At 36.2% G+C, this 288,358-nt stretch overlaps 2 protein-coding genes, 1 long non-coding RNA gene and 1 pseudogene across 9 annotated transcripts; 3 read left to right on the plus strand and 1 right to left on the minus strand.

Annotated features, from left to right (window-relative positions):
• The first annotated feature begins 105,742 nt into the window (after positions 1-105,742).
• On the plus strand, positions 105,743-144,308 carry UFL1 (UFM1 specific ligase 1). 2 transcript variants are annotated; one of them, XM_077162429.1, is made up of 19 exons: positions 105,743-105,890; positions 107,109-107,254; positions 108,243-108,271; positions 108,988-109,085; positions 109,654-109,768; positions 114,969-115,099; positions 120,951-121,009; positions 123,078-123,224; positions 124,320-124,495; positions 125,694-125,873; positions 127,917-128,037; positions 130,461-130,583; positions 133,595-133,712; positions 134,853-135,016; positions 135,095-135,225; positions 138,019-138,099; positions 138,416-138,501; positions 139,775-139,955; positions 143,825-144,308. In XM_077162429.1, the coding sequence occupies exons 1-19, from the start codon at positions 105,814-105,816 to the stop codon at positions 144,041-144,043; spliced, it is 2,382 nt and encodes a 793-aa protein (XP_077018544.1). In that variant the 5' UTR covers positions 105,743-105,813; the 3' UTR covers positions 144,044-144,308. The 2 variants fall into 2 exon arrangements, with proteins under 2 accessions (XP_077018544.1, XP_077018545.1); XM_077162430.1 differs by having other exon boundaries at positions 130,464-130,583.
• Positions 144,309-154,084: 9,776 nt separating this feature from the next.
• On the plus strand, positions 154,085-192,536 carry FHL5 (four and a half LIM domains 5). Of its 6 annotated transcripts, none has more exons than XM_077162432.1 (7): positions 154,988-155,248; positions 155,752-155,819; positions 179,528-179,698; positions 181,685-181,859; positions 182,797-182,966; positions 187,431-187,617; positions 192,306-192,536. In XM_077162432.1, exons 3-7 carry the CDS (start codon positions 179,540-179,542, stop codon positions 192,467-192,469), a joined length of 855 nt encoding a protein of 284 aa, XP_077018547.1. In that variant the 5' UTR covers positions 154,988-155,248; positions 155,752-155,819; positions 179,528-179,539; the 3' UTR covers positions 192,470-192,536. The 6 variants fall into 6 exon arrangements, with proteins under 6 accessions (XP_077018551.1, XP_077018547.1, XP_077018548.1 ...); XM_077162433.1 differs by having other exon boundaries at positions 155,795-155,819; XM_077162435.1 differs by having other exon boundaries at positions 154,988-155,125.
• On the minus strand, positions 167,006-241,311 carry LOC143684974 (uncharacterized). The gene is made up of 3 exons (XR_013176296.1): positions 241,212-241,311; positions 223,290-223,340; positions 167,006-167,254 (listed from the first exon to the last, which is right to left on the minus strand). It is a non-coding gene; the product is annotated as an uncharacterized LOC143684974 (long non-coding RNA).
• On the plus strand, positions 228,911-230,421 carry LOC143682394 (thymidylate synthase pseudogene; annotated as a pseudogene).
• Positions 241,312-288,358: the final 47,047 nt, after the last annotated feature.

Here is a 288,358-nt window from a genome sequence, read left to right on the forward strand (position 1 = left end):
AATTAGAAGTTAACTGAATCTTAGAAAATGACTAGGATTTTCATATCCAAAGTAGAAAGGGAGGGTATTTCAGGGAGAAAGAAAGCAATGAATTTTAAAAGTAAAGTCATAATTCATCAAGAAAAATAGCAAGAGAATAATGAGAGAATAACTAGAGATAAAGCAGGAAAAATAAGTAGAGGACAGATTGTGGATGAAGACATAAATTGATACCCTAAGAGATGTGGACTTGATTCTGTGAGCATTGTAGAGCCATCAGAGTTTTTCCCTAGGGAAGTCATCACAGTGAAAGTGTATTTCTAGAAATATTAATCTGGCAATAGTATAGGCATTGGATTTGAAGACAAGTATTATAAGGGCAATTTAGGAAAAAATGTCTATCATTAAGTTAGTACATATGTTTTAGTTTGCAAAAGCTGCTGGAATGTGATATATATATTGGAATATATATATATATATATACACCAGAAATGGAACGGCTTTTAAAAAGAGGAATTTATTAGGTTGTCAGTTTATAGTTCTAAGGCTGTGAAAATGTCCAAATTAGGGCAAGGCTATAAAAATATCCTATCTAAAGCATCCAGGAAAGGTAACTTGACTTAAGAAGGCCAATGACCTTAGGAGTTTCTCTCTCAGCTAGAAAGACACGTGGCGACATCTGCTAGCTTTCTCTCCTCATTTCATAAGGCTTCCCCTGGGGCATTTTCCTTCTGTTCCAAAGGTCTCCGGTTATGTGGGCTCTGTTGGTTCCAGTGGCTCTGGTGGCTCTCTAGCTTATTCCAAAATGGTTCCTTTTTAAAGGGCTCCAGTAAACAGCCCCACCTTGAATGGTTGAGACACATATCCATGGAAACCGTCTAGTCAAAAGTTACCAACCACAACTGGAAACGATCAAAAAGATTCCACCCAGCACTATTGAATGAGGATTAAAGGACATGGCATTTCTGAGGTACATAATAGCTTCAAGCCAGCACAACAACTCTGTGAAGGTGATATGGTGTTATAAAGACCTATATAATATGTGCAAAGTCAGCTGGATTAGGGATCAAAACAAAAAAGCAGCATAGCCAGAGTTTAGGTCATAGCCCTAAAATTCAGTTCAGAGAAGATTTGGGCCAAAGTACTGAAAGAATATTGAATAGAGCTAAGGTCTGGAATATGAAAATGGAAATAAGTTCAAAGTCAAGAGTTAGTTTAATTCCAAAATTATTAACAAAATTCCTAAATTATGAACAAATCTCAGGGACACAGTTAGGGGGTAAGATATCAGTATCATTAAGCAAACTCCAAAAATAAATTGGGGACCCAGATTGTGAGTTTTAGAAGAGAGAGACCGTTGGATGAAGTTTACTGAGTGAGTGGGGCTTAGCATTTGGTTAGATCCCTGGTAGCAGAGACCCTGCTATAGAGTGACTGGAACTCAGAAAAAGGAAACTCAATCACTGTAAAATTTCTCATATAGGTCAAGGTATTCCACCATCAGAAAGAGACTGTAGTATTAGGTAGGAAACACTGAAGAAACTGTGTAAAAATCTAGAAATTTCTGTTGTGGTAAAATTTCTAATACAAAGGAAGAAATATGCCTTGATATACATACAGAGAGAAATAGAGAAAATAGTGTGCAGGGTTGCTTAGAGAGAGAGACAGAGATACAGATAGAAAGAGAGAGCACATTTGATATAATTAATGAAGAGATAACTGCAGATATAAAGAAAATCTAAATATAAATCTTTTTATATTTCATTCTTAAAAGGATACTTCTAAATATTTTTATTGCTTATGGATTAGTATATCACCAAACAGAATATTATTAAGTGATGAAAAAATTCTTATGGATTTTTTTTCATTCATGAGTGTCTTCATTGATTGTATGATTCCATAACTCTGATATTCAGAAAACTGACTTCTATGTCCCTGAGAGGAGGTTTTAGATGCAGCACTGTGCCTTTGTTCTTTGAAAATTGTCAGTGAATACTGAAGGAAATAATTACGCTCTACTTGTCTCACGATATCAGGATACCAAAAATAAGATTTTATCTTGTTTGTAATTCGAAATATTTCAGTGTGAGAGATCTACCAACACATGAGTTCACTGGCGAGAGAAACCACTGATTATTAACTGATCACAGAACTACCAAAAAAGCAAAGTGTTGCAGTGGCAGATTTCAAATATGTGGAATTCTTCCAGATGTCCAATTCAACCACAACGAGAAGAGGACATCCAAAATCACTATCAACACACCACTGTCGTTTTCTGAATTGATGCATTTATTTGCCTCTCCATTCCCTACCCCTACCCAATCTCCAAAACACTTTGTATTTGTACTATTCTACTGTCTTGGAGTGTTTCTGTCAAGCTTTTTAATCCACTTTGCTCTCCCCTTTCATTTTTTTTTCAAAAGTTCTTAAAATTTAAGGAGCTTGTGTTGACAGTGGATGGGGGCATAGCATACATGTTTGTAAGAGTGGGAATGTAAGAAAGAAATTGAGAAAATAGACCAATTTAAATTGTGATTTATTGCTTTCTTGCCTCTCCACCCCAATCTCAAAGCCCACCATCAGCACCACTATTACCGCACAAACAGAAATCAACAGCAAAAATATACTGAATGTGGATTGATAAAATTAAAAGAAAGTGCTAGTAAACTTTTGCCCTAAAGAATCTGTTCTCTCCTAAAAATAGTCATTTGTGTCAAAATCACCTACAGAAACTTATGCAGATTCCCTGGGACCAACCCTCCTAGAGATCCTGATTAAGTTGGTCTGATCTAGAGGCTAGAAACCTAAATCTTTGACAAGCTCCCCAGGTGATCCCATTGCCTGGGCCACACATCAAGGTTATTATTTTTTAAATTATAGGAATATACAACAGAAACCACTCTTCTGGCCTAATTTGACAACAAAGAAGAATTGATGGCAGAATTGACAGTGATGGAGACACAGGAAATTAAGGGCCATGTAATCATCAAGATCACAGTAACAAAAAGGAAAATAAAAGGACAAAGTGAGACCTCTGTCTTTGACTTTAGAACTTCTGATTTCCTAAGATGTGAGAGAAATTATAAATTGGATCATGGGAACTAAAATAACTCACATTCCTTTTAGGTTTCTACCATATACATTTAAATACATTAGGCCTTACTTGTTTCGCTTTTCAACCCATGACTGACTTTTTTCCAGCTCTTTACTATTTTACCATTCTAGTATCACTTTAAAACCCAATTCATTGGTTACTCCATTTCCTCTATGTCTATAATCCTCTACAAGCCTCACCTTCTTCCCTTAGCTGCCTGAACCCCAGAGTCCTTCATTTCAAACCTTTTGTCAATATCCTCAGGTATTTTTCACTATTGTCCTGCACCTTACAAAACTTCTAAACTAAGATTAAACCAATTTAGTACCTATTTCTCTGCTTCTTACTGAACACCATTGAATAAAAACCGCACAATCATTCACACCGATGCCACTACAGTGTATGGTCTTTCTCCTTGCTGGGCTTTCAACCCCACAGTGATCCTTTTATATATTCCTAGTCAACTTGGTCTCTTTTTCTTCTTTCTTTCTGTGAGGAAAAAGAGAATAAAAGTATGCTTATTTACAAGCATATTTTGTTTGCTGTTTGAAGATCCTACTAATTTTCTCAAGAAATTAAATAGAATCCATCACTAATCAAACAATTTTACCTGTATCTATGACTGTGCTTATCCATTCTCCAATCCTTCGTATCCCAGAGAAATAAGAGTTTCTCTACAAAGTTAATGCAATTATCCCAACTCATCTAAGATTTTACCTCATTAATTGTACATTTTTTCTTCCTTAACCTTTCTTTCTCCATCACTCCTTCCCAATATTTTCAAGTCTATCCATTCTTTAAAAACAAAGCAAAACAAAACAAAAATTCATCAAACTTGTACCATCCCCTAAAATAACCTTCCTTATTCCCTTACCTGTCATTGGAATTCATAAAATATTGACTCAGCTTTTTCTACTTTTTTTATTTCTTCCATTTATTCTTTAACTCCATGTGTTAGTTAGATTCAGTTGTCAACTTGGCCAGGTGAGCATACCTAGTCTTGTTGCTGAGGACATAAGCCAATGGTGCGTGAACCTCATCTGTTGCCAATTACATCTGCAGTCAGCTAGGAGGCATGTCTGCTGCAATGAGTGACGTTTGACTTAATTGGCTGGTGCTTAAATGAGAGAGCACAATGTAGCACAGCCAAGCAACTTGGTGTTCCTCATCTCAGCACTAGCAGCTCAGCCCAGGCCTTTGGAGATGCAGAAAGAAGTCACCCCGGGGAAAGTTGTTCGAACCCAGGGGCCTGGAGAGAAGACCAGCAGAGACCATCTTGTGCCTTCCACGTAAGAAAGAACCTCAGTGGAAAGTTAGCTGCCTTTCCTCTGAAGAATCAACAAAATAAATCCCCATTTATTAAAAGCCAATCCGTCTCTGGTGTGTTGCATTCCGGCAGCTAACAAACTAGAACACTCCATAACTCTCCATTTCTGCACCATCTTCCTATTGTCCTATTGAAGCTGATCTTGCAAAATTCAGCAATGACCTCATTTAAAAATCCAGGGCAGTCTTCTCAGTACCTATTTTATTTGACCCTTTTGAGGCATTGACATCATTTGCTCTTGATGTGCTTTCTTCTTGTGGGCTCCATGACAGCAGTCTGCCCTGGTTTTCCTGTCATTCGGCTGCTTCTTTTCTATAGTTGCAATTATAGACATAGACTTTAGAATCCAATATTTCTGCTATATACCCACTATGAGACCTTTCTGACCCTAGTGCTAGTGCTTCCTCATATACAGGGGAGCTGATAATAATCTATACTTCATAATTTCATGAGAATTAATTGACAAATTATGTTGCAAAGTGCTTAATATAGTGCCTGACTAAGGAGATGGACGGTATGATGGTCAGTTAGTGGCAGAGTTCTCGCTTGCCATGCCAGAGACCCGGGTTCGATTCCCAGTGCCTGTCCATGCCAAAAAAAAAAAAAACAGTAAGGTGGCACAGTAAATGATGGATGGTGTGCTAGTATCGATCCATGTGTTTTGTTGCTGTTGTTATATTTCAACTATTCCTTATGTGTCAATATTTTTCCAAATAAGTCCTTTTTTTGTGTTTGTTAAAAAAGGGATTAGGAGCCCCACCTCAACATAACAGATTGTAATCTTCCAGGTAGAGCCCAATAATCTATATTTTAAGAAGATTCTTCTGCACATTGAAGCAGAAGAACCATTGTCCTATCCCCTTTCATTGTCAGGGGCCTTTGAGTTAGACAGAGTTGAGATCAAGTCTGGAGATAAGGCCTTAAGTAAATTATTTCTTGCTTAGCTTCAGTTTTCATGTCTATAAAACAGCTTATTATCATCTACTATCTAGACTTCTCGGAAAGATAAAATTAGATAGACTATATACAGGGTCTAGCACATTTTCCTTTATATAGACTAGTCAACACATTTATAGTTCCCATGTTCATCTTCAGTCAGGGTGAGAAAACCAAATGAATGTGATGTAGAGAACAAATCCTAGCCCATCCAAAATACCTTCCCAAAAATGTATCTGCTTAAGTTTCCTCAAAAAATACAGCTTTAGTTGTCTTAGTACTGGGAGGTCCAGTAAGTATGACAGTAAATTAGAAGCAAACGGACCAGGAATAAACTGTAAGTATGACAGTAACTCAAAACCAGTAGACTAGGGAAAACAGAATGAGGTTAGAGTGTCATATATCATGAAATCAATGTAAAGTGAACCAGGCAGATAGGCCCCACGTAATGATACATTTTGTTCACGTGTTGAAAATCCACATGTGATTTTCATTATGCTATCTAATGTGGGAAATCTAAGGGAAGTTCCAGATTAGACCTCTGCTCCATAAGAATGTAAAATTTAATTTGGGTTAGATGAAAAGATAGGGCACGAGTTTAAAGAATATTTTCTATTGAATTAAAACATTATCAGCACTTACTATATATAAGGTAGTATAATTTGCTGGAAGTGATTCAGAAGAAAATAATGATGATTAAATATCTTACAAACAAGCAGTCCAGAGTGATGTTTGAATAAATAATCCAAGGCATAAACCAGGAAGGAGAGAGAAGTAATTACAGAGGTGTTTGGTGTAGAACTAGCCCCTCTCAATTTTCCACATTAGAATTTCTGGGTTATACTGTGTAGCAATTTTAAAGTTCTCTCCCAGTTTCATTGTTCTGTGGTCTGTGAGTGATTAAGTTGTATGATTAAGTGTAGAAATTTCTCTTTCATCAGTGAAAGAGAAGAAACACTGCCGGAATCATCATGGAATGCTCCATGGAGAACCCGGGAACTGAGATGGAACTGAAATAAGACCTGGGTAGCTGAAAAGAAGACAGAATTGCCCTCAGACAAAGGAAATATCAGCTAATGAATAGGGATGGAAATGATGGAATGAGAAGAACTAGTATGACTTCAGCAAAGAGAAAATATTGCCAAAATTCATATTGGTTAGAGAGGACGTGTATAGATAATGGAAAGACTTAGAAAATTCCAAAGATAAGTAGAATTGGCTCTATGGGAATAGGATAGTTTTAAGATAAGGGTGATAAAATAATGGATAATTAATATTAATCTGTTAGTCCTTGTCTTAATATACCAAGGTTGCTATAATAGGCATAATAATGATAGGAATTTATTGTCTCCATTTTGGAAGCTGTAAGTCCTAAAGCATGGGTTGGCAGGCCATGCTTTTTCCAAAGTCTTTTGCATTCTGGTGGTGGTTTGCTGGCAATCCATAATTTAATCTCTACCTCTGTTACATGGCCACCTGTCTCTTTCTATCTCCTACTGCTTATAAGACTCGAGTCACATTGTATTAAGGCTCACCTTGATTCATTTTGGCCTCATCATAACAAGATCTTTGAAGATTCTATTTAAAAATTAGTTCATATCCACAGAACTAGGGATTAAGACTTGAAGATGCTTTTGTGGAAGGCGTGAATTCATCCATAACAGTTACATTCATCCACCATCTAGCCACTGCCAGTTAAAATAGAGCAAAATGCTAGGCATTGTAGGAAATAAAATTCAATAAGACATAGTATACTGCTGTCAGTGCCATTCCACGAATACAGCATAAGATAATATAGAATTATTATAATCAGAGAAAATATAAGTGCTATGAAATACATCTAAAAAATATATCTATGATACTTGGGAAATCCTGAGAAACCTACAACAAAGTTATATGAGCTAATTAACAAATTCAGCAAGATGGCAGGATATAAAATTAATGTGCAAAAATCAGTAATGTTTCTATATACAAACAATGACCTAACTGAGGAGTCAATTAAGGAAAAAAATCCATTCAAAATAGCAACCAAAAGAATCAAGTACCTAGGAGTGAAATTAACTAGGGATGTAAAGGAGTTGCACACAGAAAACTGTATAACATTGCTAAAAGAAATCAAAGATCTAAATAGGTAGAAAGACATTCCCTGCTCATGGATGAGAAGGTTAAATGTAGTTAAGATGTCAAGTCCACCCAAACTGATCTACAGATTCAATACAGAATGTACCAATCAAAATTCCAATGATCTCCTTTAAAGACATGCAAAAGCTAATTACCAAATTCATCTAGAAGAGAAAGAGACCATGAATAGCTAAAAACATCCTTAAAAAGAAGAATGAAGTGGGAAGATTAACACGCTCTGATTTAAAAACTTATTATAAAGCCACAGTGATCAAAGTATCGTGATACTGGTACAAAGATAGAAGTATTGACCAATGGAATCAAATCAAGAGCACAGAAATAGACCTCCAAATCTATTGTCAAGTGATCTTCCACAAGGCCCCTAAACCCACTGAACTGGGACAAAATAGTCTTTTCAATAAATGGGCAAGGAAAACTGGATCAATAGCCAAAACAATGGAAGAGGACCCTTAACTCACACCTATACAAAAATTAACTCAAAGTGGATCAAACACCTAAATATAAGAACCAGAACCATAAAGCTCCTAGAAGAAGACATAGGGAAACATCCTCAAGACCTAGTAATAGGAGGTAGCTTCCTAAACTTTATACCCAAAGCATAACCAACAAAAGAAAAAATAGATAAATAGGAACTCCTCAAAATCAAATGCTTCTGCACTTCAAAAGACTTTCTCAAAAAGGTGAAGAGGCAGCCAGTTCAATGGGAGAAAGTATTTGGACAACACACATCAGATAAAGATTTGATATCTCGTATATATAAAGAAATCATTCAACTCAACAACAAAAGAACAACCAAATTATAAAATGGGCTAAAGATATGAATAGGCATTTTTCTGAAAACCAAATATGGATGGCTAAAAACACATGAAGAGATGCTCATTCTCATTAGCTATAAGGGAAATGCAGATCAAGACTACAATGAGTTATTACCTCACACCTATAAGAATGGCTGCTATTAAACAAACAGGAAACTACAAAATGTTGGAGAGGATGTGGAGAAATTGGGACACTTATGAACTGCTGATGGGAATGTATAGTGGCACAGCCACTATGGAAGACAGTTTGGCAATTTTTTAGGAAACTAAATATTGAATGGCCCTATGACCTGGCAACAGCACTACTTGGTATACACCCAGAAGAGCTGAAAGCAGTGACACAACAAATTTGCACACCAATTTTCATAGCAGCATTATTCACAATCGCCAAAAAATGGAAACAATCCAAGTGCCCATCAAGAGACCAGTGGGTTAACAAAATATGATAAATACATACGATGGAATATTATGCAGCAGTAAGACAAAACAACATCCTGAAGTACATGACAAGATGGATGAACCTTGAAGACATAATGCTGAGTGACCTAAACCATAAACAAAAGCATAGATCCTGTATTATTCCACTTTTATGACCATGGTAAAGGTAAAATCAGAATATAGGAGACCTATAGATACGTGGAAGCTAAAGATGGGTGAACAGTTAGCTAATGAGGTTGAACTTGATTATAAGGGAATAGATAGAGGTGAAGACAGTTCACTAGTGGGTCTATAAGTAATATTACCATATTGAAGGTGAACACGATTGAAAGGGGTTGTATAGACCCATGTGTACCACTAATTAATACTACAAATATAAATAAGTTCTTCAATGAACTACTGCAAAGGTAAGAATCTTTTACAAAGAGTGTATAAATTTGGGGTATATGGGGAAAACTCCTATCGCATCCTATGGGCTATGTTTAACAGGAAAACATCAACAGTACCACAGCAACACCGGGTAAACAATGGGGGGAGGGACAAAGTTAAGAGGAGGTCTAGATTTTCTATTTGGTGAGGATGTGTTTATTGGTTATCTTTCTCTTGGGAACAATGAAACTATCTAAAATTGAATGTGTTGATGGGTTGTTGACTTTGAACATTATACATGATGCCCAATGAATGGAGGTGGCTGAAGAATGTACAGACTGAGAAGTAGATTGGTGAATCAGGTGTATACATGTGATCAGAGAGTGTGCTGCTACAAAGGAACAAATTTGTGAGGCATGCAACATTGTGAATGAACTTGTGGGACATTCAGTGAGGCAAAATAAGCCAGAAACAAAAGAGCAAATATTGTATGGTCTCATTTAGAAAATACTTACAAGAAAACAGGTGCTTAGATTGTAAGTTCTTAGAGCAGTCATATTTAGTCCAGAGTGGCAATTGTTATTTCTGGATTTTGAGAGGCTGTTTTATATATGTATAACCTGGAATTTAGAGATAAGAATGATGTCGATCAAGTCAGGATTAAATAGTTCAGAATACAGAGGTAAGGAATGCATTGTCTATATTTTAGAACTTCATCTACTCTTTGAGACCAAAGGAAGAAAGGTTTATTTTGTCCAGAACTTAAATTTTCTGTAGCACATAATTTAACTTAATCTGTCTGGAGAGGTCATTTAAAAAATCCAAATGTAGGGAGCCCAGAATAAGAATGAGGGCTTTTAATCCTGTATAGCTAAATGTAATGCCTAGATACATCCATTAGTATATTAAGCAGATAATCAAAAAGTATTGGCAAAGTCCCTTGAGAGATGGGAGAAAAATTATGGAACTATTGAACTTTACCACTGGGGAAAATCCTGATACTCTGTCAAAAATTAGAGACACCCAGTCAATAGGCCAGGCCCTTGATCTTGAGGCTTGCTCTTGTGAAGGTTATGTATGTAGCAGAGAAGCTTAGCCTACCTATAGGTATGCCTAAGAGTTACTTTCAGAGGACTTCTTTTGTTGCCCAGATGTGGCCTCTCTCTCTCTCTCTCTAAGCCCAACTCTGCAAGCCCATTGCCCTTCCCCCTACATGGGACATGACATGCAGGGTTGAAAGTCTCCCTGGTAGCATGGGAGATGACTTCCAGGGATGAGTTCAGCCCTAGCACAGTGGGACCAGCAATTCCATCCTGACCAAAAGGGGGAAAAGAAGTATAATTAATAAGATATCAGTGACAGAGAGAGTTCAAATAGAGTTGAGAGGCTTCTCTGGAGGTTGCTCTTATGCAAGCTTCAGTTAGATATTTCTACCTATCATAATTTGCCAAACCTGAACCAGGACCACCACAGCCAATCTTAAAGAACACCTAGAGTGTTATATAAGATTCTACAAAGATTCCATGCACTACAGTAACTTTCCAGAAACCTACAAACTCCAGATGGGTCCCTGGAACAGATCAGTCCTGAAACCCAGAGAGGCCAGCTTCTCCAGAACATCAACTAGTTCCATCCCCCTATCCCATATTATGAACAGCCTCTTCCAACATGAAAAAGTTAGAAAAGGCATATCCCAAATACCCATAAAGAATGGGAGAAAAATCAAAGGTGATGGTGGAGTTATTCAGAGAATGTAGGGTTTAACAAATGAGTATGATTGCTGAATCATTATATTGATTCTTTTCGTCTCCAGTATCTTAGAGCAGCTAAAAGTAAAAACCTTAAATTGTGGAATCGTAACCCATACAAAACTCTGAAATCTGTTCTATGACTAATTGTTGCAATGTGCTTTGAAATGTATTGTTTTTTTGTATATATAGCTTTCATAATAAAAAAACAATTAATGGAAAAAAAAGAAGATCTATGAGATACACGATAGTACAATGAGAGGAAGTAGGTGGCTTTTGAATGGTGTTCACACATAAATTTGGATGTGACCTTGAAGGATAGGTAACATATAGGTAAAGATAAGAAAGGACTTCTAAAGGTCAAGGATAAGAGCAAAGGCAGTTCAGTTCAAAATTGCATGCCTACTATGTGTCATGTTTCTTACTGGGGTATAAAGACCTATCTAAGCCTCTGGCCCTGAGAGTTTATTACAGGCAAGCAGAGTACATGTTCTCAGGACATTTAGATAGTTCCATTCAGCCAGGGCATTTATGAGGAAGTAATGGAATAAAACCAGGAAGATAAATTGAACCTGTATTAATGAGACCCTTAAATGCCAAGCTAAGGAATTTATTTATTTATTTATTTTGCAAGCTAAGGAATTTATGCTTAATTCTACTGGGCATAGAGTTCATTGAAGTTTTGTTGTAATTTTCAGCAGTGTTTGGGGCAGCCTAAACTGGAAGAAGTATGTAGAATAGATTTTAAAATAGGAGACTTTAAAACCAGTAGGTTATTATTACACTAACAAAGTATGGAATGATAATAACCTGGATAGCTGGGCACAGCAGAGTGACAATAAAAGCTCACATTTATGATGTGTTCATGTTAATATACTCATCATTTGCTAAGGGCTTATGTGAATCACCTCACTTAATCCTCACAATACCCTGTGAGATGGATACTGATTTTAGTCCATATTGACATAGGAGTAATCTGAACACAGAGGGGTTAAGGAACTTGTCCATGTTCCACAAATAAATAAATGATGGAACTAGATTCAGTCTCCAGTGATTGCTTTTGACCACTGGCTATAAAGTAAAAATGAGTTACACATTTTGAACATGCATGACTAGGTAAAAAAAAAAAAATAGCTCAATTAACAAATACAAGGAGGTTTAAATCATTGTTTTCCACTTAAAAACTTTTACCAAATGCATTATATTGTCCCTTTGCTAAATTAGATTTATTGAAAGGTTTAGTGATTCTCAAATTCAATAATGGATTTTTTTTGGGGGGGTAGGTGCATGACCCAGGAATTGAACTTGGGTCTCCTGCATAGAAGGCGGGCCATTCTAACCACTGAACTACCCGTGCACGCTCAATACTAGAATTTTAAGTATTTTAAGTGGAATTTACTAGTATTTTAAGTGGAATGTATTTCAGACAATACATACTCCAATCTCTCAACTTTACAGAGGAAGGAATTGAGAACAAGATTAGGGGAATTGCGCAAAATAAAAAGGTTAGCAAAGGATCAAGCCCAGATTAAAATTCCTATCTCCCCATTCCTGCCTGCTATAGTACAGGGTACTGATTTTATCATACTGAAAAAACTATACTCTTCACCATTTTTTTTCTTATAACAAACTTGGAAGACCACAATAATGAATCATAAAGAGAGAGTAGGTTTTTACTTACAAATTTCAAAAACTATGCAATTGGCTGCATGCCTACTGTTTTAGTTTGTAAACTGTCGGAATGCAATATACCAGAAACAGAACGGCTTTTTCAAAAGAATTTATTAAGTTGCAAGTTTATAGTTCTATGGCCATGAAAATGTCCAAATTATAGCATCAGAGAAAGATACCTTGACTCCAAAGAAAAGGCTGATGAAGTTCAGGGTTTCTCTCACAGCTGGGAGGGCACAGTGATGTTTGCTAGCTTTTTCTCTTGATTTCATAAGACTTCCTGAGGGCATTTTCCTCCAGCATCTCCAAAAGTCTCTGTCTGTGTGGGCTCCATTGGTTCTAAAGCTTTTTCCAAAATGGTTCCTTCTTAAAGGATTCCAGTAAGCAACTCCACCTTGAATGGGGGGAGACACATCTCCGTGGAAACCATCTAAGCAAAAGTTACAACCCGCAATTGGGTGGGTCACATCTCCATGGAAACAATAAAAAAAGAACATACCCAGCAATAACGAATGAGCATTAAAGAACATGATTTTTGGGGGGTACACAATGTTTCAAATTGGCATACCTACTACTCAAACTCACGACAATTAAGTATTAACAATCCCATTTTCATTTTAAGAGTTTTAACAGGTGAGTTTATCTGCCACAATAGATTTTCTGATGGTAATATTGAATAGCAACACTCCCATATTATAACTAACCATTGTTGAGCAAATAAATAAGACTCCACGTACTGCTTGTTACCCCATAGTAATAAATAAATACCAGGTTTTTGGAGGGGTCACCAGTGGATGTCCATGTTTGAAATGCATTTGCTGTCTTGACTATATATCTTTCCAGGAGAACTTTGACTCTTTTTTTATTTTTACCAGCTGTTTCTCTTTGCAGCACCAGAGTGCAGCACTGATGATAAAAGCATAGCCAGAGCAATTTGCCTCCATTTATTTTGTGAGCCATTGCCAGACTCAGAAATAAAGAACAAAGAGAAACGTTCTTTTCATGTGGTTTCTAATTGAATGCCACTCATTGAAATATTTCTTCATAGCATTAAGTATGTGAGAGAATACCCTACATTGATGCCACATAAAAGAGTAGAGCATTAAAAACCTAAGAGCTGCAAGGACCAAAATACCTTGGAGAACTCTGCGGCCTCAGGACTAATGGCTTGTGGCAAAGGGTCATTATACAAGCAAGGACACCTAGTGAGTTCTCTCTGACGAACAAGAAAAGTCCAAATGACAAGTTGGAATACTTTGTCATTTCTCTCCCCATAAACAACCCTAGGTAGGTGAAAACAAAAATATAATGGGTTCAGAAGTTGGAAGAAAATATCAGCCAATGAGGTTGTAAAAAAAAAAAGCTTGGTTCACTTCCATTTCATTGTCCCAGTGGATAATTGATTAATGATGAATGTATACATTCACAGAGTTCATAGTACTAGAGAGAAGAAGAAAGAAAGAGGAAAAACACATACAGTTAAATGGGATGAAATGTACTAAAAGAGTAAAAGAAGGGAAAGTAAATTAAAAAATTTAAAAGTGAAAGAAAGGAAATGAAAGAAATTAAGCTGACAGGAAGGAACATGTGAAATGCAGCTGTGATGCTCATTTACTCTTCTTTTATAATGTAAATTATTTCTAATTTTGAAGTCAAGGTCTGGATATTTTCCTTTGGAAATAATAGCCATATACTCTCTAGTCTCTACCCTTAAAGAAAGAAAATCAAGGTTAATGTAGTTTTTCAGCAAGGAATTGAAAAATAGTCTGAAAAACCTAAAGGCGTTTCAGTGTAAGATGTCTGCAACAGACAACAGCATCAAAAACTCCAAATTTCATACCCTGATGTAGGCACAAAGAGGGCCAGAGACTTGGTTGCCCGGCAACCTCACTCTTCACAAGCAGCTGGAGTAAAATGAATCAGCTGGTGCCAAACGCCCTTTCACCTCCTTCCTTAAAGGAAAATCAGAGTGAAAAAACTACCTTGCAAGGGCCAAAGCTCCCTGTGAGAAACAGTCTTGAGAAACTCTCCTCTAGCTGCACTTTGTTTGGGGAGTTACTTTGTGGTGGGCGGGGTAGTTCTAATATCTCAGTAATAAGTGGCATTTTTTCCCTCCCTTCTGTCTCCCCTGGGTACCATCCTGAAAAGAACAGGCTGCAAGTTGGTGTTCCAACATTTGCATGCAAGAAAAAGGAAATCACTTTAAGCCTTTTGCTCTAAATTGACAGTTAAAGTCTGAGAGCCTGGAAAAATTGCTTGTGATTCTGTTAGTGATATCATTTCATTAGCATCTTCCCTAATGTTTCATTAATTAGATTTACTTTCTTATAATACAAGGACTAATAAAATACATTCATGATGAAAAGAGAATTAGAAATGATGACTATAAAAGTATTTTGTTTTTCTCATAAACATCTGGTGATTAAGTTTATTTTAGGAAATATACTTGGCTGGCTATTTTAGTGGAAATATGAGAAGTTCCTAGAGGTAATTCACTAAATGATAGTAAGATCTTCCCAAAAGAATTCATACATCCCATTCCTAAAATGGAAAGTATTATGATATACATCTTATTCTGTTGAATTTTTAGCCTTTGCTAAAAAAGGTAAGTTTTTTTTAATGGATGCTTAATGAATAATTCCCCCTCAGCACAGCCCTAGAATTCTGTGTTCTGACTTGAATGGCATAGATATAACTAACACCCTTAGTTTGCACTTGAATTTTTATTTAAGATAAAATTTTGAAAATAAAACAAGAAAGGCTTATTTAATGTTTAAACTTTTCAGGTTGTTAAAATTATATAAATTTAAATCAGTTTCATTCACCACCGGAGAGTACAGTTACTTATTATACTCTTTAATAGCAGTTTGTTGACTCTTGTTCCTTTATTCTGCTGTGTTTTACTAAAATGTACTTTTCCTGTTTAAACAATGGAACATATATACATATTCCATTTATCATCCTGCTCCACATCCAAAGTAGAGGAAGAAATGTGTTTTTCATTTTTCACATGACTTCTCCAAGGCGGTCTTGTGTGATTGTCAGTAACCATGTGAATCATCCAGAAGACTTTAGTCAGTGAAGGTAAACAGGGATAAAGCAGCTAAAGAGAAAAAATAAATTGAGAAATAACTTATTAACACTTTCCATACCTATTCTAGAGGTCAAATCAATTACTAAAGATTTAGGTGAAAGAGAAAAGGAAGAGTGTAATTTTGCTCTAAGTTGAGGATACATCTGACTTGAAGTTTATGATTTTCACTCTCAGGAATGGTACAGAGATATTTAGCAACATAATTCCTTATATTAACTTTATCTTTAAAAAAGTTTCCCAAACCAGGTACCCTGATCAAGATGGTAGAATGAGAAGCTTGAGGGCTCAGTCCTACCACAAAAGTGTTGAACGACCAGTAAGAACTTGTAGAAACATCCTTCTCAAAGCTCCAGAAAAGAGAGAACTGCAGTAATAGGGTAAGCAAGATAAAGGCTACTCAAAAGCAATAGAGCCAGAGACCCGGGTTCAATTCCTGGTGCCTGCCCATGAAATTTTTTAAAAAAAAGCAGTAGAATTTCCTGATACCCAGGCTGGTCCTTCCCCCACCCATCATCAAGTGGTAGATGGCCTGTGCTTCCAGTGCAGATCCTTGGTTCTAGTTCCAGAGGAAACACAGTAACCCTCGGGCACATACTAGAAAATACACATCTGGCCTCATCTGTCTGGCAGTAGCCTGAGGGACTCGCTGTCCAAGAACTTGCCCTGCATGTAGAAGGTGGCATGCAGAACTCTCCACAGCATGCTGTGGGAGAGCGGTCAACACAGCCTGCCTGGATCAAGAGATTGCTAGCTGTAGGACATACAGTGAAGTTTCTAGACCTTGAGGAAACTGTTTCCTAGTGAAGAGGAGACATTCATATGTGCATAAATGCTGTTCCTTAATGTTGATTGTGCTAAAAAAGTTAAAGAGATGATAGATGTTAACAAGAATATTCAACATAATTTGGACATATAAGTAGCAAAGCAAATGTTGGTTCTTACTGTTAGCACTCAGCCAAGTTACATGTTGGTAATGTCTTGGCCATTTCAGCTATACTTCAGCTGTCCAACACCAGGTACAGATGTAATTTACTTTGCAGGGAAAATATATAAGCTTAGCTCCCTTTATCAGAAAGCCATATTAACATAATCCCTTAATGTGCAGTATTATTTTCTGATAGAATGTTTAGGGTGTGTGGACTATTATACCATACTATTAGAGAAGAAAAATCATCCATGTTTTTAATAATTCTCTATCTCTAATATTGCTGATAAAAATTGGTTAATTGTATACAAAGGATTAGGATATATCTTTTAACACTTTATACGACACACCATTTATAATAATCTTCACATTTCATTACACAAGAATAGAATAAACCTTTGACTAGTGTAAGTTAGATATACTGCTTCCAGCTGATTAAGAACTTGATGCTGTTGATACCTAGTTTGAAAATGAGATACACAGTGGCTTTTAATTTACTGACAATTCTATTTATGGGCCACAAAATTGTCTCTGTGACCCTTGTCCTTGAGCCCTATATCTGTTAGGCTTCCTGGTTTCAAGGAAGATAAACCAGCTCTGTCTAGTTTAAGCAGTAATGGAACTTACTGAAACAATATAGAATTGTTCAGAATTGTTGGGAAGACTTGAATCAAGCTCCCCAAATAGGCAGGTTCCAAGCAAAGAGGTAGCAAGACTATCAGGTGAAGTGACTGCTGAATCAGTCTGGTCAGAAAGTAGCCATTCACTGTACTTCCTTCACCACTATGAGAAACCATAAGAACTGGGCATTACTGCAGAAACTACTAGATGCCATTGCAGTCACTATTGTTCACTACCATAAGAGTTAAATTCTAAACTGCTCCTTAATTAATGTCCGAGAGTCAAAGTCCCCGGCAGAAGCAATCTGCTAAGCTAAGATCATCTGTTTCTACTTTTAAATGCCAAGGATGGGGGTTAAAGAAACTTGGTCTTCCTTTGGTCTCTGTACTGGGAGGTGGGGCACTGGAGCCCATCATGGTTCTATGAATACAGTTTTCCTCAAAATACAATAGGGAGTTGGAAGCCGGACAGCCAGAAGAATTAGAAAAAGACATACTTCTACTACACCGCCCAAGGACCACAAATGTGACTAGAGTAAAAAGTTTATTATCACTGGAAGTGGAAGAGAAAACACATTCTATTGATAGTAATATCAACTTTCAATATGAAGTATACACAAATTACCATTAGTTAATTTAGGATGATGGATTCCGGGATTAGGCATATGTTCTGTGTTGCCATTTTGATAATTGTGGCCAAGACAGGTCAGGAAAGCAGGAGTTTTACACATAAGTGATGAACACAGTTGCCAGTATGGTATAATTTTATGTGTAAAAGAGATCATGACAAAAATTCGGTGTCATTTCTAATGAATACTCAATGTACCAAAATTTTTGCAATGCAAGTAAAGCACTGTTTAGAGGGGATTTTATAGCGCTTCTATTAGAAAGGAAGAAAGGTTTGAAATAAAAAATTCAACTTTCTATCTTAGAAATCTAGTAAAATACGAGCAAATTTTTAAAAAAGCAAACTGAATCAATAAAATGAAGAATATAAGAACAGAAAACCACAAAACGGAAAACAACAATATTGATAATTAACAAAGTCAAAAGTTGGTTCTTTCATATCTGTCAGCCTAATTTATCATATTAGCAGGACTGAACATGAGAAAAACCATCTGAATAGATGCAGAAGAAGCATTTGACAAAAGTTAACACCCATTCATAGTAGAAAAAAAAATTCAGCAAATTAGTAATAGAAGGGGACTTCCTAAAGCTGATAAAGGGAACTACATAAAATCTAGAGGTTATATATGCATAATGAGGAGATAGTGATGACTTTTGCCCTAAGATCAAAGATAATACACAGATGTCTACTTTCACATCCTTCTGCTCACTGGAGGTCATGGCCAGTGCAGGAAAAAAAATAATAAGGGCGGGTCACGGTGGCTCAGCAGGTAAGAATGCTTGCCTGCCAAGCCCGAGGACCCGGGTTCGATTCCCGGTGCCTGCCCCTGTAAAAAAAAATAATAATAATAAAAGGCATAAAGTTTAGAGAAAAAAAGTAAATATGTCCCTAGCTGGGATGACATTATTGTTTACAGAGAAAATCCTAAAAGATTTATAAAATTTAAAATTAATTAGAAAATTTTGTGACATTACAGGTCACAAAGTCAACATACAGTCTATTGGAAAATGAATTTTCATACTCATTTCAAAATAGCATTAAAATACCAAAGCTACTTAGAAATAACTTTAACAAAATATATGAATCATGTTTGTACTGAAAACTACAAAACAATACTGAGAGAAATTAAAGAAAACCTAAATAAATTGAGAGATATATCATGTTCATTGATTGAAAAACTTGGTATTATCAAGGTCCAATCCTTCCAAACTGATTTATAGATTCAAACCAATCTCAATAATAATATTAGCAGACTTTTAAAGCATAGGAAGGAAAAATTGCTTCCAAGATTGATATGAGGATACCTAAAATAATCTTCAAAAATATGAAAAAAAATTGAAGAAATCATATTACCTGACTTCAAAAACCATGACAATGTTAGTGTAATAAACATAGTATGATATTATCATAAAGACAGACATACAGATGACTGGAAATGAATATAATTCAGAAACAGACCAAACTTTATATAGTTAATGGGTTTTTGACAAGGTCTCTGTGTTAGATTCCTATTGCTGCTATAACAAATTACTAAAAATTTGGAGGCTTAAAACAATATTTATTCTCTCGTAGTTTCTGAGTTCCAAAGTCCAAAATCAATCTTACTGGGCTAAAGTCTAGGTGTTGACAAGGCTGGTTTCTTCTGGATCCTCTGGGGAAGAATCCATTCCTTGTTTGTTTTAGCTTCTAGAGGCCATCTACAGACCATGGCTCATGCCTCTTTCCTCCAAATTCAAAGCCAGCAGTGTAGCATAATCTTCTTCACCAGCTTTGCATCCATCATCATATCATCTGCTCTTAATTTGCTCTCCTCTTCCAAGGACCAGTATGATTACATTGGGCCCAGGTAAATAAGCCAGGATCATCTCCCCATCTCAAGATCCTCAACTTATTTACATATCCAAAGGCCCTTTTGCTATATGACATAAGCTATTCAAAGATTCCAGAGATTAGGATGTGGACATCTGTAGGAGACCATTATTCAACCTACCATAGTCTCCAAAATATACACAGAGAAAATGAATATATTTTGGTGCTAGAAAGATTAGTTATCCATAGGGGAAAAAATGAACTGTTGCTACCTAAACCACATGCAAAATTATTTTGAAATGGATCACAGACCTAACTTACAAAAGTAAAAAATATAGAGCTTTTAGAAGAAAATATAATGGAATATCTTTATGATTTGAGGGCAGGGAAAGATTTCTTGCTCAGCAGCCAGAAAATAATGATGACAAAATAAAATGCTAATAAATTGGACTTTATCAAAATAAAAACTTCTGCTCATGAAGTGAAACCATTAAGAAAATCAATAGGTAAGTGACATAAAACATACATTTGACAAAAGCCTTGCATCTAGAATATATAAAGCATTCCAATAACTCCATAAGATGACAAATTGTCAAATGAATGTGGTAGACAGATCACAAAGGAAAATATACAATAAGCACATGAAAAGGTGCTAACATCATGACTCATCAGAGAAATTCAAGCTAAACTACAGTGAGGCAACATTAGAATGGAAAAAGAATGACCACACCAAGTGTTGGTGAGGGTGTGGAGGAACTGGAACTCTCATACATTCTGGTAGGAATGTAAATTGGCTCATCCACCATGGAAAACAATTTGGTAGTTTCTTATGAAGTGAAACACACACTTAACATATAAACCATCAGTTCTACTCCTAGGTATTTTCAAATATGTCTACATAAAGTCTCGAACACAGATGTTCATTTCAACTTTATGCATAATAGCTTAAAACTGGAAACAACCCAAAAGTCCATAAATAGGAGGAGAGTTAAACCAACAGCTATTTTATATAGTGGAATACTACTGAGCAATACAAAGGAATGTGTTATTAATATATGTGAATCGCACATATAACAAATATGTGAATTTGTTAGGGAATAGTTTATACAGAGGTATACGCATTTTCATTACATGTATTCTTTGATATCTTTTCATTGTATTGTATCCTTATGACTTGTATATTTCAACTTATAAGGTATACGCATTTTCATTACATGTATTCTTTGATATCTTTTCATTGTATTGTATCCTTATGACTTGTATATTTCAACTTATATGATTTTTACCTCAAAAATAAAACTTCAACAAATATTAAATTGCAGGTTAGCATTTGGAGCCTATCAATTCTGAAATTCCTTTTTGCGAGTTCTAGGATTGAACAAATTAATAAATATATTGAAGACGATTTGAGTAAGGTTTTTCATAGTGGGGAAGGGAATTTTAGTTATAGAAGGGGGGAAACTAGATTTTGCCCTCAGATGATGTAGTAGAATTGAAGGTATATGAAGTCTAGTTTTTTATATGGAGAGATAAATTAGATTAGATAAATAAACAAACATACAAATAAATATGCGCACATACATACACATATATGTTTTCTAGATCTATTCACTGAGAGGGCATAGAAACAACGGCACACCTATTTCCCAGATCTTGGCTTGTAAATTCCATTCTACATCAAATGGTTAGGGCTTCCCACTGATTAGAACCCTTAGGAGAATTAGATGATTTTGGCACAAGAACAGACAAAGTGCAAAATAAGCCTGGAACTTCTTGTTGTGACATAAAACAAGATAGCAAGGAAGTAAGGAATAATGAGTACATGGAAAATAAACATATGAGTCAGCTTGAAAAGGTGCCCATGGCCAAGTATGGAACAATTTGACCACCAAAATGAGTACTGATACTAATATATTATAACATATTCAATAAAGTAAGAATCTATGACTCCATACTAACATAAATGCATAGATGAATGAATAAATAAATGGTGAAGAAGGGAAATATACTCCTTAATGTTTAATGCCAACTAATAAAGAATGATGAGGTAAGAAGACTATGAGTGGGTATCAAATCTGCTAGGTAAAAGTTTGATGAACAGGGTGTTTACATAGTCTCAAAGTTCTCTTCACAAATTATCAATTAATTAAGAGGGAAAAAAGTGACTTTAACACAGGACATCATCTTTCCCAAGTGATCACAACTAATATCATTACTATTGATACAAACTGAATCACATGCCCTCGGTATGAGTCACTGAAAAGAGTAACGTATCACTGCAGTGGAATTGCTGACAAAAATGCATAGTCTGAAACTGATGATGGTGAAACATCAGCGAAATTCAAATCGAGGGATATTCTACAAAATAACTGAATTGTATCAAATTTAAGGTAAAAACCACAAAGATTAGCTGAGAATATGTTCCAAAATAAGGCATACCAAAGAGACATGGCAAATAAATGCAATTCGTCTGCTGGCTTTAGATCTTGAACAGAGAAAATAATAACCAAAAGGAAATGTCCTAATTTTGATAATTATGTTATTGATAAGTATGAAAATGATTCTTGTTCTAAGGAAACATTCAATGAATTATTGAGGGGTAAAAATTCATGATTTGTCTGACAGTTTCAAATGCTTAAAAAGTATGCTAATAAAGGTAAATATAAATAGAGGAAACAAACGGGGCAAAATGTAAACAACTGGTGAATCTGGGAACAGATTCCACAGACATTACAAGTTCCTTGTACTATTCCTAAAATTTTCCGTAAGTTTGAAATTATATAAAACTAAAAAATCACAAATAAATAAACACACACCCACATAAATATAGTCAAACAAAAAAAAGTGTGTAAAAAAAAAAAAGCAAAGCAGCAAACAAAAAAAATGAGCTGTACAGAGGGGATTAGGGAATCAAAAAGAGTAGTGCAGCATTGCAGTGTTCCTAGCTTCAGGGTCTGCAGAGCGTACCTACTAAGCATAGGCCTGAAGAAAACTCCTCTTTCCCCTTACTAGGAAAAGTCCCAGAAGGTATTACATGCCTTCATTTCACAGCATGTGATAATCCAGTTCTATTTTGTTTGATTACAAGAATAAGGGAAGAAAAGCAGGAATCAGCCTGATTATATTCTTTTGCCTTAGGAAAAAATTCTTTCACCGTTGGTGAAAAATTTTTGATGCATTTTTTCTGAATGTTAAAGAAAAGTTTAAAAAAAAATACCTCAGTATTTGTAAGCCTAGAGCTATTCAGAAAACTAGAAATACACATGGCAGTTTGAGCACTACCTTTAACCACATGAAATTTAAGCATTTTGCTTAGTGAGATCAAGATTTCCTTTGTGTGAGAAGAAGAAAGGACTGTGTTTTCTGGGAGTGGGATCCCAGGACATTTGCATCCTTTCCATTACCAGAATATTTCTTCTTCTTTTCATTTATAGCTTAAAACCCATAGCCTTTATGTGATAAGCTAGAGCATATTTCCTACCCACTAATGAATTCTGATTAGAATTGAACCATTGAAGATAGTATTTATGACAGTCACACTGGAAATGATATGTATCTTTCAGATAGGCCCTCAGTAAGTTTTTGAAAAAATGCATAATAGTAAATTATTCATTCCTCTCCAGTATGCGATATTTATTGGAAGTGGCACTTTCTGTCATTCAACTAGACATAAAATGCTTGATATATAAACATTATCAGAAGACTGCTTTTCCATTAGCTCAGACTAGTACCTCATGGAATGAAAGACACTCTCATTTATAAGGGTCTATTTTCTTATTTTTAATTGTCACTGGGAAAAATATTTGTATAAGGAATCTTTAAAATTAACTTATCCCTTATTATCTCTTTGATCCTTAGTTTCCTCATATGTAAATTTGGGAAGTATGAATGTTAAATAAAATAATATATACAACGTGCTTAGTACATAAATAAAGACTTATCTCACTTATACCACCTTCCTTCTTTCCTATTTCTTTCAATAAATTTTATCACCTGTTTATTTGCTATATTACTTTCCTCGTCATTGTGAATAGTCTAAATCATATAATTACTATGACATAAATACCTTTATGTGCTATTCCATAGTTTATATAGACCCTCCTCATTTACTATGATAGATGAACTGTTATTTAAGTCATAAGGAAATAGTTTATTTGCCTATCGCCTGTGTAGAATTTTGGTTCATTCTGCAGACCTTTCCATAACCGCCTCGGGGTGGGGGGTAATCTTTGCATGTTTAAAAATATTTTTATCCCACTCTTATCCTTGAATGAAAGAATTCTAGTTTGCAGATCATTTTCTCTGAATTTTCAAGGAGCAGGTGCTATTGTTGAAAGACCTATGTCATTCTGGTTCTCTCTTTTTTGGATAGATCTATATTTTTTTTAATCATTTAGGATTGTCCTTTAACCATGGAGTTCTGAAATGTTGTCACATACTCTTTGCTTTGGATATCTTTTTTTATTTGTTGTGTTGGTATTTCATGGGTTCTTTCTATCTGGAAATATATACTCTTTCAGTTCTGAAAAAATTCTTTAAAAAATACTTTCATTCCCATAAATTTATTTTATTTATGTATACCCACACCGAACTCTGAAATTTGTTCTATAATGAATTGTTGCAGAATGCTCTGAAATTTATTGGGGGTTTTTTGTATATGTGTTATTTTTCAGAATAAAAAATTTTAAAAGGGCTCAAATTTGGAATATTTAAGGGGAATTTTTATATGTGCAATGTAAGATTATCAATCACTATATTTCTGTGACAATTCTCTCAACAATAATCAGACAGCATTTGGGGAATCCTCTGGAAACCCAAGCTGGATGAGGACTACCGAAAGCTCTTTGCCATTATCAGCCAAACCATAAATGTCTGCAGAAGATGCTTTGTTCCACAGAGTGACATACTCTGACAGCCTTTACCTGCAAAACCCACTCTGTCAAACTTGTTACTGGTCATTGAAGCTCCTGGTCTCTTGCTCTTACTCCTTGGATTTTCTCTCACATGATTTTTTGTTTTTTATCTTCTTGACCTTTTTTTCCTTCTGAGCTTTGTAGAAATTTTTGTTTCAGCTATGATGTTTTAGTTACTAATAGTTCTTCCTTTACATATAATCGAAAAAAAAATGTAGATATATCCTTTAAATATGACACCACTAGAAGCTTTTAAAAGAAATTGGATAAAAAGTGGTTCCTCAGGACTGGGGTTGGGGAAGTACGGGTATGAACTATTGCTTTATATTTTAAGCCTGCTGTGCTATCTGATTTTTTAGTCATTTGCATGTATGGTGTGCTTAAAATTTAAATATTTTTAAAAGCATAGGAAAATGAAGAAAAATCATTGGTATCTATACATATATTCATAATACAAATTGATACTGAATGACATTTTTTGCTTTTAATTTTTAAAATGAAAGATACAGACTCAAAAAGATATCTATGATATATGTTCTTGGAACTGTGAAACAATGCGGCTCAGCTCTTTTGGGGTTTTGAATTAGGAGACAGCTGTTCCCACACTGGGCATCTTCTGGGTCCTCCTTAACCACGAGAAATAGTCACAATCCTGAAACACAAAGCTTCAACCCCTGAACTGACTATAGCTCCATTCAAAATAACTTGAAATCTGCCTACAATTGAAATTTGGACCTATAATGACAAACTTGAAGAAACCGTCCATTCCTCACCTTCCCATGAAAGCCAGGTTCTGAGAGAAGACCACTAAATCAAGAGAGGTTTAAAAAATGACAATGAGTTGTTAGTTAGTCAATTTCAGCAATAAGGCGTAAATATTAGGATGAAGCTGTGGGGCAAGGCTGTGCTCCAAGCAGGTCTCTAGGATGCCTGGCCTTCAAAACTGGTGAATTCATGACTGAAAGAGCATGATGTAAAAGGGAATAAATTTTCCTATTGGCCGGAGTGATTTGTGAGCAAATCAGAACTAAGATAAATATTGAGAAAATGCTAACACAGCCCATATGAAACTGAGGATGGTTCAGCTCCACCCCATGGGTAGGTCCAGTGTAGCAGCAACTATGAGATCTTAAAATTAACTTACCTTTTATTCCTCTTCAGGAAGCCTAGATGAGAACAAAGAATGGCAGAGACTATGATCATGGTTACCTGAATATATGTGTCATTTCCACACATATTCCAGCCAAATCTCCGCTGGAAAATCTGAGAGGTATAATAAGTAGGTATGTTGAGAGCCTACCATCCAGTTAGATGAAACTGCTCATTCACTGGACTAAAGTAAAAGCTGCTAAAGAAAGTCTGCCTAGAAAGGGCTCAAAATGCAGATAATTAAAAAGTACTGACAAAATCCCTTGAGGAATGGAGGAAAAATATGCAACTATTAAACTTTACCACCAGGGAAACCCCTGATACAGTCTCAAACATTAGGGACTCCCAAGTCAATAGACCAAGTCTTTAATCTTGAAGCTTGCTCTTGACAATGCTCTTGTGAAGTGTATTTATGAAATGGAGAAGCTAGGCCCACTTATAGTTATGCCTAGAACAGATGAGTATGCTGAATCATCATATTGATATTTCTTTTAGTCTCCAGTGTCTCGGAACAACCAGAAGGAAAAAACTAACAATGTGAAGCTGTAACCTATACTGAACTCTGAAATCTGTTCTGTAATGAATTGCTGCAGTATGTTCTGAAATTTATTGGGGTTTTTTGAATGTATGTTATTTTTCACAATAAAAAAATTTAAAGGGCTCAAATTTGGAATATTCAAGGGGAATTTTTATATGTGCAATCTAAGATTATCAATCACTATATTTCTGTGACAAGTCTCTCAACAATAATCAGATAGAATTTTGGGAATCCTCTGGAAACCCAAGCTGGATGAGGACTGCGAAATCTCTTTGCCATTATTAGCCAAACCACAAATGTCTGCAGAAGATGCTTTGTTCCACAGAGTGGCATGCTCTGACAGCCTTTACCTGCAAAACCCAAGATTGCTGCATGAGAGGCATCTTAGTGTGGACAACTTCAGTCATCCCCAAATACTCTCCCCAAATTATACTATAAACACACATGCACAACACTGACATCATCCTGTAATATCTGTATGAATCAGAGGTAAAAGGCAACTCTGTAATTGAAGATGAAATATAAAACGTGACAGGACATGAAATAAGGAGGCATATAATTTGTGATTCATAAGTTTGAGTTCTGTTTATTGGACAACAGTATAAATATTGCAAGTTTTAAAGTCATAGATCTTGCAGAGAGATCTATCATGAATATAATGGATTGAACTCCTCTAATTCCAATTCCTCTGGTCTGTAGTAATCTATTATAAAGAAAAAAGGACCTTATAATATGCTCCACTGCTGAAAGCCAGGTTTTTGTCTGGTTGTTCTATGAATCAGACCTTTCTGCCCTGTTTTTAAATGAAGCATTTGTTTTCCTTGTCCTGTTACCAGTTGTTTTTGTCCTGTTCCTAGTTTAAACCTTGACCTTTGAGTGAGATTGTGGTTTCTGTTTCTCTCTCTCTGTTCTTCTCCCTTTCCCTTTTTCTTCCTCCCTCCCCAGCCTGGATCTCTGGATATTGATTCCTGTCTGTATGCTTATATAGACAGACCCCTCCCCTCCACCCTCTAACCCTTTTCCCCCTTTCCTTCTGCATGTCTGGGTTGTCTAGCTGTTTCAGAGTTCGATTTTATTAGTCATCTATAGCTGCATAACAAATCATGCAAATCTGGGTGACCTAAAGCAACAGCAATTACCTTACAGGCATGGCCTAGCAGGATTCTCTGGCTCTGGGTCTCCCATGGGCTGCAGTCTTATCAAGGATCAAATGGGAGGGCTTCTTTTTGAAGCGCACTCACGTGGTTGTTGGCAGGATTCAATTCCTCACATGCTGCAGGACAGAGGCTGATTCCTCACAAGCTATTGGCTAGAAGTTTTGCTATGTGAATCTCTCCATAAAGCATCTCACCACATGTCAGTTTGCTGTGTTAGAGTGAGCACGCTATAAAGGAAGAGACTGTGCCAGCAAGAGAGAAAGTGCTAGCAAAATGGAAACTGTCTTTGTAACCAAACTACAGAAGTGATATCCCAACAATTTCACTATACATTAATTCATTAACAGGAGCTGATAGATCCAGTCCCCACACAAGGGGATAGGGATCCCCAAGGGTGTGAAGACCAGGAGTTAGGATCATTGAGGGCCATTTCAGAAAGTGCCTACTATGCAAACTTAGGGTGAGGGGGAGACAAAGTGTTGGAGATTGGAGGAGTGGGCAGAAAACTGGGATCCATGTTAGAGATGCTTACTACCCTGGTTCACTGCCTCCCCCACTCCATCCCTACCTCGCCTTTTTTTGTCTCCTTTGAGCCAGTACCCCACACTCTCATTTTGTTTTTATCATAGGATTCTATACGCACTGAACCCTTGGTTTTAACCATTTTCCTGATAGCCTCATTTTCTGTCCTGCCCGCTAGCAATAACTAACATTTATATATTGGTTTATTTACAAGTTGCAAAGCATTTTCCTGAAATGAAATGAGTTTCAGGAAGAGATGTGGCCAAAATGCAGAGAAGCAGTAGTCAGAAAAGTGGCAGTATACAGAGAATTCAGGAGCCTAGCAAGCAGGAGAGTCCAAGCATTCAATGATGGTCAACTATTAAGAGCCATGTTTTCCACTCAAAGCTAGAAATATTAAATCATCTACTGCAGATCTAGGTTATTATTTGCAAACCAAAGCATTATATCATTTGGTTCTTTTAGTATATTTAGTAAATTCAATATACTTGATGTCAGATGACTACAATAAACAGAGTTGTGAAAGTTGTAAATTTAAATGGAAAAACATCACATTTATTTTTGATATAACCATAGAAACTGAGTTAATATCAGGACTTTTGGCTCATTAAGGTCAGGTTCCGACAGTGGTTACTATGGTTGTATGTGATGGCTTTCACTGACTGCATAACAATTAGAAACATTTTCCTGAAACTAATTTTTCTGGTAACCAGGGACTGAAGGGAATTCAGCCCAGCCTCCCTCTGTACTTTCCTCTGGCAATTCTTTCACAGTCACAGTCATAGCAACACACAAAATCAATCAGCAGAAAAGGCTTATTTATGTCAAATATGGATTTTCCAACAAATAGTTTATGAAAACACCTTTCATGTGGACAATGACTAAAAATGAAAAGTGGACTATCTGATCCCCAGTAATTGCACCATGGTGTCGCTTTAATCACCAGAAGTCTATCATTAACGAAGTCAATACCTCCAAAGCGGGTCAGGATACAAATAGCGGCTTGAATAGGGAGAGAAATGGGAAGAGGAGAGATGGTTATTTTATTCTATCTTCTGCCTTTCTCCTACCACCATAGCACACTGTTTTGCATTAGAGTGCCTTTTCATTGAGCTAAAGGTATTTAAGTGACAGCTGACGAGCAGTGAGTTTGTATTCCATGAGCACTCTCTCACAGATTCGGATTACATACAGATGAAAAATAGCCCATATGGCTTTGAACAAAATGAATGGCTGCAAGCCCTGAAAAACTGTAGTGGAAAGGTTGGCATGCTAAAAGGTTAATTAAAATTTGACTTTGCAGGATGGATACCTTTATTTATAGAACCTTCAGCTGATTTTCAGCAGCCATGCTTTCTTCTAATTAAAATAATATGAACAGCTAATAGCAATCAGCTTAAAGAAATGAATATTTTAGAGAAAGGGATGATTCATAGGCTTTTTAATAACCATTTTACAGTAGGTGTCTCCACTAAAGAGCACATAAAACATTTGCATTCACAGCCATTGTCTTGTTCAAATGCCAGGAAATATTAAGTTGGAAAAAATTATTTAAAGCTGTCTAAAATAAGCCACTGATACTATCATGTAAATTTGAGATTTCCCTAAAGGTATCATTCTCTGACATGGTATAACTCAGAAGCTCTGAGAAAGTGGACTCTTAGAAGCACTATTAAAAATGAGAATTTCCTTTATAATCACATATATAATGTACACAGGCAAATCATGATTTTTAAGAAAAGCAAAAGCTAGCCATGGAAACATAACGTGGACACTCAGAAAGACTATTTATATATACCATATAGAATAAGAATCAATTCTCCATTATAACTTCCATGAGATTAAGCATCTTCTCCCCCAAAATCATTGAGAATAACTAAAGAACGAGATAAAACTGAAATCAAAAAATAGAAGCCATGAATGAATAGCTATATATAAGGGAAGTAAAAGGCTTTTTTTTAAATGTCAGAAATGCACATTGCCTAGATAAGTGTATATGCCCCTGCAATAGAAACAACCAATTTGCAAACCTCTCCCAGTGTCTTCTTCCTCAATAAAAAGACCCTTGAATTTTTTTTTAAACCCTTGAATTTTATCCAGGCATATCACCTCCCAGAATCAAGACTCTATTTTCCCCACCTCCTTGAAGCAAAGAATAACTTAATAACTTTGTTCTGGCCAGTGGAATGTAAGTAGAAGCGGTGCATGCAACTCCTGTGAGTATCCTTCCACTCCTCTTTTCTCCTTTCTGTTGTCTAGAATAAAGATTTAAGTACTCTGGCCAGATCAGCCTCCTGTGAACTTGGCAATGGAGGGCTTGCAAGGTTGAACAATAAAATAAAAGGAACCTGGGTCACTGACATTGTGGGAAACAAATTAGCCCTGAATCACTCTATCTAGACTTGCAAGTAAAAGAGAAATACATCTCTACCATTTAAACCCATTGTAACCCTGTTTGAGATTGTCACTTCTAGCTGAATCAAATCCTAATCAATAAGGACTCTACGATATGAATGTATGCTAGAGAAACAAGTCAGGTAACATCTCCACCATCTAAGGTACAGTTCTAAACTTTAAAAGCTCAAACATACAATCTCCATCTAGAGATATATATACACTAAACCATTAATGCTCAAACTTTCACTTATATCAGAATGTCTTACAGGCTAATGAACTAGATTGCTCAATCCCACCCCCAAAGATCTGACTCAGTAGGTCCAAACATTTGCATTTCTAAAAGGCTTTCAGGGGATACTAATGCTGCTAAACTGCAGAACACACATTGAACCTCACAGTCCCAGAATACACCTTTACTACCTAACACCAGAATTGCCTGTAAGTCCCACAGCAAGATACAACTGCTCCTTGCACAATAATCAGGATATTTCAACATTTAAATGTCAAGCAAGGCAACTTTTAACATTCTGGATTGCCTTAGGATTCACCAAACAAGCTCAACACCTTCATTATGTTAAATTGAATACAGCTTTTAAAAATCATAGTGAAAAAATATAATACAATAAGAATTATTTACTAGGCATTTACCATAATAGATTTATCTCAAGTTCTATGTCAGCAATTAGTTAAGATATGAAATCACCAAATTGTATAAAAGGTGTTTGTGGTGTGTGATTACCTGTTTCAGAGTCACCTAGAGAGCTTATTAAAAATGGAGATTCTGTGGCCCATTCCTACTGAATACCTGAAGTTAGCACCCAGGAATATTTGATTTAACAAGCCCCAAAGAATCCTTATGAACGCGAATGCTTGCTAATAAATGACCTTGTTGCTGAAGTGTCATCAGAGACAACGGCACAGACTCAGGGAGGGCATTTTCCAGTGTAAGTGAGCTTGGAATAGATAGCCAGACAGTCCTTCACAATGCTGCAAGAGAAAAGCTTGAAACCCACCTGTTACCAGGAAAACAGTTGATGGTATGAAATATTGCAAGCAATCACAAGAAAAAAATTGTCTGAATAATGAATCCTCCTATTAAACACTGTCTGAAAGGTTTTTCCCACCCCAACTCAGGTAAGTATATGAAATCCAATCAGGTAGTCAAAAAGGTATTATTTTATAGGATCTTTCTGCATAAGAAGGCATTAGCAGAGATTCATACTGAGGAGAAAGCCATTTCCCTGTATTTTTCAGCATTAAATGCTCAGGCTTCTCAGACCTGAACATCAGCAAATAGATAAGAAATTGGAGCAATAGAAAGGCTAATTCTACCTCAATATTTCTCTATTCCATCCACCTATATTTAATCCCACTCTTACTACTATAGTTTAGATTATCAAGTTTTTCCTAGACTACAGCTGCTTCTTCTCTCTAGTCAAACCCACCTCTAATCAATCCTTCATAGTACCGCCAGAAGGACTTTCTAAAACACAAATCTGATCATGATACCCTATCATTTAAAATCTGTTTTCTTTCCAGAAACCTACAACCTCCAGATGGGTCCACTGTCCAGATAAGTCCTGAAACCTAGCCCAGCCTCTCCAGAACATCAGATAGTTCCATCTCCTTACCCCATATTAGTGACAGACCCTTCCAATATTAAAAATTTAAAATTGCCATAGCCCAAACAACCCCAATGAAAGGGATGCAAAGATCAAAGGTGATGGTGGAATTATTCATAGAAGACAGGATTTAACAAATGAATATAAATGCTGAATCATGAAATTGATATCTCTTTTAGTTCCCAATATTTTGGAGCAGCTAGAAGTAAAAACCTAAAATTGTTGAAATTGTAACCCATGTCAAAGTCTGAAATATGTTCTACAACTACTTGTGGTGTTGCGCTTGGAAATTTATAGCTTTTTTGTATATATGTTATTGTTCACAAAAAAAAAAAAGGAAAAAAAAGTTGATTGTGATGATACAAAAGTATTTAAACCCGCTAGCCTCCTATATTCTGGAGCAGCTAGAAAGAAAAATATCAGAGGATTGTATGGTAGCCCATGAAAAATCTGGGATCTATCTTTTTTTTTGAAGAGTGCTTTGAAAACTATTGCTTTTTTATTTCTTTGCTTTGAATATATGTTATACTATACAATAAAAAATTTCAAAAAAAAAAAGGACGGATCACTCTGGTGTCAGATCAGAGGACAGGATATAAGAGGCTGAGACCATAGACAAGAAAATGAGGAAAGAAAACATTAATATACTCCAATAAGCAATAAGCATGGTTTGAATTGTATAGTGGCAATGGGGATGAGACAATTAGAGCAATTTCAGGATATAACTAGGAAAGATATTATTCCCACAATACCCCTGATGAGCAGTAATCCTTGCTTTATTTAAAAACTCCCAGAATGGAAGTGTCCTTCCACCACATCCTGCGATGACTTGCCTTGCTGGTGAATCATTTTAATGTATTTTATTGTTTGGAAGCAAAATTTACTTGTCTTCAACCTCTATCCATTGTTCTTAAGTCTGTCTTGTAAAAATAGACATGTTGCCATCTCAGTTTTCCAAAACTTTTGCTTGTTTGTTTAATACATGATCAAGTACTTTGGTGGATTAAAAAACAAAAAAACTGTTTCAAGGGACAAGAAGGTCATTATATAACAATCAAGGGGTTAATTCAACAAGAAGACATAAAAATTATAAATATATGTACAGCTAATTGCAGAACCCAAAAAATAAATGAAATAAATATTGACAGAATTGAAGGACAAAATAGGTGGTTCTACATTAATAGAAGGAGATTTCAATATAGCACTTTCAATAGCGGATAGAAAATCTAGACAGATGATCAGTAAGGAAACAGAAGATTTGAATGATACTAAAAACCAACTAGACGCAGTAGACATTCATGGAATATTTCACCCAACAGCAGCAGAACATATTCTTTTCTAATAATGCACATGTATATCCTCCAGGATAGACCATTTGTTAAGTCACAAAACAATTCTCAATAAATTAAAAAATATTAAAATAATACCATGTATCTTCTCTGACCACAATGGAATGAAGCTGGAAATCAATAACAGAGAGAAAATGCAAAAATTCACAAATATGTAGAAATTAAGCACTGTACTTTTAAACAACCAATGGGTTAAAGGAAGAAATCAGAAGCAAAATTAGGAATTATCTTGAGGAGAATGAAAACAAAACACAACATAAAATATATGGGATGCACCAAAGGGAGTACTGAGAGGAAAATTTATATACACTGACACAAGAAAAAAATAGAAAAAGAAGGGCAAAAATATATCTGAATAACATATCAATAAATAACAAGTAAAAATATGAATCAGTAATCAAAAATCTTCCAAGAAAGAAAATCCCAGGACCAAATGGCTTCTCTGGTGAATTAACTGACATTCCAAAAGCAATTAATACCAATCCTGCTCAAACACTTCCAAAAAACTGAACAGGGAATTTTTCAACTTCCTAACTCATTCTATGAGACCAACATCATGCTAGTTGCGTATCCAGATAAAGATAACAAAAGAAAAGAAAATTACAGTATTACAGCAATATTCTGTTATTCAGTCCAATGTCATGCACCTAGTCAGCCTACTATAAATAGCCCCTGGCCAGAAAGAGACGGAGTCCACCTAATTAAATTAGATGACCCAGTGTGTCCACCTCCTGCTATCTCACTGCTTTCCATGTTTCTGGTTTTGCAAAATCTTTAGGAGTACCATGGCTCAGTTCTAGGCTGAACACTGCAATCCTGCTATTCAGTCCTGACTCCTTTCCACACACTTGTATGCCCTTGGTATCAAATGCTGTATTCAATTCGCTCTCTGGGCATCCCTATCTTTCCTGCGTTTTCATGATTTGAGGTTTTCTATGCCTCATGCCAGAATATGGACATCAGTAGGAAAAAGGCCTTTAGTTAAGACTTGACTATGATGGTGTCATTAAGCTTCATTTAACTTTTAGTGAACTCTACATAATTCGTGTCATGCTGCAGACTCAGCATTGTTCTAAAAGTCCCAAGTTAAAAAGATCTCTTCTGGTATTAAGTGAATTGATGAAACCAACAGATTGAAGCGCCCCATGATTTGGATGTCATCTTTTACAAATACCTCATGGATCTCCTGATCCAATTGTCACTTGGTCCACTAGAGTCTCTTACACACTTCTAACAATACAGACAGGGAAATTATCTAAATGGTTAGTTTTAGTATTTTCAAATGATCTATATCATGGTCTTCATGTTACTCCTGGTTTTAAATTACCTTAAATGTTTGATCAGTATTGACCTTGAGCTATTTTTTTTATTATTATCAGTATTAATTAATTTGGGATTATAAAATTCAATTTTGCATTCACTACTGAGATTTATTTAACTGACCCTTATGCAAAAAGAGTATTTTTCTCTTTCCTAATCACACACGAAACAAATCTACATGATGAGTGGAAATATTTCTTTCAACACACGATCACCCTCTTAGAAATTGTCATCTCTTTATATGTTGAAAGTCTCTTTGTTTTACAGTTTAAAGTGAATTCATCACCAAGGATGCCACTAGCTTGGAGCAGAGGGCAATACATGCCTCTTTATCCAAAAACCAGGAGAAGCATTGATTATAACAGTGGTGCAAATTTCCCTACACTGTTTCAGAAACGTCTCTCAGATCTTTCCCACTGAATACATGCTGGTATTCTACATTTGTATTTTGGCCCATATTGTTGAAAAGAAATTGATAATAGCCAGTGATATTCCTCAAGCTAAATGTTTCAAAAGTTAATTCTAGCAGATTTGACATAATTTTGACCAGAAACACGCCCACCATTCACACACAAACATGCACACGCACACATTCTTTCCAGATATGACACAATAAAATATATAGCCATTAAAATATATGTTAATTGATTTATTCTCAAATAAAACATAAGAGTTTTGAATGTTAGTGAAGCAAAATTTTCTATTGGGATAAAAGCAGTCTAAATTTCTTGGTGGTGTCTTTTTCCCCTTTCACCTCAATTTTTAACAGTAGAAATAAGGTAAGACATCTCCTTCGCTCTTTCCTGGTAGTTGAGGAAGGCGTTTTTTAATGACAGTTGTAGCAGTGCAGGGTAACATTCCAGGACTGTCTGTCTGCCTATCTAGTTTGTTACCAGTAAAAGCTATTAGTCTCAATTTTTGTGTTTTCTAACATAAGGTCCACACAAAAAGGATAGTTCATGATTTTGATACTTATTACATCTCTAATTATGTTGAGAGTCTTATGGTTAATTGATAAATTAAATATTTTAGCTATGTTTTAATTTGGGAAAATATGGGTTTATATTTCATTGTTGACTCAAACTTGAAATTATATTGTGTTTAATTCCACTTTTTCTTTGTGACTAGAACCACTACTCCTTACTTTTCTTAATCTCGTAAATGCTTTGGTTTCTTAATTTCCTTTTTATCAGCTATTTTCATATTTATTTTCATATTCCAAAACAAATATATGCACATGAATTCTGTGAAAATTAAAAAAACTTCCAATAATGACTCCTTGGAAATAAATCCCAATTTCTACATTACAATAAGAAATCTCAAATGATTTAGGATGTACAGAAAACAAATACAAGTATTGAGCATTATCTCCTATGAATATGCTAGTTTGGAAATGTACAGTCACTTAGAACAAACCCAAGTAAAAATTTCCTGTTCCCATTTCTAATTGCTATAATGAATCCAATTTCATGTGAGTTTATTTATATGGGGAAAAACTTCACAATCATTGGGGACCATTTGAATACCAAGTATAATTCAATCCAGAACAATAGCTGAATCAATGATCTTTTTGTAACCAAGACTACAGGTTGGATTTATGTGAAAGCTTTTAGGACAACTTCTTGTGGCTTTATGATGTTGAGAGAATGTGAGCCTATCTTTTTCTCTCTCTCACATCTTTTCATTTCCAAAATGAATAAACAAGCCTCCCACTCTTTGTGTCTGAGACCACATCAATGAAACTTCCTCAAGTGAACCTGAAATCTTTGACAAAATCATTGCATTCAAAGAGTAGTGTTGCCATGAAAAGACCCAATGAAATTAATCACTTACTAAGATTCCCCATGATGGCTAATTCACCTGAGTTATTCGAGTAAATCAGAGCCATTTATTTAACAAATATTTATAGGAGGCCTACTTTGTGTCAAGCTATTTGCTAACTCCTAGGGGTCTCTGCCCCCAATGAGTTTTTCATATATTGGGAAATTCAAATAAATTAATTGTCTGACAATCACAGTCACCTTTATCATCCCTATTGAGCTGTGAGAACAGTAGTGCCTTTGAAGTTATATTGAATTATATTCAATTTTCCTTCTACCAGTCATTGGCTGTGTTACTTTTAGAAAGTTATTAAGCCACTTTGAGCCAAAAGTTTTGCTTCAGTAAGATAAGTATAACACAACTATACATTGTAAGAATTATGGAAAACCCATTTAGTCAATAGTGGCTTTAGAACATTTACTATGTGTTAAGTACTATTCTAGGTTCTTGGTATATATTATGAACAAAACAGAGTTCCCTACTCCATGGCATTTACATTTCTAGACTATAGCCCATCAATGCTCAGTAATAATAACTGTAATCATTGCTTTTATCATATAAAGTATTTAGTAAGTATAATATAAAGACAATTACCAAGAAAAGAAGGTTTCCCTCTCAGATTTCATAATCAGTAATAAATGAAACTAATACAGCCTGAAATAAGACACTTCAAAATAACACACACACAAAGCAGGCAATGTATTCACAGCTAAAATGCTTCCATTTCAAATGAATGACAAGAGTGTAAATTTGAATTGAATGCTAAAATTAATATTCAGTTTTAGGGGAATGGCCAAAAGAATTCAGTCCTAGCTTGAGTTGTTAAAAGAAAGCTATCATCCCACATCTGATCAAACTGGGAAAAACAATAAAATCATATTTCAATTTTATCAGATGCTAGATGTGAGTCTAAAAATATGGGCTCCCTCTCACCTCTACAAATGTAACTATCGTCATTGCTGAAAATCTAACTGATGGATAACAGTTAGATAGACTGATGCTATATCCTCAATATGACACCATCCTTCCAGGAGAGACCAAAGAGCCACTTTGGTGACAAATTGGTTATTTCAAACAGTTTCTACTCCAGGGAAGGCAGCAATTCATTCTTAACAAAATTACTGCAGATTCTGGGTATAGGTTTGCTCTCCTTGTATTTGATGTCTTGAGCAGCCCAACTTAGTAATGTTTCATAAAGTGTCTGATTTATTATCATAGGCTTGCTCATAACATCACTACAGGTCAAGGGACCCACTTGACTGGAAAGGTAGTACAATTATAAGCGCACAACCAGAGACATCCTTGGTCCTACCACAAACCTCATCATTCAAAAGCACCATCTTGATTTAATATTGTAATAGACTCTTACTAGTTGAGACTGTGATTCCAGCATGAGTTTTCAGGACTTTCCTTCATGATGCAGTACATACTTTGAACCTATGGCTATTTTACAGTGCTATGTCTATGATGTGTGGAATACAGGTTCCTGGGAACCAAGAGGTAGAAATAGGAATGGCTCATTTAAATGCTACTCCCAGTAACCCACTTGTAGAATGTGTATTTCTTGTTTCCACAACTTTTGGTCCTGCCTGTTTTCCTGGATGTGAAGCAAGAGATGTTTCTATTAGGGGAAATAGTTAAATGACCCATCAAGGGAAAGTTTCTTCACCAAAGAAATCCCAAGTCTGCAAATCCAAAGATTATAAACACCCAGAGTTCTAGGCAAAATTAATGGAAAAAAATATATACCTATTCCAATGAAATGTCTGTATTTGGAGATTGGAAAAACAGAATGAAAAATAAATCTTACAAGCACAAAGAAAGTGAATGTAGTTTTCTGTAAATGCTATTGAAAGAATGATTATTTCATGAAGTTATTACTCACTGTTTCCTTACATAAAAGAAGTTACACCAAAATTTGTTAATTTGCATCTCTCTGATAATAAAGCTTATACTTCCAGATTGGCATTTAAATATAACTGTATTAGTTAGGGCTTTCTAGAGAAACAGAATTGACAGGGAACACTTGCAAATATAAAATTTATAAAAGTGTCTCACGTGACCGCAGGAACACAGAGTCCAAAATCCACAGGGCAGGCTGTGAAGCCGACAGCTCTGTTGGATGGTCTGGATGAACTCCACAGGAGAGGCTCACCAGCCAAAGGAAGAATGGAACCTGTCTCCTCTGAGTCCTCCTTAAAAGGCTGCCCGTGATTAGATTAAGCATCACTCATCGTAGAAGACACTTCCTTTTGGCTGTGGATGCAGCCAACGTGATCATGATCCAATTCCATGAAATGTCCTCATTGCAACAGACAGGCCAGCACTTGCCCAGCCAGGTAAACAGGTACCACAACTTGGCCAAGTTGACACATGTCCCTGACCATGACAATAACCAAAGTTTCTTTAGCTTGATAACCTCTGCTTGGTATCAGTTTAGTGGTTGTTGTCAATTTCATTATGAGAAGCTTAGGGATAATGCCTTCGTTAACCACAGTCTAGAATGATTTCATAGTTCTGAATTTCCTTTTAATGCTTTATACTTTCACTGTGTTCATGGTTGTGCTTCAAAGACCCAGGTTCCCAACATATTATTTTAAAAGGTAAATAAAAACATTTATATAAGGTAAAAGTGGATAAATAAAATAATAAATTGTAATACTTGAGGATATTTTTGTGAAACAGATACTCATTTTTGTTTGAAATGAAAGGAAGAAAGCCATATGTTTATGAATAAATATTTAATAAATTACAATTACAACAAATTTGAATTGATTTGACTTATGGGAGCTGAATTTTTGTTGGTTAGTAGTTAAAGTGGAGGAGAAAAAGCAATGTTTTATAAGGAGGTAAGTTTTGCTAAAAAAAAAAACAAAAAAAGAGAAAAACAGACATACAGCCCTGCACAGACTCAGTAAACTATCACACAGCCCTGCTGCTCTGTCTGGAGACTTGCTAAAGCCTTGGGGGTGGAGACATCAGCATGTGTTCTTTTTTTTTTTTTTTTTTATTAATTAACGGAAAAAAAGAAATTCACCCAACATTTAGAAATCATACCATTCTACATATGCAATCAGTAATTCTTAACATCATCACATAGATGCATGATCATCGTTTCTTAGTACATTTCCATCGGTTTAGAAGAACTAGCAACACAACTGAAAAAGATATAGAATGTTAATATAGAGAAAAAAATAAAAGTAATAATAGTAAAAACAAAACAAAACAAAACAAAAACCTATAGCTCGGATGCAGCTTCATTCAGTGTTTTAACATGATTACTTTACAATTAGGTATTATTGTGCTGTCCATTTTTGAGTTTTTGTATCTAGTCCTGTTGCACAGTCTGTATCCCAACAGCTCCAATTACCCATTATCTTACCCTGTTTCTAACTCCTGCTGGACTCTGCTACCAATGACATATTCCAAGTTTATTCTCGAATGTCGATTCACATCATTGGGACCATACAGTATTTGTCTTTTAGTTTTTGGCTAGACTCACTCAGCATAATGTTCTCTAGGTCCATCCATGTTATTACATGCTTCATAAGTTTATCTTGTCTTAAAGCTCCATAATATTCCATCGTATGTATATACCACAGTTTGTTTAGCCACTCGTCTGTTGATGGACATTTTGGCTGTTTCCATCTCTTTGCAATTGTAAATAACGCTGCTATAAACATTGGTGTGCAAATGTCCGTTTGAGTTTTTGCCCTTAATTCCTTTGAGTAGATTCCCAGCAATGGTATTGCTGGGTCGTATGGCAATTCTACATTCAGCTTTTTGAGGAACCGCCAAACTGCCTTCCACAGTGGTTGCACCATTTGACATTCCCACCAACAGTGGATAAGTGTGCCTCTTTCTCCACATCCTCTCCAGCACTTGTCATTTTCTGTTTTGTTGATAATGGCCATTCTGGTGGGTGTGAGATGATATCTCATTGTGGTTTTGATTTGCATTTCTCTAATGGCCAGGGACATTGAGCATCTCTTCATGTGCCTTTTGGCCATTTGTATTTCCTCTTCTGAGAGGTGTAGCATGTGTTCTTAAACATCACAGTACACCCTATCCCCTCTGTTTCCACAACTGCACTGATAGCAGTAGGATCCTGGAGAACTCGCACACATACACACACACACACATACACAGCCACATTTTCCATTTCCTCTGCCTATTTTCTTTATGGTGGCTTTTCTCTCTCTCTGTCTCACACACACGTAAGCACAAATATACACATAATGTACAGATACATACAGACACAAAAAATAGATGGGCTGACATAACTGGAATTCTTTGTGTGTGTGACACCACAAAGTTTCATAATTACTTTTCCCAAGTGTTCAGATAAACTTGACATGCTAGTAAAACAAACAATCCCTTGACGATTAATGTACGTGTACACAAGAACCTCCCGAGAAGTGCGTGATTCCAATTATAGAAACCTTGTTCTAAATAATTTCTGTCAAAATGTTGGGAAATACTGTAAAAATAAAGGGTAAATGCGAAGATGATTAAAACAACATTGTGCATCTTTAAAAGCTTAATAATTAAGAACTATGATGCCAGAATTGCTTATGCTTGAATTACAGTTCTGCAATACATATCCTCTCATTTTGGACAATGGTCAATAGAAAGAGCTCCAACTATGGTATAAAAAATAAAAAACAACCACTAGTACAATAAAAATAGAATTTAGACTTCTTGTTTCATCTGAGGAGAATAGTAAGCAAAATCTAAATACAATTCAGAGAGGAAATAAAAGAAACTGGCAAGTAAGCCTGAAAAAAATAGAAAAGCATATAACAAGTGACTAAAGCAGGACAAGATCTCTTCCTCATCTTCATCCCACTACTCCCACTTTTCATTCCTTTTTTCCTGGGAAATGTCCAGCCTCTTACTGGTGTCTGCTACAAATCTAAGCAGAGAAGAAATATGAGCATTTGGAATTCTAACTAAAGCTGGAGCAAAAAAACAAAGTGCCCTTAGCACAATAGTGCACAGGGCATATGCAGTGCAATGTGTTTGAGCCTTTTGCAGCTTCACCTCCTACAGAATCTAAAATACAACCCCTCCCAACACCATCACAGCCCTATCTAAAATATAAGCAGGAGGAACTGAATGACAATTCCCTTGAAGTGGAAGAGAAAACTGCAGGCACAGGTAGCTGTGAAGTGTGAAAGAGAAAGTCAAAAGTAAAGAGGAATTTGAATTCTCTAGTGACTAAGAGAGGGAAAGCCTCAAGAGGCAGCTGTGAAGGAAGCCTGATGAGTAGGAAGCATGAAATGAAGAGTAGAGATGCTGCTCCTGACCCCACAATCCCACTGGACTCTGTATGTGTTGAAGTGGCACATACAGTATACCATGTTACTCTGAATACTTTGAGTACTTGGCCAGCTAAGACTGAGCATTTGCATGCCTTCTAGCCAATAGTAAGGGCACAAGGATCTCAAGCTTACACAAAAGTAATATCATTTTGTATTTTTGTGAAGAATATCTTCTTTAATTTACCTATAGGCTTTTGAAGAGACTACCTTCTTTGTGACTGTACATTCAGTATTAGCACATGGTACATTCCCTGTCCACTTACTCAGTGTTCAACAATTCATTATTCAACTCAACTGAGTGGGGAATCATCTAGAGCCAGGGAAACCAGTTCAGAGAGTCCAGCTCTTGGGATGTTAAATAGCCTGCTATCCATCTTGAGACTTTCATTTAAGTCAGATGGACCTGTCCTGAATTCCTGATATTTCTTTTCTGTGATAGTGACAAATCCTTATTCATCAGAAAGCACAACTGAACTTGACACCCTGTCTTGATGTTTTTATCTTTTCTCCACCTTTAATGCACTCTGCAGAATCAAGACAATAAATAGAAAAACCTTCCAAATGTATGATGCCAGCTATGGCCCCAGTAGTAAGCCTCTCCACAGAAAGCAACATCAGTGGCCCCTATGGATCATAGCTTCCAGCTTTTATATCCTGGACACTGCCACAGCTAGTTTTAGAATTGTCAAATCAAATGGGCTTGATGTATGTGATTTAGTTGTAAAAATCCCTTCGTGATGACTAAATGCAATGTAGTATTCTAGATTGGATCCTGGAACAGAAAATAGTGGAAAGACTGGTAAAATCTGCATGAAGTATATAATTTAATTAATAGTGAAGTAACATTAGTTTTGACAAACTTACTATGGTTATATAAAACGCTAACTTTGGGGTAAATTGGGTGAAAGGATACAGAATCCTCTACATTATATTTGCAAATTTTTTCTAAATTGAAAATGATTCCAAATTACAGGTTTGTTTTAAAAATCTCTTACATACCAGGTCTCTAAAATAAGCTATCAGAGACCTGGATAAAATAATTAGAGAAAACAGCTTGAATAAACCATTGCCTCAGAGGAAAGACAGTAGTCAGCAGCAGTGGCAGCTGTGCAGGCAGGCTCTTCAGAGGAAGACTGAGACTTAATCTGTCCTGACATCTCATGGACACATTTTGTTGTTATAATTTTTAATAAAATAAATCAACTTACTTCTAATAATGGAGACTGTGATAGTATTTTTAATGTTCAAATATTCTTAAGTGATAAAATCAATACAATGGTTCAGAAAGATGGAGCTTATTCATCAGACACTGTTAATGAATGAAATTTCTCATTATGATCTCATGCCTACTAACAAGACTCTCAGGCATATCCAACATTACACAAAGACCAAACTTATTTGTATGCAGTAAATGTAAGTTGGTTAGATGTCCTCATTAAATCACTAAGATGCTTAATCTGAGTCCAAAAATAATAACCAAATAATACATTTCACAAGAAGAACACACTGACGATTTTTGAATGAAGATGGCAAAATGAGTTCAGACTTCGAACTCAAGTCTCTGTTCCGGATATATGGAAATGAGTGAAAAATAATATGAAAAAAGAAAACCAATTCACATAGCAGTTAAACATGATGAACCAGAGATCAAGAGAAAAGCAAAATGGTCAGAAGTCTGACATGAAGAAAATCTAGTAGGCAGAATTCTAAAATGACCTCCAAGTTTCTAATCCCTGGTGTACATGCCCTGTATAATCCCCACCCTTGAGTATAAGTGGAACCTGTGACTAGGATGGATGGCACTCCAGTGATTAGATTACATCATCTGGCAAAGGTGAGAGGAATTTTGAAGATTGATTAAGGACTCTAAGCAGTTGACTTTGAGATAATCAAAAGGAATATTTTCCTGATTGGGCCTGACTAATTTAATCAGATGAGAGATTAAGTCTAGAAATCACAGATACTCTCTTCTATTGGTTTTGTGATGATTCATTTAATATGTCAACTTGGCTAGGTCATGGTGCCCAGATGGTGAGTCAAATAACACTGATTTCATCATTACTTTGAGAGTATTTTGTGGACTTAAATCTTAGCTAGTTCATTGCATCTATGGCTAATTATATGTAAAGTGAAAAAAGGAGACTGCCTTCAACAATGAGAGAATTCTCCTTATCCAACCAGTTGAAGGCCCAAAAGGAAGAACTGGAATTTCAACAGGCAGAAGGAAGAATTTCCTATCTCTACTCCAGATAACCAGTTTCTCCTGGGGAATTCAACATCACCTTCATTAAGTTTCTAATTTATGACCTGTCCAATGGAACTAGGAACTTGCCAATCCCCATGATTACATGAGCCAATTCTTACAATATATATAATATAATATAATATAATATAATATAATATAATATAATATAATATAATATAAATATTTCTTTGGAGAGCCAAAACTAATAATATAGTTTACATCTGCAAGGAATACTTAAGAGATAATTAAACAAAAGGTTCTTGTAGTCAGGAGGAATAAAGAATAATGAATTACTGTATATTCTATTATAAATAATACATTGATCTTAAACCATAAGAATAACACATTTTTTGCAATTTGGCCAAATATATAACCATAAAAATTTCCAAACACTTAACATCTACAGATGATAAATAAAATTTAAGGTATAGCATAAACACAGGCTAAAATTAGTGGGCAAAAGTAAAATATCAAACAGAATGTTTGCATAATCTCCAACTGTAAACTTGCAACTTAATAAATCCCTTTTAAAAAGCCATTTCATTTCTTGCATATTGTGTTCTGACAACATTTAATAAACTAATACAGACTGGATCCCATAATAAAGAATGGACATTAGTTAGAAAATCAGTAAAATTTGAATTAAGTCTGCAGTTGAGTTGATAGAATTATAACAACATAAATTTTCTGGATTTGAAAATTGTACTCTAGTTATGTAAGAGGTTAACATTTGGGAAACTGTGCTATTTTTGCTTCATTTTGTAAATTTGAAATTATTTCAACATCAAAGATTAAAAATTTTTAAAAATTTTTAAAGCACGGTTGAACACTTAAGGAAGTAAGGAGAATACCCCAGGACAGTCAAAGTAAAAAATATATACTGATGTTTTTGCCATCAAGAGAAAGAGGGGCTGTGCATTTTCTAGTTTGTGTTACACAGTGATTAAGTTTTTTTATTTAGAATGCATATGTTTAATATTTAAAGTGACATCTAATAGATTTCCACCAAGATGCCAAAAGAAAAAAAGTACAGGCAGTATCTTTTTAATCTAAAAAAGCAAATGAGCTGCAAAAAGCAATGAAGCTCTGGTGCAAGCTACAACACAGACAAACCCTGAAGACATCATGCTGAGGGAAATAAGACAGATATAAAAGGACAAATAGAGTGATTAGGTTTTAAGGGTCTTGTGCAAGCAAGACACAAGACCTTGGGCCCTGTGAAGCAGGCAGCTGGAAATGTACCCACTGCATAAAGCTCGAACCCTTAAAAACTTATACCTCCAGTTAAAGTTTAGACTTAAAAAAAATCCAACCAAGACAATGGGCTAAGAAAAAAATTCTTTCATATTTTTCCTGGGCTCTGGCTAGGATGAGAAGAAACATCCACCTAACCACACAGAATTCTGAGTTTTGAATTTTCATTGCTTATTTTGTCCTGGAACTCTTGCTCCAAGAAACTAACTTTAAAAATGTCCCAACTTGTAACAATTTCTTTCTGTAAGGGCATACCAGGTAGTATAAAATTTTCAGAGATAGTCTTGCTGATAGTGACTGCATATTAAAATTTTGGAAAGCATACTGAGCCCCAATTAGTAAAGAAAAAGCAGCAGGAAAATATTCTCCAAAACTTCAGATAATGCTATGCTTAAAATGCTTAAAAGTTATAAAATCTTATATGCTGAAAGCTATAAAGGAAAACTAAAAACGAAATATATCTCAATAAAGCTGTTAAAAACATGAGATAAGAGCAAAATAGTCTAAAAGATAAGGTACATTTGAGTAAAATAAAGAGAACTTCTGAAAATTTTAGAAGTAAAAAATATGGCCACACAACTTACAAACTCATTTGACAGGGTGAATAGCATGTAAGACAATTGAATAGATAACTAGTGAAGTGTAAAGTATCTTTGAAGGAATGACTCAAAATAAAAAAACCAGAAGAGAAAAAGATAAAAAAAGGTTAAAAGATGTGCATCATAGATTGATGAAATCCAGTACACTTTTAAATGGTACTCAGTAGAAGAAATAATGGGAGAGAAGCAAAATTCAAAAAGATCATAGCAGAAAATCTATAATTATTTAAAGATATACATCCTCAGAATCAGACAGTACAGTGTACCCTAAGAAGAATAAACAAAAATAGATCTGCATCTAGAATTCAGTGGGGTAGAAGTGCAGATGATTTTAAAAGAAAGAAAAGATTAATTAAACTACCACAGATTTTCAAAGTACAATATTAGCCAAAAAGTACAGTATTACACCAACATCTTTGAAAAGCTCTGTAGTGGCTCTTCTCTATAGGTAAGAGATGATGGTGGCAGATGCCATCATAAACTTGAGGTCCATGGTTTCAATAGTACTAAAGGGTTTCCAGCTGTATAGAAACTGGGTGGTAATGTTTCAGCATCAGAGATAAATTGTGTGCAATTATAATAAGCCAATGGAGTAGAACAGTAATCAAAGTATTTCAACCTAGAGATTACTAATAATGGTTAATTGATAATGAAGATCCTTAGCAATAAAATAGATGAGCAACTCTTCCTCTATTGAAAGCAAAATTGCATCCCTGGGTCTTGAAAAGATTAATGCTACCATCAAAGGCATGAAAAATGCAAAGGTAATGATTCCTATTATATCCTTTTTAACTCACCTATTTAGTTTTTGCAAAAGCCAAATATAAACTTACTCAGTTGTGACATCAATTGCAGCTGCTGTTCCAAATGTTGTATCTTCACTGGAGCAAATCATCATGGCCCTTGCCACTGTTTATCCATTCATTGACCCAGAAAACATTTTCTTTTATGTATCAGGTAATAGAGAAAATTGGAAGTAATTCACTTTCACTCTTTTACCTCAGGGCTAGGTCAACTCTCCAGCTCTCAGTCTTAATATATCCTGGAGGAATATTGATTGCCTTGACATTTTATAACCATCATCATGCTGGTTCATTACATTATGACTATACTAACCAGACCTGGTGATCAGGAAATAGCAAAAATAAGTGCTACTTAAAGGTACATGCATGCCACAGGAGGTGGCATGAACACCATGACAGTTCAGGGACCTGTCACACAGATGAAGTTTCTAGAGGAATGTTGGCCTGTGGTCAGTAAGGATATATCCTCCAAAATGAAAGGCAAGTTAGCTTCATCTGGCACTTACAACATGAAGAAACATGTACCATTCTTGGTAAACCTCCTTAGATTTTGCAAGGACACATATTTTGGGGTGCTGCTCCAACCCATTTACTAGATAATATATAAAACTGCTACTTTTAAGTGAATTCCTGAGTAAGAGAAGGCTCAATGTTAGGCACAAGAGGTGATGAATGGCCTTGCCATTTAGGCTTTATGACCAAGCAGATTCAATGATACTTGAAATGCCTTTGGCAAACAGAACACTCAATAGAGGAAGCCTAACAGAAACTTCTACAGACTTGAGCTAAAGGCATGCCATCTTCTAATATTCATCCTCTTTTGAAAATCAGCTCTGACTTAGTATAGGATCTGGCAGAGACATAAGACATCACGTCACTATGGAGCCTAGACTATCTATCATGAACTCGGTTTTACTTGATATGCCAAATTGTGAAGAGGGATATGTGCAGGAGCATTACACTTTTAAATGGAAATGATATCCTCAAGCCTAAGTTCAAGATGGTCTGGAAGGCATGAATAAATCACATGAGCAGACAATCAAATTCTCATGAGACCTACTCCTGCTTTAAGCCTCTCCCTTATCCAGGCATATTGACTAGTCCTTAAGACTAGGTCATAAAGGAGGTTAAAGCCTAGACCTGGTTTAGGGATGAGCCTACAATGTTTGCTGTCACCAGCCAAGAGTAGGCTACAGCCTTTTCACAGCTTTATTATAACTCCACTCAGGGAAATGAAAAGCAGCAGTGAAGGGAAATCCTCCCCTAAGCAGAACTTCAGGGAATACAGCTATGCTCCAGTTTTGTAAAAGGAGAGATAGAAAAGTACAAATCTAAACTGATTATTTGTTTATGGCAAATGAATTGGCTACCTGGTTAGAAATTTGAAGATCAGTAACAATGAGATTTGAAGGAAAGGTATATGGATGGTTATGAGATCCACGAAAGTGCATTGCTCAGATCTCCTGCTATGGGAAGTACAACTGAACAATAGGTTAAGCTACTGCACTTTTGGATCCACATGCCATACTTTCCATGAGGGGCACCTAGCCAACGACTTCGCACGGTGGAGATACTGGTGCAGACCCATTATGAAGACATAGGACTCTTCAATGAAATGGTTTAACTCAAGGACTTCCCATCACTTGGGTGAATCTTTCCTGGAACTGTTTTGCTTTTGGAGACTCTTTATAACCATATCTACTTCCTTCTCCCTCTCTTTCAGAGATGTCAGAACTGCATGGGAGATTTTCCTTGCCTTCTCTAACTCTCTTCCCTTCTTTCTCCACAGGTATTTTTCACAGTAAATTTCTCGCATATATGATAGGCTGAAAAATGTCCCCTAAAGATGTCAAGTCCTAATCCCAGGAAACTGTAAATGGCATCTTATTTGGAAAATGGCATTTAATTTTAGTTCTCTTCACCATATTCCTAAGTGTATGATTACATTTACACTGACTCTGCTGAAAAAGTAGGGCCTGAGTTCCTGCACCACTGACTCCCACCCCACAGCAAAAAGTTTATATTTTTTATCTTCATATCCCAACAGTCTTCTCCCAGAGCCATCCTCACAATCTGAGAAGTCTTTGAGCATCTAGACTCCATACTATCCCTGACCTGGCCGGGAGATCTAGGCAACAAAGGACTAGAAGGCCACAGGAACATTCCAAATGAGGCCATGGCTTACCTGCTGCAAGGTGTTAATTCAGTTAATACAGGGAGGCGATGAGTGGGAAGTGGGGGTTGAGCGAGGGTAGAATGAGGAATGGCTCTGTATCTCTTCTGGCACTTGAGAATCTAAGGACTGAGAAATTTGAAAACAAAGATTTGTCTTAAACAACACGGAAGACAGAGGCTAGCCCAGAGATCTCTAATCCAGACGGTAGCATTCTGAAAGACTACAGCATTTTTACCTTCAGCATCGATCTTAAACTCAATTTAATTCCAGGGATGAAGAGGATATTTGCCAAAAATATTTCTAAACATTCATGCCTAAAATTATTTTAGCATACACAAAGACAGTCTTTATTCCCTGATGAGAGAAATACAAGAAAATATTAATACTAGGGAGAGTTCACCCAAAGAATAAGTAGAAATTGTGTACAGCTTAATAGAATTCTAGGGGTGGACCTTAGAGATCAATTACAGCAATATCCTCATTTTATGATGAGCCCACTGAAACCCAGAGAAACCATCTTCTGAAGAGGATGGTAGACTGTGCAATAATTTACTAAATTCCCTAACACTAGAACCAGACAATATGCTTCAAATTTTTAAATCAGTTATAGGACAAAAATCATGAATGCAAATTTTACATACTGATGAGTTAACTTAACTGAATTTGTAACCTGCAAATGTCATTGAAGAACAAGGGTTTAGATAATTATAAAATGATAGACCCCTCCCCCAGTAGACTCTTAGGGAAATTTCACACTATTTGAGATTGATGGGATATCACAGTCTAAAGACCTCTGGACAGGAGTCAGAAGATGTGGATTCTCCTCCTGGCCTCACTAACCTACTGTGCGGTGCTCAAAAAAGACAATGACCTCTCAGGATCTCCTCCAGTTCCTCACGTATAAGAGACAGGACCATATACATGATCTCTAAAGCCCCAAATTCCACAATACCATAGAAATCACGCTTTCTGCAAATCTCTTGGGGGTCTTTTTACAAATATTTGCCTGTCTACATCTCTGTTCTGATCCATTAAGCTTCTCTTGTAATTAACATATTAAAATAAAAACCTCTTAGATCTTCGTTTTTTTTGGCATGGTCAGGGTCCGGGAAACAAACCCTTAGATCATTTTTAATACTAGCACTTTTATCAAAATTGCTTTAGATCTCATTTAGTAGATCCTTAAATAACGTATATTGTAAATCTCAACTTGATAAATGCTAGCAAGTATGAAAATTCTAATAAAATAATAAAACATGTCCCACAAGAAAGCAACAACAGAAGTACAATAACCACTCACTTCCATGAATTATGAGCTTATAAATTACAGAATTGCATGATAAAACCTATGAAAACTTTCAGGGCCAAAAATTTCAGAAATTGAGAATTAAAAAAAAAATTCTCTCTCTAATTATAACTGATAAAGGTTCTAATCAACCTGACTTCATGCAAGATTTTGTTTACTGGTTCTTCAAATACCTAGTCAATTAAAGCATGATTTTTTTTTAATAAATCACAGCTTCAGCTAAGATTACATAACCATATCAGGACTTAGAAGATGATTTTTAGTTATTCCCTTGAGCCTCAATTGAAAAATACTTTAAAGTTGTTTTAGACACCTGGCATTCCCACATTTCCACCCTCCTTTTTACTAGTCAAGAAGACACAGCAAAGTGGTTGGTACAATGCACACTTTACTACCTCCTATTCCAAGAGCAAGAGTGCACAGAATTTACTCTCTGACCCACAGGTTTAGTTTAGGCTTGAAAGGAAAAGAAGTTTCTAAAAAACTGAGAAAAAAATTATAATTTCATACTATTTCTTCAAAGAGTGAATATGATTCATTAAAATATGCAACCACCTGGAAAAAATAATAATTGAAGAAGCACTGACTTGCTTTTCAAAAAATAGCAAATCATTTCAAGTTTAAAGAAAAACCATGAATGCAATTCTCTCTTTCTTGTTAATTTATCCAGCAATATTAGAGTCTCAGGCACATTCATTTCCATTTCACCTCACCTCTCCCAAACCCTGTACTCCCAGGCATTTATCAAAAAATAATTTAGATTTTTTAGCTTTTCTTTTTCACAGTTTTGGGGCCAGATCCTGCCATCTATTGTTTTCCAAACAAATGTTATAGCAGCTTTATTCATAACAGTCAAAAACTGGAAACAGCCCAGACCTGCCATCAATTTTTGCACTTGATACTGATCTCTAGTGGGAGTTCCTGATGCTACCCAGTAGTACAGATGATCCCTGGATGGTCAGTCTATGCTCCTTCCATAGAGATATTTTATAGTGTCCAGTTCCCAGCTTTTTATTCACTGTTTTCTGTCTTCTATAATATCTTGAAGGATAAAGTTCAAAACTCAAAACTTAAGTACATCATTTTTAGTCATAGTCTTAATTTAATATTCCTTTACACATAATTGTTATGAACTTAGGGTCCTGGATAGTCTGAACACTGTTCCTGGCACTAATTTTCAAGAAATACATAACTTATAATAACCTAAGACTTAATTCATAGTTTATAGCAAATACTGTTAATAAGAGCAAGTAGCTGTTTACATTTATTCTGTTACCAACAGCGATAAATGTGATTCAATTTTTTCACAGTTAGGCATTTTATCAGTTGGGATGACTTCTGACTCAAGTAATAGAATTTGCATATTATTTTATGCAAATAAAAGTAGTCTGAATATTAAGGACATTTTAGTTTCTCACTTATCAAGACTCCTTGAAGTAGGAGTTTCAGAGTTGGTTACTTTAGCAGCTCAGAATGTCAGAGCTCTGAGTTGGCTTCCCTGCTGCTTCTCTGTTGGCTTTCTCTCGTGGTCACAAAATAGCTGCAGCACTCCAAGCCTCAGAGCATCACATCATACTACCCAAGCCTTGAAGAATGAGTGTGGGCTTCACTTCATCGCTTATCCCCTGGAGCTAGGGGCCAGCAGTGGAATTCTAACTTCCCTGTTCACATTTCAGGCACATGCATGAACAAAATAAGTTATGTTTGCAATGAGGTAGGAGGAACAAAATTATGAAAGCCAGTCAGTAGTCTCTGCTGCTGGAACCCCTTGCTCTATCACAATGGGAATCACATTCACCAGTTATTTTAATGTGACTACTTTTGGTGTTCCTGACAAACATGAAGAGATGTGGGGGGAGGGGGGCGAGTGGTGCTAAGGAAACAAGCATACTTTAAATGAGGCACCTTAGGCAGAGATGTCACGAGAACTTGTGACTACCTCAAGAACACATAGCTAATTGTCTCCACTTTATCATTAACCCTACTTTTACAGCATATTTTTGATTTAACTATGAATCCATTCAAATGTATGCCAATGGCATATACTCTGAGGATCACTCATGTTTTATCTCCTAGATATTCTCCCCTTTCTGTACACCTTAATATAAAAATGTAGGCTCCTGAGCTACCATGGAGGCAGGAAGCCAACAGTGAAAGTGACAAAGACAGTCTAGAAATGTGGGTACTAAACAAGGAAGGATGTGTGGTATACCAAAAAAATAAGCAGGACCCAGAGATCAATCAGAGCAATGGGTCCAATGTGAAGCGAGCAACCGGGTCCAGGAAGTTTACTGAGCCAGTGACCAAGATATAGCCAGGAATAAAAGCAAGTGCCCAGGAGCCACAGAAAATGCATAATTTCTATACTAAGGCAAAGCAGAGGGTTAGGAGTCAGCAATCACAAATAAAAGATGAAAAAACAGGACATCAGTGTCACAGAAAGTCTACAGATGAGTTAACAGCAGATTCAAACAAGAAAGCAAAGTAACTGCAAGAAACACATGCACAAGCTTACCAAATCACAAGGATAAAACCACACCCGGTCAAGGTCAGACTAGTTTTACAAATACGAGTTTTACAGGAACAGTCTAAAAAATATAATAATAAGTCATTAGTAACTTCTTGAATTTTATACTCTCAGTGTTGTCAGGCTGCAATCACAGATACCACAAACTGATTTTGGTTTAAACAACAGGAATACATAGGCTCATGTTTTCAGAAGCTGAAATGTTCCCTTCCTCCTAGGGTTGGTAGCAGTCTGGCTGGCTGGCAATCCTTGGGGTTCCTTGGCTTTCCCGTTACATGACAGTGTCTTCTCCTTTCTCTCCTGGTTCCCATACACTTCTGGCCTCTCCCCAAACTTACTCTATGTCTACATTTCTTTTGCCAGCAAAGGACTCCAGTAATCCTATAAAAGCTTACCTTTATTCAGTTGGGCCACATCCTAACTAAAATATCTACAAAATATCCCACCTATATAATGAATATATAGCTATATATAGCTCTCACCTATAGGAATGAAGGCTAAGACCAAGAACATGTGTTTGGTGGTGGGGTGGGGAGAGGGGTGTTGCATAATTCAACCACCCACATACCCCATTTCCAATACTCAAAGGTTTCCAATTAAAAGGGTGATGGTATCAAATTGGGATGGAACCTAGGCATTTACTCAAAAGAAATGAAAATAAATATTTACTCAAAAACTCATAGTGAATGTTCATAGCAGAATTATGCAAACTAGTCAAAAATTGGAAAAAACAGAAATCTCTATCAACTGGTAAATGGATAAACCAAATGTGATATATCTATGCAATGAAATACTATTCAGCCATAAAATGTAACAAATTACTGATACAATCTACAAAAGGGATGAACCTCAGAAACAGTGAAAGAAGCCATCCACAAAAGATTACATATTGTATGGTTCTATTCATATGAATCTTCAGAAAAGGAAAAATTATAGAAATAGAAAGTTGATCAGTGTTTACCTGGGGCTGGAAGCAGGAGTGGGAATTGACTGCAAACAAATAGGCTAGAACTTTTGGGAATGAGGGAAGTACTCTGAAACTGTATTATACTGAAAGTTGCACAACTGTACAATTACTAAAAATGATTGGACTTTGTAATATACTTAGAGTCAGTGAATTGTGTGATATGTAAATCACACCTCAATAAAGTTGCTAAAAATAAAAGGTAATGCAGCATCAGCATTGGTGCTCTTTTGTGGGATATTCACACTTGAAGCCCAACCACCAGGTTGTAAGAAAGCCCAGGAATAATGGAGAAGCCGTGTGTAGATGTTGCTACTGACAGCCTTAGCCAGGTCCTCGCTGACAGCCAGTACCAACTGCCATTTGAGTGGCACTTGAGTTAGCAAGTCTTCAGATGATTCAGCCAGTTAAGACATCAGACATCAAGGAGCAGAAACGAGAGCCTCCTAGGCTCTAACTGCATTACTCACCAGCAGAAACCATGAGATAAGAAATTATTATTGTTGCTTTAAGCCAAAAAGCATTGGAGTAATTTGTTATATGTCAACAGATAACTAATACTGACACTAAGGAAATACCACACAAATGAACGTAAAATGATTATTATGACATGTTACAAAATGAAAAATTATCTGTAAATTTAAATTCTCACAATAAATTCAAAAATGTCAGAGAATCAGGAAGGGTTTACACCTGCAGTAAGTTGGATGAGTGGGCACTAACTACAATCAATGGGTAAATGTAAAAGGACTTTTTCAGACGGTGCAGGAAAGTAACCATGGGCATTGTTATACAGTTTGTCAGATAAATCTTCCAGGTTGGTAGCTTTACTTTCCCATCACCAGCTATATGACATTGGATATATAACTTCTCTAAGTCTCAGTTTCATTGCCTATAAAATGCGACTATAATTGTATTTCCCTCATAGGCTCACAGAGATTTTTTGGAGGATGAAATAAGATGATGCATGTTAAACATTTAGTACAGGGTCTGACTCACAAATGTTGGTGTGCCAGTTTGAAACTATTATGTACCAGAAAAGCCATGCTTTCATCCTGATCCAATCTTGTGGGGCCAGACCTATTATTTAGGGTGGGAAACTTTGAGTGGATTGTTTCCATGGAGATGTAACACACCCATTGTGGGTGTGGCTTTTGATAGATGGAAATGTGACTCCACCCCTTCAAGATGATTCTTACTAGTTTACTAGCATCCTTTAAAAGAAGAAACATTTTGGAGAAACCTAAGATCCTAAAGGCTTGGAGAACAGTTGCTTCCCAGCTGACAGAAACACAGATGTTTGCAGATGCTTGGAATGCGGACACAGAGGGCAGATGACTAGACACAAGTAGAATCCAGCAGACATTGTCATGTGCCTTCCCATGAGATGCTTAGCAAGCCAGAACGCAGAGTTGTGTCCCAGAGGAGCTAAGCGAAGGCCCATAAATGCTTAGAGAGGAAACCACTGGCATCAGAAGCTGGAAGCAACAGAACCGGGAATAAGGACCTGCAGATGTCAGCCATGTGCCTTATCATGTGATGGATATTGGTCTTTCTTGAGTCAAGGCATCTTTTCCTGGATACCTTAATTTGGACATTTTTCAGTCCTTAGAATTATAAACTCGTAATACAATAAATTCCCTTTATTAAAGCCATTCCATTTCTGGTATATTGCATTCCAGCAGCTTTAGCAAACTAATAAAGTTGGTTATTATTGCTATTATCATGAAATATTTGGGATACAACAAAAGCATAATCCAAAGTTGTACCTCCCTATAGAGCTGTCATTTAAATATAGGTTTTCAAGACATGAAAATAAGTTTTTCTGAAGTCCTTCTAGTGAACAAATTCATTTGATAAGCTCATGCATCATATTCTCACATCTAATTTCTGGGTTTCCTAACTCATTGCTCAAAGCCAGTTATAGATAATAGGCATAGAATCAAGTGCTGCAGCTGCTGCAAAACACCTAAAAGACAAAGTTCCCATTTAGCTGTTATATGCAATTTATGGAATTTGAGAATACCTTGATCCTAGGGAGATAGTTTTGTCATTTCAATTTTTTTTTTTTTTTGGCATGGGCAGGCTCTGGGAATCGAACCCAGGTCTCTGATATGGCAGGCAAGAATTCTGCCTCTGAGCCACTGTTGCACTGCCCTTGCCATTTCATTTTTTGCATGACTATTTACCAAATGTTATCTATTTCTACATGCTATTTGCCATTTTGAGAACAAAGAAAGCTGAAAGGCAAAAATGATCTGAAATTGCCAGAGGACCCGGGTTCGATTCCCAGTTCCTGCTCATGTTAAGAAAAAAAAAAGATCTGAAATATCAGGATGGAAGAAGAAAGTTGACCCTTTTTCTTCCATTAAAGTTATTTCATGTTTGCAGTCTGAGATGCATCTCAGGAAGCCAGTAGGGTAAGACATTTCAAGCTCGATTTGTGAGCCTCCTCTCCAAATCATGACCTGCTGCTAACAGCCACAAAGGACACGGTGTACCAGATTCATCTAATGAGGATTTATCTAATTCTGTTGTGCACAACTGAATGACTTGAAAACTGAATAAAAAGTGAGGCTGACTTCTATGAAAAAAGAGGTATACAGTAAGCACTTCACACAACATCAAGAATCTCAACAATGAATTGTCATCTGTGGACATTTATAAAATAAAGAACATCTTCCTAAGATTTATCATAGATTCTTATCTGTACTTTACCAGTTTTTCTGTCCCTAGCACCTTATATGATTCCTAAATCATGGGTGGTACTCAATTAATGTGTGCTGAACTGAATTTAAGCATCAGATCAGAGTTGACTTAAAATTTTCAAAAGAACACTCTGTAGAACCTTGTGCATAAAACCTGACAGTTCTCCCCTAAGCTCAATAACGCCATTCTATACTTGCTAATGTACTCTTCTGTCTCTTCCCAGGCCTTTTCCCTGGCTGGGACTAGACACTAGAAGGTATGGTAGATAAGAGCAAAATCTCCGGCGTGAGACCACCAGGGTCTCAAATCCTTGCTTCTGCTATTTTGCTAGCTTTGTTACTTTGGGCAAAGTAGCTTATTCTCTTTGTGCTTCAGTTACTCCTCTGCAAAATGGGGAATAGGGTGGGCCACAGTGGTTCAGCAGACAGAGTTCTCGCCTGCCATGTTGGAGATCCAGGTTCGATTACCGGTGCCTGCCTATGCCAAAAAAAAAGGAGAATAATAGTGCCTACCTGTTAAGGCTATTTGAGGAATAAATACATAAAGTATTTATTCTCCCTAGGTAAAATAGGTAGATTAAAGCTTACATATGGTAAATGTTAGCTGCAATTATATGCATCCAATTTGGTATAGTCCCTGGCCTGCAGCACCAGGCAGTGTCCAGTTCCTTTCCTCGCTAGACCGCTCCTTGCACTCACACATTCAGAATGGTGGCGGGAAAGGGTTTCCTCTCCACCAGAGTCTAGAGACTATGGTGTACCATAAATTACACCAATGATCCTTGTAAAGCCCAGTTGTGAAAAAAAAAAACAAACAGCCACACTCTCTTATTTTATTTCATGCAGAAACTGAATTCTGCCAATTCAGTTTCTATTAATACCAAATATGCTCTGAAAATTAAATAAGTCCTTGACTTTTCTCAGTGTATTAAGCAGTCTTACGAAGCTCTACCCAAATTAGCTACATTCAAGAAGACCTAGTTTTGTACATTTTTAAAATGTGTGTTAAAATCCTGTAATACTGCCACCTAGAGACAGTTATTTCAAAAAGATAGCCAGAACAGTGGTCATGAAAGACCACTGAAATTGAACCCAAACATTCATTCTAAATGTCATTTAAAAATTCTAAAAGCCAAGACATCATTTGCCTATTTTATACAAAACAAATAGGTTAAAGTGAAAAAAGAAAAAGTTCAAAGTAACCACTTTTGTTTTTACACCTGAAGTAATCCCTTATTCAGAACAGAATGGGAACATGTGGGAGTTGAGAATATCTTGCTTTCTGGTCCATCATCTATGTCCGGGCGGTGAGACCCTGGCTGCTAGCCCTAATAGAGACATATGTGAACCTCAGGCGAAAACGGACATGGCATATACATGGGGAATTTTCTGGAGCCTAGTCTATAGGCTTTACATGTCTCTGTATAAGTCTCTCCTTGTTCACACATCTTTGCGTTAAGCCGTTTATACTGTTCAGGTATTGGAGAATAGGGTATATGCAGACAGCTAAAAATTTCTTTGGCTACAATTAAAATTTTCATGATGATCAGAAGAAAATAGGATAAAATCTTTACTTCCCACAAGAAAGAATTATCTTTTATTTCACAGGAAAGAATGTTTTACTAATACTATTATGCAAAAGGAAAAAAAAAAAACAGCCATAAATTTATCAAAGTTTTCCACATTTTCCATTACCGAATCATCAGTGCCTCCATTCCACCTTTCCAATCTCTTTTACTGAGAGAAATTAGTTTTCTAAACTACCCATCTTGATTTTTATTCAGCAATCTTGTTTTTGAATGTTTTTACCCTTTAGCCCCTCCTTTTAGTCTGGCCCATATTCTCTTTATTCCATTTAGCTACCAGGTGCAAAATGATCCCACATTTACCTGCAAGTGTTCACAGAGATATCAGAGATTTTTTTTTAGGTCATATGATAGAAAATGTGATATTTAGAAAAAAAATACAAAGAATTCTAACTCCCAAGTAATGGTCTACCTATAGTCCAACTGATACTTGGAAACCAGAAAGATGAGGGGAATCAAAAGAGCATACCTTTCATTAGACACGGGCCTAGTAGCAACCTAATTTCCCAATTGTCTTTCATAAATGGCAGGATCACTGCAACCTACCTGGTTAGTGGCTGGACTTTCAAACAGTGCATAATGTGTTTAGAGGTGAGATGTTAACATGGATCTCATTTTCACAACAGGATATGTCTTATTTAATGTGTCTAAATGCAACTGTAATAAAATTATAGCATTCATTCAATTAGGAATGGCATCATAACAAGATAATACTGCATCACATTTATTCTGGGAGACTGGATCAAGGAAAAGAAAAATGCAAGTGATGCAAAATTCCTCCAGTTTTTTCTCCTTATGTTATCATGGGTTTCCTCTGCTACAGTTAAACTTACATACCTTCAAAGAAAATACAAACAGGTCCTAATCCTCTGCAAATACCATACTGATCAAATATTTAAGGATATTTTATAATATCCTTTGTAAGTAATGTTTTGTATGCCTTTTGTTAATATTCTGCTTCAAGTAGGAAAATAAAAATATGTGATAAAAGCATTCCTAATCCATGTGAAATTGCAGAAAAAGGAAGAAATAAAAAGGCCAGGCCAGCAAACATTCCTGAGATTCAGAAACCCAGACACAAACACATAAAATACTCACTCTCTCTCCCTCTTCGTCTTTCTCTCTCTCACACACATACAAACATACACATACACACAAAATGCAGTTGAAAATAATCAGAAATAGGTAACATCATCAATGTGGTGACATAAACAGCTACAGAAAACCTCTCCCCAGAGATTCAATGAAAAAAAAAGGACAGTTCTCACTTGTTCAGAACTATGGAGTAAGGTATATACTGGAGAAGGATCCCACAAGCGCTGAATCAAAGAGAAAAATACCAGGTAGGAAACTTCCATGCCTGACCAGCCAGTCTTCTTCCCTCCCCCTCACTTGGTCCCATGCAGCTCCAGAAGATCCCAGAGGCAGCAGCCAGCATCCTTCCCAGCTCCCACTGGGAACACAGACTATAATATCTCTCACAGCAGAGAGCGCTTGTGGGATCCTTCTCCAGTATATACCTTACTCCATAGTTCTGAACAAGTGAGAACTGTCCTTTTTTGTCATTGAATCTCTGGGGAGAGGTTTTCTCTAGCTGTTCATGTCACCACACTGATGATGTTACCTATTTCTGATTATTTTCAACTGCATTTTGTGTGTATGTGTATGTTTGTATGTGTGTGAAAGAGAGAAAGACGAAGAGGGAGAGAGAGTGAGTATTTTACGTGTTTGTGTCTGGGTTTCTGAATCTCAGAAACCCAGATTTCACCCGTATCCAGAAATACATATCCAAGCCCACAAGGACCCACAGCAGTACCTAAGCCACTGTGAGGGCAGAATGCAAAAGGGCAACAGGGAAGAGCTTCCAAAATGGAGGATCAGGGAGGGAACCACAAAATCTTCTCTGAAAGCATCCAATAGTAGGGCAGAAATTACCCAAATCAACTACTTAGGGGCCCAGGGGATAGGGGAGGACATTTCAAGGCCTAGGTCAGTGTGGGGTGAAGAGTCTAGGAAAACATGGACAGCGTGTTTCCAGCCCTGGGTCCTGGTGCCCAACAGCCACCTTGAGGAAAACAGCAGATGGAGGCCTGATCTTTGCTTGGATGATGGCTGCAGACAACGTAAGCTGGGGGAAACCCCCACCACAAATAAAGTGGGGGATACAACCCCACATTGAGCCTGGTTTTGGCCAGCAAAGTGAGGGCACAGGAACCCTGCAGGTTCAGCCTTGCCCAGTCAGATGCTGCTGGGGCGCCAGGAAATAAACAGCTTCTAAGGACAATTAAGTCACCAAACTGCACCATCTGCTGGGAATGTCAGAAAATGCAGGAGAACTTCAGGGCTTTTCAGAGCCTCTCCAGACACTGACTCAGGCCCATTGGAGCTAGTCTACACCCCCTGCATGCATACCCAGTCCTATTTGGCTGAGAAGCGCATACTACCCAACTGCCAAAGCAGTACCCTGATACAAACCCAGGCAACAACTAACCCCTAGACAAGAGAGAGAAATCCACTTCAGAATAGAAACATCAAGATAATCAGATGGCAAGATATCAGCAAAAAAGCACAAGGCATACTGAAACTCAAGAAGAAATGGCCCAGTCAAAGGAACAGATAAAAAAGTTGGAGGAGACACAGAATCTGAAATGACTAATAAAAGATGTGCAACAAGGCTCCTGAATTAATTAGAGCCTGTATAATAAATGTGTAATTATACACATTTTCTATTCCTGAATAGAAAATGTGTATAAAGATATAAATATTATTAAGAAGACACTAAGAGAGCAGAAAGAGAATTTTAAAGAATGCATAGAACATAACAGATATTATGGAAATAAAAGGTGCTGTAAATGAAATTAAAACATACTGGGGACACACAACAGCAGATCTGAAGAGGCAGAAGAAAGAATCATTGAACTAGAAGACAAAAGAACAAATGGAGAAAAATTGGAAAAGTTGAGCAGAGTCTTAGAGAAGTGACTGATAACACAAATGTGAAAATACACACATCATAGGTGTCCCGAGAGGAAAGGAGAAGAGGAAAGGGCCAGGAAGAATATTCAAAGAAATAATGGCTGAAAAATTCCCAACCCTTTTAAAAGTTATAAATATACAAATCCAAGAAGCCCAAAGTACTACAAACAGAATAAATCCAAATAGATCCACTCTAAGACACACAGTAATCAGACTGTCAAATGCCAAAGAGATGGAACAAATTCTGAAAGCAGCAAGAGGAAAATGAATCACACATATAAGGGAAGTCAAATAAGACTTAAGTGTGGATTCCTCATCAGGCACCATGGAGGTGAGAAGCAGTGGTATGATATATTTAAGATTCAAAAGAGAAAAATTGTCAGGCAAGAACTCTCTCTCTAGCAAAGCTATCCTTCAAAATTGAGTGAGAGTTTAAAATATTCACAGATAAACTGAAGCTGAGAAAGTTCACTAATAAGAGATTGGCCCAACAATAACTACTAAAGGGAATCCTTCCAGATGAAAAGTAAAGAGAGGAGGGAGAAATCTGGAGGAGTGTACAGAAGTGAAAAATATTAGTAAGGGTAACTTGAAGGACAAAAAGAGAGAAATATATCTGACAAATAAAAGCCAAAGGATAAGATGGTTGAATCAAGAACTGTCTTTACAGTAATAACTTTGAATGCTAATGGATTAAGCTCCCCAATCAAAAGAAACAGATAGGCAAAATGGATTTTAAAATATTATCCCTCTCTATGCTGTTTACAAGAGACTCATCTTAGACCCTAAGACGCAAATAGTTTGAAATTGAAAGGATGGAAAAAAGATATTCCATGCAAATACTAACCAAAAGAAAGCTGGGGAAGTTATACCATTATCAGATAAAATAGACTTTAAATGCAAAAATGTTATGAGATAAAGTATAAAACATAATAATATAAGGGAAATTCAACAGAAAGAAATAACAATTATAAATAGCTATGCTTCTGAACAAGCTGCCCCAAGGTACTTGAGGCAAACACTGGAAAAATTGAAGGAAGTGATAGACAACTTTACCATAATAGTGGGAGACTTCAACACACCACTCTCCAATAGATAGAACAACTAAACAAAGGCTCAATAAAGAAACAAAGAACCTAAATAATATGATAAATGAACTAGACTTAAGCAGACATATGTAGAACACTGCATACAAAAATAGCAAGATTCACATTCTTCTCAAGTGCTCATGGAATATTCTCAAGGATAGACCATATGCTGGGGCATATACAGGTCTTAATAAATTTAAAAAGATTGAAGTTATACAAAGTACTTTCTCTGATTATAAAAGGAATGAAGCTGGAAATCAATAACAAACAAAGAACCAGAAAATACACAAATATGTGGAAATTAAATAACATACTCTTAAACAATCAGTGAGTCAAAGAAGAAATTGCATGACAAATCAGTAAATATTTTGAGATGAATGAAAATCAAAACCCAATGTATCAAAACTCATGGGATATAGGAGGCAGGGCAAGATGGCAGCATAGAGAGGTGTGAAATTTAGTTTGTCCTTCAGAGCAACTAGTAAATAGCAAGGAACTATATGGAACAACTGCTGAGGGGACATCATTGACTGGACACACAGTATAAGCCAATCTGGAACAGATAGAATTACTGAGATTCCACATAGAACCATAAGTCTCACAAGCTGCAGAGGCCAGCACTCTTCCCTCATGGGCGCTGCAGTCTGGTTCCTGGAGGGGAAAGGAAACAGACCTTACTAACAACAAGGGGATAGATCAACTAATCACTGATTACACAATTTATTAACAAATTCTGACTATTGAAAATAGTCAATAGTCAGAATTGACTGGAGTCAATAACTGGAGTAAGCAGGAGTTTTCACCCCAGAAGAGAGAGGTTGGGGCTGATGTTAAAAAAAAAAAAAAAATTTAAACCAGAGGCTTTTGAGTTGGACAGCACAAATTTCTAGAAAAGGGCTGGATGAAAGGAAAAGGAGGCATATAGAGCCTGGAGATACATAGGCACAAATATCAACTCAAGCTCTTGGTTGGCAAATCCAGTGAGTGGGGGACCTGTCAGAAAAAGCTTTTTCTTCTTTTTTTTTTTTTTTTTTTTTTTTTTACTTCTTAAGAGCTTCTTAGATAGAACTGTGAGCATTCTCAGCCTCCAGACTGCCCCAAGCAAGGGCAGAATTAAGGCACGTCTGGGAGACAATGTAACGAGTAAGATGGAAGAGGTTAATTCCTAAAGGGTATATTCTCCAAGAATATGTGGGGGCAGCTGAAGTGGAGGCCCTCCTTCAGGGAATTCAGGCCCCAGGGGTGGGAAAACAGAAGCAATCAAAGCCCATCGACTACCACAGTCTCTGTCTCAACACCACCACTGTCAGGGAGAGGCTGCTGAAATTAAAGGCACCCCATCACTTTACACTGGTGGAGAGCTGTGAACTGACAAGCACCACATGCTGAGCAGGATAGGAAAAGTGCAGAGTCTAGAAGCTTCATATGAAAGTCTGACAACCTGCTGCGTCTCAACTTCAGGGAAAACTGATGCTGGCTACTCTCTCCTCCTGAGACTTGGGCCAGTCTGGTCTGGGAAATATGACTGTGGCCAATAATATCTGAGGATGCCCTCCTTTAAAAAAAAAGACTCCATATAGGCAGGCCAAGAAACAAAAAATAAGAATCAAAAAATTTTGATCAGTTAAACAGAACCTATGCTACAGGTCTAGAATAAGTGGAACTTAATGTCAAAGAACAGATGGGGGGGAAAAAGCCATCCATCAAGAAAACTTTAGGTAAAGGAGTGAAAAAAACCTCCAGAATAAACTAATTGAAGATATAAACTGCCTAGACACCATCATAAAATAACAAGTCATACTAGGAAAATCAAAGATATAGCCCAGTCAAAGGAACAAACCAATACTTCAAATTAGGTAGATACAGGATTTGAAACTGAAACAGTTAATTAACTGAAACAGTTAATTCAGGATGTTCAAACAGACATGCAAAATTACATCAAAAATAAAATCAACAAGTTGAGGGAGGATATAAAGAGGACACTGGGCAAACATAAGAACTTGAAGCCTGAAAAAACAAATCATAGAACTTATGGGAATGAAAGGCAAAATAGAACAGATGATAAAAAAAAATGGAGACCTACAACAATAGAATTGAAGAGGCAGAAGAAAGGACTAGTCAACTGGAGGACAGGACATTTGAAATCCAAACCACAAAAGAAAATATAGGGAAGAGAATGGAAAAATATGAGCAGTGTCTCAGGAAATTGAATGATAACAGGAAGCACATGAAGATATGTTCTATAGGTGTTACAGATGGAGAAAGGAAGAAAAAAGAAGCAGAAAGACTAATGGAAGAAATAACACTGAAAAATTCTCATCTCTTATGAAAGTCATAAAATTACAGATCCAAGTACTGCAGCATAACCCAAACAAATAGATCCAAATAGAACAAGTTAAGACACTTACTAGTTACATGTTCAAATGTCAAATAAAAAGAAAGAATCTTGAAAGCAACAAAAAATATGCAATCTATCAAAAACAAGGGAAGCACAATAAGACTATGTGTGGCTTTATCAGCAGAAACCATGGAGGCAAGAAGGCAGAGGTATAATATGTTTAAGATTCTGAAAGAAAAAACTGCTAACCAAGAATTCTATATTTGGCAAAACTGTCCTTCAAAAATGAGAGGGAGATTAAAATATTTTCAGACAGTCACTGAGAATTTGTAACTAAGAGACTGGTTCTATAAGAAATTCTAAAGGGAGATAGGAAGAAAAGGAAGAGAGAGGCCTAGAGTAAAGCATAGAAATGAAGACTATCAGTAAATGTGAAAAGAGAAAAAAAAATAGATATGACATATAAAATCCAAAAGACAAAATGGTAGAAGAAAGTATACTGCCTTTACTGTAATAACATTAAATGTTAATGGATTAAAATCCCCAATTGAAAGCATAGACTGGCATAATGGATTAAAAAACAAGACCCATCTATATGTTGTCTACAGGAGACTCACTTTCGACCCAAGGACAAAAATAGGCTGAAAGTGAAAGCTTGGGAAAATATATTTCATGAAAACAAACCAGAAAAAGGCAGGGGTAGCTATGCTAATATCCAACAAATTAGACTTCAAATATAAGACAATTAAGAGACAAAGAAGGATGCTATGTATTAATGAAAGGAACAATTCAACAAGAAGATTATACAGTTATAAATATTTACACACTGAGCCAGAGTGCTCCAAAATACATGAGGCAAACATTGACAAAACTGAAGAGAGAAGTAGATACCTCTACAATAATAGTTGGAGAATTCTCTACTCTCAACAATGTACAGAACATCTAGACAGAGGATCAATAAGAAAACAGAGAATTGAATAATATGAGATATGAACTAGAATTAGTAGACATTTACAAAACATTACACCTCACTACAGCATGATACACGTTCTTCTCAAGCACTCATGGATCATTCTCAAGGATAGACCATGTGCTGGGTCACAAAGCAAGTCTCAATAAACTTAAAAACATTGAAATTATATAAGACACTTCCTCAGATTGTAATGGAATGAAGTTGGAAATCAATAACAGACTGAGGGTCAGAAAATTAGCAAATATATGGAGGCTAAGCAACACAATCTTAAACAACCACTCGGTCAAGGAAGAAATTACAAGGCAAATGAAAACACAGCATGTCAAAATTTATGGGATGCAACAAAGGTAGTGTTGAGATAAATTTGAGGAATTTATTGCCTCAAAATCCTATAATAAAAAAGAAAAGAGAGCAAAAAACAAGGAATTAACTGTTCACCTGGAAGAACTAAAGAAGGAATAGCAAGCTATCCTCAAGGCAAACAAAGGGAAAGAAATAATGACGATTAAAGCATAAATAAATTAGACTGAGAAAATGGAAACAATAAAAAAAATCAAAACGAAAAGTAAGTTCTTTGAGAAAATCAATAAAGTCGATGGACCCTTAGCTAGGCTGACAAAAAAAAAGAGAGAGACAGGATGCAAATAAATAAAATTAAATTAAAAAAAAGAGGGGACATAACAACTGACCCCTCAGAAATAAAGGAGGTAATAAGAGGATACTGTGAACAACTATATGCTAGTAAACTAGACAATGTAGATGAAGTGGGCAACTTCCTAGAAAGGCATGAACAACTAACATTGACTCAAGAAGAAATAGACAAACTCAACAGATCAATCACAATTACAAACATTGAATCAGTCATCAAGAACCTCCCCAAAAAGAAAAGTCCAGTACCATATGGCTTCACATGTGAATTCCACCAAGCATTCAAAAAAGAATTAGTACCAATCCTACTCAAACTCTTCAAAAAAAATGGAAGAGAAGGGAAAGCTACCTAACTCATTCTATTAAACCAATGTCATCCTAATACCAAAGCCAGACAAAGAGTACAAAAAAAGAAAATTACAGATCAATATGTTTAATGAATATAGATGCAAAAATCCTAAACAAAATGCCTATAAATCAAATCCAGCAGCACATTAACACAATTTTACACCACGAACAAGTGGGATTTATTCCAAGTATGCAAAGTTCATTCAACACAAGAAAATCAATTAATGTAATACATCATATCAATAAGTCAAAGTGGAAAAAATGTATGATCATCTCAAACGATGCAGCAAAGGCATATTTGACAAAATTCAACATTCTTTCTTGATGGAAACTCTTCAAAGTTTAGGGATAGAAAGGAACTTCCTCAACGTGATAAAGGGCATAAATGAGAAATGCACACCTAACATCATCCTCAATGGGGAAAGATTGAAAATTTTCCCTCCAAGATCAAGAACAAGACCAGGATGCCAACTGTCACCATTCATCATTGTACTGGAAATTCTAGCCAGAGCAATTAGACAAACGAGAGAGAGAGAGAGAGAGAGAGAGAGAGAGAGTAAGGGAGTGAGTGAGTGAGGGAGGGAGGGAGGGAGGGAGGGAGAGAGAGAGAGAAAAGATATCCAAATTGGAAAGGAAGAAGTAAAATCTCACTGTTTGCAGATGACATGATACTATATTTCAAAAATCCTGAAAAATCTATAGTAAAGCTACTAGAGCTAATAAATGAATACAACGAAGTGGTGGAATACAAGATCAACACCCCCAAACCAGTAGTGTTTCTATACATTAGTAATGATCAATCTGAGTAGTAAATCAAGGAAATATTCCACTTACTATAGCAACCAAAACAATAAAATATTTAAGAATAAATTTAATTAAGGGTGCAAAAGAACTATCCACAGAAAATTATAGGAAATTACTAAAAGAAATCATGGAAGTCCTAAATAAATGGCAGGGTATATCATGTTCATGGATTGGAACACTGGCTATAGTTAAGATGTCAATTCTACCTAAATTGATTTATAGATTTAATGGAGTACTAATTAAAATCACAACAACTTATTTTGCAGGAAAGAAAAACCAATAAGCAAATTTATTTGGAAGGGCAGGATGCCCCAAATAGGTAAAACTATCTTGAGAAATAAAAATGAAGTGAGAGATCGCACACTGCCTGACTTCAAAGCATATTATGAAGCTACAGTGATAAAAACGATGTGGAACTGGCATAAAGATTGATATACTGAACAATGGAATTGAAATGCATGTTCAGAAATAGACCCTCTCATCTATGGACAATTGATCTTTGATAAGGTAGTCAAGCCAACACAACTGGGACAGAGCAGACTCTTTAATAAATGTGTTTGTACAACTGGATATCCATATGCTAAAGAATGAAAGAGGATCCATATCTCACACGCTAGACAAAATTAACTCAAAATGGATCAAAGACCTAGATATTAGAGCTAAGACCATAACATTTCTAAGAAAAAATGTAGGGAAATATCTTATAAATCTTGTGATAGGAGGTAGTTTCCTAAATCTTACACCTAAAGCAGGATCACTGAAAAAAGAAATAAATAAATGGGAACTCCTTAAAATTAAATGCTTTTGTGCACCAAAGAACTTTGTCAGGAATGTAAAAAGACAACCTACACAATGAGAAACAATATTTGGAAACCACATATGAGATAAGGTTTTATTATCCAGAATATATAGAGAGATTCTACAACTCAATAACAAGATGAACAACCCAATTTAAAAATGGGCAAAAGACATGAACAGACACTTCTCAGAAGAGGAAATACAAATGGCTAAAAGGGACATGAAAAGATGTTCAACTTCACTGGCTATTAGGGAAATGCAAATCAAAACCACAATAAGATATCATCTGACATCCACTAGAATGGCCATTATCAAAAGAACAGAAAATAGCAAGTGCTGGAAAGGATATGGAGAAAGTGGTACACTAATCCACTGTGGGTGGGAATGTAAAATGGTACAACTGCTCCAGAAAGCAGTTTGGCCATTCCTCAGGAAGCTAAGTATAGAATTGCCATATGATCCAGCAATCCCATTACTACATATATATTTAGATATGTAATGGACATTTGCACACTGATGTTTATAGCAGCACTATTTATGATTGGCAAAAGATGGAAACCACCCAAATATCCATCAACGGATGAGTGACTAAACAAGCTATGCTATATACATTTGATGGAATATTATGTAGCTGTAAAACAGAATAAAATCATGAAGTTTGTAACAATGTGGATGAAGTGTGAGGACATTATGCTAAGTGAAATAAACCAGAAACAAAATGACAAACACTGTATGATCTCACTACTATGAGCTCACATTAATGAACGAACTTTGAGAGTTGAAACTAAGAATGTAAGTTATCAGGAGATAGAAACAGGGTAGATATTGGGCACTTGGTGCTGAAGGAATACAGACTGTGCAACAGGATTGATAGTAAAAACTCAGAAATGTATAGCACCATCCTATCTCATGGTAGCACAATAATATAAGTACACAGAATGAAGCTTAATGTAAGTATGGTTGAGTGAGAAGGGCTTGGGGCACATCTGAAGCCAGAAAGAAAGATGGAGGAGATAGTGTAACTTAGGAATGTCTAGGGTGGACAATGATGGTGATTAAATGTAGAAATACAAAAACATCTTTGCATGAGAGAAAAAATGAATGACAACATTGCAAGGCATTGAAAATGGGATGGTATATAGGAAAAAGTACAATCAATGCAAGCTAAGGTCTATAGTCAACAATAACATGGTAATATGCTTCCACTGAATGTAGCACAAGACCTTATGCCAAGACTAAATGTCAACAACTGGAGGGTATGGAGGAGAGATACGGATTCTTTCTGGAAGAAAAGGAAATGTCTTCAGATAGATTCGGGTAGTGAAGGCATGTCTATTTACTTAGGGTGGATTGTATGATGTGCAAATAAAGCTGTTTAAAAATGAACAGAGAGAGGGTGGGCCGCCATGGTTCAGCAGGCAGAGTTCTCACCTGCCATGCTGGAAACCTGGGTTTAATTCCTGGTGCCTGCCCATGTTTAAAAAAAAAAGTTAGTTAAAAAGAAATAAAGAGAAACAAGTGCTAGAGAAAATGTGGAGAAAGAAATGTACCTATTCACTGTAGGTAGAGAAACTGAGAGACGCAGTCCCTCTGGATGGCGGCATGGTGGGTCCATAGGAGACTACGGTGGGGTTGCCACATGTTCCTGCAACCCCACTGCTAGGCATATACCTGGAGGAACTGAAAGTGGGGACATGAATGGATATTTGCACACTGGTGTTTATTGCAGCAGTGTCACAATGGATGGAGGTAGCCTAAGGTACAATGACTGTGGGATGGAATGGGAAACTGGTGTTTGCATACAAGAGGTTACTGAGCGGCTACAAGAAGGAATTGTGAGGCATGCAACTATGTGAATGAACCTTTAGGATGATATGTTGAATGAAATAGCAGAAACAAAAAGACAAATACTATCATGCCTCACTCATATGAACTAATGGTAAAACCAAAACTCAATGAACTGAAGTCAAGAGCATGGGTTATCAGATTGAGCCTATTGTAAAGGGTCCTAAAGTGTAAGCTCATACAGCAGTCACATATATTCAGCAGTTGTAACTGTTATTTCTAAATTCTGAGATAATGAGCTATTATGCATAACTTGGTCATTCCCTGAAATTTAGAGTATTTATGTGACACCTAGGATTCAGATTTAGAGCACTGAAGCTATGAAAATCAGCATTATCCCATACAGCAATAATTGAAACAGTTGAAAGACTGTTTCACTTTGAAAAAGTGATCAAACTTCAACTAGAGAAATGAATGAAGGTGATTTGAATAGGACTAAAGTAAAAAAGAATACAGAATAAAGGATGATATGGCCCTGTTCTGGCTTGCCAGCTGCCAGAATGCAACACACCAGAGACGGACTGGCTTTTAATAAAAGGGGATTTATTTTCTTAGTTCTTCCGAGGAAAGGCAGCTAACTTTGCATTGAGGTTCTCTCTTATGTGGAAGGCACAGGATGGTCTCTACTGGTCTTCTCTCCAGGCCCCTGGGTTCCAACAACTTTCCCCAGGGTGACTTCTTTCTGCATCTCCAAAGGCCTGGGCTGAGCTGTGAGTGCTGAGATGAGGAACACCGAGTTGCTTGGCTGTGCTACGTGGTGCTCTCTCATTTAAGCACCAGCCAATTAAGTCAAATGTCACTCATTGCAGCAGACACGCCTCCTAGCTGACTGCAGATGTAATTAGCAACAGATGAGGTTCACATACCATTGGCTTATGTCCACAGCAACAAAACTAGGTATGCTCACCTGGCCAAGTTGACAACTGAATCTAACTAATACAGGCCCATACTTTAAAACTTCCACCTCTATGCGAGATCGGTGGGAGAGATATTTATTTGGTACAAATCTATATTTTTAGTAGTGCACTATCTAATTTAATTTACATGGTCAGTTTATCTGAACACCATGATTACATGGAATCTTGAATTGGGCATGAGATCTTGTTGGTTTGTGCAAGTTAATGTGAAGCCCCAATATATACCAGACTAATATGAGCAGAGAATGAAGAAGTTTTTGCAAAGTCCCCTTGGGGGACTGGGAAGAAAGGAGGAAATATTCAACTTACCTATTTGGGGAATTCCTAATATTCTCACAAGCAGTGGGGACCACCAAAACAATAGGCTGAGCTCTTGATCTTGGTGTTTGCCCCTATGAAACTTATTCCTGCAAAGGAGAAGCTAAGCCTACTTATAATTATGCCTAAGAGTCACCCGACAGAACCTCTTTTGCTGCTGAGATATGGCCTCTCTCTCTAAGCCAACTCAGCAGGTGAACTCACAGCTTTCCCCCGCACCTCCACCCCCACTACATGGAACATGACCCTCAGAGGTATAAATCTCCCTGGTAATGTGGAACAGAACTCCCAGGATAAGCCAGGACCTGGCATCATGAGCTTGAGAAGCCTTCTTGACCAAAAGAGGGAAGAGAGAAATGAGACAAAATAAAGTTTCAATGGCTGAGAGATTTCAAACAGAGTTGATGCATTATCCTGGAAGTTATTATTTTGCATTATATAGATATCCCTTTTTAGTTTGTTGTGTATTTGAGTGGCTTTAGGGAAATACCTAAAACTGTTGAACTGTGTTCCAGTAGCCTTGATTCTTGAAGATGCTTGTTTATTTATATAGCTTTTACAATGTGACTGTGTGATTGTGAAAATTTTGTGTTTGATGCTCCTTTCATCCAGTGTACAGACAGATGAGTAAAAAAAAATACACAGTGGGGGGATAAAAAATAAAAATTGGGTAGATTGAAATACTAATGGTCAATGAGAGGGAGGGGTAAGAGGTAGGGTATATGAGTTTTTTCTTTTTTCATTTTTTTTCTGGAGTGATGCAAATGTTCTAAAAATGATCATGGTGATGAATACACAACTATTTGATGATATTGTGAGCCATTGATTGTATACTATGTATGGACTGTATGTGTCTGAAGATTTCTCAATAAAAATATTAAAAAAAAAACATAGCTAACATCGTACTTAATGTTGAAAGATAGAAGCTTTTCACTTAGGATTAGTAACAACGCAAAGATGTCAACTTTTTCCATTTCAACATTGCACTGGATATTCAAAACGGAGCAATTGGGCAGGAAAAGGAAATAAAAGGAATCCAGATTAGAAAGGAAGAAGTAAAACTATCTTTATTGCAGATGATATGATCTTGTATATAGAAAGTCATAAAGAATGCACACACACAAAAAAAGCCTATTAGAGTTAATAAATGAGTTTAGCAAAGTTGGAGGATACAAGAACAACATGCAAAAATCAGTTGTATATGAGACTGGATAGAGGTAATGGTAGTTCATTAGTGAATTTATAAGTAATAGTGCCTGTGCTGGTTTGAAATGATCATGTACCCCAGAAAAGCCATGTTTTAATCCTGATCCAATTTTGTGGGTGCCGTTGGTTTCTTTCTTTTTTTTTTTTCTTTGAATGGTCAGGTATTGGGAGTTGAAGCCAAGTCTCCAGCATAGCAGGCAAGAATTCTACTGCTGAGTGACCATCACACACCCTGTCAGTTTCTTTTAATCCTTATTCTGTATTGCAGCGAAGAAACTTTTGATTAGATTATCTCCATGGAGATGTGGCATGTCCAATTGATTAGATGGACACATGACTCCACCATTTCAGGTAGGTCTTGATTAGTTTACTAGTCTTAAAAGAGGAAACATTTTGGAGAGAGTTCAGAGCTAACACAGGTGCAAACAGTTGAAGAACAGTTTCTTCAAAGCTGACAAAGACATGGGTATTTGGAGATGCTTGGAGTGCCAACAGAGAGTGCATTTGCCTGGGCAGAACCCAGCAGACACCAGCCACATGCGTTCTCAGCTGATAGAGATGTTCCAGATGGCATCATCCTTTATTGAGTGAATGTAATCTCTTTTTGGTGCCTTAATATGGACATTTTCATGGTCTTAGAGTTGTAAAGTTGTAACTTATTAAATTCCCCTTTTAAAAGACAAAAAAAAAACGTATGGGATGCAGTAAAGGCAGCACTGAGAGGGAAATTTATGGCCCTAAATGTCTCCTTAAAAAGGAGAAAAGAGCTAAAGTCAATGACCTAACTGAGCAAATGAAGAAACTGGGTAAAGAATAGCAAACTATTCTCAAAGCAAGCAGAAGGAAAGAAATAACAAAGATTAAATTAGAAATTAATGAAATGGAGAATAAAAAACAATAGAGAAAAAATAGTTAAAACAAAAGTTGGTTCTTTGAGAGGATCAATAAAATTGATCAACCCATAGTGAGCCTGACAAAGACAGAAAAATCTGCAATAAATAAAATCAGAAACAAAAGGGGGCATTACCACAAACTCTGAAGAAATAAAAAAGAGCATAAGGGGTTACTATGAACAACTTATGCCAACAATCTAGACAATTTAGATGAAATGGGCAACCTCCTACAAAAACAAGAACAACCTACACTGACTTGAGAAGAAATAGAAGACTTCAACAAATCAATCACAAGTAAAGAGATCAAATCAGTCATCAAAAACCTATCAACAAAGAAAAGTCCAGAACTTGATGGATTCATGATGAATTTACCAAGCACTCTAAGAAGAATTAATACCATTCTTGCTCAAAATCTTCCAGAAAATTGAAGAAGAGGGAACACTACCTACCTAACTCATTCTATGAAGCCAATATCATCCTAATACCAAAGCTGAATAAAGATTCCACAAGAAAAGAAAACTTCAAACCAATCTCCCTGATGAATATAGATGCAAAAATTCTCAATAAAATACTTCTAATCTAACAGCATATTAAAAGAATTATACACCATGACCAACTGGTTTTTATTCCAGGTATGTAAGTCTGGTTCAACACAAGAAAATCAACAATGTAATACATCATATTAATAAGTCAAAGTGGAAAAACCATGTGATCATCTCAATTGACACAGAAAAGGCATTTGACAAAAGTCAACATCTTTTCATGATAAAAGAAAAACACTTCAAAAGGTAGGAATTGAAAGAAACTTCCTCAACGTGATAAAGGGAATACATGAAAAACCCACAGCTAGCATCATACTCAATGGTAAGAGACTGAAAGCTTTCCCTCTAAGATTGGGAAGACTAGGATGCCCACTGTCACCACTGTTATTCAACATTGTGCTAGAAGTTCTAGCTACAGCAATTAAGCAAGAAAAAGACATAAAATTCCTCCTAATTAGAAAGGAAGATGTAAAACTGTCACTATTGCAGATGACATGATCCTATATTTAGAAAATCCAGAAAGAACAACAGCAAATAAGTGAGTTCAGCAAAGTGGTGGGATACAAGATCAACATGCAAAAATCAATAGTGATTCTATACATTAATAATGAACTACTCAAGGAGATAATCAAGGAAAAAAATCCATTCACAATACCACTTAAAAGAATCAAATATCTAGGATTAAACTTAATCAAGGACATAAAAGACTTGTACATACAAAACTTCGAAGTATTTCTAAAAGAAATCAAAGAAGACCTGAATAAATAGAAAGACATTCATGAATTGGAAGGCTAAATGCTGTTAAGATGTTAATTCTACCCAAATTGATCTGCAGGTTAAATGCAAAACCAATCAAAATTCCAGAAGACTACTCTGCAGAAATGGATAAGCTAATTATCAATTTTATTTAGGAGTGTAAGGGGTCTCAAATAGAAAAACATCTTGAAAAAAGAGGAATAAAGTGAGAGGTATCATGCTTCCTGACTTTAAAGCATATTATAAAGCAACAGTGGTCAAAACAGCAAGGTACTGGAATCAATGATCCAATTCCATTGGATCAATGGAATCAAACTGAGAACTCAGAAAGAGACCCTTAGATCTATGGTTAATTGATTCTTTCTTTTTTTTTTTTTGACATGGGTAGGCACCAGGAATCAAACCTGGGTCTCCAGCATGGCATGTGAGAACTTTGCCTGTTGAGCCACAGTGGCCCACCCTCAATTGATTTTTGATAAGGCTCCCAAGCCCACTCAACTGAAACAGAAAAGTCTCTTCAATAAATGATTTTGGGAGAACTGGATATACATAACTAAAAGAATGAAAGAAGACCCCTATTTCACACCCTTTTCAAAAATTAACTCAAAATGGATGAAAGACTTAAATGTAAGAACCAATATCATAAAACTCCTAGAAGAAAATGTAGGGAAACATCTTCAAGATCTAGTGATAGACAACACCACAGAATAAGTGATGAATGAAAAACAGATAAGTGGAAACTCCTCAAAATAGAATACTTCAGAACTTCGAAAGACTTTTTCAAAAGGGTGAAAAGGCAAATGACCAACTGGGAGTAATATTTGAAACCCTGATAAGGGTTTACATAGAGTATATATAAAGAAATCCTACAACTCAGCAATAAAGACAAAAACCCGAATTAAAAAATGGGCAAAGGACATGAACAGACATTTCTCCAAATATAAAATATAGATGGTTAAGGGGCATATGAAAAGATGCTCAGCATCACTAGCTGTGCCAGTTTGAAATGATGTATGTACCCTAGAAAAGTCATGTGTTAATCCTAATCCCATTTTGTAAAGACAGCCATTTCTTCTAATCCCTATTCAATACTGTATGTTTGAAACTGTAATTAGATCATTTCCCTGGAGATGTGATTTAATCAACAGTGGTTGTTAAACTGGGTAAGGGACAACATGTCTCCACCCATTTGGGTAGGTCTTGGTAAATTTCTGGAGTCCTATAAAAGAGGAAACATTTTGGAGAATGAAGGAGATTTGGAGAGAGCAGAGAATGCTGTAGCACCATGAAGCAGAGTCCACCAGCCAGCAATCTTTGGATATGAAGAAGGAAAATGCCTCCCAGGTTGCTTCATGAAACAGGAAGCCAGGAGAGAAAGTAGCAGATGACTCTGTGTTCGCCGGGAGCCTTTTGACTTGAGAGAGAAACCCTGAACTTCATCAGCGTTCTTGAATCAAGGTATCTTTTCCTGGATGCCTGTGATTGGACATTTCTATAGACTAGTTTAATTGGGAAATTTTCTCAGCCTTAGAACTGTACTCTAGCAACTTATTAAATTCCCCTTTTTAAAAGCCATTCGTTTCTGGTATACTGCATTCCAGCAGCTAGCAAACTAGAACACTAGCTCTTAGGGAAATGCAAACCAAAACCACAATGAGATATCATCTCACATCTACTAGAATGGTCACTATAAAGCAGTCAACTACAAGAGTTGGAGAGGATGTGGAGAAACTGTAACAATTATTCACTGCTGCTGGAAATGTAAAATGGTACAGCTGCTGTGGAGGATGGTTTGGTGGTTCCTCCAAAGTATAGGGTTGCCTTACGACCCAACAATCCCACTCATTGGGTTATACTTAGAAGATCTAAAAGCAGGGACATGAGCAGACATTTGCACACCAATATTCATAGTGGCATTATTCACAATTGCCAGAAGATGGAAGCAAACCAAGTGTCTATCAACAAATGAATGGATAAACAAAATATGGTATATACATATGATGGATATTATTCAACAGTAAGAAAGAATGAAGTCCTGAAGCATAAGAGAAAATGGAAGAAATTTGAGGACATTATGTCAAGTGAAATAAGTCAGTATCAGACACAATAGGACAAATACTTTATGATCTCACTGATATAAAGTAAATATAATATGTAAACTCATAGACATAAAGTATAAACTATAGGTTAACAGGATATAGAATATGAAGCAGTTGCTTAATATTTGCAGAATATTTTACTAGGATGAACTTAAACATTTTGAAATGGACAGAAGTGATGGTCACACATTATTTTGAAAATAATGAACAGTGCTGAATGGTAAGTGAGTTGTGGTGGAAAGGGGAAATTTAGAGTATGTATGTCACCAGAAGGACAGTTGGGTGTTAAAACATGGGAATATATAGCACAGTGAATCTTGTAGTAGATAATGTTCATGATTAACTGTACAGAAATAAAAAAGTTCTTTAATGAACTAGAACAGATGTATGACACTATTATAAGGAATTAATAACAGAGGGATATGTGGAAAAATGTACCTACTGCAAACTAGCACTATAGTTAGCAGTAATATTTTAATACTCTTTCATCAATAATAACAAATGTACCATGACAATAATGTGAGTTAATAATATGGGGTGATAAGGAGTATGAGAGGATTAGGATTTACTTTTTAATTTTTATTTCCTTTCCGGAACAATGAAAATGTTCTAAATATGATCCTGGGTACAACTATGTGATGATTCTATGAACCAGTGATTTTATATAATTCAGATGGCTTCTATCTGTGTGAATATGTCTCAATAAAATTGTATTAAACAAAATTTTAAAAAATCATCAGAAATAGAGTCATACCAAAGTAAAACATCTCCAAATCACTGAAAGATGCAGACAAAAATAAAGATGTGGATATTTGCATATACATACTCTATATTTATAATAATATAAGTGAGGAGATTCCATTTCATGGAAATTAAAATTTACTCATGTGACATCTTGGAAAAAGAAGAAAGATGGAGGACAAAATAAAACTGTTTCCATTTCTGAATGACTACCTCTCCCATAATTCTTAAAGATAAGTCCAGAAGAATCTTCCTAGAATTTATCAATGACGGTAATTGCCTGGCCAAGGACTTGCCCAGATTCTAACAAACCCCTTTAGGTCAGGATGCTTTTTGCAAGGGAATTTTACCCCATTGATTTTCATGGTTTCTTCCAAAGCTATGTTCTATATAATATCAGCAAAATAATTCAAAAACTATGCCTTAAAAATTGCTAAATTTTGTTCAACATATAAGATTACATTGAAGCATCCCATGATTGAATAGTCAGTAATTCTGATAATCTACAATTTATCCAAACTGTTCTGGATAGTGTATAGAATATTGGATAATATAAAATAATCTCTCATTCATCAAGATCTTAATAGTTATAAAGAGATAAGGACATGTGATTCAAAACAATATATAAAAGCTAAATGTGAAGAGAAATTAGAATAAATTAAATTAGAATTAAGTGCCATTATATTATCAGATTGCAAAGTCTTATTCCTTACTGTTCTCAGGTCCTCCTTTGGTAGATAAAGCTTCCTTGACATACCAGTTGTTGGGGCCTGAATCACGTTGCTCACAAAAGGTATATTCCAGTTCCAACTCCTGGTCTGGTGGCTATGAACCCATTTGTAACAAAGACCTTTGAACATAATATTAGTTAAGGCATGCCCAAACTGAATAAGGGTGGATCTTAATCCAATATGGTTGAGGTCTTTATAAGTAAAGGGAATTGGGCACAGAGAGTAAAGACACTGGGAGCAAACAGAAGATGGAAACCAATGGAACCCAGAAGCGAAAGAAGACACCTCCGTGCATTGCCATGTGATGGCAAAACCAAGGAAGCCCAATGATTGTCAGCCAGCCAGAAGACATCAATCCTGGAAGGAAGCAAGCCTTCTAGCCCCAGAAATTGTGAACCAATAAATTACTGTTGTTAAGCCAATCCATTGCATGATATTTGTTTTAGCAGACAAGAAACTTCAACCCCAGGCTAGCATAAACAAAGCAGAGTAGAATTCACAGGAAATTTCACTGATTGTAATGCCCACCAGCATCATGGTAGCAGATGATACACATCAGAAGAGAAGCTCAAAAGAGTAAATTTACCCTAAAGCTATTTTCCACATTAAATTACATGTTTTCAAATCTTTCCCAATTCAATCCCTAACCTAATTCCTAGCATTCTATAATAAGTAAAGCTCTTATCAAGAAGTGTAGAACAGAGGTTTTGATATGTCTATTTAAGCATTCCATCTGATGTGCTTATCTGGTGGTATACTATTTTGCCAATAAACATTAAAAGCTTTCCAGATTCATCCAGGTGCTCTAGATATTTGGGTGCCTGAATTAGACAAATACTTCACAGTAAATAATTAATATATAGATGTGCCTTCACTTTATCACAAAGAAGGCTGAAATAAGCCTGAGGCCAAAACAAAATGCAGAATGAAAACCTCCATGGATGCATTATTAATTAATTTTTATTAATAAAAACATTAGGTTTTTATAGAAAGCTTCTACCTCATGAACAAAGGAGAGATAATAAAGTCAAACCAATGACAGATATTAAAATTCTCTGCCCCTTGTCCTGAGGACTTAGTGTAGTTCATTCAAATCTGTTTAAGTATGAGAATATTAGAAGATGTAACTATATGATATTAAAAGATCATAGTTAAGTTTGCACAAATGTTTTTGAACAAGAAAATCACAGACACTCAACAACACGTAATTTTCTCATTTAAATACCTCCCTAATCAATAATATTAACATTTCCTTATCTGCTTTGTAAAAGTAGACCTGAATAAGTGTTCTTATTCTTTAATTTACATGTAACTCTGTCATACTCAGATCCTCCTCTGACTATACTGAGGGCAAAATAAGAGGACTCCCCTCCAATCCAGGCAGCACTTCACAACCAGACACATTTTCATAAAATAAGTCCACTATGATACTTTCCTCTTTATCCACATTTAATGACTTCCTGGTAATAATCTAATAGCTTCACCTATCGTCAATGCCTCCCATGAGCTTTGCCCACCCTGCCTTTTCTGTCTTAGGTTATGGTACATGATCACGCAAATCCTTTGGTCTAATTGATGATGTCTGCCCTTTGTTTTCGAGTTCATTATGTAGCTTCATTATGGCACAGCATTGTTTCCCAATTTTCCATGTGCGGAATGCACTTTCATCCTCTTCTCTACCAGCTCTGTCTACCTACTATTGCAGGTTCAGTTGAAGTCTCACGTTCTGATTAGCTCATCTCAAGTTGTCTATACTTCCTAGGGACTTGTATTGCATTTATTGTCTTTGCTAACCATCAATATTCATATATTCCTTGTATTTTAATTAACTACTTGAATATTTATGTATCTCTCCCTACACATATTTAAATTTAATAAGGATAAAGACACATTTTAGTATTGCTTTTGTCTTTAATAACCCTCCCCCTACTGAACATAGCAGGTGTTCAACAAATTCTTAATGTATTTAAATAAGTGCAAAGAGCTACACATGGGATTCATGCTTCATATAAAACTTTCCTTTTCCAGATAAACTTGCTAAACATTGCTCTAAGTTGCCAAGAGGAATCTTATCCCCTGAGTGTCATTAAAAATAAATACACACTGTGTTGTGTCAGATGGTATAAAGGAAAGTAATAATACAGGAATACAGGCATGTATCATCCCCTGTTCTGTTTCATCATTCTTTAGACATTTCAATTCCTTCCAGCCTGTAAACATCCAAAAGAAAGATATGATCTAGTAATTGGATGGATGCTTTAGTCTCCAGTGGCTGCAGAGAATGAAGCAAACCACTAACAATACTGAATTCTATTTGTAGTTATAAAATTAGTCAGATGTCTATGAAAGGTCAAACATATACAATATAGAAACACCTATAACACCTCATGGTTTTCACAAAAATAGCTTCTACTGACCATTAGCCAGATTCTACCACCAGCATATCTCTCTGTTTCATCTGTTTAACTCCATCTCTAGTTTCATCACCCCTGTCTTTTGATTGGTCTGTTAGATTTCTTAAAGTTAATGAGATTATTGATATGGTTGACTAAGTATGCCAGTTTGCTATGTGTTTTCTGTTTTTCTGATCCAGATTTTTGTTCGTTTCTCTGTTCCTCCTTTCCTTCCCTTCTGGGGGGTGTTGGGGTTGAGCAATATTTTTTTAGTATTTCTTCTTCCTTCCTATACTGACTTGTTAGCTGTACCTTTTTATGTTATTTTTTTAGTGGTTATCCTAGAGATTAATTTACACAGTTCCTACCTAGACTTAATATTGTACCAGTTCATGTAAATTTAAGAATATTGCAAGAATAAAATTCAAGTTAACCACTCCTGTCCTTTGTGCTATTATTTTCATATATTTTATTTGTTTTATAAAACACAGTTATCTCATAAAGAAAACTAGAGAAGACAAATAAGGTAGTCTTATATTTACCAACATATTTACTATTTCTTGTGTTCTTTTTGGTAGATTCAGATTTCATAGGCTGTTTTATTCCCTCTGGCTTGAGAATGCACTTAATATTTCTTGAAGCACAGAACTTATGAAAATGAATTCTCTCAGCTTTCATTTACCTGAAAATGCCTTTATTTCACCCCTATCTTTAAAGTATATTTTCACTGGTGTTCTAGTTTGCTAGCTGCCAGAATGCAATATACCAGAAACAGAATGGCTTTTAAAAGGGGGAATTTAATGAGTTGCTAGTTCACAGTTCTAAGGCTGAGAAAATGTTGCAATTAAAACAAGTCTATAGAAATGTCCAATCTAAGGCATCCATCCAGGGAAAGATACCTTGGTTCAGGAAGACTGATGAAGTTGAAGGTTTCTCTCTCAAGTGAGAAGGCACATCGCGAACACAGTCAGGGCTTCTCTTTCAGCTGGAAGGGCACATGGCAAACATGGCATCATCTGCTAGCTTTCTCTCCTGGCTTCCAGTTTCATGAAGCTCCCTGGGAGGTGTTTTCCTTCTTCATCTACAAAGGTCGCTGGCTGGTGGACTCTCTGCTTCTTGGTGCTGCAGCACTCTCTGCTTTCTCGGAATCTCTTTCATTCCCCAAAATGTTTCCTCTTTTATACGATTCCACAAACTTATGAAGACCCACCCAAATGGGTGGAGACATGTCATCACCTAATCCAGCTTAACAACCACTCTTGATTAAATCACATCTCCAGGAAGATGATCTGATTACAGTTTCAAACATACAGTATTGAATAGGGGTTATTCTGCCTTTATGAAACAGGATTTTGATTAAAACATGGCTTTTCTTGGGTACATACATCCTTTCAAACCAGCACATTTCACCCTTTGGACCCTAAAAAGGACATGTTTTCCCATATACAAAATACATGCATTCCATAACAGTATCAGAGAACCTTAAACCATTTCAGTAACATTACAAATACAATACAAGGTTAAAACCAGTACAAAATCTCACAGTTAATTACAAGCATGGTCTGTCCTAAGGCAAAATTCTCCTCTGTCTCTGGACCTTTGAAAATGCATAACAAGTTATTTGCTGCCCACATACAAAGGAGGAACAGTCATAGGTTACATATACACATTTCCATAGAGATGAAAGAACACAGTGGTCACCAGACCCGTGCAGTTTTGAAAACCTGCAGGGCAAAGTCCATTAGATTTCAAAATCTGAGAGTCATTTATCTTCAGGGCTTCTGAAAGCAGCAGACCAACCCTTTCCAAGGGCCTACACAGAGGCCTGCCTCTCTCTGAATGCAACCTTGGGGGATATTGGAGAGACCACCTTTTTCTCAACTCCACCCTTTCCAAGCATTGGGGCTGTACCCAGACTCTGGGGTGCTGCTGCAGTTTGCAAATACCAAATGTGTTGGAACAGTTTGTTGGATGGCTAAGGGGAAGATTTTGGAGGAATTGTGGAGAGAATGATGGAGAAGTCCTGGAGTGCTTGAAGAGACTGTTGGTGTAAATGGAATCACTGCCAATCTGAACAAAGGGAGACACAAAAGGGACAAATTGGAGTTTGCAAAGTGAGAATCATGGAAGCTTGGGTCTGAAGCCAAGAAACCTCAGCTAGGAGAGTGGATCTGCCCATATACATGGAGAGGGTGAGTTTGCCCTGAGGGCAGAGGATGAGACTCCCATCTCATTGCAGTTAAAGAGTCGTGCAGCCTCAGGCCTTTGAGAAGGTACAGCACGCTCCTTGGGGACTGGGGAGAGCCTGGCTGCCACCACATGGAGGGGTTGAACATGTGCTCCAGAAATGACAGAGAGTCCAGGTATGGCCCCGATGCCTGGAGAGAGTGGAGCCGAGCAAAAGGTGATCTCCTCAATGGTTCCCGAGGTTGATTTGGAAAGAGGCGGGCCACTGCATAGGTCCTTGGAAAGGGTGGGACTGCCACTTTCTAAAGCTGAAGGAAAAATGACTTTCAGACTTTGAAATCCAATGATGTTTACCCTTCAGGTTTTGCTTCCAATTTCTCCCTATGGATCCTGTGACTGTCCCTCCTTTGCATATTGCTACCAGATAACTTGTTTTGAGATTCATAGGTCCACAGCCAGAAGAGAATTTGTGCCACTTTAATATCATTTAAGGTGATGCATACAGTTGCCAACTTGACAAAGGGTGGACATGTGATAGTGAGGTTCAGGTGTCAACTTGGCCAGATGAAGGTGCCTAGTTCTGTTGCTGTGGACATGAGCCAATGGTACATGAATCTCATCTGTTGCTCATTACATCTGCAATCGGGGAGGTGTGCCTGCTGCAAGGAATGATGTTTGATTTAATTAGCTGGTGCTTAAATGAGAGAGGTCAATGTAGCACAGCCCAAACAGCTCAGCATACCTCATCTCAGTACTCACAGCTCAGTCCAGGCCCTTGGAGGCAAAGAAAAAATTCACCCCAGGGAAAGTTGTTGGAACACAGAGGCCTGGAGAGAAGGCCAGCAGAGAACACCCTGTGCCTTCCCACGTAAGAAAGAACCTCATTTGAAAGTTAGCTGCTTTCCTCTGAAGAACTAATGAAATAAATCCCCTTTTATTAAAAGCCAATCCATCTCTGGTGTGCTGCATTCCAGCAGCTAGCAAACTAGAATAACTGGATATAGAATTCTAGGCTGACAGGTTTTTGTTTTATTTCAACACTAAAGATGCCATTTCATTGGCTTTAGTCTTCCAATGTGTCTGAGGAGAAAGCAGCTATTATTTATATCATTGTTCCTGTGACTTGCTTTTCTGTCCACCTCCAAAAGTTTAATTTTATCATTCCAGTATTTGACTAAGATATGTTGAAGTTGTGGTGCTCTTTATATTTATCCTGTCTGAAGTACACTGAGACTCCTGGATTTGTAAGTTGATATTGTTTACTAATTTGGGCCATTGCGTCTTCAAATATTTTTCTTCTCCATTCTGTGTTTCCTCTTCTAATGGAACTCAAATTAGACATATGTAAGATCAATTGATATTATCCTATATGCCACTGAGGCTTTGTTAATTTTTTTTTTAAGTATTGGAAAAACTCTCTCCAGAGTAGATCATTTTTACTGATCTTTCTTTTAGTTTCCAGTCCCTTCTGCTGCATCCTTCCTGCTCTTAAGCCCATCTGGTAAATTTTTATTTCAGATATTGCACTTTTCAGTTTTAAAATTTCTAGTTGTTTTTGTTCATACCTTTTATTTCTTTGCTGATATTTATCATCTGTCCACCCTTTATAACCATTGTTTCCCCTAGGTCCTTTAACATATTTATAAGAGCTGGTTTAAATTTCTTGCCTGATATTTTCACATTTGATTCATTTACTGTTTTTTGTTTTGATAATGGTTCATATTCTTCTGCTTCTTTGCCTGTCTAGAAAATTTTATAGTGTACTACAAATTTTGTTTCATGGTAGAATATGCTTCCTCCAAAAAGTGTTGATTTTGTTCTGTCAGGGAGTCAAATTACTAGCAGAATACCTAGGATTTATGGTGAGGCTTGGTTTTATACTTTGTTAGGGTGGGTAATTGGAAATCCCATGGGATTTACTTAGCTCCCCAAAATAGAGAGGCTCAAACTCCAAATTCTGTCTTTCCTGCCTTGGAAAGCAGCTAAAATCCCTACTCATTTGTTCCAGCTTTCCATCTGTAGTTTTCTAATGAGCTTCTTGGAATTTACTCCATTCATATATAGTTCAGAAGTCAGTCAAGAACTTGAAGGTAGGTTATCCTCATACTCTGGGGATCCCTTTTCATGGATTTCTCCTTTCCACAATGTCCTTCTTAATTTCAAGTCACTCTGGCACCCTTGAACTCCATCCTTTGAATCCTCAAGCCAATAAGATTTTGGTCATCTGCTTAAGTCATGTACACAGAGTGACTTGGCTAAGAAGGAGGGGAAAAAGCCATATAAATGTGAATCTTACTCAGTTAATATGAGTACCTCCTTTCAATCATCAAATCCTCCATAGTTTCTGCCTTCTTTCAGCCACTGTCCAGTGTGTGTGTGTGTGTGTGTGTGTGTGTGTGTGTGTGTGTGTGTGTGTGATAACTGTTATCTGTTGGAGGGTTGCCCAATATTACTCTGCAATTGGGAGTATGATTTTATTCTCAGCATTCATTTTCAAGCCATCACTCTGAACTAAAGCAAAAGACATTTAACTCTTCCTTGATTCACAATTTTGCCCTGTTTGAGTATATTATTCTGACAACAACTGGCATTTTTATTTTTTTAATTGAAGACACAATTTTGATCTTGGATTGCAAATTGCACAGATTTTCATTACACCTAGAATCATATCCAGAAGTATCAATAAGACCTTTCACAATTTTCAGAATACTTTTCCATGTCTTCCATTCCATCTTATCTGCTCTCGTATTTGCCCATTACACTTCTGATGCACCTCAAATCCTTGAACTCAGAAAGCAACATACCTGCTCAGGGCCTTCACACATGCTGTTTCCTCTGCTAGACCACATACTCTCTCTCTCTTCTACTCTTTATATGGGTCATCTCACTTAACCTAAACATCTCTTCCACATTAGTAATACCCAGCATACTTCACAAAGATGAAGCCATTACAATCAGGGAGAAGAATCATAGCAAGAGAAAACCATAGTTGCAGGATGTTAAAGAGTAAGTAAAGAAGTCCATGTACTTTTATAGATTTTTTCTAAAAAGACAGTAAAGGGATAGAATCTATATAAATCCACAAAAAAACATTAAATAGAAGAAAAAAGATGACAACAAAAATTTTGAGCATGGAAAGCTATGGGTGAGTAGAAAGCAATTTATCAGACCTGCAAAAAACAGAATTTTTCTGGTAAACATGGTTTTCAGACACAAAGAAAAGCTTAGTAATCAGAGAGTCAAGTATCTTTGATAGTGGAGCTACAGAGGAAGATAGCCACAGATAGACTAGGTAAAAATCTATGTAAGAATGCTTAACCCCCCTCATCCTTACACCCATATCTACTTACAAGCCCAGTGCAGATGCCAATACTGAAGATAAGAGGTCTACTCTTTGGAGAGTCTTAACTACAGAAACTAGAGATAAGGATATATCAGTCTATCTGAGGACAAGGGTACTAGAAAAATGGAAATTCGACAAAACCTACATTATAAGTGTTAAAACCCTAGCCTCCTTTTCCTTCTTGAATGAGAAAACTGGCAACCCAGATTCTACCATCACCACCATATCCCCAAAATAGGAGATCCAAAGATTTCTTTCTTGGGCTAACCAGCCCAGGAGGAAACACCTAACAGGTTTCTTTTCACAGATACTCCACACTGAAACAGCACAGATGGATCACCCTACAGAGAAGCACACCAGGTGATAAGTCCAATTTACACACAGACAGAGCTTTCAGTCAGATTTTGGTGACTTACCCTGAAATGTAAGCCCTTTGGACCACCAACTATTGAGGAAAGGGCCCAAGATGAAGGGCAGAGAACAGCACAAATATACTGCATAAAAGAGCTTGTAGGAAATAGGAATTTAAGGTGAAAAAAAATTATCATTAAATCTTCATAGAACTAACAAAAGCTATTGCCTCTACAACAAGATAGAATAGGAAATTTTAATGGAAGCATCAAACTATGATGACTAGTAGATACTGTTTCAGTCTTCCTGGCTACTGAAGCAAATACTATGTGTGATGGGTTGGTTTAAACAACTGTAATTTAATGACTCACAGTTTTGAAGCTAGAAGTACAAAATCAAGGCACCATCAAAGTGATGCTTTCTCCCAGAAGACTGTTGTGTTCTAGAGCTGGCTACCAGTGATCCTTGGTCCTTGGCTTTTTTTGTCACATGGCAATGTACACGGTGGTATTTCCAGGCTTCTCCCTTCCCTTCTGGCTTCCGTTGACACTCAGCTTTGGTCATTCTTTCTGCGGCTTTTTCTCTTTCTGTGCCTTCTCTATGAGGAGGCCATCAGTAATAGGATTAAGACCTGTCCTGAGTCAGTTAGGCTACATCCTAACTGAAGTAACCATACCAAAATGTTGTATTTACAATGGGTTCACACCCAAAGGAATGGATTAAGTTCAAGAACATGTTTTTCTGATGCACATAGTTCCAAGCCACGAAAGAAAATAAGTTGAGAGACAATACCCAGTGGAACTTATCCACTTTCAAAATGCTATGGTCAGGAACTAGTTAATTAATTCTAAAACCCAGACTGAGGGTATTAATGTGCAGCTGTTGATGCTGGTCAACAATGGGACTGGAGAGGGGATTTGGGAGAAGGGTGTCTTTGGGGATAGTTGCTGATGTGCTATGAGGCACTCACTTTCATCCTTCCCCCGAAAAGGGAGAAAGAGGCTAGTAGCCTATTTTGGTGGTGATGTCAAGAAGAGTTTCTACTGCTTTGAGATTGATTTGCATAGAATACATGTTTGTTTCTGTGAACAGATGTGGCCACATATTAGACAGACAGCTTGAGTTGTCTTAGTTCTTGTACAAAACTGTCACCTAAAAGGAAAAACAGGCCTCAGCAACGGAGAAACTACACATGGACTGCTTAACTCATAAGGGCTGAGGAGGGCATGACTACTGGAATGGAGCCTCGAGTGCATTAAGTCTCAGCCAAGAGAGGACCACTTGAGGCACTTGGTCTCCAAAGAATCCATCAAGCTGCTCGTGATGGGGAATAAAATAACAGTTGAACCCCTTCCAGGCCCATGCAAAGGAAGCCATGTTGAGACAAGACCCACATTACAACAATTACACAGAATATATCCAAGGTGTTGATGGAATAATGTTGATGTGATTAAATGCCACTCTTCCTGTTCATATAGGATGTGAAAGGATGATTAAAGTTGCATGTTGTTTTATGGAAAAAAGAAAGACACTTGTCAAGACTTATATTCCAGCACGTTCTGAGAACTTCCTAACCTTATTACATAGGTAATATTATCGCCAACCCATTACAGATCTGTATATTCACAGATAATTATATATGTAATATTATCACAATCTTACAGACAAATCTGAGGCCCAGAAATGGTAAGTATAACAGAAATCACACAGTTAATAAGTAGCCTTGCCAGCATTTAAGTACCTTAGGCTCCAAAATCTGTGCTCTTAATCAATATATTTTATAGTTGGCATGCTCATTCTAAATGAGTTGGTTATTTCCCTTGTACATACCTGATTACAAAGCATAGTATAAACAATGTACTGACATGTTCAACCGCATTTTAAGACATAAATTAGTGAAGTAGATTTCCATTTTGTTCAGTTGCCTTGATATTCATTACCTTCCCTCTGAAATAGAAACAAAAGGAATCTAAACTACTTAAGGACTATTGCTACCATGGGATTAGCCTGTGTCATTCAGAAACACCAACACCTTTGTGTTGAATTAAGCCAATAAGCAAAATGTTACTTTAATCAAAAGTTTCCTTTTGTTTAGTTCATATAACTATGATTTAGAGCAGCGTATGCAAATGACTATATTTTAAATATTTAGGGCACATTCAAAATAAGCCTGGTTTAAGAGGCCAATAAAGAGATATCAATTTTCACTTTGTTGAATATGGCTGACTTTGTTTTTTAACTAATTCGGTGCTGTATTAGGTTACCAGGGACTGGGTAACAAAGCACCACAAATAGGATGGCTTAAAACAACAGAAATTTATTGTTCTAGAGTTCTGGAGGCTAGAAGTCTGAAATCTGCAGGGAGACTCCTTCCTTCCCTTGTCCTAGTCTCTTGGAGCCTGCTGGCAATCTTTGGACTTCAATCTCTATCTCAGTTGTCTGGCATTCTCCTCTGTGTCTGTCTGCCTATGTCCAAAACTCCCCTTCTTATAAGGACACCAGTCATATTGTATTAAAGATCTATCCTACTCTAGTATGACCTCATTTTAACTTTCCTAATTCCATCTATAAATGCCCTTATTTCAAAATAACTTCACATTCTGAGGTACTGGGGATTAGGAAGTCGGCATAACTTTTGAGGAGACACAAATCAACCTATAACAATTGCAGATATTTTCAACTGTAAATTCCACAGTTTAGGTCATTCATGACAGAAGTGATGTTTGCCTCAGACAAATTAAGTATTTTCCATTGCAATTACCTCCATAAAAGGTAACACTGTTGGCATAATAACTGAGATTTTTCAGGCTTCGGGGACTATATCACACATCTGGTTCATAGGACAGATCTAGATCATCCCAGTTCATTTTCATTCATTCAACAAATATTTCTCACACCCCAACTGTGTGGTTGGCATTGGACGGGCATTGGCAATCCAGAATTGAATAAGATAAATATGGTGTCTGTCCTTATGAAGCTTGCAGTTTAGTGGATTTCTCAGGGTTACCTAAAAATACCTGTTCTGTAATACCACTTGTAAGCTGAAAACATAGATAATCAGGCTAGTAAGAATGTTATAAAAACATACTTAGGTGCTCTCCAGATGAGGGTCTGAGGGACTCTCATAAAATAAAGTGTGTGGACTTTATGATGTGAAGTTTAATCACCAAGATGCTAATTTTCCTTTCTCTCTGGATTCTGCATTTTTGTTTATTCTATAGCATTGTCTTTTTGTAAGAAACAATAAACTTTGTCACATCATAAATTAAAAAGTTACTTCTTTTAGCCATATTTTTAGTGAGTGAGTCTGTTCTGCCCATTTTCAGATACATGACATAGATGCTTCTTTTTGCTAAGATAGAAACAGAAGCAAGGTTTGGGTGAATATTGGGTAGCTTCCTAGAGTTTTCTAGAGGTAAGTCAAGCCAATAAGTCTAAGAGATTTTTGGTGCAAAGTTTCTTGCCCTTAATAATATACGTCAGACCTAAATTTTACCACATTCTAATGGTCACTGTACTTAAAAACAAACATAGTGATAAAATATCAAAATGAAAATACTGGCAACCTTATGAAATCCTTAGTACCAGAAATGAATGCTGTGACTAAGTTAAACAAAGCTCTCTATCACCTAGTGTTCTTCATAAACGCCCTCTGAGGGGTACTAAACAGTTAGTGGCCTCCAAAGGAATCTTGCTTGCCAAAGAGCTATGTGAGGAGCCAAGAGCTCTGGAATCAAATCAGCTCTCTGCTTCCTATATCTCTGCACACTTTGCAGGTCTAACTCCTTCCCCAAACCATTTTTGAAGGTGCTTTTTTTCCTTAGAGTCTGACTTTTACAATTTTTGTCTTACCTTGCTTACTTTTTTCAACTGATTTCACTTTTCATTGTTTCAGATCCCTCTCATTTCTCCTTATTTTCTCTCTTACTGCATGATCTCCTAACCAAGGTATTTTATCATATGGAACCTGCTGAGAGTGAAATCAACAAGGTTCTCTCATCCATACTTAATTCTCTTCACAGCAGGTGCTGTGGTGCAGTAGCAATTGTGAACAGAACGATGGTAGGGCTTTTGCCACAGCTGCCTTGTTGTTACAGAAGATCAACAAATGTTTAGAACGCCTAAGACAACGAATGATTTCAGTGGCATTGAAATAACGACATAGGGAACCACTTAACATTCATGTTCGTGTGCTTTGACTGTCAGCATTTCAAACTCAATATGCACAACACCAAACCAATTCCAGAATATTTAGTTTGAAAGAGTTTTAAGATTGATTTTGTGTTCTATACTTTGCTATATAAGTTTAAGAGAGTAAAAACAATTTAAATATTTGGGTAATTGATTTAATGAGGTAAAAAGTAAAGAAATTTACTGTAAGAGTCCTGTATTTGTCCATGCAAGTGAATTTTTCTGGATAACTAAAGTTTACTCTTTTTAGCATGAAAAAATGAGTATTTCTAATTATTTTAACATTGACGAAAGCTTCCAAAATTTTTATACACAATTTCCTTCTTTCTTAAATTCTGAATATTTAACAGGATTTCAATTTTTTCTTAATAATGCAAGAATTCCAATTATTCATTTGTCCTTGCTATAAATGTGCCAGCATTTGTAATTATGGATTTTACAGCTGCTCCATCTTTCCATAGCTGACAGAAAATACCACAACCTCACAGACTGAGATCATTCAAATTCTCAGGTTCATCCTCAGGCTCTCAACACTGGTCAACATCTTTTTCCTGTTCATCTCCCTCTTCTTTTTCATGAAAAATCTTAAGTTTTACTTATGTCTTCAAGCTTCCAATTCAACTACCAGCTCTCACCTCCTTCACATGTCTTATCACATTGAATAAAATTGAGACATGAATTCTTCATATTCTTGTCCTTTTCTAAGCTACTTCTCACTCATGATGACTTGTTTCTTGTGTGCTTGATAATTCTGAATTTTGAATTCTAAATCTGTGGAAATAATGAGAGGTCTAAGTTAAGTGTGAGTTTTCTAGAGAGTAATTTTATTTGCTCTGCCAGACATCCATGATTACATTAAGTCAATTTCTAGGTTTGGGATTATGTAAATCCTAATGACAAATCTACATGAAGTCGAGGTTGGGCTTAGGAATTCTTAAGGAATGCACGGTTTTTACTCTATCAAAGCCAAAGAGGAGCAAGTGAACTCGTCATGTATCCTTGCTGGTGGGATGACTTTTTTCTCCAGCATCTCAAATATTTCTTTAAAAGAACTTTAAACCCCCTTGCAGAGGCATAAGGTTTTAGCAAGCTATGAAAATATGAATCTCCTGGTGATTTTCATGTAGCGGATGATTTAATGTTATCTTACCACTAGATTCCTGCTTTCTCTTTATTTTTGGACCATGAAAGGGTCTCTTATGAATTTTAAAAGGTGATTTGTTATATCCTATCCAGGATTTTGTAATAGGTGATTATTCCTAGAAGCAAAATTCCCATTTCTTTATCAGTAAAGATGGGAGTGCTGTCTGTTGAGATGTTATCAGAATGACTCACGGTGATTACAGCAAAGTTCTACAAAGCCACAAAACAAGACTTTTGCATCACGATTCATTTTGTGGTAGGAAAAATACACATAAAAGTTTCTTCACCTTTTATATTAACAGAACTGGTTTTTAAAAGCCTGCATTGTACAGTTAACCATAAAAATTACATTTAACACAAACTCCATTTCAAAAATATGGGTGAAATTAAGCCTTAAAAATTTAAGTAAATTGCCTAAAGTCACACAGTAATTAAGAGACAAATCTCAAGTGTAAACCCAAAACTTCTTTTTTAAAAAACTCACAATAACCAATAAGATCATACCCTCTTAGAACTTCTAACAGTGTAATTATTGAGTAGAAGCTATAAAATAATTATGTTTAAAGTAAAAATAAAAGACATGTAAGAGGAGTCCAAACATAATAAAATAAAACTCTATAGAAAGGGATTGGCAGAATTTAAACAATAATAAAATAGAACTTCTAGAAATGAAAAAATCTAGCAGTTTCTCCTGATTTCAACTTCCAATAATTATAAACATTTTAAATCAGATCGACCCTCCTCCTTTTGAAAACTATGAAAGCTGCCAACTATTTTTAAAAATCTACTCAATGCCATTTAAGGATTAAAGAGGCATGGCTGAATTAAAAGTAGAAGATCTAGAGAAAGAAAAAAAAAAGCTGACAGATGAGCCCTGCATTGTTGGTCACTTTTCCTTTAATGTGCCCATTCATTTCAAAAGAGGGAACTGAGAGGATCAATTGCTTAGCAGGACTTCAAATGGATTCATGGTATGAAGAAAACAAAACTCAAGTTCACTGACTGCCAAGGACTGGGATCATGGTAAACATCCTGAGCTTTGGTTTGGAACCACAAAGAAAACCACCCTTGAAGCAAGGGACTATCTGATTCTTCCAACTTCTACAGGTTGCTGGCATTCCTTGGTTCATGGCTACATCACTCCAATCTTTGCTTTCATCATCAAATTTGTCTTCTCTCTGACTCTGACTTCTCCTGCATCCCTCTTATAAGTATCTTTGGAATTACTTCAGACCCTCCTGGACACTCCAGGATAATCACCCTGTCTCAGGATCCTTAACTTAATCACATCTGCAAAGTCCCTTTTACCATATGAGGTAACATTCACAGGTTCTGAGGATTAGGACATGAAATCTTTAAGGGGCCATTGTTCAGCCTACCGCAATATGTACACATTTTCTGTTGGATTTTACCTTAGAGTGCAATTGTTGGATTATAAAATATTTATTATGTTAAGCATTAGTAGATAATGTCAAAATGTTGCAACAATTTATACTCCCACCAGCAATTGGTTCACATACTCATTAATACTAGGAATCAACTGTCTTCATAATTTTAGATACTCTGGAGGATGTGCATTGTTATTTCATTATGGTTTTCATTTACATTTCCCTAATAACTAATGAGGTTGAACATTTTACATATGTGCATTATTGGCCACTTGAAAATGCTCTTTTGTGAAGTGCCTACTATGTCTTTTGCTCACTTTTCTATTGGGTTGCAATCTTTTTCTTATTGATTTATAAAAATTCTTTATATATTTACTTGCAACTCCTTTGTTAGAAATATGTATTGCAAATATTTTCTCCTGCTCTTTGGCTCGTCTTTTCAATATTTTAATGGTGTCTACTGATAAAAATTCTTAGCTTTAATGTTCTCCTTTGGTTTTGGGGGGTTAATGCTTAACAAATCTTTGCCTCCTCCAAAGATACAAAGACATTATTTTATGTTTTCTCCTACAAACCTGTATTTTAAAAAGATTACAGGTCTCTGTAATGCTCTTGGATTTATTTTGTAGACCCAATGGCCATGAAATTCCTGCCACTACTTCCAAATTAAAGACATTAAAATGGAGTAAGGGATAAGAGGAAAAGTGATTTACCAGTCAATTTAAAAGTACTCCCAACAGCCCCACTCAATAACAACTCTTCCATCTCTTTGACAATTTTGTTTGCAAGAAATTCTTTAACTCTTTGCTTTATACTGTAATACAATTAGTATTATATTGTGCTTTGCACTGTAATACAATTAGTATTATATTAATATTAATATTAGTATTATTAGTATTAGTATATACAATAATACAATTTATTATGAACTTTAAAAGTGGGTTCACAACCAGTATTTAATAGAGAGGTCAGGAATAGAAGCAGGGGCAGGCCACGGTGGCTCAGCAGGCAAGAATGCTTGCCTGAGATGCCAGAGGACCTGGGTTCGATTCCCGGTGCCTGTCCATGTTAAAAAAAAAAAAAAAAAGGATAGAAGCAGGATAACAAGTTATCTGCTTGAAGAGAAAGGTGGCTTGTACTTGGATAGTGGTGGTGGAGGTTACAAATACAGCTGATGGGATTTGTACTTCATTTGATGGACAAATAAATACTAAAATCGTGTTGCCACCAACAGAATTTGCAAGAACTATTTATAATTCACCTCAAATGAAGGAAACTGAACTAAGGAAAAAGAAATAGGAACAAGATGAAACTCAGAGGAAGTAAAATAAACATTTGAAACATTTACAATGACTAATTTGGGAAGTTGATTAGTGGAATAAAATGTAAAAAAGCATATAAATTGGCATGTAAAATTTACTAAGGTCCTTATGTTGTTCAAGAGGAGAGCAGACAGTGTTATTGGAGCAAAGAGGATGGGGAAACTTATGTAGCCAAGGGTAAAGAAGAAAGAAAGGGCAATTACGTGCAAATGCACGGAGGCCTGCAGGAATCTGGCACTTTTTGAGAAAGGCAACACTGTGGCTTCATGCAGGATACTGAGGAAAATTAGCTTGGAGCTAGGACAGGAATTTGGGGATAGATTGTGCAGGGTTATTCCATGAGATTCTTAGTTGTCTGTATTTCATTTCTTTGACCTCTTGGAATAGTCTTATATATTTTATAAAGCAAAAGCAGCATGATTTGAATTTTTTTAACACAACCATGCTTTTTAATAAAAATACCTGGTAGCAATGTAAAGTGAAATCATCCAAACAGTTAAGATTATCACAGTAGTAATAATCAATGTATAAATGGTAATTTAACATTTCTCTTATGTATATCTTTGAGTACAAAAGTTATTAAGTTATGGTCTCTAAACCCAGGTAAGTTATGATATATGTTAGTTTTTGTAGAGAGAAGTGAAAGGAATTGAAAAATGTCAGACATTACAGGCACAGTATTTTTGGTCTCAAGAAATGCTAGGACATGCCTCTTGTAGTTGGTGTCCCTGCACTACCAAGCCCTTCCCCAACACACACACACCTCTCCCCACCCCCACCCCTAATGTCCCTTTCCACTGCTTGGCTTGGGTGCCGATGAGCAAATGTCATCAGGAATCAAAGCAAAACAGGCCTGAATTTAGAGAATGCTATCATGTTGTACGTTTAGAGCACCCTCTTTCTGTTGTCAAGAAGGCAAACTATCAAACTTCCGAAACCAATCCTACAAATAATTAAGAATAATTTAAGGATTTCTAAACATGTTTTTAAAGTATTTTATTTTATTTGTACAAACAATACTCCCCCTTCCCGCTAAAAATGTTTCTTTAATGTTATTTTTCTCTGCAGAATTATCTAATAGAGATCTATCATAGACAGAAATAAAATGCGTGGAATCTCCATATAGTTATTGTGACTTTAATTTAGAGTCACAGTAGCTGTAAAGCTGAATCTTAACCATGCCTCTCCTATTTGGAATCACAGGCTCAAGTAAAACCACTGACTTAATTCTTTTTTCCTTCTATATCCAAATCTCTTCTATCACATATAATTTGCTTGAAAGATGAGTGTCTCACACTGTAAGGAGCACAGATGTGCCTCTCTTTCTCAGCTATAATGATGAAAAACTCCAGGAAGCAATTATTTTGTGAATGGATTTTATGGAATGCCAAGTCATGCTGCAAAAATAATTCATCCTTCTGTTAACAACAAACATTCACCCAAATGTCGCCCCACCTGCCAAAATAAGTATGATGACAAAAACAAGATTTGAAAAAAACAATGTATTTTCCAAGTTGTGAAGCAGTGTTCAATCATAGCAGCATTATAAACTCTTATGTGGATAATCCATTAGACTTTAACATACTGCAGTATACCACAATCTAGAACACTGTACTGTAACAGTATTTCAAAGAAGCAATCTTGCCATGATATTTGTTTGAATCTCAGAAAAAAGCAATTGGCTATTTCTAACTTTACTTATGAAACCTTTAGCATACTTTGTGGGAGTTGTGTATTTCATTACTGACCCTTTGTTTACTATCTGATTTTTATTATAACTAAATACTCAGAGTAGTAAAGTGAGAAGCTTTACTGCTTGTTGGAGTAAAGAATTAAAAGTTAAAAAAAAAAACTCAATGTGTTCTTTTATAGTTGGGGTCCAGTCTAAATTCTGGGTTCTCTACCAAATAAAAAGTTCTTGAGGTACCATAAATAATTTTCAAAATGAACAGCCTCTGAGTCCAAGATGGCAGACAAGGTCCCGGCACGTGTCTGAAACCCAGGTGCTAAAGACTAATGCCTGACTAGGGGTGCAGCGACTTAAGGAGGGATACCAATCTCTCCTCCGTATATGAAGAACAACAAGAAGGCGGACAATGATTGTTTCCTCCTAGAGTCCAACAAGGAAAGGACTCGGTGGTTTGCAAAATGCTGGTACATCCATGACCTCCTGAGATTTGAGTTTGACATTCCTATCCCATATCCCACCACTGCTCTAGACATTGCAGTCCTTGAGCTGGATGGCAAGACAGCCAACATGTACAGGGTGGAAAAATATGCCTGACCAATCACTTCATGCCTTGGTGGGCCGGGAATGTGCCCACATTTGGGCTAGCTCATTTCATGGCTCTGGGGCTGGGTCCTTAGCTGGAGGTGAAAATCCCAGATCTGATTCAGAAGGGCATGATCCAGCATAAAGAGACACGCAACCAACGAAGGGCCAAGTCACTGAGGCAGAGCAGAGGGACCTTTAATAGGCTAGACTCCTGTTTTGTTGTGCATCACCTATCTTACTCATCTAACTTCTTCCCCCTACCCCTCTCCACCTCTAGTGTTACTAAGTAGTTGCAGCAGGCACTGCTGCTATATACATATACATATATATGTGTGTGTGTGTATACATACATATATATGTACATATATATATATATATATACATGTACACACACACACACACAGAATATCTTAAGTGAGATTGGAACCAGGGAGAAGAAAAGACTGGGGCCTTGGAAAACCAAGAGGCAATTTGTGACACCTCTCCAAATGGACCTATTTGAGATCTTGGAAGGATGGGGATAACTGAAAGTGGGTACATAGCATTGCTTTTTTGGTTTGTAGAGATAACCCATCAATTCAAGCTTCTTCCTCTGATGGAAAAAAATAAATAAATAGCCTCTAATTACATAACTACTACATCAATGCCACCACTAAGACAATCAATGTGTAAACACTTTAGTTTTATACTCCAGGTCTGAGAGGAAGAAATTCTTCTCCTGAAGAATCCAATCTTAGCTCATCTACCTATGATTTTATCTGTCACCTCTAAGATTTTACTTCTTCAATTCTCATCTCTCCTCCTGCCTCCTTCTCCCTTTCTGTTGCATCTTTAATTGAATGAATTATCTCAACTGATATATTTTGTTTTCTGATGCTTCTTGAATGATGAAATGCCAGGATGACAGCCCAAGCAAGAGACGTACTGAATTCAACTTACATCAGGTCAATAGTCATCACAGATTGGATTAACACAGTGATTCTCAAAGTAACAGTCAAGAATCCACTGGGCCTCCAAAACTCTTTCAAGAGGTCCATGGGGTCAAACTATTTTCATAAGAGTATTAAGACACTACATATCTTTTTTTTTTTTAACTTTTTTTATTGTACAGTATAACATATATAAAAAGCAAAGGAAAAAAAGCAATAGTTTTCAAAGCACTCTTCAGAAAGTGGTTACAGGACAGATCCCAGAGTTTGTCATGGGCTACCATACGATCCTCTCATATTTTTCCTTCTAGCTGCTCTGGAACACTAGATGTCTTGTTTATGCAAATTTTTATGAGGGTATAGTGATGTTTTCCAGAGGCTATATGATGTGATATTATAACAAAATGAATGGCGGCACTAATATTTGGCTTAATGTCTAGGTCAAACATTAAAGAGATTTGCAAAAAATATAAAACAATGTCATTCTTCTTACTGTTTTTTTTTTGTGTGTGCTTGTTTCAGAAAACTTACCTAATGTTCACAAAAATATGTTGTTTACGTTAACATGAAATGAGGTTATTATTGTCATTTGAAACAAATGCCTTAATTTTTTTCAGTTTTAATTTTTAACATGGTAAATACTGATAGAAATAACCCATGTAAACCAGAGTTCTTTGGAGAGGAGAGGTCCCCGAATATTTAAAAAGGCAAAAGTTTCCTGAGACCAAAAAGCGAGAACCACTGGGTTAAAAGAAAAGATCCCCTCCTCCGAAAAACAGACACTTCCCTTTTCACACCTCTATTGGGCCTCTAGTCACAGCAAACACCCATCACCTAACATTCAGGCACCACCTTAGAATGCAAGAAACCACGCAACAGAACAAGAGGAATCTGTGTGAACAAACTGCAACCTACATAGATAACCCCCAAAGTATGTTTTCGTTTTTGATTTTCATCCTAGATCTATCCAAAAGCCCACTAGGAGTTCCCTCACCTCCAGTTCTTGAGAATTAGTATTCCATTCCTTCTTATTCTCCAGGCACAGTTCCCCACTCTGAGAGATCCTTTGTTTTCGCTTTTTCTGAGAGATTCTTAACATCCTCCATTGGTGACTCTTATGCTTCCGATGCCACTGTCCAGATTACATGAGGCTATTTCTCAGAAGTGTGGAGCTGCTCTGGCATGGCAAGTATATTTCCCACAGAAAGTGCCAACTCGGATAAATTGTAAGCGCCTGGCTGGAACATTGTTTGAGAAGGATCTGAGGCTGTTCCCAGGCTTAACAAGACAAATGCCGTAATTGATTAGTGGTCTACCCTGGGTGCAAGAAGGAAGTATTAGCTTATATGCTATGCATTTGCTGACCTTATGGAAATAAATGGAATCGCTATGGGCAAACAGAAGCAGAAGATGACAATAAATAAAATAACACAGAAATGTACTCGCTATGATGAACAGCAGGTATAAATAATATCTCCCTCATAAACAAACTGAATCAGTTTAAAATAAATGCAAGATTTTAGGATTTAAAGAAATAAATAAATAAATTAGCACATAAGACTTGTCTTGGAGGTATGTAATAACATAATAGCCAAGGTATTTGTTTATCTGAAAGCACATCTACTTTTCAAATCAAATGGGATAGAAAATAATAACTTGTGATTTGGGTACTTTTAGGAGATTGGCCAAAACTTTCTTTCAGATACAACCTTCTCAGAATGGAATCCAGGAAGGTGAATTTTAGGATGCCAGATGTGGCTCTTGACAAGTTCCAGATGTCACTACTGCTGCTGTACGCTGGCATCTGCTACAAGTGTTTAAATTATTTGTAACATATAATCTTGTTGGTGGAATTCATGATTAATGCATGGAGGAGGAGAAAGAAAAAGGAGGAGGAGGGAGGGGAAAAGAAATGGAAAAAGGAGAAGAAAATAAATGAGAAAGAGGACAAAACTTGTTACCGGCAATTTAAGCCAATCTGATTTTTCCTTGCAGGCAGGAAGAACAAATGTTATATATTTCTTTAGAATGTGTTCCCTTGACTATTAGCTCTATAGTGACACACCACTGCTTCAGCAGTGATACAAGCTAGCAATATATTTCTTCTTAATCACAATTCATTGATGAAATTGAAGAATTTTCAGCTCCTCTGAAAATGGGTTCCAAGCACTGACAAGAACACTAACTTGCTCCTTTACAAAACTGCTTTTGGCCATTTTCCCTGGGAGTTATACTGTGGAGAAATATATACACAGGAAAGCAAGTAACACCTGATCTAATAAATCTGGTTCTAAATTCAGCATTGTAAAGGAAATGAAAAAGCAAAGTAAAATAAAAAGACTAATATAGAATTTGTTCCCTTGGAAACAAAGAAAATATATGTTTTTTGGGAAAAAAATATAACAAATATGTTTACAACACAAATTTCCATAAGAAAGTGCCCCTAAATTGAAGTTCTGACAATATAATCACAAATAATCATAGTGAGGAATAAATGGGGACAGAAATTTTTAAAACACCAGTTATCATCATTTACATGTACTTTGAACTTTATAGTTGGCAAAGTATTTTCATGCATTTGACTCCATAGGTACATATTATATACAACTGGTTAAGTGATGTGAACCAGAAGCAGTGCCAGATATTATTTCACTGATGAAAGTTAAAGGTTCCAATTAGCAGAACCTTTCTCCTCCTTCCTGAACAAAACCCAAAAATATCAAAAAGGATTTTCAGTGTTCTATTTGGAATAAGAAGAAAGAAAATACATATAAGAAAGATGGAAGTATTCTAAAACAAGTTATTCAATGGCTGGTTTGATGGGATTTAGATAAAGTCAATGCTGATTCTTAGGACCCGTTCCTTAGGGGAAAGTCTTGAAAATTTTACTTCATTTCTTTTTTTGGAAGAATAGATTTCAGTTCTGGAATTCCATAAACAAGGTGGCATTCAATGATCTTCCTCTTGAACAAAAGGAGAAATATGGGAATTAAAGCATCAGATGTAAAGGTACTTGCTAGCTCTCTTTTATATAATGAATGAATGCTCTTAGATGTCTCTTCCAGCTCTCTTCTTCCGAATCTAAAATTCTAATTATTCTAGTTTGCTAGCTACCGGAATGCAATACACCAGAAACAAAATGGCTTACAAAAAAGGAGAATTCAATAAGTTGCTAGTTTACAGTTCTAAGGCCAAGGTAATGACCCAATTAAAGCCAGTCTATAAAAATGTCCAAATTAAGGCACCAACAAGAGGTAACCTTCATTCAAGAAAGGCCAATGATGGTGAGGGTTTTTCTCTCAGCTAGAAGGGCACCTGGTGAAGTCTCTCAGCTTTCTCTCCCAGCTTCTTGTTTCATGGAGCTCCCCAGGAGGCATTTTTCTTCTCAATTGCCAGACGTCTCTGGTGGTGTGGCTCTCAGCCTCTTGGCTCTGCTCAGCTCTGCTGTAGCTTTCTGTGGCTTTCTCATGGCTCTAAAAAGGGATTGTCTCCAAAATGTTTCCTCTTTTAAAGGATCCATGGGTGGAGTCACAACTCCTGGGAAGCTATGTGATCAAAAGTTACCACCCACAATTGGGTGGCTCGCATCTCTATGGGAACAATTCAAATGCTCCCAGCCAGCAATGTTGAATGAGGATTAAAGGACATGGCTTCTCTGGGGTCCACGACAGGTTCAAATTGGTACACTAATGGATCAGTGTCACCTCCTTACCACCACAGGAATCTGTGCTTGATTCTTTCTTATCTATCTTTTTATTAACTTAAATAAAAATATAATCACACTTATCACATCTGTAGATGACAGGTGATGGCAGAAATAACAGCAATGTTTAATGCAAGATTTAGCTTTTGAAATGATTTCAACAGGTTAAAACAATCTGTTTCTCTTGGTATCCTGACCACATTGGCTGCATTTGCAATCAGCCAAGGGGTTTGTCTTCTGCAGTGAGTGACAATCTAATCACCAGAAGATTTTTAAGGAGGATTCAGAGGAGATAATCTCTCTTCTTGCTTCAGCCAGCCTCTTCTGAGAGTTTGTTGAGGACCTTCATTGGCGCTGCCAGCTTGTGACCTGCCCTACAGACCTTAACTCCATGCTTACATGAGACACTTTTATAAATTTTATATTTACATATATCTCCTGCTGCTTCTGTTTCTCTAGAGAACCCTAGCTAATAAGACATATTTCAAATATTTGGAGGCAGGAAATGGGAAAGATAAATTCTGAGGGCATCCAAGGGGAACAGTTTGCTTTAGATAAGGAAGGAGTCTATTAGACATTTAGATCTTCCCCCAAACAGAGTAGACTACCTTGCAAAGAAGAGGACATTTAAACACTTTCAATGTTCAAGAAGAAACCAGATAATTTACCAGGGACCTCCACACCATCATAATCTCTTTTATATCACTTCTTTTCTTCCAGTTTAATGCATGATCAGAGATCTCTTTCTTCTCTCACTTTATTCTCACTTGTTCATGAAGTAGCCATTCCTTAAATCCCTGTAATATAAACTTCCATTGCACCATGGCAGGGAAAAAAATCCCCTCTTTGCTGTAAAAATCTCAACCTCTTTGCTGTTAAAAAAAAAAAACAGGGACATTTTTATTTTCATCCTCCTTGCCTTTCTGTAGAAAGAGTTAACACTCCTTCCCCATTCCTTCTTGCTTCCTTATCACCTTCCAACGACAGTAATTTTTTGCCCTTCTCTTTCTTCAACTACTTTCATCTTTTTCTTCACTGGCTTATATTTTCTCCTTTCACTTATGAATTGTAGTAGTTTTCTAAGGCACTGATACTTTCTATATATAGTGTTTTACTTCCATTTTTGATAGAGGGATTAAGACACTTTTTAAATCCCCAATTGCAAAAGAATAATTTCAGCAATGCAATTAACATTGTTTAGGAACAATTTGTAATTTCTCTATATGACAAAAAGTAAATACCAACTTGTGTGACAGTGCCCATTTCGCAGTCATTTTACTTCTTAGTTGAAGTGGGAGAAATACTTCAAGTTTTATTGATCTGTTTTCATAGCTAAGAAGGAGAAAATGGTTCAAAATTTATTAAAAGTATAGTTTGACTCAGAGGAACTTTACAGAATCACATTTTATATCACAAACCATCATCCCGCATTATAGATGTTAGCATATTTTATCGCCTTTCTTATCTAAAGATGGGACTGAGGAAGTGTCACAAATCAGGTGTAGCTGGAAAAAAGTTAGTCCCTCCCACATTATGCATATGTCAAAGTTAGACTTAAATTTGTAAACACAACCATATAACTGTTAGAAAATTTTGTAGAAAATGGACATTCTATTTCTCAAGCTTAGGCAAAAGTGCATTCTTACCAGGACTCTCCAATCTCTTATTATAGGAGCCATTTGGTCTATCTGGGGCTATTTACCATTATTATATTCTTATACTTACATCACTTAAAGCTTCTCTACTCTGTTTTCAATGTTGGTCAACACAGAAATATCACTCCTTCAAATGCTTATTCCCCTTTCAAACGAACCAGAACTGCAGTCCGGGTAGGTGGTCACTAGGTGGAAATAGCTGCTTTAAGTCGCACGATCCCCAAGTCTGAACAAAAAGTGTGTCCTTATAAAGATCTAGACAAGAGCACTCCAGTTGAACTTTCAGCAGATGAAAATGGTTTTCTATACCATCCCATGAAATACCCATGAACCAGATGCCACTTGAAACGTGACTAGTGCAAGTAAAGGCCTAATTTTTTATTTTATTTAATTTTAATTAATTTAAAATTGTAAAGCCTCATATAACTAGAGGCTAGCATACAATCCAGTACAGCACAAACTAGTCTCTAGGAAATACAGCCATGAACTGTTCCTATGGTCTCCTTTTTAGGAGAAATGTAAATGTTGTTACTGCACAAAAATGCAATGCTACACTACAACATTTACACTGACTCATTCATCTAATAAACATTTATGGAATACACCAGGAACTATTAACCAGGTATCAAGCCAAATGCTGAGAGCATTTAAGAGCTCTTTCAGGACCTCAGAGACTATTGAGAGAAACAACAAATATGTAAATAAATTACAGTATAATTTTACTTATACTCCTAGCTTCCCAGCTGCTATGACAAATACCACACAAAGGGTTGGCTTCAATGGGAATTTATTGGCTCGTGGTCTCAGAGGCTGGCAGGTTTATTTTCTCCCAGATCGGTAGCATTCTGGCTGGCCAGTAAACATTGGGTCCCTTAGCATTTCTGTCACATAAAAAGTCCTCTCCTTTTTCTTTCAGGTTCCCTCAGACTTCCAGTTTCCTGCTCCTGCCCATGGCTGTGGGCGACACCACCTATGGCAGTTATTCTTTGTCCCACAAAGAATCGGCATGAGAAGGAAACTCTTTGACACAAAGTCAGAATGCAAGGAAGTCTCTGTTCCAAGTGAGAGCCAGAGCCCCGAGTTTGTTTTCTGCTAGTTATTTATCGGGTAAAGAGGCCATTTGGAGTTAAGCTATCCATTGAACACCAGGGGAGGTTCCGGTTTGCCTTGAGGAGGTATTTTAATTCTAAGAACAAAGCCGGAATTTTCCCATGAGTAGGAGGATATGTTCCAGATAAGCAAATGCCACAAATAAGCAAAGCTGACAAATATACAAATGACACAACAAAAAGCACACAAACATCTTGAGCTGTTTTCAGCTGCAAGTCCACAAACAGGTAGACAAGCCAGTGGTTTTCCATACTTGAGGACATGCAAACACAGAGCAAGCCTACAAATGTTTTAACCATATCTTCCCCCTACATGGCTTTCTCTATGTTCAAATTTCTTCTGCTTCTAAAGAACTTCAGGAACCTGATTAAGACCCTCCCTCATTCAAGTTGGCCACAACTTATATAAAAATAACTTCCCCAAAATGTCCTATTTAAAGAGGTACACACTCACAGGGATGGGATTAAGACTTAGAACATCTTATTTTCTGGGGTTCATAACTCAATCTACCATGTTTAATACCAGAGATGTGAATAAAACATTGTTGAGTGAATGTGAATAACCCTATCTATAGGATTTTAAAAGGTGTTCTTGAAAAGTTTATGTTTAAACTGAGAACAACATAGAAGTATAGATTTTATAAATAAACGGGGGAGGAACAGAAGGAAAAAGTGGACATTCTGGAAAAAACAGGGAGTCCTTTTGAAAAGGCCTGGAGTGTCCCGGAAACTGTGCAGTAGCAGAGGATGCTGCTGGACACTGCACTTGTCTGGGTGAATCTCATATGATAAGTCAGAAGTTTGGATGCCGAGTGTGTATAGTATATGTCCCCTATGATTTTTATGTTTTACTGGAATCACTTAATTTTTAAAATTTCACTTTGTTAGATTTTTAGTTTATTTATGGTGAGATCATGTCTGTCTCATCCATCACAGTATTCCATACTATTCGATAGGGAATCAATAAATATTTGTTATATGAATAAACGTTCCTGCCTGATGCCCTTTGGAACTACACCATCTAATAGTTTTCCAAGTTACCTTTCTGACTTCTAGTGTCCCACCTTTCCGTGGGCCTTCAGGGAGCACGAGAGACTGCTATTTGATGACATTACTTTGGGACAGGCTTCATGACTGTGTTCCCTGAATTTTACATAAAGCTGGGAACTTTAATAGACAAGTACATTTGTGGTGTTGAATTTGAGTTACCCAGATCAAGATACCGAAAGGAAGGGAACAGAAATAACGCCCCTTCACCAATTAAAAGGAATAATAACCTTTCTAGATTCCATTCTGAAAAGATTGTCTCTGAAAGAAAGTTTTGGCTAAGCTCTCAAAAGTGCCAAAATCAAAACCTGCTGGCATCTATCCCGGTTGATGTGAAAGTTAGATGAACTTTCAGATAAACAAATACCCAAGCTATTATGTTACTGTAACATAATTTTCTATACCAAGGGACAGCTCATTATTAGAAACAGCCTGGGATGAAGAGATACTAATCGCAGACATCTCCTTCCTGTCACACCACGCCCCACCAAGAAAAAAAAAAAAAGAAAAACAAATGGAGGTCAGAAGAAAAGGTAAAATAGTTAATTTGATTATTTTTGCTCAGAAGCATTAGGGATAATGCAAAGACCGGAAATAATCCTTTAACAACCTACTCCCCTCTCGCCGGTAGCCGTCGGGACACCTCGCAGTCTAGCGTCCAGACCCGGCTGTCGGGTTTAAACAGCTTGTGACCCGGCCCCAGACGCGGTGGGCGGAGCCGCGGCTCTTTGGGACCGCCCCACCCGGCGGGTCCGCGTGCGTTCGACTGCCGCGTCGGGGCGGTGTTTCTTGTCCCTTCGCGCGGCCCGTTCGCCTGGCCTCCCGCCGCCTCTGGGCTGACGTGTCTGCAGTTTTTCCGCGGCTGGGCGAGTCGGGCCGCGATGGCGGACGCTTGGGAAGAGATTAGGCGGTTGGCGGCTGACTTTCAGCGGGCGCAGTTCGCCGAGGCCACACAGAGGTGCCCGACCCTCCCTCTCCAAAATAGGCTCCGGGTGGATACTCCAGGGCCTGGGGCCTCAGTGCCTTACTCTGGACTCCCCTATCCCATGTCGTCTTTCCCGTCTCTACCCTCATCCCCAGCCTAGCTCGCGATTCTGAATCCAGTTCTCGCCGCCGCGGAGTCCCCAATTCCACCCCTGCCAGGTGCTGGGGTGCTCCGCCCCCCACGATGGCCGAGGTCCGTGACTTCGTGCTGTCTCCGTTGAATGTCCCGCTGATCCGTCTTCACCCCCCGCCACCAAGTCCCTGTGGCATCACTGACCATTATACACTTCCTGAACTAGACGTTTGCGGAGGTACAAGTGAGCTGGAAAAAAGAGACTGGTCCCCAAATATAGTATTTTGCAAATACCTTGTTGATCCCTTAAATTTTTTCCTTTTTTGTCCACCGTTAACATGTGCTAGGCCAGACCCACTGCCCCATCTGTCATTTTTAGGGACTCCAGGCACTGACATTTCTTATAAACCTACTAGCCTTGGGACGATTTGTCCAGAGCACCCTACCTTGTAATACTATATGTGTGTGTGTGTGTGCGTGTGTGTGTGTTAGTATCCTTTCAATCCGTTGAGTATTTTTTGCCTATAATGTTTTATTCTTTCTGTAACTGAAGGCCCTTTCCCCTTAATGTTGCATTTTGTAACACTGCTAGCAAAAGAGGGCACAGTAAGTGCTTGAGTGGTTAACAAAAGCAGTTTGGTTTTACTAGGTCAGATCCCCTGTCTACCTCCGAACAGAGTGTTTGAGAGAAGCGATTATCCACATAGTTTAAAAGAAAATTCTGTTTTTTTTGCTGAAGTTAAACTGGAAATTGAAGTAAAAGCAGGGCAGGTTTTTTCTTATCTAAATCATATGTTCTCAATTTTCTATTCAGATTTGAAGATTGAAAGCAGGCCTAGACGCCAGAACAAACTTGTAACCTCTAAAAGAATGATTTGTACCTCAGTAAATGACTTAAGTGCCCGTAAACCTATTTACTCCCAAGAGTTGTGGATTTTTAAAATTTACTGAACCACTTTTGCTCTAATAATGAAAGATACATAATTTGTTTTTTAGAATTTATGGACTCCTTACCAAGACTCTCTTTTGAAAGCCTGCTTTCATACATTCTGTTAATTTACTTGAGTATCAAGTGTAGCAAGTATAGTTTTAAAACATAACTTTTCTCCTTTCTCTCAGGTTATCAGAACGTAACTGCATTGAGATTGTGAATAAATTGATTGCTCAGAAACAGCTAGAAGTAGTACACACACTTGATGGGAAGGAATATATTACTCCAGCCCAGATTAGTAAAGAAATGAGAGATGAACTTCATGTCAGGGGTGGTAAGTATTGGAAGATATAGTATACCCTCCATTACTATGGTAATTAGCTGAAATATTTTACTGCGGTAGAGCAAAGAGTGTTCATAAAGCTTAAGTGAATTTTAATGCTGTCACTTTACAAAATAGTATTTCTTATTATTTTCAGCTATGTTGTACTATATGTGGATTAATCAACTATTTCTCTTCATGATTCATTAGTTTGTTGCATGACTCTGGAGAGGGTACTTAGTTGCCTGTTACAGCTGATAATTGTGAAGTGGGAAGCAGATTTTAAAGGATTATAAATTCCTGAAAATCAGAGCTGTTTTTTAAAAATCTTACCTTTAAGTATTTGCAAATTAGGAAACTCAATGCAATGTGATGCTGTACTTCTCAAATGAAATGCAAGTTGTGGTATTCCTTTATTGTTTTAAAATTTGAACTACTGAACAAATTTGAATACTGTTTGATTAAAAATATTTGATTAAATAGAAGCAACTATAAAAGTAATCCTTCATTAGATGTTATCATGGTATAAACAATGTTTGTTTTTTATCTTCCTACATAGTGGTAGTAAAATATGATCTACATTTTGGAATACTTAACAGGTTTCCTTTTGCTGATAGGTAGAAACCTACCTACTGGTTTGAGGTATTTGAAAGAAGTCCATCTGAATTTAGTTGTCAATACTTCTTTTGTCATAGTAGATAAATTCTACATTGTAAAGGAAGATGAATATCTTCTATAAGGTCTGGACAACTTTATATATCAGTTAATGCTCTTAATTGGCCTGATGTTATAAATAAAACTGAAAATAAATCACTACCATATACATAAGCCATGAAAACTTTTTATTTAATTAATTGTTATTTGAAGACATTAATTATTGTTATATGTCCTTGTGGAAGAAAGTCTATGACTATCCAAAAATTATTTTTGAAATTTACAGTTTTAGACTGATGTGTACTTATACAAAATTTTAAATAAATAATTTGTCTTTTTTTTAAAGGTCGAGTAAACATTGTTGATCTACAACAGGTAAATTTTAAAATCTATAAATTTGAAATTGATTTATCACATTTTTGATACTATGAATTCTTTTAATGCCTTAAAAATGTTCACAATATTGGTAATATATTTTGTATAAAGTTTATAAAGAAATAATTATATAACTCTCACTGGTGTAATGAGTCAGTTTAGAGTTTTGATATATTGAATCAATGTAATAAAGTTCTTATTTCTCAGCTGACTTGCTTATCCTTTATCAAATATACTCATATAATTTTATGTAATTACTGTATTTATGTATTTTTGTGTAATTTTGGAATATCAAATATGCTCATATCATTTTATGTAATTACCGTATTTTGTAAATTTGTATAATTTTGGAATAAATCATGTTTATGCATTTTAGCTTGTAGAAGTAATGGAGAAATATGAACAAACTTAGGAAAAATATTTTCAATAGATAGTAGTGTACATGTCATTGTCAAGGTATACTGTATACTAGAATAGGCTAATTTTATGTGAAAAGGTATCAGTTATATGATAATTTATCTTAATCCTTAGTGTAAACTTTCCCACAAAGCAGAAGTATAATTGTTCAGAACTAACAGTAAATGTGCACTAAGGCTCTAGTTTTTTATTTCAAATTCATATTATAAATTTTTATAAATTGTCATTCTAAATGGGTAATTTAGAATGTTAGAAACAATATGAACTTACCACTAATATAATTTGTATATATTTTCCAGGTAATTAATGTGGATCTGACTCATATCGAAAATAGAATTGGTGACATTATTAAATCAGAAAAGCGTGTTCAGATAGTGTTGGGACAATTGATAGATGAGTAAGTACAATATTTAGGGGCACTTTGTTGTTTTCCTTTTTTTAAATACTGTTTATATTTAAAATGTAAACCAATTTTGACAGTTAGCCCTGTTGGTTAGAACTCTGGTAGTGCTGATTTTTATTATAAGCATCATCCTACTGAAAATATAAGGATTTAATTGTCTATAGTTCTTGGAAATATTATAAACTTTAATATTTTCTCTATTTTATCTTAAAACAACAAAAATCATCATTTGCACAGTCTTTTCTTTGCTATCTTAACTCTGAAAGGAAATTTCCTATGAAAGGAAAATATATTAATGAAAAAATGGTTGCACAGTTTTCAGTTAAAAAAATCCATGTGATTATTGCTTGAATAACCTTACATTTGGTTATATTGTGTGAAAAAATATTTTTTCATATTAATGAATGGTGCAGATTCCATTCATCTGAAAAAGAAGAAAATTATTTTCTGGGTGTGGGTGTACCTTATTGCAACAGAGAAATGAAACATAGAAGTTATAAATAAAGAAAAGCGATTATTCCTACTAATTTTTTTTTCTTTTCTTTTCTTTTTTTAATATTAGGAGCTATTTGGATCACTTAGCCGAAGAGGTAAATGATAAACTGCAAGAAAGTGGTCAGATAACCATATCAGAACTGTGTAAAACTTATGATCTTCCTGGAAACTTTCTGACACAGGTATTTTTCTCACTAGCATAATACGTGTTTTAGATCCATAAGCAATTTTATTGGAAGAAAAAAGCTGTATCAAGTTATTTATTGCAAGTGTTTCGTTCTACATATATAAGAGGAACTCAGAGATATCCTAAAAATAATTAGGAGACTCTGAGTTCTAGAAGTGTCTTGGTACAATAGTAGGTATACCAGAAGTATATGGGTTTATTTAATGCTTCTCATATCAGTTGTACAGAAGCTTTAGCCAAGAGATTTACAGTCATGATTGCCTGGTAAATTTTGAGAAGTAACTGGTGAAGGATTGTAATTTAGGGCAGTGGTTCTTAACTAGGAGGCAATTTTGCCCCGCAGCGGTCATTTGGCAGTGTCCAGAGACATTTTGTGTGGTCACAAGTAGAGTGGGAGGGAAATGCTACTGGCATATTATGCATAGAGGCCAGGGATTCTATTAACAATCCTGTAATGTACAGGACACCTTCTACAACAAATTATTATCTGGCCTAGAAAGTTAATAGTGTCAAGACTAAGAAACCTTGATGTCGATGTTTTTCTTTTAAATGTCTCTGTTTTCTTCCTCTAAACTATCAGTATAATAATAAGAACCAAGAAACTTTGCTTATTCTCTTAACGTTAGGTGTTTGTGCCAATACTCAAATATCTTTTTTTTTTTTGCATTTCTCACAGCATCTTTATATTCACTGTCTTTTTTTTCTTTTAAAATGTTTTAATTAAAATACATGCAATTAAAATTTTGTATGGCTGATAGTTCAACATAGTTCAGAAATATAAAATATAACCAGATATTCAGGGGAAAGTACCATTCTAATGCCTGTTCCACATCTGCCCAGTCGTCCTCTCCATCTAAGCAGCCATTGTAACCTTCTAGAGACTTTGTAATACAGTTACAAGCAAATATGAATATACATCTTAATTCTCCTCCTTTTAATACAATACATGCTCTATTCTGCATCATGCTTTTCTTTCCCTTAAAAATGTGTTAGAGATCTTTCCTTTTTTTTTTTTTTTCACAATCACACAGCCCCATGGCGAAAGCTATATCATTATACAGTCATCACCAAGAAGCATGGCTACTAGAACACAGCGCTACAGTTTCAGGTACCTCTCTCTAGCAACTCTAATACACCATAAACTAAAAAGGGTATATGTATATAATGCATAAAAATAAATTCTCCAAGTTCACTCATCAATGTTAGTTCATATCAGTGAGACCATACAGTATTTGTCCTTTTTGTCTCTGCCTAATTTCACTCAGCATAATGTCCTCAAGGTACATCCACATTGTTACAAGATTCATGACTTTATGCTGTCTTACAACTGTGTAATATTCCATTGTATGTATATACCACAACTTGTTTAGCCACTCCTCTGTTGATGGACATTTGGGCTGTTTCCATTTCTTGGCAATTGTAAATAATGCTGCTGTAACTATTGGTGTGCTAATGTCCATTTGTGTCCTTGCCCTCAAATACCTAGCAATGTTGTTGCTAAATCATATGGCAGTTCTATACTTAGCTTCCTGAGGAAACGCCAAACTGCCTTCCACAGCGCTTGTACCATTTTACATTCCCACCAACAATGGATAAATGTGCCTCTTTCTCCACCTCCTCTTCAACACTTGCTGTTTTCTGTTTTTGATAATGGCCATTCTGGTAGATGTGAGATGATATCTCGTGGTTTTGAGTTGTACTTCCCTAATAGCCAGGGAAGTTGAGCATCTTTTCATGTGCATTTTAGCCATTTGTATTTCTTCTTCTGAGAAGTGTCTGTTCATGTCCTTTGCCCATTTGGTAATTGGGTTGTTTGTCTTTTTGTTGTTGAGTCATTTATTTCTGCTCTAATCTTCGTTATTTCTTTCCTTTTGCTTGCTTTGGGGTTAGTTTGCTGTTCTTTCTCTAGTTCTTACAAGCATGTAACAGCATGATTACCTTGAGAACATTATGCTGAGTGAAATTAACCAGAAACGAAAGGTCTCTGGAAGGTTACAGTGGCTGGTTAGATGGGGAGGGCAACTGGGCAAATGTGGAACAGGCATTAGAGTAGTACTTTACCCTGAATGTCTGGTTATATTTCTGAACCATGTTGAACTAGCAGCCATACGAAATTTTAATTGCATGTATTTTAATTAATTCCTCAATTTTTACTCTTAATTCTTTTTTGATATAGGCATTTATGGCAATAAATTTCCCTCTTAGCACTGCCTATGCTACATCGCATAAATTTTGATATATTGTGTTTTCATTTTCATTTCCCTCAAGATATTTACTTGTTACTCTTATAATTTCTTCTTTGACCCACTGGTTGTTTAAGAGTGTTTTTGTTGAACCTCCATATATTTGTAAATTTTATGGCCCTCTGCCTGTTATTAATTTCCAACTTCATTCCTTTATGATCCAAAAAAAGTGTTTTGTATGACTTCAATCTTTTTAAATTTACACATAGTCTTATTGGGCTTCCCTTGTATGTGATGGATTGCTTTTTTCTTGCTGCTTTCAAAATTCTCTCTTTCTCTTTGACATCTGACACTCTGATTAGTGTCTTTATCCTGTTTGGGGTACACTGCACCTCTTGGATCTGTAATTTTATGTCTTTCATAAGAGATGAGAAATTTTCAGTGATAATTTCCTCCATTAGTCTTTCTTCTCCTTTTCCCTTCTCTTCTCCTTCTGGACATCCACAACACATATATTTGTGCGCTTCATGTTATCATTCACTTCCCTGAGTCCCTACTCATATTTTTCTATTCTTTTCCATATATTTTCTTTTGCTTGTCAGATTTCAGATGTCCCGACCTCCATTTCACTAATCCTTTCTTCTGCCTCTTCAAATCTGATATTGTAGGTTTCCATTGTTTTTTTTTCCATCTCTTCTGCTGTGCCTTTCATTCCCTTATATTCTGTGATTTATTTTTTCAAACTTTCAGTTTCTTCTTTTTGTTCGTCCCTTGCCTTCTTTATATCCTCCCTCAATTCATTGATTTGATTTTTGATGACAGTTTCCATGTCTGTTTGAACATCCTAAATTAATTGTTTCAACTCCTGTATCTCATTTGAATTGTTGGTTTGTTCCTTTGACTGGGTCATATCTTCAATTTTCCTAGTATGATTTGTTATTTTTTGCTGGCATCTAGGCATTTAATTTCCTTAATTTGTTTATTCTGGAGATTGTTTTCACTCTTTTACCTAGGATTTTCTTGCTGGATGGCTTTGTTCTCTATGTGTTCTTTGACATTCAGTTCAGCTTATTCTAGACCTCTAGCATAGGTTTTGTTTAACAGATCGGAATTTTTCAGTTCTTGTTTTCTTTTTTCTTGCCCTGCCTGTATCGAGCCTTTTTTTTTTTTTCTTAGAAGGGTCTGCTTGGATATTATAGACCCCAGTCAGATTTTCCCAGACCAAACTGGCCTCCTCTTAGGAGGAAAGAGTCACCTGCATCAGTTTTCCCTGAGGGTGAGACCCAGCAGGTTGACAGACTTTCCTATGAAGCCTCTAGACTCTGTGCTTTTCCTATCCTGCCCAGTATGTGGTACTTGTCTGCCTGCAGTTTCCTACCGGTATAAAGTGGTGTGATGCCTTTAATGTCAGCAGACTCTCCCAGCTGGGGTGTGGTTGAGACAAAGGAGAAGTTGTAGGCTGGCTTTAATTTCTTCAGTTTTCCAGTCCCTGGGGTCTAAATTTCTTGAGGGAGGGTTTCCACCTGAGCCAGGCTGCACCCCTCTCCTGGTGAAGGCAGAGCCTCCAGGGAATTAATTTCTTTCATCTGATCAGCCTCTTTGTCTCTCAGACAAGCTTAATTCTGCCCTTGCCTGGAGCAATTGGAGCCTGAGAAGCCTTGCAGTTCTGTCTAATGAGCAGTTAAATAGTAGAAACAAAGCAAAAAAAAAATCCTTTTCAGAGCAGGACCCCTGTTCCTCGGGTTTGTTAATCAAGAGCTTAAGTTGGTACGTTGCTCTTTATATCTCCAGGTTCTGTGTGCCCCCCCTCCCCTTTTTATTTTAGGATCCAGCCCTTTTCAAGTATCAAATCAAATATCTTGATTTATGTGTAGTAACAGTGCTACCTAAAAATAGAAATTGTTTCCCTGCAGTTGGGGTTTTATATGCAAATGGTTGTCTGACCCATTTTAAGAGATTTAGCCCTCTAATTGCATTAAAAATATCATTTAAGGAATAGATCTTGTCTTTTATATAACATTTCAAAAACTTAAGTTCTATTTTACATAAGCAAGTATATTTGTATGTTAATCATAGAAGGTAATATAATATGCTTTTAAAGCACCTTTTAAAAGTATCAAATAAGACCATATGATTTATAAAACTGTTTCTGAATGCATTTGGGAAATAAGTATTTAAAATGTATATTTGAATTCCAGTTTTTCTGAATATTGCAGGCAGTCAGCATTTCATAGATTATATTCTGAAAGCTCATTAAGAGTTTTTTTGAAAGGCATTTTCCTGTATCATTAAGTATCAGTCAACCTGACATGAGTGGATTTAACGTATCTTGAAATGTGAAAGTATGTCCAGACTTATTTCCATATTCTTGACCCCAGTCATAGTGTATCTGTGGAGAAATAGTCTCCTGAATTTCAAACCTGATTGCTAAAAAACCTTCTTACCCTAGAATGGATAACCAGATCATCTACCATTATAGATTTTCTGTACACGTGTAGCTTGTTAATGTTTGCATCAGAGAAGGTAACTTTCCAGGTTTTATGTTTCCCCAGGTTGCAGAATCTTGGGACAGAATTTATTTGTCTCTATCAGTGTTAAAAGCTATAGATTGTATCAAACCAGTGGCTATGTCTTGGCTGTCTATATGTTGAGAGCTGCCTTTATCTAGAAAATTGGTTATGTAGTCATCTTTATTTTATATCAGAAAGAGCCCTTATTACCAAGTAGCGAATCCTTTTAATGTATCATTCATTTGATCCAATTATTTCTTGGTTCTGCCATGAGGTAATAAAGTTTCATAGATCCTGAATCTTCTTGGGCTTACATATCTCTTGAATTTATGCTTGTTGCAATTTCTCAGTTGCATCATTCAGGCAACACTAGTATATAGAATAATTTTAGCATGACTCTACAGATGTATATGTATAATTTTATACTTTATTAGTAAAGAATATATTTATAGATAAATTTTATTTATTTATTCTTTAATAAAATTTTACATCTTTATCCCAGGCACTAACTCAGCGACTAGGTAGAATTATCAATGGACACATCGATCTTGATAACAGAGGAGTAATTTTTACTGAAGCTTTTGTAGCTCGACATAAAGCACGCATCCGTGGCCTGTTCAGTGCTATTACCCGGTAAGCATGTTTTAAAGTATATATATTTTTATATTTCTTTTATTATTAGTTGCAGTTTTTTTCAAAATAAAATCTCATTTGGTTTCCCAGTTATTAAACAAATGTAAGGTAAACTTCTTTGAAATGACAGTGGGTATTCCAGAACCTTCAAATCTAGCCTGACTTTGCTATTCCCATTCCTTTCCCCTCCCTATCTTCCCTACCCTCATGATCCCAGATGCACTTCTTCAAACATAGCTTAAAAACTGCTGTCTAGATCAGTATATGACATCACCCTGGAATCACTGAAAGAACTGAGACATTGTAATTATGTGATCTTGATCATGTAAATCAGTCACGTAACTCCTTTGCGCCTAAGAGTCTTCTGAAAAATGCTTAATTGGAGCTAGAAAATTTTAGTATCCTGTTTTAGTTTGCTAACGCTGCCAAAATGCAATATACCAGAAATGGGCTGTTTGAACAATGGGGGTTTATTAGCTTACAAGCTTACAGTCGAGGCTATGAAAATGTCAAATCAAGGAATCATCAAGATGATCCCTGGACTCTTTGGTAAGATGGTAAAGTACATGGTGGGGTCTGCTGATCTCACCCTTCTCCTCCATTGCCTCCTTGCTTTCAACTACTTCCTTCTGTGTCTTTCTCTCTGAGTGATCCTCTGAATATCATCCTCTTATAAAGGACTCTAGTAAGAAGATTAAGACCTACCCTGAATGAGGTGAATCAAATCTTGAGATCCTACTCGCCAAAGATTCTACTTACAAGGGTCTACACCCACAGGAATGCATTAATTTTTTTTTCATATACTGTATGGCAGGGTCACATTTCATTCATTTTTCCATGTGACTATCACATTATTGCAGCACCAGTTTTTCAGCTTTGTTTTTGTTGGTTTCTTTGTTTGTTTGGGAAGTATATGGACCAGGGTCTCCCACATGGCAGGCTAGAACTCTACCATTGATCTACCCTCGCACTCCAGGAATGCATTAATTTTTTATTTATTTATTTATTTTTGCATGGGCAGGCTCTAGGAATTGAATCTGCATCTCTGTCTTGCATTAATTTTTTTTTTTTTTTGCATGGGCAGACACCAGGAATCAATCCTGTGTCTCCAGCATGCAGGTGAGAGTTCTGCCATTGAGGCACCATTGCACTGCCCTTTTTTTTTTGCTTTGCATTGATTTTAAGAACATAATTTTGGGGGATCCATAAAAGCCTCTAAACCTTCATATACCCTTTCTACCAAACAGTATTCTAAAACTCAAATGAATTACAATGTTACTTTTAAAATCACTTTAACTTTTCTAAAGTAACAGTTTCTGAAATCTTTGGATCTCTGCAACAAACTCAAGTGTAGAATTCAGAAAACCTGCATTCCCAGTTATCTTCCCTTTCTTGTGTCATCAACTTTATTTCAGTGGCTTTGTGTCCCATCAGCATTGAAAAATGTCCAGAATTTTTCCTTCTAAACAGACCTCCCTGAGCTCCATATTCCTCTCCACCTACCGCCCTTTCCTTAACAGTTAACCTTCTGAAGGGTTGATGTCCCAATCACCATCTCAATTTTACCTTCTGGCACTTTTCAGCTCACTCATCTGGCTTCTACCACTGACACAGCAATGGTGATATCAGTTGTCAATTACATTAAATCTACCAGATACTTTTTTTTTTCTGAAAGCACCAGCGATGTTTACTTCTTTTGATTTTTTTAATGGTTTTTATTGTGAAAAATAACATATATACAAAAAACAATAAATTTCAAAGTGCACCACAGCAGTTAGTTACAGAACAGATTTCAGAGTTTGCTATGGATTACAGTTCCACAATTTTAGGATTTTCCTTCTAGCTGCTCCAAGGTACTGGAGACTTAAGGAAATACCAATATAACAATTCAGCAATCATACCCATTTGTTAAATCCTATCTTCTCTGTTATAACTCTGCTTTCTCCTTTGACCTTTCTCCCAATCTTTAGGGTAATTTGGGCTATGCCCATTCTAACTTTTTCATGTTGGAAAGGGCCGTTGGTAGTATGGGATAGGGGGATGGAACTAGTTGATGTTTTGCAAAGGCTAGCCCCTCTGACTTTCAGGATATCTGGCCTCGGAACCCATCTGGAGGTTAATAGGTTTTTGGAAAGTAACCGTAGTGCATGGAACCTTTATAGTATTGTAACAAGTACTTTCTGTTCTTATTTTACTTGACTTTGCAGCAACACTTAACTCCAGTTTCAGCTTCCATCTTAAAATGCTCTTCTCTTCTTTTTTTCTTTTTTTTTTTTTTTCAACACTGTACTTTACTGGTTTCTCAAAAGAGAAACCAGTAAAGTTTGGCTTTAAAGTTTGGCTTTTAAAGCCAAAAGTTTAGCTATAACTTTTAAGTCACCTTTTCTGGCTCTTTCTCCTTTCTTTTTAAAAGTTTTGTTTTAGCCAATCTTTTCTTCTCATTCCTGCACTGTCTTCCTGAAGATGATTTTACCTCTCTTTTAAGTTTCAGATTCATATTACATACATACACAGCATCTCTACTTAAATATTTTACAAATACCTCAAATTCAATATATTTAAAATAAATCATCATGTCTGGATCACACCCTACTCCCACCATTCCCAGCTGAATTTATTCTATTTGTGTTCCTGCTACTACTAAAGGTTATCATCCAGTTGCTTTTGCAAAAAATCATCATCCTAAATACCAGCCTTTCCCTCACCTCCCATGCCTTCCAGAATACTAAGTCTTTTGGATTCTACATTCTATGTATTTATATAATCTTTACTTCTCTGATCATTTCCACCGTTTTTTTACCTGGACTGTTTGAGTAGAGTTCTCTGCCCAGTCTCCCTTGTTGTATTCTTACCACCTTCGAGACATTTTTCATATAGCAGTCACAATTTTTTCCTTTTATCATTCAACAAATCAACAAACATTGATTGAGCATCTAAAATATACCAGGCAATAGAGGTACAAAAGAAAGGAAAAAAAAGATATCCTCTTAATCTGCAGCTACTCTAATAAAATTAATTTTTTTAAAAAAGACTCCTTCCCTGAGAAACATAGTCTTGAAAGAAGAGTTTGCAATCTAATGCAACAGTTTTCTGTTTATTTTGTTTGTTTTAACATTCTCAGATTTACAGAAAAGTTGCAAGTATTGTCATATATGATTATAATACAAACGTTAAAGTCAGGAAGTTAACATTAGTAAATTACTATAGTTCGGTGCTCAGTTCCCTTTCTGTTTTTCAGATTGTTCCAGTAATGTCCTTTATAGAGAAAGGATATGGTTCAGAATTACATATTACATTTAATTGTTGTATTTCCTTCATCTCCTTCAATATGGAGCAGTTACTCAGTCTTTCCTTAACTTTTATGACCTTGACAATTTTGAAGATCACGCAAATTATTTTGTAGATTCTTCAGTTTTGCTTGTCTGTTGTTTTTTCATACTGATAATTCAGCTTATGTATTATTTGACAGGAATATCACAGAATGTCATTGTGTTCTTGTTATTGAATCTTCTCAGGTGGCACACAATTTGGGGTTTTCCAATTACTGATGATGTGTATTGTGAGCACTTAATGAGGTGTCTGCCAGGAGTTTTGTAAAGCCTCTCATTTTTGCTTTGTTATTAATAAGTGTTTTAGGGAAAGACTTTTAAACCATGTAAATTATCCTTTTCTTCATCAAACTTTCATTTTCTTCCTTTATTTAGATCACTATGGACTCATAGGCTCCTATTTTATTCATTGGGTTATAATCCATTATCATTATTTAGGTTTTCAAATTGGCCCTGATTTAGTGGGAGTCTATTTAGGCTATCTTCTGTTTCATTTTGACATTTCCCCATCATTCTTGGAGCTCTTCCTTACTTTCTGGTACAACAAAAGCTTCCAGGCTGCTCATACTTCCTGTCCCAACCCTGAAATCAGCCATTTTCCCAAGGAATCTGTTTCCTTTTAGTAGAGAATGGTTTTTAGAAACCAAGATCTATACAATAGATTGTTCTTTGCCATTTGGTTGTTGCTGCTCCCATGCCCACTCAGCAGATAAGCTAGTGAATACACAAAGGTGTATATATGCATCTAGATATCTACATTTCTGCATCTTTTTTTTTTTTTCACATGGGCAAGCACCAGGAATCAAACCCAGATCTTCGACATGGCAGATGAGAACACTGCCTACTGAGCCACCGTGACCCACCCTGCATCTTTATATGAGTTCATATTGATACCTCTATATGAGTTCATACTGATACCTCTAATTCCAGTCCAATACCATAAATTTTGTTCTAGTTTTCTCCTTTTCCATATTTTAACTCACTCCAACCATGAAGTGAGCTTCATTCTAGTTTTTTCCTTTCATTCTGTTTTCTCCTTTTCTGTATTTGAACTTCACTCAAACCATGAAGAACTTAGTACCCATAATCTTTAATATATTTACTTTATGATATTCCAGTTGCCACCACAGCCCACTTACCCATATGGATGCCCTCCTCACCACATATAGGCACTGATGGCCTGTACCAGATCGTCCTCCTAAGACAAGAAACCCGTTACGGTGGTTGTTTCTGGGGAGAGAAACTGGATGGCTGAGTTGTATAAATGAAGTCAGCGTCATTTTTCACTACATGGCAGTTTACCTTTTGTGTATATGCTATAGTTAAAAAATATCTAAAAGCATATTTTTCCTACTGCAAATGTTTACCTTTTTTTCTTTAAGTATTATGCTGAGTATAATAAGGTGCTGCTAGACTACATGGCTCCCAGATCATACCTTTTAATGCATCATATCTTCATATTGCTAAAATTTGCCTCATAAAAATACAGAACCCTCCCTTCATAACTTACTTTAGAAAAAATACCTACATTTCTGGTCAAAAAAAGGGTTTGTATTCATGGTTATAATACATAGCCAAAAAGAAGAGCAGGAAGTATTTACTGAGCTGAGCTTGCAAGATATGTAGATATACTAAATTATTGTATTATAAATTGAAATAAAAACTCAGCAATGATTCATTGTACAGAAAAATCTAAAAATTTTAACTTAACTGAACATTTATTGTTTCCCAGTATAAGTTAATTACTTTTTTTAAGGGATTTTGTTCAAGTAAAAGGGAAAAAAACACAAAAAATATAAAACGTGAGGGGTTTTTCTTTATTTATTTTGGTGATTAAATTTTTTTTTGTCAGTAATACCTCATTAAAGCTGTTTAAAGAAAGAAGTACATGGGCATTACAGAAAATACTGATGAAACAGAATATTTAAAATGGATCCCTCCTAGGAATCTACCCTAATCTTAAAGTTATCATACCAGATGGCCTGGGAAACAATAAATGTTCAGTTAAGTTAAAATTTTTAGATTTTTCTGTACAATGAATCATTGCTGAGTTTTTATTTCAATTTATAATACAATAATTTAGTATATCTACTTATCTTGCAAGCTCAGCTCAGTAAATACTTCCTGCTCTTCTTTTTGGCTATGTATATATCCAATCTCATTTTTCTTCAAAAATGGAATCATATAATATTTACCTGTATATTCCCAGGCTGGAAAAGAGCCTCCCAGGCAGAAAGAACAGAATGAAGAGAAACAAATGCAATAAAGGGGAGGGCAGATACTCAGATATCACTAAATCTGAGGTTAAAATTTGGCAGATTGGGATGTTAGTTCAATTTCTCTGATGTTTCAGTTGCTTAATTTTGATTAAAGATTTAAAATATGGTGCAATTTTGGCTTTTTTCCTTTTAAATTAATCTGTGTTTTTCATAGACTATCCTAGTTCCTTTTTTAAAATTCATAAAGTGTATAACTATAAGTAAGAAGGCTTTGTTTTGTTTGTTTCTTTCCTTTCCATAAAGGCCTACAGCAGTAAATTCTTTGATTTCAAAATATGGATTTCAGGAGCAGCTTCTTTACTGTGAGTTTGATTTATATGTCACTTAATTAGCTACTGAATAGATTTAATTTAAAACATACTATTTTATTGCTTTTCCTTCTTTTCATCTTAAAATGTAATGTAACTAAGATATTTCCTCGTTTAAAAAAAGATCTTATAAGCCAATTTTTATGTATGTATCTATTTGTTGTACCCACCAAACATTTAATACTGACTGTCCCCAGAGTGGTAGAATAAAAAGAAAAATTCTATATATATATGTATGTTTCTGTGGGTGTGTGGGTATGTATGTATATGTATTTGTGTATAAAATCTGTGGTCTGCACATATATACATATACACGTAGAGAGTAAGATTTAAAGTGTGGGATTAAGAAAATTTTTACTTTTCTTCTAGCAACATTTTCTAAAGGTTTATAGCAATAAAAATATATTTACAGCACTCAAATCACCTAGTAATATTCCCCAAATAATTTTAGAACATTGTCTTTTTCATGAGTGTGTGAAGTTCTTACTGGTTTTGAGTTTGTTTGGTGTTTTGTTTTTAACTTTTTAGAATAATTTTTTAAAATGGTAGTTTAATCTTTCAACTCAGATGTCTATGCAAACATAAGAACTAAAATAAAGAATGGAAAAGAAATTCAAATATGGAATCAAATATTAATTTTCATTCACTTACTGTATTGTTCAAAATATGGATTTAAAATTTTGTCAAAGACAGATTTAAAATTAAAATGTATCATTTTGGAAATAAATCGGGAATTGGTGGGATTTCATTATACTAAATTTTTGCAAATTAACAATAGGTAGGTATTGATCAGAGTTTAGGATGGACTTATGTTGTACAATCACACTAAATTAAGAATCATGTTTTGCACTCTATTCACAAGGAGAAATGTAAACTTTTCTGATAGATTTTAATTTATTTAGCATTGAGTCTGATATGTAAACTAGTATTTATTTCTGTTAAAGACTAATTTTCATAAATTTTTCTTTGTTCCAGACATCTTTTGAATATATTTACTGATGCACTTCTTAATACCTACCTTCTATCTGCTTTGTCTATTTTAGGGGATTTCAGTAGTTAAAATAACATAATTGCTAATTTAGTTTAATTTTCTGGTTTAAGTAAAAAGCATAAAATTGGTGTTAATGACAGTACTGCCCAGTTTTCAAATGGCACCAGTCTTTTGATGATGACTATGATGATCGTGGTGATACTTAACAGTTATTGAGTAAAGTCCTTGTGTGCCAGCTACTATTCAAGGCACTTTACTTGAATTACAACAACCCTATGAGATAGTTATTGTTATGATCCCTAGTTCATGGATGAGAATTAGAGACATAAGGAAGTTAGTGATATGCCCAGTGTTTTACAGCTAGTAAGTGGCAGACTTGAGGTTTGAACTTAGGCGGTGTAGCTCTAGAATCCATCTGCCTAACCATTGCATCATATTTCTCTTATACGTAGGGGTGAACTGTATTGCTTCAGTTTAAACAGTGGAAATATATTAACTTATAAAAATGCTCATGGCCGTATCTCACCTTACTGATTCTAATAGGGTCTTGTTGTCTTGATTCTTCTAAATACTAGAATTGAACACTAGTAATTCGTGTTATCTGTTCATGTTATCTGTCATCTGTTTGTGTTATCTGACTAAAAGTATTTAGTCATCACTTAAAAAAAATCTTGAGATGAGTAATGGCATGCTATTTTCCTACAATCAAACAAAAAATTCAATATGTTAATATTAACTAGTTTTGAGTTACAAGTTTAGCACCTTTACCAGGTTGTCAAAATTTTCCTGAATTTATTTATGACCGTAGTATTTTTTTTTTTTTTTGAGTGCATGGTCTGGGAGTCGAACCTGGGTCTCCCGCATGGAAGGTGGGCATTCTAATCAATGAACTACCTGTGCACCCCTTTAGTGGAAAAGTTTGTCAAAAATGTCTTCATTTATCTAGGCTACTAAACTTTAAATTGCTTTTTAAACATGTAGAAATAGCTAAATTATGAAATTATAAGTATTTTACTTTTTGAGATTTATATCTGCTCTGATTTATTTGTATTTGTATGGATTTGTTTTAAGCTGTACTTGAAGAACTTGTAAATAGTGGACGCTTACGAGGCACCGTGGTTGGTGGGAGACAGGATAAGGCCGTTTTTGTCCCTGACATCTATTCCAGAACACAGAGTACTTGGGTGGATTCCTTTTTAAGGCAGAATGGCTATCTAGGTAACTATTTTTTTTCTTTGAAACTGATACTTATTTCCAATACTAAATAAATTCTTAGAAAATAGTATGCTAATCATGGAAGTCCAACACTTTACTATTGGCAAGCAGATTACAGTGATTCTTTTTGAATGCAAAAGTGGCCTTAGTACACATTTAGGTCTTGAAACTGAATTTACTTCTATAGCTATTGAGTAGTTGTTATTTAGAAAAGCCAAAAGCTGTTATTGTTACCAACTTTTCAGTGATATTAAGTGGTTTTTCTGCCATTTGAATAAAATTGATTGATTGAATTCATTCATTCAGACAGTTAACAAAAATATATGCATAACTCACTTATTTAATCAATTTTATAGCCCAAATCAAACCACATGGCCTATTAGTTGCTTTCTCAGTAATCAACCTATTTAAGTCATGAGTATTTTTAAACAGCTTAAATTTATGTTAGGACAGTGTGCTTTGCATATGTTTTATTGAATTCTGTGATGTGTCTGTCAGTTTCTTCAACCAACATGGACGTGGATTAGAAATTTGTTATAACTGGTTTTCTTGAATCTGATTATTGAGTGGGTCAGAGAGATTTCTAGTAACCTTGATGGGTGGAATTTTGAACAATATTTTAAAATTTTGTTTTATATGCTAAAATGTTTTCTAGTTTAAATTAGACTGGAAAATTACTTTGTCCTTAATTATCTGATAAAGCATTTTGAAAAATAAATTCCATCTCCTTAATTGTAATAAGCTAAATAAACTCCATGTTTTATTTCTCCACTTAGATCATTAAGCCTTTACCCCCATTTTTGCTTTTATTCCTTTGTGGATTTTTTTTGCAACTCAGTTGGAGAGGGAGTGACAAAGCTGGTATTGAGGGGGTCTTGAGTCAGTTTTTCAACAAATATCTGTAGATATAAAAATTTAGAAAGGCAGGAGAACCAGAGAATAGTCTGTGATACAACTTTTGTGCTGTATTCCTAAAGAAAGATTAGAATACACATTCACAATCAAAGAATTGGTTTTGGTAGACTATAACTTTTTTTCTGAGATTCCAGTTAAATGGTGTGAATAATTGACAATTCTCGTTGTCCTCTTCCAATCTAGAATTTGACGCTTTGTCTAGGCTTGGAATCCCAGATGCTGTTAGCTACATAAAGAAAAGATATAAGACTACACAACTCTTGTTTTTGAAAGCAGCTTGTGTTGGTCAAGGACTTGTGGATCAAGTGGAAGCATCAGTAGAGGAAGCTATCAGCTCTGGAACATGGGTTGATATTGCAGTATGTTTTATCTTTTTCATCTTAACTTTCTTTTAAAACAAATACATTTGTTATTTCACTAATAGATGACCTTTTTAAGAATTAGGGTACCTAAAGGTAATCTTGACTTAGAGAAAATAACAAACATTGTAACAACAAAAATAATCTTATTTTATGCTTGAAGCTGTTCTAGTTTTTGAAGAAGATAATTACCTTCTTCATGTGATAGTCAATATTCAGAATGTATAAGACTCAGATAAATATATATTACTCATGTTAATCCTGCCATTCAAGCCCCATAAATTGATGAGACTTTATACAGTATTTTCTAAGCATATATAATGGTGCTGGCATCAGACATTGTATAGCATTTGTTTTGCCCTTATCCATTAATTTCTGTTAATTATTTACACAAGCTGTTTTAACAGTGATAGTATTTTAGTTCAGTGTTAACCTGCCTTTCATTATCCCAAAAAGATATGTAGGTGAAGAGAAAGAAAAGGCCAATCCATTATTTACCATATCTCAGAATCTCTCTATAAAGCAGAAAACTCCCTGTTTTGAATATACCAGATTCCAGATTTAGGTGTTTATTTTTTCATTAAACAAGTTTTTTTAAGTACCTTCTAGTGTCAGACACTGTTCTACGTGCTGTCGATACAATATCCAGAGAAGTTCCCTGTCCTGTGAAGCGATACTTTCTTTTGGAAGAGACAGTCAGTGAATATGGGGAGGTGATTTCAGATAGTAGAAAGGATGAAGAAGAAATTTATTTTGTGAGAAAGTTATCAGGACTTGCTGATAGGTTGTTTGTGAAGTGAGAGAAGTAAACTAAATGTGACTTGTAGATGTTCTGCTTTTGGTCTGGTCAACTGCTTGGAGAGTGGTACTATTAATTGAGGTGGAAAAAAGAAAGAGTATAGATGGGATTTGGGAGTCTGGGAGAGGGCAGCTATGAATCATGAGTGTTTTTGGTCATAGTAAATTCAAGATGCCTACTAGGGATATAAGTTAGGAGGTTAAATAGGAAGTAAAGATATTATTTCATACCACAGTGATGATGCAACTAGAAAATATAATTTGGACCTTATCAGCATATAGATGATTCTGAAAGCCATTAGACTTAATGTGCTCTTCTACGGAGAGCATATAGATAGCAAATGGTTTATCTGTCTCATATTGCTTTTATATTTGTTTGTTATTTTGTTTATAATTTTAGCCTCTGCTTCCCAGTTCTTTATCAGTTGAAGATGTGGCAATATTGCTTCAGCAGGTGATGAGAGCATTCAGCAAACAGCCTTCAGCCGTAGTCTTTAGTGACACTGTTGTAGTCAGTGAAAAATTTATAAATGACTGTACAGAACTCTTCAGTGAACTGATGCATCAAAAAGCTGAAAAGGTATATCCAATTTCCTTTCATGTACAGTCTTAACAGTATTTTCACAATAAAATTATTTGCTATCTTTGGAAAGAGGGATGAGCAGTATATCCAGAAATGAACACTTTCTGTCATACATCATCTTCCTTTAATTTAGCATTCTGTTCTAATTTGTTACACCAAAAACAGAACAGCTTTTATAAGGGGGAATTTATTAACTTGCAGGTTTACAGTTCTAAGGCCATGAAAATTTCCCAATTAAAGCAAGTCTATAGAAATGTCCAAATTAAGGCACCAGCAAGAGGTTACCTTCACTCAAGAAAGGTCAATGAAGTTCAGGGTTTCTCTCAGCTGGAAAGGCACATGGCGACATCTGCTAGCTGTCTCTCCAGGCTTCTTGTTTTATGAAGCTCCCCCAGGGGCAGTTTCCTTCTTCATCTGCAAAGGTCTCTGATTGTATGAGCTTTGCTCTCTTGCTCTGTTGCTCTCTCCAAAATGCTTCCTTTTTTAAAGGATTCTGGTAAACTAATCAAGACCCACATGGAATGGATGGCATCACATCTCCCTTTAATCAAAGCTTAATACCCACAGTTGGGCGAATCACATCTCTGTGGAGATAATCTCATCAAGTTTCCAGCCTACATTACTGAAGAGGGATCAAAAGAAAAAGCTGCCTCCACAAGATGGACCAGAATTAAAACATGGCTTTTTTAGGATACATAATCCTTTCTAACCAGCACACATTCCTTTTTATTTCCTCTTTTGGATTTGCTCCTCCCATTCTTCATTCCCATCAGAACATATAATTGGAGGAGCAGATTTTATAAATTAAAATCACAGAATTGAAATTAAACTTCACAATTAAATACCATAAGGGCATTTACCCAACCTTAAAGCATTTAAATATGCAGAAACAATATCTGTGGATTATGTGTATAAAAATACAGTATATTTGTCAATCATTATGCAGTATGTTTACTAAATCTAGCAGTGCCTTATTCACCTATTTGGAGTACACAGGCTGTATAATTCATCAAGGGAACACATAATTTGTTATTGTCAAAATTGACTAGTTCCTCATAGTAATTGCTGCCAAATTATTTTGAAGTAGAAGTCATGCCAGGGTTGTTTAATGACTATTCAGTTCATGTTTCTAGTTAACAGCACCATCTACCTATAAAGTCCTCGCTCAGTTAGGTAAAACAAGCCCACTTATCTTAGTTACACTGTTAACAAATTATTAAATATGTAAAGAACCTCTATATATCTGTATTCCTTTTAAGCTCTTAAAAAATAGTCTGAAAGTGAGATAATTTTCTATATATGAAAAGAAAAGCATGAAAAGCAGCAGAGAAGAGTTGAAAGAATACAGGTTTGATAACAGTAAACCTGCGTGTAAATCTCACCCTGTTTACTCTGTTAGTGACTTTGGACAAGTGGAGTCCCAGTATCTTCATTTTATAGGGAAGAATGATGATACCTACTCCAAAGAAGGATAAATGTAATAAATGAGGGATATGTTTAAAATTCCTATTACATGTTAGCTACCAGGTCTTAAATGGCTACTTAACTTTTTATTTATGACTTTTTACCAAAGTAAAAGCTTAACATAATCAATTTCTTTCCTTGTGCTCCTCCCTCCAATCATGAAAATAAGTTCAGAAAAATGTGATTCTATTGTTTGAATTATCAGACAGTAAACATTTTCCTTTAGAAAACCAAAAAGGAAATAATTGCATTTTTACCATGAAAATGAACTTGTCACTAGAGATTATAGAAACTTTCCCATGAGAAAAAACCTATTCCTGAACTTGAAAATAGTTCATTGCTGTTAACACAAACTTTTAAAAAGCAGAGATAGATCTCTAAACATGAGTCTAGAGAGGGAAAAAACTTAATGACTTGGTGTGCAACTCATATATGGTCATTTGAGTGGGATGGCAAGTATGAAGGTTAGAATGAACTTTTTAGTAATTTCAAGTGTGTGTGTGTGTGTGTGTGTGTGTGTGTGTATGTATGTATATATGTATATATTTGCCTACAGAAAAGTGTGTTTTATTTCAGGAAATGAAAAATAATCCTGTTCATTTAATCACTGAAGAAGATCTGAAACAAGTCTCCATTTTAGAAAGTGTTAATACAAGTAAAAAGGATAAAAAAGATGAACGAAGAAGGAAAGCAACAGGTAATGATTATTAATGTGAAAGACTGAAAGAGAGGTGTTTTATTTTTTGCAGTGAACTTTGCATTTATTAGTCCCTTTGAAAGGCCTTTTATTTTGTTGGTTCAACTTTAACTGCTAATATCAAGCAAACCTTTTGCTAATTAATTAAATTTTAACATAAAAGTGTAAATGTTGGTTTACTTATTCTGTTTTCTTTTGTATACACTAATTTTATGATCTCGCCCATCTCTTGTTCTCCTGTTACCCTCTAAGATCCAGCCTTGTAGCCAAACTCATCTTAAGGCCTTTGTGCTAATTGTTCACTTTACCTGAAATTCTGTCTTCCAAGCTTCAAGTAACTGATTCATTCTTGTCATTCAGAACTCAGTTTAAATGTAACTTCCTTAGGGTCATCCCTAACAACCCAGAATAATAGCCACAGTCATTCTATATCATCATCTCCTTAGTTTTTTACATAACCTTTTTCACTGTGATGTGTTTTATGGTTTGGGAGTCTTATCCAGATCATTTATTGTTGCATCCCCAGTGCTTACAGCATTGTTTGGCATATTTTAAGTGCTCTATGAATATGAAATGAATGAATTTCTCAAAGATATATATATATCTTTTATATATATAGATAGATAAATATATAAATATATATATTTAATTTAGAGTCACTGGACATTATTCTAGGTAGTACTGATATACCAGTCACCTGCATTTGAAAAGTGACATGCATTTTCTGCGCTTTTAGTAGTAGGGACAATTTTAATTAATGTCATATCAAAATTAAAGAAATTAGATATTCAACTTTTTTGTTAATAAATACAGCTACACTGGACCAATTTTAAAAATTGAATGTTTAGTTTTACGGGAATTCACTCCCCATTTCTTTCAGATAATCTCTTTCCTTTTCCACAGTCTTTCTGCAGAACCTTTCAATGGTATTTTGAATTTCCTCCCTATTCTTCTGGGAAAACTTGAATAGTAACAATTGCTATAATGAATCATAGTAATATTGACAGCATTGCATATTTTAATCGTATTATTTGAAGATGTTGAAAATTAAAAATTGACCTTAATTGATTGTACTTGGGTCAGAATAACAAGTCTCTTTTATTTCTTTCTAAAAGTTAAACGTCTTCTGATATTTTGCTCTCATTGATAGTGCTATTAATATTATAATAATCACAATGCATTGAATAACGTCAGGCATAAAAGTCCTTCCCATAAAAAATTTAATGCCAAATGTAAAAGCACACTGACTTTAGGCTTATGCTTTTGAAAACAGTATTTTTCCATCATAAAAGCAAAGGGGAAGGTAAATTAGTACAACTTTTAAATATGCTATGTGAAATCTACTAGAACTTAGAAAAAGATCTTTAGCTTCTATAACTTACTCTTATTGAAAAAGTGTAAAATTTTATGAGGAAATATTGTCAGTATTTTTCAGTTTAAATTCCATCTTTAGATAAGTATTTTATCTTTTAGAATATAGTTAAAAGTCTTTCTAAAATGTAGTTATCTAATAGTAGACAAATATCTCAATAGCATTTTTCACTTTTGCTTACAGTGTTTGACTTGTTTCATAATTTTTCTAAGCTTTATTTAGCTCTAATTGATGATTGAAGCAAATTTTTCTACTCAAGAAATTTAATATTTGTAGTCAACATTTATTGAGCACCTGTTATGTGACAAGCATGCTTTAACCCCTGGGATACAAACAGTAATGAGACATGCTCCTTGCTCTCAGGAAATTCATAATATGAATGGGTGGAGGATGAGTCAGGGTGTCTACTGTAAACATGATAATAATCTTTCAACCTGAAAGACAAAAACAAATCTAAATAAATATATGAAGTGTTGTAACATGATGATATCGATGAGGCTCTGGTAACAGAGATGGGGAAGATCTTGCAGATGATTGAAGAAGAGGTGAACGAATGAATTTGGGCAATAAAAGATCACACAAAGTTATGGAAAAGAAATGGTATTAGAAGGAGAAACACTAGACTAAGTAAATTTCTTCAACAAATTTCATATTACTTTTTTATTGATCAGATTTACTTATTTTAATAAAGAAACTCCACATTTAAAAAAATTCTAAAAATTTGGGGGTCTAAGGGCAGTTCAGTGGTAAAATTCCTGTCTGCCATGTGAGAGACCTGGGTTAATTCCCGGCCTATGTACTTCCCAAAACAAACAAATAAATAAAATGAAAACAAATAAATATTTAATAAGTGGTGCTGCAGTAACAGGATACTCACATGGACAAAGAATGAAATGTGACCCCACTGTACAGCATTCAAAAAAAAGCTAAAAATTTATTTAATTAGCTTACCTTTTATTTTCCTGCTATAAAGTTAAATGTAACAACATGGTATTATCATTTTCTACAAATAGAAATTTAATTAAATAATACTAACAATATTCTCTACCAGAAGGCAGTGGAAGTGTGAGAGGAGGTGGCGGTGGCAATGCGAGAGAGTACAAAGTTAAAAAAATCAAGAAGAAAGGAAGGAAAGATGATGATAGTGATGATGAATCTCAATCCTCTTATGCTGGTTTGTAGCCTTATTTTATTCATCTGTTTTTTGGCATTTGATTTTGTTTAAATATATATCTTTTAAGATGCATATAATTAGGTATGTATATTTATTCACAAAGTTCTTGTTTTGCATGGTTCCAGTGTACACTTATTTCAGTTACCATGATTCAGTACCCCACCAGTACCCCAACAAATTTCAGCTACCACTGTAAGTAATTGCATAAAGTACAAACTTTGCTGGTTGTTCTTTAATCCACAGATGACTAGTAAATAATTGATCAGATGCATACCATGATCAACACTTGTCAGTGATCAATGGCTACACATTTTATATTCAGTTTATATCTAGACAGCAAAGCATGCAGTTATATTGCCTCCTTGTCTCCCAGTGATAAACCCATGTGACATTTTTAGAAACAGATATTCAGAAGAAGGAATTGGCCAACAAGGATGAAAGTAAGCAAATTAAAAGTGATAATGCTAGAAGTAAAATTCTGTTCAAGCACAAATGGAGTTATAAGAGATATAGTTGATTATGGGAGTCTTAACACTGCTACTACTCAGGATTCTAGATAGGAGCTTAATGAAGGTGAACTTACCAAGATAAATGAAGAAATTGGTTTTGACAAAAAGGATAAAGATGTCCCAGAGGAAGTAAAGCTGACAAAAAATTTCACATTAAAGGAATTCTTGAAGACATTTCATTACATTGAAAGGGCAAAGAATAAAATACTGAAGCTGACCCAAAATTAGAAAGGCATGACAATTTCCCAAGGCATAGAAAAGATCAGTATTGTAAGTTAACATGAGGATACATAAGTTTTTTTTTTCTTTTGGGTGCATGGTCCTGAAATCTAACCCGGGCCTCCTGCGTGTAAGGCAAGCATTCTATCACTTAACCACCTGTGCACCCTGACATAAGTTTTTATAATGAAAGAAAATAGTTTCTTTATAATGTGTTAAAGTGTACTAAAAATATAAAATATTCATTTTGATACTTTTTTCATTTCCCTATACATTTATAACCAAAGGAAGAGAGATTTTAATGTTTTCACAAAAATTTTTAAAGATTTCAGAACAATCATAACTTTTCCCTTTGATTATTAAGAATACTTTGTATGATTTCAGCACTTTGTATGATTTGTGCACGGTCATTTTTATAGTCTCACTCCACCATACAAAATAAATATTACATTATTTTATGAAGAGTAGATTTCTGCAAATTTAAATAGGAAACATTAATTTTATGCACATTTAATTTTTATGGTAGTACTTAACTGGTTGCTTGCCCGTATCTAAGTAAGAATTAATTATGCATCTTTTTTCTTAACCTTGTTAGTGTTTAGATTGTCTGCAAAATGCATCTTTTGTTTTCTTAAATAAAATTGTATTTTTTCTTTTAAAAATATGAAATATATGAAACTCTGATATCTCTTCCCCTCATCTCCATCCAAAGAAAAAGAGATTTTTTTAAAAAGCCATAAATGATGATTATTTGAGATTTCTATTTTACCTCTTCCATGGAGTTCATTATATATGGGCTAGAGCTGTGGGCATGCAATGGCATGGTTTCAGTTGTTAATGTCCTGCTCTTGTAATAGCACAATTGCTTAAGATTCTGCTTGAAAGTATTCTCTTTTAAGATAGGTTAAAATAGCTACTATTCTTGTGCATAAACCAATATTAATTAAAGGAAAGGTATCTTCATAGATAGTACCAGCTCCACCCTTATTTTAAATAGGATCAAGACTATCCTTATTAGGGTTTCAATTTCTCATTGATACCTGAATTTCTCTGTTCCCCATATGCATTAGGGGTGGGATGAATGGGCATCTAGCAGAATAGCTCTCTAATATCTATAATCTTAAATACTTACTAAATTAGGCCTGTGGAACTTTGTGTATAGATTATGGAGTGGGGCTATAAAAATAGTAAACTATTCTACCTAAAAAATGTAATTTCAAGGCTGTTGAAAAAACGCTGTGTTATAACCTCTGAAATGAGAGATGAAATTGGGTTCTCAGCTAAAATTTGAATCAGCTCAATGTGAGGAATTACTAGAAAGAAATATAATAACATATAAAATGTATGCAGAACCAAATAGGAATATGATAAACTATTTGGTGTGAAAGATAAAGAACAGAAGGCAGGTTACAGAAGGGTAATACTTGGCTGTCTAGTCTAAAGCTATGATCTCAACTCCTTAGATTTTCATGCATCATGAAAATTTTTGAGCTGTTCTATTTTTGTTTGTAAGACTTAGCTTTTAGAATTAGAATTGGAACCTAATTTAAATGAAAATAATCGCTTATACCTTTACAATTTCTACTGAAATAGTTAGCTTTGTCTGCAAAACTTATTTTTCCAAGTACATGAGTAGGCATGACATTTCCACAATTAACAATTATTTCCAACATTTTTGCTGCATACAAATTTTCCTTGGTATAGAATTACTTTTGGAGAGCAAAAACACATTATGAGTATAAAATTATGAGGCTTTTTTCCCCATAATATGCCTTTCTCAGAAGGAGACAAAATTTGGCTTAATTCTGGAGTTTTGGTTCATATGATTATAATCACCTGCTTCTGGATATCTTATGTAAATTATTTACAAAATGATTTGATTTTTAATAAATACTTATTTCTATAAAGAAGGAAATTCTGCCAAGTATTCATTGTTTAACAAAGATAAGTTATCTCTTCCTAAAAGATTTTTTTCCTGTCTACTTGATTGTTTTGATTTCCAAATGTTTGTATCACCCTAGGTAGATGAGGGGAAATTTTTCTTTTTATTATCATTCATAGAAAAAAGTTGTTTTTTAAACAAAGAGAAAATTATACAAGAGAAATTCTACGATGTATCTTATTTTAAAATTGCTTCCATTGGTTATTACTCTTTGGCTTGGCCTTTGGAGTAGGCAATAAAATATTTTCCATATTAAATATATTAGTGAATCTTATTTAGTTTTTTGTTTACTCATTTGTTTTCTTGTTGTTCGTTTCTCCCATTATTAATATCTTTTATAGGAAAGAAGAAGCCAGAGATCACTTTTATGTTCCAGGATGAGATTGAAGATTTTTTAAGAAAACGCATACAAGATGCTCCTGAGGAGTTTATTTCTGAACTTGCTGAATACTTAATAAAGTATGTCTTAAAATGGATTTTTTCTATTTTATGATAGAAATTTCAGTGGGTTATTAACTAAAATATTTGCCATAGAAACTATTTAGGTATTTTTCTTCCAAAGCTTAGAACTTAATCCAGCATCCAGAACTCTAGATTTTGTTTACCTACATAGGCAGTTCAGTTCAACATACATGTAAGTGCTTTGGGAAAGGCAGCATGGGAAATACAAGGCAGAACAGTCTAGTCAGGGAGAAAAACCCCAGTACTAATCAATGGTTGCTCTCTTCCATTGCATGGAACTCAACATTTAAAAGGAAAAAGAGACTGTTTTCTACCTTGATTTGACAAAGAGCAAACAGTTTTTACTTTTAAGGAGAAAATAACAAACTGACCTCAAAGAGAATAGGTTTAGACTTCCCTGCCTTTTGTAAATGAGCTAATCTAAATTTACTTTCTACAAAATTGAAGGGAATTGCCCATAACTTGATTTTTGCTAAATAGCCTAATCTTCCCTCAAGTTAGTCCCAGTATGTAAGCTTCTATAAATGTAATCCAGAAGCTCAATGCATATAACTTTTAGTGTTTAGGAAATCTTTGCTTTTGTAGTAAGAGGTTTTTTTTGTTTTATTTTGTTTTTAAATGAATATTCTTTGTATATGAATATATTACAGAGCCATATTTTTCACGATAAAAAAGAAATAATTATTAATCATTTACCATTGCTTTTTTTTTGCATGGGCAGGCGCCAGGAACCATTGCTTTTTAAAATAATCTATTTTGAGTTGTTAAACATAAAAAGATATTTTTTAAAATACATTATTGTTTAGTATTTTTAAAAGCTGAAAAATAATTTGTTATAATTCCTAAAGATGAGGGACAGGTTTATAGGGTACTATTTTCCAAATTAACTATAAAAATCTGTTTTGAATTGTGGTGCTCTTGTTCTTGTTGTCTTTAATGTATTAACTTTGAGTACTTTAAAATTGACAAAAAATAATATATTTTAGTTATAATTCTTGGTATTGAGGGACCAATTCTTTGTGATCTTCTCCAATTTAATCATATTTGTTTAAAAAAAAAACTGTTAGAGATCTTAAATTTCTGTCTGCATAGATCCATTACATTTAAATAAACTAAATACATTTACCTTGTGTGCAGACCTCTTAATAAAAATTACCTCGAGGTGGTACGTTCTGTATTCATGTCTTCAACTTCCGCTTCTGGAACTGGCAGAAAACGCACAATCAAGGACTTGCAAGAAGAAGTTTCAAACCTATACAATAATATTAGATTATTTGAAAAAGGGATGAAGTTTTTTTCAGGTATACATAATACTATTTTTCTCTAATTTTCATTATTTAAAATATATATATTTTTAATGAAGTGCCTTAATTTTACAGATGATACACAGGCTGCTCTTACCAAGCACTTGCTGAAGACAATTTGTACTGATATCACTAACCTCATTTTCAACTTCTTAGCTTCGGATTTAATGATGGCAGTAGACGATCCTACAACCATTACAAGTGATGTAGGTTCATTTTCTTGTCACTTTTGGTGTCTTTTGTTTTGAAATCTGAGCATGTTTTATTTTCTCTCAGTTGAAATGATGTAAAAGGAAAATAAAATACAGAAAAACTTTTAGGAAAAAAATCAAAATGTTTTTTAGTTTCAAGTTTAGTAGAATGTGTATACAGTTGCTAACAAAATCAGTAAAATAACCAGTTTATTTACAGTAATGATGCTCATTATTTGGGAATAACAATTTTATTTTTTCTGAATTACTATGTCACATCCCTTTTTCCTGCTAAATAAAAAGCTCCTTAATGTTCTGGCCAGATCCCATAATTTTGCTTAGTAACACCATCTCCTTTCAATATTTAGACTAATTCTAGTTCATTATTTAAAATTTTTGCATCTCAAACTGAATTTAAAGCAATCTAGAGCTATGGCTTCCAGTTGCTTAGAGGAAGAACAGTGTAGTCTTTCTGTAAGATTTCTCCTTTTCTTCTTGCTTACTGTTCTATGTCCTCTTAATGTTGGGGGTTTAAGGAAAACGAGGGAAGCAAAAGTGTCTTCATGTGACTTGCCTGCATATCATTGGCCTTAACCTAGGCCAAGGTAGATAAGTCTAACGTTTATGACCCTTACTGATGTGGTTGCCACATAGGTGACATAAATTGTTGTTGACCCTTTGTCTTATTGTGGTACCTTTCTTACAATTGGTGAAAGACTTGAAATAGTACTACTAGCTGTAGTCCGTAGATTACAGTGTTTTTTTCCCCATATACCACCCTATTATTAACACCTTGTAATAGTGTACATTTATAATTCATGAAAGAACATTCTTATACTTTCACTATTAACCCTAGTCTGTCATCCACTGCAGGGTTCAGTGTGTTATGCAGTCCCATGTTTTATCTTCTTTCATTCTAGTAATAAACATGACCCAAAATGTCCCCTTTCAGCCATATTTACATGTAGTTCAGTGCTGTTCATTACAAACTCACAATAATGTGCTACCATCACCACCATCCATTTCCAAACTTTTGTAAATTAAGCCTCTGCTCCCATTCTCTACCTCAGTCTATCCCTTGGTAACCTATATTCTAGATTCTAGTTTATTTATTATAATTATTTCATATCAGTGAGATCATACAATATTTTTCCTTTCATGCCTAGCTTATTTCATTCAGAATAATGTTCTCAAGGTTCATCCATGTTGTTGCATGCATCAGGACTTCATTCCTTTTTATAGCTGAATAATACTCCATCATATGTATGTACCAAATTTTGTTTATCCGTTCCTCAGTTGATGGACACTTGGGTGGTTTCCATCTTTTCACAATTCTGAATAATGCCACTATAAACATTGGTGTGTAAGTATCTGTTCGAGTCCCTGCTTTCAATTTTTCTTGGTATACCTAGTAGTGAGATTTCTGGGTCACACAGTAATTCTATATTTAGCTTCCCAAGGAACTGCCAAATTGTCTTCTACAGTGGCTATACCATTTTACAATTCCACCAGCAGTGAATGTGTTCTAATTTTTCCATATCCTCTTCAATGTTGTGATTTTCTGTTTTTTTTTAAAGTAGCCATTCTAATCAGTGTAAAATGATATTTCATTGTGGTTTTGTTTTCATTTCCCTAATAGATAGTGATGTTGATCATGTTTTCATGTGCTTTTTAGCCGTTTGTATATCTTCTTTGGAGATATGTCTCTTCAGGTATTTCACCTATCTTTAAGTTGAATTGTTTGTCTTTTTATTGTTGAGTTGTAGGGTTTCTTTAATATTTTGGATACTAAACCCTTATCAGATATGTGGTATTTTGGTTTACTAAAGCTTCTGGAATGCAGTGTACTAGAAATGGGAACGTTTTTTACAGTAGGGATTTATTAGTTTACAATTTACAGTTCTAAGGCCATGAAAATGTCTCGAGACATCAACAGGATGATACCTTCTCTGAAGAAAAGCCAATGACATCTGGGGTTCCTTTGTCACATGGGAAGGCATGTGGCCAATATCTACTGATCCTTCTCTCCTGGGTTTCATTGCTTTCAAGTTCTGGCTCTTTCAGTGTCTGTGGATCCTTGCTTGCGTCTCCTTTTCTCTACAAGCTCATCGGTATTTCTCTCTCTGAGCCCTCTGGCCTTTTTCTGTTTTTATCCTCATAAAGGATTCCAGTAAAGGGTTAAGACCTACCTTGAACTGGGTGGGTCACATCTCAGTTAAAACAACTTACTCAAAAGGCCCTACCCACAATAGATCTGCCCCCACAGGAACAGATTAAAAGAACATGGCCTTTTCTGAGGTACATAACAGCATCAAACCAGCACGTGTGGTTTCCAGATATTTTCTCCCATTGAGTAGTTTGTCTTTTTTGCTTCTGCGACAAGTTCTTTGATGTCTTCAGTTTTAAGAAGGCCTCATTTATTTTTAATTTTGTGGCTTATGCTTTGGGTTAAAGTCTAAGAAGCCATTACCTAACAGAAGATCCTAAATATGCTTCCTTATATTTTCTTCATGGAGTTTTTATAGTCTTAGCTCTTATATTAAGAGCTTTGATCCATTTGAGCTAATTTTTGTAATAGTGTGAGATAGGGGGCCTATTTCATCTTTTGCAAATGGAGACCTAGTTTTCCCAGCACCATTTGTTGAAGAGGCTATTCTTTCTCAATTGATGGACTTGGCACACTTGTCACAAATCAATTGACCGTAGGTAGGGTCTATTTCTGAACTTTCCATTTGATTCCATTGTGCATCTAATCTTATATCTACTGCATGTGAGAGACACAGTGTTAAAATTAGTTTGTCCCTACAGGTAAGAAAAAAGATTTTAAGTAAATTATCAGAAGAACCCAAAGCAGCTCTCACAAAACTCCATAACTCTCTGAATGAAAAGGTAAGTATTTTGATTTGGGTTAGATAACAGACTACATGTTTGTGTCATAAAGGTCTTTGAAGAGATTTCTATCAGAATAATTGTAAGCCAAATCCAAACTAATAATCAGCACTCAGATAACTGTTTGGGAGGCAAAAGGGGAGACCAAGCTGTGGCACTTTACCCTCCTTAGTCCTAAATCATAACTTCTGATTTAATGACAGAGTGACTATTTTAAAAGATATATTTTGGGGGTAGAAACTAAACAGTATTAAATGGCTACATTTCTTTGGTCACTAGTATATAAAAGTAAGTCATGATATTAATACCTTTTTAGAGCATAGAAGACTTCCTTTCTTCTCTGGATTCTGCCACAGAAGCTTGTGATATTATGGTGAAGAGGGGAGACAAGAAAAGGGAAAGGTAATATTGAATTAACCTGTATTATTAGTAAATTCTTAAATGTATAACATTTCATATCTGAAATTTGAATTTGCCCTTCTGAATATTTCATCGAGAACTTTGTAACCATATAGCTATAGACGTTCATGGATGTTTAAAATCTTTACACACTTAGGTGCACCTCTCTGACCCATCTTTGATAGAGAAGCAAAATTCCTTAATTCCACAGTTAATCAAGTCTAGGAACTTTTTATTAGCATTGGAATCTTCCTTACAAGAAACCTCATCTGAATCAGTGCATCTCTGTTTGAGCCCCAACAACTCAAAACACAGCATATTTTGAGTAACCTTTGGTCAGCTTTTTAAAAAATTTTTAAATTATATAATATAGCATATATACAAAGCAAAAAAAAAAGAAAAAAGCAATAATTTTCAAAGCACTCTTCAACAAGTAATTACAGAGCAGATCCCAGAGTTTGCCATGGGCTATTCCATCATCTCCTATTTTTCCTTCTAGCTGTTCAAGAACACTGGAGGCAAGAAGGAATTTTTTTTCTTTAATCACCACAATTGACATTTTTTTTTCTTTTTTGTGAAAAATAATATATATACAAAACAATAAATTTCAGAGCACATCACAACAATTAGTTGTAGAGCAGATTTCAGAGTTTGGTATGGGTTACAGTTCTATAATTTTAGGTTTTTACTTTTTGGCTGCTCTAAGCTACTGGAGATGAAAAGAAGTATCAATATATGATTCCACATTCATACTGATTTTTAAACCCTGCCTTCTCTGTATACCTCCACTATTATCTTTGATCTTTCTTTCTTTTGTAGTATTTGGGTATATAGCTATTCTAACTTTTTCATGTTGGGAGAGGCTATCGATAATATGGGATAAGATATGGAGCTAGTTGATGTTTTGGAGAGGCTGGCCCCTTTGCATTTCAGGACTTAACTGGTCCAGGGACCCGTCTGGAAGTTGTAGTTTTCTGGAAAGTTATCCTAGTGCATGGAACCTTTGTAGAATCTTATATATCATCCTAGGTGTTCTTTAGGATTGTCTAGAATGGTTTTGGTTGGGGTTGCTCAATAGCTTTTCTCTCATTTTCTAGCTTATTAGTCCATCCATGCAGTTTAGGTTAAGTGTGTACATCCCATCTTTAAAAGGTTCTTTTACATGTCTAGAACTAGATAATCAAATTAGAGGAACTAAAGAATTAATACAGAAGAGAAATTGGTGTGACCATGTTAAATCAGAGTGATACATTTTTGTGGTTTTGTTTTGATTTAGACAGACACTGTTCCAACATCGACAGGCACTGACCGAACAGCTGAAAGTCACAGAAGACCCTGCTCTCATTCTGCACCTGACCTCAGTCCTGTTATTTCAGTTCTTAACTCACAGCGTGCTCCATGCACCTGGAAGATGTGTGCCGCAGATCATCGCTTTTCTCAACAATAAAATTCCAGAGGTATTGTATTTTCAGTACAAGTGGGAATTTTAAACTTTTAAAATTTTGAATATTTTGGTTAGATAGACATGAATTATGAATATTCAGACACAAGAACATATTAAATTAACATCATCAACCTGCTGTGAAAAATGCTACCAGTGAATTAGGATTGGCTTTGCTTTTTTAAATGCTTTTATTGCCAAATCTTCACACACATTCGGTCCAGACATGGTGTACAATTAATGGCTCACAATGACATGACAGCTATGTATTCATCACCATGATCATTTTAGAGCATTTGCATCACTCCAGAGGAAGAAAGAAGTACAAAAACAAAAAAACTCATACATCTATTACCCTTGACCCCTCCTCTCATTGACCACTAGTATTTCAATCTACCTAATTTATTTTACCCCTTATCTCTCCTATTATTTATTTATTTTTTTATACATACTTTTTTATTCATCTGTCCATACCCTGTATAAAAGGAGCAAAGTTTTCACAATCACACAGTCACATTGTAAGAGCTATATCGTTATACAGTCATCTTCAAGAAACAAGACTACTGGAACACAGCTCAACAGTTTCAGGTACTTCCCTCCAGCCACTCCAATATACCATAAATTAGAAGGGGATATCTATGTAATGCATAAGAATAACCTCCAGAATAACCTCTCGGCTCTGTTTGAAATCTCAACCACTGAAACTTTATTTTGTCTCATTTCTCTCTTCCCTCTTTTAGTCAAGAAGGCTCTCTCATGCCCATGATGCTGGGTCCTGGTAAATCCCAGGAGTTCTCTTCCACATTTCCAGGGACCTGTACACCCCTGGGAGTGTCTTACATAGGTGGGGAGAGCAGTGAGTTCACATGCAGATTTGGCTTAGAAAGAGAGGCTGCATCTGAGCAACAAAAGAGGTTCTCTGGGGGGGGGGTGACTCTTAGGCCTAATTATATCTTAGCCTGTTCTTTGTAGGAAGTTTCATAGAGGCACACCCCAAGATCAAGAACTCAGCCTGTTGATTTGTCTCCACTACTTGCGAGAATGTCAGGAATTCTCCAAATGGGGAAGTTGAATATTCTCTCCTTTCTCTCCAGTACCACAAGGGGACTTCACAAATACTTCTTTATTCACTGTCCAAATTACTCTGGGATATATAGGGGCATTACACTAACCCACTAACCTGAACTGGTCAACAACAGCTCATGGCTTATTCGAGATTCTATATACTTATGATGTTCAACTAAACTAACCATACAAGTTAAATTAGGTGATGTGCTACCCAAATATAAATTTTACACCAAATAAACATCTCTCCATTTGGCCTTACACAGAAGTTGAAGTTTTAAAATATGGACGATATCATCCTTTACCCTGTATTCTGATCTACCCCAGTCCTATCCAGATCAGCTTCACTCATATCTGTAGTTGAAATCTGATCCCTTTTTCAACTTTTTAAGCAGTTCCTATATGGGGTAGTGCTGACTTTGATAGCTTCAGAGCTCTAACTCTGAGTCTCGGGTCACATAAAATACCTGAAGTTTCCAGGAATGACCAGGTTATATACAAACAGCTAAGTATCTTAAAATTTAGAAATAACTGAAAAAAATGTGAGTTCTATAAGAGCTTGCAATCTAGGAGCCTTTATAATAGCCCTCAACCTGATAACCCATGCTCTTGACTTCAGTTCACTGAGTTTTTTATTAGTTAGTTCATATGAATAAGGCATGAAAATATTTGTCTTTTTGTTTCTGACATTTCATTCAACATTCAGTCCTTAAGTTTCATTCACCTGGTTGCATGCCTCACCACTTCATCCCTTTTTGCAGCTGCTTAGTGGTCCGTTGTACGTATACACCACAGTCCCCCATTCCATTCCTCAGTCATTATACCCTTAGGCCACCTCCGTCCATTATGAATCACAGACACTGCTGCCATAAAAATCAGTGTGCAAGTATCCAATCATGTCCCCTCACTCAGTTCTTCCAATATATACTGAGCAACAGGGTTGCAGAATCATATGGCAACCCACCCCTTGCCTTCTGTGGAACCACCACACTGACCTCCAAGGAGCTGCACCTCTCATTTTCCCTACCAACAGTGAATAGGTATATCCCTTTCTCTGTTTTTTCTCTAGCACTTGTTTCTCTCTGTTCATTTTTAAAGTTTTATTTGCACATCATACAACCCAACCTAAGTAAATAGACAAGCCTTCGCCACCATAAACTATATGAAGACATTTCCTTTTCTTCCAAAAAGAATCCCCTCCCCCATACCCCTTCCTATTGACACTTGGTTTTGGCATAATGCCTTTGTTATGGTCATTGGAAGCATATTACCATGTTACTGTTGATTACAGACCCTAGTTTGCATTAATTTTATGCTTCCCTGTATACCATCCATTTTCAGCATCTTGCAATGTTGTTGTTCATTTATTCTCCCTCATGCAAAAACATTTTATTTATACATTTAATCACCATCATTGTCCACTCTAGGCATTCCTAAGTAATACCGGCTCAGTCGTTATCCTCAATCTTTCCTTCTGGTTTCATACCTGCCCCTAGCCCTTTGCCTTCAATCATACTCACATTCAGCTTCATTCAGTATGCTTATATTATTGTGCTACCATCAGGTAGTATTGTGCTATCCATTTCTGAATTTTTACAGTCAACCTGTTGCACAGTCTATAGTCCTTCAAAAAATGCCCAATCTCTACCCAGTTTCTATCTGCTTAAAACCTTTGTTCTAACTTTAACTCTCAGAGTTCACGCATTAATATTAGTGCATATCAGTGAGACCATACAGTATTTGCCATTTTGTTTCTGGGTAATTTCATTAAGCATGATATCCTCGAAGTTCATCCGCGTTCTTACATGCTTCGTGACTTTATTCTGTTTTACAGCTGCGTAATATTCCATCGTATGTATATTGCCACTCGTCCGTTGATGGACATTTGGGTTGTTTCCAGCTCTTGGGAGTCATAAATAATGCTGCTCTAAATATCAATATGAAAATGTCCAATTGTGTCCTTGCCTTCAGTTCCTCTGAATATATACCTAGTAATGAGATTGCTGGATCATATGGCAATACTATACTTAGCTCCTTAGGAACTGCCCAGCTGCCTTCCAGAGTGGTTGTACCATTTTACATTCCCACCAACAGTGGCTAAGTGTACCTCTTTCTCCACAATCCTTTCCAGCACTTGAAGTTTTCTGATTTTGATAATAAAGACCATTCTAGTAGGGGTAAGGTGTTATCTAATTGTGGCTTTAATTTGCATTTTTCTAATAGCCAGTGAAGTTTTTCATATGCCTTTTAGTCATTTGTTATTTCCTTTCTGAGAAGTGTTGGTTCATGTCTTTTGCCCATTTTTTAATTGGGTTGTTTGTCTTTTAGTTGTTGAAGAATTGGCTTTTGAAGCCTCAGCCTAGCTCAAGAATCTTTCAGGATCCTATAAGATAAATAGCATTGAATATTCTGAATTTGGAAATTAAGCTTTCAGAAAAGATAAAGAATGTTGACTGTTCCATTTCAGCTTATCCAGTTTTGACCTATCCCTGCAGGGATCATCTCAGAAGTCTTTTCCTAAGCAAATTCTTCTGAGAACCTCATCAGCTGAAAGTAATTTTGTTTCTTTGAACCTCCATATCACTTTGACTCTATTTTTGGTAATAGTACCTAGCTAAATCAACTTGTGTTAAAGTGACCTGTATTGATATTTTATCTCCCTTAAACTATCAACTCCTGAGAGCAGGGACTTTGACTTTCTATTTACATGGCCACTGTTTTGCAAAGATGAGGATTTTCAGTGTGTTTTGGCTGAACAAATTCTACTTTGTTCTACAGAAAATTAAATCATGGTTTAACTTTTCTGTTTTCTTTTCACAGGATCAGCATACTCTGTTGGTAAAGTATCAAGGTTTGGTTGTAAAGCAGTTAGTCAGTAAAAATAAGAAGACTGGGCAAGGAGATGATCCCTTAAGTGATGAATTAGACAGAGAACATGAAGATGTCACTGGTAGTACACGTAAAGAGCTTCAAGAACTTTCTTCATCCATTAAAGACCTTGTTCTGAAATCCAGAAAATCTTCTGTAACAGAGGAGTAATAATCTTAATTTACATTTTTCATATAATCATTTTCCCCCAAATGTAAAGTGTGAGTGGTTGCAAAAAATCACACTCCTATTTCCCACTAATAATTCTTAAAATAATAGTTATATATTAAGTGTAAATTTATGAAGATATAAATTTTTGTAAATTGGGTTTTCTGTGAAAGGTTTTTTTTTAGCATTATAATTCTAAAAATTAAACATTTCACGTTCATTTTGTTACCAACTGCTGAATGAAGAATAAATTTTCTGATATCTTTCATCTCTGGGAAAGGTCTCATTTGTTCTGTAATCAGATTTTAAATGACTTTATGATTTTTATATAAGGAAAAAACTTTAAATGTGGTCATGTTTAAAAAAAGAAGAAAGGAACATCTTTGGTGTCCAAAATGAAAATAAATTGTGTATTTTATTTTTAAATTAAAAGAATACTTTAAACCTAAAATACAGAAGTTTGTAAAATATTTTTATACTAAGCCTTTACCTCTATTTCTGGAAGTTAGTTTCCCATCGCGCCCTCACAGGAGAAAACTGCGTGTGGTTAGGTATCTTCAGGGATACCTGTTTACAGGTGCAGAAGAACACCAGAGGGCACGTGCATTGCTCTGTTCTTTTCTGAAACAAGCTGCTAACAGCAGTGAAAGAAAAAATTAGATTTACTGCTAATAGATACTGGATATGTCACATTTGAACATTGAAGTCAATAAAAATCTAATACCAAGATTTCTGTTTAATTGACCTGGTTTGTATTTCTAAATTTCACTTTTTATATCCACAGTCGCTGTAGCATCTAATACTTTGTAACTACCATTGTGATAAATAAATAGATTATAAGTTGCTATTTTCAGCAGGAGGAGATCTGTAAATGCATTTAAATCATTAGAATCTTTTCTTTTTCTAAAGATAGAACCCCTTCTAAAAAGCAGATACTCTTGTTTTTCTAAAGTTGATTAGTTGAAAGTGACTTAAAGATAGTTACTTGGAATAGTCATTTTCAACCCTATGAATTTTAAGCAATTTATATTTATATCAAAAGAGGAATTTGTTTTGAATATAATAGTAAATTAAATCTCAAATATTAAAAATTCTATTTTAAATAAATCTATGTAGAATGCTTTATGTTTTAAAATGTTTGAAGACAAGAATCAGTATACCTCTCTTCTATTCTGGACAAGGTATCCTGATTGAAAGTAATATAATTGCTGAGTATTATTATTACTATTGGTAGACTATGACATTAAGGAATATTTTTCCATGAGTAATTTTCTACTTGCATATTTTCATTTGGCCAAAGGAAAAAAAATTGCAAATCTTCTGTGACACACACTTCAATTAGTTTTATTTATTTGTTTATTCAGCTTTCAAAATATTAAACACCCAACCTGATTTTTTTATTCAACCTATAAATGATAAGAATCTTATCATTTAGAATGTTTTGGCATATACCAAAGTAACCCATGCTTGTGAGAATTATTACTGGTGTATTACTGTACTGAATAGGAGAAAATAAAATATATAAAATGGAAGAGACAATGAAGCAAATAAAAAGAAAGATTCGGTCTTAATTTGTTTGCAGTAAAGATTTTCATTTATCAAAATGGTTCCTATTTTTCCATGGTAAATAAAGAACAATTTTTAGTATTGTTTTTGTAAATAAAATTATATAACTGACTTTGTATGTAAAGATCTAATTTCATTAATAAAATAATTGTTAAACATTAATCTACTGTGGTCTTAATGAGCAGGATTAAGAATGTTATTTAAAATGAAGTTAAATTAAATTAACATTGCCTGTTATTTCTGTTAAATTTTGTTACTTTGAAGCTCCCAATATTATACATAATACTAAGACTAATGGATATATCCATTATATATTATATTTTGAATTTTTATTCTGAGCATTGGTAAAGGATTTTATTTTATTGTTCTAGCACAAAAATAGATCTCAATACTACATATTCCCTGAAAGTTTGCCATTCATGAACCATTTCACTCTAGTAAATAATCATGACTCAGCTAACTAGGTTTCAGCAAATATGTAGCTAAACTCCCTTATCTGCTTCCTCCTATTGCAGTTATAATATAAATATTTAAATAGCATGCTCAGGTATTCCTGTTCATGTGTTCCTTTCCAGACCATGTGATTTGTTTGTTTTAAACACATGGTTGCAGTTTAGTATAGTAACATCTTCCAAAACATTGAAGAGTCAAAAGAAAACCCACATAGCCATTGAGAAAGATCTAGGGAAGAGTGGCATATATTATAAAAATCACAGTGTATTATTAGAAAAAACTTAATGCTAAATTAGAATCGCTTTACTTGAATGTGGAGCCATTTTGAACTTCTTAGAGAATTTCCTGTAGTCAGACCAAAATGCCCCAAGGATGAAGTCAGAATGCAGCAGTTATTTGGAGCATAGTGCAGCCTGGAAACTGAGAAGGAAAAGTTCATTCCTTCTTCACAAGTGCCACTCAACCAAAGCCAAATGAAATCTTTTCTATCAAGAACTTACGTGAATTGGAGGGAAGGTGGAGATGGATGGAAGGTTTGACTTTTTACTATGGCCATTGAAGCCTTTAGCAATATTCTTGGAAGATGAAATGAAAATAAATATATAAAACTCCTCTAGGATGTACATTTTTTGCACTAAATCTGGGAGCACTTTAATGGCCTACAGATTGACATAATTTACTCTATCTTGAAGACCTTATTAAGCAAAAAGAATGAGTAGCGGGAACCAGAAGAGTAACCATCTAAGAAGTAACTCCTGGCCTTCAGAAACTGTTTTTATTCCATTTATGTCACACACCCAAAATGAATATTTGAATTTGTACTTATTTTTGTAAGTATCCAATGTTGTATTCTATTGTTTGTTTTACCAGCCTTGTCCAAAATTCCACCTCTAATTTCTCTTCAGTGATTAGTAGTAAGACAACCTGGGTATTTGCTTTGAGGACCAAAAAGAAAGGGATGCTAATGGTATGAGAGAAGAAAAGGACGATATGGTAAATTTAAATTCTTGGCTCCACAATTTCCTGAATCCTACATCACAGCTAAGCACTAAGGATAGAAATGTAAATTTTAAAAATGTATATGCTTTGCTTTCAAGGAGGTGACAAGAATCAACAAGTACACTGTTTTGATAGAAGTAAGCAGAGAGTGCTATTTATAAAAAAAAAAATGAGGTGATTCAGAATCAGTCTTCCACTAATGGGAGGGTATTGAATAGACTGGACATAATCCCAGAACTGAGAGTCCTGAAAGAAAAATAAGATTATCCTGGTGAAAACTGGGGGATAAGAAGGCACTGTCAACAGAGGAGAGGAGGTGCTGAAGTAATAAGGTATGAAAAATTTAAATATTGAGATTTGAAGAACCCAAAGTATGACACGAAAAGTGACCCAAGGAAATAGAGCAAGTTGCATTTGGTAAGAACAGAGGGGATCACGAACTTTATGAGGTGGGGTTAGAATAAGGGCAGTTGCTGGCTGTGCGAAGGGTAAATTCCCAGAAGCAGTCAGGACTCAAGGAGAAAGATATCTCTGAGAAGAGCAGCACTAAACAGCAGTTGTGGAGGGGGTGGGGGTAGCGGGCAAACTACCCCACCTCTGTCATCTACCATCAACCAGCCACAAATGAGGGGAAAGGGGAGGGTAGTAAAATAATTAAAAATTAGAAAAAGGAACAAAAATGTATAAAAGCAGATTGTCCACAGTGTCAGGGCCTCTCGCCCCTCCTCTTTACTTGTGAGAGTGCCCGTATGTTCTCGCACATACATTTTTTTTTTCTCACAAATTTTTAGGAAGGTCCATAATGGAGAACGGAGAAAGGGTAAGGAAAAACAAAATGAAAGGAAAGGGAAAAAAAGAAGACAGTGTTAGTGTGCTAGCTTGAAACTATTATGTACCCCCAGAAAAGCAGTCTTTTTTTTTTTAAATAATTGCATTCCAACCTAAGTATATAGACATGCCTTCACCACCATAAACTATATCAAGACATTTCCTTTACTTCTGCAAAGAATCCATACCCCTCCCCCATACCCCACCACCACCACTTATTGACATTTAGATTTGACATAATGCCTTTGTTACATTCAGTGGAAGCATATTACAGTGTTACTGTTGACTATAGACCCTAGCTTGCGTTGATTGTACTTTTTCCTATATATTACCATTTTCAACACCTTACAATGTTGACTTTCATTTGTTCTCTCTCATGCAAAGAAGTTTTTTTATTTGTCATTTAATCACCATCATTGTCCACTCTAGACATTCTTAAGTAATCCTGCCTCTGTCATTATCCCCATCTTTCCTTCTAGTTTCGTATGTGTCCCCAACCCTTCTCTCTCAATCATACTCTCATTCACCTTCATTCAGTGTACTTATGTTATTGTGCTACCATCAAGTAGTATTGTACTATCCATTTTTGAATTTTTACAATTAGTCCTGTTGCGCAATCAGTATTCCTTCAACACCAAATGTCCAATCTCTACCCTATTTCTATCTGTTGATAATCTTTGTTCTTAAAATTAACTCTCAAAGTTCACTCATTAATGTTAGTTCACATTAGTGAGACCATACAGAATTTGCCCTTTGTTTCTGGGTAATTTCACTCAGCATATTGTCCTCAAGGGTCATCCACATTCTTACATGCTTCCTGACTTTATTCTGTTAAACAGCTGCATACTATTCCAATGTATGTATATACCACAGCTTGTTTAGCCACTCGTCCATTGATGGACATTTGGGCTATTTTCTATCTCTTGCCAATCATAAATAATGTTGCTTTAAACATCAGTGTGCAAATGTCTATTTGTGTCCTTATCTTCAGTTCCTCTGAATATACACCAAGTAATGGGACTGCTTCCTGAGGAACTGCCAAACTGCCTTCCAGAGTGTTATGCCATTTTACATTCCCACCCACAGTGGATAAGTATGCCTCTTTCTCTACATCCTCTCCTGGACTTATCGGTTTCTAGTTTTGATAATGGCCGTTCTAGTAGGTATGAGATGATATCTCATTGTGGTTTTGATTTGCATTTCCCTAATAGCCAGTGAAATTGAGCATCTTTTCATGTGCCTTTTAGCCATTTGTATTTCCTCTTCTGAGAAGTGTCTGTGTCTTTTGTCAAATTTTTTTTGCCTATTTTTTAATTGGATTGTTTGTCTTTTTGTTGTTGAGTTATAGAATGTCTTAATATATTCTGGATATTAAAGACTTATGTGGTTTTCAAATACTGACTCTCATTGTGTAGGCTGCTGTTTTACTTTCCTGCCAGAGTTTTTTAATGTACAAAAGTTCAGTTGTGAGGAAATCCCGTTTATCTATTTTTCATTGCTTGTGCTTTGGGTGTAAGGTCTAGGAAACTACCTCTTACCATGAGATTTATAAAATATTTCCCTACATTTTCTTCTAAAACTTCTGTGGTCTTAACTCTAATGTTTAGGTCTTAACTCTAATATTAGGTCGATTTTGAGTTAATTTTTATAAAGGGTTTGAGATATGGATCTTCTTTCATTCTTTTGAATAGGAATACCCAGTTCTCCAAACCCCATTTATTGAAGAGGCTGTTCCATCCAAATTGGGTTGGCTTGACTGCCTTATCAAAGATCAATAGTCTGTAGATGAGAGGGTCTATTTCTAAACTCAATTTTATTCCACTGGTCAGTATATCTATATTTTTGCCAGTACCATGTTGTTTGACCACTGTAGCTTTGTAATATGGTTTAAAGTCAGGTACTTTGAACCTCCCACTGCATTTTTCTTTCTCAAGATATTTTTAGCTATTTGGGGCACCGTGCCCTTCCAAATAAATTTGCTTATTTTTTTTTCAATTTCTGCAAAGTACGTTGTTGTAATTTTAACTGGTACCCATTGAATCTATAAATCAATTTGGGTAGAATTGATACCTTAACTATATTTAGTCTTCCAATCCACAAACACAGATGGCCCTTCCATTTATTTAGGTCTTCCATGAGTTCTTTCAGCAATTTCTTATACTTTTTTGTGTATGGGTCTTTTGTATCCTTAAGTTAAATTTATTCCTAAATATTTTATTCTTTTAGTTATTATGGTAAATGGAATTTTTTTCTTGAGTTCCTCCTCGGATTGCTCATCACTAGTGTATAGAAACACTATGATTTGAGGACACTGATCTTGAACCCTGACACTTTGCTGTACTCATTTATTAGCTCAAGTAGCTTTGCTGTAGATTTTTCTAGGATTTTCGACATACAGTATTATGTCATCTGCAAACAGAGTTTCACTTCTTCCTTTCCCATTTGGATGCCTTTTATTTCTTTTTCTTGTATAATTGCTCTGGCTAGAACTTCCAGCAGAATGTCGAATAACAATGGTGACAGGAGAGAAGCTGGTGGGCTTTTAAAATGCCTGTGCTGCCTATGCAAAAAAACAAAGCCTCTGTCTTAGGGCTGCAGGGAATGGCTTTTCAAAGAGTGCCATTTGCTGGTCAGGCCATGATAGCACAGCCTTAGGTAACCAATAAAAAAGCTTTATGGTGTCTCTCCTGACCTCCCCAGGTCCCTTTGGAACTGCTCTGCACCCGCTTTGTTGTTCTGTGTCCCTATTTTGGCTGAGAAATGCTGTGAATGAAGTGTCAAGGGAGAGCCTTAACACAAAGCCAATCAATAACAAAACAAGAGAAAGAAATTGGCCTTCACAGTAAACTCATCAAGGTAACTAGGTGTGTAGAATCCACAAAAAATCACAAGCCATGCTAAGCCATATTAAGAAACAGGGAGATATTTCCCAGTCAAAGGAACAAATAAAAAATTCAAAGGATATAAAGAATTTGGAAAAACTAATCAAAGATGTTCAACAAGTCTCTTAATTCAGTTCTAGATGAAGGAAAATAGGGCTAAAGAGACAAATGATATTAAGAAGACACTGGCTGAACATAAAGAAGAATTTGAAAGTATGAAAAGAAGCATTTATGGGAAAGAAAGGCACAATAGAAGGGATTAGAAATAATCCAGAAGCATACAATAGCAGATTTGAACAGGCAAAGGAAAGATAAAACAGAAAAAGAAAGGCTGTTGAATTTTGTCCATTGCCTTTTCTGCATCAATCAAGATGATCATAAGTTTTTTCACTTTAACTTACTGATATGGTGTATTACATTAATTGATTTTCTTGTGTTGAACCAGCCTTGCATACCTGGAATATATCCCATTTGGTCATGGTGTATAATTCTTTTAACGTGCTGTTGGATTCGATTTGCAAATATTTTGTTGAGGATTTCTGCATCTATATTCATTAAAGAAATTGCTCTGCAATTTTCTTTTCTTGTTGTATCTTTGTCTGGCTTTAGTATTAGGGTGATGTTAGCTTCATAGAATGAGTTAGGTAGGCTTCCCTCCTCTTAAATTTTTTTGAAGAATTTGAGCATGATTGGTACTAATTCTTTTTTGAATGCTTGGTAGAATTCACATATGAAACCATCTGGTCCTGTACTTTTCTTTTTGGGCAGCTTCTGATGACTGATTCAATTTCTTTATTTGTGATTGGTTTGTTGAGTTTGTCTATTTCTTCTCGTGTCAATGTTGGTTGTTCATACCTTTCTAAGAAGTCGTCCATTTCACCTACATTATCTAGTTTACGGGCATAGAGTTGCTCATAGTATCCGCTCATTACCTGCTTTATTTCTGTGGGGGGCCAGTAGTTATGTCCCATCTCCCATTTCTGGTTTTATTTATTTACATTCTTTCTCTTTCTCTTTTTTCTTTTCTTTTCTTTTGTCAACTTAGCTAAGGGTCTTTCAAGTTTATTGATTTTTTCAAAGAACCAACTTCTGGTTTTGTTGATTTTCCTGATTGTTTTCATATTCTCAATTTCATTTATTTCTTCTCTAACCTTCATTATCTCTTTCCTTTCATTTGTTTTGGTGTTAGTTTGCTGTTCTTTCTCTAGTTCTTCCAAGTAAATAGTTATTCCTCAATATTTGCTTTCTTCTTTTTTAACACAGGCATTTAAGACAATACATTTCCTTCTCAGCACTGCCTTTGTTGCATCCCATTAATTTTTATATGTTGTGTTTTCATTTTCATTTGCCTCAAAATATTTACTGACTTCTCTTTGTATTTCCTTCTTTGACCCACTGGTTGTTTAATAGTGCATTCTTTAGCGACCATATGTTTCTGGCCCTCAGCCTGTTATTGATTTCCAACTTCATTCCATTATGATCTGAGAAAGTGTCTCATATAATTTCAATCTTTTTAAATTTCTTGAGATTTGCTTTGTAACCCAGTATATGGTCCACCTTTAAGAATGATCCATAAGCACTTGAGACAAATGTGTATCCTGCTGTTGTGGGGAGTAATGTCTGTAAATGCCTGTTAAGTCTACTTCATTTACTATTTTATTCAAAATCTCTGCTTGCTAAGTTGTCCTCTGTCTAGATGTTATATCCAAAGATCAGAAATTTCAGGTAAGATTAAAGACAGTGCTCCATTGATGAGAGCAGGCAATCGAAGTCTCCAATTATTATGGTAGATGTGTCTATTTCTCCCTCAGTGTTGTCAGTGTTTGCCTCATGTATTTTGGAGCACTATGGCTCAGTGTATAAATAATTATGATTGCTATGTCTCCTTGTTGAATTATTCCATTTATTAATACATAGTGTCCTTCTTTGTCTCTTTTAATAGTTTTACATTTGAAGTCTAATTTGTTGGATATTAGTATAGCTATCCCCTGCTCCTTTCTGGTTTTTCTTTTTTTTTTTTGCATGAAATATATTTCCCCAGTCTTTCACTTTTCACATTCATTCTTAATAAACTTTATATCTGCTTTGTCTGTGCTGCATCGTGCCCTTGGATTCTTTCTTGCGGCATGGCCATGGCCCGGGAAACCAAATATGGTCACACTTACGTACTAAGCTAAAGAGTTTAATCATTGTCCTGAAAACAAGGGGGGGTCCTTTAAAAGATATAAATTAAGCAGAAAAATAAGGAGATCAAAATTGTCTTTTAGAAAGTTCATGTCTGTTCTGGAGAGCAATTTGACAACTTATCAAAATTCTTTAAAATTTAATTTTATTTGTGAAATTATAGTATGCCTCCCCTTTCTAAGAAGTGAAATATGTACTTAAACTATGCATACATTTTTTTCTTTTTTTCCACTAGCATCTAGTAGAAATGGAACACAATCTTTTTTTCGTTTTGAAATACTTTGTTTAGTCAGGTGCTCAGATACCAAAGAAAAACCCTTTATGTATGCAGTTTAGCTAGACACTCTAAGACAAAAGTTCCAAATAAAAATCTCATTAGTGCTCTCTTGGAAAGTCAAATTTTTTTCTGATGCTTCTTGCTATTCAATGTTAAGAAGTAAAAACCTTTATCAAATTGTTTTCTTTCTGAGCTTGTCTGTACTCCTCTAAAAATTTAACCTTTATCCTTACTCTACTGTATAGACCTCAAGGTTGAATAACTGCTTGAAGGCATGACGCATGTTCAGTAGAGAATATGTGGTTGTTTAATTAGTACCTAATAAATGTAAATGAACTTAAAGTGAAAGCTCTAGATTATTTTCCTTCCTTCTTTCTCACTTAAAGCTAAGTTCTTGTGATTCATGCATTATAAATGCTCAGCGAAAATTTTTGGTGTTGAAGAAAGCAATTATACAAGAGAAAAAGACAAACAGCACTTCTCTATTATATATTTCATTATATTGCAGGCATTATTCATCGCTATTTTGAAAATAATATTTAGATGGGAAATCACTTGGCATATTAAGTGAACGAAGGAGAATACAGAGAAGAGGAGTAGATGCTGACTTGGGTTTGGGTGGGTGATTGTGCCATGCCTGAATAGGAAACATAGATTTCAAGGGGGAAGAAGATGAAGAGGTTTATTCAGGCTTGATGATTTTGAGATTCTAAGTAGACCCAGCAGACAACAGGAGGATCTGTCCGTTGGAGGTGGTTTCAGCTGGGAACACAAACTTGTGAGTCATAGTATATAATTGTGAATTGTTTTGAAAAGGAAACCCATGGAGAATGTGCAGAGAAGCATACTGAACAAAGGTTACAACTCTAGCTGTGGTGAACAAGGGTGGAGAGACTGAGATGCTGAGAGCAAGGAGGAAATCAAGAGGGTGTGACCTAGTGAAACCAAGGGATGAAAATTTCAAAATGAAATAAATATGGCCAAGATCAGAAATTTCAGGTAAGATTAAAGGCAGTGCTCTTTGGATCGCTGATTAAGATCTCTTCTGATCTTAATGAAGTTTTTTGGGGGGTTGGAATGGTTCAAATAGAAAGCAGATTGCAGGAGGTCAAGGAGGGAGAACGAGGTTTGAAAGCTGAAACAGTGAATGAGAGCTACCCTCTCAGGACACATAGGTGTAAACAAAAAGGGTGTAGACCCATAACTAGATGGTGATATAAGTAAGTTTGTATCTCTGACACTTTGCTTCCTCAGCCTGCCTGTCTAGCAGTGGTGTCATGACAATTAAAATCTATTACTAATTGAATGTACTTGTGTCGTTTCACTGAATCAGAATCTGTTGCTGCTAATCACTATGTTTTCCTTTTCATAATGTCTTAATCATCAAAGTCAAGTGAATAATAAAATATAGGGTTGATTGGCTCTGCAATTCCCCAGCTCAGGTTCTTTGATTGTATACCTGAGTTTGACCTTCAAAAATATTAACATATAATTCCTTTAGCATTTAGAACAAGGACAGTTTAGATTTGGTCTGGGAATTAATGGAGTTAAAGCAAAATATTTCTTCCCTCACTTCACCTTCCAAACTGAAGAAATGGCCTCAAATAAAGATTCTGTGAGCAAGAGCAAAGGCCCCTTACTTGTTTTCTGGTTCATTGTGACCCACTAATATTATTGTTCTAGGTTAGTTCAACATCCAAGCAATTCTTCAAACCCAACTCTTAAAAAATCTCTAGCCATTTTCTATGTTTTGAACTGAAGATTTTCAAATGACCAGATGAGTCTGTGCTTATTAAGTCATACTGCCACGGACATGACATAACAATCGTTGCCACCTCAAAGGGAAGTGTGCAGAAGCCCGGAATGCTAAATCCATACTGCAGGTCCAGCAAGCAGGTAACTACCGTGAGTTATTCTACTCAAATCCACACAAGGTTCAAAGCTCCCAGATTCCCCAAGAAGGCAGTGATAGAGGCCATAACCCCGGGCTCATCTCTCAAGATACTGAGAACTCTGAAGGTGAGAACATGGGGCCTCATCTCTTCCCAGATGGCGCAACAGAAAAGCTCTGTGTTTCAGCCACTAACCTAAATAGAAGGATTCTAAGAGCCACCAGAAAATACACAAAACAAAACAAAACCCAGATGGATCAAGAAAACAGAAAATACACTGTCCTTTCAGTGATTATTTTTATAAACATGCCCTAAATGTAGCTTGATCAGTAGAATTTCATGTGTGCGTGTACCAGCACACTGTGTGTTTTAAGCTTTTTGGAGCTTATCCAGATATTTAAAATACTAATCCTGGCAGAATATCCCTGTAAGGATATAATGCAGAGAATTTGCTACTTGCAATTTTAAGTAAAATTGGAAAAGGAATGCTTTTCTAGCCTAGTAGGAGTCAGCTATTTGCACGTCACAGGACTTGGGCCCTCCTATTTTCTCCTATAAAGTTGCCTCTGGGAGGAACCCTCATTTAGCACCAGCAGCTCATTCTGTTCCTTGTTCTTTATGTGTTGGAAGAAAAAAAATTACCGTATATTCGCCTTCTTTCATACTGTTCAAGTCACAGGAAGAAGCTTTAAGAAAAAGTGAGTTATTTTTTCCTAAAGGTTCCTTTGTATTTTGTTTATGTGGTATTTTGACTTCTATATATATATTTTTTAAGTGCAAGTGATTTTGGTAAACTTTCCAATGACTAAGAGAAAACTTTTACTTGACAAGTAAATATAAATCTTGAAGTTTCTATCTTTGAAACTTTTTAAAAGTCATTTAAGCTAAGTATTATTGAATTTTGAAATGCTGAGCTTTTAGATTTCTCATTTTGATGACTTGCATATGGAAACTTATAGTCTCCAGTTAATTCTCTGGAGTTGCATTCTTATTTCCTGAAATGGTCAAATACATGGGGGGTATAGTTTCGTTGTCTTAAAAAAGTGTGTGGGGGCAGAATCTGGGACTTATTTGAATGCATAGCATTATCATGGAGGGTATTTTATGGCTGGATATATATTTCCAGAGCAAATTTTGAAGTCATTTATAGATTTTAAGTAAAACGAGTTAATTATATTCCTGCTATGTTCAATAAAAAATCTGCCTACTTCCCAGGAGCAGGAATAAAAACAAGTCATAATCTTAGGGTTCCTAAGATTGAATTGAAATGTCTGTGGGTCTAGCCCACACAGATATACAATGTGCTGCATCATTCTAAAGTCTTATATCTTGAACCTGTGATACTTTTATTTAAGCAAAAGCATGCATTCCATATGTGTTTATGCTTTCTCCCTCACTGTTTTAGTCATACCCTCTTTGATGTCTGACATCCATTTGAAAACTTAATGCAGCGCCTCTGCTGTCAATATGTGCTTCAGAAATGTGGGAACAAAAAAGAATCATTAATAAAATGTATCATTCTCATATATAAAATGTTAGAATCCTCAAGTCATCTTAGCCATGTCGCATCCACAGATACTGTCGTATATAAATTCCAGCATTTTATTAGCAAAGGATAAGGATTTAAAGTTTAACACTAATATTGCCGACATGCATATCAGACAAGATATTTCATAAGACATTTGTTAAGATACGTGCCTGAAGCTATAATTCAAATTGCTTGATAGGGAAGGTAACTCTGATGTCTGTTTTTCATGCACGTTCCATTCTTCCCCACATTTTATCATTAATTGCCAATTCTGGGAGACTCCCACCCAAACAGGAGTAACAGATTTAGATTTTAACGTAACATCACCTGACAGTATACCTCTTATTTTTGTTACATTTGTTACATTTGCCAACTACATTTTAGTAAAGCTGGATTAATTTAGATTCTTTAAGCAAGCCCAGTAACTTTCTACTATAATACTGAAAATAAATGTTTATCTAGGACATTTTAGAGAAAGTTGGATTGTTTGATTGTTTTTATGCTTCCAATGTAGAGAACATGATCTCTTTAGAAACGAAAAGCAAATACTTTGTTTTCACGTGGGAAGTTTTGAGTCAGATGTCAAACAAGCTTGCATTTTCATATTCTTGTAATTGCCTTTTTCCTCTCTGATTGCCATCCCATTTCCTAGTCATATTTTGATACGACAGAAGGGACTTTGAAGAGGCAGAAGAGGACTCCTTCCTCCTAGAACATCTCAAACCCCTCCATGCTTGAGGGATGATCTCCACATCAAACCACTTTGAGATCATAAATCCCTTTTAGACTCTGATGGGAGCAATGAGCCCTCTTCTCAGAAAAAAACTAATAGTAAAATGATTGTTCAGTGACATTGTTGGGTGTTCATGGACCCCTGAAATCCATCCATGAATATTCTTTGGGGTCCTGATTATAGATCACTGCTCTCCACAAATCCAGACATATCCTGCAGCCAAATGGTTAATAAGCCCTAGTGGGAAGTATACTGATTCCACTATGCAGCTGCAGGCTTCTCACCTGAGGACAGGTGAGCTTAAGGCAAGGCTTTGAGTCAAAGAAGAAATTTAAGGGTTAATTTTAAAAGCAGGAGCTTAGTTAATTTGTGAGCAATTTGTTCTGAGTACTGTGTCATGGACATAAAAGTGGAATATTCAAGTGCAGAACAGTTCCTCTTGTGGAAGGCAAGGCTTAGAAAGGAAGAGTGATGGGAGAAAGAAACATCCAAAGACACCAAAATATGCAACAGATGACTACAGAGGCATCTTCCTGCTTCTTTGGCCATACTCCAGAATCCCCCCTACCTACCCACTGGTAGAGTGGAAAAGAAAAGGAAAGATACACACTCATGCCCCTTATCTCATTCCCACCATCTGAGGGACCACATTCTCTCCTGCATCTTTAGTCTTCCCTTCTTTACTGGGTCCTTTCAAACATTATCAAGTCTCCCCTTTTCTTGAAAAGAATCTCCTTCCTCACTGAGTTTCTCCTATATCCTTAATCCTTGAACGACACTTCCACACTCTTTTAAGAGTCTCTTCTCCATTTCCTTACCCACTATTTACTCCTCGATCCATTGCAGTTTGTCTTCAGACCTATCAATTTTACTCAAACCTCGTTACGAAGCATTAGTGTATTGGCAAATTCAACAGACGCTTCTTATTTTTTTAATCTGCTTGTCTCAAAAGCATTTAACGCTGTTTCCCACTTTTCCCACCATGAAACACTCTTTTCTCTGGGTTTCCATGATCACAAACTTCTGGTTTTCCTCCTATCTATGTAAAATACTTTTCTGGATCTCTTGTGGATTCTTCTTTCTCTCTCCTCTCTCCTATCGCTTCTCACAACATTTTCTGGGCAATTTCATTGCTTCAGTCATCATATATTCTATTTGCTTATTAATCCACAATAATCTTTATTTCTTTCCTGAACTAAAAACCTATCTATCCAATTGCCTGAAGTCAGCACGACTGCCTAGAACAGATTTAGACTCCAGTGTATACATTAGTAGGGAGGGGGCATCAAGAGCCAGCCCATTAAAAATTTGGACATCATGTTTTACCTGGAAATCCTTCCAAAATATCCCAGTAATTTGTATGGTTTCTTTGCCTTGTCTCTATGGCCCTGGCTGAACAGTTCCACTTGACTCTCCCAACATCTCCTCAAACCTCATCACTGTAATCCAGAAGGTAAACTCATCATCCTCCCCTCCTACTTCCTATCCCATCCCTCAAGCATGCTCCTGTACAGTAAATGATACCACCATCCAACTAGCTGCTGAAGCCAGGAACTGGGGATAAACCATCTCCACCCTCTCCATGCACATATGGAGAGAATTTCAAGCTCTGTCAATCCTAACTTCAAAACACCTCTTACATTCATCTAGTTCCCTCTTTTGCCACTGCCACCACCCTATTTGAGACTGCCATCTTCTTTCACTCAGTTACCAGGAGCCCTTTAATTGGTTTCTCTGCCTCTAGAATTGCCCTCTTCCACTACATTCTCCATACTGAAGGCAGATTTACTGATCTAAAACAATTCGGCTAAACAACAAATTTGATTTGGCCAGTCCCTTACTTTAAATCTCTCCCTGACTCTCCATTGGCCTTAGGATAATGTGCAGACTCCCTTTTCAGTGTTAGAGGCAGTAGACTATAGTGAATTACAGCAGAGCTCTTGAAGCTTAAAGGTACACAGGAACCAACTTGGGCTTGTTGTTGTTAAAATGTAGATTCTGGTTCTTGTAGGTCTGCGTTGGGGCTTAAGTTTTTGCATTTCTACTTAGCTTGGTGATGCGGATCCTATCAGTCCTCACACTTTGAGGACTAAAGCATTTGAAATATGCTTTCTCATGCTAGACCGGCTGGAGTTCAAACCCCAGTTCTGTAACTCATTACCTTGGTGAACCTAGAGAAATCACTAAACCTCTATGTGTCATTTTCCCTGTCTATAAAGGGGAATAATAGCAATGCATCTTCCACTTAGGCTTAACGTGAGGATTAAATGAGATGACATGTTTAAAATATTGCAGCAGTGCCTGGCACAGAGTTTAAGGGCCAATATTATTATTACAAATCAAGATGCTGAATAATTTGACTTTTACATTCTTCTACAAACTAATTTCTACTGCTGCAGTTATGCCCACCTCCTGTTCCCCACCTGCACATATCCTCACATTCTCTTGTTCACCATGCTGAGTGTCCTTCAGCAACTGAGAAAACCAGGACAAATACCTCTTTTCTCCTGGGCCTCCAAGGTTCTTTACTATGGTGCACTCTGCATATAGACATAGCTCACCTCCTCCACTGGGCAGAACCTCAGTCACCCTCACCTTTCAGGTCTCAGCACAGTTAACCTGTCCCCTGGGAAGTACTTACTATCTTTCTCCAAAGTCAATGTTTAGTTCCACTTTTTTGTATTCTTATACTATCAACATGCCCTATTGGGCACACATTATAATCTCATTTGTCTGTATCTCCTATAAGACGTTGTGCTCCATTAGTGCAAGTTATTGCAGCAATTATCACTGAATATCTAGCATTACACACACATTCCTTTGCAGGTCTTAGGTAATCAGCAAAGACTGTGTGTATTTTATAGACACATTTACAAAGTCCTGTAGAATGAAAATTGGAGAGGGGGAACAAAAAACCATGAGATCTGGGATGACAAATGGAAAATAATGGATATAATAGGGTGAACTTTTATTTAAATGCCTCTGGATTGGATTATGAGCCAACTGGAAACACAATATATTTATATATATATAGAACAATATATGCAAATATATATATATTTTTAATATATATTTAACAATACTTGTTCTGACCTATGTATCATCATTTATTCTATTAAACTAATGCTGCGATAGTGCAAAACTGAAAGCAACTTGCGTGGAACTGAAATAACTGTTCCCTGAGCTCCAACCTGGGTATCTTTTCTGAACAAGGTGGTAGCTTGTTTATCTGAAAGTACAGACATATGATGAAGATAACATGAATTCAATCCCATAGGGACTCATTAGCTCACATAAGATGCTAAAGTATCTCAACCTCAAGAAGTTTTGTACTCACTAAATAAATAAACAAGACTAGAAAGTCAGTGCAAGAGTGATGATGCGATTTAGAGAAAGGAATCAAATCTTTGAATTTGACCCACATATGAGTCCTCTGTGACCTTGGACAAATTAGTTTGTGCTTGACCTTAATAAAGATGGGATAATAACAACCATCTTGTAGAATTTTGTATTAGAGTAATAGTAACAATAGTCATTTTAATTATTTCTTGATATAAGCTTGTCACTACTGGTTCTTAAGCCCACCAGACTTGATGGTTAGCAAAGCTTTGAGAAATTCTTTCATTCATTTTGCCAAAGCAATGCTCACCCAACAGATTCTGAGCTTCTGAAACATTTGGAGACTCTCAGAGCCTCAGATGTTCTTCAGGGTTAACAGGAATGATGTTGGTTGGAGCTTGGCAATCCGTGACAACTATTAACATCTAACTGAAGCTTGCATAAGACTAGCCTCCACAATAGCCTCTTGACTCTATTTGAACTCTCTTAGCACTGCTACCTTAATTTGTTACATATCTTTCCCTGCTTTGGTCAGGAAGGTGTTGTCGATCCCATAGTGCCAGGGCCAGGCTCATCCTTGGGAGTTATGTCCCATGTTGCCAGGGAGACTTTCATCTGTGGTTGTCACATCCCATGTAGGGAATGGGGTAATGATTTTACTTGCAGAGTTGGGCTTAGAGAGAAAGATTGCGTCTGAGCAGCCCTGACCAAGACAGGAAAGGTCTCTGCTCTCATTTTGTGACACTTAAGCATTCCTTAAGAATTTACACATTGAGCAATGTTTAGGTGAAAATTAAAATGACACTAGCTCGTAACCAAAATTTATCAACTAATACAGTGAATGTTTGGTTTCCAAAGGAATAATAACAGATTTCCCCTACTCCCACCCCTACTGTATATGCAAGATTAGCATAAACACCCTGAGATCAACACCTCACATTTCCAAAGCTGTAAACTTGTAACTGCTGAGTGAAAGCTGTGAGCACTTTGACTACAATTATTTTCCTTTGATGGATGCTGAGATCCAACATTGTCTAGAGCCCTGAAACAGAGAACTGATACAAATTAAAGCTGGCTTGAAATCTAAAGTTGTCACCACCACCCCCACCACCAACACATGACTTCCTTATCAAAAGAATAGCTGGTAATTATCTACTAATGTTATCACCAAAGTACAGGATATAGCTCTGCCTTGTATCTTTTTAACTCACAACGAGTAGGTGGTTGATTATTTTGCTTCAGACCTAAATATTGAAAAAACTAGTTAACGTCAATTCCCACCACCTCCCATATCACACACCACACACATTCACATACTCACACATACATGCACCCCCATTATGCACACACCACTGCTTCATTTATTAGGTGAGGATCCAGAAAATAAAGTCAAATGTAGTTTGTGGCATTTCTGCCCCAACCTCACAATAGTAACGATAATAAACAAAAGAAACAGAAAACTAGTTGCCTTGAATATTGGAGGGGACATATAGCTTCCTTTGAAGATAACTGTTTCCTATTGCCACAGCTAGTGGCAACAGGGGCTGCAGTAATTAAAATCTGGAGTGTGGGATGCAAATAAAGAGAAAGTTTTCGTTTTTTCTCTTCCTATTTTTGGAGAATCAGAGCAATAAGCAAAGCCACCATTGTGCATGAGCTTTCTCCCACCACCTCCTGCCATTTATTTACGAAAACAAAAACAAAAAGGAAATGGCTTCCATTGGAATCCCAGAAGTCTGGTTGAATTTTTTTCACTAATTCTTTGTCAGCTTAAAAACAAAGCCAATTTGCCTCTCTGAATGTTAGTTTCTGTCACTCATTAGAAAAGGGGGAACAAACCAGACAATTTCAAAAATCCCTACTAGATTTGAGAGTTCTGTAAAATAATGGGCTTGGATCCGAATTGAACTTTTATAGGGAAGGAAAGATTTCAAGATGACTGCAGCACTAAGAGGCTTTATCTCTCATTACCTTGGACCATTTCCATTTTGCTTCAAATGAAGCAAAGGATTGATTCCTTTTCCCCAAGTTTCCCTACCAACAATGTTTTCTTCTTCTACTCCTCCTCACCACTTCTTTCTTCTCATCCTCTTCCTCCTCTTCCTTGTTCCAATGATTGAAATTTATTTTGTTTTGTTTTTAAAGTAAATCATTACAGAAAATACTGGTTGTGCTCCTAATTTGTTGATGTGAAAATTAATTCTTCTTTCTTTTCTCTTAAGAAAGCAAAGCCACACAAGGCACACCTGCAAAATGACCAAAATGGTAGTATATGCAAGATTGTCTATAAAGAGATCATTAAATTGGCATCCAATTTTGGCCGATCTTAAAATCTCTTTGATTTGTAGTTTAAAAACTGCTCTTAAATGGGTCACTCACTAGAAACTCATAATCTTATCTGAAAAGAAGGTTGTTAGAATTAATTTGGATTACCAGTGTATGTATTCTCTATAAATTAATTTGGATTACCAGTGTGTGTGTTCCCTATAAAGTTTTGGAAAAAGCTTTTTAGAAAATACGTTCCATTTCTCCTAATTTTTCTGGAAAAGAATATTTACTAGCAGAATCTCTCTTTGGGACTCAGTTTCCATATCTATAAAAAGAGATATTGAAACTGATTTATCCCTCCCCAGTCGTATGTACCATGATCAAGAACAAGTAATTTGAGCAAATAGGTTTAGTATTTTTATTTATGCTAAGATTTCATACATCTTTTGGAAAAGGCAACTCATGTGTTTGGTACAAATTCAAAAGGTGCAAAAGTCTAACAGTGAAAAGTAAATCTTGCTACCCTTCTTGACCCTTCATCACACCGTCACTTATGGTGACTTTAGGTATTTTTAAGTTGGATGTCTTCTGATGGTAAGCAAAGATTAGCTTTAATCAATACCATATGTTACAACATTATTAGGATAAGAAATTATATACATTCTTCAGATTGTGTTGGGTGCATGGGTGGTTCAGTGGTAGAATGCTTGCCTTCCATGCGGGAGACCTGGGTTCGATTCCCAGACCACGCACCTATAAAAAAAATTGTGTTATTTTTCATGCCATTACTTTATTTCCCTAGACGTTCTTCCTCAGCAATTTTTTTTATTTGAATACCTCAAATGTACCTTCAGGCATTGTGATATAAATTATCTCATTTGTTGCATGCATAGTTCTATCTATGGATATAATTTCCAATTTTAAACAAAATTTGCAGGGCAAAATATAAAAGTCATGTTTTGCCATGTATGTTTTTAGATCATTGCATAATGCCTACTAGGATGCTGATAATGAAATTTTTAAATAAAGTATTATTGTATCTGTCCCTCCAAATCATGAAAATAGCATCTGAAAGTTAAGAACCTGGAGGTAGAGTGAAATTGCATGCATGCGTGCCTCATGAACAACCTTTAGTGACGGGCTGCAGAGAAGTGCCCGTTGATAGGGTCTGGGAGAGCTCCCTGCATCGGAGGTCTAGCCCTGCCCTACGCAGTCCCCTGCAGACTCAGTGGGAGTTTAAAGGCTGCAGTGACCATGATTTTTGAAAAAGTGAATTCCTATCCCACAGCAACACCTATTAGCCAAACTGCTTGTAGACTTAGAAAGGGATAGGACATGTGTATGCTTTCACGTGGTCTGCAGTTCAGAGGAAAAGAAAGGTAGTATCTCTGGAGTCTCCTCCCTGAGTATTACAGAAAGGATGCGCACCGTACTTCCACCTGCAGAGCCCCTAGTCACTAGGGAATCATACAAATTCCAAGACTGGAGGATGCTACCACCTATTTTCTTGGCATTGAGTCATTGTCAATTTCAATAAAAGCAGAAATACTCTTAAATTAGCATGTTTTATCCCAAACATTTTTTAAAGATACCCATTGGGCTCTGTGCAGCTCCAGTCAGAGGAAAGAAATGAGTAAAACATGATGGTTACTGTCAATGAGCTTACAATTTGGTTATAAAAAATAAAACAATAAACCCCAAGCATTTGTAATATGAGGTAAAATATGAAATATATTGAAGAAAAACAAAAAAGGCTTTCACATTGAATTTGGCAATGCAACTTCCAGATGTAGCCTCAGTGTCTGTCTGGGTCACTGGCATCTGTCATTAGATGCAAAAAGAAGCTGGTAGAAAGTATAGGATGCATCACTGGAGCCCCTTTCTCACTACTGAAAAGCAGCTATTAGTTTTCAGATACTGATAGCAGTTCAGAGCACGATTGGAGGTTATCATCATAAATACTGACACAATTACTACCTTTGAGGCATGCCTCCAAGTCATATTTCATTAATTTTCTGGAGAATATAGAAGGTAGAAGGGGGGGTGTTTGCTGACTTACATGAGGTCTTCAGTATCCTTATAGACTCCTTCTCTAGGAAACCAGGTTTACTTGGCAAATTCGATATACAAGAAATACTTACCTTGCCCAACCATGCACTAAATACTTTAAGATAAAATATCTCTTTTAATTCAGTTTTTCTGTATAGTTGGCACTGAATCAGTCCCTCAAACAAGCCTTTGAGGAGACACTGACACAACCTAGGGACGGGATTTGCTCTTTAAGAACACTTTTTCTAGGCACAATGAAGCAAGGAATAGAAGGACAGACCTCAACTTAAAACTACTGAAATGACTGTGGATAGCAGGCACCATTCATTACACTATTACCACTGTGGTTCATCTGGTATCAAAATTGCACAGACAAGCCTAATAATTGGTTTAAAGGTAGAAAGTAGGTATCTGGATAATCCAGTTTCATGCTAAAAGCCAGAACTCTCTTGATCTTGAAAATGTTCTTATACGCCCATGAGGAAAAATCAAGGACAGCATTAACCTTAAATATTTTTAAGAGTCCTATATTCTCATCGTAAAAAAAATAATAAAATGCTTGATAAAAAATAGTAATGGTTTTACTTACACATTCCATGAGCTATATTTTACCTTTATTCTCGTTATAGCTGCCATAATTGCATGATTCTGAATGCAATCTCTCCAAGAAAATCATATGGGGCCCCTTTTTCTTTGTTGGTATCCATAGAAAAAACCAGATGGAGAGCTCTAGTCAGCTGTTTTGTTTCATGGGAGAGTGGTAGTTCATCAGCTCTCAAGAGAATTCATATTTGACCTCTCCACACAAGACATTCAGTTTCCAACAAACTGGGCTTGTAAATATATCCCTAGAGGTTAATATCAAACATTCCACCACAATTCTATGATGCTTGTTTTAGGTTATTTTTGATTGATGGCCTGAAGTTATAGCTTAGGTTATTTTTAGAAATGTTTGTTGAGTTTCTAAAATGTAATGGTTGAGAAGGGAAGAAAATAGGCTCATCTTTTAAAATGGAAACTATAGTTATAGCTCGTTTATTATCGAGTCAAGTATACCTACCGCAGACTTATCCATGACTTTTCCATTCATCCATCTCACTTGATCCTTGGGTAAAGTCATAAGCTGCTGATGTTTTTATCATTTCATAGCTAAGGAAAGAAGGCCCAGGAAGAGTAAATGGCTTCCATAAGAGTGGACAAGTTATAGTTAGTGCTAAAGTGACCAGAGCAAAGAATCTGAGGCTTCCGATTTCTAAGATCTAAAGACATTTTGCCTTTAGCTATAAACCAAAAGCAGATAAGGAAGTGCACACAGGCCTGCGCAACTCCATGCTCATTACCAGAAAAAAATAAAAGGAAAAAAAAATCCTGAAAGTAGAACCTATTTACTGGTTATGCTAACTCATTCATATTTTAAAATATGTGAATTTTATATTTTTATGTTATAGAACATGTACCTATCCCAACTGGCCTGTTCTACACAGGCTAGGGAGGTTTTGTTTTTTCCATACATCTTATTTAAGTCCCCTAAATTTTGTCAGTGTAGTTACCTATTACTCCTACAACACTTCAGCTGACATCATATGTCCCAGTGGACAACGACTTTGCAATCCTGGTGAAGACATGATGTATGTGTTAAACACCCAGCTCCAGAAAGATCAATGCAGCTTCCAATGAAGAACTGAAGTGTCTGATCAAACAGAAATAAAAAATTTCTTCTGTGGAAGCTTACTAGTGTCCCTAGTTCAGCAAAAAAACCTTTAATAATATCTATAGCTTAACCATCTATTTCTGCTGTTTCTTTGATATATTCCTCAGTTGATATTCAAAGCAACTGTCATCTTCAGCCCCCTTCTCAGGGAAAGTGAAAGGACTCCCCCAACATGGACAAGCCCTTAGAACTTTGCCCAGTGCTTCCTAACCTTTATTCTCTGCACTTGACACATCTGACACACATATAACGGATATGAATTTGTTCACTATTCAAGCAAGTAGATTCTTTCTCTTACGCACTCCAGACTTTATCCTTTATTCTCCTGGTAGAATCCTCTTTGCACATGTATTTTCATCAGTCCTTGTCTTTGAAACCAAGTTGTTAGATTGTAGGGAAGTTTTATTCATTCATTTGTTCAGTCATGAAGCATTTACTGAGGTGCTGCTATATCAGGGCCAGAGGCACAGAGTTGAATTAAGCAACATCCTTGCTTGTTGAGGAGCTAACAAGGATAGAGTGAGAGAGAGAGTCACACAGTGTGAAACTGTCACAAAATGTGTCAAAAGGCAGGCAAACACACGAATGAACTAATGGAAAGCAACTGCTCTGTCCTGGTGGAAATGTGAAATCTATAGAGAGAAGTTTTTTGTTGTGTTTTGTTTTTGTAATTTGATCGATGCAGCAACTCATGAAGTAGACAAGATAGGTGGGTGACAAGAGGGAGTGTAATATAGGTGGGAGAAATGTTGTGTGCGAAGGCCAGAAAGCTTTAAGGGATGTGATGTATTTGAGATACTAGGGAGCCATTGAAAGTGGCTAACGTATAAGCAAAGTGTGTGGGTAAAGTCTAGTGGTGGGAAAGGGCTGGAAATAGTATGAAAAGCCGACAAACTAGCAAGGGGCCTCTATGCTAAGTTATGGAGTTTAAGCTTTATTGTACAAAGACAATGTCTACTGGAAGAAGTTTTTCATCAAAGAAAGAACATGTTCGGATGAGTCTGAGAAAGTGTTTTCTTGGGCATTGTGAAGACCGTTCTGGAAGTCCCCAGGGATAGTGAGCTTAGCATTAAAGAACAAAAACTGTGTAGTAGAAATGTCCTTGGTTCCACTCAATAGAGTAAGAAAACTTTAGTAATATCTTCAGTTCAACGTAAGCCACCACAGTCCACCAGAAATATGAGGAAGGTCTAAACTAGTATGTAAAAGATGTTTTTAAAGAGAAATCAGTAAGTCGTGGTACCCAATAAACATATATAGGGGTGGGGGTGGGAGAGAGGAGAGTAGGATGATTGAAATATTTGCCTTAGGAGACTAGGTGGACTGTGCAACTAAGCACTGTAAATAGTTTCTTTAACTTTTCATAAGGTTTAGAGCCATATACCTTGCTCAGTGAGGCTTCAAAAATGCTCCTAACTGGCTATCAGCCACCTGCCTATCCTTAGAGCAGACATTCAAATTAAAATCTTGAAAGAGAGAATAGGTGCAGGTAAATCCAGTTAAGTGTCATTTGAATTAAGATTCTTCATTCAGTTTTGGTCTCTATCCAAGTTTGGTATATCAGTCTCACAGGTTTCAAAGATGTCAACATTTCGTACTGACATTTCCCTGGAGCATTTTAATATTCCCCACACCACTGAGACTGAAATTCTGCCAAGTTCTTCCCTAAAGAAAAACAGAAACAAATCTACTTTACAGAATCAATGAAAGACTGGAATAGGCAATTGAAGGAGTTGTGCAGGGCTCCCAGATGAACACAGATGTATTTCTACAGGCTGAGTGAAGCTATTTTGAATAACCAGATGAAAATTTAACCAGAAAGCCCAGCAGACTTTAAAATAAAAACAGTGCACTTCTACATATGTGAAAAAGTAGTGGTTATGGCCCAATTTGCATTTATTTAGCAAAACTTAGAAATAATATATTAGAGATGAAAGAATCTTAAATATCATTTAGTCTATATCTTCTATTTTAAGACACATCATCACTGTAATTATTTTATGTAGTATTTACTATCCCCATGAGGAAGAAAAAGCTGTAATCAAATCAACAGAGTATCACATAATTGGCATTTAGAATAAAAGATATATGGTAATTCCCTCCCTCAAGTCATGGCATGGAGAAATAAAATTCTTCAAAACCCATTAACATACAGCCATAATTGGAAACAGGAAGACCCAGACTGCATCCTAGTCCATTTTAATTCTACCATAAAAAAGGAAAAGCCCTCTCACTTTAGAAACTTGCAATCTATGATAGGAAAGCAATAAGACACAAGCAGGCAGTCCTTGATTTGCACAGTACTCTGTTAACTGAAACCCATGCATATTGGAACCATGAATTTGATTTGCACAGTCCCACTGTGACGAGTGTTTCGTAAGCGAGAGAGAGAGAACTTTATCACTGCCTCTCTCATATCTACATTGACTTTCTCAGCTGCCTCCTGTTCTTCAGCCAACAAACATCCCCAGATCATCCTTTTCTGGACAACTTCTATGACCACATAATCATGCAAAAACTTTCACTGGATACTGCTATATTGGTCTAGATTATTGTTTCTGTTGACACACATAATGAAGGAATGGTTTTATACATACTACTTTCAGTGTTCATTATCAATTTGTTTTTTAAGAAACCTGAAAAACTAAAACATTACCTATAGAGAAAAGAATATTCATGATATATATTGCAAAGTATAAGAAATAGTAGCCTGGCTTGAGAAATAGAATATTCCCTATATATTTGAAACCGTCTGTGCACCTTCACAATCTCCACAAAATAGATAATCCTGAATTTCATCCTGAGTTTTGTGAGTTGTTTATATGGTCTGGATATAAGTCCTCTGTGGAATAATGAATTGCGATACCTTCTCCAACTCTCATTTTCACTCTCTTAATGTGACCTTTTGACAAACAGATTTTCTTCATTTTAATATAGTCTTATTATTAAATTTTTCCTGAATGGCTAGCATTTTCCTGCCTTATTTAAAAATTATTTCCCTAACTAAAATTTATGAAATCATTCTATATTCTAAAAGGATTATTGTTTGGTTCTAACCTTGAGATCTATAATACACCTGGAAAAAAAATTTTGCATGTAATTTAGTTTTCCAGAGCTGCTATCATGGATATCACACATGGATAGGCTTTTACACAACAACAATTAATTGGCTTATAGTTTTGAGGCTAGAAGAGGTCCAAAATCAAGATATTGGAAAAGCTTTCTTTCTCCCTAAAGACTGAAGCCCTGTAGTGCTAGCTGCTGGCAATCCTTGAATTTCCTTAGTTTTAACCTCTGCTTCCGGTCACATAAGAAGTCCTCTCTCTTCTTACTTCTGTAACTTTCGGGGTCTTTTTATAAACCCTCCAGTAACGTGGATTAAGAACCACCCTTATTCAGCTTGGTCACACCTTAACTAAAATTAACATCTTCAAGAGATCCTCTTTACAATAGGTTCAAACCTATGGAAATGAGAATTAAGATTAAGAGCACGGTTTCTTGTGTTTTTTTTTTTTTTAATGGGATACATAACTCAATCTACCACAGATGTAAAAATCAAGTATCATTCTTTTTTAAATGGATATAGAATTGGCCCAGCATTATGACTAAAAAAAATTATTCCTATCCATCACTAATCACTGCTCATATATATAATCACTGCTCATGGTCATGTTATCCATATATTTGTAGATTTGTGTCTGGGTTGTCTATTCTTTTACAAGAGTCTACATATCTAATATCGTGTTTAAATCATCCTGTCCATTTCAGTACCTTTACATTGTCTTGATATCTCATTCTTCATCTCTTTCAAGTGTGATTTGGTTATTCTCGGTCCTTTGCATTTCTTTATAAATTATACAATCAGCATATATAATTCCACACCCTAAAAAAATAACCTGATAGAATTTTGATTGCATTGTATCTACATGGCAGGTAGAGGAGAAATGACACTGCAATAGCAAATCTTCAAGTTCATGAAAATGAAAATGACATATCCTTCCATGTACTTATTTGAGTTTTCTTGATTTTTCTTCAAATGCTTATATTTTTTGCATAGAGATCTCACACATTTTTATTATTTGAGAGCTTGAAAGTAGCATTGTAAAGGACTTTTTTAGAATTTTATTTTCTGTTTGTTGCTGTTATATAGGAATACAATTGACTTTTGTGTATAGATAGACCTTTTATCCAGCATCTTTGATAACTCACTCATCAATTGTAACAATTTATTATAGAATGTTTTGGATTTTATGTACTTGCAATCAGATTATCAGCAGTAATTATAGTTTTATTTGCTCCCTTCTGATTCTTATGCTTTTATCTCTTTTTCTCAACTTAATGCACAGTTTATAGCTTCTGGTATAACACAGAATAGAAGTGGTGATTGTGCATATCTGTTGGTGGTAAAAACATAGATTTTTGTCAATCCAAATGTTTTTATTTCATCCTTATTCTTTAAAGACAGCTTCACTGGGTATACAAATGTGGGTTTTACTTATTTGCTCTTACCTTTATCCCTTTCTTTTGCTTCTAGTGAGAAGTTATCTGCCAATCTAATTGTTGGTGTTTTGAATATTTGTTTTTGCTCCTTATATGTTTTTAAGATCTTATTTATCTCTGGTGGTGTTCTGAAGCTTTACTCTGATATCTATATACATATCATATATATGCATATATAATCTGCTTTCTGAATCTGAGCACTTATACCATTCACTAATTCTGGGAAATTCAATTATATTTCTAATTTTTGCATATTTCTCATTTTCTCTATTATTCTCTTATGAAATTTTGAAAAGACTTAGCTTAAATTCCTTTACTCTGTCTTCCACATCCTTTAACCCTTCTTTTATAATCTCTGTCTCTTTCACTCTCTGTGCTGCCTTGTGGACTATATCTTCAGATCTATCCTCATGTTTGTTAACTTTCCCTTCAACTAATTCTAATCTGCCATTTAATCTGTTTAGTTTTTAATTTCAATGGTATATTTTCATCTGTATAAGTTCTACCACTTCTTTTGCAAGTCCATTATATTGTTTAAATATACAATAAGCTCTATGTCCTTAAATGTTATATTCATTAATTTTACATTTTGAGCCTATTATTTCCCACATTTGGAATTGCTTTGTCATTGTTATTTTTGCTTGACTTTTCCTTGCTAGCTTTTTTCATGCTGTTTTCATTATGATTTTTAAATGTGTGAGCTCATGCTCAATAAAATTTTATCTGTAGGGAGTTTTTCAGACCTAGACTAAAAGAGTATTTTTCCATGGAGGATTTTCTTGTGTTTATGCCAGGGACTTTGGCACTACAATGCAGTTCCACTTAAAGTCTTTGAACCAAAACCTGAGGGTTTTAGACCTTATAGTTAGTATAAGTTCAGGATATGATGCACTGTATATTAAAGGTCTCCTAGCCCAGAAGTTACCCTCGGACATATAGCTACTTCGGAGGATTTTAACCTTTCTAGTTTCCTATATTCCTTTTATTTTCTGGTGACTCAGACCCAGAGATTAGAAACCTGCAGCTACTGCCACCAATATCATTGCCCTATTTTCTTAACAGCTCAGCAATGCACTTTATTCATTTTGTTTTTTTGATTTTCTTTCTTCAGGGTGTTGTTGAGTATATCTACTTTTCTAAACTGTTAGAAGTGATCATCTCTACACTTACTTTTTAATCCCTTGAAATCTGACATTCGCCAAACCGTTGTATCTAAACCACTTCTGAAGGCACCACGTATCTCCTTGTTGACCTTTTCCTCAAATAATATTATTAGCCACCTGTTCTCTCTTTCCCCATTTTTCTAAACACCATGACCTCCTACCACATCGGCTATATCTCCTTCCCATCACATAATATGTATTTTCCCACAAGTTCATCTTAACCTTTTGCCACTTCTCTACTCTACAACTTTCTTTGATGGTTTTGTTCAATCTCATGACTTCAGTTACTACTTGATCTATCTCATCAACTATCAAATATCTCATCTACAGAAAATTTGCCTAAACTTCTTAGGCTAGTGTGATATCTCAATCCATTTTTTTCCACTTGATACTCCATTTATCTAGTTCTTCAAATTCAATGCATTTAATGTTGCCACACAACTTGTGTCTCCATATTCCATCATTCTACCAAGAACTTGTATGTGAAATCCTAGGATCTCTCTCTTTGCCTCTCAAATACATTCCCTTCTTATATCCCATTGCTTCTTGATTCCCATCCACAATCTTGACACATCCCACACAATCCTCTTTACTCTTCATCTAGATCAGGCAATCATAACCCCCAACTTGATCACCCCAAATGCTTCCATCCTTCCCTGATCCCCAACTTTCACCCTCACCAATTTAACTGGAATTAATCTCAGGCTTCTCAGATTTCCAAAAGTGCATTCCAAAAGTTGTTTCTTATTACTTGTTATTTGTTGTCCTTGTGTCTAAAACTTTTAGAATATGTGTGTGTGTGTGTGTGTGTATAATATATATGTGTGTGTGTGTAATTACTCATTAGGGTAAATTATGATTCATGTATTTTATTCCTACTATCTCTTTAATAAATTGAGTTTCTTGATGAAAAGAGCTGATTGATTCTCTTCTGTATTCCCCAAAAGATGTAAAACAATGTTTTTTCTTACATAGTAAGTACAATAATGTATATTGCTTAAGTGAAATTATTGAAAAATAGGCTCCTAAGTGATTTCCATGTCTGTGGCATATCTGCCTTTCAATCACTATTTCTAAATTAATTTTCATAAATCTCAGTTCAAAATATGTCACTTATCCACACTCAATCATCAATGATTGTCTTTTCTATAGAAAAATGAAAGCTCAACTCTAGCTTGGAAGTTAAGCCTTCCTAAACTTGTCTGCAACATTTACCTTCTCAGGCCCTGCAAGCCATTTAGAATTTTTTTTCTATTTTCCATGCATGCCTCACATATTCTAGTACAAGTCCCTTTTCCAATTCTGTTGCTTTATCTGGGGTGCCCTTCCCCCACATCTCTGGGAAAGAACAAGTTATACTGGCTAAGATTCTGGGCTTCAGTTTCTAACAGGTGCAGGGTGGAACTCAAGATCTAGCATTTTTATCAGCCAAATGATCTTGGCCTCTCTCAGCTTTGGTTTCTTCCTCTGTCAAATGGGGATAATAAAACAGAACTCCTCAGTGGGTTGCTGTAAGAGTTCTGTACTCAGGAATCACACAAGAGTGTTAGATATCATTACCATTTTTAATAGTACTTTAAGGGTGGCAGAAACAGATATTTGCCCACTTCAACACCCATTTTCTCCTATGACCCAGAGATTAGAAACCTGCAGCTACTGCCACCAATATCATTGCCTCAACTATTTCTCCCAGCATAAAACTGGTACTGGATCCTGGAAAATCCCAGTCCAACAGCAGCAGAAACACACCTTTCATTTCACTTCCAGCTTCCTATTTTCACACAGGTGCTTCCAGTTAGCAGAGCCAAATTTGCATCAGAAACACTGGCTTGGAAAATGGTAATGTTTTAAGCCATCTGACTTCTGCAACTAGAAGAAGGATAGATCCAAGATAGAGAGAGCAATCTACAGTATCTACCCATAACCTGAATGGATGCCACCTTCTCCAAACGGTTCTTGAATTTTTCCTAGCTAAAAGTTGTAGTCCTTCCTCCTTCCTCCTTCCTCCTTCCTCTAAACTGGTGGTTTTCAACCCTGGCTGGACATTTGAATCACCTAGCAACTGAAAAACACTTAAGTCTCCACCTCCACAAGAAAAGCTCTGATTTAATTGGTTTGGGAGTGGGGGTACACCTTGGAAATTTTTAAAATTATACTGTGCATCCAGTGTTTAAAACTAGTGCTCTCATTATTTATATAATTTCATTTGTGCTTATCACTCTTTACTTTTGCCTATTTATTATAAATATCCTTACTCTTTCTTCCAGATTATAAATTCTCTTAAAATGGAATTAGAATTTTCTTTGTTTTTGCTTAATAGTTTCTCTGAAATATCATTACATCTTTAAACCAATCTTCTAAGACCCTAGTATTCAGTGACAAAAATTCTGGGGTTACATGTCATATCAATTGAGGACTCACTTTGAAGGAAATTTGACACAAATTTTTAATTGATATATCCCAAGTGAATGAGCAGCATTTCTGAGTTCACATTTAGACAATTTGAACGCTATCTAATTGAGGTACATAATTAAAATTAAGTTCTCTTATTGCTCATAATTATAAATCAGCTTTGCTCAAGGATTTTAAATCTTTGAAAGCAAAACTTCCCCAATATCTGTGCAAGTTAACACTCAGGTGAGGGTTCCAGAGATAATAATCACAAAGTCCTGATCTTCTTTCCTACAGCTTTACCTGTTAGAAAATGAATAAAATAAGCCATTTGGCATTCTCTTCTGAATAAGGCATAGAGTTATCATTTCCTAAATATTTAAAAATATTATCAAAGGAAGAAAGGTTTATTTTGTCCAGAACCTGAATTTTCTGAAGCACATAATCTCACTCAACCCGTCTAGATAGCTCATTTAGACAATCAAAACACAGGTAGTCCAGAATAAAACTGAGGGCCTTGAATCCTATATAGCTTAATATAATGCCTGGATATATCCCAGAGTATATTAAGCAGGTAATCAAAAGGTAGTAGGAAGTTCCTTGAGGGATGGGAGAAAAAATATGAACTATTAAACTTTACCACTGGGGAAACCCCTGATACTATGTCAAATATTAGGGACAGTCAAATCAATAGACCAAGTCATTGATCTTGAGGTTTGCTTTTGTGAAGTGTATGCATGTAGCAGAGAAACTTAGCCTACATATAGGCATGCTTAAGAGTCACCTCCGGAGAACCTTTTTTGTTGCTCAGATGTGACCTCACTCTCTCTACGTCCAACTCTGCAAGTGAAATAAATCATTGCCCTCCTCCCTACGTAGGACATGACATCCAGGGGTGAAAATCTCGCTGGCAGTGTGGGAGATGACTCCTAGGGATGAGTCTGGCCCTGGCAACATGGGATCAACAATGCCACCCTGACTAAAAGAGGGAAAAAGAAGTGTAACAAATAAGATGTCACTGACCAAGACAGTCCAAATAGAGTCGAGAGGCCACTCTGGAGGTTGCTCTTAAACAAACTTCAGTTAGACATTGCGGCCTATCATAAGTTACCAGACCTCAAGCAAAGCCATCCAGCCAATCCTATAGAACACCTAGGGCAATATATAAGATTCTATAAAGGTTCCATACACTAGGATAACTTTCCAGAAACCTACAACCGCCAGAGGGGTCCTTGGACCAGATAGGTCCTGAAACCTAGAGGGAACAGCCGTTCCAGAACATCAGCTAATTACATCTCCCTACCCCTTATCATTGACAGCCCTCCCAGAAGGATAAAGGTAGAATGGGCATAGCCCAAATACCTCTAAAGAGTGGAAAAAGATCAAAGATGATGGTGGAGTTACACAGAGAAGGCAGGGTTTAACAAACGAGTATGATTGCTGAATCATTATATTGATATTTCTTTTAGTCTCCAGTATCTTAGAGCCGCTAGAAGTAAAAACTAGAGATTGTGGAGTTGTAACCCATACTGAACTCTGAAATCTGTTCTACAACGAATTGTTGTGCTGTGCTTTGAAATTTATTGCTTTTTTGTAGATATGTCATTTTTCACAAAAGAGAAAAAGTGATGATTAAAAAATTCTAGCCTCCAATGTTCTGGAGCAGCTAGAAAGAAATATTTGAGATGATGGTACGGTGGCCCTTGACATACTCTGGGATCTTTCGTATCACTACTTGTTGAAGAGTGCTTTGAAAACTATTGTTTTTTTTCTTTCTTTGCTTTGTACATATGTTATATTATATGAGAAAAAAAGTTTAAAAGGAATAATTTTTAAAAATATTAACATTAAAGATGAAGAAGAGGAGAAAGTACAGAATGACGTTTAGGAGAAAACAAGATGTCTAAAAAGTAATTTTGGGGGGATGGGAAAATTAATGCTTTTATCTCTTCTGCCTGCTCCCACCTCCCACTTTAGAACCACTTGTGTTAGAAGATAGCTTTAAATAGTTTCAAGGTCTTTATTATGAATATAACCAGCTGAAAATCTATTCTCAACTCAAGACTCACTATTTCCCAACTTCAAATGAGATCCTGTACCATTCTCCTTTCTACTTTTCCCTTTCCTTTCCTGCTAAACCAAGACCTATGCCTCCTTCCTTCCCTTCTTCCAAAGTTTTCCAACAGGTTAACTTCCTTGAAGTCTTTCTAGAAAGCTCTAGTACTCTAGCCCTTCACTCCCCTTTCTTTCAGTTCCTGCCAAGTAACACTGTATGATTCTAGTAGAATGTGTATATTTATATGGTTATAATATCCTTATTTTTAAGAAACAATATTAAGATTTGTTCTTATCTTCTCAGTTAAATGGTAGATTTCATGAAAATGAGGACTGGATTTCTTTTAGTATATTTTTTACAACCCAGAATAAGAGAGTAAAAATTGAGTTTGTTCTCTTATCTCAAATTATATTCATCATTACTAAGATTGTAGCTAAGCTAAGAGAACCCAGACTTCTTGAAGGCAGGGAGCTCAAATATCCCTGAGTATGTATTAGATAAATCCTGACACAGACTAAATGTCTGCACTCACCGTAAAATTAAATAAATATAAAATTGTAAGGTTTTAAGAAGTTGGACTGACTTTGCTCTGACTTTACCCAACTCTCTAAAGTTGCTTTTTAAAAACAATATGAAATAGTGACTTGTATTATAACCATGGCACTTCTCCTTTAATAAAATGAAGAAAAGGCGATCTACTTTGTTCATTATTTTCTGTGAATCAAGCCCATTTTATGGTTAGGATTTAGGATGGGAAAGACCATCTAGTCTTGTATTTATATTTAGACTTTTTACCTGAGGACCAGATGAAGTATCATTATTGTAATATATTGTTGTATTTAACATACTGTTTAAAGTTAGGATTACCACTAATTTTGTTGTTTCTTCCTTTTATAATATACCTTGCAAAATGGAAGTACTCTAGGAGTTTCAAACTCTTCATAGACTATGCTTCATGATGCTGTTAAATGCATCAAAAAAGTAAATATTAAAAATGATAATGCAATTTTTTATTTAAAGGGATAAAAATTAAAGGTATATGCCTTATGATACTACTAAGAGATAAACTCTTGATCACTGTAAATATGCACTTGTATTTTAAAACTTTTCAAAGGAATTAAATCTATTTTCCTCCTGTTTTCAAGCCCTCTGTAAGCCTTTGAGTGTATTTGTATTAACTAGGGATGGATATTTCTGTAAAATTAATCAAATAAGGAATTCAATGTTCCTTGCAAATTATTTTGGCCATGTTCCATTGAGGACTTTCTAATCTGAATTTTCATCTTTCCTGGGAAAAGACACACATGTTCCAAATCCTCAGTCTTTTCTCTACTTATTAGTGAAGGACAATAAAGCAAAACTGCAATACCCAGAGTTAATGATGACATATATTCAGCAAGATGCTCTGCTGGAAACTTCATCACTAAAAATAAGTGAAGGCAAAATGCATGAGAGTAATACAAACTTCCATTTTAAATGCTGTAAAAGCATTATAATAATTAACTGGTCTTCTGATTTTGCTAAAGTTAAAAAACAAACTTCTGGGTGGAAAGCTAGAAAATATTCATAACTCATAACAAATTGTAATAAATCTAATGACGATGAATTCCATTTTCAAAAGAAAATCAGTGGTACTACTTATGACAGCAATGAAAAATTCAGTCAGTGCCTAATTAAAGCCTTTGAAAGCCATATATTGCTCTAACATGGTTTTTGTAAATTTACAGGATAATCTGTTTCCTTCTCCTGGCCTTGGCTTCACGTTTCACATTGGTTTTCCATTTTGCAAGACACTGCAGTTATTACTCATTTTATAAACATGTTCGTTGAGCACTAAAGCCCAAAGAAGCTTATAACTGTTTCCTATGATTGATGGTTTTATATGCAGTTTTGTAACTGGGCAATCCCTTGACAGTGGTCACAAAAACATCACACTTGGACTGAATCCTACCTACTGAGCAGCATTGACAATGCCCAGTTGGCAAGTGGATGTACAAGCTAAAGCTAGTAAAAAGGTTGGGAAAAGCGATAAGATTTTGGAATCATCGTTATGTTTTTGGTAGTTGAACCCAGAGATATGGAAGATGCCTCAATGGAAAGATATGTGGTATAAGAAGACTGTAGAAGTAACAAAGAAGAATACACCTTGGGTACTCAATAAAGAGGTGAAGAATAAAATAATAGATTTAAAATGACAGTGTACTATATGCTTGCTTTTTATTTAACTTAAGAGTAAAAAGAACTGTTCTAATTTCCCTGGAGCTCCTCCTCCAGAACTCTCCAGCTAGACAGTAAATGATGACAGTTTCTGAAAATCCTATCAACAGTTCCCATTTATATCCTTGAGGCAAAGCCACCCTACTTCAACACATATCATACTAATTAATTTCCACATTAGTGCATGACGAATATAAGATGTTTTTCACAATCTGGCTGTTGGCATGATTCTTTTCGTTAACAAAAGACAACGCAATGACAATATGGAAGAGTAGCCTTTCCTAAATTACTCCAAGTGTCACCCTGATTACAAGGATAATTCCTTAATTGGAGGTTTTATCCAGAACATAAAAATTTACTCAGTGCTCATCTCATATTGTATTGAGACTTTATAATTTATCTGATAAACAAAATTTCCTTTTATATACATGAATCATTATCTTATTCACAGGATTGAACCAAAATGACAACCGCTCAATTTGACTGTCAATACTGCACAGCATCACTTCTTGGGAAGAAGTATGTACTAAAAGATAACAATCCATACTGTGTTTCATGTTATGATCGTATCTTTTCTAACTATTGTGAAGAGTGCAAAGAACCTATTGAATCAGATTCCAAGGTAAGTCTTATCCTGAGTCACTGAATTCTTGCTAGAAGCAGCAGATAAATGCTTTGGTGTGTCTCTTTTCCATTAGTGTTGACTCTTAACACTCTTTCTATTGTTCTGTTACTGAATATAAGGATGCTCTAGTGGGGCACTATTCTCTGGGGTCTTCCTTCCTGGAAGTCCATAATTTTCCAGAATATCAATTTCTAGTTTCTTTGTACCCAGGCGTTCAGTTCTCAGCTTATCTCTTTCCTGTTGCATTTCACTATAAACTGTGAGGAGAAAACAGGCTACACTTTCCACATTTAATCTGGAGATCTCTTCTGCTAAATATCCAAGTTCACGGCTTTTAAACTCTGCCTTCCAGCCAAAGCCACTAGTGAACTTTGCCAGTTTATCTGCAATTTTAAAACAAGGTTCACTTTTCTTCCAGTCTACAATAACATGTGCCTCATCTCTGTCTAAAGCCTGGTCAGAGGTATCTTTAGAGTCCACATTTCTACCAATCATCTCTTCAAAGCATTCTAGGCCTTCTCTATCAAGCTTCTCACAACTCCTCCAAAATCTTCCCCTTATCCATTTAAAAAACTATTCCAACATAGCTTGGTATTTGCAAACTGCAGCGGCACCCCACTCTCCAATACCAAAATCTGTTCTAGTTTGCTAGCTGCTGGAATGCAATATACCAGAAACAGAACGGCTTTTAAAAAGGGGAATTTAATAAGTTGCTAGTTTACAGTTCTAAGGTTGAGAAAGTGTCCCAATTACAACAAGTCTATAGAAATGTCCAACCTAAGATATCCAAGGAAAGATACCTTGGTTCAAGAAGGCTGATGAAGTTCAGGGTTTCTCTCTCAAGTGAGAAGGCACATGGTGAACACAGTCAGAGCTTCTCTCTCAGCTGGAAGGGCACATGGCGAACACGGCGTTGTCTGCTAGCTTCCTCTCCTGGCTTTTAGTTTCATGAAGCTCCCCAGGAGGCATTTTCCTTCTTCATTTCCAAAGGTTGCTGGCTCGTGGACTACCTGCTTCATGGTGCTGCGGCATTCTCTGCTCTCTCTGAATCTCCTTCACTCTCCAAAATGTTTCCTTTTTTATAGGACTCCAGAAACTTATCAAGACTCACCCAAATGGGTGGAGACATGTGTCACCTAATCTAGCTTAACAACCACTCTTGATTAAATCACATCTCCAGGGAAATGATCTGATTACAGTTTCAAATACAGTATTGAATAGGGATTATTCTGCCTTAACAAAATGGGATTTTGATTAAAACATGGCTTTTCTAGGGGAAATACATCCTTTCAAACCAGTGCAAAGGACCTTATGAGTTACCAGCCAATCAAGTTCCAGGCACTATGCTAGTACTAATATAACATATGCTTGAATTCTTACAAATGACCTGAGGTAGTTTAGAATGCTAAAACTTAAGGAGTAATTTGCCCAAAGTTAGGCTGCTGAAATATTGAGTATTTCTGGAATGACAAGGATATATAAATGAATACAGAAATTGTTAGAAGCACAAAGATTCGAGGTCTGTTTTGTGACCTCAAAACCAGCCTCTTCTCCACTCAACTCACACATGTAGCCCATTCCTCCTACAATGCTCATTATTGTAGCTTTTTTTTCATTTTCCCCTTTTATCTAATTAGGTGATGTTGAAGTTTGTTTATAAAGTATCAAACAGTAATAGGATACTGCAACCCAAAAATAAGAATCGTTCTGTAAAAAACCTCATTTATAGTTTGCAGAAATAGGGGAAATAGTGAAGAGTCTGTTTCCCAGCTGATTTTAGTGACCAACCAAGAAAGCCCCAGGCTGTAGCTCTTAATTATCTCTGAGAGTTCTCCTTGCTATGGGCTCCAGTATCAGTAACAACTTTCCTTCCAGCTACCAGCACAACCTACTGGCACCAGAGTCCTGAGAGTATTCAGTTTTGTCTTTTAAAATTGCCTTGTCCCAAATACATTTAACTAACTTTTATTTACTGTCTCGAAGGATCTCTGCTATAAAGGCCGGCACTGGCATGAAGGATGCTTCAAGTGTGCCAAATGCAATCATTCTTTGGTGGAAAAGCCTTTTGCTGCCAAGGATGAGCGCCTGCTGTGCACGGAATGCTATTCTAATGAGTGTTCCTCCAAGTGCTTCCACTGCAAGAAGACCATCATGCCTGGTGAGATCACAAGGCGCCTCCAGTCCCTATGGAAGCTGCAGTCGTTTTAATTAAGCCCAAGCACAATAAGAGGGCAGCAGCTAACAGAGTTATCCCTGGTTTTGAGAAAGACACTCCTGCTATCTCTTGATCTCATTTATTATATTTTGAGAATGTAAAATATTAATTTTATCTTGAACAAGTAAGTTACAGGGCTCTGTGTCTGCCTGTAAAAGCCAATTCATAGAAACATTTTGAACCAGAACCTGAACCAACACTGAATAAGGACAGAATTCATATCAACATTATGAACCCTACTCTAAATACCTTATCCTAGGCATAACCAAAGTCAGAAATAAAGAGCTCATCATTGGAGAAAGGGGCTAACCATCATTTTGTAGCTTATCACGAATTGTTTGAGGGTTACTCATCATTATTCCCCCTGAGGGAAGACAAGTTTAAAAAAGCACAAATTCTCTATTTCTTCTTCTTAATCCCTATGGACAGCAGCATAAGAACATGATTCTCTCTCCCATTTTCTAATGGATTCAAAGATTTTCTATGAGACCATAATGGATGACATTAATCTCAGGGGTTTATGTCCCAGTCATTTTTAATATCCCTGAGATAATTATTCTGACCCAATTTGTTTGAAACCACATCCAGTCATTTAAAGTCACTACCTTTTAGTAGTTTCACATCTCCAAATCGTAGTCTACATGAGACTTGAATTGTCAGTGACATAGTGATTCGCCACCATCATGGCTAATGAGCTCTATCAAACTTTCTTTTTTAGATGAATATTTCCAGAATTACAAAAACAGAATTTTTCCATAAGTTCAATTAATTCATCACCTTTACTCTAAAAGTTATTTTGAGTAATTTGACATATTTTTTGCTTAAACAAAATAAAATTATGGTTGACTTGTACTAACAGGTTCTTACTTTTGGAATGCAGGTTCTCGCAAAATGGAATTTAAGGGAAACTACTGGCATGAAACCTGCTTTGTATGTGAGCACTGCCGACAACCAATAGGAACTAAGCCTCTGATTTCCAAAGAGAGTGGCAATTACTGTGTGCCGTGTTTTGAAAAAGAGTTTGCTCATTATTGCAACTTTTGCAAGAAGGTAATTATCTGAGGAAGATGAAGCATGGGGAACCTTCCAGGCTATTGTTTTTTAGCTGAATGAGTATAATTGGAGCAACCTCATACTTGCCTTTACACATTCAGGTTAGCTTTGAATTCCAACCTGTCCAAAACCACCACCTATCACAGTGAGGATGGCCATCTTATTTTGTGTGTATGTCCTTGTTCTTGAACTTCATATAAATGGAATCATACTGCGTCCAGTCTTTCCATATAGCTTCTTTCAATGAACATATTTGAGATTCATCCATGTAATTGTGACTTCCAGTAGTTCATTCTTTTCACGTCCATGGAATATATCATTGCACGAACACACTGCATTTTATTGATCTATGCTCTCGATAAGGAACATCTGAGTAGTTCCCAGGTTTTCTAAAATTCTGTTGGCAACCATATCTACCATATTCAGAACATTAAAGAGGTGGCATTTCTCCAGAGATCTGATGCACAGAGATACTCTCAGCTGACGAAACCTCCATCCCGTGTCCAACAGGCTTTTAATCTAGCTCAAATGATCTGGGTACTTGCTAAATCCTTCACCTCATCCTTCCCTTTCTTCCTCGTCCTTTTCTTCTTCTCCACCTTCTTACTCCTCTCTCACCATCATCATCATCTCCATCAATGTCATTATCATTGCAGCTAATAACTTCCTGAATACATACCATGTGCCATAAAACTCTACCTAGAGCAGGAATTTAATAATCCAAACAGCTCAAGTAACTTGATATTCCAGTTCCATTCATCCACTCTTAAGCAAGAAGTCACGTCTTTTAGGAGAGAGAAAAGTCTCTTTAAATATGAGACTATTGAATCCATTTAGTGTAACTGTTTCAGAGAAAGAGGGGTTTGCCTCACAGAATGACATAAGGAACCAATTTAAGCAGGTTGGTTGACTCCTCACATTATGTAACAGAAGCACAGATGTCTTCTTGGTTTGAGTCTTTTGTATATCTGAAGAGTGGTTTGGCAAACTCAAGAGGGTAACGATAATTAGGGGAACCCAGTAGGTCTAAAGGCAGAATGATGGTAGAGAGAGAGGCATGTCTGTAGAATTATTGAATAAGTGAAGAGCTGGAGGTGGTTTCCTTCACTTCCGGGTCCAGGGTATCATGTGGGGCCTTTTGACTTGGTTCAAAACATATTTTCCAATAGGGAAAAAAAGTCATTTTTGAAGTAAATTCCATCCAATTCTTTTTTTTATACTCTAGGGTTTTATGTGAAAAATAACTTATTTCTGTCACATTGATGAAGGCCTATTTGTATTCCATAAAATATATGTTGAGATTCTCTAAGAAATCCTTTTGACCTGTGAGGCATCATACATTTAAAATGACACTGCAGATTGTAATGAGAAAGCTGAATCATGAAAACATATTGGATTCGTTCAGCAGTTTCTAAATATGTTTGATCTATGGACTACTTTGACAAATCTCTTGAGATCATTTCTAAACTTGAATCTGGAAGCTAGAAGTCCTCTCTCAACAACTGCATAAGCAAACACATGTGCACACACACACAATGTAATTTTCTAGGTGTATTTACAATACTGGTACTGCTTTTAAGGAGACATGAATTAACTCTCTTAAGTTATGATTATTAAATTGCACTATAATGAGTTCTGGAAATTACAGCTGATAGTTACATGACATGAAACCAAACTATACCTGGAGATCTACATTACTTTATCAGAACACTGACTTAGAAAATGATTTTCAAGCAGCAGTAAGATCCTATGACCTTATGCCATATGAGGTTCCAAAGAATTACTAGAGACATGCATTTATAAATAGATACTTGAAATAAAATGGGTAGGTTTGTCTACCTGTCTTTAGGGACAGCTAGGCTGGCATTTTTAAGCTACAGTTCTTAAATGTTTATACTAAAATCGTAATGAGATTTATGGGAATTATCTTAAAGGAATCTATGAGACATGGAGAATGCAGATTCTTTTGATGCCATAAAGACTTAAAGGTGAACTTCTCTATGACATCAGGACTAAGCGCTGTTTCAGAGCAAAGCACTGGCATTTCCCAGGTTATAAGAGACTGTGCCTATAGTTGGGACAGGATTTTAAATCATCGAAAATGTATGAAATGTTTGCATTGGTTAGTAGATGATCGTGCCAGATTATTTCCTATTTATTCTTTTCTTATTTAATTTTTAAAGACGCAGTCCTTTAAGGAAAGCTGGATATAAAAATTTCTGAACAAGATGATTCAAGTTGAGGGGAAACATTTTTTTTCAACACAAACCAAAGACTAAAGATAAAGCAAACAAAATAAGCAAAAACACTTGACAATCAAAACCCTTTGAACTTTTTTCATAGATTTTATTGTAGGAAACTAAAATTTATTTCTACCAAAAGTAGGTAATCTCAAACTACAAGAGCTCTGAATTCAAACTCCTCAGAGTTCAAGTAAGTGACATGCATTCTCTGATTCTTCACCTGTCATTTACTGAGAACAAAACCACTATTTCCTCCACTGTGCCTGAGATGAAATTTGTTCTAAATCCTGGGATCAATCAGTGGAAAAGCCAAACTTAGATATTAGACTTCATCGTAGGCAGCCTACTTCTTCAAAGGGAACGCAATTTTCTGCAAGCTAGATTTAATATTCCAGAGTTTCTTCTCCCTAATTAAAAAGATTTTGGTGTATATATCCTTTTATTTTGCTGTGACTACATTTTTGAACTTTCAAATCTTTTAAACATTGCTTGCTTACCATGTGAGTAGGCAAATCAAAGAAATCTTGACTTCTGCTGTGAAGGCCACAGACATTTGAAGTCAGTAGGGGATACTTGGAATTGCTTTACTTCACACACACCACTATGCCTGCCATTTACTTATTCAGAGCAGTATATGCTTTTTCACTTATAAAAACATAAACCAAATTTTCTATCAAATATCTTTAATTTCTAAGATATTTGTTTTAAGATTAAAATAACTTTAGGATTTTTTTTTTCATAAACTTTTAGATCCTAAACAACATGCCAAAAGTAAGATGGCTTAGGATGAGCTCCACATTTTCTATATCTCATTAGAGTACAAAGTCAAAGGAACCATCTCAGACATCACATTGTTTCAGTCATTTGTAAAGCATTGATTTGAGCCTGTACTAGGTTCCCAACAACTTCCAGGACCTCTATAGTCACAGATTTGAAAAACAATATGACTTAATGAGAGCTGCTTAATATTTATCCACCCGATTCTAAATAAGGATGCATTAGTCATTTAAAAAGTAAAATACATAGATTAAACTGGTTCAGAAAAGATATATATATTATAAAGGAATAATAAGCATTTTCTGAAAAAACTTTAGCAAGCCACGCTTTGAGATTTAATGCATACCAATGCCCCTTGCTTTCAGTCTTAGGGGCAAGAAAAGAAAATAGCACAGTTGCCTAGAGCACCCATTTGTGCTAGATACAATATTGAATTGCTTTCCAAAGATTTTTGCCCTCAGTATTTATTCATTCATTCAACAAAGACTTATTAACTTCTTTGTGAGCTCAAAATAATCTTAGCTCACTACTGCATTAATGATTAAGTCCATGGGCTGTGGAGTCAGACTGTGCAAGTCCAAATACTAGCTCTGTCACTTGATAGCTGTGTGTCTATGGGCAAATAACAGAACCTCTCCAGGCCTCCGCAGGTTCCCACCTGTAAAAGGGAAAGGTAATAGCCCCTACCACTTAGGGGTGATGAGAACATTAAGACATCATTCCTTAGCACTGAGGTCGGGAGGCCTGAAAAAAAAAAAAAACTTAAGGAATGTTAATGGTTATTAACAAACGATGGTCCCTGTCTCTCCCATTCAGTATTGCTATTACTGGATATTCTTGGACTCAGTGTAAACTTTTAGGCAAAAGTGGGTTTTCTTTCTTTTTTCCAGCATCCTTAAAAATCAGACATAGAAATAAGAACTTACGATAGAGAATATCTTAGCTATAATAGCAGATCTTTGAAGACCAATTAAAAAAATCAGAAAAGAAAAAGCAAGGAAATCAAGAATCGGCTTCTCAGTCTCCTGCACCCACTATGGCCCTACATGTTTTCTGTTCCATTTTGCAGGAGAAAAATTAGGAAAATTTCTCACTAATTCTATTTAATCCCTATAGCCTTTTTTTTTTTTTTTCTTTTTAACCTACAGCACATGGTATTTCCAGGTGTTCTCCCAGGCGAGTACTCACCATGCCTGACCCTGCTCAGCTTCCAAGATCAGATAAATTCAGGTATATTCAGGGTAGGAAAGGTCCTATCATCTTTTTGATCCTCAAACTGACTCAAAAGAATCACAGATGCTTCAAAGGAAAAAAAAAATCCTAACACAAAAAAAATAGATTAGGCCAAAGTACCATTTGTGGACCTGGAAAAGAATCACGAAATTGTATGAATTGTAGCGGCTCCCAGGCTTATCCCTTTTTGTGTGTGATTCTTTGGCAGGTGATAACCTCAGGTGGGATAACATTTCGTGACCAGCCATGGCATCGAGAGTGTTTTCTGTGTACTGGCTGTCGGAAAGAGCTCTGTGAACAAGAGTTTATGTCCAGAGACGATTACCCATTCTGCTTGGACTGCTACAACCATCTTCATGCCAAAAGGTGTGCAGCCTGCACCAAACCCATTACCGGTGAGTTCTTTGCTTGTTTTAATTTTGTCCTACCATGAGACATTTATACTATGTAAAATTCTATATAGTTAATTGAAGAAATGCAAATAAAAAGAAGAGACCATTTTTCATTTACATTTCCTTTTGAGATAAACACATACGGGAGCCCATATGTACATATAAATATTACACAGACCCCGCAAGGAAAGGACAGAAGATAATTTGAGTAGCTCGAGTCGTACAGAGTAATTACATACTAAAACTAATTGTACTGATTCTAAGTAATAGTTCTAGGAAGGAAGAAAGCAGGATGAGCTGAGGTCAGAGAACACTTTAACAAGCAGGTCTGATCATCAGCCAGACCTTTTCAGACTTGAGGAGGAGGAAAATGTACTAATAAATCAGAATATTCCAAGCAAGGGCCAAGCAGCCTTAAAATAGAAGAGGTTTTAATTAAATGCAAGTACTGCATAAAAGATCTGAAGCTGTAATAATTAGGGTAGCATAGGTCAAGAATTAATTAAACTTCATTTTAAGATGCTTCTAACAAATTTTTATTCTCTTTGTCCTCTATTCACTTGCAATGCATTTTAATTATGAATAACTGAAAGAAAACAAGACAGCATTCTACTGAAGAAACAAACTACATGTAAAGTGATTTAAAAAAAACATTGATAGTAAATTGATCCATGTTAAATAGGTTTTCAAGGTTAAAAAAAACCATTGCATTTTCTTCAGAGATAATTATAAGATGTTATTCCTATTCTAAAAGAACCGAAGCTAACATGACACATGGGAAACATAGAGGTTATTCTTTTAGCAATTTATAGTCATTTAATAATGTGGCAGAATTATATGTCAAGTCCCCATTCTTAGTATTTTTAGATTACATTCCATTTTTTAGTTCAGTTAGTATAGCATAGAGTTAAAGATTATTTTAGCCCCTTCCTCTTCCTTCATCTTCATATATATCAAAAAAGTAAGTGCATCTACTGATTAAATAAAAGGCTCCCATTGTAAACCCAACTTGGGGAGCTTTCACTGACTTGCAAAAAAAGTTACCTGGGCAAAGAGAATAAGGTCATGTTTGTCTACACAAGGGCACCACGCTTTTCAGAATCTTAAACACACATATGTGGCTGCATCTGGTCAGCAGTGTGTTTTGTTTGGCTTGCACATGTTGGGAAGCAACAATCTAAACTCCATCTCTGCAGCCAAAAGTTAAAAAGCCTGCCATGGGTGATCAGATACCTCCACTTTTCCGGCATGGTCGCCATCATATGGAGCAGAGCAGCTACACCGCAGCACCGAGGTGTGCCCCTCCCCCTCTTCCCTACATCCTGTCCCCACCCCTCCCTCAGTTAAATCACTTCTGCAGCCCTTGCCAGGACTTGAGTTGACATTTCCAGACTGTTGGACTCCAGAGTCTGTGCTCATAATCACTCTTCTCTCCTGCCTTCTACACAGCTGACAATACAGGCAGCAAAGAGAACATGCCACCGTCTCCACCAATTTTAGTTAGAAAATGGGACGTCAAGAAATCCAACAGTACCTGGAGGTTCGAATTCTATTTAGAAGAACTTACAATCACAAGCCTTCTAAATCATTCAATTTATTCTACAACGCATTTTTTTTTAATTGGGCCAGGAAAAAGAGGTGACTTTAATAGGGAAATGAGAAAATGAAACAACTCCAATCATTTTCTTTCTTTCTTTTTTTTTTTTTTTGCATGGGTAGACACCGGGAATCAAGCCTGGGTCTCCACCACGGCAGGTGAGAATTTTACCACTGAGCCACCATCACGCCACTGTCCAAAAGGGGTTTTGAAACTCTCAGGGGTCCAAATGGCTACTACTGATGTGCAGACAACCTATGAGAGCCCTGAACTTGATGAGCTTCTATTTCACTACATCACAGATTCGTGTATCTAAGTGATTTTTCTAATGGATTGTTGCAGATCAGTCACTGAGACCAGCTGTTCTAGGTTCAGACAAAAAAGGCAAAACACATTGTTCTTCACCAAAATACAAGGATGATAGGGAACAAACTGGCCCCAAAGTAATCCAAATGTGGTATTGTGTATATAATATAGAATAATAAGTTTAAAGTGAATTTCTACATGCTACTTATTTTAATTTTCTCTCTACTCTGTGATTGAGAGGCACCAAGACTGGAATACCTGCAAAAAATTTAAGCTCACTTTAATATTTCTTGATCTAATTCTAATTCTAATGTGTGTGTACTGATTTATATGTATAATGTCTCTCTAGTAGTGCTTCTTTAAAATTGAGCTGTGTAATGCACCATAAGGAATTCTGATGCTGTTATATTTATCTTCTGAAAGATGGGTTTTCATTCAATGCAACAGTAAAACCATGTGTCATCTTAAGAAACAATCTAAGCATTAGGTTGTTTTCAAAATACTATTTTATCTAACCTAATCCATCTATAAATCACCATGTAGAATTTCTTTTTAAATCTCATCACAATGAACTTACTTCATTTTAAAAAAAACTCCAATCCTATCTACATTTTTGTTTTCTCGTCCTTTAAGACATGATTAATCTCTCAAACTTCCTGGGATAAACAAACAGCTTGCGGGCTGGGACATAAGACGCCTTGGTCTGTCCTCTGTCCCTGATGACCATATGACTGTGGGTAGCTGATCCGCTCCCAAGGTCTTCATTATCCTTCCTTGTAGAATAAGAGCGGAACAGGATCACGTCTTAGCTTTCTTCCCTTTATTTCAAATAAAAAATGTCAATTATTTAATTTCTTCAGAAAGAGACACTAATGTTCCTGTTAATATTCTTTAAAAAGGATAAGTTCAAACTTAATTGGTTGAAGTTAAGCACGAAGGCTCTAAGCCACAGGGCCTGGGCTTGAATCTCAACTCTGCTTATCAGCTGGTGACCTTGAGCGAGTTGTTGAATGCTGTTGATATTGCTCCATGAGGGTGAAATGAGGGTTAAATGAGGTAATACATGCAAAGGGCTTAGACGCATACGTGGCTCATAGTCAAGTGCTCAGCAAGTGATAGTCCTTACTCTATTGGTGTGTTAGGAATAAACAAAACCAATAAAATAGGTGTCAGAGATCTGTTTCTTCAACAACTTTTTTCAAATGACTCCAATGACATGAGCAAGTAAACATATCAAAAAATAGAGCAATTTAAAAACATCTCACATGTTGGGTCAGGCCTTTCTTAAATCCCTGCTGCCAAATGTTTCTATTGTTTATTTGCTCTAAAAGTCTAGACTTTGTAGAAGTCTTTGTAAAATTTTAAACTTAACTTTTCCATTTGCCACATGAACAAGACTTACTAAAAAAATCCAAGAAAAAAACTTACGAACGTCAAAATGCTAGGCATGCAATAACTAGTTTTACAAACAGGATGATTTATGTATATATAAAGCATTATCGCTGCTGTCAATTTTTTAATGTTTGGCATAACATCAAGAAAATGCATGTGTGTGCTATTGATTCCCTCTTATTATAAGGTAATGATGATAGCTAGTCAAATTATAAGGTTAATCAAGGAAAATAAAGGAATTTGACGCAAATTCTCCTATGAACTACTAAATTGTACATAAAAATTCCAGAAAGATGGAAACAAAAGTTCAGGTCATTTATCTGAAAGAGAATTCTCATTCACCCTTTTTCACTTCACCATCCTAAAAGGAATATTTGGAAATTATATGGGAACCAGCAGATGAACTATGTTAGCCCTACTCTTTGGGAGATAAGCAAATCAAAGTAAGCCCATAGCACTAAAATCATTTGGAGAAGATTTTGCATATAATTAATGACCCAAGCCTAAGGCATCCCAACATCTTCACAATCCCCATATCATTTTCCTTTTCTACACTGCCTTAAATAAATTCCTTAAACTGCACCATGGAATCCTTTTAGGGAGAGAAGGCTCAGAGTCTCAGTGATGACTCCATTTCTACTAACTTTCTTAGAAACCCTCAAGTTGAAGGGGCAGTAGGCTGACAAGGAACTTCTCAGAAACTAATTATTGGATAGCATGGCCACACTGTCCAGAGTGATCAGACTCACCGACCTTTGTCACAACCTTGGAGGAAGTTGTCTCTGGGCAAGATAATGAGGTCATCACGTTAAGATAGCTACAAGATAGTTTGGATACTGTTCTGTACTTCAGGCTTTAAAAAATTTCATCCTGAACCACACAACATCATCACCCTGAGCAAAAACTAATGATGGAAGAAGAGGGAAGAAGGCTAAAAGTTACTACAGACATGAGGCTAGGAAGTGTACATTTAATTTCATTTTGTCTCCATTTTGCTGCTAGGAAAACTGGAGATTACACAGTAAAAGGGGAAAGCTATACTTAAATATCTCTGAATTTAAAACCTATCTCCTTTTTCCACTATACTAAGCTGTACTTCCTTATTTGCATGATGTAATCCTATCTGTTTCAAAATAATGTGGTTGGGTCTAGATTCTACCTACCTCTGTACCTGATGGACAGATTTGACTGGGAATCTGAACAGTCCCATAAAAGGAATGGTGCCTGAAAATCCCAGATGGAGACAAGGGCAGGAGACAGCATTCTTTTTTAAGTTACTTGCCTGTACGTGGTCCTGTTCACTGCTATTTCCCTAGCACACAGAAGAATTTCTTGGAAAAAGTGCAAACTGTTTGTTGAAAGAATAATTTGCTCTTTTTCTCGAATTCTTTTCTAGGTCTCAGAGGTGCGAAGTTTATCTGCTTTCAAGACCGCCAGTGGCACAGCGAATGCTTCAACTGTGGAAAGTGCTCCGTCTCCTTGGTGGGTGAAGGCTTCCTGACCCAGAACAAGGAAATCTTCTGCCGCAAATGTGGCTCAGGGGTGGGCACTGACATCTAGGACATCGTCCCTCCCCACCTGGGCCCCGCATGACCTTTGTTCTCACTAAACCCAGAACTCAGCTGCAGTAGTATTTTTTACTTAAGTTTTAGGAATAATTAATGTAGAGCTCAGAGTGGGAGAGTTTTTGCACGCTTTCAGATTGAATTGTTTTAGAAGGGCTAGTGAAAGCACAGTTCTAGCAGACATGAATAGATACTAAAGCATAAAGAGTTTAGTGATCCTTTGAAGAGATCACACTCTGCTGTTAGAAACATAGGATGATATTTCTTCATTGGAACTGAGCACATGACCTATATCTAGGAGTTCATGGATGTTGTTACTAAAAATATATATATATATTTTTCAAAACTGCAAAGTAAAAGAAAACCTAAGATACAAAATTGAGAGGCTTACATAAGACTGCTTGCCCTCCTGGCCAGCTAGTTTTATATATAACATGAGTGGTAGGGAACCAAAACGATCAGGGAAAATTGATTAGCATTCATCACACTTAAGACTCCTGTCTTTTTTGATGATCCTTTTATTTTTCATGCCTATTGACTTCAGAGTGGAAAAACAAACCTGTAATTTGCCCTCATCCACATGCTTCTGCAGCTGGTTGATTCTCATGTTTAAATAACGGAATTTGAGCATTGTGGTCGCTACAGCGTACCCTCTACATAACTATAAAAGGGATCATTTTTACCTAGAGATAGTCAAAGCATGGGTTTCAGCATATTTTGTATTAAATGTATTTTCAAAGCCCACAGTGATTTTTCTAAATGTTACAAATTCCAGGAAGTAAAAGTCTTTCCTTTCAAGTGAGGCTAACCAGGATAACCACTGTCCCTAAAGGCAAACCTTTAAAGTAAATAGATCATTAAATCATCACTTCTGGAAATGAGTTTTAGGGAAGGGATTGAGTGTTGGAACATGACTCTCATCCAGATATCCAGAGGCATAATAGAATGCATAATTAGCTCTGAGCCTCATGCATTCTGCCTTCTAAAATTTACATCAATGATGAATGGGCAGACATAAAAGTGAGCTTTAAAGAAATCTGCTAATAAGAAGAACTGAAAAAGAATAATTCACCGCTGAGAATTCAGGACCCACAAAGCAGCACAAATAAGCCATGCAGGTTGGAGATAAGCCCTCCCCATGGTTCCTCCCCCCTGCCGATGCTACCCACCTCACCCCTGAGACTCAAGGGGTGCACCAAGAGGTAAACCAGCCAGCCTGCCAATAAGTCAGCATTTCTTAGCCCCAAGGGAAGTAGGAACAGCCTCGCAGGCTTATTTTTATACATGTCTAAATCACCAGGCACCAACTGAGGATGACTTTATCAGGGCTGTGTTGTCCACATTCTGTAGGACAAATATAGAAAGTGACCCCTAATCTCCATGGTCAGTCATCGCCCTCAGCTTTAATGGTTTTTGGGTGGGGTCAGAGGTGTTCACATAAAGACACCACATTTTTATAAGTGTCTACTCTCACATTACTGCATAACGTTAAAAGTTTTGACTGAAATTGAATTATATGCTGTGGCTGATTACAATGATTAAAACTGCCTCACAGGGGATTCAATTAAAATTATGTGAGCACAATTTCTGAGACAGTTTAAAATGCAAAGACATTTGGAGAGGCTAACAATTTAGAGATGCTAATGAAATGTCAGGCTACATAGACAATTTGAAAAATATAATTGTAGTTTCGGATTACCAGTGCCGAGGTATTTGCTCACATTCACATGGTGAAATGTAGGCAAAGCTATCAATATTTTTTCCTGCATTATTTGAAATTGCACATGTGGAACTGAATACCAATTATTCCAAGGTCTAGAAAATAATAGTGCAATTACCTAATTAGAAAAGCAAGGCATCTGAAGTCTGGAGAGATGTACAACATGAAACATTTTCTCAGTTGGTCAAATATAGACAGATATATAAAAGGTGACATTTTCTTAATTAACCAGCTGGTAATATTTGAGGCATTTTGGGGCATGTGCGGGTGAAAAGCACATACTCAGACCTATGTTCAATCTTTTTTTTTTTTTTTTTTTTTTTTTTAAAGGAAAGACAGAGAGAAGGAAGGAAGGATAGAAGGAAGGAAGGAAGGAAGAAAGGGAAACATCTTTAAACATTTTCTTGTTTTATTGTATTTTGTTTTTCCGTTTTTTGTTACATGGGCTGGGGCCGGGAATCGAACCGAGGTCCTCCGGCATAGCAGGCAAGCACTTTGCCCGCTGAGCCACCGCGGCCCGCCCTATGTTCAATCTTTACAATTAAAATTCAAAGAATAATTTCCTAGATAGAGATCTTGATAAGCATAGCTTAGTATGCAGAGTTTCACATGTAAATAGCATAATATTTAGAAAGTAGCTTAATCCTCAAACATATATTAAACACATGCTATGCCCAAAGTTAGTGTACATGCTGTTGTGGTTCTGGGGTGGGGGGAAGGCAGAACAGGGCACAGTAACGTGGGCTGGCCAGATGCAGAGACCCTGCCCTAGAGCTTAAAAAAAGTGCCACTGTGGACATAATAAACATACACAGAACGACTAAGGAAGAAAAGCTTTTCAAAATGAGATACACACAAAGATAAAAGTTAAAAACTATAGACTATAGTTGGTTTCAGCTTGACAGATAGAAAATCTAAGTGACATATCCAAAGATGAAATGGGCTGCCTCAGAAAGCAGTGGGGTTCCCCTGATTGATGGGGTGACATCTGCACAGACAGGGAAGCAGTTAGAAGCAAATCCTGTGTGTTAATAATAACCAGATGGCTTGGAAGAAGTAAAGAGACTGTGACAAAGAGCAAGGAGATACAAGAGTACTAAAATAAAAGGGGTCAATCGAAGGGAGACTATTAACTCTTAGTATAAAAGGCTTACATCTGCTATAACAGGCAGTAGAAAGTTACCAGTTTCACAAATAGAGGAAAAAAGTGTTAAGACATCATTTGAAGAAAATTGTGCTGATTTAGTGTGGAGCAGAAAGGAAGAAAGCAAGATCTCAAAGGTTAGGTCTCATATTGGAGTGAAAAGTTTGATTAGTAGTTACAAATGTTGAAAGAAAGAAGAAACTATATGCATTTTAGGTCAGGAGCTAGATTTGTTGATCCAACTGGGAATACAAATCAACAAATCAAAATAGTTTATGTTGGAGATTAAAGATGACAAGGAAAAAACAGAATAGAATCTCTGCTTCAATGATAACGGAAATGATGCCCAAGGGTTCAGTTTTCACTTAACAAAATCACAAACTACTCATATCTGGGATATCTAGTTCCATTAGTTAAGTAAAATGCTATAGTAATATGATCATGGGTTCAAATCTTATATGGTTACTCTAACTATGAAAAAGAAACACTCCATTAGACATTTAGTTGAGATTGGCCAACCATTGTGAACATTTATAACACCATTCACATATGGCACTGATTAAAAATCACTGCAAAAATTCAAGACTATATTGAAAAATTAATTCTGAAACATATGCCTCCTGAAGGTAACGCAATTTTTGAATTTAGGAAATGAAGTATATTTACTCTCTTTAGTGTATCGATAATAGTTCATATATTTAAATAAGAAAATTAGTATTACCAATTGTGCTTTAATAGCTTTAATTGAGCATATAAAATGTTCTCAAATACATTTGTAGATGGATGTTTATTATTGCAATAATGCCTATTTTTGGCTCATTCTACAAATTTATAGTTTTCATCAATTTCTTATACTCAATAAATTGGTATTTTACAGAGCATTTCTTTCTCACCTTGTTTTTACATTCTCTGTCCAGTGATCAGAATAGTTGTGAAATAATTTTTTGGTATTTCTACTTATCTATGAGAACTGATGACTTTTATCTTCTTGTCCCATCCATTTCATAACACCTAAACTAACTACATATTCAGATATAATTTCAGGGAACTGATACACCATAACTTAATCATATTATATCTAATCCAACCAGTAATGCTACTCATATTAAATGAGGTGAACCATCATCTGTGCTCTTTCTTATAGTGATAAAATTTTTAAATATTCTGACCTAAGAAGAATTATTTTATTTCTATTTATAATTTCTGCACATCTGAAAATATTTTATCAGAAATAATTTACTTCAATTGGATTTTCCTGCTTTGATTTAGATTGTCTTTTGCTAAATGCTTATTTAATTATTTCTATATTGAGGCATTGTTAAAATATTAATGATTCCAAACTCTCATTTAGTCTATTTAAAACAAAATTTGTCTGTAACATAAACCTTCACAAAACCTTAATCTACACTGCAAGCATCCATTAAATTCTCTTCAGTTATATTAGACTTTGGAGTCATTTAATGTTGGAACATATTGCACATAGGAATGTTTGGAAGAACTCTTCTCACCTAAGATTTTCAGTTCATTTCTTCAAATCACCTGATTTGGAAAGAAAATGAAAATACCATGGGTACTAAAGCGATAAACTTAATGTCTTGGAGTAGTGTTTGTTTGATCAAAGGGTAAGAATATCATTAGATATTATAATTTCTAGGATATTACTGAACCTCTTCTCCCAGAAGCTTCAGACCTTTAGATTTTCATTATTTTTCCAGAAACATTGCAAGTGTCAGTATGGGTTTACCACAACCATTTTGAGAACTTTGAGACCTTCTTCTCAGGAAAAGGTAAAGGAGACCTATGAAACTTCGGGAAAAGATATCACAAGGAGAGATTTGGCCTTATAACATCTCAGAAATTACTGTATCTAGATTTTATTATGCATAACAAAAGGAGACCAAGAATAGAGAACACCAAGAGACCTCACTGAACTATCCTACTCGACAAAAATCAGAAATGAATTCAGTCCACTAGCCATGAGGCTTAGTGTAACGTTTGCAAAAATATGTCATCCAGAGAGAATTTTAGAAGTTCTTTTCAGAGTTCTGACCACTCTGCATTTTCCAGGCTGGTCAGATTTATTAAAGCCTGGATACTGTCTTGAATATGGGAGAGGGGATATTTCTAAAACTGGGAATCAAGAAGGAGGGCAAAGAAACAAGAGATTCATGTTCAAAGTTTGAGTGTATAAAATAAACGGTTTGTGTGTATTTGGAATGCTGGATTGGATACCTCTGTGACTGAGAAAGGGAAATAGTTCACTGTGACAGAATTATGACCCATGTCACAGAGGAGCAAAGAGTATTTGGGTCAAATGTTTTCCCACGAATGGTAATAAATCTATGGAGTAGATGTCCATAAAGGGTTCTCCAAGTGAAGAACATTAATGAGCTCAACAGACATCCATTCACTGACTCAAACAGTGACATTAAATGCTATTCCCACCACACATAAAAACAAAAATCAAGTTTGATATTTATGGGAGTCCACACACACAATCCCTGGGGCTTATACTTTATTTAAACAAATGACATTCTATCCCTGAATTGTCTCTGTTGCATCACTGATGAGGCTGTTTATCCAAGAGCTCCAATCAAACAAGAAATGAATAAAGAAGTGCATATAAAGGAGAAATGGGGAAAGAAAAGAGCAGTAAAAAAATTTGGCATTCTGAAAAAAATACATAACTAAAAAGGAAAATTTTGATAACAGTTTGGACATGACAGCTACAATTTGCTATCTAGGTTTTCCACTAAATATAATTACTCTCTTGGATGCCACCAATAGTTATTTGCTTACCAAAGTAAATGATCTCTTTTTCAATTTTCTATGCTTCTATGAGGTGATTACTACTGTTTACCTCCTTTTGTCCTTCAAAATGTTTCCTACAGGGGTTTCCATCCATCATTCTATGCCTCCTAAATCTCTGATTTCCTCCTTGGTACTCCATCCTCTACCCATTTCTTAAAAGCAGATATCCCTAAATATTCTCTCCTCAAGCTCTTGCTCTACATTCTCTCCCTTGGTGAACTCATCTAGCTTAATGATTTAAGATGCCTTCTCTATGTAATTGAGTTCCAAAAATATGTCTTCTGCCCTAAATTCCCTTCTGAGTTCTAGACCAAAGTTTCTCACCACCTCTTAGACATCTGCAACTCAATATCGTGCATACAGGTAACAATAAATTTATCATCCTTCCTACAAATTCAATTCTTCCTATGTTCTCTAACTTAGTTACTACATTATCCTACTAGAGCCCTTGGAATCTTCACCTAGGGAGTGTGAGAAGATGCTTAACTCCATTAGTTATTAACAAAATGCAAATTAAAACCATGAGATATTTCACACCTACCAGAATGGCTATAATAAAGACAGGCAATAGCAAATGGTGGCAAGGATATAAAGAAATAGAAACCTTTTGTGGTTTGAAGCTGTCCATACCCCAGATAAACACATTCTTAAATCTAATCCATTACTGTGGGTATGAATCCACTGTAAGTAGGAATTTTGGAGGAGGCTACTTCAGTTAGTCCAACCCGATAAGGGAGGGTCTTAATCTTATTACTGGAGTACTTTATAAGTGAAGTGAAATTCAGACATAGAGAAAGCCACAGGAAATAAGAAGCTGAACATCAATGGAACTCAGAGGAGAAGGGAGAGACCAGGAGATACCATCATGTGCTTTACCTTGTGATAAACTGAGGACCAAGAATCACTGGCAGGCAGCCCCAGAATATCACGGTCTTCAGGAAGAAAGAAACATCTTGATGGCACCTTGCTTTGAACTTTTTCCCAGTCCCAAACCACGAATGAATAAATCCCCATTGTTTAACGTGACCCATATCATGGTATTTGCTTAAGCAGCCTAGGAAACGAAAACAAAACCTATTGCTGGTGTAAAAGTAAAATGGTGCAGCTACTTTGGAAAGCAGCTTGGCAGTTTGTCAAAAAGTTAACCATAATACCTATTGCACAACCCAGAAATTCCACTCTTAGGTATTTCCCCAAGAGAAATGAAAACATGTGTCCACACAAATATTTGCACACAAATGTTCAGAGCAGCATTATTCACAATAGCCTAAAAATAGAAACAACAGAAGTAGTCATCAATTGATGAATGGATAAACAAAATGTAGTATAAAACTATGCAGCCATAGAAAGAAATGAAGTACTAATACTTACTACAACATGGATGAACTTTGAAAATGTTATGACACACAGGCCACATACTTTATTACTCCATTTATAAAAATTTCCATAAAAGATCAATTTACAGAGACAGAAACTTTAGTGGTTGCCTGGGGCTGAGAGTGGGAGTGAGGATTAAATATAAATGGGGACAAGGGATCTTTATTGGGATAAAAGTGTTCTAAAACTGATTTATGATCATGGTTGCATAACTTGGCAACATTATTAAATTCATTGAATTGTACATTTGAAATGAATGAATTGTACAATGTAAAATATATCTCAACAAAGCTGTTTTTTTATTTATGCCTTGACTCTTACCCTTCCCAAACCCCTTATACCTAAGTCCTATAAGAAAAGCTACTTTACAGTTTTCCTTTGCAAAATGCTTTGATTTCTCCAAAATACCATTCACCTTAATGTCTCTGTGATTCTATACATTGCTTCCTCTGCCTAGAATTCTCCTCTCTCTCATCTGCCCAAAATTAAATCAAACTTTAAATCTCAGATCATAAGTTACCTCCTATGTGAAACATTCACTAGTATTTCTTGGCAAAATTTAATCATTTTCCTCAAATTCTGCGAGCAGGTTAAAGAACATGATTTATACTACAATTAGGAATGAGAGGCAATCCTAACTAAAGGAACATGGAGTATGGAAGCCAGAAAATACAGTTAAAATTTCAGCTCTGCTCACTTACAAGTTGCATGAAATTTGGTAAAATTATTGAACTCTCTGAGCTTCAGTTTCCCCTTTTTATATTGGGGACTGTGCTGGTTTGAAAGGATGTATGCCCTCTAGAAAAGCCATGTTTTAATCTAAATCCCATTTCATAAAGGCAGAATAATCCCTATTCAATACTGTATGTTTGAAACTGTAATCAGATCATCTCCCTGGAGATATGATTTAATCAAGAGTGGTTGCTAAAATGGATTAGGTGATGACATGTCTCCACCTATTTGGGTGGGTCTTGACAAGCTTCTGGAGTCCTGTAAAAGAAGAAACATTTTGTAGAATAGATTCAGAGAGAGTAGAGAATGCCGCAGGACCACAAGGCAGAGAGTCAACCAGCCAGCAACCTTTAGAGATGAAGAAGAAAAATGCCTCCAGGGAGCCTCATGAAACAGGAACCTAGGAGAGCAGGCTAGCAGATGATGCTGTGTTCGCCATGTGCCTTTCCAGATGAGAGAGAAACTGTCTGTGTTTGCCATGTGCCCTTCCACTTGAGAAAGAAACCGTGAACTTCACTGGCCTTCTTGAACCAAGGTATCTTTCCCTGGAGACCTTTGATTGGACATTTCTATAGACTTGCTTTAATTGGGACATATTCTTGGCCTTAGAACTGTAAACTAGCAACCTATTAAATCCCCCTTTTTAAAAGTCATTCCATTTCTGGTATATCGCATTCTGGCAGCTAGCAAACTAGAACAGGGACCTATAGTATGAACTTCAAAAAACTGCTGCAAATATTAATGAAGTATATCCAAAGTACTTTATATCTACCTAGCACATATTCAACTTAATAAACTTATTAAATGTCAACTATCTTCACCTTCCTTCCCACCTACACTCTACTTCTAGATCATGAGTTTATCTTTTATTCGCATAGTGCTTGGTGACATGTCTGGCACTTGGCAGACACCCAATAAATACTTAATGAATTAAATTCCACCTGTGAAAGTATTGTTATTGCTGTGACAATATTCTCCCTGTGTTGCCTGAGAGCGTTAATAGCCATGATCATGATTAAATATTCAAATCCCTCTTGACACTTACACTTGGTCATGTGTGGAGTTGCCCATGTGAGAAGCAGCTAGATTGCAAATCAATCCAAGCAATTTCAGGCACCTGCTTTGAATGTTTTAATTTGATGCTACTGTTTCCTTTGTCCGTAAATCTTAATTTGCAAGACAGAACTCTCTCAACCAGTATTCAAATGGGCACCTTGAGACACTTAATCTTCAGCTGCTCTGGAGAAAAATTGTCAGTGTTTGAAGAGCCCCCAAAGTGGATTTTGCATATACTACACAAACTTTATGTTAAACCAGACCATACCAAATATGCCTGCCAAATTTGGACACAATCTTTCCAGTAAGTTCTATATCATGTACTTGCAGACAGCTAGAAATGTAATTGCACTTACTTTCCTTACACTGCAAAATTTTATCATCTCTTTCAAAAGTGAAGGGAATTTTACTTTAACCTATTTCTGAATGTGTGCAGCTGTGGGTATCTTAAATTCTTTTATCACACTGGAACAGCATTCACAGACTGCTTCAATCCTCCCGAGTACAGTTTTCTTGTTCCTTCTTATTAAGCATTCCCGTTTTCCTGACACATTCACCTCTCCTCTGTTGGTATTCTCTTTCTCCTAATGTGCAGTAATTCCCTCTGGACACAAATTCAGACTTTTCACATAATTATTTGGGATGTAGTTCCAGAAAATATAATCAAGGCTTTTTTTTTTTGTCTAGATTGCCTGGTCCTTAGCCAGCACCCATTCTCCCACTGCCTAATGCCTTATATTAAACTTTATGTTTTATGTAGTATCAAAGATTGGGATAATAATAGCTTACAGTTAGCAAAAGTCCAAAAAGAGATCCTGAAATTGGAGAAAATAAAAGTCTGGGTATTGAAACTTTAGAAGAATATGTATTTTTAGATTTTTATTAAATCTGCCTTCATCCCTAGTAAGAGATATTTCTTTAGCTACCAAAAAGAGGCTTTTGCCAGTTTATGAAGAGACTAATACCAAAACCCATAATAGTTTGATTCAAAGGGCCTGTAATGAGGCTCATTTCCTTATGTTGAAATTGTTGAAAATTCTCAGCTAATTATCTCCTTGTTAACCTTTCTGAGAGTAAGTGGCCGACCCCTCAAATATGTCTGAATGTTGAGTGCAGGTAAAAGGAGGCAACTCAGCCCCAGTCTGTTTTTTTTTTTTTTTTTTACATTTCTTTAGTAACTACGTCTAGGACTGAGGGCTTACCACATCCCTGATTATGTGGAAATGTTTTTATTTCTCACAACAATCTGATGAGATGGAACTTTTAATTCCCATTTTACTACTGAGGAAATTGAGGTATTAAGAGACTAAAAAATTGGCTCAAGTTACTCCAATACAAGGGATCTGATTCCCAAGCCCACACTGCCAGTCATGCTAATGCTACACCACATGCCTCTATCTGCTGAAAGCCTAGTGTCGTTGTCATTTCTCTTTTCCCACATGCCCACTTCCGTCAGTCCCAAGTCCTGCTCCACCTGTTGGGTGACTTGTTTTTTCTTTGGATGACTTTTAAATCAGTTTTTTCTTTTTCATTTCCACAATTCAAGGATTCATTACCTCTCACCTGGACTCTTTTTAAATTACCTTTTACAGAAATATGTCTCTTTGCCTCCTTAATGAGGCCATCTTACATACTTCTCTCACTAGACACATACTTCTTATGCACAACCCCATCATGCCTCTGTCTTGCTAAGCAGCCTTATTGGCTCTCTGTTGGGCCACCTTTAAAATCTGGTCCTACAATATCCTTCTAGTCCGTGTGCTCAATATTCCATTCCCACCGGAATGTACATACATCCATGAGGATGGAATCTTTAATCTGTTCAGCCATATATCTGCACCACCTGGGACAGAGCCTGGCACGGAATAGGTGCTCAAATAAATGTTGGGCAAAATAATGAAGAAACCTTGTGTTTTAGCCACATCGTATTACTCCTAGAGCTTTTTCACACTGATTCCCTGCTACCCTTTTAGCCTTTTTCTCCCTCTGTTATTTATTTATTTTTTTATCCTTATTTCTTTTTTATTCATTTGTTCATACCCTGGATAAAAGGAGCATCAGACACAAGGTTTTCACAATCACAAAGTCACATTTTAAAAGTTATATAGTAATAGTCTTCAAGAATCAAGGCTACTGGAGCACAGTTCAACAGTTTCAGGTACTTCCCACTAACAACTCCAATACACCATAAGAATAACCTCTGGGATGACCAACCAACCCTGTTTAAAATCTCTCAGCCACTGAGATTTTATTTTGTCTCATTTCTCTCTTTCCTCTTTTGGTCAAGAAAGCTTTCTCAATCCTGTGATGCCAGGTCCCAGTTCATCCCCAGGAGTAAGGTCCCATGTTGTCAGGAGGATTTATACCCCTGGGACACATATCTCACATAGTGGGGAGGGCAGTGTGTTGACGTGCCAAGTTGGCTTAGAGAGAAAAGCAGCATCTGAGTAACAAAAGAGGCTCTCCAGGGGTTACTCCTAGACATAATTATCAGTAGGCTTAGCCTCTCCTTTGCAGGAACATTTTCATAGTGGCAAGGCCTGAGATTGAGGGCTCACCCTATTTAATTGGTTGTCCTTATTGCTGGTGAAATTATCAGGAATTCCCCAAAAAGGGAAGTTTAATATTTCCTCTTTTCTCCCCAGTTCTGCAAGGGAATTTTGCAAATACTGCTTTATTCTCTGCCCATATTACTGTGGGATATATCAGGGCATCATACTAACCAGTTCAAACCAACAAGATCTCATGCCATATTCAAGGTTCCATGTAATTATGGGGTTCAAGAAAACTGACTATACAAGTTAAATTACATAATGAGACTCATACTTCTTGATTTTAAAATGTATTGCAAAGCTACAGTAATCAAATAGTGTGGTACTGGGGCAGGAAAGCTATACAAACCAATTGAATCGAATTGAGAATACAGAAATAAACCTAAACAACTCTGACCAATTGAATTTTGACAGCGTCAGCCCATTCAATGGGAAAAGAAGTATCTTCACAAATGGTACTGGGTAAACTAGATACCTACATGGAAAAGAATGAAGGTAGGCCCCTGCCTAACATAATACACAAAAACTAACTGAAAATGGATCAAATAACCAAAATATAAGAGCTAAAACTATAAAACTCCTAAAAAAAAAACAACAAGGAAATAGCTGTAGGATATTCCATCAGGCAACAGATTATTAAATTTTATAACAAAATCATAAGCAACAAAAGAAAAAAATAGATAAATAGAACTTTATTAAAATTAAAATTTAATGCATCAAAGAACATTACCAAGAAAGTGAAAAGACAACCAACAGAATATATTTGGAAACCATATATCTGATGAGGGTTTAATATGCAGAATATGTAAACAACTCCTACAATTCAACAACAAAAAGACAAGTCACCAAATTAAAAAATGGACAACGACTTACGTAGATTTTTCTTATAGAAGATACAGAAATAGCCAATAAACCCATGAAAAGATGCTCAATATCATTAGCCATTAGGTAAATGTAAATCAGAATGATAATGAGATTCTAACTCATACCCAATAAAATAGCTACTATCTAAAAAATAGTCATAAGTGCTGGCAAGGATGCAGAGAAATAGAAACTCGTGGATATTTTTGGTAGGATGATGAAATGGTGCAGCATGGTGGAAAACAGTTCGGTGGTTCCTGAAAAAGTTAAACCCTATAACCTAGCAATGCCACTTCTAGCTAGATACCCAAAAGATCTGAAAGAAGGGACTCATACAGATATTTCTACACCAATGTTCATAACAGCATTATTCACAATAACCCAAATGTGGAAGCAACTAAATGTCCATCAACAGATCAGCAGATGAATGGATTTAAAATGTGGTATTTATATGCAATGAAATATTATTCAGTTGTAGAAATGGAATGAAGTTCTGATACATGCCACTACATAGATGAACCTCAAAGACATCATGCTGAGTGAAATAAATCAGATACAAGGGGAAGATTTTGACTGATCTCACTTATAGGAAATACTTAGAATACGGAAAGTCATAAAGACAGAAATTAGAGTTCAAGTTACCAGGGACAAGGGGGACACAAGGAAGAATGGAGAGGTAATGCATAATGGGTACAGCATTTCTGTTTGGGGTGATGGTAATGGATGGTGGTGAGGGTAGCACAACATTGTAAATGTGATTACTCCACTGAATTGTATTCTTGAGAGTGGTTGAGGTGGGAAAGTGCATGATAGCTGTATCTCCATAATTAAAAAGAAACTAAAAGAAAAAGAAAATAGACACATCTGTAAAATGATTGAAATAATATATTTGAGGCACAGTCTGCAGACAGCTAACTGTTTAGCTAACCCAAAATCATTCCATGCCAGCAGCAGGATTCATACTAACAATACCTTTATGACGATGCTGATTTTGTAAAAAATAAAGGCATGGTTTAGTCTTCAAATTATCCACTAGATGGCAGAAACTTGTTACTGTCCAAAACAATGTTACTGTATTATTTCAGGCTCCTTTCTAAGATCCAGAAGTTATGCAAATTTCTTTCACCTCTACCCCACAGCAACACTGGTCTTTTCACATATGGCATTTTAAATCAAACCACTATTTTGAAGCTGGGAAAGAAAAATCAGAGGTTTTCACAGCAATAACTATTAGTTCTGAGCTTGCTAATGATATGTTTGTGATGTTCTGCTTTAACATAGAAGGAGCAGATGCATAAGCATGTTGGGAGAAGAGAGAGATCTGTCCAAATGCCAGACACACAGTGAAGCTGAAAAACCTTCAGTAGGACAGTTTACTGTAATCAACAAATTTCAATCCACAGATCTCATTCTTTTTAAAAAAAATGTTTTTATTGATACATCTTCATAGACATACAGTCCATACACAGTGTACAACCAATGGCTCACAACATCATCACACAGCTGTGCACCCATTACCATGATTATCCCCTGGAACATTTACATCACTCCAGAAAAAAAAACTCTCTTTCAGTTTCATTGACTTCCAGCTTCTGGCTCCTTCCTCCAGTGGTTTTTCTTTACAAGGCCTCAAGTAATGAAATTAAGACCCATCCTGATTCATTTGGCTGCACCTTAACTAAAATAACATCTTCAAAATACTCTATTTACTAGTGGTCAATAGGGAGGGATGGATATAGAGGGGGGGGTTGAGGGGTATGGTATGTACGAGTTTTTTCTTTTTTATTTCTTTTTCTGGAGTGATAAAAATATTCAAAAACATGATCATGGTGATGAATACACAACTATGCGATGATATTGTGAGCCATTGATTGTACAACAGAAGATTACAAGGCATGAAAACAAACAGTAAACAATGGACCATGTAAAGACACAAGATAAAGTACTAGATGCCATCACTGAGGAAGGCCAGACTTTGATGTTATAACACAAAAACATCAAAATTTTTTTCTTAAATATGCTGAAAGAGCTAAAGGAAAAGACAGGCAAAAGGACTAAAAGAAATCAGGAAAATAATAAAGGAAAAAAGCAAGAATTAAAGTAAGGAGAGCAAACATCACCATCAACATCATCAAGCATACCAATTATATATTATGTGAGTCAGAGACATGAAGGCAAGAAGTCGATGGATGACGTATTTAAAGTTCTGCAAAAAAATTGGTGGCTAAGAATTCTATTCCCAAGGATGAAGCAAATTATGGCAAAACTGTAATTAAAAATGACAGAGAGATTACGACATTGCCAGATAAACAGATGCCGAGGGAGTTTATCACCACTGAACAAGTGCTATAAGAAATGCTAAAGGGAGTTCTCCAAGTCAAAAGGAAAAGGAAACAGCAATAGATTGAAGGCTAATAAAGAAATAAAGAGCTCTGGTAAAGGTAACTACATGTGTAAACATAAATGCCAGTATTTTGGATTTTGGGTTTGTAACTGCACTTTTTACTACTAACAGGACTTAAAATGCAAGTACATCAAAAGTAAAGATGAATGTATTATTCAGAATATTCAAGATATAAGGATGCAGTTTGTGATAAGTACAACATAAAGTTGGGGGTTATGTGGGATATAGGAACAGATATCATATGTTATTGAAGTTAATTTGGTATCAAGTCAAACAAAATTGTTATAGATTCAGGATGTTAAATTTAAGCTACATGGCAACTTCAAAGAAATTATGTTTAAAAGACATGCAGAAGGAAACAATAAGGGACTAAAAATGGTTCACAACATAAGATCAAATAAATACAAAATATAGGCAGTAATAGAGGAATAAAAGGACAAAAAAGTTATAAGAGGAACAAAACTAAAAATAAAAAGTGGTTGGAAATTACTGCATTATCAGTAGTTACTTTAAATTAAATGGATTAAACTCTCCAGCCAAAAGGCAGAATGGACAAAATTGGCAAAATGAATTTAAAAAAACATAACCCAACTATTTTCTCTTTATAAAAGATTTACCTAAAATTCAAACACACAAGTTGACTGTAAGTGAAAAGATGAAAAAAATATTCCACGCAAATAGTAACCTATAGAGAGCCTGGGTGGCTATACCAATGTAAGGTAAAATAGATTTCAAATAAAAAAAACTTTTAGAAGGGACAAGCAGAGCACTATATACTAATAAAGTGGTCAACTCAACAATTATAAATACATAAGCACCTAAAAGCAGAGCCTCAATATATGAAGCAAAAATGAAGATATGAAGGGAGAAATAGGTGGTTCTACCTTAAGAATAGGAGACTTCAATACACCACTTTCAATAATGGATAGAACATCTGGGCAGAAAATCATGAGGTAATGGAAGACAAGAAAGACATTATAAAACACTAAGCTTAGAGATTCACAAACTCCGTAGTGCACATAGACAGATCTTATGTTAGGTCTCAAAATTAGTCTCAATAAATTTAAAAATATTGAAATCACACAGTGTATCTTCTTTGACCACAGTGGAATGAAGTTAGAAATCAATAACAGAGAGAGAACTAGAAAATTCACAAGTACTTGGAAATTATATTATACTGTCTTAAACAACCAATGGGTAAAAGAATAAATTACAAGGGAAGTTAGCAAACATCTTGAGAAGAATGAAAATAAAAAACAACATACTAAAATTATTGGGATGCAGCGATACTAGTGCTAAGAGGGAAATCAACAGTTCCAGTGTTTACCTTAGGAAAAAAGATCTCAAACAAGTGGTCTAATAATACCTTGAGGAGCTAGAAAAAAGAATAACAAAAATAGTAAAGGGAGGAAATAACAATTATAGTGGAAATAAATGAAATTGAAAATAAAAAGGAAACAACACAGAAAATCAACTAAACCAAAAGCTTGTTCTTTGAAAGAGCAATAAAGTTGACAAACTTTTAGCAAGATTGACAAAGGGAAAGAGAGAATGCAAATAAATAAAATCAATAATGAAATGGGCTACATTATTACTGACCCACAGAAATAAATATGGGTTATAAAAGTATACTATGAAAAAAAAAGTATATTATGAAAAGTTGTATCCAACAAATTAGATAACCTAGAAATGGGACAATTTCCTAGAAACATGCAAACTATTTATATTGACTCAAGAAGAAATAGATGATTAAAGCAGACTATAAAAAAGTAAAAAGGTTGAATCAGTAATCAGAAACTTCTCAACAAAGAAAATCCCAGGGCTAGGTGACTTCACTGGTGAATTTTACCAAACATTCCAAGAAGAATTAACACCAATCCTGCTTAAACTCTTCCAAAAAATTGTAGAGGAGGACCATTCTATAAGGCTAGCATCACCCTAATACCAATGTCAGATATAGAAATCACAAGAAAATAAAACTACAATCCAATATGCTTTATGAATATATACGTAAAAATCCTCCACAAAATAGTAGCTAACCAAATCCAACAGCACATTAAAATATTATATACCATCATCAAATGGGATTTATACCAATAACACAAACGTGGTTCAATGCAAGAAAATCAATTAATATAATAATAGCCCACATTAATGGGATGAAGGAGAGAAGCCACATGATCATCTCATTTGATGCAGAAATAGCAGCTTATAAAATCCACCACTGTTTCTTGATAAAAACACTCAGAAAGCTAGGTGTAAATGAAAACTTCCTCAACATGATAAAGAGCATATTTGAAAATGCACACATCTAATAACCTACCCAATTGTGAGAGAATGAAGACTTTCCCCACAAGATGAGGAACAAGACAAAGATGCCCACTGCTATCACTTTTGTTCAACATTGTACTTGAAGTGCTAGCAAGAGCAATCAGTCAAGAAAAAAGAAGTAAAAAACATCCAAATTGGAAGGGAGAAGTTAAAACTTTCCCTATTTACAGATAACAAAGATGCTCTCTATAAAAATCCCCCCAAAATATACAACAAATATACTAGCATTAATAAATAAATTCAGCAAAGTGGAAGGGTACAAAATCAACAGGCAAAAGTCAATGCTGTTTCCATATTCCGGCAATGAGTGATATGAAAAATAAATTAAAAATAAAACACCTCCATTTACAAAATCAAGTAAAAGAGTAAAATATATGGAGATAAACTTAAACAAGAGTATAAAGGATTTATACTTAGAAAGCTACAAATTATTGCTGGGAAAATCAAAGAAGACGTAAGTAAATGGGAAGTAAAAGAACTGGAAAGCTTAATATTGTTAAGACGTTAATATGACACCAAATAATTTACAGTTTCAATATAATCCCCACAAAATCCTAAAAGCCTTTTTTGCAGAACTGCAAAAGATTCATACAGAAGGGCAAAGGACCCCAAAGAGCCATAAACATCTTGTAAAAAGAATAAAGTTGGAGGACTGACATATCCCAATTTCAAAAATTCATTGCAATGCTGCAGTAATAAAAATGGTGTGATACTGACACAAGGAAAGATCAATTGACCAATGGAATAAAACTGAGAAATAAAAATAAACCCTTATATCTATGGCCAATTGATTTTTGAAAAAAGTACTAAATCCACTCAATGCAGAAAGAATAGCCTCTTTAAGAAATGGTGTTAGAAAAACTAGATATCCACATACAAAAGGATTAAAGTTGACCCATACCTCACACCATATACAAATATTAACTGAAAAGGGCTCAGTGGCCAAAATATAACACCTAACATTATTAAACTGTCAGTAGAAAACATAGGGAAATATTTTCAAGACCTTCTATTAGGCAATGGATTCTTAGACTTTATACCAAAAGCAAGAACAACAAAAACTAGATAAATTGGACATCAAAAATAAAATCTTTTGTTCATCAAGGGACCTCAACAAGTAAATGAAAATACAAACCACAGAATGAAAATACAAACCACAGAAAGGAGAAAATATTTGGAAACCATACATTTTATAAGGATTTAATATGCAGATTATAGAAAGAATACCTACAACACAGCAACAAAAATGCAACTAACCCAATGAACAAATAGGCTAAGGACTTGAATAGACTTTTCTTCACAGAAGACATACAATAAGGCCATGAAAAGATGATCAACATCATCAGTCATTAGGGAAATACAAATCAGAATGATAATGAGACAACACCTCACACCCACTAGAGTGGCTACTAATAAAAAGTTGAAAGTAATAAGTGACAGCAAGGATGCAGAGAAATAGGAAATCTTGTACATTGCTGATGAAAATATAAAATGATATGCCTGCTGTGGAAAAGTTTGGCAGTTTCTCCAAAAGTTAAACATAGAACTACCATATAAACCAGCCACCCCATTTCTAAGTATATGCCCAAAGGAATAGAAATAAGGGACTCCAACAAATACTTGTAAACCAATGTTCCATAGCAGTATTATTCACAATATTCTGAAAGTGAAAGCAACTCAAATGTCCATCAACACATCAACAGATGAATGGATAAACAGATGTGGTATGTACCCACAATGAACTACTATTCAGCTGTAAAAAGGAACAAAGTTGTCATACATGCTTCTATGAGCCTTGAAGACAACGTGTTGCGTGAAATAAGTCACAAAGGGACATTTATTGTATAGTTGCACTTATATGAAATAACTAGAATATGAAATCCATTGAAACAGAAAATAGAGTACATGCTACCAGGAAAGTTCATGTATTATGGGTCCCTGTTCATGGTGATGGAAAAATTTTGGTATAGCATAGTGGCATAAAAGAATGGACCACACTGTGAATGTAACCAATGTCATTGTATTTTATTCTTGGGAGTGGCTGAGATGGGAAATTGTGTGTTTTATATATATGACAACAATTTTAATATGAGACAGATTGTAGAGGGAATGACAATTAAAACCTATGCATGATCCTGGGCTAGAGCTAAGAATGGAGGAAAAATGCTCTAAATGCTATTATTGAAAAAATTGAAATGAAGACTGTATATTTTATATCAATGTTAAATGTATTTAACCTGATAAATGTGCTTTATGTGGTTGCAGAATTGAATATCCTTGTTCTTAGAAAATATTCATACAATTATTAAATAAATATACATGTAAAAGAGCATGATGTATGCAGCCAATTCCCAAATGTTTAGAAAACAGATGACAGATTAGATAGATAAATCATCAAATCATCAATTGATAGATTGATGATAGATCAATAAAGCAATTGGTAGAATGATACAACAAATGTGAAAGAATGTTAAAAGCGGGTAAATGTGAGTATCTGGGTAGGAAGCATATTGGAGTTTTCTGTTATTTTGTATCATTTTTTAAACTTTCCTGTAAGCATGAAATTATTTCAAATAAGTTACTTTAAAAGTAAGTACAGTTGGGAGTGTGCTCTTCTCTAAGTGACATTGTACATTATTCAACACTCCTTGGCACTTTACAAGGGAGTAGTGTTTGAAATGCACTTTTTGGAATTTTCATGGAAATTCTAATTGCATAAACCTTATAAACAGCTATTGACATGGTTTTGACTCCAGGCCTCACAGGTACTAATAAAAATGTAATTCTTTCCACACCATCTTCTCCTTATAGAACCTTCTTTTTAGGCATCTAAGCATACAGGGCTCTTGAGTCAGCTGCACTTCCTTAAGAATACAGGTGGATTTGAAAGAGATTCTTCAACATTCGGCTTTTCAAGTTGGAGTCCTGGAGCTTCTCCTTGAAAAGTCATTAATATTTTTTTCAACATTACTTGCTACATGAGAAGCTTGGAAGCAGAGATAAATAATAAGTATAATGTTCAGTGCTATCAAATTTTGGATTATCTGTTTTTGAGGAGAGTAATTATGTTCCCAAGAACTAAAAGATACAAATGCCTCTAAGGGTGACCATTCATTATATGACATAATAATTTACTTTTCATGATGGAAAATTTCAAACATATGCAAAAGTAGAGCAAGTGGCATAATGGACACCCATACACTCATTACCCAATTTCAACAATTAACAACCCCCAGCCAATCTTCTTTTATCAATACCTCTATTTATTCCAGCTGCATTACACATGGATTATTTTGAAGCAAATCCCAGACATCTTGCTATTTATCCATAAAAATTTCATCATGAATCTTTAAAATATAAGGGCTCTTTTTAAGGCCACATTACCATTATATGGCAGAGTAATAAGCACATTTATTACCCATTTTATCTAGAATCCATTCATTGAATGCCCTGGTCTTGGGGAGTGTGGGTTAGCATTGAAGAATTAAATTTTATTTCCAGAAAATAACTTATAAGGAAATTTATTCGAGAAGAATATAAAGGCCCTCAATACTAAGCAATATTTTACTCCATTTTCCCCTACATTTTGTCTAAACTTTTGACTGTACTTTGTTTTCGTCAAATAGATTTATCCTCAGTCATCATCTAGTTTTAGAAAACATAGTTTCTTCTCAGTTAAATGTCATCAGAATCTGTCATATGAGATACTGGAATGTGGTGAATTAACAAACCACAGACATCTACTTTTTTCCCCCAAAGACTGAGGTTAGGTGGCAATTTTTAACTGTGGAGAACTTTACATTGCAACAAGTCAAAGCTATGGAAGAATACCGACTTTGGAGGAAGGGACACTCAGTGAGGAGATAATATTAAGAACAGATTTCGGGGCTCATACTTTGTCTGTTGGCCTGACCGAACAGGAAAACTGTCTCCCCAAGTAGAGTTTCCTTATGTGCAGCTCCCTTGGTCTATGAAGCCCTGAGCTATACAGGTGTGGACTACAGCAAGGAGTTCTTCCCTCATGGTATGTGCACACTCACTGAAATCAGCCAGAGAGGTCTTTTCTAAACCATTGCTAGGACTCACAACCATGCAGCAACTACCTGGGAGGGCCAGGCATAAACTCTGTTCTCACCAATAGCAGGCGACAGGAAGGAAAGGAGCAACTTAAAATCGAAGATCTTTCCAGTACTGAGGTCCCCAAAGGGCCATAAAGGGTTCATTTTCAGGTTAGAATATGACTTTGCACCTGGTCATAGTTGTAGTCCCTGGAATAGACTTTCAGCAGCAAAATCCTTATATGAAGATAAAATGTCAGTGCAGCAAGCTACATGACAGTGATGTTCCTATCAGCCCAAGATTAACTGAAAATTACGCACTGATATAATTCAGAAAAGTGAAAATTTCTGTCTTAAGCCATTATACAATAAACATCTGATGTTTTGGTTCAAAGAAGTTATTTCAAGTCTATCAATCTGTCACTGAACAGACTCATGTTCAACCCTATATTTATCTCTTATCTTTCTATAATTTAAAAGTCTGCTTTTCTAATCTTTGTTCTGGCATTGTCGTTTCTAAGTATGCTATCCAAACAAGCTTAGCCTTTCGAATTTCCATGAGTAATAACTTCCACATATACTTCACATTGTCAACCTCTTCCCTTCTGTCAATAGCTACTCCTCTTCTTGTTTCTCTGTCTGGATTTTAGCCTACCACATCTAGCAGAACCAGGATTAGAGGGTGCTTTGATTTGCTAAAGTTGCTGGAATGCACTATACCAGAAATGGGTTGGCTTTTACAATGGGGATTTATTAACTTACAATTTAGAATTCTAAGGCTGTGAGAATGTCCAAATTAAGGCATCAAGTGGAAGATACTTTCTCTGAAAAAAGGCTGCTGGCATCTGGGGTTCCTCGGTCAGACAGCAAGGCACGTGGCCAGTGACTGCTGCTCCTTCACACCCAGGTTTTGTTATTTTCAGCTCCTGGTTCTATTAACTTCCTCTCTGAGCTTCTATAGGTCCTTTCTTAGCATCTCTGAGGCTTTTCCCCCTCCACTCTATCCAAATTTCATTGGGTGTTTTTCTCTGTAAGCTCTCCAGGCTTTTTTCTGCCCTTTTTCCTCTTGTAAAGGGCTCCATTAAAGGATTAAGACCCACCTTGAACTGGGTGGGTCACATCTCCATGGAAACAACGGTCAAGAGGTCCCACCCACAACAGGTCCGCACTCACAGCAATGGATTAAAAGAACACAGCCTTTTCTTGGGTACATGCCAGCTTCAAACCAGCACAGAGGCATTTCCTCTTTTGTTTAATTACAATAATTTTACTACCAAATTTCCCTAGTAAGAAGCATAACCATGTCGTTTTCTCCAGTAGATCAAACCCTTTGAAATTGTATCTTCCATTTCAATTTTTTGACAAAATGGATATCATTCTTTCTATGAAGTATCTGTTATTTTCATAACGACCCAAGCTTTTATGATATCTCAGGCATTTCAATTGCAGTCCACTGTAGTAAAGTCAACATATTGCCCAATTCTCACCTCTCTACCCATTTGCCACCATGGAGATGTGCTACATGTTGTTCATCACAGAATCCACCTCTCTTCTTCTAAAACTCTTGTGATAACTCCTTAATCTGATGAATAGAGTGATGAAGAACACAGACTTCGGTATCAGATAAACCTGGATTTGAATCTTGTGTTTTAGCCTTTACTGGCCATGTGACTTTGGGAAAAATGTTCACCTCTCTCAGCTTTATTTTCCTCATCTTTAAAATGGGCATGGTAATAATACAACTTTTGTTATGGCATTGACACAGGACTTAAATCAACTAGTGTACATAAAATACTTATAGTTGCCTGGTATGTGCATAATATATGTGGGCTCTTTGTGATAGAGAATGATTTCACAAAGATATAGAAGCTCAGTGCTAAATTGTAGGGCATGCAATTTCTTTTTCTTCTTTGCCCTTCCCTACCCCACCTAACTAGACACACACACACAAACACCCGGTAACAGAACAGGAATTGAGTCAATAAAGCAGACAGAATAAATGTTCATTGATCCAACAGTTAAGAAGTTTAGTAATCCAGCAGCCAGAGCGGATGGAGGAGACAGTTTTAGAATTATGTGTTACTATCAAACTTGGAAAATAATAATTGATTAAATTTGATGAACAAGAGGTCACAAGTAGGCTTATCTATTAAATTTTTTACTATTTACTATATTCCCACTTTCAATTTTTGTTTAATCCCTTGTTGTCTTTCTGAAATTTCATCCAAGGAGCTGGACCTCTTGGAAAAATTTTGCACTCACATTTACAAATAAGTTAGCAAGCATAAAACAAAACATTAAATAACAAATTGCACAGGGAACTGCACAGGTCTGTGTCAAAACAATATTTATCCTTGGACCATAGTAGATTGCAACCTAAAACAAAAATATACATAAAGCACACTGGAAGATACAAACTAGTGCTGTTGTACCTTGGAATTTTAAATTAAACTTTTAAGTTTGAGATCATTGTAAATTGACATAAATTATAAGAAATAATACAAATAGATCTTTTACCCAATTCTCCCCAATGGTAAAATCTTGTAAAACTATACTACAATATCACAACCAAGATTTTGACATCAATACAATCGAGATAAGAACAATTCCATCATCACAGTGGTCCCTCACTGTCCTATTATAGCCACACCTACTTCCTTCCTGCCCCCATTCCTGGTAACCTTTAATCTGTTCTGCATTCGATAATCTTGTTATCTTGAGCATTATGTAAATAAAACAATGCAGTATTAATCATTTGAGACTGGATTTTTTGCAGAACATAATTCCCTGGAGATTTGTTGAGTTGTTGCAGATCAATACCTCATTCTTTTTATTGTTGGGTAGTAGTTCACAGTATGGATATACCATAGTTTGGTGAACTTGCACTTGTTGAAGGACATTTGGCTTCTTTCCATACTGGGGATATTATGAGTAAAGCTGCTATATTCATATATTAATCAGGATTCTCTAGAGAAACAGAACCAACAGAAGATAACTATAGGAATGAGATGTATAAAGGTGTCTCCCATAACTGTGGGAATGGAAGAGTCCAAAATCCATAGGGCAAGCTGTGAAGATGGCAGCTCTGAAAAAGGGTCTGGATGAACTCCACAGGAGAGGCTCACTGGTCAAGAAAGAGTGAAAAAATCTCTCTCCCTCCTTAAGTGCTTCAACTGATTGGATTAACAATCAGCGAATCCAGTAATTCAGTCAGTTGAAGACTCTTAAAGAAGAAGAAAGATTCTTTCATTGCTTCTTCAGCTAGCGAGCCTCTCCTATGGAGTTCATTTAGACCCTCCATTGGTCAGCTTCATTGGGCAGCTTCACAGCCTGCCCTATGGATTTTTGACTCTTCCATCTCCATGGTTGCGTGAGACACTTTTATAAATCTCACATTCACTGATCTCTTCTGTTGGTTCTGTTTCTCTAGAAAACCTTAATACAATTGGAAACATGGCTTTCTTATGTTCCATACTGCATTTAGCATTTTCCAAGTATTTAATAGACATTACGTCAATCATCATTTGCTTCTAATTTGAAATTAGTCCTCAATTGGTCATAAAAATGGGAAAATAATGGACTCCATTGATAATATAAACAGCCCTCTTCTTGGCCTGGTATTCTAATACTACTGATTTAACTGTTGTGAGAAAATACTTATATTCTTCTAAAGAAAAAAGGATGGCTGCAATAGTAAACAGGCTAAGGCCCTCTCATTAAAATGACTGCAAGCAATGCACTGTTGAATTTACGTAGGACCTGCATTTTTATACTGAAGCTGCAGAGCTGATGTGTAATCACTGAGCCAGAGTCAGCTTTGCAGGACAGAACAGGAGAGCCATTATAAACCCACACACTACAGTGCCACCTTTCAATGACTGCAAGTCAACTGATTTTTTAGATTTTATTTATCAGTGTAGGATGAATAGAAGCCAAGCATCTGGAGATAGTTGGAGGTCATCTGAACTCATTTTCTATATAGTGCTCTAGATAGAACAGAGGTATTTAACCTTTGTATCTGCCATGCTGGAAAATAAATGTGAACCTACTACAAAGTTCTGTGTTTCCAGCAACAATATTTCATACAATTTGAATGAGGCCACTGCTAAATAAATACCATTCCTCTAAAATTAAAAGCAAACAAACAAAAAGCATCTTTTTCCACTAGAGGTATCTAAATATTGTTAAGATTACGTGGCATTTGAGCTTATATTTATGGCGCAGTTCCACACAAGTGTGACTTTTGGCATCCACAATAAAAGCTGGTATACTCAAGTAAACCTTCCTCTAAAGGAAAGTCAAGGCTATCTTCTAAAAATATTACAGAACTAAATAAGGACAAAGTGTGTCTTGGAGAAAATACTTCCCCACGCAACAGGATGCTTTATTTGGGCGAAGGACAAAACTAACCCAAGCCCTAAATAACCAGATGAATATGTCCTATTTCAGTGTCTCTCACCCAGTACACTTCATTCTCCACCCCAAATAACCCCACCTCTTTCCCTAAGTCCAATAAGAGAACCAATAAAAGAAAAAGGCATTCCATATATGTTTCTGATATATGTTTTCTGATACATGTGCTGATCTAAATTTGAAGTCAATCAAAATTCAAATTTTCCTGTAGGTAATTTTTCTCTAGGAAGTTTCACAGTTATTAACATTCTTACCCTTCAGACCAAACAATTGTACATATCATTTCCTGGGATCAATTTCAATGAAACTTTCCCATACCACCTTGTTCAATGAAATTATGAGAAGTAATGGTACTCTAGAAGTTCACTCATGAGGGTGAAGTTTATATCCACAGCTGACTTTGGAACATATACTACAATGTACCATTTTCAAAGACAAATGGATGAGAAGCTAGCTGAAACAAAAGAGATCCATGAAGAACCCAAGTGAATAATCATGACTGGCTTAAACTAAAAACATGAAATGAATCAACAGCTACAGAATTAGGAGTACCTATATTATAAATAAATGTTAGTCCATTCCCAATTCCTCAGGATTTTAATATTTTTCTTTGGGAACAGAGGGTGCCTGAACAGAGAAAATGGAGAAATTCACAGAAGATATGACGATGTGAATGTATCACAGTCTAAAATCTAAGAAAGATATTTGCCCTACCAATGATAGTGAACTTTATGCTAAAAGTAACTGTGATGATTAAATTCATGCATCAACTTGATTAAGTTATGGTGTCCAGTTGCTTGGCCAAGCAAGTACTGGTCTGATTGCTACTGTGGGGATACTGTGTGGATATAAAATCATCAGTCAGTTGATTACATCTACAGCTGATTACATCTGCAATCAAAAAAGAGATTGCCTTCAGCAATGAGAGAATATTGTCCAATCAGCTGAACACCTTCAAGGGAGAACTGATTATTTTAGCAGTCAGAAAGAAGAATTTCTATCTCATTTCAGCCAGCCAGCTTCTCTTGGGAAATTCATTGAAACCCTCATCCGGAGTTCATAATTTGCAGCCTACCTTGCAGAATTCATACTTGCCAATCTCCACAGATTCATCTTACAACAAATTTCATAATATTTACATTATATAATGTGAATATATATATGTGTGTATATATGTATATAGTTATATAATCTGTCTGTTCTGTTTCCCTGGAAAACCCTGACTAATACACTAATTTTAAAATAAAGAAAGATTAATAGATTGCCTAAGAGGCTGTACATTATTTACAACAAAACCATTATGTATCAAAATAATTTAGATTAATCACAATTGAGTTTATATATATTCAATAGAGTATAATTCCATGCTATGACAATTTTTTTTGAAGCAGCCAAAAGTTATCAAAGCCATGTTATGCGACTAAAGTCAGTGACAAAACCAGCTATTAACATTTTTTAAAAATTCAAAAAGAAAGGCAACAATTTAGGCATCAAAATAATGATAATAACAAATTGCAACCTATTGAATAAAATAATAATCCATGATTCCAAACTGATATAAATAAATAAATGAATACATAAATAAATAGTGGAGAGAAGGGAAAGCTCTTCCTTGTAGAAATGCCAATTCATAGACAAAGGAAAGAGAAAAATCACAATTTTAAAACATCATAGTAGTTATTAATTCAGGCAAGAACCACCAATGAATGCCCCACAAATCGAATGTATTATTACAAAGAGAAAAAGAGTAACTTGAAAGAGTAGAAATTCAGAGTCATAAAAATTATTAGCAATGGGGCAAGCAGAATCTTCTGCCTCTTGCTATGAAGCACTAAGAAAGGTACAACATCACTTCTTGAGTATTCCCTGCTAAAATTACATAATATAATTTTTAATCATGAGAACATATCAAGCTATCCAAATTGAGAGAGAATATATCAAATTACTAGCCTGTGTTTTTAAAAAATGTCAAGATCATGAATGACAGAGAGACTGAGTAAATGTTCCAGATTAAAGAGACATAATAACTAAATGCAGTGCATAATCCTGGATTGGATCCCAGACTGGAGGAAAAATAACTATAAAGAACATTATTTTTTTAATGATACAACTGTCAAAATTTGAATATGAACCATGGGTTAGAACATAGCAATGTCTCAATATTAAATGTTCCAGGTTCTTATAATCACATTGTGATTATGTAAGATAATATTTTTATTCCTAAAAAATATACACTGAAAAAGTCTTTAGGACTAAAGGGGCATGATATCTGATATCTTTCAAATGTTTCAGAAAAATATGAACATATATTTAGAAAGAATGCGAGAAAATGACAGAGCAAATGGGACAAAAGTTAAACAATTAGTGTATCTGGGTAAAAGTATTTAAACAAGAGTTTTCTGCACCATTCTTCACACTTTGAGGTAAGTTTGAAATAACATAAAAATAACAAGAGGATGCATGGGTGTTCAGTGGTAAAATGCTCGCCTTCCATGCAGGAGACCTGGGTTCGATTTCCAAACCATGTACGTAAAAAAATAAAAAAATAAAATAACAAGAAAAAGTGAAGGAGGATTTAGTTACAAAACTTTCTTTAGAGACCACGGGCAAATTACAAAAATATTCTAAAGGATTTGTCAAAACAAACTAAATCACCAATAATAATCAATACAATGGATTTATGGGAAGATGAACTACTCAAGTACGGAGAGCTCAAGCTGAAGTATAAGCATCAAAATAGTTAGCAAGTTACATTAACTTATAAAGATAATTTGGAGATTTCCAAAGAGGAAGTTATAGTAATTGGCTGATATTTGGGTTCATTCTTACAAAGGAAGGTCTTACAAAATGGGGAATGATCACAGATTGGTTATTATAGGATAACTGTTTATTTCTGATAGGCTATTTCTATTGGACTGAAGCAGCTTGTTTCCAATTGTAGCTTAAACTGCAACCTTTGCAGGGTATGCTCGATTTTTTCAGAATACCCCCACTTTTATTTTTAACTCTTTGGAAAGTCCCTGTTACTTTTTGGAAAAGAAGTCCCTCCAAGCAATGCCAAAGTAAGCGGCCAATTTTTTTTACTTAATAGAATTGAAATCATGAAAACAGAGCAGAAATCTTACAAGTCTATGCTTACACTAGACAGTCCTTACATGAAGACACATAAGAATGCACACTTCTAGGCTGTAAGCAAACCTAGGTCCAGGCTGGCTCCACTCTCACCTCCAATCCTCATCTTGCACCACAGCACTCTATTTACAATGAGTCCATACTTAGCTCCCTGGTTTGACCCATCCAGGTCCTTGTTTGTACAGCAGTTAGAAATAAGTGTGCTTATTTGGGAAATGATCTTTCATACTCTTTGATAGTACAAAATTATTTTTACTCGGGTTCAAGTAGGGTCCCTTTCAAATAGAGAGATAGCTATAGACATTTAAGAAAAAAATGACCCCAAAACTTTTGAGGAATACATCAATTTCATGATATGAGGGATACTACAAAAGTAACAATGGATTTTAGTCATAGCCCTTATATGAATGTATTGATTGAAATACAAATTGGAATTAGTAATACTTTCCTGAGTTTTTCAGATAAGGAGAAAATTTCATAGACATAAAAATTCTCTTTTGGGTGGGCCACAGTGACTCAGTGGCAGAATTCTCGCCCGCCATACCAGAGATCTGGGTTCAATTTCCAGGTGCCTTCTCATGCAAAAAAAAAAAAAGAAAAAAAAAGAAAAAACCACTTCTCTTTTGACAAATGAGTAGAATTATGATATCTTATTCATATCTTAGTGTTTTGTCCCAAAATATTATGCAATTTTCAAACCTCTTTAAGACTGTTCTCCCAACCAGTAGCTTTAAATGTCACAAATCAAATCTCAAAAGAGAAAAAAGTCATTTAATCGAGTCTCAATTCCTTCTTGGAAAATGAGGTAATACTAATGTGGCATCAAATTGTAAAAATTAAAACTTTAAAATGTTTAAAAAATAGACGAAACAGTGCCTAGCACGTAATCAGAACTTATGCAAGGAACACAAATCATCACAGAATTTTTACCTGGAAGGACGTGCTCAGAAATCACAACGGTGATTTTTCTGTTGAGATTTTCTTCAGTTCTTACAAAGTGTATATTAAATAACCTTCCTCTGAGTTTCCAGTTTAGTGGAAAGTGACAGATAATAGATGTGCAACCATGAGAGAGATAAAGTAGGGTAAATTATTAGGGCTAGACTTAAGTTGACCAGGAAAAACTTATTTGAAGAATGATGTTGGAGTTAAGGTCTGAACGGATGAGAAGAAAGCAGCCATTTGGCAATTATGAAGAGGCGTGGGGTGAGCTGTGCATGCAATGCACACAGAAACAAGACTGGCAGATTGGAATGTGCTGAACAAGGAAGGGGGGCAGAAGACAAGATTGGAGATGAAGGCAGAGTCTGGGTCATGGAAGGCTCTATAGCCCATGATTTTGTGGATCCAGGAAGGATCCTAGGGAAATTACAGTGAAGCTGAGTCCTGGCAATATGGTGTCAGCCATGTGCCCATCTGGAGGAGCATTCCATGCCCGGGAACCAAAGGAGGTCATTGGTTATAAATTTACCACCAAACCCAGTGCCTGGCACTTTTAAGTGCTCAATAATTACTTTTGCTGAATAAAAAAATAAGTGAAGCAGAAGGAAGAAAAATGAACAGAGCCTGTAGCACCTACAGGACACCATAACGTATACCAATATACACATTGTGGGAATCCCAGAGAAGAAAGAGAGGAGCAGAGCTAATATTGAAAGATATAATGGCTGAAAACTTCCCAAATTTAATGAAAGCCATGAATATACACATCCAAAACGCTCAGTGAATTCCAAACAGGATAAACACAAATAGACCTACACCATGCCATGTTATAATCAAATTGTAAAATGACAAAGATAAAGAGAGAATTCTGAAAACCATAAGAGAGAAGCAATCTGTCATATACAAGGGACCCTTAATAAGATTACGTGCCAGGGTGGTGCAGTGGTGGCTCAGTGGCAGAATTCTCACCTGCCACGCCAGAGACCCAGGTTCGATTTCCGGTGCCTGCCCACGCTTAAAAAAAAAAAAGGCAGTGGCAAGACATTTACTTAAGGTGCTGAAAGTAAAAAACTGCCAACCAAGAATTCTATCTACGGCAAAAGTGTCTTTCAAAAATGAAAGACAAACAAACACTGAAGGACTTTGTCACCACTAAATAGCCCCTAAAAGATAGGCTAAAGAGAGTTTTCTGCAGGTTGAAAGAAAGGACACTAGACAATGGACTAAAGGCATATGAAAAAATAAAGACCCCTGGTAATTACTTACGGATAAATATACGTACCAGTACTGCTGTATTTTGGTTTATAACTCCACTTTTTACTTCTCACAAAGTCTAAAAGGTAAATACACAAAATGTAATAATGAATCAGTGGTTTGGGACTCATAATGTATAAACATGTAATTTGTAATAAGAACTACATAAAGGTGGGGGGACAGAAGGGGTATAGGAACACAATGGTATATACCACTAAAGTTAAGTTGGTATCAAAGCAAATGAGATTGTTATAGATTTTAGATCTTAAATATGAAAATATCAGAGAATATGCAAACTCATAGAAGTACGAAGTAGAGTACAGGTTACCAAATTGGGGGTGGGGGAGAGGTAATGGAGAGTTAATGCAAAATGACTGTAGCTTTTCTGCTTGGTGTGAAGGGAAATTTCTAGTAATGGATGGTGGTGAGGGTACTACAACAGTGGAGATGTGATCAATTCCACAGAATATTATGCTCGGGATGGGTTAAGATGGGAAGATTTGTGTCGTGTACATGTTTCCACAATAAAAAGAAAAAGAAAGGAAGGAAGGAAGGAGGGAGGGAGGGAGAGAGAGAGAGAGAAAGAAAAAGAGAAGAAAAACTAAAGAGATATTGAGAATGAAATGCAATACGTGATAATGGATAGGATCTAAGAATGAAGGAGAAAAGGCTCAAAAAGACATTATTAGGACATAAGACAAAATTGGAAAATAGACTGCAAGCTTTACATCAATGTTAAATTTCTCGAACTTGATAACTGCACTTCATGTGATTGTGTATGTTGAATATCCTTGTTTGTAAGGAATGTACATGGAACTGTCATGTGTTCAAGGAGTATTATATATACAACCTGCTCTTACATGTTCAGAAACTAGATAGATAAATAAATAGATAGATAGATGGCTAGATATAAATGATAGGATGATTTGGCAAAGGTGAAAAAATGTTAAAATTGGTGGATCTGGGTGTCTAGGAGTGGGATTGGGGTACGTTGGGGTTCTCTGTATTTTTTTTCAACTATCCTATAAGTTTTAAATTATTTAAAAATAAGTTAAAAATAAAAGAACAAATGAAAGGAAAAAATAACCTTCCTTTAAATATTAAGCAGCATCGAAAATCTATTTTAAATAATTAAGAATAACTGTTCTAGTTTGCTAGCTGCTGGAATGCAATATACCAGAAACGGAATGGCTTTTAACAAGGGGGATTTAATAAGTTGCTCATTTACAGTTCCAAGGCCGAGAAAATGTCTCAATTAAAACACATCCATAGAAATGTCCCATCAAAGGCATCCAGGGAAAGATACCTTGGTTCAAGAAGGCCAATGACATCCAACGTTTCTCTCTCAACTGGAAGGGCACATGGCGAACATGGCAGCGTCTGCTGGCTTTCACAGGGCTCTACCAAAAAGGGGCTCTCTCCAAAATGTTTCCTCTTTTAAAGGATTCCAGCAAACAACTCCACCTTCCGTGGGTGGAGACACACCTCCATGGAAATCATCTCATCAAAAGTTACCACCCACAATTGGGCAGGTCACATCTTCATGGAAACAATCAAAATGCTTCCACCCAGGAATACTGAATGAGGATTGAAGGGCATGGCTTTTCTGGGGTCCACCACAGATTCAGACTGGCGCAATAGCCATCCATTTCTCATCCTTGCTTTTACCGGCTGCCCATTTCCTGGGATCTCTCAGTCACTGCTGTCATTTCTCCCACTTGCACTGCTTCTATTTATAGTGCCAAACAAACAGGGCTGCAGAAGCCACGGACCACAGCACCAAGGTCAGCTTCTGGGGCTACGTGCATTTACTTCTGACTATAAGAAAAATTCAACACATTCTGATATAAAATACCACATTTTATTCTATAATTTATGATTGTTTTTGTTACGAGTTTAAAAAATATCTCTGAAATTATGACTTTTGTATCAATGTCCAGGAATCTCTAAAACACACACAAACACAATCAACTGCCTTTCTAGACAGATGAGCTCACTCAGTTACCTTTTTGGAGAAGTTAAAACAGAAACAGCTTGGCTGGCTGGCACTGAGGCACAACACTTCCCTACTCTTCTAGAGGTGGCAGGTCATAGGGAAAGCTATCAAAAAGAGCTATTTCTGTTTGGGCATAAAGATAATCCCTAGACGTGCTATCATTGTAGATTGATTTCTCCTTCAGTGTTCTGCTCAAATGTTATGTCTTTAAAGAAAGCATACAGAAAAGAATATATAACAGAACAAAAAGCACTCTCCCGTGGGAGCTTTAAAACAAATCATTTGTAAGTAAGTGCCAAGATCATTTATCCTTTTGGATTCACAAATCCTACTTATCTGAAAAGACAAAAATAACAAAGTCAGAGGAGAACAGTTCCTCAGGGACCCTCATCCCTCATGTGTATTCTCTCACCTATATTTTTTCCTTCTTCCTGAGTCTCTTCTTTTTCATGTGTAAATATTGTCAGATCTCTCCTTGTTCTCTCTTTCTAGACAAGATTCTAAAAAGAGTAGTCCACGTCCAGGGACTCAGTGTGCTTTCTTCGTGTTTGGCAGCACATCTGCTTCCTGCCCTGAGGCTCCTGCAGTCCTCGGACCACTAAAGTTGCTGTTGGCCCCTTAGTCGCTAAAGCCAACGGGTGTGTCTATATCCTCGCCTTGTTTGAACACTTTGAAACTCTCTTTAAAATAGATTCTTCCCTATGTTCCCTGCTTGTTTTACTCTCAGATCTCTGACTTATCCTCCTTAATTTCCTTTGGGTACCCCCCATCCTTTAAATACTGGTGTTCCTGCTTTCTTTTTGCTCCTCTGGCCCTCTTCTCTCCTTTCTCTACACACTTCTCTTAAAGTTAGAACTAATTCATTCCAATATTTTTTATTTCCACCTGGATATCAATAACTCCTTTCAGTAGCCCAACTTCTCTCCTGTTAATGTTCTTTACTGCACAGATTCACTTGGATATCTAGTACTTCAAATGTCACATTTTAGAATAGAGTTTAATAACTTCCCACGCCCCTAGACTTTCTTCTCCTGCATTTCTTCTCTATGATTGGTATCGGTCTATAGTAATAATAGTAGGTAAAATGTATTCAACAATAACTCTGTACCAGGCAATTTGCTAGGTTTTCAGATGTGTTTCTTGCATGTAGTATTCACCATGACTTAGAAAAAGGTAGTATTATGATCTCCATTTTACCAATGTTAAGGGAACCACAGAGCCATTATGAAACCTTACTATGCCCTAATATGGAGTAACGGACTCAGGCCTATGGGACGTCAGAGACAGGGTCTTAACCACTTATTGGTATTGTCTCTCCCATCTCCCACTCTCTTCTGGTGAGCTCTATCAGATCTAGCCATCTCATAACTCTCGTCTCGTCCTCTACAATGACTTTACCTTAGACTTTGTCTGTCACTTGATTACTATTAAAGATTCTTTATTGATTGCTTAGTATAACTACAGATTCTCACCCCTTCAGATCTATTCTTATAACTGTGTGAGTTATTGCCTAAATACCAATCTGAAAGCATTAAATTACAAATTTCTTACCAGAGAATGCAAGGTTCAAGATTGGATTCCAGTCTAATTGCCAAGGCTTATCTTTGTGTTGACAGTTTTTTTCTATCATAGTAATAGATGCATCTGAGTAAAAAGTCTATTGAATTGAATCATATGGTATTGCTGCTATTCAACTAATTGTGGTCTACAAAAGGAGTAATTTCATATTCAACCTTTTAGTACTGAAATTTATAATGGAAAATAATAGTTGCTTGCTTTGTCTCTTCAGGAAGCCCTTAGTCCTTCTTCCCAGAGACAACTTGTGTTTATTGTTTCTGATTTAGATATTGTTCCTACTTCTTCTGGTTACTTTTCCTATATGTCTATTTTGCCTCTCTTTTTCATTTACTCTTCTTTCTAGAGATGTTTGGTTGTTAGTACATGTTAAAGATGAAGCTTTAAAGGCTGATTGCTAGCTCTCTGTGTAAGACGAGTCAATGACATATTTTACTTCGGGGTGGCTGGCTGGGAGCCACATTTTCACTAGTGGACTACTAACCATCAGCATAGGAAGGACATTCCTCTGGTGCCTTTCTGGTCTCCAGAGAAGAATTCTCCAGCCTCCTGCCTAGAATTATAATGATGTAGGCTGGATAGGTTCAAGGTCCTAGAGCTCAACCTTCCTTGAATGAAGCCTATCAGTTAATACCCCTGCATTGCCCTAAATCTCAGGTGTTTCCTGCTCAATTTCTATGGCGAAATAAATTACACTTGCCTGAGAGCGATGCACCTAACTTTTTTTTTTTTTAGTTTTTGAAATAAAGTTTTATTTTAAAACCATTTTAGAGATCAGTTTAGAAAAATCATGAAAACAGAATGAAGTTCTAATATACCCTACATCTGGTTTTCCTTATTATTAACATCTTTTATTACTATGATTATTACAATGAATGAAACAATACTGATACATTGTTATCATTTAAAGTCCATAGTCTATTTAGATTTCCTTATTTTTTACCCAACGCCTCTTTTCTGTTCTGGGATCCCACCCAGGGACCATGCATCAAATTAGATTCAGTGTACACAGGGCCCAAAACAGCAGGTAAGGTTTGAGTTCCACATATAGATATCTATCAAATCCTTTGTTTGCACCCTTTTCAGTTTTGTACTTTACTTCCTATACTCTAAGGTCTACAACAACCCTGAGTCCTGATCCTTTTTGCATTTGAGGAGAGAAATAAGCCCCTTTCTCTCCTGTAGAGCTCTCTGCTCTGCTAAGTTTGTAAACTTTATTCTAACCAGTGCTGATACTCAGCAGGCATCCACCAGTTTAGCCATGTCAGGTTTTCAAATAACAGAAATACTCTTGTGCCTGTAAGTTGTCAGCCATCATCTCAAACCTCTTGAGTGCCCTGTTGCCCCCTCATCCTCTCCCTGGGAAGTTTCATCCCTTGTACCACCCTACTCTTCACTCCCACGCATATGCATCTGTGAACACGCACACACACACACACACACACTTCTTCACAAGGAACAGATGGCACTTTGAAAATGGGATCATTGAAGAGTTTAATGAAGAGATCATTTACAAAGGTGTAGACAGAGTTAAGGGAAACCAACATGTCTAAGTACAGGACCTCAAGGCCATCAAGACTGCTTTGCCTAAGGAGGCAAAGAAAGGGAATAGTCATCACACCAATTAGAGATACAGCTATAGGAGCCTATGGAATAAATAACCTCACCCCTCCTGGTGCTTCCCATTAGCTGAACAAAACAATAAGTTAAAAAAACAAGGGAAGGAGTGCCCTCAGCCCTAAGGGTTGGGTGGAGAGCAGGCCTAGAGAGAGAGAAACAAAGGGGCCACAAAGACTATACAGTACCAAACTGATCCGGCAGAGAGCTGCCAAAACCTGCTCGAGCTCTATAGCTGGCAGCTCTTTTTTGATTACTTGGACCCTGTGCCATACTTATTTTTTAATATTTTAAATGTCATTCTTGCTCCTATTAACTAACTAAATTCACAAAATGTAACAATCTTTCATCCACTAAATGTCCTCTTTCTCATTTTCTTTTCCTCTGTGGATTTATCCTTATGGGGGCTGATGGATACGTTTTATTCTGTTTTAATGGATCTCAGGAGGAAGAAACCATAAATGCTATTGGGAGTGGGCCATCTTCAAAGGGAAGCCCAGCCTCGACTTTCACTGCTGTTTGCTTTGAACCAACGTCCTGAACCATCTGTAGACCTTCATGCTGTGCTGATTGATGCCTCCACACCTTTGTTCCGTCTATCTGGAATTGCCTCAAATCAGCTGGGTAACTCCAACTTATTCTTCAAGCCTCAGCTCAAAAAAAATCCCATCCTCTAGGAAGCCCTGCCTGGCTTTCCCTGTGAAAGTGTCTTTCTGTTGCTTTTATGGAGCCATGTACTTGTTTCTGTCGCTTTTATGGAGCCATGTGCTTGCCACCATCACAGAAGTTTTTCCATTTTGCTGCAATTTTGCTTATTTTCATCTCTTCAGGGAGACTATGGGGCTGCTGAAGAGCAGGAATACTGTATCTCTGTTCAGTTCTCAATTTATCAGATAAATCAGCTTGTTAATAAGTATATTTAGTCTCTTCACCATCCTGCAATAAAATGCATATTTAATGTAACCTACATAAACACATATGTAAACTATTAATAGGTCAGTCACCTGGCCATGCCACACCCTGCCCAATTCTAGCTCTGAGTTGCCACTCTATGGGTAAGAACAGAGCATGGACTTGGGGCAACCACTTGTTGGGACCCAGAACTGGAGCTGCATCTCCAGGGCTAGCTACAAGACCACTATGGCTTCAGGAAAGAAGGCGCCTGTACCCTGTTCAGCGTGCAGACACCGTACAGTCTAAGAGTGGAGTGTTTTTTGCTAATAACAAATCACATACTATAGAAGGCTATTTTCAAGGAACTCCTGTGCTTTATCAAGGGATACCCCAGCCCTCATCCAAAGTACTGTCTTCCAAGGGAGCAACTACCTGGGATTCCAAATGTTCCCAAGACTTTTTTGAACCATCTGGAATTCCTGATCAGGTGAAAGGTTTACAATGAGATTATGGATTTCGGTGGAGGCATTTTGGGACAGAATGTAGAAAGATCAATTCAAGCATTTCGGGACAAGGAATAGACAAAATGCTATAGGTTATTGACACAATAAAAAACAACTCCCGTGAAAGAAGAATCATCACGTGTGCTTGGAATCTGAAAGTTCTTCCCTTGATGGCACTGTCTCTGTATCATGCCCCTTGCCAGTTCTACATGGTAAGTGGTGAACTGACTGGGAGTTGGGAAATATCAGTACCCGGTGCCTTCAAGATCATGTCCATGATCTTCTGCATCACAGGCCTGAAGCCAAGGGTCTTTGTACATATTTTTGGAGATGCTCATGTCCATGTAAATCACACTGAGCCACTGAATATTAAATAGACCTTTCCCCAAGCTCAAATCTTCAAAAAGTTAAGATAATTAATGACTTCAGAGCTCAAGATTTTCAGACTGAAGGCTACATTTCTCATCTGACTATTAAAATGGAAATGGCTGACTAAGTTATCTTTGAAGGAGGCTTGTTTCAAGGATATTGTCAGTCTTTGGGGATTGCTCTAGACACCTACATGAAAAGGTTTTTGAGGGGAGAGCGAGGTGGCTGCTCTAAATGCAAAAGGAGCTAGGCCAAAACACCATCAGTATCCTATCAGTTACTATGTGTTGTTTCAAACCGTTTCCTTTGGGGATAATTCCTTTAGTATAAAAGTTTTCAATAAAAAAAAAAAGGCCTTGAACTCAGCTAACTCATTAAGAATGTATGAAAATTCTAAGTCTATGAGTATAATCAGAAGGTTAAATGTGTATATACAATAATAAAAGCATGTGCATGCACTTCAAACCTATATCTGTGTGAAGGTCAGTGAATTTCAAGTATTTATAAACACTATCACTGTCAGGATATAAACATTATCATTCATAATACATAAGGTGGTTATGAGTATTTGAAATTACTTTTTAATATATTGCTATATTTATAATAAAGAAGTATTCTGTATTCAAAAGAAATCCAAAAAATGCACCCCTTATAGTATAAAGGAGAAATAAAAGGAAGTAATTTACAATAAATGAGTTTATATATCAATATATAAATGCTCAGGCAGAACAGAAGCTGAGTAAGTCAAGTGCTTGCTACTACATGAAAATTTGCATTTCTTCCTTTTCAGTTCTACATAAAATAATGGTGCATCTTAAAATCAATGGTATCTTATACTGAATGAAATATATTACATAAATTACTAGAAAAATACTGCAAAATCTTATGGAACCTAGAACAATTCTTCATTGTGAAGGACAGCTCTACAAATTGCAAGATGTGTAGAATACTTGACTCTTGACTACTAAATATCATGATGTGACAACAAAAAAAATCCTATAAATTTCAAAAGCACCACTAGAGATGCTTTTCTTTTTGGAAAAACTGTCCTAAAGTTCAATCCAATAACTAACACATAATAGGTTTATTTGTTTGTTTTTTCTCACATGGGTAGGCTCCAGGAATCGAACCTGGGTCTCTGGCTCAGTAGGTGAGAATTCTTGCCACTGAGTGACCATCGCACCGCCCAATAGGTTTGTAAAAAATGCTTTTCAAAGAACAACTGATTGAGTAACTAAACTTTAGAAATTCCCAATAAGTTTAATATTATTATTCAACCATTGATTCTTGTTTGGAAATAGTTCTTTTGATTATTCCCACTATGGGCTTTAGTTTCTATTACATGAAATTTTTGCCTTGATTTAATAGTGCATTGGTTTAGTAACAGATCACAAAATGGTTCATTCATTCATTCATTCATTCACACATTCATAGCATTTACCATGGGCCAAACATAATATTACCTGCTATGAAAACAATGTAAAACCATATATACATGCAGAATGGTCTCAGCCTACAATGTTATAGACAGAAAGTTAAACAATAATAATGTGATAATTATTTCTGAAGGCAGGGACAGGGTAAAAATAAAACACATTTGGATTTTAGATACACTAATTCATTTTGTCAGTTATAAACTCTCTCTCATCTAATACAGAGATATTACTGGGACAGCTCTATCTCTGCAGGCTACCAAAGCATTGCATTTCTGTGAAATTCTTTTTAGCTCAATCAAGAAAATGATAAGTAGAATAAATAAGGGTATGATATGTTTTAATTTACCTCTGTAGGAATAAGAGCTACTTTAAATGAGAAATATCGAAAATGAGAAGCTATTACCCCATTGTGCCAGTTTGAATCTGTGGTGTACCCCAGAAAAGCCATGTCCTTTAATCTTCATTCAATATTGTGGGTGATAACGTTTGATTAGATGGTCTTCATGGAGATGTGTCTCCACCCATTGAAGGTGGGGCTGCTTACTGGAGCCCTTTAAGAGGGAACCATTTTGGAAAAAGCTTTAGAACCACGAGAGCCCACCTTTAGAACCACGAGAGCCCACCTAACCAGAGATTTTTGGAGATGAAGAAGGAAAACACTTCCGGGGAAGCTCCATGAAACAAGAAGCTGGGAGAGAAAGCTAGCAGACTTCACCATGTGCCCTTCCGGCTGAGAGAAAAGCCCTGAACTTCATAAAGGCCTTCCTTAAGTGAAGGTAACTTCTTGTTGATGCCTTAATTTGTACATTTTCATGGCCTTAGAACTATAAGCTTGCAACTTAATAAATTCCCCTCTTTAAAAGCCTTTCCATTTCTAGTATTGCGTATTCTGGCAGCTTCCAAACTAACACCACCTATGTTTTTATCCCTTTATTTTCTCAAGAGTTTAACAGTTGCAGACTCAAAATGGAACCAGTAGATGGGCAGTTCAGTGGTTGGAATGCCCATCTTCCATGCCAGGGACCCAGGTTCAATTCCTCAACCATGCACCCCCCCCAAAAAAATGAAACCAGTAGAATTCCTCCATAGAGTAACTCTAAGGGCTATCCAGCAAAACAGCTAGCTCCCGAATACACCTCTATCAAACACATAAAGATAATTTACATATGGTATCCATTCTGTCAAGCTTAACATAAAGTGGAAGAATGGTCCAAACTCCTCATTTCTTACATTTAATGAGCAATTTGGTAATATAATTGACATTTTCATTATTGAACAATTTGAATATACATTTTTAGAAGTATGTTATTAATGTTATTGAATTTCAAAAAAAAAACTAACTATATGATTTTCACTTTGAAAACCAGATTTTCTCCTTTTCCTCTTTTTTACACGTTCACACACATCTACCCCAGATGCCAGAATTTTAAAAAGAAAAAAAAAAGAAAGATGATTAGACATCTGAAATAGCAATTAAACTAACAAATGAAATAGGTTTGCCTCAAGTTCTCTTGCTGAGTTCCTATTGTGGCTATTAAATTTTCATCGTTAAATTAAAATATTTCCACTTTTCACAAAAATGGTAGAAAATAAAGTAATCAAAATTGAAGTTCTGGATCAAAAGGCATGATTGTCCATCCCTCAGTGATCCTATCCAGATCTATTTCTTTTCGAATGAAGAGGAAAATTCATTCTTTTGAAGACATTAAATGATCTTTGAGAACTATACCTCTAACAGAGTTAGAAATGTTCTTCCACTCTGAAATAAATATGGGAATTTAATATAGTGAATTAAACAGCTTATGCCCCAATCACCATAGGATTTTGTACATTTTGATCTCCCCAAATGTTTAATTCGTGTCTGACCACTGTCATGTTCTCATGTTGATACTTCAGCATTAATATCAGAACTCCTTTCCTCCCATATCATCTTCCTTTTTCTCATTACCTGCCCCCCACACACACACCCATGAGCACCAATATTTCTGAGTCATAAAGATGAGAAGTTCCCTGCTTGCCAGGGTGTTAACAAGATCATTATGAAATAAGTCTAGTGGGCAGCACTTAAAAATAAAATACAGCATCATGAATATGGATGTGGGCAATAGTTAAGTTTGAAAATCTAGAAATTCGTAAGTGTAACAGTTATGACTTACACCTAAAAAAAAGGGAGTTGAGTATTTTTTTTCTCATACATTTAAAAATGACAATTGAAAGTCTCAACCCACAATAACTTGATCCATAACCATAACACTAGTATATCCGCATATACTCAGAATTAAAAGCTGATGACAAAGATCATTTTAATAATAATGTTATTCTCCTTCTCACTTCAGTGGTAAAACCAGTAAATGGAAATGCAGTTTTGACTCTTTTTGTTCCTACAGATAGCTCTTCTAATCCTAAAGTGAAGATATCCTACCAGCTATTTTCTTAGGTGTGGAGTCCGAAAGGTTCTGGACCTCAGAATGTTCATTTCACAAATAAGGAAGCCAAGAACCAAAGGATTTGATATACTTCCCCAATAAAAAATAGCATTTTTGGCTAAATACTAATAAAATCTTACTTGACCTAACCAACCTCTCATTAGATCCTTAATCCACCCCCATGTGAGCATATCATTTCAAAACCAAGGATTTTGGCTTGAATCCAGTGGACTACTCTTGGTATAATGTAACTCAGACACTTCAAACATAACAAGATGGACCATCAAACCAAAAAAATTTTCCCATCTCTGAAACTCCATAAATTAGTGATATATATTAGTCACTATTTTAAGTGTATGTTTTTACAACATAAGGAAAATGACTTCAAAACTGAATAGTTAATTCCTGAATTTCTTTTTTTTTAACTTCTTTCTACACAAATGTTAAAGCTCTTCATAACAATGAAGTAATCTATGGTTTCTTTCAGTTAGAACTGGATTTACTCATTTCAGTTTCAAGTTGGTTATCTGTGCAAGTTACCAGGTTGACCTCAAGCTCTTAATTTATTGCATCTCAGAACCAAATTCACCTATCTTTTCTCTACTCTGTGATGCAGGATGTGGACCTGAAAACTACATTTCATTTTTACCAGCTGACTTCATGTGAAAGGAAGAAATAAAAGTCTTAGGAAGTTAGGAAGGTGGAGTTAATCTATCACATATAACCTACACATATCCCAACCTCATCCTGCAAGAAGGCCCAGATGGCACTCTCTTCACTAAAGCATTGAAAACTATATCAGCGAGGAGAACACAACCATCTTTGAAAATATCTGTGTTTGCTCTCATTTCTAGGCCAGGCATAACATTTGGGATACTGCCATGAGGTAGATGCCCTCATTATACTGCAGATGATGAGATTCCAAAGTAGCAGAGACCAAATGGCAGCATTTAACTGTCAAGGACAAGTTAACAACAAGGGACCTAGTTCTGGGCAGAATATTTTGGATCTTGGTGATCATGCTTGTTTGAAAAGATTATGTACCCTAGACAAGCCATGTTTTAATCCTGATCCATCTTGTGGAGGCAGCCATTCCTTGTAATCCCTATTCAGTACTGTAGTTTGAAAACTTGATTGAGTTATCTCCATGGAGATTTGAATTGAATTGTGGGTATTAACTTTGATTAGAGGGTGATGTGACTCCACCCCTTCCAGGTGGGTCTTGATTAGTTTTCTGGACTTATTCAAAAGAGGAAACATTTTGGAGAGAGCCACAAGAATCATGAGAGCCCACACAACCAGAGACCTTTGGAGATGAAGGAATATACCCCCTGGGGAGCTCCATGAAACAAGAAGCTGGGAGAGACAGCAAACAGATGTCACCATATTCACCATGTACTTTTCCAACTGTGAGAGAAACCCTGAACTTATTCTATCTTTCTTGACTGAAGGTAACCTCTTTTTGGTGCCTGAATTTGGACACTTTTATAGAATCGCTTTAATTCAGACATTTTCATGGCCTTAGAACTGTAAACTTACAACTTAATAAATTCCCAGTTAAAAGCCATTCTGTTTCTGTTATATCACATTTCAATAGCTAGCAAACTGGAACAGTGATGTCTAATCAATCATAATGTACTAGGAATGAAATATATGGGCAAGTTACAGAATACTACTTGATTTATAAACAGAAAAATAAAGTCCTCCAGGTTTTGTGGCCAAAAATCTTACTTAACTTGCCACAATGGAGAATTATTTCCCCTCATCCAGTTTCCAGATCTAAGCCAGTTCACAGAGCCCCATGTTTGAAGGGAAGGCTGGATCTCTTTGAAAAAAGATCTGAAGCACTGCTACAATATATACTGTTTATTTCCTCCAAACTTTCCCCAAAGGGACCATTCTAGTTTGCTAGCTGCCAGAATGCAACACACCAGAGACAGATTGGCTTTTAATAAAAGGGGATTTATTTTGTTAGTTCTTCAGAGGAAAGGCAGCTAACTTTCAACTGAGGTTTTTTCTTACGTGGGAAGGCACAGGGTGATCTCTGCTGGCCTTCTCTCCAGGCCTCTGGGTTCCAACAACTTTCCACAGGGTGATTCCTTTCTGCATCTCCAAAGGCCTGGGCTGAGCTGCAAGTGCTGAGATGAGGTATGCTGAACTACTTGGGCTGTGCTACGTTGCGCTCTCTCATTTAAGCACCAGCCAATTAAGTCAAACATCATTCATTGCAGCAGGCACCACTCCTAGCTGACTGCAGATGTAATCAGCAACAGATGAGGTTCATGTACCATTGGCTCATATCCACAGCAACAGAACTAGGTGCCTTCACCTGGCCAAGCTGACTGCTGAATCTAACCACCACAGGGACCTAAGGCCATTTTGTAAAGACTTGTGCAAAGATTTTCAGGGATTACTAAACACTGGCTCCAGAATGAAACTAATTCCTAAGGCCCCAAATGTTACTCTGTCAGTCCAAGTGGTGGTTTATGATGGTAAAGAGATGGTTAGAAAATAAAGCTGTGTTTGACATACAATAGTTCCAGTTGGTCTGCAGACCCACCCTGTGATTTTATCACCAATTCTTTAATGTATAATTGGAATGGATATATTGGGCAATTGGCAGAATCCCCACATTGGCTCTTTGATAGAGTAAGCACTTATATTAAAGAAAGGCTAAGTGGAAGCCTCTGGAACTTCCCCCTCTACCAGGAGAATAAATAAAAGCAATATCATATCCATGGGAAAATTACAGAAACTAATAGCATGAACAAAACCTTGAAGGATGTAAGGATGAGGACACTTAATATTCCTAATTAACTTTCCTGTTTGTCCTGTGTAGAATCAGACGCATCTTGGAGTTCTCATGTAGATTATCATGACCTTATTCAGGTGGTGACTCTACTTGTAGCTATTGTCCCAGTTGTGTTTTTTCACTGGAGCAAATTAACACATCTCCTCACACTTGTCTACACCATTTTTGACTTGGCGAACGTCTTTCTGCACACAAATTTGCAAGGAACACCAGAAGTTGTTTGCTTTTATCTCACAGTCTTGTCTCAGGACTATGTCATCTCACTTGTTCTCTGTCATAATAAAGTTTTCTGATTTCTTGACCATCTTGACATTCCATAAAACTTCACACTTATCTGCTGTATTGATGATATTATGTTGATTGTATCTGACGATCAGGAAGTATAAAGCATTTTAGATGCCTTATTAGGTCATATATGAATGAAAGGTTAGGAAATAAACCCCACAAAATGTCAGAAGCATTCCACATAAGTGAAGTTTATTGAGATCCAATGGTCTGGAGCATGTCAAGATCTCTTCTCCAAGATGAGATAACGACTACCATGGGAAAAAAAAATAATTATTTGCCACATTCCAGTGTGTTATTTCAAACCATCTACCAAGCCACCTGTATGGTTCTCAGAACCAAATACATTTATTATAAAGGGGGAAACAGAACAAAAGATATCCTTGTAGCCCACAGTGTAAGCTGCTCTTCTCCTGGCTTCTGAGGACCCAGCATATCCAATAACACTCAAAGTGCCTGAAGTGAAAAATGGTACCAGAGCCTCTGGCAAGCCCCATAGGGGAATTACACAGCGGGTCTCTAAGGTTTTGAAGCAAACCCATACTTTCTTCGGCAAATAACTATACTACTTTAGAAAAACAACTCTGGCTTGTCATTGAGCCTCAGAAGAGAATAAATAGTTAACTGTGGAAAATCAGAAGAACATGTGATCTGAGCTTCCCATCATGAACTGAAAATCTCTGAGCTCACCATCATGAACCATGAAGTTCAAACACAATGCAGCAATCTTTCAACAAGTGGAAATTCTATGTAAAGGACTGGGACTAGGCAGGTATGGTGGAAGCTCAAGTCTCCTTTGTCACTGACACTTTGCTTCATTGTCTCTTCTATGGCTTCGTATGACCTCAAGGGAGCTCCATATGACCAGCTGATAGAGTGTTTCGGTTAGGTAAAGCTGCCGGAATGCAATATACTAGAAATGGACTGGCTTTTACAAAGGGGATTTATTAAGTAACAAGTTACAATTCCAAGGCCATGAAAATGTTCAAATTAAGACACCAACAAGAGGATACCTGCTCAGGAGAAAGGCTGCTGGCATCTGAGTTTCCTCTGTCACATGGAAAGCATTTGGTGATGTTTGCTGGTCCTCCTCTCCAAAATGTCTCTGTGGGCATTTTCTTTCTCTTAGCTTCTCTCAGCTCAGCTGTCTCCAAATGTCTCTCTCTTAAGGGATTCCAGCAAGCAGATTAAAGCCCACATCTCCATAGAAACAACCTAATCAAAAGGTGCCACCCCAAAATAGGTCTGCCCCCATGAAACTGGATTAAAAGAACATGTCTTTTCTAGGGTACACACAGTTTCAAACCAGCACATTGAATGAGAAAAAATTCAACCCTGGTTTCATAATGATTCTAAATAATGGACTACCACCACTCAAAAGTGAATCACTACTGCACTGGACTTTATGGACAGCAGTGAAGGAAAATTCACAGAACTTTGAGCATTACATTTGGTGGCCCACTTTATTAAACTGAGAGAAAGCCAGATGCACAATTCTACTCTGGTAAATAGGTGGTTGCTAATTGTTTAGCTTGACCATTGAGGACTGGAAAAAACTTGAATGGAATATTAGCATAAAGAAATTTTAGGAAAGTGTTGTGTGGACAGATCTGTCAGAATAGACACAGTGTAAAGATATCCAAGTGTCATGTATAGACACAAAAAAGGCATCCACTACAGAAGAGGATCTTAATCATCAGGTGGGAAAAAAAAATGACATGTTCTGTCAATCAGCTCCTTTCCCCAGAGACCCTAAAGCTTGCTTAATGACCTATGAACAAAGTGGCCATACTGGCTGGAATAGAGGCAATGCATGGGTTCAACATCTCCTTACTAAAGATGACCTGGCTACCACCATTGCTGAATGCTTAAATGAACAGCAACAGAGACCAACACTGAGCTCCCAATTAGCATCTGTTTTAGTTTGCTAAAGCTAACGAAATGCAATATACCAGAAAGACTGGTTTTTAACAATGGGCATTTATTAGCTTACAGACTTAGGCTGTTAGAATGTCCAAATCAAGGCATCAATAGAACAATACCTTCTTCCTGAAGAAAACCTGCTAGCGACCCAGGATTCTTCTGTCATATGGGAAGGTACATGGTATCTACTGGTTCTTCTTTCCCAGGTTTCATTGCTTTCAGCTTCTGGCTGCTCTGTCTGTGGGTTTCTGAGATCTGTGTGTTTCTCTTTCTCTCAGCTACTGGGCTTTTTCTCTATTGTATGCTCTTCTAAAGGGCTCCAGTAAGAGAATTATGATCTGAGGCATGCCTCAACTGAAATAAACTAATCAAAGATCCCATTTGCAGTAAGTTTACACCACAGGAATGGATTAGCTTTAAGAACATTATCTTTTCTGGGGTATGTAAAAGCTTCAGGTCATCACACTCTCATTCTCTGGAAGGAACAGCCAGCCACCTGTTGGTAAATTGACTACACTGAACGCTTTCCATGATAGTGAGGCAAAGATTCATCCTCACTGGAATAGATAAAAATTCTGAGTATGGATTTGCTTTTTCTGCCCATAATGCTTCTGCCACCACCACCATATGTTGACTCACAGGACACCTTATCCACCATCATGGCATACCATAAAGCAATGTTTTAAATCAAATAAATTATTTCACAATAAACAAAATATTGTCATAGGTTCATGCCCAAAGAAATTAACTGATCTTACATAATTCAGATGTGGCTGGAATAAAAGAACAATGGATTGGCTTATTGAAGATACAGCTATACCTCCAGTTGGGAGATCACACCCTATTTGCCTTGCAGGAGAACATTATGTGATGTTTTCTCCCCACTGCCAGGGTATATGGTCTGAGAACTAAACAACAGAAGTGTGAGTGCCTCTTCTCACTTTTATATCTAATAAACCACTCCCAGAATTTTGTTTCCCATCCTCACAACTTTGAGCACTGCTGGCTTGGGGAAATCTTTCCACTTGGGACACAAAACTGATCCACTGAATTTAAAGTTGGGATTTCTACTTGGCCATTTGGGTTTTTTTTATACCACTGAAGCAACAAACAGAAAGGAAAATTACTCTAATGGCTAAAGTGATTGAACTAAATTAACATGGGAAATTGCATTGCTGTTAAACAATGAGAGAAAGGAAGCATATGACTGAACTCAAATGATTCTCTGAGGCACCTCTGAGTACTTCCATTGACGCTAGTAAAACTTAAGGAAAAACTATAGCAATCACATAAAGACAGGACCATTGAGGATTCTAACCCTTCTAGAATGAAGGTTTGAGTCACCTCACCTGTGAAGAACTCCAACCAGCTATGGCTTCGGCTAAGGGTAAAGGAAATATGGAATGGATAGTGGAAGAAAGAAGCCATAAATATCAAGAACGGCCTTATGACCAACTTCCAAAATAAGTACTGTGGTAACTTGGCAAATTCTCCCCTTGCTTATTGTGTATATTTATTTATTTTTGTACATTATTTTCTTCTTCTCTCTTCTTCCTTTATTATTTTTTATGCATTTGTCAAAGATTAACTCTACAATTCAGTCTTTAGATAGCAAAATATTCACTAGGACTATGACTAAATTCAAGGTGCAGTTAATATAACCCAGCAATGGATTCAATAATGAGACAGATTCATTTGGGAGTGAGAGTGTGAGCTGCTTCACTTGTACAAAGTATAGGGGCATCTTGTTAGGTGGAAACATAAAATTGCTGTTGTATGGCAGTTCGTATTCTGTAGAAGGGCATCTATGGTTGCTGAATAGTAAAAAAGGTGTACAGTACCAGTTATTAATTTATTACCTCAGCTTCAAACCCACCCTTTTTTTTGCCTTACTTTGTTATATTGGAGTTGGACTCTGTAAACTATATTTCTCCTTTGCCAACCAGCTCACAATTAGACTCTGCCAACTGAGAGTGTTAGAGGGAATTAGCAAAGCTGGAGTTGGAAGAATAGACTTTCATTTCCCTTATTTTGTTCTCTATGTGACAGAGAATGGATGAGAATGAAGTGGATCCTATCAGCTTTTACCACAATGCCAGTAGTTCTCAAGGTACCGTGGAAAGTAGCCTGCGGTAAGGCTGTTTTTACTGTGGTAGGCAGATCATTCTTGCAGCACGCATGCTCTCTCCTCACAGTCATGAAGTTCAGTCTTGTAGGACTCCCTCCTAAACTTCTAAGTTCTAATCTAAGCTTCTGAGTTCTAACATTGTCTCATTTCCTCATGCCAAGTAGTGGTTGCCACTATTGCTACTGCTCTTTCTTTTATGTCTTGGAATTCCTTTCTATCCTTTTAGTAGTTGACCACCATTTAGCAAGTTAACATTTCTTTTAATAAATTTTCTCTGTTCAAAATATTGGTAAGTTTTAGTTTTCTTTTTTTTTTTTTTTTTTTTTTTTGGCATGGGCAGGCTCCAGGAATCAAACCCGGGTCTCCAGCATGGCAGGCGAGAACTCTGCCTGCTGAGCCATCATAGCCCTCCCACTGGTTAGTTTTTTATCCCCTGGCCAGACCCTGGTTTATCTTCTACAGCAATGTTGTAGCAAAATTTCATGTAATCTTATTTCTTTTGATTTAATAAATCCTGTTCAAAAACTAAAAATATACATTTCTAGTAATGTAAGTAAAAGATGACTTTGATGAATTAAACAATTATTATATTTTTATGACATTGAAGAATCTGTTAACATTTATTTGTTGTCCATTTTAAAAGTCAATATATGGGTTCATTTCCCGGACCATACACCACCACTCCCCCAAAAAAGTCATATAAAATTGTCTCTGAAAAAATGACCAGATTACTGTAATCAGACAACGAAAATTACAATGGGAAAAAGTTAACTTGATACCTAAATTCAGCCTTTTCCTCGAATTTTCTGAAAATTTATCACTACTAACAAAATACTTCAAACCTGAAGCATATGTTTATTTCACTGAATTAACATAGAAAAATGTATCCACTGTTATTTCATAGCAACTAAAAGCTTTTTTCCATGTAACACTCACATTTAATATGCTTACAAGGACACTTTTTAAACAAAATCTTACATTTTTTAAGTTATATTTATTCCTAGGAAACTCCCTTTCCTTTTGTAAATGACATCTTTATTTTTTAATTAAAATACTTAATTGGTAGTTGATGGTGTGCAGACATGCTATTAATTTTTATTAAACTCAGGCCTCCTGAACCCTCTTATGAGTTTCAGTGGGTTGCCTATAGGTAATTCCAGATTTTCTACATAGAAAATTGTATCACTTCCTGAAAACAGCATTTTCATTTCTGTTGTTTGGTCTTTATGTTACCTGTTTATGTAGCTGAATGTAGGCATGTGCCTGCCTTCACTGCCAAATGGACCTCCAGTTCAATGTTGATTAGATGCGCTTGGATGAGCATCTATCCCTACGGGATCGGTGGCTTTGCAAGACTAACTTTCCTCACTTAAGGATCCCATGTGCTATAGTTTTTTTCTTTCTGATTGACTTATAGATACCCTTTACTGAGTTAAAAAAGGGTCCCTTCTATTCCTAGTTTGCTAAGAGTTATATCATAAATGAGATTGCATTTTATAATTTTTACATTGTCTACTAAAAAGGTCATGTTTCCTTTCTCCTTAATCTGTGGATCCAGCCTTTTGAGAATGGTTTGGTTAGCAATCACCATAATAACACTTCAACAGGCCATCCCTGGAGGGATTGTAGGAAGATAATGGAGTAGGAAGCTCCAGAATTGTCTCTCTACCAGAACAATGATTAAACAGGCAGGAGCTGTGTGAAACAACTATTCTGAAACTTGAGTCCAGTAGGACACTGTACAGCATCCTGGGAAGAGCTGGAGGAAGAGGCTGGTAAAGTACAACAAAGACTAATAAATGGTTCTCTCTACACGGAAGTTACCAGTATCCTGTTAACCATTCTCACAGCAAGTTGCCATAGGGGTAAAGCCCCTGGCTGGCTCACTGGTGAAAGAAAGAGAGTCAAAAATCCACTTACCCAGGATCATGGGTGGGCACAGCTGATCACTAATCACAGTTTTTGATTAGCGACTTCAGATTACTGGAGGTCTGACTCTGAGGGCGGCCATTGTTCCACCGACCCCCAGACAAAGTTGAATGAGAATTAAAACACACTAAGCTTCCTCAGAGCTGCTGCGGACAGGTTCAAGGACTGCATTTGCTGGACAAGTCAAGAAAGCACAGCTTTGGGGAGTCTTAGAAGAAACTCCCAGCACCCTTCTTGGTGTCATCCCCAGAGCAGTTTGGAGATAGCCTGCTGGTCATGGGTCCCTGGCCTGGAGACAGCTGAGAAAGACTGACTGGAGAAACTGCTTCCTCCTAAAATTTGCCTATGGCAAAAGCAGTTTAAGACAACAAAAGCACTTTAGGAAGGTATTAAGGAGATTCAGAGAGAGCAGAACCATGTAGCCATGAGATGCCGAGAGTCCACGAGCCAGCAACGTTTGGAGATGCAGAAGGAAAATGCCTCCTGGGGAGCTTCATGAAACCGGAAGCCAGGAGAGAAAGCTAGCAGATGACACCGTACTCACCATGTGCCCCTCCAGCCAAGAGAGAAGCCCTGACTGTGTTCGCCATGTGCCTTCTCACTTGAGAGAGAAACCCTGAACTTCATCGGCCTTCTTGAACCAAGGGACAAGTAACATCTTCAAGAAGTATCACGTTGCTGCCTCCCTGTGTTCTTCAGATAATTCAATGCATTTTAATGAAGACTGTGCCATGTTTTTTCCTTGGAAAATATGTTTACAAGATGCATTTGAAAAGAAAAAGAAAACTTGAAAGCCAAATTATACAGTAAGATAATAAGAGAACCTATGCAGATGATAATAAAAATAAATCAGGTTATATAAGACAAAATGGATAAGGATAAAATGCATCATTAGATTTCAAGTCATTAATTCACAATGATAGAAGGCCTAACTCACCACAGAGTTATAGAAATTATTATACATAATAAGAACATAGTATAAGCTCAAATAAGTAAAGCAAAAAGATAAACAAGAAGATATAAAATCAAGCATCATAGTGAAAAATTCCACATTTCTCAATCAAATGACACCATACATGCAAGAAATATAAATTATACTTGAAAACAAGATTAGCATGTTTGAGTGACTGGACGCATCTGGAACCATGTATCAGACTATTAAATCATACTCATTCTTCTCAAGTGGACAAGGAACCTTAACAAACAGTGGGTAGGAAGTTAATCAAGCCTCAGCAAAAGAACATCCATAATAGACACAAGGCACTGACTTATTCTAGTTGGAATTTCACATCCCAAGCCATAGAAATGAAGGGAATTTTCTTTGGCGTGGGAGATGATTTCTTAATAAATAAAGTAGAACTTTGCACAAATCTGCAGAAAAGATTAAAAGAATGAGTGTCATTTGGAGGAAGTACTGCTGAAGATATTGGTTATTACTGTTAATGGAATTGCTAATTTTTTATTTAAAAATTGTTAACTTTTAAATTAACAATTGGAAGATAGATGTAAAGTGCTGTTACCCTTAGATTCTTAAAAGTTTTCAGTCATTTCAGATACAGGTAAAGATCACTTCATCTCCATGGTTTTGCTTCTCCCAAATATTCCTGCCTTGCATGATTTCCCTTCACTGAGGTTCTGTGGTTTCCTTCAGTTTGTTGACTTTTTGCAGTAGGTCTCCTTCCTTATAAGACTTTTTTGCTTCAGTGTCTTTTTTATTGAGATATAATCATCTAAAGAGTACAATCAGTGGTTCACAGTGTCATCATAAAGCTATGCATGCCTCATTACATTTGATTTTTGAACATTTCCATGATTCCAAAAACAATAGAAATAAGAGTAAGAATAAAAATAAAGGTAAAAGAGAACACCTAAAAAAAAAAGAAGAAGAAGGTATTAAGGCAGAGAGACCGGGACAAGGGATTTTAAACACCTAGAAGAAGGAAAATGTCTGTATCCTGGGAAGTAGAGGGAGGATTCAAACTCCCGTAAACAGGGGAACCCCAAAGGAACTAACAAGTGCAAACCCAGGAATGGGCACAGGTCCAGAAAAGAAAAGAAGAATCCTGTACTTCGTATTCACCTTGAGTGGACTTTCTTGACAGAATGACTGGCATTCAAGAAAATATGAGTCATATCACTAGCTGTTACAAAATCAAGAAACAGACATCTCAGTGAATAAATCCTAGAGATGACATTTTTAGATGCTAAAAGGTATCATGTACAAGAAAAGAAAACAGACAAAAAAGAAAATCACGGCCCATCCGAAGGAAGAAGATAAAAATCTAGAAAATACCAACAAAGAAGACCATACTATAGATATGTCAATCAAAGACTCAAAGAAAGTGATCTTAAAAAGTCCAAGGAGATGAAGGAAAATACAGAGAAAGAACTAAAGGATATCAGGGAAATAATGGTGAGGAAAATGAGAATCATAGTAAACAGATAGAAATTGTTTAAAGGAAACAAACAGGACTATTGGAATTGAAGATCACAATAACTGAAAAGCAAAATACCCAGGAGGATTTCAACAGCAGATTGGAGCTGGTAGAAGAAAGAATCAGTGAACTCAAAGACAAGACAACTGAAATGAGTCAGGCTAAGGAGCAGAAGGAAAAAAAATTTATAAAGAGCGAAAATAGCCTGAGAGACCTCTGGGATATTATCAAACGTTGTAAGAGTTCCAGAAGAAGGAGGAGAAAAAGGTATGGAAGGAATAGTCAAAGAAATAATGACAGAGAACTTTCCAAACTTAGCACGATGTGACTATGTACATTCAGGAAGACCAGAGAACACCAAACAGGATAAAACATGGAGAAAGTCATACCTCATCATAAACTGATCAAACTGTCTAATGTAAAGGACAAGGAGAGGGCTCTGAATGCTGGAAGAAACAATGTGTTATATGAACAGCAGTCCCAGTTAGATTGATTGCTGTTTTATCAACAGAAACCAAGTAGGCAAGAAGACAGTGGACGGAAATAATTAAAGTGCTAAAAAAAAAAAAGAATTTTATATCTGGTGAGACTTTCTTTCAGAAATGAGGTAGAGATTAAGACATCCTTGGACAAACAAAAGCTGAGGGAGCGCATCACCACTAGACCTACCCAACAAGCACTGCTAAAGGGAGTTCTTCAGACTGAAAGGAAAGGACACTAGAAGTGTATTATAAAGAAATAAATGCCTCTGCTAAAGGTAACCATTTGCGTTATAAATGCCAGTACTATAGCATTGTATTTTTTGGTATGTAACTTCAATTCTTGCTTCGTACAAGTGCTAAAATGCAAATGCATAAAACATAATGATAAATCTATGGCTTTGGACATACAACATATAAAAATATAAATGATGAAATGTACAAAAAAGGTAAAGGGATGGAGGAATAGAGGAAAAATACATGTATATACTACTGAAGTAAAGTTGGTATAGACCTAATATAATCATTATATATTTAGGATGTTAAATTTTAATTGCATGGTATCCACAAGGAAAATACATTAAAGACATATTCAGATAGAAATGAGAAGGCACTCAACATAGTACAACTCAAAAAAATCAAATAAATATAAAAGTGGGCATTAACAGAAATTTAAGGGAAAAGAAAAGATACAAGACTTACAAAGACTAAATAGCAAAATGGCAGAACAAAGTCCTGCATTACCAGTAATGACTTTAAATGTAAATAGATTGAATTCAATAATCAGAAGGCAGAGATTAGCAGAATGAATTTTTTTAAAAAAGCATAATTTAACTACATACTCTCTTCAATAGACTTCCTTAAAATCAAAACACAGTAAGATGAAAGTAAATGGATGGGAAAATATACAAATGAGAGCTGGGATAGCTATACTAATATCAGATAAAATAGACTTTAAGTCAAAAACAGTTACAAGGGATGATGACTGTCATTATATACTGAAAAGGGTGTCAATTCAATCAGAAAATGTAATAATTGAATATATATATATACATAAACAGCAGAGTCCCAAAATATATGAAGTAAATACTGACCAATTTTTTTTTTTTTTTTTTTTTTTTTTGAGAGAAGGAAGGAAGGATAGAAGGAAGGAAGGAAGGAAGAAAGGGAAACATCTTTAAACATTTTCTTGTTTTATTGTATTCTGTTTCTCCGTTTTTGTTACATGGGCTGGGGCCGGGAATCGAACCGAGGTCCTCCGGCATAGCAGGCAAGCACTTTGCCCGCTGAGCCACCGCGGCCCGCCCTGACCAATTTTAAAGGAGAAATTAATGGTTTTACATTAATAACAGGAGAATTTAATACTCCACTTTCAATTATGGCTACAGCATCTACACAGAAGATAAACATGGAAATACAAGACTTGAATGACACTCTAACTAGACCTAACAGACATATGTAGAACACTTCATACAACAATAAAGCAAAATGTAGATTCTTCATAAGTACACAGAAATATCTTCTCTGACCACAACAGAATGAAGTTAGAAATCTTTGAGAAGGAAAAATGGAAAATTCACAAATACATGGAAATTAATCAATGTATTCTTAAACAACCAAAGGATTAAAGAGGAAATAACAAGGGAAATCAGGAAATATCTTAAGGGAGACAAATGAAAATTAAAGCATAAAATCTTTGCCATGAATGCTTATCATACAGAATATAGGGGACTTAGAGATACATGGAAGCTAGAGATAGGTCAACGGTTAGCTAAGAGGTTGAACTCAAATTTAAGGGAATAGATAGAAGTGAATAAGGTTCTCTAGTGGGTCTATAAGTAATATTACATATCGAATGTGAACAAGTTTGAAAGCAGTTATAGAGACCTATGTGTCCCACTGATTAACATTAGAAATACAATTTTGGTCTTGCAAGAGCTACTTCAAAGGTATGATTCATGTACAAAGAGTGTTTAAGCCCAGGATACAGGGGGGCGGGGACTGCTATTGCACGCTATGGGCTATGTTTAAGAGGAAAACATCAGCAGCACCACAGCAACAGTAGGGGAAAATAATGGGGAGTGGGACAAGAGTTAAGGGGAGGTTCAGATTTTCTATTTGGTGAGGGTGTGTTTATTGCCTATCTTTCTCTTGGGAACAATGAAGTTGTCTAAAATTGAGAGTTTTGATGGATTGTGGACTTTGGGCCTTCTACATGATGCCTAATGAATGCAGGTGGCTGAAGCATGCACTGACTGAGAAGTAGATCGGTGAACAATGGTGTGTACATATGATCGAATGTTGTACTGCTACAAAAAGGAACGAAGTTGTGAGTCACGCAGCGAAGTGAATGAACCTGTGGACATTTGGTGAAGCAAAATAAGCCAAACACGAAAGAACAATTGTTGTGTGGTCTTCTTTAGAAAATGCTTATAAGAAAGCAGGGGCCTAGATTGTAAGCTCTTATAGCAAACACATTGAGTCCAAAGGTGCATTAGTTAGGGTTCTCTAGAGAAATAGAATCAACAGGGAACACTCGCAAATACAAAATTTATAAAAGTGTCTAACATGACCATGGGAACATAGAGTCCAAAATCCACAGGGCAGGCTGTGAAGCTGACAATTCCAATGGAGGGTCTGGACCAACTCCACAGGAGAGGTTTGCCAACCAAAGCAGGAAAAGAGCCTGTCTCTTCTGAATCCTCTTTAAAAGGCTTCCAGTGATTAGATTAAGCATCACTCATTGCAGAAGACACTCCCCTTTGGCTGATTACAAATGGAATCAGCTGTGGATGCAGCTGACGGGATCATGATTTAATTCTATGAAATGTCCTCACTGCAACAGACAAGCCAGCACTTGCCAAACCAGACAAACAGGTACCACCACTTGGCCAAGTTGACACATGAACCTGACCATGACAAAAGGGGTAATTAATATTTCTGGATTTTGTTTTATATATCTATAACCTGGAATTTAGAGATAAGAATGAAGCTGATCAGGTCAGGATCAAATGATTCAGAACACAAGGGTAAGGAAAACATTGTCTATATTTTAGAACCACACTTACTCTTTGAGACAAAAGGGAGAAAGATTTATTTTGTCCAGAGCCTAAATTTTCTGTAGCACATAATCTAACTCAACCTGTATGGATAGCTCATTTAAACAGTCAAAACACCAGAGCCCAGAATAAGAATGAGGGCCTTTAATCCTGTATAGCGTAATATAATGCCTGGATACATACTAGAATATATTAAACAAATAATCAAAAAACATTGGCAAAGTCCTTTGATGGATGGGAGAAAAAATACGGAACTATTAAACTTTATCATCAGGGGATCCCCTGATACTGTGTCAAACTTTAGGGACACCCAAATCAATAGGCTGAGCCTTTGATCTTGAGATTTACTCGTGTGAAGTTTATGTAGATAGCAGAGAAGCTTAGCTACCTATAGGTAAGCCTTAGAGTTACTTCTGGAGGACCTCTTTTGTTGCTCAGATGTAGCCTGACTCTCTCTAAGCCCAACTCTATGACTGAAACCATTGCCCTTCTCTCTACGTGGGACATGACATCCAGTGGTGAAAGTCTCCCTGGTGGTATGGAAGATGACTTCCAGGGATGAGTCTGGCCCTGGCACCATGGGATCAACAACTCCATCTTGACCAAAAGGGGGAAAAGAAGTATAACAAATAAGGTATCAGTGGCTGGGAGAGTTCAAATAGAGTCGAGAGGGTACTCTGGAGGTCACTTTTATGCAAGCTTCAGTTAGACACTGCTACCTATCATAACTTGCCAAACCCCAACCAAAACCATTCCAGCCAATCCTAAAGAATACCTAGGGCAATATATAAGATTCTACAAAGGTTCCATGCACTCGGTTAACTTTTCAGAAACCTACAACCTCCAGATGGGTCTCTGAAACAGATAAGTCCTGAAACTTAGAGGGCTCAGCCTCTCCAGAACATCAAACAGTTCTAACTCCCTCCCCCATAGTAGTGACAGCCCCTTCCAACATTCTAAAAAGTTAGAATGGCCATAGCCCAAATACCCCTAAAGTGTGTAATAGAAAGATCAAAGGTGATGGCTGAATTATACAGAAAAGGTAGGACTTAACAAACGAATATGATTGCTCAATCATTAAACTGATATTTCTTTTAGTCTCCAGTATCTTAGAGCAGCTTGAAGTAAAAACCTAAAATTGTGAAATTGTAACCCATATCAAACTCGGAAATCTGTTCTATAACTAATTGTTGTGCTGTGCTTTGAAATTTATTATTTTGTATATATGTTATTTTTCATACAAAAAAAGTTGATTGTGATGATGAAAAAATGTTTATTCCTTCTAGCCTCCTATATTCTGGAGCAGCTACAAGGAAAAACCTGAGAGGACGTATGGTAGCCCATGACAAACTCTGAGATCTGTCATGTAACTACTTGTTGAAGAGTGCTTTAAAAACTATTGCTTTTTTCTCTCTTTGCTTTGCATATATATATTATTTTATACAATAAAAAAGTTAAAAAAAAAAAAAAAAAACCTTATGGCATTCAGCAAAGGTAGCGTTGAGAGAAAAATTTATAGCTCTAAATGCTTACATTAAAAAAGAAAAAATATTTCAAACCAGAGACCTACTCTCAAAACCGGAAGAACTAGAAAAAGAAGAGCAAACTGAACCCAAACCAAGCAAAAAGACGGAAACAGGAAATATTAGAGCAGAGATAAATGAAACGGCAAACAAAAGAAAAATAGAATCAGTATAACCAACAGTTGGTTCTTTGAAAATATCAATAAAATTAACAAACCTGTAGCCAGACTGACAAAGTTTTTCAAAATCTACTGAAATTTGTCTTTTTTCCTGAAACCTTAAATATGCAGACAGAAAATGTAACCATTTCTTCCACATTTTTATGGTAACTGCATTATCAAATTCTCCACAATAATTTGATGTATTTGCAAAACTTCCTATTCATCTTCAACCAATTGAAAGATTTAATATAGTTTCCAAATTGTACTCATGGAAATGTTTCACAACTACTTCTGAATTGAACATGAAAGAAAATTTCCGTGATTTCACCTCAGACCTAGATACCTTTCCAGAACAGATCACATGATATCACAAAGAAGAACCTATCTGGCACATAAATTGGTTACAAAATTTGCTGAATCTGTCCTGCTGATCTTTAAAGATTTGGTGATAAAATTTTCAAGATATCAGAAATTTACCCATCTGTAAGAACTATACTTGTAGACAGCCAATTTGTGGAATTTTTCCATCGATTAATATTGTGTCTTATTTCATATTAATCATAACATTCATAATTTATATCAATGGTCTTAATATCCATTGAGAAGAAAAAACAACTGCTTGGGTAGCTGACTTCCTAGACCAGTGGCAGACTGATAGTCTCCTGTGATTGCACGTGTGCTTCCCCATCTTTTAGTCTCCAAGAAGCAGTGGTCACTTTAGGGGAGAAACTACCATAATCAAAATGGGAAAAAAAAAAATCCTAGATCACAGATACCACCACATATTTTCCGTGACATTCAAGTTCTAGAAGGATAAGCTGTCTAAGAGAATTCCCAAGACTTCAGGCTTAGGGCTCTGATTTATTTCTCTTATAATTGGATACTGTTATATAAATGGGCCAAATGTGGTACATGTGTATTGACCCCTATGTTGTTGGCTTCTTCACAGCATGTTAGGCCCATTAGCCCAAAAGCCCACTAACAGGAAACTCAAATTCTTATACATACAAGTGTTTTTAATATAGCCCCCAAAATGATGGTTTTAGTCTTTTAACGCCTGCCTGCCTTGCACACTCATGAAAATGCACCCAACATCTGTAAGTCATAAATTAGAGAAATCCTGGGGCTATTAAAATCCTTAATTATAACTACCCTTCCAAGTTCTCTGACCCAGAAACTCACCATCACCTGGGTCCTTTTTCTGATCCCCTCTCCTTGGGGGGTTCCCTTGCCCTGCTCCCCTTCGGGGTAGGGCCTGGCTCCAAAGTCCCCGGGAATGTCCACTGCTGAGAGGGAGGTCTGTCCAAGCTTATTGCCTACTACTGCCCACCTAGTGGTCAAATCTTTTTTTCCACTCAATCCCCAAATCCTGAAATTCACCTCAGATATTCTCAGCAGGCTCTGGCCTCTTTACTTTTAGTGGTCAATGGATGCTTCTGCTTGTATTGCTAAGTTTACCCTATCTGCCACTGCCTACCCACCACCACTGCCACTCCCCACAAACAGCCCAGGTGCCTCACTCACCTGCCTAAAAACAGCCCAGGTGCCTCACTCACTTCCCCACAAACAGCCCAGGTGCCTTACTCACCTGCCTACAAACAGCCCAGGTGCCTCACTCACCTGCCTACAAACAGCCCAGGTGCCTCACTCACTTCCCCACAAACAGCCCAGGTGCCTCACTCACCTGCCTACAAACAGCCCAGGTGCCTCATTCACCTGCCTACAAACAGCCCAGGTGCCTCACTCACTTCCCCACAAACAGCCCAGGTGCCTCACTCACCTGCCTACAAACAGCCCAGGTGCCTCACTCACTTCCCCACAAACAGCCCAGGTGCCTCACTCACCTGCCCACAAACAGCCCAGGTGCCTCACTCACCTCCCCCCAAACAGCCCAGGTGCTTCACTCACCTCCAAGACTCATGCCTCCATCTAACACACTCCAGATCAGAGGGGCAGTGGGAACAGCAGTGACACTGCTTCTTTCTCTTCTCCTGCTTCTGCTAGACTCACAGGTTTAAAATAAGCTTCAATATGCCTATACTGTCATTCAGATTTTTCAATAATTTTAAGCTTTTCTCTGTGTGTGTGATTCATTTCCTCATGCGGTTTGCTATTTTATGATAGCCCGCCTTCCATGGTGCTAAAACATTGCCCAGGACGTTTTCACCCATGTAAGGCATGTGAGCATAGCTGGCTTCGATGACGTGTGACATGCAATACAGGCACACTTCTGAACACCTGAGCCTTCATGACAGAGGAGGACAAGAGGCTGGGGAAAGCAGAGAGAAGCTGGTGAATTCCACAACAAAGCATAAATGGCCTGAAGAATATAAAGAACTTTTATAGAGAAGTGAGATTTCAAAAGAAGATGGGAAACAACTGGTATAAAATTTAAAAGTCCCTCTTTACAAGTTAATAAACTGAAGCACTTTGAAGGCAATTTGAGAACAAGAAGTTTATGGCCTGAGCACAGCTTGGTGAGCAGTATTTTGGCAGCTACACCAAATATCAATTATGCTGGGGAGAGGATAGATGTGGGAAGTCCAGCAAGAAGATAATTGAAATGTTTTAAATGAAATGTGATGAGTGCCTAGACAATTTGATAGAATGCATAGAAAAGAGGAGCTGTCAGAGCACAGAGTATTATTTCAACAAACATTTTTTAAGTGTCTACAACATGCCAGGTTCTTTACCAAGTGTAGGGGACAGAATGCTGGGCACACACAACAAAACAATGGTGATCTCTGTGTTCATAAAGCCTACCAATAAGTAGCATGAAAGAAGGCTTCCTTAAAAAACTGATACTTACCAGAATGATAAATTGGAGTTAACCAGAGAAAGAGGAGAGACAAGATTAGGAGAGCTTAGGCGAAAAATACTAATTTTCATCAGATTAAATAAGTATGTAAATTTTGGCCCACATTGCTATCATTTGTGTCTCACTATTTTCATAGGACCTCATCATTCACTCTTTCAATAAATAGACACTGAGCAGCTTACTCTGTGCAGCCATAGTTCCAGGTGCCGGGGTCACAGTGGTAGAAATCTTACAACATGGTAAAAGAGAAAGAGAAGTAAACTGATCATTTCAATACAGTTGTGACAAGACTGAGTAGATCTAGGAAAGAAATTGCACTAACCATAGTAACAAGGTCTTCATTCACAAAATAATGACTATGACTACCAACTTCTTGAGAATCATCTTCATGGCAGGTTTTATAATGATATAAAACATCGTATTTAGAAAATGCAGTCAAATTGTAGATTCAAAAGATGATTAGAGTATTATGTGCTCCTTCCTTATAAGGAGGCTGTAGCCACAGCTGGTGCACAGACACCATCATCTCAGCAGAAAGAGACTAGGTAGGACTAGACGTATCAGCAATTTGTTTAAGCTTTGTGACTGGCTCCTGCTGCCTTCATTTCAAACACAAAATAAAATCACATAATAAGAAATCCTCTTATAAACAGCAGGAAAAAAAAGGTGAGGAGGAGCTAAAAATGCATGTAAAGTCAATGCTACCCAAGGCACTACATTTAAGCTGCTTCTCCTCTGAGCGAAGCAGTTGTTTTGCCAGCAATAGCCCTTGTCATGGTGAGTGGATGTGCTGAATAACCACAGGCCTTGTGAGGGATTGGAGGCAGGTGGCTATTTCCTAAATCCATCCCCCTGAGCCTCCATGGGACTATCTTTCCAGTGATTACTTGGGTATCTTCCATCACTAAAATTGGATTTAAGATATCTCACGTTCTACTTATTTAGCAATGTCACATTTAAGGTGCCATCTGCAGACTTCTCAGGAAACCAGTGTCGGTGGAATTCTGCCAACAGCCTAAAAAGGGTTCTAAAGGGCTTGGCTGAGAAAAGGAATGGAATTGTTGGAGAGCAATTTGATTCAGCATGAAGGTCACATGTGTCAAGGTCTGTTGCCAAAATGCTGCTACCAAGGATTAATTAATATGAGTTGAGCATCCAATATTGTCTGGAATTTGACCAAGACTTCCTTTCACAGCCTGCCCCACTGAAAATGGTCATGGAGATAAAAGTTAGCAGGGCCAGGAGATCTCACCACGGAAGCCATCGTAACACGGACTATGGCTAATGGGACCACGAGGCCAGCCCTTCTCACTCTTCAGGTGGGCAAATATCTGTTCGGTAGTCATTCATTTAGGACTTTTTCCTCTTTTCCATGCAGAAGGAAATAAACACAATAACTCATGTGTTTTGAGTTCCAACTACACTCCAGGCCCTGCACTGGGCACATTTTATATATTTAATCATTTGACCTTCACAAGGATGCTGCAAAATATTATTTTCCTTAATTCACAGTTGAGGGAATTGATGCTCAAAGTTGAGTATTGGTGGAATTCGGCTCGCACACATAAGGAATGAACAGAGCTCTGTTCAAACTCCAAATTCTCTGCCTCAAAATCAACTTTCCGATGCTACAAGTCTTTTGTAGAGCTAAGCAATTTATTACTTGCAGTGGAAAACTTTCCATGATGCACAATACATTGCCTGTTACTGGTGCCTACACCTGAGCCTGTTGTCTTGAGAATCATTAATGAGTACTGAGTATGGTTTAACCCTGCTCAGTTTACCATCAGCTGGATCCTTACCAGTAGAGTTAAACCTAGAACATAAACTGGAACGTAAATCCCACAGCCTTCATATTATACTGTGGTTTACTGGAAATAGGAAAGTGCAGAACTTAGTTTTTCAGCAATGAAACCGTTTTTATATTTTTCTTTTTTTCCTGCCACTCTCTCCCTCTAGGACTGGCCTATTTAATGTGATACATTGTGGCATAATTTTATTCTTGGCCTGGTAGCTTAGTCTCTTTCTCTCCCTCCCTCGCCATTTTGGCACGTCCGGTTCTTCTAAGCCTCTGAATTACAAGCCTCACCAGCGACTAGTGATGATGCAGTCTTGTCTCTTTAACCCTATTGGCCTTCTCCTTAGTCCTCCACCTACCCAACATCCTCTGCTACGGGTACACTCAGGAACAGCATCTCTATGGTCACAGTCACTCATCCGTCCTCCCTGTGTGATTGGCTACCCTCCCCTGGAGGCCAAGCCCTAACTCCGCCTCTCCTCAAACTGTATATAATCCAGGGCTCACCGAGCCTCGTGGTCTTTAGTTTCTGGCGGCCCTGGCATAAGCGTCTACCTACAATAAAGCTACCTCGCTTCATGCCTTAATTGGCTCGGCCTCCAGTCCTTTAGACCCGCAGCGAGGTCTCCTGCGCGCACCCCTTGGACCCAGACCCCCGGCTCGAGCCCCTTTTCTGCGTGTGGCAGTGTCCTCTAGCAAGCAGTGAGAAGCTGAGGAGTAGAGGGTCCCCGATAGTTTAGCGGTTGGGCCAAACCGCAATATTGTAATTTTTGTTGCATCACTTTTTACATTTTTGTGACTGACTAAATCCTTTCCCTTATTGATTCATGTAGTATAATATGATGTCTTTTCTTTCTCTACCAAACAATTTACTTTCCTTGAGTTAATTTTCTGGCCAGAATTCAACCACAATTTCATCCCTATAGGGTTAGCATCCTCTCAGTACATGCAAATACCTCAAGTGCCCTCTCACTAGAACTTCAGATCTGTACACAACCATAGTTAAATCTCCCTTCGCTACCATCCTGATGATTTCCTCCTTCTAACTTTTTGGTTGGATCCCTGTTTTGGGGCCTACAGATCTTATTCTTTCCATTTTACTGAAGTAGCAACCAGAGAAAGGTGCACGGAAAGTAAATTTTTTGAGAATTTTTATGCTATCCTTACATTTGATTGATCATATAGTTAGGTATAGAACTCTAAGTTAGAAGACACTGTCTTCTATGCTCCAGTATTGTTGTCTGTGACATTTTTATTCTTGACCCTTTGTCTGAACCTCATCCTCATTCTCCTCGTTATTCTCTTCCTATTTCTTCTCTCTGGTAGCTCACAGAGTCTCTTGTCTCCATGATTACGAAATTTCAAAACAATGTGCTTTAGGGTGGGGCTATTTTCATCTATTTTGCTGCGAACCCAGAGAGTACTTTTGTTGTGGAAACATATGTCCTTTAGTAGTGCAAATGAAAAATACACATTGAAAATTACTCTCCTTCATTTTCTCTTTTAAGATTCCTACTATTTGGATGTTGAGTTATCTAGACTATTCCTCTTTTGTTCTGTATTCTAGGAGATTTTCTTAACTTTTCCAACCATTCTTTGGTTGTTGTTTTTTTTTAATTTCTGCTATTATATTTTTTATTTCAATAGTTCTTTTTGTCCTCTATTCCTTTTCATAGCATCTCTTCTTGTGTCATGGGTGCAATCTCTTTTTTTTTTTTTTATCTCACAGAGGATAGTAATGATGCTATCTTCGTGGTTTTCCTCTCTCTGCACGGTCTGTTTCTTCAAGTTATCTGTTTGTCTCTGCTTTTCATTCCAGAAATTTTATTCAAATTTGTGATGATATTGGGTTGTCAGCTTATGTTTTTAAATGGTCCAATAAAAAGGCTGTTTATAAGCCCTGAAGTAATTAATTAATTAATTAATTAATAGGTGGGCTATCTCAATGGGCCAGATTAGATTTTGCGAGGGGCATCTGACATCAATTCCTTTAACACCGTTCTTCTTGATTGCTCATTCCCAATGAAAAATCCTCTAATTCCTTCCAAGATGGTATAATTCTAGGTACTAGCATTACAGTAAATGAGAAGGAAATGAAAACAAAGGGTCTTAGATTAGGAATATAAATTTTCACTTATGCTCCCTGATTTCATACAATAATCTTGTCCTCATATCTGCTTGGTATTACCCAGTCCAAAGATTCTCAGTTTCACTATTCTCAGAAAGATTTCTGGTCTTATGCCTGGTTGAAAGTGGAGGTCTACCTTTCATTTATTCAAAGAGAAAAGAATGGGGCAGGAGGGAGTTTCTTCTTCCTAAAAAGACTTCAAGTAATTATTCTTTTTATAGTCACCGATTTACCTATGTTTCCAAAGATATCTGATACCACAGTTCTTGAAGTTACGATGCTTGATACATTTATGACTTATTATATAGAATTCCCTGAACTACTTGCTTGAGCCAAAATTAACTATTTTTTCTCCTTCATTTTTCATGTATTTCCTTCTGTCTGTGACTTTGCTTATGCCTTTTTTGACATGTGGAATGCCAATTTCTAGCATAGAAATTCTACAGAGCACCCGCAGCTTAGGTTAAACGTGCCACTTCAATGAAGCACTTTCTCATCCTCCAAGTACCATGATGTTTTATATTTCACATAATGGCACTTTTATATCTCACTTGCTTTGTTTTTTTCACTAAAGATATTATTTACATCCTTATTTTCATTTCTGTACTACATTGTAAGTTTCATAAGAATAGGAATGGTGTCTTATTTTGTATCTTAGGCAATTTAATAAATACATAGATATGGGTTTCTCTATCTAACTCATCCCCATACATATAATGTCTTTCTTATCTCTTATATTTTATTTATTTACCAAGGCAATAAGATATAAGCACAAATAAAGAAATAAAACCCCACTCCACTCATTTCTTTTTGTCTGCTGATTTGAGTCACAGCAGTTGTGTGATTCTAAGCAAGTCTTAAATTTGGTGTCAGAGTATTAATTATGAGAAAAAAATATTCATTACCCAAAAGTGAAAACTTTCACATAAAATACATCGATCAAAATTTCTGTGCAGCTTACTGTTGAGAAGTTGCACATGAATTACAGAAGCAATTTCCTCAGATAAAAGAAACTTGCTGGCTTGAAGAGTTTATGGCTATTATTAAAGTAACTTCAGAAAGATGGCCCAAGGATCCACAGATTTTCCTGAACTGCTTTTAAGATCTACTTCAGTTTTGAAAATATTGTGTGCTTGGACTGGGGAGCGGGGGTGGAGGGAAGGTAGATCATGCTGCAGAATAAATATCTACAGAGCATTGTCAAAATAAATCCAGTTTTAGATTCAACACTCACGCAATCCTTTCTTATTTTCTGGACCATATTTTAATAACAGATGTCTGATTACTGTAACCAGTCCATATTATTCCTCATAACAAAAAAAAACTTCCAATTATTGAACATCTACTTAACACTAAGCACTTAATGCACATTTTAATTTAATTACTATAAAACCAGTTGAGTCTTACATTCCCATTTTTACAGACTTGTAAACTAAGGCTTAAAATTTGTCTGGGATCAAACAGCAAATAGTCCTCTTTGTCTTGTTAAATTATTCTACTTTTGAAGGTTTTATTTTTTTAAGTGATGACCTTTTTAAATTTATTTTTTATTAATAACATTCTAGGTTTATAGAATAATCATGCAGATAATATGGTGCTCCCATATTATCCCCCTCACACATGCAGTTTTCCCTATTACTAACACTTTGCATTAGTTTGGCACCTTTGTTACATTGATGAAACAATATCATTATAATTCGACTATTATCTCTAGTCCATAGTGTACAATATGGTTCACTGTTTGTGTTGCACAGTCCTATAGAGTTTCAAAATTTTTATTCTAGCAATACACAGACAACCTTAAATTTCCTCTTTTAACCACGTTCAAACATACAACTGAGTGGTTAATTATAGTCACAATGTCATGCTACCATCACCACCATCATTACCAAAACTTTTCCATCATCTCAAACAGAAATTCTGTCCCTGCGAAGTATTAACTTCCCATTCCCTACTCTCAGTCACCCCCAGTATCCTGTTTTCTAGTTTCTGAGTCTTGAATTTGCTTATTCTAGTTCTTTCATATTAGTGAGATCATACAATAGTTTTACTTTTGTGTCTGGTTTATTTAGTTCAACAGGATGTCTTTAAGGTTAATCCATGTTGTCACATGTATCAGAACTTCATTCATTTTAGTGGCTAAATAATATTCCATTGTATGTATATTCTCCATTGTATGAATGGAGAAACATTTTGTTTCTCCATTCATCTTCTGATGCCCATTAATTTGCTTCCATCTTTCAGTAATTGTGAATAACACTGCTAAGAACATTGGTGTGCAGATATGTTCGAGTCCTTGCTTTTAATTCTCTTTGCTATATAACTGGAAGTGAGATTGCCGGGTTACATGGTTATTCTAGACTTAACTTTCTGTAACACAGAGTAACTATTCCATTTTATATGCCACCAGCAATGAATGAGTGTTCCTATTTTCCCACACATTCTCTAATATTAGTTATTTTCTGTTATTTAAATAGTAAACATTCTACTGGGTGTGAAATAATATCTCATGTGACTTTGAGTTGCATTTCCCAAATGGTCAATGATGTTAAGCATCTTTTCATGTGCTTATTGGCCATTTGTATATCTTCTTGGGAAAAATATTTAATTAAATCTTTTGCCCACTTTTTAATTGGGTTTTTCTCTTTTCTGTGGTTGATGTGTAGGATTTCTTTATATATTCTGGATAATTAAGCCCTTATCAGATATATTTTCCCATTCTGTAAATTGTCTTATTACTTTCATGAGGAAGTCCTTTGATCCACACAATTTTTAATTTTGTTGAAGCCCCATTTATATATTTTTTCTTTTGTTGTTCATGCTTTTGGTGTAAAATCTGTTTTTTAAATGCTACTTATTGGTTTGTCAATATAATTCTGCCACAATTTTTTTATTTCGTATTTTGATTTTTATCCAAAAATCAGTGGAAAGGAATTTTTGTGTGAAGGTTGGTTTGTTCCTATTGAGAACCATTTAAAGGAAAATTACCTATATAGATGCTCTCTGAAACGCATGTCATTTGCACAGCATTCGTGTGTTTACTTCTACCTATCACCTGCATGATACACGAGGGTAGCAGAAACTGTATTTTTCAGGTGTTCACGCCTGTTTTCCTTTCTTGTGCTTGCAGATAAAGAGCATTCTACCTCATGCTTCCTCTACATATAGCAGCACAGCCCTAGGAGTGCCAGATATTTTAATTTTCTCAGTCACAGTCTGTCTAAACCCTCTATTTTCTACCAGATAATTCTGGGGAAACCTATGTTATAATAGGATCATTTTTTCTTAAGGCTAAAGCAAAAGGGAACCAACTTTCTTTTTCACTAATTAGGTGCCCAATACTGTACTACATGGTTTTAAAAAGTTATTTTGTTTAATACTAACCATAATCCTCTATCTCCAGAGTTTGAGTTTGAGCCCCTTCAACATAAGTGGAAGTTTTATTCATGGTCAACAACTCAGCACCAAATAAACCATAGGCATAACAAACAGCAGGCATTCACTAAATTATTTATCAAATGCCTATTATTCACAATGGAATAAGTATTGATCTTATATACAAATTAATAAATGAGTTTTAATCTACCGTGCATATGCAGGAAACCTTAATATTCCTGAAGGTATATACAACACATACAATCAATAAGCTATATCCTAAATCTGCCCAGAAACAAATATAATCTTTTAATAAGTAATAAATAATTTACTTATTCACTTAAATTATTTAATTTATGAGGAGTCATTTAAAGGAATTATTGCCTTTTTCCTGTCCTCTCTAACTTCAACCCACAATGAATTTCTCTCCAGCAATCAGAAACATCAAAATTGAGATAATTATAACTCTGTATTAAAGTTAAGATTATACATTTTTAAAATATCCATAGAAGCATCTACAAGTTTGAAGTCCCATCTGAAGATCTTAGATATGAGGATATGGAAACCATGACTTTTGCCCTTTTTCATCAAACTTTCTTGCTCCTTCCCTGCCCTGTCTCCATATCTTTCTTTACCCTCACATACACATACAAAAAGGCAAATTTAATGGAAAAAGAAGTCACTATAGGGCAATCTAATACCTTAGCAATGGTTCTCAAATGCTAGTGCCCAACAGAATTGCTTAGGGTTATTTCAAGAAATTCAGTACCATGGCCCCATTTCTTGGAGATTCCATGGGTCTAGTGAGACCCAGGAATCTGCATTTTAACAAACATTTCCTAGGAGACTCTAATGCAAGCCATATTTTGAGAAATCTTGCTTTAGACGTAAGGGGAAGTATTTGTTCCATGATTTATTAATGAGGTACCAGAGATTGAGCCAACTGAATCCTACCTGGACCGCTAGTCACATCTACCTCTTGCAGAAGCTACTGTGTCAGTGGACAGATTCATCAAGAAGTGATGTGTAGACATCAGTCACTATAGGAGCCATTTCCAGGAAGAGGTGTTGGTTATGATGAGGATGTGGCATCCAATAAAAGCTGGAAGAGGAATTCCATCTCTTCTTCAGAGAATAGATACCTGGGGAGCCTGGAAGACTACAGGCTCTGAAAATTTGCATCATAAGCACCAGTGATCACTCCAATTATTCAAATAATTAAACCCCTCTTTACAAATATTTCCAGTTATTTGCAACTACTTTTATAGATTCCAAGAAATTGAGCCAGAGCAAAACAATAATCCTGCCTGATAGAACAAATAGCTCTGGATAATCTCAAATATAGGTCCCTTCACAGCTGTTTTCAATTGGAGTCTAAATTTGTCTTCTCCTTCAGCTTGTAAGTTTTCATTTACTGGAGCTCTATCTCTAGTTTGCATGTTACTATGGCTTGGCTTTGCAAGTTTCACTGGGGAATGACACAAGAATAAAAATAGAAATGTCTGAGCGGCCTAAATGTGAATCTGCATCTCAAGGGACATTGCATTAGGTGCCAAAAGAGTCACTGGGGATTGGTTTGCCATGCCCTGAATCCTGTAGTCCTGCAGGGCTTGCAACTATCCATCTACTTGACAGTAATGCACTGGAGAGGAGTCAGGTAATCAGCATCTGAGTGGCATTTTGAAATAATGTGTCAGCCAAGGGACAATGAAGGGGGACCTGTCATTTTCATTGTGTGTGTGTGTTAATATTATATATAAATATATCTGTGGGAGTGTGAAGTTTGGGGAGGTTTGGGGTAGGGAACAATGTAAAAAAAAATAGGGACTAAATCTTACATGCAAGACTATTCTGGAGAAATAATCAAGTCAATGCTTTCCAGTTGTGTTATCTCAAAGTACCCATATGCAGCAAGTCATTTACAGGAGAGCTTAGAATGATTCCTCTGGGGTCATTAGCTCCAGAATGAATGTCTGTTGGTGTCTTGAACAGATTGTGGAGGTGCACTTGGGTGGAACAGAGCTGCAGCTTCTTCCCTGGTTATCTTTTGAGGGTTCAACGAGAAGACTTAAACCATGGTCTCTTTAACTCCAAAGCTCTGCACTTTCCACTGGGAAACACGGCCTCTCCATCCAGTCTTGAGAGATGTACTCTGCTTCTTACTCTCCAATTCTGGCCACTCCTAACTCCTCTTCTCCAGTCCTTTGGGACCGGCACTCGGGTTGTGCTTTCAAGCTTCAGCTACGCTGTTCCTTGGACCAATACTCACCTCACTTCTGCATCTGTTCCAATATTTCAAGGTCCATGTCAATTGCCTTTTCCAAAACCTTTCCATAAATCCCCAACTGTTTCTTTTTTCCATTATGGCACTTGGCTTGAATAAGTATGCTTGGCTTGTGTTTAATTGTCATTATATCTTTCCCATCAAAGTGTGGATGAGTTTTTGTTTAGTCTTGTTCTTTTCCAGTGATATTACAATACAAGTCACCACCCCAGGTACATGGTAGAAGCATAATTTTTCATCCCATGAATTTCCTGAGAACATATTTTCAAAGCATTTTTAGCTTGATATTAAACTATTTTTACAGTTTCTTATCATACAAGTAAGATGTATGATTATAATGAAAGTTTTAAAATACAAATAGCTTAAAGAAAAGTAAAGTGATTCACAATACCAATTCCTGGAAATTAATACCATTAATATGTTGAGGTATGTCCTGGAAGGTTTTCTATGCATATGTACATATGCTTTATTAATGTTTTGATGTGCTGTAATTAGCCAAACCATAAATAAGAATGGGTCTAAGAACTGGAATTAAATATGGTCTTCTTAGAATGTTTCCTTAATCTACACTCCCACAAAAATGGTTGTTCTTTGAACAACTCAGGAGCAGCCCTTGAGCGTACATGTGGAAATGTCAAAGGTGCCTGGCTCATCAGAATTGTTTCTTTGGTCATCATGAGGCAGTAAGAGCTCATTAACTATTATACTAATCTGAGAGGATAAGCAGGCATTTATGCAGTATCCTGAAGAGTATGCTGACATTTATATATTTATTTATTCATTCATTTATTGGTCATTTCCTTTTCTTACAAAGAAAAGGAATTACTTACAAAGTAAATAATAAAGGAATCCTGATAATATTATGATATTAAGGGAATGTTACTGGCCTCTTTTAGCAAAGCAATTTGGCACTGATAGTTTGCTCATGAAACTTGTCAATTAAACCCAGAGATGGGTGTTTGGGTATAACCTTTTTCATTTACTGTTAACTTGCCCCCAACACCATCAAACCAGAGAGCCCACCATTCTCTGGTTATAGTCACTGTTAACCTAATGCCTTAGAGAAAGGTCTCATTAATTTAAAAAATTAACATTTCTTCTGCAGATGGTGCAAACTAGTTTTTAGGTTGCAAAACTTCACGCCTCAACAATCCCACTCCTCTTCCAATGTTTCCTTTGGTTATTTTTGGAGACCCTGAGGGGATCTTGGCTAAAGATATAGCCAAGTCCTTTACTTCATGCCATCCATGTTTTCTCCATCCTCTCCTGCACTTCCTCCCCCACGCTGGCTGCCATCTGTTCACCAGCTCTGCTGGTTCAGATGCACTAGAAGCTTCTCACTTTCACCAGGCATCACCACTGCCCGTGCCCTGGAGGGCCTGATGGGGAAAGCTCCAAGGGAACCTGGAAGGTCCTGAGAGAGGACACTGTCTTCTCAGACTAGGTTATAATCTTTCAGAGCTAAAAAAAAAAAAAACAAATAGCTCCTTGGGGTTAATTTTAGCTCTCTTCTTGCTAAAGACATATCTGGGAGATAGACACTTACTGTGCTCAGAATACTGCCACCCCTCTGAACTCCAAGGATTCTCTCTGGGTTAACCCCACAGACTTCCTCTCTTCCTGCACAGAGGTGTCTCCTCCAGTTTTCAGTTGTGTACAGAGATGTTTGAAGCTGAGTTTAGGATACTACCCAGGCTCAGGCTGGGATTCTTCCCTCCTTTTGGAAGGAAACTGAAAATACCATTAGATCCTGTTTAGTTTGCTAAAGCTGTGAGAATGCAATATGCCAGAAATGGATTGGCTTCTACAATGGGGGGTTATTAGTTTATAAATTTACAGTTCCAAGGCCATGAAAATGTCCATATTAGGCATCTCTGAGGAAAGACTGCTGACATCCAGGGTAACTCTGTCACATGGGAAGAACATGGCTGGCATCTGCTTGTTCCAAAGGTTTCATTGCTTTCAGCTTCTGATTCCAGTGGCTTTCTCTCTGAGTGCCTGTGGGTTGACCGCTAGCATCTTTGGGATATTTCTCTCCCTAAGACCTTTCTTTTTATCTTCGTAAACAACTTTCAAGTAAAGTATTAAGACCCACCTTGAATGGGGTGGGTCACATTACCATGGAAACAACCTAATCAAAAGGTCCCACCCACAATAGGTCTGCACTCACAGGAATGGATTAAAAGAACATGGCCTTTTCTGGGCTACATAACAGCTTCAAACTAGCACAGACCTTAATCTAACTTTTTCACTCAGGATAGCTGGTCTCAGGGAGTTCTCCTGGGCACATTCAACCCAATTTTGTGCTGCTCAGACTCCCAGCTTTCCAACCTCTCTATGCAAGTGTATTAGTTTCCTATTGCTGCTGTAGCAAATTACTTAGTGGTTTATAACAACAAAAATTTATAATCTTATGGCTCTGTAGGTCAGAATTCCAACACAGATCACCGCAATGGGCTAAAATTCAAGGTGTGATCAGGTGTGCATTCTTTTCTGGAGGCTCTAAAGGAGAACCTGTCTCCTTGTCTTTTCTAACTTCTAAGGGTGCTCACATTCCTTGGCTTTTGGCTCCCTTATTCCATCTTCAAAGCCAGCAATGTCAAATATCTCTCCAACCCTTCATCCATAGTTATACCACTCTTTAACTGCAGCCAGGAAAGTTTCCCCATTTTTAAGGCATCACATATTTAAGTTGGATCTTAAATCTCCCCATCCTGAGGTGTTATGATTAGCCAGAACATAAATAGGAATGACTTTGTGAACTTAATTATATCTGCAAAGTCTCTTTTATCATGTAAACTAACATTTTCATAGCATCCAAGGATTAAGATATGGACATTTTGGGAAGGTAACATTTGCCTACCACACCAGGTTTTCAGGCTAATGTTTCTGGGGAACTCCTCATCTTCTTCATGATGAAAACAGTAAATATTTGCTGGGGCTCTCACTGGGTGCCTGGCACTCTGCCACATGTTTTACCTACTTCAATTATTCAATCCTCACAATTATGATGTAAATATTATATAACAGAAAGGAAGCTGGGAGGTTAAGTAACTGCCCCAATTCACTAAGACAGAACCAAGAATCACACACTGGACTGGCCATTGCCATAGCATTCTGACCCCTCAGCTGTGCTAAAATTGATGACATAACAAATTTCAGTATGAGCAGAGAGTAGGGAAACTTGCATTTCCTTTCATGCAATGTCCACCATTTTCTCTCTACCTCATCCCTATTTTCAGATTTCATCACTGGTTTTTGATGGCTTTCCCGTTTTAAAATCCTCCAATAATTGGAAGGATTTTTAACGAAATGGATGGTATGAACTCTTTTTTTTTTTTATTAATTAACGGAAAAAAAGAAATTAACCCAACATTTGATGGTATGAACTCTTAACAGAAATTAAAAGTGAATCTAGAGAGCACTGAGATTAAGTTCCATGCTATCCTCTTTAAAATTACTATCGCTCACATTCCTTTCCCATGAAAAGCCAACCCAAGTGGTAAAGAGCAGGTCACTGTCATGAACAAAGCTTACAAGAGCATTTTCTTTCATTGGATTATCTCCACCCTTCACAAACACCAGGCTAACTTCAGTAAATTAAGGCCACAGTTAGTAGTTCTTACCTTAAAATAAGGGAAATTGGTTTTAGACCTTGCATTGAGGTTGCAGCACTATTAGTCATTTGACATACAAGTTGATTTTAAAGCAGAAGTCTTTTCTCCCTTCTTCATACCTCACTTCATTCCCCAAGATCCACACTTGCTGAGGTAAGGCTTACCAGCAGTATTCTTCTGATAGGAATCATTTATCTTTATCTCCCCATCATCTGTCCTCTTTGTGTGGCAGCCCATTCTTTCTGGTTAATACCTCTCCCTAGACCACGCTGCTTCTACTCTGGTGTTGCTCAAAAGGATTTTAAGGTTTTCACACAAAGACCATAGAGTCCTATGTGTGACAGTGTGACTTCTTTCAGGTACCAAAGGATTATTTAACACCTACTAATTGTTAGTAGAAAGATTTTAGGTTTCATTGAAGGAAATCTTCGTTGGAAGGAAGAATAAAAGCATTTTTGTTGCTCCCATTTAGACCATGCACGCATCTACCTCTTTATATTACTCTTTGATATCTTGTAGTGTCACCAATATAATAACCTTATACACCATAAATAGCACACAGTATTTACCTACAACTAGCCCTCTGTTCAGATTGGGGAATGTAGCAAGGAGAGGGACAAGGCAGCTGTCAGTGGATGTAATGTGAAATACTATAACTTACCCTAATGCAGCAGCTATTCTGCTATGAAAAATATGCAGCAGCCAAAACATTTTGTGTGCTTAATGAATGTTAAATCTTCAAAATTTGTGCCCATTTTTTTTTAACTTTACTGTGACCATGGTAATTTGATCTGAAAAAGCCTGGAGAAGGACAACGAGGTCAGTTAATGCTCGGAAGGATATGTGCTTTGTAACTTGACTACCAAAGTAAAATTAATTAGCCATTACAGAAGAATAATGTGAATAAATTTACAGGAGTCATAAAATACACATTCACTTTTTCCTTTTTAACAGTCTCATGAACTCCCAAAGACCCCATTAAGTTTCTGTAATTAAAAGTGAAACAAATACCTAAAAAAATAATTCCTTCCAAATTCATGAAAATGGTAGAGTATGTATTTTTAAACTAAATAGAACTAAAAAATGAAATGAATAACTTTTTGGTCAAGAACATGATGAGATCATTGAAATATTGACGGCAGTGAGCCGTGTCAGCTTGTACTGCGGCAGCTGTTAATATCATCAAAATACTGACTGAACTTAAATTCATATTATAGTTCTAAAACCAAGAGTCCATAATTAATCATAATTTTGGAATCTCAAAATCACTTATTCAGTCTTAGGAGTCTTATTAAGTGATACAAAGTAATAAAAACAATCACCTTTTATTATTTAATCTTTTCAGTTGCTCTCAAGGGTATATTACCAAAATCTTGAAATAAAAAATACTGAGGAACCTTATTGTTCTTATAAAACCACTACTAGTACTTTGATGTAATTTCTTTCAGCCTTTTGTACCTATGCATTTTTATTTACATGCAGTCCCAATGTATGCATTTTCTATTTCTACCAAAAGCGGTTTACCACATTTCTTATCTTCCTTCATGTTAAGGATTTTAAAGTGCATAATATTTCATCAAGAGATTACACAATATTTACCTACTGCCTTTTCTTCATATTTTTGTTATTTTAATGAGTAGTTAAAAGCACAATTTTTTATATCAAACAAACTTCTTTTCTTCCACGAATCAGCAGAACTATATTAAACATGCTACTAGTCTTTCTCCAGTGTCTCATACAGAGAGGCAATTGGTAGGTGCTCAGCCAAAATTTGTTCAACGAATGAATGAACTTTTCAATCCTCCATTTCCTTGTTTGCAGAATAAGAATAATATGGTACCTACCTTTATAGCCTTGGTGTATGGTTACCCATAGCAGCATGTGCAAAGTTCTTAGCACAGTGTCTGAATCACAGGGCATGTTCAGTAGATATTCCTCATTATTCTAAGTACTACTGAAATACACAAGGACATGCATTAAAAATTTTCCAAAACTTACATTATTTTCTTTGATAGATTTCAAGAAGTAGATTTTTTTTTTTAATAATTGATATATGGAGGATTTTTTTCCCCAAGGATAGTGCCATATGCAATATTTTTGGGTATTTGCCAAACCAAGATCACTCTTTAGATCAGGCCTAATCTCTGCTTTTTTAAAAAAAATAGACAATGAGGCAGACGTTTCAAAACTTCAAGTAAGTAAAAAGATAGTCCAAGGGTCATTTAGATGTCCCTTTATTCTCAACCTGAAACAATATTATGTAGCATGCAAATGGTACCACATATTATTAAGCAAGCTATCTGATTGTGAAATTTCTTTCTTTTTCATGTGTCCAAACATAACAGAGCCCTCAAAATTGACATAGTGTATACAAGACGATTTTTATTACAAACTGGAGAGATTTTTCCCCATCCCTTAAAAAGTCTCCCAGCAAATGTGACTGACAATAATGACATTATATCACTAGAGGCACCACTAAACTACAAACTGGCATACATTTTGGGCAATGCTTTCTCCATGGAACTTTGCAAACATTACAAATTCTGAATGCTTAGTTTTGCAATGCTATAAAATTTTCTTTCTGAGGAAGATGCATTGAAATCTTTGTGGAAATTACTAGGCATTAATAATACAAGTCATAAATTGTTATATCAATTAATTCCCCAAGAAAAAGAGAAAATGATTTAATATACAATGTGTATTAAGGCTTTAAACCCATAAAAGGAAATCTAGTCAAGATCTCCTAGAACAACAATAAAAACCTTTGTATATACTGCTTCCAATATTGGATAGTGTCAATTTGGGCAAAAAACTAATTAATATGTAAAACATTATATTTTGATTTTGATTTGTATTTCTTTGATTCTAATACGATTGACACTTATCTGTGAATTTGCTAACTATATATCTTTTACACTTAATTGTCTATTTAGGGCATTTATCTTATAAAGTTCTATGCTGCTTGGTCTGTGTTTAAATAGCATTTTATTAAAAATTCTCAGGAAATAAGGGTTCATTGTAAAACATTATTTGCAGGTTCAGGGAGATGCAGAAAGGCCCCTGGGTTTGTGATTGGGAGACCACAACTCACAGTGGTGTAATGTCACAGTCACTTAGCCACTCTAAACCTTGACTCTTCCACCTGTGAAAGAAAGATGTTAATTGTTTGCACAGTATCTTAGCAAGGATGATTCATTTCCAAAGAGAAGAAATTATCTCAAAATAGCTTACATATAAAGGTGAGATTTTACTAATGTATGTTGACTTTGGGAGCACTAACAGTGTCTCCAGGACCCTCTGTCCCTCTATCCACAATTCACCTTTGCTTATTTCTGTTTATCTTTGTGTATTGACCTCATTCTCCTATCATAGTCAACCTCTTAGCACATGTCAGGAAAGAGAGCCTTTGGAAACCCTGCATCTACGCCCTTTATAACTCATGATTCAAAAGGAAAATAGACCCTTTTTATCTCCATGTTCACGTAACACATCTTAAGGAGCAGTTCTCACTGGACTCTGCCTACCCTTGGATTGAGGGGCAGAAGGGACACAGTAACTAGCCGTCCCACCAGAATTCACAGAATGGAAAAGTAAATGAGTGCTGAGCATTCAAAAATGGTGGGTGTCTGCTACAGACTCACACGGGGTTCCCTCACCTGAATGAAGAGCAGGACCACATAGAAACTGGAACATCATCAGGCAGCTACTTCATCTGTCAGTCTCTGGGGCTGCACAGGCTCTCTCATCTCTGCTCATCATCTGCTCCATCACCTTCTCTCCAAAATCCTTTTATTCAAAGCTTTTGTTTCTGGTTCCCCATGACCTTGGCTTCCATGTGGCTCTGACCCCCCTTGATGAGGGGGAGGAGATGTCAGTCATCCAACGTGATGGTGCACCTCAGCTCCTTACTGTCACTATTGCCTCAGCTCTGAGTTCCAATTCTAAACTTGCAAGAGAAAGAATCCAATGACCAAGGTCGGGTCAGACTGGTTAAGTGTTAAATTTGTCCCTTCCAGCAACATTGGTGGATGGGATATCCTGGGAAGGGACTGTTTTTCCTGCTACTTCATCCATTTGACCTTAAATAGCTTACAGTCTTTCATTATGACACACACACACACACACACACACACTGACATCTTGCAGGTTCCCCAAAGTACAAGTTCTCTCCTGTTTCAGAGCTTTCCCTGTGCTGCAAACTTTGCCTAAAATGCTCTATCTTCAACAACTTTTACAATCTACTTCAACGCATCTTTCAAATTTCAGTTTAAATATCACCTTCTCAGACAGGGCTTTCTTACTAACATAATTTAGTAAGTATCTTCTGAAATCATAGCATTATACCCTGTAGTCATGTGTGTCTGTGTAAAATAAGTTTAGTGCCTATACTAGATTTAAGCTGATATGTACCTCTTTTAATCCATTTTTGTGAGTGCAGAACCATTGTGGGAGGGGCCTTTTGAATAGGTTGTTTCCACGGTATTGTGACCTACCCAATTCAAGGTACGTCTTACTGGAGTCCTTTAAGAGCACTCACAGAGAGAGAGAGCTTAGACAAAAATGCCCCGAGAGAAACAAATGAGGATCCACAGAAGTCCAGAGATATTTTAATACAGAAGGACCAGCTGACGTCTCCATGTGACTTCCCACGTGACAGAGAACCCCCGGATGCCATTGGACTTTCTTCAGTGAAGGCGTCCTTCTGTTAATGCCTTAATTTGGACTTTTCCTTGGTCTTATAATTGTAACTTGTAACTTAATAAATCCCCATCAGTTAAAAGCCAATCTATTTCTAGTATATAGCATTTTGGCAGCTTAACCAACCAAAACTGTAACTTTCTTTCTCTTTCTACCTTACTGATCCACAAATTCACATATGAAAAATAAATTTTCTTTTTATGAATCTTAATTTTAATTTTCAACCTCCAAGTAGCAGAAACTTAGCCTAGTCAATTACTTTGCAGTTTTATCTATATTCTAATGGGCCAAAGCATAAGGACTGTAGGGTGAGAGGGAGACATTGGGGTGGGGGGGTCAGCTGGTCCTTCATATCATCAGCTCTCCAGATTGCAGTCTGATCTTTAAAGACCCATCCATTTCACTGCTGCATACTCCCTAAATCCATTTGCAAGTTGTCAAAGGCAGTGTCTTCGAAATGAAAGTCTTTCTATGAACATATTTATTTAGTAACAGGCTATTTTTCTAGATTCGGAAATAAGAAAAACAACTAATGCATCATCAAAATTATTTTCTTCATTTGAATGGCTGAGAATTGACATCATTAATAAAGGATGTAAAGGGGAGAAAACTTATATCGCAAGAGTTGATCCATGGATTGCATTTATAGTACTGTAAACCCTATAATTTTCACTGAAGCAAAATATTTTTGAAGACAATTATGAAGGAATATGGGAACATAGTATGAAGTAGTCAGTTGTAACAAAGACTTTAAGCATTTATTGCTCCTTAATGAAATTTCAAAGGATCTGAATTTCTTTTGCAATCAATGAGCTATTTAAATAGATTATATTCGCCAGCCTTGTTTAGCATTATTTCTGTCAGCAGTTGGTATAATTAATTTGTTTTAATTAGGGAGAGTAATGAGCTGTCATTTATTTTACTTTCCAAATTATTCTAAAATAATCCTGTATTGACAGTTCTTATGGTTTCTGAAATCTGGTTTCTACTAATGACACAAGTAAAGACCCTCTTTTATTTTCAGATCTTGGTTGAATGGCGTATTTAAGGAACTTTAGTAAGGAGCATATAAAAGTTGAAAAGTTTATATTTCTTAAATTGTGTTATTTTAATCTACAGACACTACTTAGAAAATTATATGACTAATATTGTTGAGGGCGATGGAGATGTATCTTTCTTCAAATCTGGAAGTTCATTTTCTCATGTCCAATTCTCTTTAAGGAATAGCTTCAATCTAGTTAAATAATACTATTTAAAATAATGGAATTTGGCCTTCTAATTAGAACACAGCCATTATTTTAAACTTATCTAGAAAATAAAATACAGTGGCCCACGATCAATCAAAATATTTAAGCCTTTAATGAATAGCAGTGTACGTCACACGGTGATTATCATAGTTTGCCAGGCTGCTATGACAAATACTACACAATGGGCTGCTTTAACGACAGGAATTTATTGGGTCATGGTTTGGAAAGCTAGAAGTCCAAAATCAAAGTGTAAGGAAGACCATGCTTTCTCCCCCAAATCTGTAGCAACCTGGTGTTGACCTGCCACAAATCCTTGGGTTCCTTGGCTCGCATCTGTCCTTTCCATCTAGTTCCTGCTGACCTGGCTTCTCCCCAGCGATCCTCTAACTGCTTCCAAATTTCCTCTCTTTACAAGACATCCAGTCAGACCTCCACCTGATTCAATTTGGTCACAACTTAACTTACAGTAACATCTCCAAATGATCCTAATTATAAATGTGTTCACACACAGAGGAGTGCAGATTAAGATGTGAGAATGTCTCCTGTGTGACATGATTCAATCTCCAACAATGCAAAGTTAGCAAAGCTTGCCATTTAGCGCAACCCCCATGAAAGAAAATTCATTTTTACAATACCAAGAAAGAGCTTTTCTTTTATTCTGTATGGGGAAGTAGAAAGAGCATGGTTATTTTGATTCAGATATTCTGGAACTCAACTCTTGCTTTAAAAACTTCTGGAAACCATGCAATCAACATGGTGATAAAGGGGTTATTGTACTAAAAGTACCTACAAGAGCATCAGTTTTACTAAAATTCCCTCATGGGCCTTAGCATGCGTGAATAAAAGCCCACAAGGAGTCAATGGAGCATCAATATGAGCAGCCCAGATGTTAAAGTCTGATTGTCCAGAATCAAACCTTGCCTTCTGGACTTACTGACCGCCCAGCCACAGGCATCTTAACTAAGCTCTTTCTGCCACAGTAGATTTAGCAACCATAAAATGGGGATAATAAAATAGTGCCTCTGTCATAGAGTTGTTGTGAGTGTTTAATGAGTCAATTCATATAACTCATTGCATGAATTCAGGACATTGCCTAGCATGCGATAAGAATGAAATGAATATTCACTACCATCATAATGATTCTGATGGCCAAATGGTACCATTTGGTACAGAATCATCCTTCAATGCATTTCACTTCTGCCTGATTGTTCTTCAGGGTGCTACTCCCCAAATCCTTTCAGCCCCTTGTAGTTCCTTTATTATGGAATGTGATTAATGACTATAGGTTAACCTGTCTTAAAATCCATGGTTGCATATGCATGTTTATATTTTCATCATTGTAAAAGAGTAATATATACTTGTAAAAACTAGAAAATATAAAAAAGTATAAAGAAAAAATAAAAAATAAATAAGCTACAAAACAAAGAGATAACTAGAGTTTGTGTTCTATGTTTCTTCCAAGTGTGTTTTCCTACGTGTGGTGATCTGAAGCTGTATGTACCCCAGAAAATCATGTTCTTAAGGCTAACCCTTTCCTGTGACTATAAACCCATTCTAAATAGGACCTTTTAATGAAGTTATTTCAGTTAAGGTATGACCCAGAGGAGGTCATAATCCTCTTCCTGGAGTCCTTTACAAACAGGATAGAGAGAAAGAAAGAGAGAGACAGGGAGAGAGAGAGAGAGAGAAGCCAAGAAAGCAAGAAGCTGAAAGCAATGAAACTCAGAAGAGAAGGAAGAGACCAACAGACGTCGCTATGTACCTTGCCATGTGACCGAAGAGTCAGGATTGCTGGCAGTCTTCGGGAAGAAAAAAAAAAAGCATTGATTTGGACATTTTTTCAGCCTCAAAACTGTAAGCTAATAAATTCCCATGGTTAAGCCAACCCATTTCACGGTATCTGCTTTCAGCAGCCTAGGAAACTAAACACTATATATATACATTTTCAACTAAATTTGCATTATACATACACATAGATTTATATCTTGATTTTCTTAGAAAACTTTAATCATGAGGATTTCTACAACTTCTGAGAAATGACAGTCACTTCGCTGAAGATCTCTGAGTTCCTGACTTTTCAAAGGAAATGCACAGAAGCGAACAGTCTATTTTCTGCTGAACATTGTTACATCTGGTTGCCACACCAGGATTGCTGAAGATACTTTGAAGCCTGAGAACAAATACAATATTCTGGGTATGGCAGAACAGAAATATTCAAAGAAGCTGGTCAATAATGTCCTCATTTGACCCCCAAATTAGACTGTATTGTGCTATGCTGTCTCCAGAACCTCTTTTTGTGATGTAATAAATATTCTTATTATCCAAATCAGTGTGAGATGAGTTTCTGTTTCTTTGATCCATAGTTATCCTCAAAATTGTTCTAACAGATAAAAGTATTCACCACTGATCCAATACTATATTATCTCCAGATTTCATATATAAATCAATCTAATCCTGGAGTAACTTCAAAATACACTTTATCATCTAATTGAAAGGTTCAATTAATTTCTAATAATAAAACTATCTCACTTATTTTATTCATTCATAAATTCATTCATGTGTGTGCACGTATCATATACAGTCAGGTACTGTTTTAGACGCTGTCATATAGCTGCTAATTAAACAAACAAAAATCTCTGCCCTTATATATTAATTTTCTTGACTGTGGGGGAAGACAGACAATATAAATAAAGAAGGAAATCATGTGGTGTATAAGAAGGTGATAATTGCTACAGTGACAACTAGGGTAGGAAAGAAGAGAAGGGAGTAGTGGGGACAAGAGGTAGAATAAGGGTTGCAATTTTAAATATGGTGGTTGGAGAAGACCTCACTGTTCTGTTCTCATCTTTATATTCCACTTAGCCATTTGGACGCGTGGTAGGTTAGCAATTAAGCCTACAGAAAATAGGTCATATCATGTAAAATGTTTTTCTTAAATATTAGATTATAAAAATCTTTTGATACAAGAAGTTGGATACATGATGTCCTCATTGAGACCAGCTAAAGAAGATGGAGGACACTTGTTATAGACACATTTTTCTCATGCCATGAAATTTAAACACCATCTTTATTCGCCCACCAAAGTTATGTTTCAAGTCAGTCCAATGTCAAATATAAAGAGCTAGTTTGTACTGACTGGGACTACACAGTTATGTATTCTTTAAAACAGTAAATAGTAACTACCATCTGGAGGATAAGGTAAATATCAGATGAGGTAGCTATTTGACTGCAGAATCCTTCTACTTTGATCACTATTTTTTAAATCCTTCTAATTTCTCTCCTTTGCTTAATTTTACAATGATCTCTCACAATAAAGCATTTGATAAAGCAACTAACACATTCAATTTGCTTTTCTAAGAAGTCATCACTCTCTTTTTGCATTCGTATTCCATCTAGTTTCCACAACACTTCATTAAATTATACAACTGCAATAACAAGTAGAGCTGACAAACCAGTTTGGGAAAAACAATAAAAATATCTCAACATTACACACACACACACACACACACACACACACACACACACACACACACACACAACACACATACACACAATACCCAAAAATATAGCACTGGGCATCTTTCTTTAAAAGGTAGTACTTCTTTCAAGGAACTGTGTGGACCCATCCTACAGTAGATTTAAAACTTAAACATCTTTAAATAACTAATGGTTGATGTATGTCAAAAACCTCCTACTCTTTCTCCTCCCACCTGGCCAGGTTACTATGGAAAGGTTTTCTCCATAGGTCAGCATTCTCTTCTTTACTGTCACACCGGACTGCAGGAGGGGGTGTACATCTGTTGGTCTTGGGCAGAGAAAAATCCTGGTTTATGACAGGAGAACAGAGGGACACAAGGACCCACGAGAGTAGGTAGACTAATTGTACACACAAGAAGCGTTGTAAGTGCAAGCACAGCCAGGGAAGGTGAGCAGATCTGAAATCCTTAAGGCAGGTCACCAATGATCAAACATAGAGAGAATTTCTATGAAGACTAGACAGATACCAGGATGTATACAACCAATTTAGATATATCGCTTCCTCTTAAGGAGTAAGTTTTATTCAAACAGGATACATTTTGGCCTTGCTATGGCACCCAAAGATTTCATTTAAAGATTACATCACCAGAACTATTAAAAGATAGGAGGCAAGCACCCACCTAGTTTTATGACATCTACGTGGCTTTGCGCTTCTCCACGATGACTGACAACAGTAGTGTGCAAGGATCGTCTGTCACTCCCAGCTCTACAAAAGGAACGATGTGTCTGTGTCCGATGCCCAGATCCAGGACAACAGACGCTTCTTACCATGAACCAAACAGATGGCAGTTGCAAATCCAAAAACTGGAAGGAAAATGACTTTTATATAGAAAGAACACTTTTAAATCTTTCTATTGGTCATGTTTCTGTGTGTCACTTTCTTACATTCTCAGCGACACTGTCATGAAGGAATTTTTAGGAGAAAGCCAAAAGTTTTTTAATCTAAACTCAAGGTAAGTGATCCAAGAACCAGATGGCTATATAACTTTTCCTTCCCATTTTATACTTCTAGAAAAATTATCAAGTGGACTAAGTACCTCTCAGCAAATTAAAAATTCCTTCATAAGAGTAAATATTCCTAAGATTTGATCAGAATGAACCAATGTCAAAATTTGTCCTCTTAAAGCCGTCTTAGCCTTCTTTAATATTAGGCATAAAAATAAAGGAAATTATGTTAAATAATTCATATTTCATAAGGGTTCTCAGTATCTCTGCAGTGTATAAAAGGAAAGGTAAACCCAGTAATTAAAATACTCAAAAGTATGAAAAGAAGTGAAGACATTTTACTGATATTATACCAATTAGCAAAAAGGTGGAGCTAATGGATGTGAATAGTAGCTTGACTAAATTTCTTAATTTATCACCAGGCAATTGTTCTGACAATCCACTTCACCCACGTTCTCAAATCTAACCCGGGCATTCAAGGTGAGGTGTGGGGGTAGCGGGCTTTATGGGTTGCTGATGGGCACCGTGTAAGTGCAGGTGAAGAGACAGCAATATGCAGGAGCTCCACAGCCGTGATTCATCTAACAACGAAGAAAGTGAGCAGTTCCTGTGAATATATTCCGATGCATGGGCCAAAATCATTTCCTGAACTTGAGCCATCAGAGAAGGTGAGATTTCCCTGGGTTTCAAAGTCCTCCATCCACACTCATTCCACGGCTCATTCCTGAAGCAAACAACCCCTAAATCTATGCAGCTTAACAAGATCAAATATATTTCTTGCTAATGTAACAATGCAGTGAGGATGAGTGGTGGGCTCTGTTTGATGCAAAGATTCAGGCACCCCAGTTCCTTCCATCTAGTGACTCCATAATCTTCTAGCACCTTGAAGTCTTTTGTTATATCTTTTCCATCTGGCCAGCTGACAAGGAGTAAGAGAAAGATAGGAACACCTGGTCTTACTATCTCAGCTTAGAGATGGCATTCACCACTTCTTCTCACATTCTACTCAGAAGAACGAGTCTCGTAGTTATAGCCCCACGTGGAAGTAAAGTAGTGTGTGTGTGTGCATGTGTGTGTGTAAGAGTGGATTGTGGAATAGCCATAGATGAGAAGAGAATAGGGACACTAGAAATATTGCGAGTCCTAGAAGCATTGCAAGTTCTGCCACATACATCAAAAAATGGATTTTTATTTCCCCTAAGTCTGTGATCTTGTTTTACAATTTTCATTTCCTGAGTGACTACTCCCCTAGCTCGAATTAGAAAAATTATTACTAAAAATATGACATGTTCCTTTAAGTTCTTACCCTGATGTGCTGAAAATATACTAACTAATGTTTGATGCAGTCATCAATACCTTAATAACTTGTTTCTCATTATCTGTTAAAAAAAAAAAGATGCAAAATTTTGGTGAACAATGATAATGTAACATTTTAAACCTCATTTAATAACCTCTGGTCTTATGTATCATATTGACATACAATTCTCAAAATGTTATGCTATTCTTAGCTCAGAAAATGATGCTGGTTATAACAGTGCAGCCATCATGTTGCCATGGTTTTCTACTTATTAATGATTAAAATTGCTTCCTTATCCTCAATAGAATATATATATATATAGTTATATATGTTTTTAGCATGGGCAGGCACCAGGAATTGAACTTGAGTCTCCGGCATGGCAGGTGACAACTCTGCCTGCTGAGCCACCATGGCCCACTCTAGAGTGTTTATTTTGAAAACAGAAAAAAAGAGGGTTCTATTTAGTAGCAGATTGCAACATCCAAAGTTTTCAAACAAGAGTTTAGTTATTAGAAATCCGTTCAGATTCTGATGGTCTCTTGTGTCCACAGTATGCATTTTCTTCTTACCAGCTATAGCAATCACTCTTCAAAGAAATGACTATCTTATACATCATAGAGTCTTACAACTTCCTGGTGAGAAAGAGTATGAATTATGCAAAAACGAAAATTTGTTTAAAAACCATAAAGCATCAGCAAATTGAATCTGTTTATTCATTTCAATTATTTATCAAACCCATCCTCCTGAGTCTATATACAGAACCCTCACTATAAATTACCAACGCAATCAAATTTCCAGAATCACAAGTATAAGATTTATAACAAATAATTTTTCACAGGAATGACCAGGAGACTCATAATGGAAGATACTTTTGTTTACTGTGTTTTAAAAAGCACAAAAATGCTTGCAGTTATTCCAGCTTCCAGCATAGCAGATAATTTATCTTCTTATTTTTGTGGTCCTTACTACAGGTTTCAGAAAAAGAGTTAAACTCACATAATGCTCTTGAAAAATAGTCTGTAACTCCAACTCAAAAATGGAGTGAAATATTGTCAGCACTACCAGCCCTGTGCTTACCTGAGCGAAAAACTGCATATTAATAAAACACTCACCAAAGGTTAAGTGGAAATAGTCTGTAATTCTGTATTGAAAATTGCACTTGGAAAACTCTGAACAAGATATCTAAGTCTCCAGATCATTTTGCTCTGCATGAGAGGGAAAAAGGGATTAGATAGTCATGTTCACCTTCCAGTGCTTCTCCATTTGTTTATTGAACAGGCATTTTCTGAGTGTTTCTTATGTGCCAGGCACTGCCCTGATGCTAAAGTAGAGAAATGAGGAAAACCGACACACTTCCTCTCTTTATACAGCTTTTAATAGCACAGATAACATATGATGAAGGTCTGGACTAAAGCTTGGGAATGAACCACTGTCTTTTGATAAGAGGATGAACCTTTGGCCTGGCCTTCTGATCTTCAGCCTATATTTTAAGATTTCCTTGACGGAATCCACCATGTTCCTCCCAAACTTTAAATCTGCATGCATCACCAGGAACCATATTCCTATCATCAGACTCTTGATTTGTAGCTCCATTGAGCAAATTATGTCCAAATTTCAAGGCCTAACTGAAATCCCACTTGTTCCCTAAGACTTCCCTGACTAGATATTCTCTCTCTGTCCTCTGAATTGTTATAGATTTTTTTTTTCAAACGTCAATAACCATGTAGGAAACATTATTGAATTTCCATTATTAAGCAGGCATTTTACAAACTATATTGCATTTGCCTATTGCATCAATTTTACAATGAAAATATCTCTACTTTATAGATGACAGTACTTGAATTTTGGTGGAGGTAAGTAAGTTGCCCCCATTATACACCACAAAAGTGGGGAAGCTATAATTAGATTCAGGACATGAGGTTTCAAGCATTCATGCTCTTTCAAACACATCACATTGAAAGAACATTTTAAAAATTTCTTATCAAATTATAAATCTAGAATTAGGAATCACATTTAAATATGGCTGTGTTTCCCTTAACATCTAAAAGTCAATGCTTTACACATAAAGGAATCTGATTAAATATTTATTTCAAGATTATAAGATTATCGTGATAACAATACATGACAATATATATTAAATGCCTTCCTCTCCATGTGGCATATAAATTAAAAACCATGAGGTTTCAGAAAGAAGAAAATCATGGCAGGATGTGGAAGTGAGGAAAGGAATGTAAAAACTGCAGAATGAGTAGAATTTAAATTGTTCATGTCAATCGAGCAGTCTGAATATGGGCATAGTCAAAGGTGAAGTTATTGAGATGGGAATGCACAAGGACCACCTAGGGAATAGCAACTGGGGGTCTGCCTACAGAAGAGGTCGCAGAGTAGAAGATAACTTGAAATGGTTAGTAAGCATAGGAGGCTGATTAGGGCTCTTCCAAGATGTTTGAGTCCTAATTGATGGAATCTTTGATTTTTAACTTTCATGGCAAAAGAGACTGTAGATGTGATTATGTGGACAGGAAGATTAGCCTGGATTACTCAGGTAGGCACAATGTAATCCCAAGGGTTCTGTGCCGGTTTGAGAAGATTATGTACCCTAGAAAAGCCATGTTTTAATCCTGATCCAATCTTGTAGGAGCAACCATTTCTTTTAAACCTATTCAAGACTGTATGTTGGAGATTTGATTGGATTATCTCCATGGAGATGTGACTCGCCTAATTGTGGGTGTTAACTTTTGAAGAGAGGGAGATGTGACTCCACCCATTCCAGCTGGGTCTTGATTCATTTACTAGAATCCTTTAAAAGAGGAAGAATTTTTGGAGAAAGCTTGAGAATGAGGTGAGAGCTGCAGAAACACGGCAGAGCCACGAGGCCAATAGTCTGCGTAGCCAGAGACCTTTGGAGATGAAGAAGGAAAATGCCCCTGGAGGAGTTTCTTAAAACAGAGAAAGGCAGATGCCACCATGTTTGTCAAGTATCTTTCCAGAGGAAAGAGAAATCCTGAACTTCATCGGCCTTCATGAACCAAGGTATCTTTCCCTGGATACCTTAGATTGGACATTTCTGTAGCCTTGCTTTAGTTGGGACATTTTCACAGCCTTAGAACTATGGACTTGCAATTTAATAAACTCCCCCTTTTAAAAGACTTTCTAGGGTGGTGTGACAGTGGCTCAGTGGCAGAATTCTCGCCTGCCATGCCAGAGACCTGGGTTCAATTTCCAGGCCTGCCCATGAAAAAATAAAACTAGAACAACAACAAAAAAGATTTTCCATTTCTGGTATCACATTCTGGCAGCTAGCAAACTAAAACAAGCTCTTATAAGGAGAAGAACAGGGACCAAAATGAGTAACAAGAGATGTAACAATGGAAATAAGAGGTTGGAGTGATATAAAGAATGCAGGTAGCCTCTAGAAGCTGAAAAAGGTAAGAAAACAGTTTCTCCACTGAAGAAATGCAGCCCTGACAACATCTTGACTTTAGATTTCTTACCTCCAGAACTATAAGAGAATAGATATGTGTTAAGCCACTCAGTTTGTGACCATTTGTTACCACAGCCCTAGGAAATTAATACTGTAGGTATTAGAACATCAAAGCCTTAGTAAATAATTAGGAATCAACCCTGCATGTGTTAAATGTTTCTAAGCATGGGATGGAAATAGTTGAATAATAAATATACATACATATTTTACATAATCTCTATAAAATATTTAATAATATATAAATGATTAAATCAGTGTTATAAAGATTAATCAAGTTGTTACATTTATTCACAGTTATCCGAGTGCCTGTGATCACAATGAGAATGAAATAAAGGGACAGGTTAAAGGATTCTGTGAAAGAAATTGTGATTATGCTTGGAGACTGACTCCGAGGAACTTAGGAAAATAAGTAAGATGCAAAGGAGATACCCAAATTATGAGTGTAAGAGGAATAATTGAGAGAGTGGAGAATTTATGTGGAATCCTAAGTGCTATGGGCAATGGTGAGTTAAATGTACATGCTGAATTCAGCACGCTGAGGTCATATCCATTAGATAGCGGGAGGTACACAACTAGCAAGACGGCTGTCTTGGAAATAATGCCGACTAATCAAGCTCCACAAGAGTAGGAATCAAGTCCTTTTTTCCATCACCAATGGTCTCAAATATAGCACCCTGCACCTAATAGATGCTAACGACAGGGTTGTTGATGGAGAAAATATCTGATCCTTGCTAATGTATTACAGACACTTCTGATTTTAAAACTGGCTCGTTGGAGTAATTATCCAATTGTAAAGGATTCTCTCTCTCTCTCTCTCTCTCTCTCTGAAGCAATCTTCCTTCCTTTTCCTCTTTCCAATTTTGTATCTAGAATCCAGAAGCAATATATATCCATGTGGCCTTAGTGGGGAAGTCTGCCCAGTTCATTTATGCCATCCTCTGGGTCTTATATATCTGCTCAACTGTGGTTGGCCCATCTGGTCCCTGAGTGTCCTACACTGGTCTCTGCTGAATTGGGACTGGCCATTTGGCCATTTGAATATCACTCTGGAACTACTGCAAATAGGACTCCCAGTTACAAAATCCCTGTGTATTACAGCCTTTTCGTACCTTCGAAGGCTTCTTGTATTCCTCCCAGCACTTCTTAACCTCTGATACTTAGAGTATTTTCAATTGCTTTCTTTGCATCATTCTCAAGTGTACTAAATCCAGTGAGGATCTCCTCAAGCCCAATGGCTTATTTATGCTATCAATTCACGTCATAATTTAAATGTTAATGATTAAAACAGGATTTCTCTGAGTCATTCTATGTTCCCCAGGCTATACTGTGGAAATCCCTGAAGTTGTCAGAATCCTCCAAATTTATCTGAGTATTTCAAAACAGGCCTTCACCTTAAAGTTTTTGAGGCCACAGGAGGGGGCTAGGGCACTTCTTCTGACCCTTTTCTACCCCTTTGTCTAGCATCCTTCACAGCACAAGATGACCCTCTACTTATATATTGCAAGAATGGTTTATCCTTTCCTCTCTGTGAATAATCTTCTAAGTTCTTGTTCTTAATGTGTAAAACTCCATTTGTAGGAAATCAGAGAACACTTCTCTCTTAGTGTTTAGCTTTAAAAATTATTTTCTCTCTATGGGCATAAAAATATCATATCTGAGCATGAGCTAACAAGATAAGTTACCCTTCATCAAAAATTTAGAAATTTGCATATCAAAAGTCTTCATGAAGAAAATGAAAAGAGATCCTACAGAATAGGAGAAAATAGTTGGACATTATATAATGGTTAGGGGGTTAATATTCAGAATATATAAAGAAAGCCTACAACTCAACAACAAAAAGACAAACCACCCTATTAAAACATGGGGAAAAGACTGAAATTGAGATTCCTCTAAAGTAGATGAACAAATAAACAGCAAGCCCAGAAAAAGATCCTCAATGTCATTAGTCATGGGGGAAAGGCAAATCAAAACTACAATGAGAAATAAAAGGCATTCACATTAGAAGGAAGAAGTAAAACATCCCTATTCGCAGATGACAAGATCCTAGTTATAGAAAACCACAAAGAATCTACAAGAAAGCTACTAGAACCAAAGAATGAATTCAACAGTAGCAAAGTACAGGATCTACACACAAAAACAAGATATTTCTATCCACAGGCAATGAACAATCCAAAAAGGAAATTTTAAAAAATTACATTTACAATAGTAACCAAGAGAAAAAATAACTATGAATAAATTTAATGAAGGATATAAAGGACTTATATATAGAAAACTGCAAATTATTACTGAAGCAAATTAAAGAAGACTCAAATAAATGGAAAGACATTTCATGTTCATTGACTGGAAGATTAAATATTGTTTAGATGTCAGTGCTACCCAAATCAACATCCTTCTTTGCAGAAATGCCAAAGCTAGTCATCAAATTCATACAGAAGAGCAAGAAACCCCAGAGAGCCAAAACGTCTTGAAAAACAAGAACAAAGTTGAAGACCTACGCGTCTCAATTTCAAGACTCATTTCAAAATTATAAAAATCAAAAGAGTGTGGTATTAGTACAAGGACAGACAGATAGACCAATAGAATCAGATTGAGAGTTCAAAAAAAAAAACCTACACATCTATGAACAATTGACTTTTGACAAAGGTGCCAAGTCCACTTAATGGGGAAAGAATAGCCTCTTCAACAACAAAATGGTGCTGAAAAACTAGATATCCATATGCCTCGCACCATATGCAAAAGAAAAAAGCCTCAAAATGGACCCATAATTTAAATATAAGAGCTAAAACTATAAAACTGTTAGAAGAACACATAGGAAAATATTCCCAGGACTTTGTACTAAGCAATGGATTCTTAGATTTTGTACCATAAGCACAAGGAACAAAAGAAAAATATATAATAAAAAATAGGCAAAGGACTTGAAGAGACATGTCTCCAAAGAAGATATACAACTGATCAATAAACATATAAAAAGATGCTCAACATCATTAGCCATTGGGGAAATAATAAATTAAAACCACAGTGAAATATCATCAGATACCCACTGTAACAACTATCAATAAAAACAGAAAATAACAAATTCTGACTAGGATGCCAAGAAATAGAAACCCTTGTACATGGTTGGTGGGGATGTAAAATGGGGCAACCACTGTAGAAAATAGTTTGGGGGTTCCTCAAAAAGTTAAAACTAGAGCTACCACATGACAAAGTAATCCTACTTCTAGGTTTACACCCCCAAAGAATTGAAAGCAGGAACTCAAACAGAACTTGGTATGTCCATGTTCACATAGGCATTTTTCATGATTGTCAAAAGGTGGAAGCAGCCTATATGTCCATCAAAAGATAATGGATAAATAAAATGTGGTAAATCATACAATGGGATATTATTCAGATATAAAAAGGAATGAAGTCTTTATACATGCAACAACATGGATCAACCCTGAAGACATCATGTTGAATGAAATAACTCATACACAAAAGGCATACCTTCTATGATTTCACTTATGTGAAATAACTAGAACATGCCAATTCATAATGACAGAAATTAGAGTAAAGATTACCAGGGCCAGGGAGAAGAGAAGTGGAGAATTAACACATAATGAGTACAGGGTCTCTCTTTGGGGTGATGGAAAAGTTTGGGTAATGGATGGTGGTGATCTTAGCACAACATCATGAATGTGATTAATCCAACTGAATTGTATGCTTGGAAGTGGTTGAGGAAATTTTTTGTTGTATATATGTCACAACAATTTAAAAGTGGAAGACTAAAGAAACAATGACAATTAAATGTAATACATTATCCTGGGCTAGCTCGAGTAAAGCAGAATAAAATGCCCAAAAGGACATTATTGGGGCAATTGAAAAAACTAGAATATAGACCATATGCATTATATCAGTGTTAAATTTATTTAACTTGATAGTTGTATTTAGTGTAGTTACATAAGTGAAAATTCTTATTTTTAGGAAATGCACATGCAATTATTAACTGTTCAAGGAGCATGATATATGCCACCTACTACAGACAAATGATAGATACCTGATAGATTAGATAAGTAGATAGATAGATAGATAGATAGATAGATAGAGTTAGGTAGATAGAGGAAGTAAGGAGAGAAAGAGAAAATATATGATGATAGACAGGTAGAGATAGATAGGTTGCGATAGATAGATAGATAGAGTTAGGTAGATAGAGGAAGTAAGGAGAGAAAGAGAAGATATATGATGATAGACAGGTAGAGATAGATAGGTTGTGATAGATAGATAGATAAAGATGGATAGATAGAAAAAATAATGTAACAAATGTGACAAAATATTAAAAGTTGGTACACTAGGTACCTGATTAGGGGTATATTGGCATCCTCTGTGTTTGTTTTGTATATTTTTTCAACTCTCCTGTAAGTATGCATTGTTTCAAAATAAAAAGTTGAAAAAAAGAAAGAAAGAAACCCATATTGAAATACAACTTACCCATTAGGACCAGTATTATTTTAAAAAATGGAAAATAGCGTGTTAACAAGTATGTAGAGTAATTAAAATGCTCATGTATTTCTGATGGGAATATAAAATGTTGTAGCTCCTATGAAAAGCATTTTCAATGCAATTTTTTGGGCAATTCCTCAAAAAGTAAACACAGAATTACCATATAACATGGCAATTCCACTCTTAGGTATACACCCAAAGAAGCGGATCAAATAAACACTTGTAAATCAATATTCATAGCTTCATTATTCGTAATAGTCAAAGAGTGGAAGCAATCCCATGCACTCATTGATAGATGAGTGAATAAGCACAATGTGATATATACCACACATCCAATGGAATACTCTTCAGCCATAAAACAAAATGAAGTTCCAATAATGCTAAAACATGGATAAACCTTGATAACATTATGCTAGATGAAATAAACCAAAGGCGAAAGTACAAATATTGCATGGTTCCACTTTCTAAAAATATCTAGAATAAGAAACTCATAGAGATAGAGAGTAGATTAGAGAAGTTGTAAAGGGGAGTTTAATGGAGACAGAGATTCTTTTTTTGGCATGGGCAGGCACCAGGAATCGAACCGGGTCTCCTACATGGCAGGCGAGAACTCTGCCACTGCGCCACCATTGCCTGTCCCAGAATTTCTATTTTGGGTGATGGAGAAGTTTTAGTAATGGAAGGTGCTGATGGTTGCAAAGCATAGTAAAAATAATTTTACATAGTTTTAATGTCACCAAATTGAATACTTAAAACTGATTAAAGTGGCAAATTTTATGTTATAATAAAAGTGAGATTTGAAACTCAAAGCTAAGCAATGATTTTTTGGTTGTGAACAGTATCTTTACTTCTCTTTCTTAGACTAATAAGCTTCAATTTCATGACTTAGCCTTAGTGATAGGAGAGCTGCAGAGAATGGAAAAATAGTTAAAAGGGAAAATTCATTGGAAGATATTTCAAAAGCATTGTTCACCTACACAAGTAGAAGACAGAGTAGAAGTCAAGAGCTTGAAAGAGAGCTAAAAGAAGTGAGAAAACAGAAGATGAGGTAGAACAGACTGAAAAAACAATGATACATACAGGAGGAGAACCAAGCTCTCCAAGTTCTCAAGTCAAAGGGAAAAGAGCATTTTCCAAGGAGATGGGCAGAAGAGCAAAAAACATTCAGGAAGTCAGAGAGAAAGGAGACCCAAACATGGCCCAGGATCTAACAGTGTAACTGCCAACATTTGACAGGTCAGAGTTAGGGTCAGCATTTGTATTAGGACCCTGATAGCAATCAGTTAAGGACTTCAGAGTAAAATATTGCCTTTCTGTTCTATTCCTGGGCCACAAATCTGAACCAGATGTATCTCTTCTTTCATATCAGAAAGACTTAATAATTATTTTTGTATTGCCCTCAATAACCAAATCAGTATATATCCATCCTCCTAAAGTATATTCATTTTTGTGTTCGAAAGTTCACTGTCAGTCATTATTTTCTGTATACATAACATAATCCTCCATTTAAAACCCATGTTTTTGTGATTACAGCAGCTGGCCATCTTCACTATTACCACCGAATTCCAAAGCTGGAAGAATTTTTTTATGTACTAATGAGGCTGCTACAAATAAGAAAACAAGGCTTTTGTTGTCTCAATTGCAAAATCTGAATAAGGGACAGATATCAAATTGGGGTCTCTAAAGAGGACCTATATTATAAAAACGTTATATCAATTCCAGACAAGACTAATAAGGAAGTATATTGCATGTCATAGCTCATTTTAGTAGATACTCAAGGTACTGAATTTCACAATTAAATTATGTTATTGGTCACATTAACATTAACTAATAATTTTGCTTT

This window comes from Tamandua tetradactyla, chromosome 5 (genome assembly GCF_023851605.1).
Source record: "Tamandua tetradactyla isolate mTamTet1 chromosome 5, mTamTet1.pri, whole genome shotgun sequence".
NCBI classification, from domain to species: domain Eukaryota; kingdom Metazoa; phylum Chordata; class Mammalia; order Pilosa; family Myrmecophagidae; genus Tamandua; species Tamandua tetradactyla.

Bases quoted from the DNA above. Each gene is read 5' to 3' on its own strand.
- UFL1 (XM_077162429.1), top strand. From the start codon at position 105,814: ATGGCGGACGCTTGGGAAGAGATTAGGCGGTTGGCGGCTGACTTTCAG. The intron at 109,086-109,653 runs GTAAGTACAATA...TTTTAATATTAG, and splicing joins TTGGGACAATTGATAGATGA to GAGCTATTTGGATCACTTAG. The intron at 135,226-138,018 runs GTAGGTTCATTT...TTGTCCCTACAG, and splicing joins CTACAACCATTACAAGTGAT to GTAAGAAAAAAGATTTTAAG.
- FHL5 (XM_077162436.1), top strand. From the start codon at position 179,540: ATGACAACCGCTCAATTTGACTGTCAATACTGCACAGCATCACTTCTT. The intron at 182,967-187,430 runs GTAATTATCTGA...ATTCTTTGGCAG, and splicing joins ATTGCAACTTTTGCAAGAAG to GTGATAACCTCAGGTGGGAT. The intron at 187,618-192,305 runs GTGAGTTCTTTG...ATTCTTTTCTAG, and splicing joins CTGCACCAAACCCATTACCG to GTCTCAGAGGTGCGAAGTTT.